General features: G+C 41.0%; 6 protein-coding genes across 21 annotated transcripts; 3 read left to right on the top strand and 3 right to left on the bottom strand.

Annotated features, from left to right (window-relative positions):
- Nucleotides 1–56,226: 56,226 nt before the first annotated feature.
- GEMIN8 (gem nuclear organelle associated protein 8) lies at nucleotides 56,227–84,927 on the top strand. 2 transcript variants are annotated; one of them, XR_014226303.1, is made up of 7 exons: nucleotides 56,227–56,326; nucleotides 57,125–57,174; nucleotides 60,680–60,719; nucleotides 63,520–63,985; nucleotides 82,901–83,147; nucleotides 84,247–84,373; nucleotides 84,718–84,927. XR_014226303.1 is itself a non-coding variant. In XM_082278760.1 (6 exons), exons 3-6 carry the CDS (start codon nucleotides 60,717–60,719, stop codon nucleotides 84,293–84,295), a joined length of 765 nt encoding a protein of 254 aa, XP_082134886.1. In that variant the 5' UTR covers nucleotides 56,227–56,326; nucleotides 57,125–57,174; nucleotides 60,680–60,716; the 3' UTR covers nucleotides 84,296–84,927. The 2 variants fall into 2 exon arrangements, 1 of the variants encoding a protein (XP_082134886.1); XM_082278760.1 differs by having other exon boundaries at nucleotides 84,247–84,927.
- A 15,298-nt stretch (nucleotides 84,928–100,225) lies between these two features.
- GPM6B (glycoprotein M6B) lies at nucleotides 100,226–214,826 on the top strand. Of its 2 annotated transcripts, none has more exons than XM_082278730.1 (7): nucleotides 100,226–100,356; nucleotides 200,763–200,949; nucleotides 204,388–204,544; nucleotides 207,685–207,856; nucleotides 209,739–209,812; nucleotides 210,119–210,184; nucleotides 212,522–214,826. In XM_082278730.1, exons 1-7 carry the CDS (start codon nucleotides 100,353–100,355, stop codon nucleotides 212,669–212,671), a joined length of 810 nt encoding a protein of 269 aa, XP_082134856.1. In that variant the 5' UTR covers nucleotides 100,226–100,352; the 3' UTR covers nucleotides 212,672–214,826. The 2 variants fall into 2 exon arrangements, with proteins under 2 accessions (XP_082134856.1, XP_082134855.1); XM_082278729.1 differs by lacking the exon at nucleotides 212,522–214,826 and adding an exon at nucleotides 210,883–212,491.
- A 661-nt stretch (nucleotides 214,827–215,487) lies between these two features.
- Nucleotides 215,488–245,444, bottom strand: OFD1 (OFD1 centriole and centriolar satellite protein). 3 transcript variants are annotated; one of them, XM_082278353.1, is made up of 23 exons: nucleotides 245,325–245,444; nucleotides 245,089–245,190; nucleotides 243,103–243,303; nucleotides 242,264–242,332; nucleotides 242,151–242,178; nucleotides 241,250–241,357; nucleotides 240,394–240,530; nucleotides 238,119–238,292; nucleotides 236,111–236,217; nucleotides 235,095–235,214; nucleotides 232,491–232,564; nucleotides 231,737–231,828; nucleotides 231,409–231,598; nucleotides 230,630–230,760; nucleotides 230,145–230,256; nucleotides 228,068–228,679; nucleotides 225,748–225,880; nucleotides 222,852–222,952; nucleotides 219,307–219,426; nucleotides 218,116–218,270; nucleotides 217,341–217,511; nucleotides 216,626–216,696; nucleotides 215,488–215,651 (listed from the first exon to the last, which is right to left on the bottom strand). In XM_082278353.1, the coding sequence occupies exons 2-23, from the start codon at nucleotides 245,182–245,184 to the stop codon at nucleotides 215,606–215,608; spliced, it is 3,048 nt and encodes a 1,015-aa protein (XP_082134479.1). In that variant the 5' UTR covers nucleotides 245,185–245,190; nucleotides 245,325–245,444; the 3' UTR covers nucleotides 215,488–215,605. The 3 variants fall into 3 exon arrangements, with proteins under 3 accessions (XP_082134479.1, XP_082134480.1, XP_082134481.1); XM_082278354.1 differs by having other exon boundaries at nucleotides 218,116–218,267; nucleotides 245,089–245,384; XM_082278355.1 differs by lacking the exon at nucleotides 217,341–217,511 and having other exon boundaries at nucleotides 245,089–245,384.
- A 25-nt stretch (nucleotides 245,445–245,469) lies between these two features.
- On the top strand, nucleotides 245,470–261,553 carry TRAPPC2 (trafficking protein particle complex subunit 2). 6 transcript variants are annotated; one of them, XR_014226285.1, is made up of 7 exons: nucleotides 245,470–245,518; nucleotides 246,384–246,493; nucleotides 248,120–248,268; nucleotides 249,032–249,113; nucleotides 249,971–250,086; nucleotides 259,147–259,281; nucleotides 260,259–261,553. XR_014226285.1 is itself a non-coding variant. In XM_082278351.1 (6 exons), exons 2-5 carry the CDS (start codon nucleotides 246,401–246,403, stop codon nucleotides 250,067–250,069), a joined length of 423 nt encoding a protein of 140 aa, XP_082134477.1. In that variant the 5' UTR covers nucleotides 245,470–245,518; nucleotides 246,384–246,400; the 3' UTR covers nucleotides 250,070–250,086; nucleotides 259,147–259,983. The 6 variants fall into 6 exon arrangements, 5 of the variants coding, with proteins under 5 accessions (XP_082134477.1, XP_082134478.1, XP_082134474.1 ...); XM_082278351.1 differs by lacking the exon at nucleotides 260,259–261,553 and having other exon boundaries at nucleotides 259,147–259,983; XM_082278352.1 differs by lacking the exons at nucleotides 259,147–259,281; nucleotides 260,259–261,553 and adding an exon at nucleotides 250,220–251,239.
- Nucleotides 253,498–263,568, bottom strand: RAB9A (RAB9A, member RAS oncogene family). 5 transcript variants are annotated; one of them, XM_082278343.1, is made up of 5 exons: nucleotides 263,302–263,564; nucleotides 259,992–260,079; nucleotides 259,124–259,270; nucleotides 258,421–258,453; nucleotides 253,498–255,971 (listed from the first exon to the last, which is right to left on the bottom strand). In XM_082278343.1, exon 5 carries the CDS (start codon nucleotides 255,935–255,937, stop codon nucleotides 255,332–255,334), a length of 606 nt encoding a protein of 201 aa, XP_082134469.1. In that variant the 5' UTR covers nucleotides 255,938–255,971; nucleotides 258,421–258,453; nucleotides 259,124–259,270; nucleotides 259,992–260,079; nucleotides 263,302–263,564; the 3' UTR covers nucleotides 253,498–255,331. The 5 variants fall into 5 exon arrangements, 4 of the variants coding, with proteins under 4 accessions (XP_082134469.1, XP_082134470.1, XP_082134471.1 ...); XM_082278344.1 differs by lacking the exon at nucleotides 259,124–259,270; XM_082278342.1 differs by lacking the exons at nucleotides 258,421–258,453; nucleotides 259,124–259,270 and having other exon boundaries at nucleotides 253,499–255,971; nucleotides 263,302–263,563.
- A 4,221-nt stretch (nucleotides 263,569–267,789) lies between these two features.
- Nucleotides 267,790–283,744, bottom strand: TCEANC (transcription elongation factor A N-terminal and central domain containing). 3 transcript variants are annotated; one of them, XM_082277667.1, is made up of 3 exons: nucleotides 283,627–283,724; nucleotides 274,520–274,631; nucleotides 267,790–271,575 (listed from the first exon to the last, which is right to left on the bottom strand). In XM_082277667.1, exon 3 carries the CDS (start codon nucleotides 271,565–271,567, stop codon nucleotides 270,485–270,487), a length of 1,083 nt encoding a protein of 360 aa, XP_082133793.1. In that variant the 5' UTR covers nucleotides 271,568–271,575; nucleotides 274,520–274,631; nucleotides 283,627–283,724; the 3' UTR covers nucleotides 267,790–270,484. The 3 variants fall into 3 exon arrangements, with proteins under 3 accessions (XP_082133793.1, XP_082133791.1, XP_082133792.1); XM_082277665.1 differs by lacking the exon at nucleotides 274,520–274,631 and having other exon boundaries at nucleotides 283,627–283,744; XM_082277666.1 differs by lacking the exon at nucleotides 274,520–274,631 and having other exon boundaries at nucleotides 283,601–283,694.
- Nucleotides 283,745–288,358: the final 4,614 nt, after the last annotated feature.

Here is a 288,358-nt window from a genome sequence, read left to right as displayed (position 1 = left end):
CCCAGAGGATACATATGTTTATGTCCATCCTTTCCTCTCTGCCAGAACACACCAGACTTGAACCTTGAAGATAACAGGGTAATTAGGAATAAATTGTGATCTTTTTATTCAAATATTCACTGGTATTGTGTCCACACAGTTTGCATTTCTCTCAAAACACTCTGTCAAATATGCTCCAAGTACTGCAACCTCCAAGGCTTCAGTGCAACATTTTGGAAAGCTGCACTGCATCTGTGCAGGTCATGCTTGCAATGATCTGCTACATCTGCCATTGGTATATCCACAGACTTGTCTGGCATTTGCTGTAATGCTGATTGTGCAGAGGTTGCCCTATACATAAAGTGAAGCTTGATTCTTTCATGGTTGTTTGACTGCAGGATTAAAACCTATGCAGCTGTGAAGTCACTACAGCTCTCCCTGCAGCAGAAGTATGTGCCCATGAGGGACTACCCTGAAATGACAGGTTTCACAGGAACTCCTGATTATGCTGAGATAACATGCTGTAAAATAAGATGGCTTTTATTATTTTGGATGTGGTATAAAATCTTTATAAATATTTTAATGTGTAAATATTCTGAACTCAATGCTTTTTGTAATTTTCAGCATCTCAAACCATATGGGTTTTTTGCTGTAAATCTCACAACAATGTGCATCTTGTTGCAGAGCATTGCTGGGTCATGTTCAGTACATATATCACTAGATAACAAGGTGATCTTCTACATCAGTTTTCCCCATTTTGCCTTTATTCAGTCCAACATCTTGCTCCATCTTGCATTATTCCTACCAAATCCTGGAACAATTTCTTTGAGTTTTAGAAGCATTTGTACACTCAGCTTCCTCATATATTTTGTGAGACTTTTCCCTAGTTTATCGGGGTAGTTTGGATTTCTAATTGTATCTTTCAGTGTGATCTCTGTGCCTGCAAGGTACACTCTTATTTTTCATTGAAGTCATTCATGAAAATACTGAACTGCATCACTCAATTGAAGTACTTTACCCTGCACAGTCCCCTGGTGTGACAGTGAATGACAATGACCGAGCTTTCTCTTGATGTGGCATGCTCTACAGTTCTGCTTTCACTTTGCAGTAGTTTCAGCTAATTCAGGTTTCCTTAGTTTCTTTATGATACTATTAAAGGAATATGATGTGGAAGTATCAGAGATCCTCCTCAAGTCATGGTAATTTTCTATTTACTGCTTATTGCCAAAGCAAAGTTAAACTGTGTGGCCTGATCTTACATTGCTGGAAGATAGACATCATGTTTCTTCATCTGCTGGAGCTTACTCAGCCTCCAGGAGTCCTCAGGAAAAGTTACTACAGATTTCTGGTTGCCTCAGCCAAATTTCCTGCTGCTGTGGTTCTATTATTGTAAGATAATGCGATATTGAGTGCTCTTAGTGAAACAAAAGATGTTCCGCATTTCCTGGCTTTGAACAAGCTGCCCGCAGTCAGACACGAGCAATCAGCAGAGCCACAGACTGCCCACCCTCTCACCCAGAGAGGTCTCTTCTGGAACTCCCCACATTAACAAATCACACAGCTCACTACCTTCCCACTGAGAGCTGCCTTACAACTCCCATCAGCCTAAAGCAAGCAACAGAAACCAACGAAAACTTTAGGTCTGGCAACGCTATAGTTCAGATCCCAGTAACAGCCAACTTTTGCAGCACCCTTCTCAAGTTCTTTACAAGAACAAAACTTAGACATTTTGAAACTTCCTGCTGAACAGCTATCTTGTGGAGAAACAAACCAGAATTTTAAAAATCTATTTTTTTTTCTCTGAGACAGATACAGGAAGCTATTCCTGTGGAGATACAGGCAGACTAGGAATCTTCCACCATAGACTGTGGAGCCTGGAAGCCCAAAGACCTTTACAAATTTCCAAAGATTCTGAAGTCAGAAACTCTGAGCCTAGGGCTTCCAGGGTACTACGAGGACAGTTTTTCAGCTGGCTATCTGTAAATAATTAAACATATGCTTAAAATCCAAATCATTAATGCCTTTTCAGCTGCTGGATGACTTAAATTACCCTTTACATACCTCCAGTGACAAAAGATTATTAAGAAATTACTGAACGTTTCTCATGTGACTTTCACAGCAGTTCTTTCCACTAGTTAAGAACAGGGTGGGGATTTTTTTCCAGAGAGCACTGGTCAAAATTTACATTTAAAAAACCCAATTTAACTAGAATAAAACCAATGGACAAAGGAATATGTCAATTACAACAACTTCGTTTAAAAACAACCCATAAATTAAATTTCAATAATTTCAATTTTCCATTACTGTCTGAGTTGAGCATATTGTTTCAAATATGATTAAAATAATACTTACTTTGTGTGATTCACTTTGCTTAGCTATATAAAATATGCAAACTACCATTCTATTAAGTTACAGTTAGACAACATATTTTACATTATAATACCATGATGTTATCTGATTAAAACAATTAAGTGGCTCTGAATAATTTTTCTCTTTCTGTGGGAAGCTGGTAAATTATATTTTTTGTTTGATTGTCAAGTAAGACAATTTTGAAAGTGTCAAAGCTAAATTCATAATCTTACCGGCTCTGAGGAGAAGGGAGGAATGTGCACAGTAAGTATAAATTATGCTATTTCCATCTAAATGAAATGCTTATTTATCCAGCACAGGTAGCTAAAACCATGACTTAAATATCTACATTTTGTTTACATTCTTTCAACAGCTAGTATAGCTGGAGAGCAGCTGCTTACACGTTTACACATTTCCTACCTATATTTGTTTCTATTATTTCCTATATATAAAAGGTTTGCACATCCTTTGTTATAAATATCTCTTTCCATGCTTTGTTCTGCATTTCATGCCAGTAAATGATATTTGCAGACATAGAGAAGCTTCCAGGTAAAAGCAACTGCCCTGGTTTTAGACTGAGGGCTAAATTCTGGGCTTCTCTCTTCTACCCAAAAAAACCAGGGGCATAGGTCTGTGAAGAGAGAAAAGAACATTGTTCTGTTCATTTTAGAAAATCCTCAGGATCTAAATTTCCATGGCCTTTACAGAATACTGGGATAAGCCAGGATAAACTCAATGTCATTATTACGTGAGGCAGAATTAGTCTGAAAACTATAAAATAATCAAATTGGCTTTAGCAATACTTCAATTTTTAAAAATAATAGCAGTAACTACAATTGAGCAAAATATATCATGGTCATACATAATTATAAGCACTGCTATCCAATACTGATATTTATTCCTTGCTTGTGGAAGATTAGAGACTTCTTTCAAAAACTATTGTGCAGGAAATTCTACTTGTACAGAGAAAAAGCCTTTCCCTTACAAAATAACCTTAAGAGAAAAAGAAGGAAGGAATATATATTTGAGTATCATCTTGAGATGAAGCTGAACTAGCACCTGCATATGTATCCATACATAAAAGGAGAAGCACTCCCAGTTCTCAATATTTACATATAGCCTGGCTGCTCAAAAGATAAATAAATATAACCTCTAAGTGCCATGGGGAGTCAATTGCTCAGATGTGTTAAAAATAGCCTCCTGACTTCCCTCCTGTCAGAGCAGATTGTTTATAAGGATGTGAGACACAAGCATGCAATGAAACACAATCTAGATAAACCATTATATATATATATATATATATATATAACCATAGGCAATTATTTGAACAGCCTGAATGAATAAGGAGATTCCTAAAAGGACTGTTTCGAAGAGATCAGTGCATAAATGGACACCTAACTGTTACAGCAGCCTTTAAGGAAGGTTAGAGAGATCTTAATCTTGGTGGAAAATCAGGTACCAGTGGCATCCCTGAATGTAAAGAAGACCTGTCTAAGAGAAATTATATTTTACTTATTCTTTCCTTACCTCTTCTTCATGGAAAAAGGTGTACAGTGTGATAGGGTATCTCTAAATGACAGGAGTAAAGAACAAAAAGCTGATGATAAAATTAACATAAGTGAATTCTGGCTCTCCTCCATATATCCCACCTAACTCACCAATAGTAATTAACAATGAAAATTAGATACACACTCAGTTTCCCTGAGGTGATAGGTGCTGTTTGCTGACTGTAAAGTTAGAGGCATTAGAGGATTCTGTCTTACTGAGTGTCAGTGAACTTGAGTCTAGAATTCTCTATATAGAAATTTTCATAAAGATTACTATTCAGCTGAGGTCTCAACAATGAAACCAACAGCTGAATACTTTAAAGTCTGATTTCAAACCAAAAGACATTGCAGCACTGCCAGCATATTTATTCAGCTTTAATAACAGCTGCTGGTTTATGATTCTGCTGATAAAGTAGAGGAAATACACAGTACCCTTCTCCTCCTGATAAGAATAGAGAGATATCAATATGTGATTTTGTAAACAGATAATCTTTAAAAAGAGTTTTTTACCTGGAGCTGGCAAACAATATTTGATAACAAAAGTGCCAAGAAGGAATATACAGGAAGCCTTTTAAAAAGGAAATGAAAACTCAGAGGAATTTAGATACTTAAGTAACATCAGTCCTCGTTATACTGGTGATGGGCATGAGCTAAAATAGACAGTCACATACCTAATTAGTTATTTTCACATTCCTTTAACTAAATATTTGTTTTGGACAAATATGCGGAGTATTTGTGCTGGAATCTGCATCCTAATCCAGGAGTCCCTGTGTTCTGGCTAATATACACTAGTAGCCAAGAAGGGCTCATGCCTGAGAAAGCCTGCTTAGCTCTGACAGCTCACCTGGTACAGTGTGCTGTCTCTACCCACAATCTTCATCCTGCCAGTATTCCTTCACAGCTAGGTGCTGCAAACATTTGCTAAGAAATCATGAATAAGCCCTTTGCAGAGAATATGCAACAAATCAAAAGCTTTGGGGATGTGTCTATTCTACCCCATAGATGGTGTGTGCATGCACACTGAGCCTGTGCTTTCAGGACGTGGGGATTTAAGCTCCAACAGCTCACACATTACACTTGGAAGCTGTCTGATGTCTACTGCAAGTTTTAGCTTTGCTGTCCTTACAGAGCACAGTCACCTAGCATGTGTGCTCGAGATGTGTCTGGAGCTTAGCAGATATATGCCAGTCTGGTCAAATATACAAATTCTTCCAAATTCCTGCCTGAAAGATATGAGGATAGGCCTTCAGTGTTCACAGCGTGTCAACACTGAGGCTTGCCATGAGTTTTCTGTGGGTGTTTAAGAGATAAACAAACAAAAATATCTTTGGGTCATCCAGGTAACCCTTGAGAGCCAAGGGGATGACCAGCTCATCCAGGTTGGACAGGATCATACTCAAGAGGGACACAGGGACAGGGTAAAATAAAACAGACCTCAGAATTTGTCAGTCCATATCTGGATCCACACTGAAATCTGACTTCCCAGTCTCACCCCTCTAAATTACAGTAGCCCTTCTCAAAAACAGAGATGGCTACAGCACAGACACAGCCAGGAGCAGTATAGACACTTGCAGAACCTGAGAAACCTGTGTCCTCTGGCCAGCTTTAGGTTAAACAACTTCCCCAGCTCCTCTAGAGAAGAACATCACTGTACTGGGCCAGTCAGGTAATGCATACCATGAGCTGCTGGCAAGACATGAGTTCTTCTGTCCAAAAGGCACGAAAGTTTTCTAGTTTTCCAGTCTCAACACTCAAGGCAGAAAAAAGCATCTGGTGGCAAGAGGCCATTCAGCTGCTCCCTGAGCAGAGACAAGATGCCCTCTCACAGGGGGGTGGCAGGCAGAAAGCAAGAGGAAGCCACCTATGCCACAGGCCATGCAGTAATCTGCTATTAGCATTTAGACACCTATCAAGTGCTTTACAAATGTATTTTATTCCTACTTAACCTCTCTTCAGCTCCATTTCCCCATGCTTCTTCAAGTCAGTGGCTGAGCTGGAAAATATATTTCTTGCTGGCTTCAGACTTTACCAGGAATGCAGGTGCTACTTTAGTAGTTCCCTGTAGATACTCTTCATGCCTAGCAACAATAAACTGATTTTTTTTTTGAAAGCAGATTAATTATAGGGAACTCCAAGTAATAGAAAAGGCAAGTGCAAAATGCCCAGCTTCAAAATTTAAGGCAAAAGTATATTCCATGTTCATCTGTATTTTCTTTTCTCTGCCATCAGTACCAGGTTATTATCTACTGCCCCTTCAGCTAGAGAATTAAGAATTCAACTTGATTTTATTCCACCATCCTGAGGAACACATTTCTGCCAGCACTGTTCAGCTAAACCCGGTTTAAAACGTATAAAATCAGTGGGGCTCCTTCATACTCCACCCAGACAGAATTTGGTTCAGCTTTTTCCTTCCCTCTAGTGACTCTGATGTCCTTTTCAGCAAGCAGCACTATACATGAGAAGCACTTGTCTGAAAGGCTCCAACATAACATGAGCATTTAGGCTGAGTCCTCTAGGGAAGAGCTCCACAGTGGTTGTGACAATTTCCATAAAATTTTTTGAGTGTTACATTTTGAGTGAACTTTGCCTCAAAATATCATTTTTGTAGGAACCATGGATGGTAAATGCAAAGCAGACAGCACTCTGATTCAGGCTGGACAGAGTTCAGACAGAGGATGAAGGAAATTAACTCTGTGTGCTGAGAGGAAAATTATCAACATCTTCTAGGTGGCATAACAGGACTGCACTAGCAGGCACCAGAGCTGCACAAAGAGATTTACCTTAGGCAAAATGAAGCTGCTTGTCTAGCTCAAGAGAAATTCAAACACTGAGCAACAGGGTAACCAGTAGGAAGGAATTTGTACTTGCTGAAATGCTGTTGAAGTTACTATTTTAAAAGTTTCCTCTAGAATGCAACCTCTCTGTAAGACAACTAAAGATTGCTGAGGTGATATCATCTCATATAACTCCAGACATTAACACTAGTTTAACTTGGGGGCCTTCATCATCTGTTACAGGTATTTCCTTCAGGATTAGGAGAATTGCTCACTTTTCTCCTCTGACCACAGAGAGTTGGACAACAAGAACTGATACAGAAGACTGTTGTCAGCTGAACTCCCCTTCAGCTGTCAAGGGACACTTTTTAACCTGGAATTACCTTTTCAAACAAAATAAACACTGCTTTTCCCTCTGCAATTAAGAGGAATCAGACTTCAGCCAACTGCACTAAGCCATTCTCTTTCTCCTTTTTGCCACGGATGAAGTAAGATGCAGCCATTTTCCAAGTCAGGAGTAGAAAAAAGCTGTGAAACAATGTAAAGCAGGAAAGAGAAAAGGAGAAAGCACTCGAAACAGTGCAGAGAGGGATTTGTCCCAGTGTTGATGCTGAAGGTACCACATCGGTTCAGGTCCAGAAGACTCTCATATAAATCTATGGCTGAAGGAGATGATAGCCAAAGTAGACCTATCCCAGGAAAAGGTGAAACATGGAAATTGTCAAAAAATGTATTAATTGTATCAACTTTTGGGATCCACAACACACATTTGAGCTAAATATTTTGGTGCTTTTAATGATCAATGGAGGAAATAGACAAAAGATTATTTTACAATACAGGCAACGAAAGACCAGGAGGACTACGAAAAAGACAAATTGTTTAAGGAGGAGGTGTAGAAAAAGTGGCAAAGAATCCAAGATGAATAAGAGGAGAGACTTGCCTGAAGCTGACATCCAGTAGGCTAAGTCTCCCAAAATGGAAAGAGCTTCACTTGAGCTCCATGAAACTTCACTGTATGTAAAGAGCTGAATTTAGACTTATTAAATACCAATAAAACACTAAATTGACTTTTCAAAACAAATTAAAAATAAGAAAACAAAACAAAATCCTTCTGGGAAAAGTATTTGTATTCTTATATTGTGGTTCTAATACCTGCATGTCTTTTGCAAACTGCCTTTTTAAAAAAAAAGTCAACAAGAATGTTTTTATTGACTGCAAAAGGGTTTAGATTTATTTAGAATGTAAAGGCATTTATTCCAACCTGTGTGTCTATGGCTAAAATCCAGTCGCCTGTAATACAGTCCCTGCCCGGCTCCGTGGGGTCCCGCGTGCCCCCACAGCCGCACGGGTGGGTTCAGTGCTGCAGTCGGCAGCAAAGAGTGGAGAAGGGCATTTGGGTGCATTCTGCCAGGAGCATTTATTGCTGCTACACTGTCAAAGGCTGCAGAGGCAAATCCAAACACGAGCCCAAAACTCAGTTTTATCTGGGGGTGAGGAAAAGGCCGGACTAGGGAAACGGGGACCAATGGGGAAGCTCTGGGGGAGTGACAAGGGGTAGAGGCTGACAGGCAACCGGGGAATCCAAACTGGGATAGATTAACATAACAGAACAAGCATCCTGGGAGAAGCCTTTCTGGTCACCCTAACCTTGACCGGTGAGTGTCTGGCACCAAGGAATGTCTTACCAAGAGCTCTTTCTGTCCCTTGTGCCACAGGCCAACCGGCCACCACAGGCCTGGTTTTAAATTGAGCAGAATGCCTGCATTTTCCATCAGGTTCAGTGAGGGTAATAGAAAAGACAGAATAAAGATTAAATGAAAAATTGCCCTATGGGTTTGTCTCCCATGACATTTAAGGCAGTCAGTGTTATTTTCTCCTTGTCTGCTGAATTTTGGCAGCTGTACCAAAGGTGTCTGCACTAACTGGGACAATCTCAAACTAAGGTGCCTTAGAAATGACTCCTGTAACTACTGCCCAGGCCTGTGTCCAGCAGCAGGGACTACAGGAGAGTGAGACTTACACAAACAGCATCCCATGGTTACTCTACACTCTGCCTGTGCCAGGGAGCAGGCAGCTCAAAGGGAGATACCCAACCTACTGCAGGATTTGGGTAGGGTCAGGGTGATGTAGGCAGGAGTCTGTCTGAACTTACACAGAAACCTGGCTTTAATGGTGATCTATGTCAGGCTCCTCAAGAAGCCTTATTGAATGCCTGTTTATAAACCAGAGAATGAATGAACAGACCAGAAAAGCTGAGATGATTTCCACCTGTTCAGCCCCTCTGTGATCTTTCTGTACCACAGAAAGAAACCAGTGAAAAAGGACAGGGAAGCAAAGTGGGGGTGAGCACTAGCACAGAGTGAAGCATTGAGAAACTAAGAAAAATTTCAGCCCAATCCTTACCTTGAAAACAGTGAAAGAAGGGCTGAAGTGGATCTGTCTCTGTCTCTGTAACACAATCTTGTTACTATGTTCTGGATTCCTGGTTTTGACACCCCCCTTCACCTTGCATTAGCTTTGGTTAACAACCCCAAGCCACAGCTCTCCTGATCCCAAGTTTAACAACCCTCTGGGGTTAAATGGGGTTGGCACAGCTTGGTGAGACTGAGCTGGGCTGCTTGTTCAGTTTATGTCAGCTCTCTATCCTAAGGGTATTCTTCATCAGAGCATCTCATTTTCCATAAACTGTTCTTTTAAATGCTTTAGTGATCACTCAAAGTTGGTCATACAACCAATCGTGCACAGCAGCTACACCAAAAGTCCAGGGAACAGAGCATTCATTCTCTGACTTCTTTATAAAATACATATGGTATAAATAGACATGGGCTATATCACAGCCAGGGTGGGCTTTCTACTTTCTAATCAAGGATGGACTCTCTACAGGTAAAAATAGCAGCAAGAGGGATTTATCCAATGGTCCTTGGACATTTGCAGTGTACACTTTTAATCTGACCCAGTTATGCCTGTTTCCTCCATTGATCATCAAAGGCATTTAAACACTTAGCTCAAGTTCACATTTTAGATACCAAAGGTTAATAGTCTCAAAAAGTCACTGCCCAAAATTTTACAGCTGATCAGGCTGCATAAACAGCACTACAGGATAATTGCTGCTAATGGACCCAGCCCTGCTTCTGTATTTTCAGACCTCCTTTTCTCCTTCTGGAAACCCAGAGGAATCTGTCCCTCATCAGCTCTGCCCCCATACCAGCGATTCACAGCAAATTACTGAAACTAGCCTTTACCCCTTTAACAGCTACTCATTGCAAACCAAGCTCCAGTTGCACTGTTTGGCTGCTGAGACACTGGATTAAAAGTGAAATTGTGGGGATAAATTAGTTGTGACATTTGACTGGGAAGATTAGATTCAGAATACAGAATTTGTGGACCATGAAAGTGATACCCTGATGAGGTAAGAAAGGACTTCTGTGTTGCTTATGGCTGTTTTCTCTTCTTGCAGCAGAAAGTCAAATTTCTTTATCTTCCTACTGCTTTTTTTTTAACGATTATAAATACTTTCTAGCAGAAACAATTTTTTCTCCCTGAACTTCATCAGGAAACTGGAAGTACATGCTGTTTCTTCTTATCTCATTTGCTGATTTTTCTGGAGCATTTTGAGCCTGTGTGGATTTGGATGAGTGGGTATATAGGGACTGGAGGAAAATTTTCAGGACACATATGTTTTTTCAGTTCCTTTGACTGGCACTTGCTGGAAATCTGGGTTCTTCACTGTGTACATACACCGAGCAAAAAGAGCTGGGACATACAAGAGGAAATTTTCATGCAATTAAAACACACCGATTACCAAGACAATTGAAAACTAAAATTCCCCAAGGTATGGTATTGGGAAGGCTGTCAGAGTGAATACTCAGTGAATACTGAGGAGCACTGCAAAGATGCTCTCCAAGGAGGAATCAGATAAAACAGTTGAGCATGAAAAGTATTAACAAAGGCGTCCCTGATCACAACAGCCATTGCACAGGAGATGGATCAAATCCATATTATAACTGAAGTAAAACCTGCAGAGGGAGCTCAGAATTTCCTTGGCATCGGGGAATTTTCCCCAGGGAGGAATTTTGCATAAACAGCCTTTGTAAAGGAGGTGGAGATGCTACCCAAGACAGCATGAACAAATTCACCTGAAAGATGCTGTATAAATATTTGAAATGCAAGAAAAGCTTAACATAAGAACTGTCTCAGAAATAAAGAAATATGCCAGGCTCCCCTGGCCAGGCAGCAGGCAAAGTCACAGATCTGTGGTGAAATAACAACATGGGTCCATGCAGGAGAAATGCTGATCAATGACCTGTGAGAGATGAAAAGCCATCCAGAATCTGTCCTTGCTAAATCACAGACCCCATACTGAGGTGATGAACACCTCAGAAGGAGAGCCTTTCTGATGGAGACCATTTTGTTGAAAATAGAGAACCCACACAGAAAAGAGTTTTAGGAAACCAATCATATTGGAAAAGCCCTATTCCCTGGGGGAGTCCTTGCAGAACAGAGGCCAAATTTAACCCAAAGATGATCCCTCTGTTGCTCCTGCATCAGGAATAAGGAGTTTGAGTTCACATTTAGGTGCCTGAGGAGGCTTCCTGAGCACTTTGCAGTTGGAGGGATGGGGACTGAGGAGGTAAGAGAAGGATAAGGAGCGAGATGGGCACTGACAAGTGGCCTCCAAGAAAGGAGGCAGATGGTTCAAAGGTGTGTTTTAGCTCATCCTGGATGACTGTTGGAATGAGGCATCCAAGAGAAAGTAGCCAGCTCCCAGCAACATGGAGGCATGTTGGAAAGAGCATACAGGTGGTGATTGGTGCCACATCCAGTTGGCGGCCAGTCACTAGTGGTGTCCCCAGGGATTAGTGTTGGGCCCAGACCTGTTTAATATCTTTATTGATGATCTGGATGAGGGGATTTAGTGCACCATCAGTAAATTTGCAGATGACACCAAGCTGGGAGCGAGTGTCAATCTGCTGGAGGATAGGAGGGCTCTGCAGAGAGACCTGGACAGGCTGGATTGATGGGCTGAATCCAACAATATTAACAAGTCCAAGTGCCGGGTCCTACACTTTGGTCACAAGAACCCCATGCAGCACTACAGGCTGGGGACAGAGCAGGTGGACAGCAAAAGAGACCTGGGGGTGCTGGTCAACAGCAGCTGAACATGAGCCAGCAGTGTGCCCAGGTGGCCAAGAAGGCCAATAGCCTCCTGGCCTGTATCAGGAATAGTGTGGCCACCAGGATCAGGGCAGTGATTCTTTCCTGTACTCAGCACCGGTGAGGCTGTACCTTGAGTCCTGTGTCCAGTTCTGGGACCCTCAGTTTTGGAAGGATGCTGAGATGCTCAAACACATCCAGAGAAGGGCAACAAGGCTGATAAGGGGTCTAGAACACAATCCCTGTGAAGAGTGGCTGAGAAACCTGGAGTTGTTTAGCCTGGAGAACAGGAGGCTCAGGGGAGACCTTATCACTGTCTACAAATGCCTGAAAGGAGGGTGTAGCCAGGCAGGGGTTGGTCTCTTCTCCCAGGTAACCAGTGACAGGATGAGAGCACACAGGCTTAAGCAGCACCAGGGGAAGTTTAGGCTGGACATTGGGAAAAAATTCTTCATATAAAGAGTCATTGGGCATTGGAATAGGCTGCCCAGAGAGGTGGTGGAGTCACCATCCCTGGAGGTGTTTAAAAAGAGACTGGACATAGCACTCAGTGCCATGGTTATTTGATAAGGTGGAGTTAGGCCATAGGTTGGACTTCATGATCTCCAGGGTCTTTTCCAACCTAGTTAATTCTGTGATTCTGTGATTCAGTTCACCCAGTGGTTGTTTCGGGAAAAGAGGGGTGAGCAGGGAAGTGCAGACAGTTTTACAGAGGTGGGAGAACACTGCCTTGGTAATGCAAGGAGTTTTAAATGCCACTTTTTTTTTTTCAACTTTTTTTTCATATCCTGCTCCTGGGAATTTCCAAAAATTGCTTCTCTGGAAACTGTGTGTCTCTCATGAAGTCCATTTTAATTTTCACAGGACACATTTAAGTACTCTCTGTCCCATGCCAGAGCAAAGGGTTAATACTCCAATATATTCCAGTACTACAAGAACTCCTGCCCTTGTGAAGTCTAGCAGCTGTTCCTCTTGCAATGAATTAATTTAATTAAGGACAATTAATTAATCAACAAGTAATTGGACTTGCAATCTGCCTCTTGATAAGCATTTTATATTGAGATTCAAGTCATCAGAACTATCTCCTGCATAGTTTTTAAAACCTGACACAACATCCCCTGACTGGAGTGTTCTAGAGAAGCGAAGTGACCCCCAGGAGAGGCGTCAAGGCTCTGCCGGGCAGTCATGAGCTTGCAATGGGTGCTGACCCAGGCAGAGCGGCCTGATCACAGCTGCTGCCTCTTCACAATTAGGGAAAAAGGGGGAAGAGTGATTCTGATCTTACTGGGGCTCCAAAAGATGGAAACATGGGTTTCTCTGGCAGACGGTGAGATACAGGAATTTGTTCTGAGACTTTCAGAGCACTGCAAAGAAAATGGTACATCAGGCTGAGGAGTCCCCTGGACTAGCATTTTTTAGAAACAAGAAATCAAAGGCAGATCCTGGATTGGCAGGAGCCAGAAAGTCTCAGCCAGTGGTGTCTGCCACAAGTGTGGCCAAGTAATGGAAGAAAATCTTTCTGTAAGCACCAGTGAACGAGGCACAGACACACATTAAATCATGGCAAGCATTGTGTCGATGACATTAAAGGTCAAAGGGAAGCAGGAGACAGTTACAGGAAATGAAACCTGATTTACCAATGTGTTTCATTGCAGCTTCCTTTCATTTCAAAATATTCCCATGTACAGTTCAAATCTGTGTACATATATGTATATGCATACATATATGTATGTATATATAATTTCTCCCCAAGGTGAAAACCTATATCAGAAAGGTATAATCATGCATTTTGAATGTAAGTGTAGTTTTGTTATGCAAAGGGACAGTTCTCTGTTCTGCTCACAAGAAAAGAACATCCCTAGGCTTCAAAACCAATGGCAGGTGAGTTTTGATAAAATACTGCAGCACTCTATCTTCTGCTATCATAGAAGACTTTCACTTATGTTCTCAAACAGTGCTGATGGTGTACCCCTTATCTTCAGAGGTAATAAGCCACATCTTGTATCTGATATAAAGAAAACCATATGTTGTTTCCAGCAGGTCATTCTGCTTTAGAGTAAAGGTACACTTATTATTAAAAACAAAAAACAAACAAAAAGGAAACAAAAATCCCAAACACAAATGAAACAAAATAAAAGAAAAAAAATGACACAAAACAAAATCCACAGCCAAAGAAAGCTATTAAATTCAATGACTGTGCATTTTCTATCAAAAACTCCACAAATCCTGCAGAACAACTCCCCCTCCTCAGCAGCTCTGTGTATTCTGTGTGTGAAGGATTCAGAGGCACCATATAAGTTGGCTACTTGTCAGTCTGTCACCTACAACAGCCTGAATGAAGCAGCGTTTTGTTTCAAGTTTCCAAGAATTTAAACCTACATGTAGTCCTGAAGGCATGGATGCGAAGGGTATACATCGAAACAAGCTGGGGGGTTCCTTTTTTATTTTGGCCTTGCTAGTAGATGTAAGGATTTCTTTGTCATCCTTTTAAATGCTTTACTGGAAAGAAGTCAGAATTGTACCTCCTGTAAACCAAAGGGGGCAGCTCCCCCTTCAAGGTCTTGCAAAAAGGCAAGACTTACAGCTCAAAAAATATTTTTTACCTATATCTAAACAAAATACATTTACAAACCAAACACAGAATGCTTACCATTGGCATTTACATCCAAAGCCCAGTATTGCAAACAACTCTAAAGGCTCTCAAGAATTTTACTTTTCACATAGTCCAGAGAAAGGATGTTGGGATTTGGGGTTTTTTCCTGATTTTCCCCTGCAGTTACTTAAAGTTTATGAAAAATTTATGCTATCAAAAAAGAAAAAAATTAACAAGTTAAGTAAGTATGTTGCCAATGTGACTGCTGTCTTAAGTGCAGCTCTAAAAGCATTGCTCATAACAAAAACCTATTCTGAAAGCATTTACCCACTCCAAGTGAATCACAGAAAGTTTCTGCTGTTCAGCAATTAGAAAAATAAGTCTATAAGCAGAACATGAACCTCAAGGCCTGAGGCAGCATATTAAAACAGAAACTCTTATACACATACAGGCAGTAATAAAAATTAGGTAGGCTTGTTTCCAGGTCTGTAGAAGCAGCCACCTTTCTGTCAGGAGGTTGTATTTTAAGATGCAGAGAAATCGATCTGCTTAAAACTGCAGTTTTTATAGTTTGTAATGGGATACTGAGGCCCAAGTCCTATTTGTATCTCAAGAAAAAATATCCCATTCTTGCAATTAAGATGAGCCAAATACTGTTCCAGCAGTGGTATATTTATGGCATGCATCAAGAAAAACACTTTTCTTTGTAAAATAAAACTATCAATTTTGCCTGCTAATAGCAAATGAATGACTAAAACCCCATGTACTTCAAGGTGCTCCTCTGAGTCCTGTGGGGCTGTACTGAGTGCATACTAGTCTGCTATCATGAGGAATAAACCCTCTATGCTTTTTAATGTGATATTAAAAAGGGATTTCAAGAAAGAATGGGGAAAAAGGTCAGAAACAGTGACAAATGACACTCTCCTGGCAGAAATTTATCTCAGTCATCTCTAGAGATTTTCCATGTGCTCCAAAGCAATAGACAAAGTAATACTTCTTTCCTCTTCCTGGTATTAATGTGAATTTAAATCTTTCAAGTTTTTCCCTTCCATTTGCTTCTTTTTAAACTTGACATATCTAGGTGTGGGTGAAAAAAACATCTGCTCTATTTACCAGAGCAAAAATCCCCTGGACTCCTGACTTAGCAAAAATGAATATAGAAAAAAGTTCCAAAATATGGCATTTACTGTACATATTACTGTTTAAAGGACTTGGATTTCAAAACATATGTTTTGGTCCTCTACTGAAAGAAATTTATACTTATTGTATGCCAAAAATACACTGAACTAATATTATATTATGTCAGTTTAAAGGAGATCTATCCAATATATTGGAGAAAAATACGCATTTTTTAGATGATAAAGTTTTCTGCTTTTCTTATTGCTGTATTTTTAAAGTATGTTTTATAGAACTTTTTATCCTTTACATTATAATTGCCTTTCATTTTCCATTTTACAGAATTTTCTTTCATTGTGATGGAGCAGATGATAATGTGAGCGATAGACCATCTCCTCATAGATCATGTCTGAAGTATACAGACATTTGAAGAATGTACTTTGCTCTTTCTCAAGAAGTCTGTACTTGTTATCTTGACACAACATTCACTTTTACTACAGTAAGAGTTAACGGAGTGCTACTGCATAGACAGAAGATGGTTCATTTGATCTACATCAAGGAAATGGGTATTTCTCATGCTAAAGCACCAAACTATTTCTTTACCTTGCTAGAAACTTGTGTGGTTTCTAGCAAGGTGTGTCAAACTAATATCAACAGTTATTTTAACTAAGTCTAATTCTTGTTAGGAGCACATTCCTATGGAATTTCTTTTTGTCTTTGTTATAATTTTTAAACCTCAAAGGCCATGAAGAATTTACAGAATAATGCCACTGTCCTGCCTTTTTTTAATTAAAAAAAAAATAGGGGAAATGTGACTGGATTATATCAGTGTACAAAAAGAGGTAATCAAAGTGCAATTAGAAATACTATAGATTTCTTCCAAAATATATATTTTTACCAAAAGCAAGCTTTTAAACATTATAAGGCAGGTTTATTTCTTCAGCATATCCTAACTGCATTTTTAAAGGCACATCATTTTAAAGAGGGGTTTACCATTGCTGTTACACAGCATTCATTACACCTAAGGTAACAATAAACAAATGGAGTTGGGGGTTATCATTGCTTACTGTTGTCAACATTTTGCAAACAGGTCTCTGTTTTGTTTAAAGTGTCTTGTAATATTTGTTAGTAATCATCAACTTTATCTACTGTAACCATTGAACATTCCTCTTTCTGGTCACATTAGTTTAAAAAGTCATGTTGACATTTAAATACTTACATGGCCTTTTACAAGGACAATTCCTGCATCAAATCTTGTAACATGCACACAAAGTGCTTGTCACAAGTTTACTACTATGATAATGCTGTTGTTATCATTACTGTCACTGTCAGTGTTGCTAAAACTAATGTCAGTATCAATATGAATTTATTCTTCATATTGGCACCATTTCAAATCAACCATTCATGGCCAGGATCCTCTTTCAGATGATGAAAAAGCAAAGCTCTCATTACAGCTCCCAGCAGGTTTTTTCATTTAACATTCTAACTAAGGACCTGTGTTTCAACAGCCACAAGTCATCTGGAGACTGTAACACCTTATCAACCTGTCTGACCTCTTCCTCACTTGTCATTTCTGCGCCACAAAAAGATGTGGACCATTTTTCTGAGTGTCTGGGAGCAACAGGTGGCAGAGATACCTAGACAGTCTGTAAACATAAAATAATTACCATCTGATTGCCTCACCTGCCTGAAACTAATGCTGGCATCCATTTTCCTGTGCTTCACTCAGTCCCTACAGACATATATTGATATACACACTTATGGACATTTGTATATATACTTATACATACACATGTGTGTTTATGTACTTGAGAGAGCACATGTTCCTCTACCTGTTCCTTAGCTTCAGAATGCCCTCAGTAGGCACATCCCACCCATGAAAAAGTTTTCTGCATCTAGAACTCATGTAGCAGCAAGCTAAGGGCAGAGGGAAACAAGACACATCTGAATCCAAATGTAATTAGGAAAATTTCAGAATTCCTATACATCACATTTACCAAGGAGCAGAGGTGTGATTAGGTTTAATCAAGAGCTTGTTTTGTTAGGCCTATCTTTTTTTAAATTTTCTAATTAACTGCAATGGGGGTGCATGTTTTGATAAGGGTCTGAGTGATTTATATGCCATTTCCATACACATCCTTTGTATTTTAATTTAATTCAGTTTGAGAAGAGGCACCTGGACATCTCCAGTCTCTCTGTGCCCTCTGGCAGCCCCATTCCCAGGGTAAGCACGCAGCAGACATTAAGCACAGAAGAGATCTGAAGCATTCCTGAACAGCCAGGAAAGATATGAGAGAAAGGCTGTTCAACAAAAACATGCTGGGCATATAAAACTTCACTAGATAATAGGATTATTGTGTAGAAACACCCCACTTCTATCTCTCAGGCCCACAGTAGCTACAAAAAAAAAAAAAAATGGCAATAGCCAGTACAATGTTGGAGCTGCAGCCAGAGTGGAAGAATAACGAATAAGCATGGTGTTAAACTTAAATCAGGCTCCCAGCTGGAGTTTTGCTGTAGTCTGCCAAGCACAACAGGGAAGAAGGCAACAAGGACACCAGTCTGGAGATCAGAGAGGAGGTGTCTGTAAAGAACAAAGGATATCCAAATAGTATTGTTGGCTGCAGACACTGCACTGATAAGTCAGGCAGCATTTGAAAAGAGGAAACTCACAGGAGGAGAAGAGAAAGAAAATGAAGGTGGCAGAGGGATAGAAGAGAACAAAATGGTACAAATGAAAGATAATGAGAAAAAGGCAGAGTTGTAGTGTCCTTCAGCATTTAATGATGAGAAATCAGTGACACTAATTATAACTATTGATCAATGGGCAAAAGGAAGTACAGAAAAGAGAATTCTGCTGGGAGGGTTCAAATGTCCCAAAACAGGGGATTAAGGTAACCGAGACCTACTTTAGTTTTGCAGACCCTTGGGACAAATGCCACTAATGAAATGCTACACTCTCTGTGGCATGACCCACATCTGTGTCCAACCAAGTGGTCACGGCCCACTTTATGAAGCAGGTCAGAGAGTTGGTGGGAAAAGCAGAAAGATGCAGGGAACTTCTTCCCTCATGGTGTTTCTTGGAGGAAATTATAAGGAGATGTTGCCTCTTGCACCACCTCATTTTGACCCAGACTGACATGCTTAGGGGAAAACAAGACATGTTCTGAATTAAAATATCCTTACAGGGATAGTAATCAGTGAGGATGATACTAAGGACTGAGACACTAAGCCCCACAAAGCATAGTGAGAATTAAATCCAGAGCTTCTATAGAAGAGTTGGCATAGAAAAAGAAGTCTGTAGTCATAGATTTCTCCCAGAATAGTTTTCTTGAACTACTAGGATGTTTAGATCCACTTCCACTGGGAAAATCTTCACGTTTTTCCACAAGCCTGTAACAATTACAGTGTCATTCTCTGCTCTCCTAAGTTTCTAACACTTAGACATATTTAATTCATTAGCAAAATTAATTTCAACTGCTTCAAAGTAATGAGCAAAGATACACTGTCTTTCTTTATTTAGCTCATTACTGGATAAATCACTGCTGCAGGCACCAGCTGGTAGGGGATGCAGAGAACATGTGCATGCCTTGTCCTTTCATCCTACCCAGTTCAGTCCAGTAGGACAGACTTCATGCTCTATACCCACTCAAGAACACTTTTTCCCACATGGATAGGATTATACCAAAGGAAAGGAACCATCTTGGAAAAGCTAGATTTCTTTGGAGGGTGGTAAGCAAAGTTAAATCTTTGTGCAGAGAGCCGACAACAGAAATGTCCTGAGAAGGATTTTCCCTGGTTAAGTTCCCAAGAAAGCCTTTCAAAGACAGCAGCCTTGGGAGCAGTCAGTCACATGCATCCTAAGTGATTCTGTGGACATCACAGGTCAGCATGTCTTCAGCTTTATTTAGGTGGAGCTGGCACCATCATAAATCAGGGCCCAAATCACTGAGATGCTGGCTCTCTGAGAGCTTTTCTCAAGCCTTTCCCTATAATAAAGCACTTCAAAGAGTGACTTGCTCAGATGCAGAATGACATAGGTTTCCAGAAGTTCAATCAAACTGAAATTCTCTGTGGTCTCGACCTATGACAAAAGCTCCCCGGTGACGTACTGAGTAAGTATATTTTCCTAAGCACTCCGAAGCTTCCCTGTTTTTCCTGGTGTCTCTTTCAGTGGAGTCTTCAGATCTGAGGTGTCAAGTAACTCACAGCTGTCTGTCCCTTACTTATACAGACATAAGAACTTCCCTGTTTGCTCTTCAAAAGCACCATGCAAACCAAGAACACTGAGGAGAGGTTCATTTCTCTTTTTCACTTCCCAAAAATATCAGTGAGGTATTTCCTTTATAGCCTGTGATCATAGAAAAGGAGAAGCATTCAAATTGAAATTGAAAGCATGCAATCTGCCTGTTTTTCAATTCTCATCTTTCTGGAAATATAGATACATATAGTTCCATAACTGCTACATTGCGAAACGTTGTGTTAAACAAAAATATTACCTGCTATAATATTTAAAAAAAAACCAAAACAAAACAATCTGCTCTGTCAGCTGGGTCCACTTCATATGAAATAACCTCATTATCTTTTTAGTTGTTGACTTCAGGATCAGCTATCACAGATGCTCCATTTTCATGTTCTATGAAGTCCTCTTCATGCATATTAGTCTTGGGGGAAGGATGTTCAAAACAGAAATGCAGTAGAAAAGTAAAAAAAGCTAGACACTTTCAGCATAATTTGATGGAAATGAAACCATTGTGAAGGTTCAGCAGTTCAGTAAATTCTGACTGAAAAGCATCTTTGCTTTCTAGTCACATTAAATCTGATGCTCTTTATGTCATCCAGGTCTGCAAAAATCACACAAATTACACCCTGCTATGTTGTATCAAGACCTGGAACTACTCTATGCCACCACCAAGTAGACAAAACAGATCAAGTCACCACAGAAGACAAGCTCAAAAACTAAAATATAATTAAACTAATGTCTGCCAATCCGCAAACATCTTGGCCCGGCTTTTAGAACCTCTGTTTCCAAGAGGATACTGACAACCAACCAAATCTTGTCTTCTGAGATTAAGTATTCTGCTTTGAATTGTTTTGGTGTGGCTGCAACATTAATAAATCACCATGCTTTGTGACATGTCAGATAAACCATCGAGCCAAACTCAGGCTGTTTGTTTTATCACTGCTCTGCCTCTCATTGTAACCTTGTGGACGTCTGGAAGACAAAGACCTACACATGAGGGACTTTGCTAAGAGAAACAAAAACACCATTGCTGCTTGGAGAATGATGGTCTTCCCTGTTTGAAACATTCAGATGGAAAATGCTCTGTCACTTTCCCTGTGCAGACAAGATCTTCTGCAAGGGTGTTGGGAAAAATGGAATAATTTTATCTGCTTGCACCCCAGAACTCTGGTCAGCACATCTGTCCTGGGGTGATGTTACGAAGCTGCTTTATTCCTTAACCTTCTGCTCAGTGCCCAAGGACGCTGTGCCCTTAAGATGGACCCGGGGGGGCGGGGCTGGAGCCGCGGGACCGAGTGCGGGGCGGTTGAACGGTGCAGCCCAACAGCTCGGGGCTTCGGGGTCTCGGCGGGGCTCAGGAGGGAGGGTGCCAGGAGTGCTGTGCTGCTTTTGGGGTTTCTTTTGTGTTCTGGCTAGTGGGAGAAATGTTCTGTTGTTTTTTTCTTGTCCTTTTTCCCTTCCCTTGCCTCACTGCCTCCCTTCCCTCCTCACCGGTCTGGGGAGCCTGCGGCAGCGGCCCCAGCAGGCTTGTGGGGGATCCCAAGCTGGTCTGAGCCCGCGTGTCTGTTCCCTCTCTGGGCATTTGTTGTATTTTGTGGGTTTTTTTTCTGTTCTACCATGTTTTGTTTGGTGTTAATAAACAGTTTGGTTTTTTCCACTTTCACTTGCTGTGACCCACTTGTCTTATTGGTGGAGGAAAATGGGAGGTCCTTTTCCCTTCAGAGGAGACAATCATTCCCAAGTGTTTCCTCCTGAAGTTTTGTCTCCAAAACTGAGACAACATTCTGAAAGATGTCAGTCTCCCGATTCAAAGGGAGTTAAAAGGCTCAATTGTGAGTCTTGCAATGTCTGACAATAGAGCCAGCTTGTTACATCAGGATACAGCTTTTAATCAGAACAAAATCAAGTTCTTGGGGTTATTGAGTACCTCAAAGAATATTGCCTGTGTTCCTGAACAGTTACAGATGATAAAAATATCTAGAAGCACAGCTAAAATATCATTTTACCTATGAGGCAGTTTCATAGGCTCGAGTAATTTATTCAGGATTTTTAATCTTGGGAGATGTCCATCTTATAGCTATGCTAATAAAAATCACAACATATATTTGAAAAATATTATAATCATATCTGTTTCTTTTAGTTATGCCCAAGAAGTTGCAAGTTAAACTAAAGATATCATTCTAAATTTGTGTCTTGGCGTGACCTTATGATGTGTATCCCATATCACTGACCTATGCCCAGAAATTAATTCTTGTGCCTTTCTATGCCTCTAAACTGAGCCTGAGAGGGGGAAGGAAAAACTGAGCAAAACTTTTTCAAAGCAGTTTCCAGCTTGTTCAGGGTCACACAGAGATAGCAACTTTTTTTTTCCCAGCTGTGGGGGAGGGAGGAAGCACCCGGCTTGCTGCTCCCAGGTCAGTTTCTGGCCAGTTGCTCAGTTTCTTTTTCTCCGGAGAGAGACTCAGAGTTGAACTTTTTTTCCTTCTCTGGAATTTCAGATTTTCTCCCTTTTCTACTGGACTGCTTCAATATCAGAACACATCGGGAGGACTTTCCATAGAGCACAGAGGGCCTGGCCCTGGGCCAAGCCCCAGCTCCGAGGAGACCAAAGGGAGGACTCAAACACTTTCCCAGGTTTTTTCTCCACAGTGAGAGCTTTTGTTATTTAGCATATTTTCCTTTTCCTGTGTGTTTGTTAAATAAATAGTTTTTATCTCTTTCACTTTCCTTTGAGGAAAATTTATTTTTTCCCGAACCTGGTGGGGGGAGAGGTGGTGACCTGCCTTCTCTCAGAGGATATATTTCTAAATTTGGCCAAACCGGCACAATTTGCCACTAATCCTGTGGAATATGGGATTACATTTGTTAAAGTGGTTGAGGCTTATGCTCCCCAGAAGGCCCTGTGGGAAAGGCCCAGCTGTGGGCTGCACGGTTGGAAGTCGGGTGAGGGATGAGAGGCAATTGGGAGTGAGGAGAGAGTTGGGTGAGTGACAGCTGGCAGTGAGACTGTGATTGGCTGGAGGAACGCATGCGCAGCAATGAGCGGGAAGCTGATTGGGTGATAGGACGCGTGGCCAGCAGCACTGCAGCTGCGCCAGCCAATGGGTGCCCTTCTGCTGTTAAGTTCTGTTAGGCTTCAGTTGACATTAAGGGTCTAAAGAGGGGGCGATTTTTGGCAATGAACTGATCTTCTTTGGACATACAAGGGGGTCTGTTGTCTTTGTTCCCCAGTGCTGCATAATCCCATATAAACATATAGGCATTTCTTTCCCTCTAGTCACTAGAAACCATATAGCAAATTTTTTTACGTTTATTCCAAATCTATTTCTAGACTCACCCATTAAACTATTGTAATCTCTAATCTTTAGAGTATTTTTGTCTTGGCTCTTATACTTCTCCAAAAGAGTTAGGTTTGCTAGTTTTTAGAGGGTATTATCTTTCCTTTCACCATTTCTGTGTTGCAGCTGTGGTGGATTTATTGCCCAGTGTAGTTCAAAGGGACTTCGGCCCCATCACCAACACACCACACATCTGGTCTGCAAGTGCCTGAGACAGACAGCAACAGCCAAGTGGCCCAGGCAGGGCAGATGATATCATTCTTAAGGGAGCAACATCAAATCCACATAAAACAAGGAAGCATCATCAACTGATTTGACTGACTGTAATGTTGGCTTTGGCATTCTGCCTTGTCTGGCATCTTTTTTCCTGACAAACAGCTGAACTCTACTTTTGTCTCCCTGAATACATGACTAGATCTCTCCAATTCAAACTTTATTACCAGTGTGACATGTAACACTAACTTTCAGACATGTAATTCACTCCGCAAAACAGCAAATTATCAAAAGTCATGAGTACAGGAAATGTCTTTCATTGTCTTACCTTAGTGTTTAGTTAGATCATATTTCCCACTGGCTTACAGGTTGTACTAAGAGTGTTAACTGAGAGACAAAGGAATTCGCAATTTTGAAGAACTTTCCTCTAGTCAAACAATTAGAAGGGGCTTTAATCACACTATATACAGTGTCTACCACACTGTACTGTGAATCACTAGTCCATCAAAAGCCAGATTCGCTTAAAGATTTCAGCTCCTAGCTGGCCATTGCAAATGTTGATTAGGAAGCTGGGAGCTTGCACATCTTATCAAAGGTACAGGATGAATAAAAAAAAGTTGCGCTGCAAATGAAAACGGAGTGTGCCAGGATTCCATCCTCATAGAGATATAGAGTCCCAGTTTGGAGGGTTTATAATAAAAAAATAGAGATATTTGAAATGTTTGCAAATATGCTTCTGTCTATACATACTTGTTCTGGAACTGTATTTGTGAATGTTTTAATCCCCTTGTCATAAGATTTTATAAGCACACAGTCTCAGGGAAAACAAAGGTTTCTTTCTGCATAAAGTTGTGCAAACCCAACTTACCATGATGACCAATGGTATTTTGTCAGTTCCCTGTGCTGCACTGGTAACTTTTTTATCTAGTGCCTCTCCTTTTGCATTTGGCTCATAAGCTCTTTTTGGCAAAGACCATTTTTATGCCTATCCTTAAAACACCAAGCACAATAGCATCTTGGTCCATGACTTAGTTCCTGGTGCAAATAATAATCTGGCTTTTAGATCTTAGATGAAGGACATTTTCAATCTTTGTAAAGAATGAAATAATTATTGTTATTTCTTTAAGCACAGAAGCATAACCAAAAAGGAAAAAAAAAAAACCAAAATACAAAAATACAAAGGCTGGCAATGCTTTTTGCAGAAACCTAGAAATAGTAAAGGAGAAATAGCTGCCTCATGTTACTATTAATTATGTATCTGACTAGTAGGAGGCATTTTGTCATAACAGAAATCAAAGTGAACTCAGGACAAATGACCAAACTGTGATGCTTTGTTAGTCTGGAGTCATGAAAGCTGTTAAAAGCAAGTGGAAAAGGTCTTATTATCTAAAGTTAGTAACAAAGCTGAACAAAGAATTTCAAAAGAATCAAAACAACATTAACGTGGGCAGATTTTTTACAGAGAAGGATGATATTTTTTAGCCATCTGTCAAATCAAACTCAAATACTTCCAAACCCATGCTTCAGGAAATGGAAATACCATCAGATGCTTTATATTAACTTGATGTAAGGCTAACTGGGTTAGTTCATTGTCTCCAAGAGTCACTGACTCTGTTATCTTGCAAATTTAAAAGAAAAAGTAAAATTCTCAAGTGAAGGTAAAGCAGTGAGAAAAGCAGTACATTTTCTGTTTTCCGATAATACCATCATGTTCTTTGATTTTACTTTGGACAATAAAGTGACTCTAAGTCTCCAAAGCACCCTGGTAAGTTATTTCTGTCGATCTACAAAACTTAATCACAAAGTTTTCTTAGCACGTATTCTGTGTTCCTCTGAATCTTGGAACTATTTACATTATTCTAAGATCAAATAAATTTCTCAATGCCTGAGCATCAAACTGCAGCCTAACTCTTGCTGATAGGAAAAGAAACTAACAAAAAAACCTTCCAAACAAAAACCCCCACACCTACACATTAAAAAGTGGCAGATCTTGCTAGAGTTGATGATCACTCCCTTTGCCCTGATGCATCAAATCCAGACAAAGGCACATTGGCAGCCACTGGCATGGAAATGAGTTGTTGAAGGTAAGACACATCCAGCTGGTCCTCTGAGGGGAGTTACAGGTTGGAGAAGAGGGCCTTTTCCTGCAGGAGAAACCTGTGGCTCCCTAGCCCCTCCTCTAGGACCTCTGTCTGGCCCCATCCTTTCCCAGCCCAGGAGGCCAAGAGGCACAGTAGGGTGAGCTGTGGGGGATGCCTGTAAGGGGACTGGAGAAGCAGTGATGCCTTAGGTTTTAACCTTTATATTTTTCAAATTCTGTACTGCTTGGTGTGTGACTCTGAAATTTCTTGTAGCCTGTTAACTTCTGCTCTCTCATGCTAGGTAGACATAACAAAGCCTCTCCAGCCCTGCTTTCCAAGGACACCAAGACTGTCCTAGGCCAAAAGTATGAACCAAAGAGCCACTAAGGGGGGGGTAAGCTGTGGGGAAAACTGAAGCTTTAATTGGAGAATTAACCCTGCTATGCAAATGAACCAAGCCTATAAAAGAGTGAAGATCTCATGACCTGGGGTCCATCTTGGGGTCCATTTAAAGAATAGCTTCAGGCTCCCCAGGGTGTACCTTTGAGGGCCTTTCAAATAAATACCTCTTTTAATCCTTTACTCCTGTCTAGTCTCTGTTTCTAGGAGGCCTCTCAAGGCATCAGCAGCAGGTCACCACAGGAGACAGAGGACATACTCTGCTGCCTGACAGATCTCAGGGGGAAGTGGAAGCTCTGTATCCCAGGGTAAAATAGGAGGAGGAAGAAAGAAACTTCAGGCTCCTGCCTTCATCTCTGCTCTCCAAAAGTACTGTTCTTTTTCTAAGCTTCCCAAAAGCTCCGCTGGTCTCTCCAGCCTAACTCATCCATACACCTGTTTCATATACTCAGCGTTATCTAAACCCAATATACTTCCTTGTTTCCCCTCCCCTTACCCACCTGGAAGCCTCTTCACAAACACGGAGCTTTCTTCCATAGAGAGCTGAATGTCTTTAGCCAACTCTGGCTGTGACTACAGCTCAGATGAAGGCTGTACAATCATTTGGTCATTTCCCCATCATGTGGTGGAGAGCACCTCTGCTAAAAGAGGTTTCAGAACATCCCTCTGTTCACACTTAAATCTACCCTAATCCTTTGGCTAGTCATTTTAATGAAACCTGGGGGAGAGGCAGGAGAGGAATGGCTACTGTCCCACTGATTCTATAAAATACATTGCATTTAATCTCTTCCATAGCCCCAAGGCTGTTAGGTCAGGACTCGATCCTTTCACTGCTCATGTCCCCTGTAATATCCATGCTCTCACTGGCTGTGTCTGAGCTGAACACAAGGCAGCTCAGCTAGCAGTCAGAAGGTGCCTGGAGCAGGTACCCACACCCAGGAGCTCAGGAGAAAGTACCACATGGCCAGCTCAGTTCTGATCTACACACAGGGGGAGAGTGGAGGTCAGAGACTTCACCATTAAAACAATGCTTGAAATAACATTTTTTAGACCTCGATCACCACAGGCAGACAGTTGCCTATCTGTGGCAACAACATGCTCACTGGGATGGATTAACTTTGGTGGGATTGAATTGGATTAGACTGGACTGGGAGCAACAGACATAGTGCCACACTGTGAAGCACCAGCAAATTCTAATTATCTGCTTTTCTGCTTTTAATCTATTGGTCTAAATTTCCTTGTCCTTTAATCACTTCCAATAAATTTCAGTTATACTTTTCTTTAGTCTTCATTATGTTCTTCTTGTAGGATAAATGGATGTCATGGGTATATATCTGCTACCCAACAGTGCTATGCTCTGATTTATTAATGAAGACAAAATTATGCAAAAACAGCCATTTTAGATATGATATAAAAAGTTTCTCATTGTTTAAAGATTGATTTTTTTCTTTTAACGATTTTCACTGAGCCCAAATGAAGTGAATTAGTTGCAGGAAATCTATAAAGGGTCCACAAAACTTGGAACAAATCCTTTGTTAAATTATAAAACAATTTACTTGCTTTTCTTTTGTGAGAATAAGTGAGTATATTATACAGATTTCTAAAGGCTTTAAATCAGCTAAACCCCTGACAGTCCCTGATCAAACATGATTCTTGAGGTTTCCTGCACAAGACCAAGAATTGGACTCAATGATCCCAGTGTGTCCCTTCCAACTCAGCATATTCTCTGATTTAGAATTTACTCTGTGATTTGACTTCATCATTTTCTGTTGAGCATGACTCCTTCTCAATCCTCTGCTCTGCCTTCTGTGTCTCTTTCCTTTCTTTCTCTTCCCCTTTGTCATGAGAGGCATAAAATTTTTTCCACAGAATGACTCAATATTTGAAGCCAAAATTTGCTTTTGTTTTTGTTTTGTTTTCCCTCCAAGCACTTCATTCTAAACTGGCTGTTTGTTCAAATACAAAGCATCATGCAATCATAGATCTTAAACTTCTCCTTGTCTTGTTATGTATTTTTCACTCTCCAGTGCACTGTCAAGGAGATTCACATGTTTACTTTTCTCTTGTGAGCTGTATGGAACCTCATTCTCAAGCTCAACATTGCTGCCAGCAGTCTAGCTCTTTGCCTCCTGTGGCACCCCACTGCTGCCATGGCTGAGAGCAGAAGCACTACAAGATGAAATCCAAATCCACAGGGCTGAGAGTAGTTTCTGGAGGTTTCAAACATCATTCTCATAATGAAAGTAAGATATACGATGTCATATAAAAATAAGTAAAGATCTAAAGCTAAAATTAGATATTTGATTCAATCCTTGAAAAGCAATATTTCTTCCTGGTAAAAATCAGAAGGCTGTTGAAAACTTTTTCTGTTAGCTGCTGATGAACTCAAGGAGCAAGAGGGTAGGTTTAGAAGACTTTTCCTTCTCAAATGAACCCAAGGAAACTTGAGGAAGTGGCCTCTTTCACCCCAGAACTGTTTTTCAGACTCAAGTTTCTCCTGGGGGAATGTAGCAAACTAAAGCTGAGCTCATTCATGTTTGTCATTTGATGATTTCATCAGGGTTTTTGAAATGAAGCTTTTCCTCTGGGTCAGGGCAGAAGAAGAAGCTTAGATGGGAATATCAAGAGAATGCTCTGCTGTGGTTTGACAAGATGCAGTCTCTTCCACTGCTGAAAGTTTTCTAAATGTATGCCTAAAATAAGGATGAAATTCCTATCAAAATGTTCACAGCCCTAAATGCACACTTTAGTGGCTCCAGCTGGGAGTGAGGACACAAGCAGAACTGTTTGCTCTTAGTTTGTCGTTCCTGTATTGGAATACAGAAAGACATTAAGTTTGTCCAAGGAACAGTGAGTGTTAAGTCTTCAGTTTACACAGATAATTTTAGATTTGAAACAGTAACCAAGGAAGAAAAGCTTGAATATTTGGGTTGATTCAACAGAGAATAAATTAAATGTATTTTTTTATAACAAACACCCGTGTTGCAGGGAAATATTTAATCCTTTGGAAAAAGAAATTAACAGAGAAATAAAATGCAGAAGGAAATAAAAAAAAACTTAGATCTGTGACTATTTATAAGCACATTAAGGTGCATAAGGAATATTGAGCCCATAAGATACTTTTTATCTTTAAGGGAAAGTAATGTGTTGTGTGCATGCATATGTATATATATAATGGGTGTATAAATACATAATGTGTATGAAATGGGATTTTCAGAAAGCTATTATTTATGGATTTTTACTCACATGGAAGAAAATGCCTAAATTCTTTTTGCAGCTTTAGTGCTTACTTTTCCATCCTAAAAGAGGTTCCCTAAAACATTAAGAGCAAAAGCCAATGCCTCCATGTGACTCTTACAAACAGCATAGCAATATGAGCAGATGGGAAAAAAAAATATTCAAACAAAGAAAATAGGACAGATACTTCAGGAACAAACAGAAATTAGAAAAAAACACCCCCAATTGTTTTCATGAGATGGATTTATTTTTCAGGACTGGAATTTTAAGCTCATGCTCCTCTAATGGCACAAAGAATATTTGTACACAAAAAGCCATGCCTAGATTTCTGAATTAAGCTTGCCTGAAACTGCTCTCTGACACTGAGGCCAAATGGCATGGAACAGCCTGTATCCATGCTATTAAACTCTCTTACTCTGTAAAATAGGGTGGCTGCAGCTACACCACACTTGGGAGCAGTCCCTGGCCTAAGCTAGCTTCTTGGACTGTGCCTGAGAATCATTTGGGAGATCCCTACTTGGCCAAAAGCAAGCCAAAGGGCATTTCAATAATTTAACAATATAAATAATCAAGTCCAGTGATGTGCCCTGGCACTGCTTAATTTATTAGAGCAGACACAGCTGACACGGCCAGCTGCTGATCCCATAATAGCACAGAGAAAGCACAGATGGTCTTGGACTGCTGTGCTCTTGAAGCAGGGGTGCAGGAGTGTGCCAGAGCATATGCAGGGCTTCACCAGGGGCCAGAGGAAACCTGCTGGATGCAGAGCCAGCCAGTGCTCATGCTGGTAGCAAAGCTGCTGCTTTCCAGCACTGCTGTCCCCCTCCCCTGTGGACCGTGCAGGAAAACAAACCACCTTTGCTTGGTCCAAAGTTGATGGAGGGCTGGAAGATGCTGCTGTAACCTGTTGGGGCACTGGAGGAGGGACCAGGAATGGGTGGTCCTCTACATGCAGCAGCCAGGGCCTGTGCCCAGGGGTCGGACGCAAACCTGTCCATGCATGGAGACCGAGCGCCTCCATGCCCTGCTGTGCTGCTGGGGCTTGCTCCAGCATAAACAAAAGCTTGGGTATCTGGCTTTTGATTTATACAAAGGTATCAATCCTTTTCTGCTGAGAAGGACAGTTCAGCTCAAGCCTGGGACATGTTGCCAGGGTGCATTGTGCAGCCAGCAGGAGGGAACAGCTGCCCCCAGGCAGGCAGTGGGTCCAAGGGAGCTTGGACGCCATGGGACCACTTTTCCAGGTGGCAGAGGCTTGTCAAGGAGCAGGGAGGGAGCTGCTGGGACCTTTGTGTACTGCAGCAAAAAAACAGAAGCAGGCTTACAGGAGGGACTGCATTGTTTACTGCAATGTACATTTCTTAGTGCAGTTCTCAAAATAAGTGGCTTGTTTTCCTCCTGAGTAGCAGTATAAGCATCTGAGTTGTGCATTTTTCAAAAATTATCTACTTTTTAATAGAATAGTTTTGTTAGTGGACTACTCTGATCATTAATTTTTAATTAATGTCTGGAAAGACAGCAATTACTTTTTGTAGGTCACTGGATAAAAACCAACTTTTTCTTCGAGAGTCTTCTTTTAAGAATTGTAATGAACTAAACCACAAACATTTAAATTACATAAAAAATTTAAAAAAAAAATGCAATTCAGCCTTGCATAGACAAGTTCCCAATGTGAGATTCAAAATGCAACTCTTTTGTGTCTGTCCCTCTGTTTTTGTCTGGAAGGAGATAGGCATGCCTGAGGAATTCAACAGCCATCCCTCATTTGCCTCACGACACTCTCACTGTTAAGCCTCCACAGATGAGGCACATGCCATGGGCCTCAACTCTTTGTCAACCATCCAGTTAAGATTGGCATTCCAAGCTCCTGGTCACCACTGAGAGCTGACCCTCATCATTTGTCACTGACCCCAGCCTCACATCCGTCACACCCTGGACAGTTTGACTCAAACCTCCTGCTAGGCAAATCTGCACTCCAGCAGTCTCCACTGCCAACCATCATCTGGGACAGGCAGCATGGATGCCATGCTAGGTAAGTACATGACTTCAGCAGCTTGTCTCAGCGATAGTCTTTATCTTGCTCCAGTGAATGGTGTGAGAAACCTTTGTGTGGACTTTTTCCTCATCCTCATTCATTTGCGTTCACAAGTTACAGCTGTTTAGGTTACAGCTTACACTTCAGAGTTGCCATACCTCCACAGGAGGATTAAAAGGTTTGAGTGTGGAGGAACTGATGCAAACTTGCCACCATGGCATGTGGGATGGGGCCTGAGGATTCATCTGGATCCAGGATATAAGAAGTGTTTCTGAAATCAATAATACAGCCATGACCTTAGATAATCTGTCTGCAAAATGTGGGCCTGGTCTCAGGCTGCTGACATCTGTGGACAAATTGGCTTGTCTTGGCTGAAATAACTAGCAAATGGAACAATCCAGTGATACTTAGAGAATGAGCAACTATTACTCCAAGTATATTGGATCTAGGCTGCATTCAGGCCTGTGGAAGTTATAAAGGCATTGTGGATGTAGGTGTCTGTGTCCTGAGAACTTTGTGTGAAGCCTCCACAGCAAAAACCTGTGGGCTGATTTCACCTCCCTGATGTCCCAACCACTGGAACAGACCAACATCAAGGTAAGTCAATTGGAAAGACGCAAAAGTCCAGACATCCAAGTGCTCAAGCCATTCTCTGGAGTTTCACGATGGTTTCCTGGGACAGATCCTGGGGGTTTGTTAGCTGGGACACCTGCATTCACTTGAGGCAAAAGCACTGCTCTCGCCTAAGCAGTTAGTTTTCAGTTTGGGAGTGTGTTGCTGAGAGTGTATCTGGAAGTTTCTGCCATTACATGGGACCACACTATTTTTTTAACCAAGGTCATTGATCATCCCAACAGAAACATATTACTGCAATTCCTGAAAATCTCATGCAATTAAAAATCCTGCTGACATGACCTCTAGCATTAAGGATGAGAGGGTGAAATTTTTATATTAAATAACAATGACAATTTATTGTGAAAATTTGAATCTGAATGTGTCAGGGTCTCCCCCCCTGCCATGTAGCCCTGGCAGAGGGGCCCTGAGGGCACAGACACGGGGTTTCCCTGCCCCTGCTCAGCCTCATTCCCATGGGTTGGTTTGTGTTCCCTGCGCGGGCAGAAGGACCCTCGGGTCCTGGGATTGCCTCAGTTCCTCGGCAGATCCCGGCCATGCGGCTGGAGAAATAAACATCTCTGAAACATCTATCAAGAATCCATCCATAGATATTTCTTTTCCACGGGCCTCCTGGTTTGATATATGCGTGTTACAGTAATCCCCGCTGTAACGTGAATGTACAATGCCACTGAAAAATCAAAAGTAGTGAATTTTTGATAGAGTTAATATTACAATAGTTACAGTAAGAAAAGAGGAGGCAATTATTTAGATTGGTCCAATCCCTCTCTGTCACACCAGAGTAGTTTTCCTTAAGATGGGCTGTATTCCTAGGAATCTGAATAAACACAGGCCCATAAACATGGTATTACATTTGCTGAAAAAGGAACGGAAGAAGCAGTCTAATCTGATCATATTACCACACAGAGTAAGTGTCTCATAAACTGTGAAACAGGAAAAGGTAAACTCCATGAATTTCCTCTCTGCTAACCCAGTTTGCTTTTAGCAACTGTAGAAAATAAAATTATTAAAGAATACAAATTTTTTTTTAGATTGGTAACATAAACAGTCTCTTGCTCCAAACAAATCTGAAAAGCATAGCCACTGTTTTTTCCTCTCTACAGATAGAAATAATTCTGCTCCTTCTCTATTCAGAATTAAAGATCCCAGTAGCCGTATTAACTGGACTACTGAAAGTCTGAGGCAGACCATATAAAGATCTGAGAGACATCCCAAAAGCCCAGACCAAACAGTTTAAAAGGGAAGCATTCTTCTTCACTCCTTGACTACCATTTTCTTGTTGCCGAGGGAAGAGGCAAACCTAACTCCCAATGTGATATCTTTGTACATTAAGTAGTTAGAATAAAAGCTAAATTCAAAACTAAATCACTTGAGTAGAAATTCAGGACCTAATTTACAGTAATATTAGGCCCCTGGCTCCTATTCTCTTCAGTTCATAAATGCAGATTGGCTAGAGGGACGGCAAAACACAAAGCAATAACATAAACTATTAAAGCAAAGGACACCATGTTCCTTTGATTCTCACACACACCCACGCACACACGCCTGCACATACATAAAAGCTCCTCAGGAGTAAGAATTCTGAAATGTGAGAAGTCCAGTGTACAGCAAGGCTATAAAATAGATTTATTACTTTTTTTATGTACATGTCCTGTGTCATTAAGCAGCTTTTTCTGAAAAGAGGTAATTGCCTTTTCAATAGAAGGCATTTCAAGCCTTTTGCTATACATTGAGTGACACACTGGACAAGTAATTTTGTGTTCCCACAACAGCAAATTAGAAAGGCAGCAGAACAGTAGAGTAACCACAGGACAACCCTTTTAATTATTGCATAGAAAGCACAAAAAACAATACAATGTCCAGCTATTGATTTCACAGTGGAATCTATTTCACCTCAAATTTTCTTGCAACAGTTCATGCCTACATTCCTTTTGAAAGGATTGCAAAGGTCTAGAAAGTTAAGCAAGAAAGTTATTAAGGTTTCCTTTTACAGTGAATCATTAAAAAAATTAGATGGTTTTTCCATTTGGAAATAATTTCTTGATTATGTCAGAGGCCTGATTTGCCCTTTAAAGTTTTTCTGCCTTAACCAGCTCTTCATTCAGGCATCCAAATTCAGTTGTGAGTCCCATTCACCAAACCCTCAGCTCAAGGTGGTAAAGTTATTCCTGGATAGCACTTGCCTTCTCATAGCACAGCTATACAGTTACAGTAACATATCAGACTGATGACTTGCCCATGTAAATGGGGAATTTGCACCAGAAGAAAAACGGCTTCCACCAGTACCATTATTCTTTCCATTTTTTATTCTTTTTAATAAAAACATAGCGGTCCAGAAACCACAGTGAAAATGTCCTCTCACCTTCCTCTTTAAAGTGTCGGGTGTTTTTGGAGAACTCTCCTGCCAACCCACCTTTGCAAGCATGTGTCTATGTCACCTGCAAAGAGAGAGGGCAGATAATCCCAGCTACATCATTTGGACAAGAATAAAGACATGGTTGTCCATGGAAAGCAAAACAAAGCTTTTGGGACTGGAAAGGCTTGGACAGTTTTGAATAGGAGAGAAAGGACTGCAGTTTTTGTACTTACAGGCAGAGGTAAAAACGGTAAGAAAGCCTGAAACTGTCACCTCCATACCAGATGCTACTCTGCAGAACTGGATTCAATGCTGAGCTCAGATTGCAACACTCCCCACATGCTATAGTAGATGCCTTGCAGCACTGAGAGAAAGAGCTGAGGGCCAGCTAACACCTGTTTTATTCAAAAGCATGGGACCCTTCTTAGTGATTCTCCAATGTTCAGCTAAAATTGATTCAGCCTGCTGAGGAAGGGAAAAGAAGTTAAAGTAGCTTTATTATTGTGTGCTCCAGTTTAATTTCCCTCCTTGTCCATTCCTCTTTCCCGGAAGTGTCAAGCATACAATGGATGGAAATAGGATAGATCCTTTTGAAGAAGACCATTTATTTTCACAATGTGCATTGACAGTCATAAGCATATAAAACAGAAAACAAAAGGTTAACATTGAAAGCACGCATATAAACCATTTCCAAGTGCATGATTTTACAGGATAGGCAGAGAAGTTTTGACAGAATAAATCAAAGCACTGAAAATGGAAAAAGGAATATGCTGAAACCCATACTTCTGTACTTAGATAAAATACATACAAAATTTAAAGCAAGTTTTGCAAGCAATTCACTAACTGCTTTTTCAGATTCCATGACTTTTCATAAATAAAATGACAAATATGTAAAGTAAACATCCAGATTCAGCATGTCAGTTTTCCCATCTCCAAATACAAGTCCAAAACAAATTATTTCCCTTCTGTGATTGGACTTGGAATTAGAAATAAGTAGAACTGGTTCACGTTTGGTTCAAGGGATTGACTTTCAATTGGCTTGCTGAGTTAGAGAGCAGCAATAAGCTTCCTGTTTGTAGAATATAATCTTAAACTTGGCACTTGCTGTCCCTGCAGTCCTTTGGCATAATGGCATCTATTCAGACTGCCTACTTTATTTGCCTAACACGAGTGCTGAACATCTCAAAACTGGATGCCTGCTCACAGCAGGCATCATTAATAAGATAACTCAGAGTACCCAGATTAGGGCTACTTAGCCAGCGGAAAGAGCCAGGCCTGAAAGAGGGCTCCTGAAGAATGATTCGAAGCACTAAGAGGATACCAACTTCCCCCTGGGGCCACGAAGGCCCTTAGCAATGAAGGAATAATCCTGAAAGTTTCCTTGGGACTGCTACTGTGTAGCTGAATAGACAACTGTCTGAAGGAGACGAGAACGCGCACTCCCAGGAGGTGTTTCTCTGGAAGTTTTGCATTGTTTGCTGTCTCCATGCGCTCAGACAGAGGAGCCCTCTCCTGTGGATGCTACATCACCGATGTGTCTCCTTCCTGTGTGCCCCGGCGGAGGGGAGCCCGGCTCGGGGTGAGCCAGACCTGATGCCTTGGGGCCCCAAACACGGGAGTCACTGGGGAGCTGAGCCCATTGCTCTCTTTTCCCAGGGATGTGCTATTTGTTACCCCGTTAGAGGTCGTCTAGCAAAGCCCGTTTTCACACCATCCCACATACCACAGCAGCACAGTGGATACATTTCCCTGAGCAATTAGTTAGGCAAGTGAAATAGACAACATCACAGCCCCTGCTGCAAACCCTGATGCACTGCTGGCAGCACAATGAAACTTTGTTTTGATACATCCTATAACATATATGTATCTACAGATATATATACATACCATAAAATACGAATATATGTGCTACACATTCATACAATATATATGTAGATTAAAAATTATGTCATATGTTACAAACGATTGCATTCATTATAAATACTAATATATTCTATACAAGTAATATATATAAACTGAGTTCTCACTCATTCTGAAAAATTGTAATTCAAAGTTGCTTTCAGACTTTTTGGACCACATTCTTTAAAGCACCTGACACTTCAAGAAAACCTTGATCCCACCCCCCAGAATGGGATCAATAAATTTAATGATGGGCTTTGATAAAATACAGTGTTACAGTGAAAATCTCATCAAGAGCTGGAATGATGTAAAGCAGTCAGTTAAACTGAACTTCTACTTCCTCTGTTTCCATTTTTAAGCATGAATAAATGTAACACAAATGTAGAACAACCATAACTCTTGCGGCATCTGCAATCCCATCTTTCTACTATTTGATTTAATTTGTTTCCTTTTGTGACTTTCATTTGGTTTTCCCAGTATTGCTAATCTTATTCAGTGCAATGTATTGGCATCGTACCTTAAAAATTTGTAAAATGTACAAATAAATTTCATTCATAGTTACAAGTCACGCTAAAGCTAAGCTGCTCTGCCAAATAATAGCCTGTAAATATCAAAGTGAATTGTACTCTGTTAGTATAGGCAAATATAGAAAAATTTAACTGGAATCAGTGGATACTCCAAGCTTATATCATCACTCACAAGTACAGAATATGGATTAACAGCTAATGTTATTAAGCTTTAGCAGTATTCTGCCCATTTAATGAAGTCACAAACATTTTTCAGGTTGCTGTCAGCATGACAGAAAGAGAAGACCATGGAACTTACAGCCCTTTTCTTCAAGGGTAAAGTATGCAAAATGCAACCTTATATTCTCTGTCCTGTGTCAGTCCTCTTATATTCACTCACTGCATCTTTTCTAGAACTTGTCTTCATATTTCTATCTTCCCATGAAATATCACTTTCTTCCCCTGCAAAGTTGGGGTTTTATCAGAAAAAAAAAATCAGAACATCTGTGTCAGTATCAAAGTTTTTTTGTAGGATTTTATGGTTTTCAGCCACAGGTTATGTTCTCTCATAGAAAGCTACTTGCTTGGCTCCAGCCTCATCAGCAAATACAAAAATTCCCAAATGCTCAAATGTCATAAATGTCTGCTTGTCAAGTACAGACATCCCACAGGTCTGGCCATAATCATTTGTGGACTCAATGTCTTCTAGGCACCATAAATAAAATTCACTGTATCAAGGACAAGAACCAGAAGTCAGGAAGAAAAACCAAGATGATACAAAATTTAGCTGTGCACCTGCTTAGTGGCACAGTGGTTCCTTTGCCCTCAAAAAGTAGCAAGTCTACTGCAGAGAGAAGGCTATAACTTCTAAAATCATGCCATTCAAATTAGAGAGGTGGTAAATAGAGAAAATTACATTTGAACATTAAGTCATAAATGTAAGATGATTGGCAATTGCTATTTATTCCTCCATCATTTATAAGGCATCACTGGTGTTCAAAGCTGTATGCAGCAGCTGAGCTGAGGTAAGGTGAACATCTGGACATTACAGAGTCAGTCGAAATGCACAGCTCATACTCCAAGATAAAAAAATATTGTGATTCTATTCTGCCTGTAGGCTCACTGATTTGCCTCTTCAGCCATTCGCAGCTGAGGCGTGAATCACCCTATTGCTGGGGATCACACCCTCTTTGATGCATAATTTGTGCCGACATGTACACCTCAGTGTCAGTGTCCTGTGTCTATGATCTCTGCTTGCTCACAAGTAACCACCAAGTCTTTCAATTATTCCACCTCACAGCTGTCTTTCCTCATCCAAGCTTTTAATGGGTTCATCACAGAAAAACATTGCCCAGACTAATATTAATCTTCAGTGCCGCAGAGGTCTGAAATTTGATTGTTGTGGAAATTCCTCTGGCTTTGCGGCATTTAAATTCTCAGCCACAATCCCATGTTAATGTAGAAGTTCTTGTGTCTTGAATAGGTTTGTGCTTTCCCAGAACAATGTTAGATTAGAGCTTAACACTTCGGTGTCACTCAGCTTCTTGTCACATGCGCCTTTTTTTTGCCAAATTAAGTCCAGCTTTATCTAGTACATACTAATGAGTCCCAGCTTCTCCTGTTTACATGTCAGGAGCTTCCTAAGGCTACTGTTACAGGTTGGAAAGTCTACTGTGTATTCTGTTCAAAAGAAAGAATAAAAAAACAGAGCAGAAAATTAAATCCTTAAGTAAAAAGACAAAACTAAGAAAATTCCCCCAGCCCTCCAAATAATCTCTTGCTTATTCAGGCCTCGTATGTTGCCAGCAGACTACACACTGATAAAACCAATTTTGGACTATTTAGATGTGAGCAGAAACTCTGTGAGTTTAGAAAGTCAGCATGAAAATCACTGGCATAATGACAAGCTCCAGCAATAAGAAAATTCAATTAAATCATTACACAGAAACATAAGCACTGATGGAGTTTTCACGGCTTTAATGAGGCCAGTATGGAGTTCATGACCCTCTATGAAAGTGTGTTTAACGATGATGGGCTGGGCCACTGCATGCCATTATTTATTTAAAGTCCTAAAAGGGAGCTTGTCTTTCACTCTGGATGAGTCTAATCAGCATTAAAAAATGTTAGCCTAAATAAAAGATATATCTCTGCCTTTTCCAGCCTCCCCTTTACTAGCACCAGCAAAGAGAGGAAAAACATGAGTTTTGCAGCATTCTCATATACTGAGAAGCAGGCAACTGTTGGTGAATGAAGAGCAGAGTTCAGCTCTATCCATGGGTCATGGCAATACTTTATGGGATGTGGGAAAAGGATTATTTTCTTACTTCAACAATTGCTAAAGAAGTTGTCAAAGAAGAAAGAGAACAGGTGAACTGGGGTTAGGGTGTACAAGAAAAAGAACCATGTCTACGGGAAAAGAAACAGAGCAGGAAGTTCCTGAGTTTAGAAGTAAAGCATGACCAAATAAATCCAGCATATAACTGATGAAGCATTTAATGGTAGAAAGCAGAAAATCAGAAAGGCCATGCCTATTCTTGTAAATCAAACAGCACCAAGGCACATTTCAGGTTTAACACTGCTAGGCTCCATTCTTTGCCCCATTAAATCGTTAGTGATCTCTGCTATAGTTCAGGAGCATTTCATCTAACACTATCTAAAAGTTTCCAGTTATGGTTCAAAAGTCAGCAGGGATAATCATTTGGCACACAACAGCTTGAATTAGAGAGGACAGTGGATGCAGTGCCCCACATCATGTAGCAACACCACCAGGCAGCACTCGCAGGCAGTTCCCATTAACTGATGTAGATATAGCTGGAAGCTCCATCTCTGTTGCTCCAGTTGTAAGAGTTGTACCTGGCCTCATTTCTGCTCCTGAAGAAAGACAGCAAGAGGTGATGAATTTCTGTCCCAAGACACTGTTTGAGAGTGCAAGATACTGGCATTTATTGCAGTGCTGAGTTCCGGGTGTATGGTCAGCGTTTTTACAAGAAATTAAATCAAAACCAGAAAAAATGTCAGCTGAATGTGTCACGAGACTATTTGCGTGGTCATCTTTATTTAATTTGCTTTATTTCAGATCAGCTCTTGAGAACACTAAGTACTTTGGACTCCATATGGAGTCCTCAAGTCAAAATTTTATTAAGATAAAATTGAACTCCCTCTTTAGGGAGTACACAAAATGAAATCCAACACCAAGAAAGAAAGAGAATTACTTACTTCTGTACCCATGGGAGAAGTGAAATGCTATTAAAAAATGCAGTGTGGATAAACACAGCTCCTCACATTCTCTCTCAAATTGCATTTTAGAAATATTTTATTAAGGTTACTACCACTCTTACAGTTGTTGTGCAGAGCTGGGGAGAAAACTCTCCTTGGCTTTCAAGAAGTTGTGCTCTGCAGCCTTCAGAGGATCTCTTTTGATTTTTGAACTCTCAGTGTCTCCACCTACTGCTCTTCCACATGCAGACAGGACCCATGATTGAGTGTTTATTGAACATATGTTATCCTGCTACATAAATACTGTTCTATTGACATTTCCTATGCTAAATAAGCCTTTCTTTGGCTGTTTAAAATTCACCATGCAATAGTCAATGTTTGTAGAAAGGTGCTAAATAAAGAGAAGGAAAAAAGAAGGGAGAAAAATGCTTCAGGCAAAGTTTCCAATCACCTTCTTCTTACTGTAATTATCACCAGAAAGCATAGCAAAAAATGGTTCAGAGCACAATGGTTTATCTAATGTGATAAAGTAATAAAGGTCTGATTCTCTGATATTCATCAGTATTAATAAGAAGAAAGGTCCTCAGTATTCTACACTCTTCTCCACCCTGTGTAATTGACACCACAAAAGAGTGGGGACTGATGCCCTTGGGGACATTAACCTTATTTCCTACCAGACTGATCCAGCCAGTTTGCAATGTTCCTACTTCCAAGGAAGCACTCAGTTGTGCTGTTTTCATCAACATCTCTGTTCTCAAATGCCTCCATGCTCCAGGGCACAGTTTGCAGTCAAGGCAGTTTGCTCAGGAGGATGCTGCATATTGTGCTGACCATGGTCTCTACTCCCTCTTTAAAGAGGAGAGAGAAACATCTGTGGAATAAGCCTGATTTTCTGAGGAGCTAGAAGTTATAGTAGTTATTACTAAGAGAAGCAAGGCAAGAACAGAGGAAAAAAGTAGGATAGGTCCAGGAGGGGACATAGGAGAAAAACAAGCTCTGAGTTGCTGTGCTTTTTATAGATGTGGAGGGATTGCCATTTAAATGTTGATGTTTGCCAAAGTAAATCAAATATTTATTAAGAAAATCGCGTGCTTGGGTGGAAAATTGGAGCTCTTCAGAACCAATTATGTGTTTACCTGGACCAAATGGAGATTTTTTTTTTTTAATAATCACACACTGTAAACAAAAGTAAAACCCAGACCTTGACAGAGCATACTCAGAGCAATTCCTCTGCACTGCAACATTTGGAAATAACCCAAGTTTCTAACATTTGATATCTAACACAGGTCAGCTTTCCATTTGCACTTCTAAATAAGCTACAACCACTGCTATAGGTAATGCCAATAAAACAGGTTGTGTTGCACAATATTCTGATGGGGATGATTTCTGCTTTGTTTCACTGCTCTCCAGTTTTCTTGCAGTGTTTGCTGCAGTGCCTGATTATACCTGATTGAAACACAAAAAAACCTACCAGCATGTTCTTGCCAGGAACTGTAATCATTTAATCAAATTGCTATGGGTTTTTTAATCCATGAAAAGGAATCATGCCATTTGAGTCCGAAATGCCTTTACTAGAAAAAAAAACATTAAAAAAAAAACACCCACAAACTCTTCTGTGACAGAAATTCCCCATGTTTGTTTGCTTTGAAACAGTTGGACTTTACCAATTCTGCCCCAGTAATATCTCAGTTGCAGAGAAACTCTTTAGAAACCAGAAGGCAGAACACAGAGAAAATCAAATTATAATTGCATCAATGTCTTCTTCTTTTTACCCTGACTGGAAGCTGTTCCCACAGATATTTTGTGAAACTTTTCCCCCCAGCTAGTTAGGTGCAGAATCATCTTGGGTTTTTTGTCTGTTTGTGAGAGTCCTTGAATTTGACGTAGGAACATGCACTGATGCACTTTTCAGAAAAGGCTTAGTTTGAGGGTATTTAAACATTAGCTATATATCACACAGTTTTCAAGCACTTGAGCAGCAGGTTAAATATAATAAGGCTTTGAAAAATAAAGATTTTTTTTTTTTTTGCAGCTCTCCTTCTTTGATGTCAGTATTTCTTGTAGTTTCCTGTGCAGCTTATTTGTGATGTTTTGGAACATGATCATGAAAGCTCTGTTGTTCATGGTCAAGGAAACAGCTGTGAACAGATGGAATATTTTATGACCATTCTTGTTGCAGGGTCAGACAATAATTTGTTTGAATCACTATCAAAGCTGAAAATTTTCTCTTGTCAATGTGAGTTGAAAGATACTTTCTCTTTGACTTATAGTAGCCTACATAAGGGCTGGACAGTTTAGACAAGTACAAAAAGATAGCAGTGAGGTTCCCAGTTTGAAGAAATTAAACTTCTGAAATTCAGTTGTCAAAATGTGTATCAAAAAAAGATTTGATGAAAGCTAGCATGCTATTATTTTTGCAGCTATAGCAACAACTTTAAAGAGGTGACCACTGCACTTCCAAAGTTACACAGTATTTATACCAGGGTCCCCTTCCTCTTTCCTTGTGTTAGCTTGCCTACCTTCCTGCTTCCACCTCCTTTATAAATATAGTTACCTTTATTCAGGCTTATGCTTCCACCCCTCCAAACTGCTGGTCTCTCCCTGCTCTCTCAAATGTAGCAACTATTATTTCATTTTTTCCAAACAAATCCTTACAGTTCAACCTGTGCCAACCCTGTCCATCCCAACTCTCTGCATCCCTGTCAGAACTGCAGCTTCCTGGAGGAGTTCCTGGCACTTTGTCTCACCCAGGTCTTAACATCTTCTCACTTTTTAGTGAACTCCCTCTACAACTACCCAGATCACTCAAAAAACCACTCTTTTCCAGATATCGCTGGAGCTTATCCCTTCCTGCTTCCATTCCTGGTGTGCCCTATCAGCTGCACCAGCATCCCCCAGCAGAAATGTGCCCTTGCCACCACCACCCTACACTTGTGCTGCCCCTCACGGCCCCACTCACACCCTGAACATTTTAAATAGAACTGGAATTCACAATGATTTTTAAAAGTTTTATCATTTAGTGTACTTTATATTATTATCTTCCAAGCTCTGTCATCAAAATTCCTGAAGTAGCAGAGGGAGAAAATATTAAGAGAAAAAATTCTGGCTGTGCATCAGCACAACCCAACTAGATTTGTGCTCCTTCTATTTTTCTTGTTTAATGAAGGTTGATGAAATGTGGCCTGGTTGTATACATGTGAAAACTGTATCTCATTAGTTGATAACTCTTATAAATGTGTCAGAGTGTTACTTGTATTAATGTGCTAAGGAAAGACTTCTATAATCATTACAAGATAATGAAGACATTGTGATCTCAGTTAAATCTATTCTAGGAAGATATAATGAGCCAAAATTCATCTAAACTAAAAAATTTGAAGGCTATGTGTCTTGAGAGTTTGAAAAATGTAATGTCTTATGAGCAATGCCCAGACAATGTAACACAATGAATTTTGAATAGTATTTAGATGCCAAGAAAAGGCAGAGCATTCTATTTCAAAATGAAAAATACCAAGTTACAGATTTCTGTAAATTCTAGAGCAATGAGAACAGTAACGAGATAAATGAGAGGAAAGGAGTGAAAGGGGAAGAAGTTAATCTCTTAAAGCTTTATGATACAATGATTTGCCTGTAGGTTTTCTGGTTTAACCAGCAGTTTTATTGGAAAAGTTTAAGGAATTCTGGGAAGATGTCACAAAAACTGGTACAGCATTTTTTCACCTAGAAAGGCATGCTGCAATAAAGACTCTAGGAACATGCCTACCAGGGAGTCAGAGCAGCACCCTAGAATTCTGCTTTTGAAACTCAACTTTGGGGCCTCCATATTGTGACCACAGGAAATGCTCTAGCAGAAGCACTGCCTCACTTGGAACAACCTCACACAACAAGACGTGAGTTTCTCTTGGCCACTTTCACATCCCACTATTTCCAGAAACAATGGTCAGGGGCCCTTTGAGAGCAGTAAAAGGTCCTATGGAAGTAGTAGGACTGCCCACCTCCAGGCTGGATTGATGGCCTGGAGGTAGCAGCCCTGTGCATTATCACTGCTCATCATAGTGAGTGTGATCATCATAGTGATCATCACTACCCCATCTTCACTGCAGCTGCCCCCAACCTCTTGTAATGGCACTAAAGGATGTCAAAGTGGCAGTCTTTCTTCTAGTCAACAAAGTGGTCAGAGGTACCCTTAGGCTACACAGCCCCTGAAACTCCTGGATACAAAGATAATGAAAGTATGTAGTGCAGGCTGCATCCTGTTAACCACCCACAGGGCTGGAACTAGACTGATGCATCAAAAATGATTTATTTCCAAGCAAGCAGCTGCATGTGTAGGACAAACTGTCCTGAGGATCGTCTTATACTCAAATAACTCAGACCTTGGCACACAGCACCACCAGTTGCCATCTCCTACTGCTGCCCTACAAATATGCTGTCACACTGCTGCCTTTTCCTCCTCTCGTGGTCACACTTGCAAGCAAACAGGCTGCTCCTCTTGCTTTCTCCTGACATATCCGCAGGGCTGGCTCACCCATACAACTTCTGAAGCAGGGAGAGTAAATGACATCAGCTCAGAGTAACTGCAGCTGGAAAGGTGTTACCTTACCTGAGGAGAAATGCAGTACAGCAAAGATGCTACGGAAACCGTCATAATTTTAGGCAGTGACAGCATGGCCTCCATATTGTTCAAAGTAAGAACAGGGCCTAGCTGTTCTGAGAAAGGATAAAACCTAGAAATATGGTTTCATTCATTCATGAAAATATCTTCTGAAAGCCTAACACCATTAAATCAATAGTAATAAAATAAGCCTTGGTAATTCTGTACAAGCTAAGCCAGACAGAAAGATTCTGAGAGGATTTTCACTGTTTGTACTCTCATAAATTGTTACTTCCTAGGAATAGTATTCTAAATACAGCAAAAAAAATCTTGACTAAGGAGTTTTATAATGTCCCCATAAACCTGTAAAATAACAATGCAAGTGCAGAAGCTTTTTTCCTTTTTTTTAAAGTATATCACAGAATGCTGACGTGTAGACTGGAATTATGTTCTCAGGAATAAATCTCTGGAACTACCTCTGGATCTATCTACTTATGTCATATTGCATCCATTACAGCAGCATTTGAACACCTTCCAACTACTTACAGTACAAATAAAAATCTCTGTCTCCTTTTCTACAATAGGGCAGTGCTCATATTTGTGGTTGGTTTGTTTAGCTGGTGTCTATATAATGTGTATGGCAGCTTGATGCTGTCTCTGGGTGCAACATACAATAAATGTAATACAAAATAACTGAAGTGAAGCAATAGCTGGTTTGTCTGGTAAGACTTTGTGTTCATTCAAGCCTGGGAAATTGAATGGGCAAGTATTGCATTTGCTTTTCAAAGCAAGTATTATTTATCACACCAGCATGTCTCTCATTTTGTAGAGGCAGATTATCATCTCTACTGCTGAAGATTTCTTGTCACACTGGTTCAATCCCATGTGTGTCTCCTTTCTTCTAAGATAAACCCTCCATGAAATAGTGGTAGCAAGATTTTGATTTTCACAGTCATTTAATAAAAAGTACTTCATTATTCATTCTATAGGAGTCTCTCTGGAAATAGCAAGCTCTCTTTTAACAGGGAGATGCTTCAGCAGTAAATCATAGGATACCAAACAGGGAAGATAAAATTTGTAAAGAACTTTTTAATTAAGAGAATGGATGAACAATTCATAATTAATTATTTGAGAATTAATGCCACCTCAATTTATCATCAAACATTTGCAAAGGCAATACATGCACTTGTATGCCTTTTACAGTCTTTATAGTCTTTAGGGTCACTACTGAATGCTGGCCCAATCCAATGCAGTATGACAGATGTAGTCAGGTCATTAGTTCTTTGTTGACTACTCTGCAGAAATTGTATGAAGGATGATGTCAGTAATCATTTAAATGCTCAGTTCTTTGTGGATAAAAGGACCAGGAAATTAAAACTTTGTGTCTATTTTTTATTTCAGTGCAACTGGCTGTAAATTGTTATGCAATGATCTGTGGAATCTCTGTAGGTACAACTTGAAAGTAGTTTGATATTATGAATTCCCTGTGTTGAATTCATGAAGACTGCAATTTCATTTCACATACAGAGTTTTCCTTCTCTCACCATTGGTTGTATTATCTCCTCATTTTTATTTTGTACTGTAATTCTCATGGATGGTGATTCAGGGCTAATAGCTGAGCAGGGATGCCATCTTTCTGCCAGCACATGTCATATAGCCTGTTATGGAGACATTGGGCAGCTATTCACTGCTAACTTTGTCACTCATAAAACCACACATGCAGCATCTTAGGAGCTTTACCAAGGTCCTTTCTCTACCAGGGTCCCTATGTGCACCATCACAGACATCACTTCTGGCCATGTGGTGGGACTGTGCATGTGCATCAGGTATCCTAAGCAACTTCTCACTCACATCTCAGACCACAGCAAGAAGACCCTGAGCATGTCAGCTGCAATAAATACATTTCATACACAGTCTCATGATGGAAAAGCCCACTGAATCTTCAGAAGGGAGAATGTTAGGGAAGAGGCTATGAGCTCCCAGAGCAATTCATCCAGTCCAGTTCAAGCTCTCTCCATCTCCAGGCTAACACCACAAAAGAAGGAGTCAGTATGAAAACTACAGAATATCTGAACTCTTCCAGTCACTACAATTTTTTCATCCTCTGTTCATATGAACATTTCATGGGCCAGAGTGTTCATTAACACACTGTTCAGCTGCTTCCCTAAACCTCAATTTAAAGAGAGAAGTAAGCAAGCAGGGAATTACTGAGTGGGGATCTGGATAATCTAAGAAGGCCAATAAAAGTTTTGATTGACACAGAACATTTTGGTCTAAGTATAGAAACAGAAATGAGTCCAGGAGAGGAGGCAGAAAGACAGTTACATGCCAGAACAGAGAACCTGAATGAAAGGAGATATCATTGCTGCAGAAAGAGGATTCTGGGCACTCCAAGCCCCAGGCCAGTTCCAAAGGAGAAAAATGGAGTATGTGCCAAGGTTTCATAGATGAAGTTTATCAGAGACCAAGGAAACAATACCAGAATTACTCAAGGGGCAGAAGGCTTAAAAGGACACAGGATCAACAGGAGCCATCCCAGCAGTGTGACATATATCCAGCTTCTTTAAAAGTTCACATTTTTCCATTCTTCAAGGATCTTCAGAATGTCTCAGTCAAATACAACCCAGATAATGAGACCCAGAAACAGCAATTAATGAATTCTCAAATGAAAATGCACTTGCTTCCAGTGTTATAAAACCAGTTTCTGCACAAAGACATTTAATTTAGATATGCCAAAATAGTTTCCAACACTATTCTAAACCAGTATTTGCCATACCTGACATTCTCCAGCAACTTTTATTCAGAGAGAACAAAACTTTGACTTTTATTCAATGAGAAGAGAAAGATTAAGTAAAGCCTTCAGGATTTGTGGGAATTTGTGCCTCCCAAACCAACAGTGCAATGTTACATGTATGCCACTCCTTTGGGCTTGCATGGAGCTAGGATCTCCTGGAAAAGCTCTTTTTTCTGATTTGGGAATTTTTGGTGGAAGAAATCTGAGGCATAGATCCATTCATCTGGAGTTTCTGTACTGCTGTATGTGCGAAGGTTCCTGAAGTTTGGTTGTCTAGGCATAACCCAACCCCAGAGCACTGGCTCAGCCAGCTCCAGAACTAGACAGGGCTGCTGGAGATTTGCTGTAGAACAAATCTTGTATGTCCAAGCTGCCTTGGTGTTTCTATACACAAATAAATCAGCAGTATCCCCATAAACAGTACATCCAACCTAAGAAGACCTCAATAGCAGAGGTCTTCCTGCACATTTACCACGCAATGCATAAACAAGTACTTCTGACATTTTCAAGACTCAGATTTCACATCTCCTGCCCAGAAGCAGAAATCAGCTTCTCATAGATCACCAATAGTCAGATCCCATGGCTAAGAGCTGAGAATAAACTGAAGGCAAGGTAGATGTGACTCACCTCCCTCAGCCCTCACATAAGTTTTTTTGAGAAAAGTTGTTTCCCTTCCTATGCCCTCCTTCCTAGGGAGGCCTTCACTGTGGTGGGTACTCAGGTACTTCTGCACAAGGACAAACTACACTGAGAGAGAAATAGCCAATGTTTCCGTGCAAATGCCAACCCAGGAGAGCATTGTCACTGAAATAACATAGTGGAGGTAGTTATACAGAGGAGCTGGGTCCAATTCATGACTAGAAAAATGAAGTAAAACAAACTAATGATGCTCAAAATACTTTTTTTTTTTTTCATTAGTCATTCCTACTGCAACATGCTGACTGGATTTTTTTCTCTATGTTGGCAAAAATATTTTTGTCTGGAGCACTGCAGTATCCCTGGATAAGCCCGTAGAATGGCTTGCCAAAAAATGTCTGTGAACACATACAAAAGCTGGAATGAAAAACAAAATGTTGATGCTGGCCTATAAACAGGAGTCAGGCTTTCAAGGTCAGTGAGAGGTAAGTGGTTTGTTTGTTCTCATGGGGGTAAGTATTAAGCCTCTGAGGCTTAGAAGGGAATTAAGCCCAGATGTTCAATTTTCTAAGGAAGTGATATACTCAGCAAGCTATTTGACAACCAGAGGAGGCACATTCATTTCACTGCCACCTAAAAGAAAGAGAGATGTGTTCTTTTTGGGAAAACAGCTGCAGATAAAGATCTCTCCGTGCAGCAGATTCTTCACTTTGTTCTCACCTACCTTTAAATACACTGCAGAAGTACCTAATCTAGTATCTGTGTTTGGACTAAGGTCAATGAAGGCAGCCAGAGAGCTTAGCTCAGAAGCTTGATGGGGTCTCTATCTCCTGGAGATGCAGGACTTCAAAGACTCTAAAGGAAGTACAGGCATTACAGCTGGAAGGTTGATAGCGGTTTGATAGAATAAATACAGGTAGCAGTACAAGAGTTTTTCAGGTAACTCCCTGGGACACCCAACTGCCTTCCTGGTTTGAACAGAAAACCACAGAAATGGCTTTCATCTTTGGATACCACCTTGTGAATTAAGGACCTAAAAGTCATGCATGTCTTCTACTACATCTGTCTTTTTTTTCCCACTCTTCCCTCTTAGTCAGCTCCTTAGTCAGCTTCAAGTTTCACAGGTCTAATGTTGATGCCTAAAGAAATACCCTGGAAAATCTCAAGATCCCTGACACTAACAAGCCACATGTAGCTCCTTGGCTACAGGATACTTACAAGCAGTTCAGAAGTCACTCCTACGTCGAAGCTGTGCCTCCTAGCTGGGCTGCACTGGGTTATCTAAATCCTTGGCTGCTAGAAGAAGCTGTGGAGACTGACTTTGCTGGGTTGCAATTCACCTTTGCACCTAACTAAAGAGCCATTGCCATCTCCTGTCCTTGTGTCTAGAACATTCTGTAGCTTTTGGAGCAGTGTAACAGGTGTCTTGTCATTCTCAGTCTGAGAGCAATGCATTTGCACGGTCAGGCAGCCTCCCCTTATTTGGAGAAGGTGAACACCCAATCTATACTCTGCACTCCTTCCCAGTGCACATCTAGTGACAGTTCAAAGTATCTGTGACTAAAGACATTGATAGCAGAGGATACAGATAACACCTTGTAAAAGACCTCCTGTAGCAGGGAAATTGGTCAGCATGCTGTGATCTGCCCCAGGATCTAGGTGCAGCTATGTGTAGAATTATTATCACCCACTGTAATGAGCACAGCCATTTTTTCCACAAGTGTGGAAATTCAAAGGGTCACAGAAACATCATCAGTGAGGCAATCTGCAATAACAACTCATGGTGAGAGCAAGCTATGGTCACAAACAAGCAGCCATCATTAATAGCCGTGAACACAACAGGTAGGTACAAGAAATAACAGAAGAAAGGAAGAAGAGAGGAAAGATGGAGGGCAATGCTAATAAATCAAGCAGCTACAAGACCTGACAAAGTACGTAACTGAGTGATTTTAATTGGATTCAAGATGTTATTCAGTTCTTCTGGGACTAACCTCTGGTCAATGAAAGGCTGATTTTTAAGGTTATGCAGAAGTTAACACATGGACAATAATGGAGAAAACTGACCCCAAGTCACAGGACTTGTAGAACCACTTTCCACTCGTAGATGCCTATTCATTTTGGTGGAATCTGCTTACACATACCTCTCAGGCAGTTCATGATATTTCAAAAACCAATGAGGACATTCAGTGCACAAATAAAACCAGTAAAACCCTATAAATTCTTTTAAGAAGCCAGCTGTATCCCTAACCTGCCATGTTTATCAAAGCAGAGAGGAAAGCAAACAAACAAAAAAATCAAAAGAAAAAAAACCCCTGACCAATACTGTATTAAAGTGCAGAATGTTATTTATTCATTACTGATCATAAGTAATTTGAAAATTCTTATAACAATAACATACTGAGTGGATTAAATATTAGTCTGGGGAATAAACTTAGATATCGTGAGTTTTGTGGACTAGATTCTAGGAATTAGGGGAGGTGGTATTTTAGTATGTGTGCATTCCATATGCATTTGGGAACCTTTTGAGTTAGTAATGTTACAAACACTGAAGAAGGGGAATAATGAAGATAGGTACAGTGCAGTTTGATTCAGCTCCCTTTCTCGGGGCTATATTCAGGCAGGAGAAGCTGACACCAGACACTTTGTATGCTGTAGCACTTAAGCCAGGAGAATTGCTGGAGGGGTGGAAGCTATTCAGCCTACAGAACAACAGGATTTATCAGGAGATCCAGTCCCATCCCTCACTGCTGTGGTCACAGCCATTTGGCTACACAACTCTTACCTGATCCAACCAAGGCAGAGTCTGTCCCTGGGCAAAGGAATCAAAACCTGGCCACATCTTCTGATGTCTTTACAGTCTTCAATCTTACCATTGCCTCTTCACACGTTAGCTGCTGACTGCCTGAGTGTAAAGAACTTCTAGCATTAGTAGTCTTTTCTCAATTAAAAATATTAATGACAAATGTGAAACAATTACTTTTTTTTCATATAAAAGAAACAGTACTATGCCATCTGTATTTCCTAATAAAAATGCTCTTGTATAATAATGCCAAAAATAACAATGGCACGTGAAATAAATCCAATTACTAAATACCAAAATAGTAAAATTCAAAGATGAAAATGGAAGACTATAACATTTTATTGTGTGTGCATACTGAATACAATTACCACATAAAATTCTGATCTAAGTCATGGTAAGCTGCTATGCCACACGTTCCAGTGTTAAGTGTCCAGGAATGGACATTTAAGAGTTAGCTGAATATTCCATTTTCTTTTGCTTTTCAGACTCTGGAAATCTGCACGGTTCGAGATTCTTTTGTTAGCTTTCAAGAAAAAGTTAGACTGTGCCATTTGAAAGGTGAGAGGAGACAGCATATTTTAGCAAGCCAGAGGTATGCGAGTCAGGGCTATTTGGCAGATCTTTTACTCCTTCGGAGCAACCAGGTCAGACTCCCCTGTGCCGCTGTTTCAGAGAGAAGGCTCTGCTTTACCATTTACAATGCTGCCATCTACTGACGTCTGTTTTTATCTTTTTTATCTCATGATCCGTGGTATTACTTTCCTTTAGCAACTTCTTGCACTTGTATTGTTTTTCTTTTTGTACTTGTATTGTTTTTCTCGATAGTATTTATCTGGCTAAACGTACACACCTGCAATAACAGCACCATGTGAGAATTGCCTCAGGCTTGTTTGAAAATCAGTGGAAGAAAAAAGTACTTCTGGGGTGTGATTCATGTCTACCCAAAGTAGACAACCAACAGACGAACAGCACCCAAAATGCATTACTGTGCTTTGCCCGTGGCTATTAAGGTATCTGAAGAGTGACTAGCTCAGGTGCAGAGATCAGCACAGAAAGACAGCAAAAGTAATATTACCCCTGTCCACTGGGGAAAGTTTTTAGAGGTGCTGCTGATATTTAATTCATTAACATGTATCCATGTACAGTGAGGCCACAGGAGCTACAGAAGAGAGATATTAGTTACATCTAACTTTGGATAAAAGTATTGGCTTTTGGTCTAGAAGTCCAGATCCACTTTGTATTTTCTTTTGCAGTAAAATTGTCTTTAAGATATTTTACCTCTCCCCAACTCTGCCTCCGGTAGCCTGTCCCTCAGAAAGCTAGATGTAAGTAAGAGAAGTCTCAGATGTAGTTTCCCACAGGCAAACACAGCCGCACACTTCCCCCTCTGCCTACTTCCCCCCAAAAGGGGTATCTTTTCCTGTAAATTTTATTAATTTTTGATTCACATTATACAGGACCTAGTCCTAAGAAGGATTTGTTTTAGTCCAAACAAGGAATTTACATAATGATTGAAAATCTGCTACAAATAATGTAAAATATTGTTTTGTCTTAGTAATGAACAAGTAGAGTCAGTAATTGCAACACCTTGGACAATCTGCAGTTCTAAAGGTGACTTAATTTGAATTATGTTTAACTCAGTAGAGCAACACTTCAGTAACACAATGTTTGCAAAATAATGGTCTACATAAAAATTTGCACAAGTTGTGCAGAACCACACACTTGGGTGTGACAGATGTAGGATTCTTGAACAGCAGAACAAGAAAAATAGGTTACTGCCTACTTTCCAACTTCCAGTCATTGCCACCATGTGCTGGAAACTACCTCCCCTTCAGATCTGATGCCCAGAATGTTTTTTCAGCTTATGTAAGTGTGTTGCAGATTTAAAATTTCTACTCCTTTTTTTTACAAACCTCCAGTCATTAAACTCATAGCTTCTTAAAGAATAAGTAAATGAAATTAATTGGCTCATTAATGAATCTGAGTAGCTGACAAATGTTCTCTAAGACTTGACAACTGCAAATGCTATTTCTTATGAAGAAATCTGAGTAGTCTAATAGGTAGTCTAGTCCAACATTTAGTTTTCTTGCCAGGAAACACTTCCCAGCAAATAGTGCCCTTATTTTCAGCCTATTGGAGCAACACTGAAAGCTGCAAGGAACACAGTCATGGAAGAAAGTAGTTCAAGAGGGACATGCTGCATTATGGACACCATGGACAAAACTGATCAATAAAACCAAAGCTCCCCTGTGATGCTTCTGGCCCTCAGCCCATGAGAAAAGATCTCACCTTGGAATCAATAGGAGCTATGCTTTCATCACCAAAGCATTATCTTTGAGAAAGGAATTGTAGGGGTATTCACTTCATTCTAGAATCAGTTTATATTTTTTATGTTTCATGGGTGTGGAAGAAATGTATTTACCAATCAAAAATTAATTAGAGAATTCAGTCTCACTTAGAGAAGGCGAGAGCTTCTCTATTGTTGGGTTATGGGAGGGATCACATAAGGAGGTTTCCTTGCCAGGGTGCTCCTTCTGCTCTGATAAGGTAGATTTTAAGCTCATTAAATATCTACACAGTCTTCCAAGGAAAACACAGCTCAGACAGCAGCAGATATTTTGTGAAGTGAAAGATTCAGAAGTGATCCAGGGAAAGTGACCAGGTGAAACACAAAGGAAGAAATTGGTTTTCAGCAGACAAGAAGTACTGATTTCACAGTTTAAAAAGTGCATATAATCAAAGGCTTATTTAATGTTGTTGGAACCCTGGGTTCAGAAAATTTAGGTTTCTGGGAAATAGTAATATACATGTAACAAGATGGAGGATTTGGGGTGTAGGTTAGTTCTTCTTTCTTCTTCCTTCTTCTTCACAAGCCTGGATGATCTCGTATTGGTTCAAAAAACCCACAGTGCAGAACATGAATGATTAGTTATTGGATTATAAGTAAAAATAAATTAGTTGGCATTCCATAATTGGGTAGTTTGGGCTTTAAAAGACCTTGGAAGGCGGAACTCGGGGGCCACTTCCACCTTGTTAACTTAGAGGCACATTCCATGCCGCTGTACCATAGATAAGAAATAATAAACATCTGAGTCAGAAGAAAAGCTCAGCATCTCCTGCATTTTAATCTGAACACTGAGTAAAAGAACTCACAGAGCAGAGGCAAAGAAGAAAGGAACAGAAATGGAAAATTTAATATAATGTGATATTTGTGTAGATCCCGTAAGATAACTTTTTCTGTGCTTCCAGACAATAACAGTGCAAGTGCAAATATGTGTAAGTAAGGCAGATAGAAGGAAATAAGCAAGAAGCGGTGAACCAGGAGAATGTACATTTTGTAAGTTAGACTACCCAAAAGAGTAGTATTTTAAAGTGAAATATTACAAAACTAAGAGCAGCCTGATTGCGTTTTCAAAATCTACATAGCAGCATCAGTAAGACATTACTTGAAGTCTTTGCCTGAGACTGATAACTTTAACAAAACCAACACATATGCCATACCTTTGCGCAGGTTGCCCTGATGCCTTTGTCCCATACAAAGTGCAGCAGTTGAGCAAGAAAGCATGCCTTCATTTTAATATATATGTAACATAATCACATATCAACATAATTTGCTCCATCTGAAGGTCTGCATGGTCCATCACCAGTTTTTCTGAGAGTGGCCCATGTCAGTGTCCTCAGGAATGAATAGAGAAAGCATAGAGCAGCTCTTTCTTAGTGCACCGGGACTTCCTAAGCCAGAGCTGTGTCTTGATGACTAGTAGACAGTCCATTTATGATTTGCCTGATTCCTTTTTTAACCTACTGACTATCCAAGATAACCTTGATGTGCTGTTGTCCACAGCCTTCAGCCATCAGTTTGCCATGTGTAAAAGCAGATACCAATGTGTGAGCATAAAGCAACATAAATCTGCCTCTAGGAATACACAGATCAGAGCAAGAAAAGCTGGAAGAGTCTCTGAGTGCATTGGGTGCCCATCAGACAAAGGAGGCTAGTGATTGTCTAATACACTTCTTTCTTAGAGACAGAGACGCTCTCTATGAGTTTTTTGGCCATACACAGGGAAATCACAAAACACTCGTGATGCAGGGGCTGAACAGGACCACAGTCTAAATCCACTGCAGTATCTAGACTTCTCAGCTCTGCACAGATGCCTGACTCCCATAGGAAACCACAGAGTGACACAGTAGTTGGAAGAAAAGAATACATAGACAATGGAGAAGCCATTAGCATTTTAGAAGGGGTGACTTAGTGCTCTTAACAATTTGAAAATATATTTACATCTTACCATTTTTACCACTTTTAAAGAAGATCTTGTGAACTATTAAATCTGATGCCCATACCAGGCAAATTAGTAGAAATTATTTTTAAAAATAGCTTCAATAGGTATATGGGAAATACATGTAGAAATCTGCTATATGAATGACACTCAATATGAAATTATGCTTCACAATGGGGTTTTTTAATTAAAGCAGGTAACAAAGGGAAGTTGACTCGATATGAGCTGCTAAAATTTTCAGCAAGCAAGCAGCTAGAGCAGTAAGCACACCAGAAGAGCCGAAAACCAGGAATAATGGGTGGATTTTTTGTACCAAAAGTATTAATTAAAAGCACAGAAAGTATTGAAGACAAATAGACTTAGCAGAGAGAAGACCCAGGGGAGTCCTTCTTGCCAGGATCAGTAGCAGGAGCCATACTTGAGTGTTACAGTCCGTCCACGAGTTGTCTGGAGAAAGGCACAGATGATGAGATGGCACATTCTGTTGAGGGTACTGGGCTATTCAGTATGGTACAGCTGAGGGGTTTATTGACCATGAAGAAACACACAACAACATTATGGCACCAGGTAATAGCCGGCAAATTTAATATAGAGAGTGTAAAATGCTACACAGGGGAAAAAACAATTCCTGCTCTGCCAGCTGTGACAGGTCCCCAAGGGACTGCTCACACACAGTCCCGTGAAAATACTAGCTCAGTACAGAACCTGAACAGAAAGTTAAGAATTATGGAAAAAATAATAACCAGAGGGTAAAGTATGGCAGTGCCACACCACCACTGCAGCGCATGGGTGTTTTGAGTAACACTTCAGCTTGGTGAGCATTGTGTGTGCTCTGGGACTGGAGATGGCACCTGGGGGTCAGGTGGGACAGCAGGAACTCAGAACTTCCCGGAGTAGGGAAATGAAGCTGGTGAAGGCTCTGGAGCACAAGTCCTGTGAGCAGTGGCTGAGAGAGCTGGGGGTGTTCAGCTTGGAGAAAAGGAGGCTCAGTGGAGACCTTACTGCTCTCTACAAATCCCTGAAAGGAGACTGTAGGGAGGTCTCTTCTTGGTCTCTTTTCCCGGGTAACAAGTGACAAGACGAGAAGAGATAATGTTAAGCTGTCCCAGGGGAGATTTGGGTTGGACATCAGGAAGAAGTTTTTCACACAAAGGGTGATTAGACATTGGAATAGACTGCCCAGGGAGGTGGTTAAAATAAGACTGGACGTGGCACTCAGTGCCACGATTTAGTTGACAAGGTGATGTTCGATCATAGGTTGGACTCGATGATCTCGCAGGTCTTTCCCAGCCTAATTGATCCTGTGACTCTGTGAGCTCGTAGCGCCGGCTCCGTGAGGGGCCTGCGGCTCCATGGGGCGGCTGCGGGGAGCGGGGCCCGGCGGCACCTCCCCATAGCACCACGCGATGGCGCCGCGGGCCCGGGGAGCGCCGGGCGGAAGCGCCCAGGGAAGCCGCGCCGAGGGAAACCGCGCCGGCCTTGCCGGAAGGGAGCGAAGGAGCGCAGGAGGCGAATGTGCGCGGCTGCCCTCGGCCGCCGGAGCCCCGCGCTGCCCGGGTGGGTGGGGGGACGGCGGTGTCCCCGCGCAGGCTGCGGCCCGAGTCCCCCGCCCGGAGAGGGGGCCGGGCTGAGGGCGGTGGCAGCCGGGGCGAAACGGCGGCGGGAGCGGGAAAGCGAAGGGCTCGGGTGGGAAATGTGGGAGCCCGGGCGGCTGGCGGGGCCAAGGGCGGTGGTTGTGGCGCCGGGCGGTGGCGGTGGCGCCGGTACGGGCGCGGGGTTTTGCCGTTTCTCTGCAGTTTATCGGCCCCGGGATGAGGCGGCGGGGAGGGAGCTCGGGCGAGAGCGGCTCTCTGTGCGCTGGGGCCGGGGGCAGCCTGGGGCACAAGGCCTGTGCTCCTGCCAGCCTTTGGATGCAATTGTGTGCCCTGTTTGCAGAGGCGAGAGCTGCTCATCGCTTCTGCGAGCCCTTTAAGCCACTTGCCGGGGTCCAGACACGACATCTGTGCCACCAGGAAATTACTTATGCCTTCAAAAGCTGTACAGGAGAAATTTTATCCTCTTCCTTGTTTATGACTAAACTGACCAGCTATATATGAAACATAAGCTAACTGGCTACTGATAGTTGTACAGCTTTTAGCATTTCATTTTTTCCCCTCTCATTTTTGGCCTAAATAGCTGTTGGGTCTATGGCCTGGAGCTCAGGGAGAAAAAAAAAATAAACAAACCTCTTTTGGGGAGGCCCAATGGATTACACTGCCTCGGTTTCTGATCAGGCCAAAAGAGCTGTAGTACATACGTTAAAAGTTTGAGAACATTATTTGGCATGATGTTAATTTGTTTCCCTTCCATTCACAGGAGTTGCTACTGTTGTTTTAAGGACATTGATGTGGACATCAGAGTGATAGGTGGGTCTTCCTAGAACTCCTGTTGGGATGAGAAGCAGCCGTAACTGTATCCTAAGTGCTGGACAAGTATTTACAGCCATTCACAAACCAGAATGCAGTGTATAGTGTTGGGAATTTTTACCCCTTCTTTTGAAGAGAAATAACTTTTGCTGCCAACTGTCCCAGCAATCACAGGCTTGTGTTTCTGCGTGACTATAACTAGGGCACTTCGGTATTAAAGTAAACGTCATAGCAATGCACAGTGTTAATCTGAAGCACAGAATATTAGACCACTTTTCAGACATTTCCCTCTTCTGGTGATAATTCTGCACCAAGAGTAAGCATCTGAAGTATAAAACGAACCTGTGTTTATGGGAGAATGCACACTATTGATGTTGTTATGTTCACATTTTTTTAGCTAGTATGTACTAGGGTGAGTTCAAAATATACAGCAGAAAATTATGTTTAATCCCTAAACTGTGAAATTTGCTGCCAGGGGATTTATTGGAAACACCTATTACTCATGGGGGTTTTGGCTTTAAATGCCAAAACCAGTTTGGAGATGAAAAAAAAAAATGTGTCTGAACTACCACTTGCTGAAATCAGGACAAATGTACCTGGAAAAGTAATTCCTGTATAAATATGTTAGTGTCACATTTTATTGAGTATCTCTCAATAGCCATTGCCAGAAACTGGATACTGAGTTAGGGCAGCTCTGGCCTGACTGAAGACACTTCTCACTTCAGGGACAAAAGCAGCAGTGGGCAGAGGGGCTGGTCAGCTGGCTGTTGTTAGGGGCACTTCAAACATAGTTGGCTTTTTTATGAAAGCTTTGTTTTCATGTGTTTTGTTGAAACCTGCTGAATTTATTGAAATTCCACCTTCCTTTAATAACATATGATGTTTTTTACCATAATATCATGCAACAGGTTAGTTAATCTTGTGTCAGTGGATGTCGTAAATAGTGGAACCCTCACTGATCCTGTACTGGGCTTGGGGCTCTCCCTGTTACCTCCATGTGGCCACACTGTATCCAACACACCACTAGTCCGTCCCAGAGTGGGATTTACCAAGTTGTAAACCCCAGTGTGTTGAGGTGTGTCTCACTGTATGACAGACATTGTCTCAATTTCTGTTGACTCCAAGGGAATTTAAACACTGTCATCAGATTTATTTATTTTCATTAATGCTCAGCTGCCTCAAGGAGTAAGGGGACAGATGTTTTGATAAAAGGGAGTACGTCCCTGATTCATTTTCAGTGGAGAAATATTTTAAAACTGGGAAAAGGAAGTAGAAAAATATTTCCATCATTAATGATCAGTATAAGCAAACAAATCTCTTTCCCATTTTAAATTGTACATCTGCTGGTGAGTTTCATATGTTCAGTTGGTTCATATTTTATTATTTTAAGTATAAATTGTAGAAGTAGAACTATTACATTTATTTTCTGCTGCTTGTCATGTTTCATATTTTATGTAGTTTGTTTTGGAAGAGTAATTCAACTGAAAATAAAACAAACTCATTTTTTAATTTAGTGTCCTCGCTTGCAGCATTTTTATTCTCTGCTTTATATTTGTAGTATAATGTTTCATAAATAATTTATAAAAATAATTAAAGTTTCTGTGTTTGGCAAAACAGGTTTTTCATATTTGGTAAACTAATATAGTTGGATGGTTTTGCCAGGGATTTTCCACTCCTTCCCTTTCAGAAAGCATATGTACATGTTGTGTGTTAATAATAAAATATCAGACTTTACCAATTACTGTTTTAAAAAATTATTTACATCAAGCTCAGTCCTGATTTCTGTCTATTCTGAAGCTCTTTCAATGAATTTTTTGCTGTGTAGGAATTAGAGTGAACATGAATATTAGACACACCTACTTTTCTGAAGTAGAAAATTAATAAATCAGCTACCATGGGCTTAGGTTTTTAAGTATGAGAAAATAACATTATGGCAACCTTGACAGTATTTAGATGTATATGGGAAAGAGACAAAAAGTATATGTGTACATCATGAGAGAGGAGATAAAAGTTTTGAAGCAGGCTATGGTTGGAAATGAGATGTTTGAGAGGGATGGCACAGCAATCTTTATGTGTGTGGGGGGTTTGAGTGTTGAAAGTCACTGCAATGTTTTGCAGTGATCTCAGTGCTGGGTTTCCTTCTTCCTCCGAGCAGGCAGGAGAGAATCCAGTGACTCACATGCTTTGGTTGCCTAATGCCTGAATCTGCAGCCTTTGCTGGCATGAATTGTCCCATCAACTGGAGTGGGACTGCTCCTGTATGCAGGGCTTCTTGCAGACAGATTGGTGTTACCAAGGGTTTGAGCTTCTGGGGTTTGGAAAGGACAGTCATTTGCTTTTGTGTTTACTGCATGATTTGCATTTTCTCTGACCATTCCATTCTGCTTTCATGCCATGTGGCTTACCTTAAGAGACAGAAAGTTGTCTTTAATCAGTATTGTTAAATGTGAGGTAGAACACAACCAGTGTATGTACTGTATTCATAGGCATTTTGAAAAACCCTGGTGTTATCCTGGTATAAATCTATAACAGTTTTAAGTGCTGTCTTGGCTATATTCCAGTGTTTCTGGGAATAGCATTTGACCATATCGTAAGAGTAGCAATAGGTATTTTAGTGTACTCCATTTCTGTTACTTTTCACTGGCACTCACCTAAAATAAAGTTCAAGTTGAGGGTGAGAATGTCAGGAGAAATATGTGAATGAAGCAGCTAACCTATTAGTGTAATAAAATAATTGTCAGATAAGAGGAGATTAAGAATATTTCTCAGTGATACATACTGGTAAACCACATTAAAATGTTGGTGATTAAAAATCCTGCATGGTGGCTGTAGAGCTCTTGTTCTCCCTTTCTACCCCCACAACTATTTTTCCCTTTTTTATTTTTTTCCTGTCCAGCTGTCCCTCTTCCTTAAACCTGTTCCTCACATTTAAAAAATCTGGTTGCAACTTGAACTGACCTGTGTTTTCTTCATGAGAGGCAGGAACAGATGCTGGAGGGGAAAAAAAAAAAGAGAAAGAAGGGGCTGTATGTGGTCAAAACCACCGGTTAAACAGAAACCTTACTGCATGAGTGGAATCAGGATGGGTTTAATAATTTGCTTTTTTTATACAAGTCCCTGTGCAGACACAGCTAAAAAGTAAGAACAATTTGTTTCCTTTAAGTTTATGATTTTTGTTTGGCATTAACTTGGAAAATAAAGGTTGTGGGAGCATAAAGAAGGAGAAGAGCAATGGGAGGAGTGTTCAGTTCCAGCATTTTAGACTGCATTTTGTAGAAGGCTCCCTTTTAGCTTTCTTCCTGTAGGGGGAATTCTAAAGAATTGGATTTTTACTGCTGCCAATCAAAATCTATAAATAAGAGACTTCAACTCGCCACAACAGAGAAGGGATATTTAACAGCTGTAGGTCATAGTACTCAAATGTAACAAAAAATACATTCAGTGCCTGTGACCACCTTAATATGTATATTTTTATGAATTAAAAAGCTACTATTTTCTTTTCTAGTTCACCTTGATCATCACCAGAACAAACTCCACAAGAGATGGTAAGAGATCTTTACAGGTTTCTATGTGATAACTTAGTCCCATTTTATATATAAAATGCATATAAACACTTTTATTGAACTGTGAGTGCAGACATGTAAAAATTAGAAGTAGCTAAATTGCTTTGAAAATAGAATTCAGATTACAACAATGCGTGATTTGTCTACTCCTGGGAAGACTCCAGAGAAATAGCAGGAGAATAACAGAGGACTCTGATCATTTGCCTTAGATTTATAGCTTTTGTTTCCTTGAGGAAATCTCTTATTTCCATTTATTCCACAGCTGAAAAAGCACAGACACAGAATTAAGTGAGACTAAAAGTGTTCCTTTCCCTTTTCCACCCCAATGTAAAACATGTCTGTAATTACTTTTTTAACAGATGTATTTTTAAAATTCAAATGTAAGAGTGGTTTTCAAGGGTCGTTTTCAACATAAAAAACCTCACAAAAAGTAGTTGGACAAGCACCAGCATCATAGTTCTGTCTGCATGAACTGGCTTTTTGTCTTCCTTTCCCCTAAATTAACAACTGGAGCTAGTCAGCCAGACAAATCAACCAACTCGATTCCAGAGCTTTCAGTAATGTCATCAAGTTCCTTTTTAGAAACATTTTAGAAGAACTAGAGATAATTTTTGAGCTTTGAAAGAATATATTGTCTTCTTTGCAGATATATAGAATGTAGGAGATACCTGCTTGTGTCAAGCTTCATGGTCTTTCAAAACTCAATTTTAAAGTATTTTAATTTTTAAGGAAGAAAATAGGCAAAATGTTTTTAAAGTAACCTGTTAATGTATCAGATTTGATAACAGGACGTTCTCATCTGTCTGCTGAAGGATGAGGAGTCAGTGTGACATTCTTAAGCAAAGGGAAGCAGTAAATAAAACATTGTTCATCCTGGCTGTTAGGTAGTTGGATGATTATGGATGAAGAAATTCCATATGGAAGGCAGATGCTTTCCTTCTACCCACTCATCTTGGAAATAAATGCTCCAAAATGCATGGTGGTGTAGCAGTGCAGTGTTAGACCAAGAAGAGAATATCAGTAAAGTTTCATCTCCATGAATTCTTTCTTTTCAGGATGAGTTGTCTGCACTTTTAAATCACAATAACTGAGCTACACAGCCCTTCACAAATAGATTGCAGGTTTTGATCAGGAATACCTTAAGGAATGCAAGTTTGTTTTGGAGGGTTTTCTTTATGTACTCTATTAGCTGAAGGTATTTTGATTCTGAGAGCACTTAGCAATGACCTTAAAAAGATACAGCATTGCTCTCTTATGCAATGATGGGCTCCATTTTCCAGAAAGAAGTGTAGCATGAGAGTTGCAATTATTAGTCTAAACTCACTAGCATTTGCATTATTGTCTGAGAACCAGAAAGTGGAAACAAATATAAGTAAAATAAATTAGCCTCTCTGGATAGTGTTAAATGGAAAGTATTTTTTGGTTTGAGTTTTCTTTTTTGCCTTGGGATTTCTTTTCCCCAGAGAATCATTCTTTTAAGGGGACCAAATTGCCAGTGCAGATCAAGAAAACAGTCTTAAGGATTTTTGTCCTGTGACTAAAAAAAACTACAAACAAACAAAAAAACCCAACCTTAATAAAGGACTGTAAATGTTACATTCATGTCTGAAAACCTCAGCTAGTTTTGCCATAGTTTTGAGTGTTTGCCAAAAAATGGCTTAATTAAAATTTTCCAATTTAAAGTAGAGGCATTCTGTTGTAGTCCAGATAAAAGATTTTCTATGGAAATTAAGACATGAGGGAAAGCAAGAAAATATTTGCTATTTAGTTTACTTGTTCTAGGCTCTAGTCTACTTTATGGCTTTTTTTTAAGATCCTCTATTACCATGCTTTTTGAGAGTAGGATGAGGGGGGAGATGAAATGGCTTCTATGAAGGGAGCTTAAGGCTAGAGGGACTGTTGGGCTTTGTAATTCCTGGTGAAATCCAAACAGCATGAAACTTTTTTAAGGAAAACTAAGATTAGCTGGAAGACAGGAGAAGGTGTGTTACAGTATGTTTCCTTCTGTAGAGCTATTTTTCTCTGTACTTTATCAGTGGCACTTTATTGCCTCTTTTCATGTTCTGGTTGGTGATGGATACAAAAGAGAGATTTACTGGCAGCTTGCATTTGGCTAAATACAGTCTTGGTTTTGATTGAGGCCACAGTGGATATATGAACTTGTCTGAATTGCCGTTTGACCTTTCCTGAGAAATTTTGGCAGGCAGATGGAGGAAATACGTTACTGGAGGAAATATGTTACTGGATAAAAATGAATGCATTTGTTTAATAGAGAGGAATTTTAATCTCTTGTGTTTTCTGTCTGTGAATTTGGAAATCAGGTATAGCTTGCAATAGCTACACCTTGGAGTGATTCAGTTCTCACAACTCATGTGAGTGTCTAAGGAATTGTGGACTATATCCACACAGCGTATTTCCTATAAAGAACTGATTCCCACTGTAGTAGCATGAACACTTGGAAAATACCTTCTGAACTCTACAACTTCTCTATTTCTAGTTCTTCACTGGTAGTTGTGTTGATGCAAAAACAGTCTCTTGTAGGAGTAATGAGGTGTGGTGCACATGCATAGTGCTCACACATGTTGTTTTTCAAATCTCCATGTTCTGTCATAGGTAAAGGATGACTAAGGATTAAAAGGCAGCGTTGTGCTTGCATTTAGTTGCTCCCCTCTTTGTTTCTCTCTCTCTTTGTACCTCCCTTTTTGGGGGGGGAGCATTGGAGCTGTGGTGTGTGGTTGATTTTTTTGTGTTCTTTCCCCCTCCCCATGTGTTTTGGCCACAGGAAGACACCGAGCCATGGTACACTCAGAAAGTGTACGCGAGGTACTGGAGACACTATGACTTAGCCATGCGCTGGATGCGTAGGCACCAGAAAGCCTACAGGAAAGCCATGGAGTCCTTTTATCACCTACCGTGGCATCCATGGCATCCTGCTGCAGCCTCCTCAAGCAGCCACTACTCAGATTGGGGTGGGAATGATCTCCCATATACCCAAAACTACTCTTCCAGCTGTAGACCACGTGTCAGAGCTCCATATTGTTCAGGAGCTCAGCAGTACACAGGTGCCTACCAGGAGAGGGAGGATGCTGACAAGGATTCTGAAATGGAAGAGGATGCTGAAAGGGACTCTGAAATGGAGGAAGACTCTGAGTCTGAAGGGGAGATAGAATATGACTTGAGCAATATGGAGATCACAGAGGAGCTTCGCCAGTTCTTTGCAGAGACAGAGAGGCACCGAGAAGAGCTGCGTAAGTCTATGCTTGTTCTGTGTTTTGTGGTATTTGGTGGCCATAACATTGAGTGCTGGATGGCTTCAGCATTTACAGGTTTTGTAAGAATTCACAGAAACAGGCACTGCAAGTGAGCCAGCCAACCAGAATGAAATAGGCAGAACTGATGGGAGCACTTAAGTACCACTAACAGAAGTAAGTTTCAGAAAATGTTTTGAACGTTTTCAGTGAGAGAGAGAAAATTATGACTGCAAAGAGAATAACATTTCTGTCCAGAAGACAATATTAATCTTCAGTGCTGAGGAAAAAAGCTCCAGAATTGGTACAGTTAAATCTAGTTAATATGCTGTATGTCTGAGGGGGGAACCCACAGGAAATGCTTCACTGCATCCCTGAACCCTAGAGTAAGCCTCAATGTGTTTTATAGCATGGAGCAGCCATTTTGTTTGCTATTCTTTGGCTAACCAGGCAGTAAAGTTTCATGACCCTTTCTTTTCTTCTCCTCTGCATCCTCTTCATTCTGTACTATACCACAAGTTTCTCTTTGTTTTGCATCTTGATCTGGACCCAGGTCCTTTGGTAGGGAATGCAAGCCAAAGCCTTAAGATTTTTCTCAGATCTTGTTCCTCTGAATTATTAGTGATATTTGTTTCTGTGAAATTCTTATAAGAAGTAAAGGATTATTCTGTACTTTATTGACACTTTACTTATACTGATGTTGCAGATAAATTTGTTATCTGTTTTAAGAAAGCAGCATGATAAAAAGAACTTTCCTCGCATGACTCCAGTAGGAAATACCTAGAATGAATGTTTAAAAGAGCTTTCTCTGCTTCTCTGAAAGAGACAATGTTCTAAAAACGTGTAATAAAGGCAGTGATTGGAAGGGAAAGAAAAACTGGTTTAAGTTCTTTGATCAGCAGGTATCAGAGGGTGAGCTGTAACAACGCAACTTCACACTTCTCATCAGTGTGATGCACAGTTGATGTAGTTAGCAGAGGGAAGTGAGTTAAGGAGCTCTGTGGTAGTGCCTATCAGGAAAATCACCAATGCCAGAGGTTTATGTCCGAAAAGGAGACAGAGGAGTCCTTCAACTTTATTGGAATAAAGGGAGAGAGTCCACCAGAGCACACGCCCATGGGTTTTCTCTCTCAAGGTTTCGGAGGGCACAGCCTCCCTATTACCCTAACTCCCGGCTGCATGTTGCCCTCTTCCTTTCCCCGTTGGCTGTGGTACTAGGAAGGTGCAGCCTTCCCGAACCGGCTACCCCATATCCCCCTGTTGAACCTACTGTTTTACCCCAAAGCTCAGACGCTGAGGCTTGTGTGAAGCCTTGTCTACTTCAGGAGCCGAGCTGTCTGGTCCTGGTAATGAACCTGCTGCCCAAAGTCAGTAGAGGCATTAAGACCCATATCAAAGACGTTAACACCCGTCAAATTGTTTGTAAAGACATTAGCACACATATTTCCTCTCATGCCTGACACGAATCTTTTTCTCATCACTCATTTGCAGAATCAGCTTGGTGTTCTCTTGAAATGTTCTTTGATGAGGTACATGATGCTTTAAGACACTGGGCTACTTCTGGGAATGAAGAACATTTTTTTTTATTTATTTTAACTATTATGATTAGTGGTGTTTAAAGGTTTGTGACTGATACAAGGTGGCATCCTGGAAACTGGGAAATCAGGGCTTAGAGATGTTCTCTGTTGCAAATATCCTGTATGACCTTGGTAAAGTTATTTAGTCTCTTCCTGACCCCTCACTGGCTGCTCTTTCTAAAAATATGATTTGATTCTTTATGATGAGCAGGTGAATTGGGAAAGAGGTTTGTGACTCAGAATACAGATTTTACTTTTGTTCCTTCCATCACAGTGGTACTTGGAGCCTTTTGGAATGATTTGGTCTCTGCTGTGTGCTATGTAGTAACCTAGTTCTGGATGAATGTAACTCCATGCACTTCAGTGGCACTATTGCAGATCTTCATGCAAATTCAAGCAGGTTCTGGTCTTTCACTACTGCATGCCTCAGTTTTTTTTAGTAGCTTCTCTGATAAAGTGAGGATATTACTAAGTAAGCATCTATAATTCCTCAAAGCATGAAAAAGTCAACAAGTACTTGAGTTAAATGAGATTTAAAAGTGAGATAGAAATCTAGGGTGAATGGTGCTTTCTAAATGCTAATTTTGTGAGTAATTAAAAATACAGTATGATCTTTTTCGGCAATAATTTTTTCTTGCATGGTGAGTGAAAAGGAGAATAGAATAATTCTTTTATTCTGTTGAAGTTTCTCAAAACAAGAAACATAAGCAGCAGGAGGAGGGGAAAATCATTATTTCCCTGATGATGTGGAAACAAGCTGGTATGGAGATTGTGTTGAAGGCACTACTACTCTACTTTAAGAGGTAGTTTTATTAATTTCCCTGATTGCTGTTTATGAATAAAATTAAATTTAGAGGTTCATTAAGCAATCCATTATGATGCTATATCACGTTATATCTTTCATACTGTGTTTAAGAACAGTTGTCATTCTGTATTGATGCTTGAGAAGATTGAGATAATGCATCTGCCGAAGAAACCCACAGTTACTTGAGTCTTTTCTCTTTACTGCCTTTTCCTTTTAATCCCAAACTGCATGTCCTGAGCATGCCTACCTTAGAAGCAGATTTACAGAGAAACTTGGGTAGCATAAACCTCAGTAATTCCTGCAATTTAGTCCTCCATGTATGAAAGAGACATTTGTAAGGGTGAGGCAAAAGTTTTACATAGCCTTTAAAAAGAATGAGATTGTTTGGATGTGCTACAGTGGAATACCAATAGAGACCTTGATGATCAGTTAAAGCAAAAGCCAGTCGTTAGGGAACATTAAGGGGAAGATTGTGTCTCATGTTTTCTTCCTCTGGCATCAGTAAGGGGCTCCAGGTGGAATTCACATCCTCTGACCACTGCATCCTGATACTCACTTGGGAGAAGACACATAGCTTGCTCTTCTTTTTAAAGCAGAGTTTGCAAGAGTTTGATTCACATTTATGGGCAGCTTAATGAAGTGTGAGTCACAAGGGAACAGAGCAGCAATGGGGCAAATAGGAAGGGGAATTTGGCACATAAGGAAGGGGATACTAATCTTTGTGCAGTATGACCTCCATTAGTTTGGTGTTTTTCTAGCCGTCCAAAATTAGGAAATACTATGCAACATTAATGCAGCTATTTTGGACATGTGTAGTGAGTCTTGATTTTTCAAATGAGATATAGCTGGTTCCCACTCCTCACCCACAGATATCTCGTCAGCATGTAGAAGGATAATCAAATGGATTAAAAGGAATCCTAGCTGGTGTCAGACTCTTCATTTATAATGGCTAAGCTAGAACTTGCTGGAGGTAAATGATCACAGACATCAGGGGATAAGATCTTGGAACCTTTAACTGTGAAAGACTTAAATAGTCCTGAGGTGTAGGTGGGAATGAGATGGACTCAATCTTGGAGATCTTTTCCAACATTAATGATTCTGGAATTCTGTGGTTCTGTGAAAGGCGTTTGAGCCTAGATAGTGACATACAAGCCTTAATGCTAATTGCAAATAAAAAACCTTCAAGGATGAGAAAGAGTTGAGTCAGACTAGCCAAAGAAGAAAACTTCAGATTTATTTCATTTATTGGTAGCTGCCACCAACTTGAAGAAGAAGCAGATTCCTAACTTCTGTAGGATTTTTTGTTTTGTTTTCACGGTGGGCATTTGCAGTGATTGGCTGACTTGCAAAGTAAGGGCTTTGAAACTGGCAACCTTGCTGCATGATTTAACACTTCTGCAGTGATATAGTTCACAACCAACCTCTTCTAAAAAAATCTTTGTTTTGTCTCTGAAGTCACATCAATTTCTTACTAGTTTTTATATTGTATCATGTGTTGTAGTCAATTACATGTTCCTGGAATGCCCAGAAGTAATTATGACCAAAGTTTTGCTGAGGCTTTATGAACTCAGACATACTAATGCACTACAAACTTATCTCATATTTTAGATAGATGGTGCATTTGGTTAAAATGCCTTACAGACAGTTTTAATTCCTCTTCATTTGTTTCTTCATATGCAATCATAATTATATAGTGATTCTCTTTTTCGGATGGTTTTCTTGTCAGGCTGGTCTGTTGTTCTGGTTCTTCATGTAGCTGGTGATCCAAATACACTCTGCATCTTGGGAATGTTTATGGTTGCATTTAAGTTTTCCCTCTGGTGGTTGAAAAGCATGAAGTTGTTTTCCTGAGTTATCATACTGGTCAGACCTAGGTATGGGAGCAGATTCTCCAGGCATCCTAGATGTAAAGGACAGAATGCAGTAAGTTGCTTTTTTTACATTTGCAAGAATTAAAAGGGCAAAAACCAAGAAAGGAAGATTCACAAACCTAACAGTTCTGTAAATTGTTTAATTGCACATTTTTATTACACTTTTAAATTTAGCCTTTGAAACAGGTAGTTTGCCCTTATATAGTTTTTCTTTGTTTCCTTTTGAATATAAGAGAAAGTCACTACTGTAATTGAGTGAATACAGCATTGCAAGTACATTGAGAACCATTCTGTAGTAGTTAACAGGACACAGACAGAATCCTTTCTTTAAAAAACGAGAAAAGCAAGTACCATCATGTCAGTTCATTACTGAAGGATAATAGTCTGTCATTTGTTAATGCTGTGACTAGTTTTTTCCATTAAAGCCTCTGTTTGTATTGCCCACGCATACCCTCCAGCTTTTCCCAAAAATAATCTCTTGACTTAAAATTTTTTATGCTAGATGGAAAATATTTTTTTAGAAATGAAAGGAAATGGTGAATGAAGATGTTTGTTTCAAAACTGCAGTCTGTAGGCTTTTTCCCTCAGGTTTCTTTTTCTCTGAAAGATGATAATTGCCTCTGCCTCTTCTGTGAAGAGGAAGTAATGGAATTTTCCATGTTTTGTAACTTGTTTGAATCGTACCAGATCCAAGAAGCTTTTGGTTTTGTTTAAAGCCTGCGTGCCTCGTGGCAAATAGACTTTGATTTGGGGGTTTTGCTACCATATTTTCCTTCTTTCCTTCACTTTTGGTAAATGCTTTTTCCTGTTTTTAGTCTGCCTTTTTCTTCATAAGACTAGCTCAAATTCTTGAGCTAAAGACTCCTGGTCCCCACCATTTCTTTTTCTTTCTTCTTCCTTACCCTAAGCTGTCCAAGCAGTGTGGATGGTGAACTTTTACATATCTACTCAACTTCCCTGGCTTTAACAGCCTTTGTTGACAAACTTTTTGACAAACCAAAAAGCCTTGTTTGGCATGAACTTTAGCCACAGTCTTCAGAAGCTGAGTTGCTGAAGCTTCTGAGAAATGCCTGTGGAATAAGAGCGCTCTCTGCAATATGTGTGGGTGCTTGAGAGATGCTTTTGAAACATGTTCTTTTGTGAACTGAAGAAGCAATGTGAAAGTTACTCCTTTTGTACCACATCTCTGATCCTGATGATTGAACCTTTTGTTGTGTAGCAGCAGAATCTTCTCAAGTACACACACTGTGTCCAGCTTAGAGGTAGTGTTATTTGGTATGGGAAGCAACTTGAACAACTGAGAAAATGCCTCCTTACTAGAGAAACAACGAAGAGTGCCACAATTTTCACTGCTTTCATATTGAAAACTAATCTCTACTTGCAAAATTAGAGAGTCTGGAGAGCAACAGTTGGGCACAGTTTTACACGTTTCATGACAGACAAGGTTATCTTTATACAAAGTTTATGAATTTGGAAACACAGCCATATGTAAGATATCTGATAGTCAAGAAAATGTCCTTGGATCCTACGCTAGAGGCAGAATTCGAGCTTAGGAGAATGTGTAGCTTTGCTGTGTGAACCTATGTGTTGCTGCTGCAGGAGGTAATGAAAGAGAGACATTAGAAAGCTGGAGGTGCTGCCAAGGAAACTGCGCTTTTGGTGTCACTGGACCAGAGGCAGTCAGAAATGGATCCTCTGCTGTGTGTTCTGGAGAGTTGGGGGGAGTTAATACATATATCTCTACATATTATATGTAAAGTCTTTCTTATTTGTACATGCCTCAGAATAAGCCTGTTTGACAGTGTTGGCAACCCCTGAAAGTACACCAGAACAAGGCCAGGCTTTTTGTTTTCTGCTAAGGGATGCCACAGATTTCAGCTCCTAGGTGGCATCTGTGGATTCTGTGGATCAGGCTACCCGTGTACGCAGCCTGGAGACTTGAGTGGAGCTGGGACCTGGAATGCCAGTTCCCTACCTGCCAGTGGCTGTACTGGTCTTAGTTCTTCCTAAGCATGCTGTGGAGTACTGGTATTTGAGTTACAGCAGGTTTATAGCTGGGAGTGTGGGAAAAGAAGCACATGTGACTCAGTGTGACTGTAGTGTAGATGATGCTTTAAGAGGAATGCCAAGATGTTGAACACCTCTACTTCCTCTTACATTTGATGGAAATGAAGAATGCTGTCTTAATATGAAAATACATATTAAACTTCAGAAACCTATGTTTGAAGTTGTCACCCTTTGTCTGCCTTGTGTTCCTCTTATTGTAGTGAGACAGTACATACACTAGGGGGCTTGTTGAAAGTTTCAGTTTATTTGTCTTTATAAGGGACTTTGAGTACCTCAGCAGGAAGTAAGCAAAAGCCTCCAGTGGTAGAATAATGAACAATATATCTGAGATAATTGTTCTTTACAGACCTTTTGCTTAACAGTTAACTTAGTTGTCATCCCTGTTGCAAAATGCATCTTGTTGACAACATCTTTGCTGAACAAATACAGAATTTGAGCTAATCTTTCTCCCAGAAAGCTATTATCCCGAAGTTATTCATGAGTCAGTAAGAGAAGTCTGGTAATCTTGTATTGTTGTTGCCCTGGTAAATCAGTGCTATGGTAAAATTCCTTCTGACTGGACTTGTCATGAGGATACAGGAATAAAAACAGGAGAGACAAGTCATTGCTCCTCACCATCTGAGATGCATTTGATAACTGTTTTTTGGTAGTTGCTGATTACAAAAGGATCCCATGGAAACAGGTCAGTAGCTTGCTCTGATGGATCAGCCATTGGAACTTTCTCTTTACGAAGAAAATACATGTGGTAATTCAGTTTTAGATCACACAGAGTGTCAGTGCCTGTTTTGTGTCCGTGAGGTTTCCAAGGATTGAAGGTATTGCTGTGACATATTTGGGCTCTGCAAAGTTTTAGCAAAGAACCAACAGGTGGGCTCCAGGGCTGAGGCCACATTTGGAACAAGGAATCCTTCCCCAGTCTTATTGTAAGAGTGAAAATTCCTTTCAGCATGCTGTTATGGAAGATTGCTTCATGTGGAAACAGTTTGGTGTGGGAAGATGCAGACACTACTTACACTCAGAACTGGTGCTGGTAATTTTTTGAAGGCAGGTTTGCCTGCTTGCTTATTCCATTAGCATCTACAGCTGCTCTGAGTGGCTCTTCTAGTCTCCTTTTCGTTCTTTGTCCCTGCAGGGAAGCCCGTGAAAGCAGCTGCAGCTGCTGTGGAAAAGAGCAGGTGAGACCATGCTGACAGACACAGCTCTAGGGAAAAGTGGCATAAAAGCATCTCTGTGCTAATCACTCAGCTTGGGCAGTCTGTCTTCACAGTTTATGCACTTTCCCCTAAAATTCCTCAACTACCAGTTCCGTCTGGGTGCCACATGCAGCATTTCTGGATCTCTAAATGATCTTTATTAGGAGAGAGCTGTATCTTAGATCTCTGCTGATAAATCTGAATTCACCTGCCTTTAGTGTGATACTTTCAACCTTGTAAGTGGACAGTGACATTGTGGGCTATGGAGTAAGTGTTTCCTTACACAACCTATTTTGATATCTACTGGGGGAGCTTTTGTTGTAGAAAGAATGTTTCGTTTCAAGGCATTCAGCACTGGAGTAATAGTGAAAACCAAATGCCAGAGACCAAGGTAAAAATTGATGTAATGATGGTGTCTGCTTTCTACACTCATGATCTACAAAATCTGCTCAGAAGTTGCAACAGAGCATGGCAGCAAAATCCCTTGAGTGTTACACCTTTTAGGTCTCTCTGTTATAAAGCAAATCCCCTGTACAGACAGATTTGCTTGGAGACACATAATTTACCCCTGTGAGTTTTAATGGAGTGTTGTTAATGCCAAGATTTCAGAGGCACCATTTGCTTTTCAGCACCTCTCACTGTGCCTCAGTTTTATCAGAAGCATCCAGATGGAATTCACATCCTTTGTCATTAGGGAAATGTGGGTGCTGGCATGGCAGAAACTGACAGTTCGGAGACTTCCATCTGCCTGGGTCTTTTCAAAACTCATTTCCTTGGATGCTAATAATCAAGTGAGAGACAGAGGTGGTTAGGCCACCCATCTCAGACTTGGGTGGCCTGTACCGACTTTGTCACAGCCTTGGGAGTGCCACTTGGGACTATATCCACAAAAGTTTATGGCATAGGTGGAATTCAGAAACAAATATCCCAAGTAATAGTCTTTGTCTTTCACATATGCCTTCCAGGAAGAAAAAAGCTAGTCATTTATACCCAAAGGATAATACATCTTAAACCCTAAGGATACAGGGGAACATTGTCCCTCTTGTCTTTCCCAGTGACTGGGTTGAGCACCTGTGCCACCTTGTGATGTCATTTGCTGTGAAGCTTACTCTGAGGAATCTAGAACACCTCCTGCTCTAGGAATTTGTGTCCATTTTCTGTTTATTTTGACCTTTAATACAGGGGTGATAGCATTTCCCTGTCGCTCAGAAAAATAGAGAATGTTGGTATGGCAACATACTGAGAAACACTTGTGAAGTACCCAGTACAGATCAATCCAGCTGTTCATCAGTGTTACAATTGTTACAATTCTTGCTGGCCTCCAAAGTACCCAAAGCTGTTTATGTAGCTGTCGGAATTTCCCCTGATATTTCCAAGGACAAGTGTCTGAAGTTGTCAGAACACTGCTCTGGTACACTGAAATCATAGAGGTAATGTAAAAAAAATGAAGGCTAAACCTTAAATGGGTATTTTTACTGAAATAAATAACAGGGGTGTTACACCTTTGAGTGTTATTGTTCAAATTTAGCTGGCTAAGAATCTCCTGGGTTTAATTTCATTTGTAGTTGCTGAAGTGATTGTTGCTCTAAAAGTCAGCTCTGTATTCACAGAAATTGTAGTAACTTTGCCAAGTAATGTAGGTCTCCAAAGAGCATGCTGGGCCTCAACTTTTCTGTGGTTGTTCAAATGCTAAAACCAATGCTGCTGTTCTCACTTTGTACAAGCCCTGCAGAATACCTTGATTTCTAGAAGGTCTGCAATTTCTGATGTGGTTGTGGTAAGCGTTGGAAGACTCACTTTAAAATGCATCAGTTGTTATTTCCTTGGGATTTTTGGCCACTGGTAAATGTAGAAGAGTCCAGACTGTGAAGATTGCATCATCTGCAACATGCTGATGGAGGAGGTGTTGAGGTGGTAGATCGCAGAGCAGCTGGCTGGCTTTGGAGGAGTGCAGGAAGAAGCATCTGCATTTTCTTGATCTCTCCATTTCTACTAGGTGATGCTGGTGATGTGTAGGGGTTTGTATTCCCTGCTTTTGCATCCTTCCCTTGGCGTTAGGTACTGACGCCCTGCTCTGTCATGAGCAGGCTGTCAGACTAGATGGGCTTCATGTAAAGGCACTGAAATACTTCATTCATGTATGAATTATCCTGTTGAAGTAACAGAGAGGAGATAGGGAGCTCCCAAGTACTAAGAAGTACAACTTAACTTTCTGCCAGGTGGGATGCCAACTGTCTCTTTTAAAAGAGAGTGCTCAGACTCATGCTCCAACACCATACCCTGGAACTACTTCTGAAGTCAAACATTCCCGTTATGTGGAAGGTACAATAAATGCACATCTGCAGGTTTCTTCTGGCATATTTCCCCAATGTTTTTTGTTGTGTTTTTAATACTGGGCGTAGCAATTACCCTTATGTGTTTAAGTATACTTAATTTAATTTACTAGAATGCTGAAATGAGCAATGAGAAATTCAGAAGGTCATAGGTAAACTTACGTTTCCAAAGCTACCCCTTAGCCTTTCCTTTCACAAATTGTGATGTGTTTCACTGATTCCTTTAGTATGACCCTTTTTCCAGATGTCTCTTTCCAAATTCTTGGTCAGGCAGCACACATAGCAGCATGGAGGAAAAGTGTATTTACTTGCTGAAATTAATTTTCTCTGGATTAGACCTTGTTATTTGATTCTGCATGTCTGTTGTAATACTGAATTTTGGACCTGGCAGTTAACTGAAAGGTCACTACATAGCCTAAGTATACTTCCTTCCAGAAAATCAGCAACATGGTTGCAGGTTGCTCTCCAAAAATGTTTTTCAAGTGTTTTTGATAAAGTAGCTTTCTCATATCAAACAATAAACCAAACTTGAATTCAGCACTGTAGTGTATCTGGAATCAAAGAAATTTCAGTGTGAAGTTCAAATTTGTGAGTTTGATCTAGAAGACTGACACAGGCTACTTTCTTTCTTTTTTTCCTGAAAGCACCAAACTCAGTATTATTTAGCTGTCTAGCGGCTCAGTGCATCGTGAAGCATTTTCTTCCAAGTGCATGTGTTTAATTTCTATTCAGGGTACACATGAAAAATTATTGTGAAACTCATGTTTCTTCAGTGTTCTGGTTTGCTTTTAAAGTAACACTTTTAAATTTTAACATTTCCTTGTTCAGTTTCCTCAGACTGTGCCATAAATGTATGTGAAGACATAGTTATATATAGATTTAAGTAATCCTTCTGTTTACTCTAGCAGTGTTGTCTTTGTCTGGTGTCAGCATTGTTGCCATCAGTAACAGATTGGAGTTGTTTTGGGGGATGGGAGTGCAGAGTCAGCTGGTCTGTATTTAATCTTATTGAAGTAGACTTGATCCTTACTAGAGGCAGCTGCCAGTGCCTGATCCTGTACTAATTTCTAAGCAGTGGTCAGTCAGCAACTTCCTATCAGTTTAATTCTGTCAGATGGCACCAGCATACAGACACCTTGGTGCCTCTGCTGTGATACAGACCCCTGATTGCACAGGGCTCACCTCTGTGTTTTCTAGTCTTCATCAACAAATCCCTGATTATGAATTACATTTAGAGCAATCAAATTTCTAGAGCAGGCTTTCATTTGAAGTTCCAACTGACTAGCTGATTGTTTCATGTTCTTGGGATTTAATTGTTTCAGTGCATTTTCTGGTTGGGCTAAAAATATTCCTTTTTAAGGGTTTCACTGTGCAAGGTAATAGAAGAAAAATAAAAGAAAGGTGATTTGATGTTTAGCTGGGCAGTAACCAGTGTAGCCTAGTGCTAATGTAAATATGGACATGAAGGCTTATATTATTTCTGTGTAGGATCCTTGGCAGTTTGTTTTGGAGACCACACAACAATCCTTCTTGGGTTTTAATCCTATTTCTAAAACAGAAATCGGCTTCTTTATTCTCCAGTTAGCTGTATAACTTTCTGCCAGTTACTTAACGCAAATAACAAAATAATGTGAGATAATTAATTCTTTAAATTATTAGATTCATTTTACAGATTAATTACAGTGAGACATGTGGTTAATTAATTTGGAAGTGACGCATACCACTAAGTAGCAAAGCTGAAAGTGGAACACCTTCGTTCTAATCTTGCTTTCTTGTTTCTATTAATTTTTATTTCAAAGGTAGTTTTTCTCCACTTGCTGTGTTGGTAAGTAGTTTTGCCCTGTTTCTACAGAGCCGTCCTCTTCAAAATGTGTAGAAAAATTGAAAGAGTGAAAGAGTAGGTATTGGAGTACTTCAGATTTGCAAAATCTGTTTGCTGTCTGTTTAGACAGCCTGTTGCAACTGAGTCTGTCTGAGGGAGTCCACTCTCTTACCTGAGATTATTTCCTGCTGTTACCAATAGGTTTCAGTTGAGCTGTGCTTCAGTAAACACATCTTGGTGCCAAAGCCAGGCCAGGCAATTCTTCCTATGCATTCACTCCTGCTCTGGTGTTTCCAGGGCACTGAACTGTACTAGAACTAAATACAATGTTTTGGGGTTTTGTTTGTTTGTTTGTTTGGGGGGACTGGTTGTTTTTTTTTTGGTAGGATTATTTGTGTTGCCCCTTAGACAATTGTAACATCATCCGTGAGGGGCCTGGGAGCTGGAGCACGCAGCTAAGGGAGGAGAGCAGAAATTGCATAAGCTGCTTTTGTAGCTGAGGAAGGAAAAATGTCCATGGAACCATGGTTTCAGACTGCCACAAGCTTGCCAAGGAATCACATCTGCTCTTACTTCAAAGCCTGTAAGAGAAAGTTTTCTTTTTTTCTTGAGAATATTGCGTTGCTTGTAGATATATGTGGTGAAATAGTCCATTTCTTTTAACTCATTCACTCCTCAACTAGCAGATGGAAACTTTGTCAGTGTAGATATTTGGAGCTTTCATATCCTCAGCATTTTTGGTAGTTCTCCTTCATGGTCATCATGACTGGTGACTGAAAGCTTAACATTGCAGGCAATTACTCCCACCAAAAGTAATTTTTATTCCAAGTTAGTGTTTTCCAGTCAGCTACAGCATTTGATTTTTCTGTATAGATGAGACTGCTGGCATAGTAAGATAAGGCCTAGCTGTCTTTGGAGATCACACTTCTGTTAAAGATGGGAAAGTTACATGGTGTCATGGGGAATCCTTTTGTACATCTTTTGCAAGCACAAAGTTTTAAATTTAAGAATAAGCTTAAAAAGAAGTCTGTTTTCCCCGAACCAGCTTACGTCTAGAACAAGGCTGTTCATTCTGCTATAAAATCATCATTCTCTTTCAGCATGTTTCCACAATTTCTGTAAGTTACTTAGTGTTCCATAGGAACCCTCCAGCAAGCAAGACCACGCTGTTTTTAGCAACCAAGAATATTTTATCTTTATAGATGTGGGGGTAAGTCACATTGTTTGTATCTTGTAGACTCCCACTGATGGAAACTCTTGTTCTGCAAAGCTTTGCACTTGATAAAGAGTAGTACTTGAGATTCCAGCCCTCTGGAAATCCAGAGCTCTGCAGAGCTCTGCAGAAATTAAACTCCTTGAATATCCTGTTTACAAATCCTGATTTAAATCCCTGTTTTGGTGGAATTCCTTGAGGCAAAGATCTTGATCTTCCCCATGTTATACCCATTTCATGAAAGTATGGGCACAATAAGATGGTCTGATTCTATCACCTCAAAAAAACCTCTTATGTAGGTTTATGACAAAGGTATTTGGCTTTTCTAGGAAGATGAAGAAGCTGGCATTTTGCATGGAGGAGCCTATGTGGGCAGAACACTTAGCACAGCAGATAGGCTCGTGGGAAGTGGCATTCAAAAAGAGAACTAGGAGTTTTTAATCAGTATAAATGAGTAGTGGTTTTAACTGTTAGTGTGGGCTGCTCAAGATCAGCTCAGGTAGCATTTAAGATGAAAAAGCTTGCAAAGTGCACACACAGCAGTAACAGAAAATAATTCATCACTTAAAATAAACAGACAAATATGTGAACAGGGTATAGTTCAGTCTGAAATCATGGAAAATTAAAAACACATCAAGACTGGAGAAAGTGCAGTATTTCCTTGAAAAATAGTGTGTTAATTAACTAAGCAAGCAACTGAAAGTCAGTAGTGGCATTTAACACTTGGGAGGAGCAAGCCCTTGGTCTCTTACCTTACCTACCATTGTGTGGGGCAGCACATGGCGGGCTGCTGAGTGTGGGCACCTACAGACCTGTGGGGAAGAATGTCTGAATAAGAAATGTTGTCAGATGCCATATGATCACTGGCTCCAGTGAGCTGGGGGTTGAATGTATAAATACTGAGAGCTAAAAATGGTACAAGAAATCACACAATGCTGGGTATGAATCTTTCATTAAAAATCTGATATAGATAATTACTAATTACCCTCTCTACTTCTATCTCCTTTTAATGTTGCAAAGTCTCTCCATGGAGACTTCCATGGAGGGAATTTCTTTGGGTTTTGGTTTTGAAGTTGTTTTATTTTCTTTGTTTTGTTGGAGTTTTTCTTTTAATAAGAGAAGGATAAATTCCGGACAGGAATTTTATTTTTTTATTACTACTTAAGCTTCTCAAAGGATATCACAAAGAAAGAAAGAAATGTAAAGTGGATCAAACTTACAGAAAGTGTGTGGCACTTTCCTTTTTATAAAATAAGAGAAACAAGGGATCTGAGTTTCTAAGGACCTACGGGGAAAATAGCTTATGTCTTGAAGGGCTTAGGTCATAGTCTTGCTGAAAATATGTAAGAGATCATTTGTGTGCCTATGAAGGCTGAAATGCAGTGAATGGCTAATACTAGTTACTGTTTCTCCTGCTTTTGGCAGTCCCTGAGGACGGAGGTAGCTGTCTGTATTTGTTCACTTTTCAGCTAGTACACGCCAGATTAAAAGTCACCCATAAAAAGAGGGAAAAGTGGTGAAGGGAGAAACAGGAATCGAAAACTTTCTTTCATAAGGCCTAGAATTACTGATGATGGTACAGGACATAGTATGAGTTAGGTAGATGTGCTGGTTTTGGCTGGGGTAGAGTTTATTTCCTTCACAGTGACTGGTATGGGACAGTGTTTCAAATCTGCACTCAACACAGGGTTGATGATACAGAACTGTTTTTGTTGTTGCTGAGCAGGGCCTACACAGAGCCAAGGCCTTTTCTGCTTTTCCTACTGCCACGATGGTGAGGAAGTTGGGGAGGCATGGGGGACTGGGGGGAGACACAGCCAGGACAGGTGACCCCAACTGACCTAAGGGATATTCCAGACCATCTGACATCATGCTCAGTATGTAATGTTGGGGGAAGAAGAAGGAAGGAGGGGACATTTGGAGTGATAGAGTTTGTCTTCCCAAGTCACTGTTATGTGTGATGGGGCCCTCCTCTCCTGGAGATGGCTGAACACCTGCCTGCCTCGTAAAAAAAAAAACACAAAAGAAAACCAGAGGGGAGCCTCAGCTCTCTGCCTGCAAGAACAAAAGGCAAAGAGTGAGACCCATGAGGCAAAAGAGAGCTCTGCCTGAGCAACCCCGAGTTTAAAAAGACCGGCACCTGCTGGCCCCACGGTTCCATTTCCAGATCCAGGGTCTTAAAGAGACACTTCCTGGGCACAGGAAGATATGGAATACAATACCATTTTAGGTTACCCAGGACACTGGGGGCAAACTGTGACAGGTCTGGATTTTTTTCTTCATGGTTGAAGAATTCTATTTACTGTGTTTGGAAAAAGATGTCCCAACTGGTTTTGGCCAGGTAGCGATGACTTCCCAGCAGAGCTGGACTTAGTAGGAATAAGTTAATTTTGAAAAGCACTTCAAGAAAGAGCATCTTTGAAAAGAAATGGAACTGACCAACAGGGAAAACGTCAGCAATGCTGTTCCTTTGTGCAGGAACCAACCACCACTGCAGCTGCCTGCCTGTCTTGTGAACATTTACAAAATACTGTTCCTTGACTGGGGGAAGCTTGCCAGTAGTTGAAGCTGAATGCTGTAAAAGAAAGCCTGTTTATTTTAGTCTGTGTGAAGTGGAAGGAGGAACTACTTAGAATTGTGTAAAAATTACTTGTTTTACTTTTATAACTTAGCAGCCCAGTGGCTTGTGAATTTGGAATGTGAAACTGATCTGAGAATGAGCTGGGGACTTCATTGCTGAAGGCTGAGAATTAGTGTTTTGATAAACCATACTATCTGCTTAATTGATGAGTATGTGTTGCTTGCTTCAGAGAAATTCTGGTTGTCTCCATAGGCTCAGGGTTATGGACAGTTTATAATTTTGTTTGTATTTTTATTGTCAGATTCTTGTTGTCGACTTTTTGATTAAGAGGTAGTTGCACATTTAGCTCAAGTTGTACTGCTTTGTATTGTTTTTAAAGTAAACTCTGAGGTAATGGATAGAATCCAGACTGCTGGAAATTACAGCAGTTCTACTTCCCAGCCCTTGCCCCATCAAAGCAAGTTTAGTGTGCATCTCAACAGGACAATACTTTCTCTGTTATCAATTCCTTATGTTTGTGTTTGGCTGGAAATACTGTTTTTGGAAAAGCAGTAGTTCACATGCCCATTTAGTTTCATGACTTCTTTCCATGGTAGTCTGTAAAAGGAAATAGTGCTGCCAGCTGTGAGGGTGGTGAAACACTGGAACAAGTTGCCCAGAGAAACTCTGGATGCCGCATCCCTGGCAGTGTTCAAGGCCAGGCTGGATGGGGCTCTAAGCAACTTGGTCTGGTGGACACTGTCCCTTCCTGTGGCAGAGGGATTGGAATAAGATGATTTTTAAGGTCCCTTCTAGCTCAAGCCATTCTATGATTTTATCTATGGCTGTGGAGTTTATCACAGTAGTATCTCTGCACAAATAAGTGATCTGAAACTACAACATATTCCACAGAGCTGCAGTGGTATTACCAGCAACAGCTGTCATGTTCTATGCCCAAATTCAGCCTTTGGTGCAAAAAACTGTGGGTGCCTATAGTGGATTTCTGTTCCGAGCCTCTGCCCTGGATTCTAGACCTGATTTATGTGTCTAAAACTCTGTAATACAATCACTCTGGGATTTTTTTAACCAGTAGCTATGGAATAGCAGAAGTCAGGTTAGAAAGTTAAGGGCAGTACCTCTGATTAGTGTAAAGTAAAACACTCCAGACATTCATCAGGTAATTCTGACAATGGAATTTAAATGGGTATTATTATTTTAATTGTTACAATTAGGATCTACAGATTTATGAACTACTCTGTGCTGAGAAATGGAGATTGATGCACACTAAACTGTAATCCACTCATCCATCATAAAGCTTCTGCTAGAGGTCCATTTAATTTCCAAACAGAAGAATTCATTATCTATCTCCAGAGAAATTATTTTTTCTTAAGGATCAGTATATACAATGAGCTACCAGAGAGCATTCTACAGCAAACAAGCAAGGAAGCAGCTGTCTCTACCATGCAGCTGTGGAGCAAAAGAATAAAACATTTCCATGGGCAACACAGAATTACAAGGAATTGTCTTTGTGGCCCAAGAGAGTTAACAAATACGGATTCAATTCATTGCATTGCCGGAGTTTTGCTGTGTAATCTCTACAGTGGGAGACATTGGTTTGCCAGCATGGGCTTGTTTGTTTTTTTCTGTCTAAAACTGTTCAGTGTAATTTGCATCAAGTTTGTGCTTAATAGCATGTTACGTAGCTGTGAGCAGTGTGGTGTCCCAGGAAGTTGGTTTCAGTGGGATTCAAGGTGTAGCCTGGGTGCTATACCTTGTCCTCCAAGTGCTGAGCCCTCTGTAGGCAATGTTAGTTTCTTTAATTCGGACCTTCTGGATAAAATGGCCCAACACCAAATAAATCTGACTCTTCCAAAAACACATATGGACTCTAATGTATATTTCCTTGTGAATTCTGGCAGTGCAGCCTAATTCAGGGGTGTGCCCTTAAAGCAGAATCACAGAAACAGCTTTCTGGAATAAATGGCTAATAACTCCTCAAACCCTTCGACGACCAACACAAAACTGTGAATGGTGTTTCAAATGACAGGACAAAAGCTTTCTGTGTCTGTCAGACAAACAGATCCCAAAATTGAAGTTTCTGATCATATGTTTAAAATACCTGTTTTCTGGGAATGACGTACAGGGGATAATTCCTTTAGGAAGGCTGACAGTTGGCTGCTCGGTACAGTACTTTCCAGTATAAAAATAAACTGCAGATGTTTGACACAGAAATGTCAGGATACTTAACTTTGGGTTAGGGTTTGCAGATGTCATGTGTGTTGTGGAAGCTAAATCTCTGCCTTAGAGTGAAAGAGGGAAGAGGTACATGGCACCGAACACTGAGAAGCATGTCCTGTGTGTGACTAATGCATCCTGACCTGTGGACATGCTGTCCTTTTTGATGTTTAAAAAAACCCGACTGCTGTCGTAGTAGTGAACTGTGCCTGGTACACCGTTTCGAGGATGGTCATTTGTTGTTGAGTTCAGCTGCTGGGTGATTTTCTACCTCTTATAGAAATGTCCCCATAAGAGGGGAGTTTTGTATAGCACTTTGACTTCACACAGCATTGTTTGTTTCATCAGAGCAGTACCCAGGAAGTGGAGGTAAATTTGGATGTGCACAATCAAGTTCTTGCTTCCAATCAGGCTTGCCACAGAGAATTTTTATTGACAGATTGGTCCAAATGTTTCACCTCTTGAATTGTTTTAAATCCTCTTTAAAAGACCTGATGCATGCATTTATGTTGGTTCTGTTTTGTTTGTCTTCAAAGCAATAGAGTAAGGCTGCCAGCTTTGAACTTTGCAAGTCTTGAGAAATGGCCGAGTTTGGACAGTTTATCTAGACACAGTGCTTATAGCTGTGTTTCATTGAATGCACTTAATGGCAGACAGGACAGACCCATTTGTTCATTTTCGCAGAGTAGTAACTGATTGCATTTTGTCTTGGCTATCGTTCAGCTAAAGTTGCATTGTCCTGTGCATTGTTTCCTTTCTCAGCTGCTAAGTCATGATTTTGGAAACAATTCTCCTTTTTGTTCAGATTTTTTTGGTATGGGGAAGGGGTTGGGATTTTTTGGTTGGGTTGTTTCTGTTTTCTTGGGAGGGGGAGGGCAGTTGTGTTTTGGGTTTTTGTTGTTTTGTTGTTTTAGTTTTTTCAGGGCATGTGGATGTTGGGGAGAAACAAAGCAATGTTGATTTTTGCTTACTAGTACTAATACAGAGGTTTGCTACAGTTTTAGGATTCAATTCCAAGACCTTCTTAATTTCTCCCCATTTATTCCAGCCTGGCTTTATAATGATATTTAGTAGGAATTTCTCTTTATGCAAAATGAGTGCAGCTGCATCCTAGAACATGTGGATTTTGGCCTTTTAGACACAGCAAAAATATGAAAATATAATATTTTTAGAAGTTAAAATAAAACCTGATTGGTTGATAGCCCAGTAATTTACATCTCTTATGGTTTCTTTGTCTAGGGAGGCAGCAGCAGCTGGAAGCTGAGGACCCATACGTGGAGGCTGATCAAGACCTGCACAGGAGGGTGGAGCGTTCTGTGGAGCCGCCTACAGAAAGACCTGGGGAGAGGCGCATGGCAGAAATGAAGAGACTGTATGGTGCTGAAGCTGCCAAAATCCAGGCAATGGAGGCTGCCCTGCAGCTGATCTTTGATAGGAACTGTGACAAAAAGCAGCCCAAATACTGGCCCATTATTCCCCTTAAGCTGTGAGTACCTGGACTTGTTCTGACGTGGCACAGAACTATAGGGTCAGGTGCCTCAGCTTGGGCTGCTGAAAGAACAAACTGCAGATTTTGGTTTGGGGCTTTGGGAGAGAGTCTGGCAAGGCAGCATGTATTTCTTTGGCCTTTTTTTCTTTTACAGTGTCTGTCAGCAATGCTCACAGTCCATTCAAGCCACATACAGTTGTCAAGTGGTAACAAACAAGACAGGAATATAAAACCTGTCTAAAAATCACTCATTTGATACCCACTTGCCTTGACCATGCTTGCAATAAACATAGCAATGTCCATACCCACTGAACTGGGAAAATTTAAAGCAATGCAGAGAAGAAAAAGACTTCAGGAATTGTCTGGTCTTCCTGTTTAGGAATTTGAGTGATCCCGTTTTTTAGTCTTATTTAATGTGGTAGTATTAGGATCTTGTTTCACACAGCATAGCCTCAAAGTGTTATGTCTGCTAATCTTGGATTTTTTTGAGAACCAGGAGCCTACTGGCCAAGATGCAACTTATCAAATTACCATAGCCCAGACATTTGAATTCTTTTTCAAAGGTTTATAATAAAGCAGGAAGTTTTTCTTCCAGACTGATCCTTGTCTGGCAGGAGTTTGACTCTAAAGCAACATTATACAGAAAAATGTTTTAATGAAGGGGTGGGAGGATCAGGCAGAAGCCTGATGTGGTCCTGTCTGTTAGAGATCTGTTTAGCAGTAGAGAAACTTAAGAGGACACAGCACTATTGGGACCAGTGCCCACAGTCATTTTTGCCATTCTAATAAAAAGCAGCAATGGGCTTGAAAGCTTGAAGCTTTAAAGAAGGCTTATTAGAGTGATAGTTCATATCTGAACAAGGTATATGGAGCTGTGGAAGCCACGTAGCCCTGTGGGCTATGTCCATTTTAGGTGCAGCTTTCCAACGGCCAAGTGCATTGGACATGCACAAAATTTAAACATAAGCAAGTAGATGTGTACTCATCCATCTGGACAGAGGTGTGCCTCTGTGTGTGCTCATCCATCTGCACTGGCTATTTGGTTCTGCTTCTGTCACTCTTTACTTTTGACCAGTTGTGCTTGCCCCACTAATAGCTCTGCAGGTGGAGTGAAGCGTACTGGTGGTTTGTGTAAGAGAGGCTGAACTGGCTGCTTAAAACCAGTGGCTCCTTAGAAAATGGTACCCTGAACACTTGAAAGGATTCTCCATTAAGCTCTGCTGGTAAGTATCATTGTGTGCTGAAGCGCTGTGGTTTGTGTTGCAGCATTTCCATGCCAGGGCGAAGGAACCTTCTGCTGGTTTAATAGTGACGTGTTCATCTGCCTTCCTGGCAACAGAGGAAGGTCACAACTAAAATTTTAGCTTCAGTTCATGCCGACTGAGTTTCCAGAGTTTCTCTGTAGCATGTGTAGTTTGTAATACACCCAGCAGCTGCTGTGGCCTCTGCAACAGCCAGCTGCAACAAAGCAAGTCTGTGGGGCAGTTTGGAATATCTTTGCTTTCAGTAGTAGTTACTGTTTTTTCAAAGCAGCATTTCCATGTCACTTTCATCTCTTTCACTTTAGATGTGATGAGATGAAGTTAAATTCAACACTGAAATTAAAAAGCCTCCAGTTTCCAAGACATATTTCTGGTGTGATTAATCTGAAAAACTTCAGTGAGACAGGAGAGAGAAAAGGATTATTAACAGTCCTGCATTTGTCTTCACTCGTTTGTCAAAAATTCTGTGTTTTGTTTGGGTTTCCTTTCATTGACCAAATAAATTTTCATCTTGATACCTTGTAATTTACTTTATTTTTCACATAAACAAATTTCCATACTTAGAACGCTTCAGTTCTTAGATGGTAAAGCTTTCTTTTAGCTGCTGCATTGAACTTAGATTCAACTTAGAGCAGGAGTGGTTTTAACATACGGAGAAGCATGAGGAGTGTTGATAGGACTTTCACAGCAATGTCAGGCAATACCATACATAGTGCAAAATGAATGGGAGGGTTGCTGCATCCACTGGAGGAAAACACTGTTGCAGATTAACATGCATAAATCTCTCTGTTCCTATTTCAAATGTTTCCAGTGTGGTGATGGTGTTTTCCCTGTGCAGTTCAGTTCAGAAAAAAAAGGAAGAATGGGTTGTTCTTACTTTTCAGCACAAGTTCCAATTCTTCCTGTGGTTTATTCTGCATCCAGCTGGTTCTGCTAGCAGAAGCAGAAATTCTGGTCTCCAAAAGTATTTGTAGAGACCTCATATAAGATAAACATTGAATTCCTTTCCTACTTCACATAAAATATAAAATAAATTTATAAAAAGAAATATATAAAGGAAATTTCCTTGCCTTCGGTTCTTTAAAGTATTTCTAAGAGGGTTTTAATATGCTGTGAGGTTAGAAAGAGAGAGAACTGGATGAATTGTTCCCTAGGAACTATGTACTAAGGCCTGAAAGGGAGGAACACCCTACTGCAGACTTAAGAGTTGCTGCCGAATAATCTCCTTTCAGGGGATGGGCCATTGCTGGTCATTGTCCAGATATCACATTTTGCCGGTAATTCAGTGAAACTTGGAAATTCTTGGTTGCAGTGCGTTTACTCCATCTCCTGTGTCATTTTACATTTCTAATAAATATCTCTCATAGAAACATGTGATCATGGAGGGAATGCAGCAGCAACTCAAAAATGTCACTTCAGTCATCTGTAACATTCACCCTTCTTGCACACACATATTATGCTGCAGTCCTCAGTCATGGGAACGTGTACACTTGATACAGTGTTCCTTGACTGGAATGCAGCTGTGGTGCTGCAGACTTGATTCTTCCTTGTCCAGAAGGTTGCACCTTTGCTTTCAGTTATGGCGGCTGTTGGTATAGTCCTGCCCAAAGGGAATTCTTCACTTGCTGGTGGTGCTGTTTCTCATGAGCTTTTCCCAGCTCCAGTAGCAGGAATTACCCTGAAGTCACAAGTTGTCATCCAATCAGTCTTGATTTCAGAAACTGGTTTCCTCATTTGTTATGTGCAAATCAGCCTTATTTTCAGGAGAAGAGTTTGTGATTGGTTGAAGATGCTTTGAAGATAGGAGAAAAATGTAATAGGTCTTTTCTACTGAAAGTATTCTTAAAAGAAATGAGAAAAAAAATCCTTTCAGAAGGAGTGCGATATAAATGTATCATAGAAATGAAGCAATTATCTGTTTCCTACCAAAAGAAAAAATGCTTACTTGTATATGGTGTATATGGTGATGTTGTCAAGTGCTCTTGTTCTTTTAGAATTATTTCCCATAAAGCAGCTGACAGCTCAGTGTGCCTGTGAGTGCAGGTGACCTGAGAAGAGATTAAACCATTTTAATGAGCATCATTTTCTCAATCAGTGTTATGGGTAAGTATTCATCCTTTTTGACAGGGGTCTCATTAATGGCTGGCTGCAAACATCTCACACTTGGAAAAAGCTATAATAAAATGCAACCTAAATTTCTGTAACAGCCTTTATGAAGCATAAACATTACATAACACATACAGATTTGGTCACTTGTGTCTTTCTCTTTGTAAAAGCTTCTCATTCATTACATGAAATACGCCATAAATATTGGTATCTTCATCTCTTGTTGCACTAATAGCAGTTTAGCTCTTGGAGTAGAAATTGAGAAAAGCAAGACACAGAATCAGCTGCTTGAATTTTAAGTGTGATTTTTGGCATGCTGGGCTGAACATTTTGGCTGGAAGAATTAGAGAGGGGCCAAGATTATTGCCCAAAATGTGAAATACAGTCTGTCAAAAGGAAACATCCCAACTCTGTTTTCATTGTAGTGTCTTAAAAGTGTAAACTCCTGGAAAATGTATTATTTGATAAATAATACATTCGTGCTGTGACAAAAATATTTTTTCACGTTTGTGTGCTACTCAGCTGTCTGCCTTATCTAACCTGTTGTCTCCTCTGTTCCTGCATGGATAGTCCAAAGGATATAAATTCTTATGGGCTCTTTTCTAGGTAGAATAGCAGCCTGTGAAGGGGTCTCAGCTGCTTCTGAAGGGTGGTTATAGCCAGAGTGTGTTCAAGGCTTCACCTCTCTTCCTATAGTCTCACATAGCTGGAATTGCTATGCTGGCACACAGTGACACATAGAGAGGAACTCAGGGTGGGTAGGTGACAGACCATGACGCTGCTATTTGGGTGTTGTCTTGGAGACCTGGCTATCATAGCAGAGGAATTGCTTGGACTCAGTCCATTCTTTGGAGTTGGTTGTACAGGCATCAGTCTCAGCTATCAATTTCAACAGACCAGGAATGGTGCAGTCTTGCTTGGCCAAAAGTGGAGAAAGACTTGCTTCTTGTGAGCTTGCAGGGAGTAATTCTCCTGAGAATTACTGAATCTCTGACTTGAGATTCTCTGTGCATGGATTTTATTACACAGTCATAGAAGAAATTTTTTCCCCTTTAATCATGAATCCTTCTAAGAAGGCGAGCAAGCGAAGTGCAAACATACATAGTTTTTGAAAAGAAAATACTTTTCAGCCTAATGATGCCAATACCACTGCTGGTTCCCTAAACTACATTGAGATCTTTTGTCTGCAAAGCCTTTTGAAGAGCCAAATTACACGTAGCTGCTATCCCCATGACTGTTGTTTACAGCCATCCCAAAGACATACCTTTGTGGGGAGGAAGGGATGAGAAAACTGGAAGGGATTGGTAGGGATTTTTTCTAAATGGAGTTAAAAGTGGTCCTCTTTAACTTTTAGACTTTGTTTTAAGTAAAAGCAACAGTTTCTTGACTCAGTAAGAAGTGAGGCAAAAATCTATGAGGGCCTCTTAAAAAAGAAGTTACACTTCTGTCTTTATATGTCTGTAATCTGGGAAGGGGTAACAAAGTACTGTTTTATTCATGTCCCCTAGACAGCTAGCATTGGGTGTTGGCATAGGAAGATAACCAGATTTCTGATCTGTTTGTAGGGGTGTTTAGAATCTTTCCACATGCTTCTACTGAAGATGAAGATTGAAATACCAGTCCTGAGGTTCAGCTTTCAGCTATCTCATGCATTTTTCTTTTCTAGTTACAGAAACCCCTCCTGTTTGGTCACTTTTTACTGTCATTAAGGTCAAAAGCAGTCAAGTTGGAACACATCTACTGCTAAGCTGTTTAATGTAACCCAGCTTGTTATTTGGCCCAAAATTCAGTAAACCCTTTTGATCTAGGCTTGTACAAGCAGCCAGCACGAAAAAATCTGTGCATTGTATTTCCAATTTTGATACTCACAGAGCTATCTTACTCCCATCCTTTGCATTCGACAGGAAAAGATCTCAGTCATCACGTCTGGTTTCTGCTACCTCCAGCAACCACATCATCTCATACATTTCAGAAACTAAATAGGAAATTCCATTTCCTGTCACCTCCACGTCTGCTTGTTAAGACTGCAGGGCCTGCTTCTCACTTGCAAAGTGTAATAAAATACCAGGAACGTCACAAATTTAAGTTGTCCTTAGTCAGAGAGTTGCAAAAAATGTAAATGCAGTCACAAATTATGTATCTTGAGCTTTTTTACAATTAGTAAGATCCTGTAATATCTTCCCCGTGGACAGAAGGCAGGGACTTACTGTTGTAACAGAAATAAATGCTTGAAGTTTGTTTTTATTTAAGCAATAACTCATCAAAGGCCACATTTTTGGTCTGTAGTATATTCCATGAAATGGCTGAATAATAGCTGAATGCTCCCCTTCTGCTGTCCTTTCATGAAAAGTGGTGAGGTTGAGCTAAAACTTCAGTCAGTTATGCTGCAATGCACTTGAAACACACAAGTTTTGTGAGTTTCTCCAAAGAGATTAATCCTTACATGACTGCAGAATATAAATCTGAAATGGACTGTAAACCAAGAGCAATCAAATGAATAATAGACTGCATAATGGGAAGGTGGTAGTAGTATTCACTACTTTTTATCCATTTTCTCTATATGTGTTGATGAATTTAGGATTTCCAATGGTGCCAGACCACACTGCATTAGAGACAAGGAAGTATTTGTTGAGCAAAACATGACATTTTCATTGATACTGCTCTGCAACAGAGTTGTGCCAGCAGTGCCACAGCTGGTTTGTGGTCCTGTTTTGGTGTCACTGCCCTGGGTGTTGGGGGCACACAGGAAGTCCTGCCTTGGCACCTCCTCAGAGAAGCCCTGTAGATGGTTGTGCTCATGGCAGCTGCTTTTGTCATTATGTCCTGGCCCTGTGGTTCTTGTCACCTTTTTCTGCTGTCTGCTGGACTCGGACATGCCAACTGTACTGTCCTGCTCTGAAAGGATGCTGAGTGTGGGATATGTGTGATGACGTGATGGTCCCATGGCAACAGGCTGTGATATCATCAGTGCCAGATGGTGAATTCTTTCAGGGACACATCAGAAAGAACAGCTGTGTTGTGCTATAGAAAGTCCTTACTCCAGAACTGCTCTTCTCTATAACCACAGAAAATAGAGAAAATGACATACAAAATTAAGCGCTCAGTTTTCCCTCCTTTGCTTTTTCTGTTGAGCAGATCCCTCTTCAGGTCACCAACAGCTCCAGTGTGTGACAGCATAAACATGTATCTCCAGAGTGCAAAAGTGCTTTATGGAGAACTTTTAGCAAGATTAGTTATTTGCCCTTCCCAAGTATGTTTTACTGTGCAGACCTGCTTTAGAAAGATGTCCTGTACTTTCTGTGTCAACACTAGTTAAATCTTGTTTGAAAGCAGAAAAAGATCCTAACTGTCTCTTCTCTTTAATAGCTCTTTTAGTCTAGCAGTGTTTCTTGCTTTTTCAAGTCTAACAAAATGAAATCTGTTTCTCTGGCATGGTTATAGCTAAAGCTTTTTTTGTGGTAAATGCGTTGATAATAACTAGCACCACTAGTGATTTGTGTTATTTTGTGGAAGCTGTCATTCCAGGCACAGCCTGCAGTGTGATAGTCCCCACTGGCATGACAGAATTGTTCACTTCAGACCAAGAAGATAGCACATCTTACTGGAATAAAACATACCAACTACTTATGTTGTTGAAATTTTTAAAATATTTTACTAACAACCAGTATTTAAACAATTTTGTTTTGCTAGTTTAACTTCCTTCATGTCAGGCTTGTGAAGTCTGAATTTATATAAAACCATTAAAATGCTGAAAAAAAATCAGCAGATTCTCAAGTACAATACAGAATTTTTTTATTCTAGTAGGGTGCCCAAAATTATTACAATAATTGTAAAGAAAACGTGTCCAAAAATTGTGTTGTGTTTATTTTCCAACATTGTTTTAATTTCCTGGCTTACAGGATTAAAAATTGAGGTGTTTTTTATAATACTTCTTAGCTGAGCAACCTTTAAAATGTTGAGTGGCTTAGCAGCTGCACTTTCAAGGCCTGAAATACCATCTGAATGTATATGAAATGTAGGAAAAAATGCCTACACAGCCTCTCCCACCACTGCCATCCCCACAAAGCTACCTGGAATTAAATGAATATGCACTGTGATGCATTTTTCTGGCCACATCCATAACACTTTATATCTCCAAGAATCCAGCTGAGCAGTTTCCTGGGCTTCTCATTACCTATGTTCTTTTCAGCCCACCTCTCTTCTTGCTCCCCCGTGTTCTTTTTTACAAAAACTCCTTCCTAACTGTGTCCCTCCACCCCAGCACATGCTGTTCTGCAGCCTGATGATGCTCTCTCAGCTCCTACACTCCTGTCTGCCTCCCACGGGGAGGGCAGAACCCGTTGCCTGGACGCTCCGTTCCCAGCGGAGCACATGAGAAGGACTAATGGAGATGACCAGATTTTTCTGGTCAGTGCCTCTGGCACCATAAACGCTGAACACAGAAAGTGCCGAGACCCTTCCCACAGCATTGCCCCTGACCTGTCAGTGGGTGAGGGAAGATTATTCTCTCCTCTTTTCCTACCTAAGAGAAAATTTCTTCATTGCTGTGCAAGTGGTGGGAATTGTGTCTCTGCCAGTTTGTTTCTACCCACTGCAGCCAATCACCCAAAACCTTTCTAAAGCTGCAGTGCAATGAACCACCACGATCCTGTTGAACACCAAGGGAAGCTTTTGTAAGACTTTCCCCTAGTGGGAGAAACAATTGCTGGATAGGTTGCTGGCCTTCACAATCCATCTGTTAAATTTATAGTGCGTCTCAACAGTACATCTCTGTCAACTGCACCTCCAATGGCAAGGAGTAACTGTACTTTGGGAGCTCAGCCGTTTGGAAAACCAACCAGGCAACCGTGATCTATTCCCACCCAGCAGATAAGGACGTTGCTAAGGCAGTTTCTTGATGTAAGAATGATTTTATCTCTTTTTTCTCTTTTCAGCTCTCTTGGCCAGCTGGCATCCCATTTTTTACTTTTCCAGCGGGCATTGGTTCAGTTTGGCGTGATCCTTCAGAGTGGGAGCAGTAGCCTATTTAGAGCTTAAAACACATAAAGACTGACTGGCTGGAACCCCAGAGAACGACCTAGCAAGAGGCTGATGAGGGCACTTAGCCAGACCATCTCCGAAACACTGTTGCTAAAAGAACCTGATACGCATGTTAAGTAAACATCAAATATGCAAAACCCAGCACATGTAACATGCAGGTAGTAGCATAAGGTAATGGGCCCTATCTCCAAATAAATAATAGTACCCTCATTACCACAGGCAATTTCAATATTTTCTGTTCACTTTCAATGTCCTCTGAATGGGTCATATCTATAACACAATAAAACTCCCACAGGCTCCAGCAGGAGCTGAATTTAGAGTTAAACCCCGGCTAAAATGAGGGAAAGAAATTTCTCTTGCACACAAACAGGCAAAAGCTCTAGAATAAATGTGATCCAGGAAGTTATTACATAAAGGCATTGATAATTTCATTTGCATATAAAATAATAACAACAAGAACGGAAGCTAAATTATCCCATATATACAGAAACCCTGGGTGTTCAGGATTGGCTATTCATTATTCTCTTGTCATATAAAGCAATTCAGTCTGCAGCTGCATTTCTCTTACAAATCCAATTCAATCAAGAGAACCGAAACATCATTAGCAAACCCACTGATTTATCCACCAGTAAAGTGCTGATACAGGCTTCTGTTCCTGCTGCTAATAAATTTTCTGCATAGAAGTGTTGGCTCTCTCTAGGGATCTCCCATTATTCTAATGAATACAGATTTCTAACTTAACCACTGGAATTTTTAAGCCTGAAGGTCTGTAATAGTAGGGTTCAGAACCTGTGGGAGTCATAGGAAAGAAAGGACATGAACCCGTGTACCCAGTTGCCTCAGAGATGTGTCTAGATGTAACTGCAGATGGAGCAGCACCTGGTGCCTTAGAAAATTGCTGTAGTAGGAGCTTTTTCTTCCCCTTTCTGAAATACAATCACTGTCTCCTGTTTTGCTCATTACTTCCTCTCCCTATTTCTCTCAGTGGGCTTGCTTGCAGAGCTTTGCCTCCCTCTCTGTAGCTTTCCCTGGCTCCCACTTGGTTTGTTGCACTAATTGCCAGCCTGCCAGGCTCATTTACCTCTGCCTCAACCTCTCTTCTACAGAACTGCAGGAAATGCACTGAAAACCGCTGGTAGGTGTTGTCTCCAGTTCCTCCTGCACATCATCTACCAGCAGGGCTCTGGGCAGTCACCTCCGTGCTCATCACAGCATCACCTCGTTGATACCTCGTATGCATGAGCCCTTACACACTATTTCAAGGCCTGGGCATGCACTTCTGCTTCCTTTTCAAGGTGGACTTCAAACAGTGAAAGCCCAAGGGGTATTGGAAGTGATGTTGTCTTTTGGGAATAATTTTACAAGCTGCAGTTTCTGTAACTTCTTTAATGGGTCATTTTGTCTGCCAGGTTCTTGTGATGTTTGGTTTGCCTGTGGCCCTTTCATCTTTTAAACACAAAGAAGCTATATCCTTGGAATATTGGATGGCAGAATTAATGTTCTAAGCTATCTGCCAGCTATGCAACACTCATGTTTGGCCTGAACTTTATTTTTTTTAAAAAAAAAGAAGTACAAAAAGTAAGAAAAAAGATCCGCCTATGACAGCAGAACGTGTTTAATATAGTTTTAATAATTTTTTTTTTACATTCCTCACTTGGAATTATATTATTTTTCTATTTGCTGAACATGATATTCAGGAGAACAAGAATCAGATAACAAGAGTCTTAAAAGAGTGTTCTTTACTTAAAAAAATCCAGGCACTCCTATCCATCTTATGTATGCTATAAATAAAGGATAAAATTATTACCAATGTAAGATACTTGACACTTTCATTTACTTTTTTATCTCTCCTAGTTGAAGAATGGATAGATATGGGTGAAGAATGGATACGTGTGGGTGACTAGTGTGTTCTGCTTTTATGTTTTAGTTATGTATTTGTGCATTTGCAAAAAATTAGCTGTCTGTACTGAAAACAGGAGGAAAATGCTCTTGTTTAGAATAGATGTTTGGATTTTTTTAGGAAAAAATCACCAGGTTTATTAGTCTAGAGAATGAGAAGTTACACTAATCTTCCAAACTCAACATTTAATATCAAAACATCATCTAATTTTTATTTTTCAAGTTCCTCAGATGCATTTATCCTGGTTGGGCTTTTTGGGAGAGCTCTCACTCATCTGACCATAACAGCTTGTGCTTTTTACTCCTGAGTGTCCCATTTCTGGCAGGTCTAATGTGTTTGGCTTTCTGTGAAGTCAGAAGGAGGTGAAGCATTTCCATGATGTCAGCAGATCTGAAGCCACACCTTCCTTCCAAAACCACATCTCACAGAGCTGAGGGAGGATGTTGTGTCTTAAAGCCACTTCTGTTACCTCCCAGTGAAAAACCTGTAGGGCTGTGCCAGCTCCTGTTGCTCCCCCACAGCCCAGGACCCCCGTCCTCTGCAGCCTGTTGGCACTGTGGGCACACCAAGGATGTTACATTATTGCTGGATTATGGAGCCATTCCCATCTTTTCTCCAATACATCACATTTTTGCCACAAACCACTACTCTGGGTATAGCCACTTTGCCAGAACTGGACAGTGCAAAGCAGGAAGAGCAGTACAGAAACAATAAAACATACTGTGTGTGGGGAGGGCAAATCCCAACACAAAACCCAAACCAGCATTTTGGAACGTATATTAGTAGAAAACTAAAGCTGAGTGGCTCTTTAGGAGAGAATTTAACTCTGTTTTGTGATACAGTTTAAGGCACCATTCATGTTTACAGAGCAGCATTAAAACCTTCTGTAATCAGTTATGAGCTTGTACCTATTGACAGAAGTGAAAAAAATGAGAAGTAAATTGAAATCAGCTGGCTGTTTCTCAGTCTCCACTGCCCAACTTGATCAGGAAAAGTGTTAAAATGACTCCTGCAATTTTCCTTCCCAACTTTTTGGGTTTGATTTTTCAATTTGCAGAAAAGGCACCTGAGAATGTTCTTAAATGCTCTCTGTGCCTGCCATCAAAGGAGTTTTCTACTTTGGAAAAAGAGAGAGAGCCTTGTCTCAAAATGTACTTTTGCCAGGAATTCTGTCCTGATTAGGCTGCCTTGGAGCGCTTTCTTGGGAGGGTGCCATACTGAAGTTGTTGGATGGCAGCCATGTGTTCAACACTCTTAAAATAAAGTCTTTTCCCTTAATTTGCAGTGCAACAGAAAACTGAGGTTAAACCTATTGATGCCACTGGAGGGTGGGGCTAACATACATATGTATGCAATTATTTTCAGAATATTGCAATGAGTACATATATGCTCACATAGAAGTTGCTCTGGAGTTGAATATTAATGTTCCTTGGGTATGCATTTTGCCCCTCTCTGGTTTCTTCATTTGCAAATTATTCCGCATTCAAATCTCCCCAGTGGTACTAATGAAAATGTTGGATAATCCATACATTTGAGTCAGCTCCTCCTAAAGACCCTAGGCTGGCCTCTCCAGCCCACATGATCACACCCCACAATAGGAACTTAGCAAAGCACTTCAGTAAGTGTTTATATCCAAGCCTTCTAGACTGAACTCATCATCTCTGATCAATCTCAAGTGAATTTTTCAGCCCAAATGTTTTAGAATGAGGTATGTGGAAGAATGCCTTCATAGGATTATTGTATCATGATTCACATAGCAGGAGGTAAGACTTTGCTCTCTCACTTGAACAAAGGGTTGCCAGCATTTCTACATTTCACAGATCCAACCAGGAGGATGTAATGAGATGGGCTGCACATCAAAGGAAAGGTTGTATCCACTTGTGGTTTTTTCTGTATAACACTCATCTGTTTTCAGATTGTTAGTGTACTCTCTCACTTGCAAGCTTTTTGCTCTATATAATGCTTTACTGAAACCACTCATGCTCTCTCAGACCTCATATTATCTCCAATGTGGTTCCCTACCAGACGTGGGTTATCTCTGTGGCATGCAGACAGAGAAAGGCACAGAAGCAAGTCTGTGTATCCAGAATAAAAGCAGCTTATACTGTGATCTTCCCTCTGCTGCCCCCCATACCTGGATTTCTCAGGGGCACTGACAGAATATCCATGCACCTAAGTGAAAAATTCTGTGCTTAGGTTAAGGTCCCTCACGTAGGCCTAATTAAAAGCAGAGGTCCTAATCAATATATTAATCCTTCATTTTCAGTGAAAAAAAAAATTTTGTGCCTCTAAAATCACAAAGCAACATTGTTAATTCCACAAGTGAGTTCTACAAGGGTTATATGAAACAGAAATGAGTCTATCTTTTAACACTGAAGATGTATTTAGTACTCCATAATTAGCACCAAAATGGTAATCACTAATTTTCAGATAAAATTAACTGTGCTGCACTGGGAAAAAATATGCATTCTGTTGAATATATAATTATATATTTTTCAAAGCAATCACAGCTTATATTTACATATTGAGAAACAGTTGTTGGAAATGTGACCTATTTGGTAATAAGTAACAGTTTTCATTTTGAAGACCATTTATTTCTTATACTATCATACCTGAATGTTAAATTCCAGGAGGAGTATCTACATGTTGGCTAAACTGTATCAAATTACTTCTCAGTTTTTATCTTTCTCTTTCTCTCTTTTCCCCCAAACTACACAGTGCCAATGATCTGAACCATTTTGTTCAGCGTTTTGCTGGACGAGCTTTGCAAACAGCTCTCTGCAGTGAGCACTAAAAAATAGTTTTGGTAGCAGCAGTTGGAGTCTAAAGTGGATCAGCTTCACATAACAGGTACAAAAGATATAGGAGAGCATGAGTCATTCCCCTTGATCTACATCGAGATGCTGAGAGGTGACCACACAGGTCACCTCTTCTTTACACGCAGATATAAAGGGCACAAAGTGTATAAAGAGATCCAGTTGTCACCTTACTTGTCTTTAACATCCATGGCCTCTGTGAACAGAAGATCACATGGGAGAGAAAAACCACGGTATGCCTCAACTGTACGTGGAATCACAGAAGCTCAATACAGAGAGGATGGCTGAACCCCCCTTGAGAAAGGCCACAGGGAACACTCAGTGAAACTAAAACCGGTTTTTATCGCTTCTGGTTTCCTTGAAGCTAAAATACACTCATGTTAGCATTCAAAAGGAGGCTGTTTTACGAGTCCCTGATTTTATAAGGTTTTGGAAGTTTGCAGGTTCTTTGCAAAAGCAGAGTAGCACCCCATACACTCACTCTAATCCTCTGGAAAGTGGCCATGACTGCTACCCACTGACACTGCCTGTGTAGTAGCCAGAAGTAATATCATGATTAACTGTTAGCATCACTGTTAGCAGAGGGAGCCATGGGAAGGGGCCTCACATACAGCTGATGTGGGAGCTGAGAACCCACTGAAACACACAACCCATTAGGACATCTTTTTATGAAATTTAATGCACCTGAATGTTTAGTCAAAGCTAAAACATTAAGTGGAAACACACTGCCTTTGTTTCTGTTTTTAATAGGGAAGGTTTCCTACCTAGGGCAATCTGTCTAGTTAGATAGCCTGAGGAAAGAGTAGGAGTGGAAAACAGAGACAAACAAACAGGTAGTGGCAGCTATCACACCATTCTGTCCACAAAAAAAGGGATTTGCTTTAGAGCTAAGATGTTTGCAGTGGAGAAGTAGGGAAACAGATGGAGCCTGGTAAATTAAAACAAGAAGAAAATAAATTAAATGCAATGAGTCTTCCCTTAATCTAGAAATCAGTTTCACCACTAATTGCTGGAAATTGTCATATACAGTAAAACATGATGTTTCAGACTGATGCCATGCCCTCGGTTACTACTAGTGAGACTCCCACATTCCATCTTGCCTCTTCTCGACTAATCTTAAGGCTGAAGTTAAATTTTCTTCTGAACATCAAATGGCCTCCTTAAAACATCTCCAGAGAGGAGCATACTGCTCCAGAATAGGTTAAGAGGTAATCCAAGCATATTGCTACAGGGAGTGAAGGTGTGTCTTGAAACGCCTGGTATCATGACGTTAGTATTGGGGTAACTCTGCATACAGAAAAATGTTTGCAGGTTGTTACCTAAACTATGGAAAAGATTTTGAGTACTCAACACAGACAATGACATTAATCAATGCAGAATACTAACCTTCTCCTTCTCTTTTGTAGATCAAATCTGCAATGGCAGCATTGGTCAAATGGTCATTTTATAATCCCTTGATGATGAGATTGTTTGGATCAGTCTGGCTTCCAGCATAATTTACAGCAGGACTTTAGCCCTTCCTTACAGCTACCAGCTATGGCACCCAAGGAGCCATTCAAATACAGAGACTCGCTGAAATGCTGCACACTTCAGCTTTTCTCTTTTACATTGTGTGCTAGATACAAGAACATGGACTAGAATCCAATCATAAGTCTTTCCCAAACAGGGAAATACCTGTTTCTCCAGACATCTTGGTTCTGAAATGAAATCTATTACTTTCTATTCCTCGCAGAAATTTCAAATATTCCTGTCTCCTTGACCTCAATTGAATATTACAATGTAGTTTCCCTTAAGGAACCAAAATTTCTGACATCAGCCCTGTCAACTTCTCTCTTCACTTATCAGAGGCTTGGTATCTCTGTGAGTGGAAATCTGCACTGACTGGTTTGCTGAGCCATAACCAATATTTATGCACACACTATTTTCTATCTTTGCGTTTTCTCTCCCTTTGGAGAGAAAAATGACCAACACTTCTGAGGATGGCAGAAATTGAGTCCCTCCTCTCACTGCAACTGTGTTGATATGGACAACTTCTTCTACATTCCCTTAGGAATATCTGCCTCATACTTCGGTGTAAGTGTGTAAACCCAATCTGGACAGCACTGACCAACTTCCCTTGAGGAGCTTGTCCTATGGATTTCAGTAATGCAAAGTTACTCATAAGTGCAAGTACAGTCAGAATTAAGGGACATTTTTCAGCTGATTCTAGTATAAATCAAGCTCTATGCTGTAGGAACTCCAAAGAATATAAATTTCAACCAATTTTTATTTTAAAAAAGGAAATTTACTTATACTTTCACCAGCACATAGTGCTGCACACAGTGGGATGCTTTTACCATTTGCCTCTTGTTCCTGCCGTATTTCAGTGCTATTTAGTGCCACTCTAGTTAAGGGTCATGTGCTATTTCCATAATTAATCTAATTTTTCAAAGGTGCATAGCTCATCTACTTTAATTCCCAGTGAGATCTGGAAGCAGCGTGCTAGTGATCAGCTTAGCTATGATTTTTTTTTTCTATCTTTATAAAATGGCTTACTCCATCAATCCACTTATTGCCTGTTAGAGGAGAGGCATTTACTCCCTGATTCCATGGTGCTTGCATGGTGTTGAGCCCACAGACCTTACCAGAAAAGCATATATGTTCATTAATCAATGCAAAAGCCTCAGATCATTCTGGCCCAGGAGACTGTGATTTTTATGTTACCATTAACAAAGAAACCACACATTAACATTGCAACTTTATCATGAGTGCACACAGTATTTTGGGAGCAGGGGCCTGAATTTCCGAAGTACAAACTAATCTCCCTGAAAATTAGTGTTCACGCTTCTGTCACTCTTTTACCTTTGAATTTTATTAATATGTTCTTAAGCAATTGATCTCAATTTGAGGTGAATAATATAGTTATGTAATTGAATAGATGAATATGTTAATGATCACAGGAAGAAGTGAAATATGTCCTTACACTTCACATAAATAACAGAAAATTAGTGTACTATTATTGTGACAAAGGAAATGCACGCCAAGCAACGAGTTAATGTAAATCAGCACAATCTGACTGATATTAGTCACTGTAGATGCACTTACTCTGTCTAAAGCACTGGCCTTTGCAACTGAAGCAATCAAATTGCTCTGATGGTGAAAGTCCAGTTTAGGAAAGCAACTAAACTCAAAAAGCTGACTTTGCCACTCTCTTCCATGCCTGTCTTCTGTGCCTGTGAAGGATCACTCCTGTGTGACACTGTCGTTTTTACCTCCAACATGTCTAGGTATGGGGAAGGGGCTACTGGTTATCTCCTAAGGGAGAAGCCACCCATATGTCCCCAAACTACCCAGTCTGTTACTTCCAGGGTCCCGTTTACCGAGTTTTCCTAAAGCCATGACACATTCCTCACAGTGCTTAAAGAATGACGAAGTCCCTGCGAGCATCGTCATGCACGGCGGTGTGACTGGAACGTCGCTCAAGTGGCAGCTCCCGCAGTGCTGTGTGACGCTGGAAAGCGGCATGAGACGCTTCAGAAGGGGCTGTGAAGATAAGGATCACACAGCTGAGCACGGGTATAGACAGTCGTGAAATGATGTTGTGTTTGAGCACGCAGTGCCCTTGCCATTGTCAGAGAAACATCAAGGGGCAGGTGCCTCTGAAGGTAAAGGGTGCCCGCAGCTCAGGTTCCCAAGGTTTCCCAGGCGAGAGGGTCAGGGGTCCCGCCTGGCAGCGGCTGCTCGTCCCCGGCAGCTGCTGAGGCCGAGCGAGGTCACAGCGCAGGAGGACGGGGAGCGGCGGGCGCGACCAGCGCCGATTCCCGGCGGCGGCGGGGCCGGGCAGCGGCAGCGGCCGCGGGGGGGCGCTGTCCCGCCTGCCCCGCGCGGCCGGGCCGGGCCGGGCCCCTGTGGCGGCGCAGGCGGGGCCGCCCCGCCCCTCCCGCCCCTCGCTCCCGCCGCAGGCGAGCCCAGCCCGCCAGAGCGAGAGCCGCGGCCGCTGTCCTCCGCCAGCCCGCTCACCCGGCACAGCCCAGCCCGGCACGGCACAGCGAGCCCCTGCCCTGCGCCTCCCGCACCGCCCGGACCACGCGAGGCAGCCATGGGTAAGCGAGCGCGGCTGCGGCAGAGCCCGCGCCCCGGGGCCGCAGGGGAGCCGCGGCTGCGGGGAGGGCGGGAGCGGGGGCAGGTGCGGGGCAGCCCCGGCGGGCGGCAGCGGCAGCCGCCTGTTGAGCGCCCCGGTAGCGCGGGGAGGGGGAGCGGCCGCCCCTCCGCCCGCCTCGCTCCGCGCCGCTGCCACAGGAACTCCGCGCCGGGAGCGGGGACGGGCGCAGGGACACCCTGTCTGGCGGGACAACGAGACCTTGCTCGCCAGCAAGGCGAGCTCCCGTCCTCTGAAAATAAATCATTGATGATGAGAATAATAATAATAATGCAGAATGCGGGATCTGTAGTTTCGGAGGCGGTTGTACGCAGCCGGCCCGGAGCTTCTCCATCCCGCGTCCGTTCCGCAGAAGCCGAGGAAGAGGCGCGCTCGGGGGGAGGCAGGAGCGGCCCCGGGTCTCCCCGCGGGTCTCGGTGCCGCCGCCCGGCGCTGCGGACTGCCTTGGTCTCGCCTGGCTTCCCCTCGGGATAAGGCGGAGCGGGGGAGCCGCGCAGCCCCTCTTCGCCAGACCCGCGTCCCCAGAGGTGCGGGTCAGTTTTTGCCGGGGTGTGAAGTTTGGTCGGGAGAGGGGGGATAGCCTCGGGACACAAGGAGGAGAGTGGACGTGCCTCTGGAGACGGGCAGCGCTGAGTACTCCCCTGTGCTAGGCGTGATGCGTTTAGGTGTGAGCATTAGGGAATCCTGCGGGCCGTTGGGATAACGTGGTGCGCTGTTCCCTCTGCTGCGGTGGAGGGAGTTGGGTGTGGGTGGAAAGTGGCGACTTCTGTTCTCAAACTTATGGGGAGGGTAGCGCTTGCGTGAGTGTGTTAACAGGAGCAGAAATGGGGCCCTAGGGAGGGAAAGATTCCTAGAGTACATGTGTCCGTCGGCAGTCAGCACTCACCTTCAGCTTTCCCATCCTTTCCGCATGGGACTTTTAGTAGTTGCTTCCTGCGAGCTCTCCTTTCAACCAACAATACGTGCAAATTAATTAAGTAGTAGTGAAAGTTAGGAGGTTTGGAAAAAGAAAAGAAAAAGATAGAAAAGTACATCTGTATCTTTGGTTTAGTTTGCTACTGGCATATTATTGCTTAGAGGTTGCAGCTGCTAAAGCGGAGCTATCAGTGCATGCCCGAGTGTTAATATGCACATACTGATGCTGGCACTGTCTCTGGTTTTAATTAAGAAGAAAAAAAAAATTAATTACTCAGCCAAAGCTAAAGGAAGCTGACAGAATTCCTATGGTTGCTACTTTGTTAAATTAATTCGCATCACCTAATTCCTTAATTTCTAAATGCTTATTAACTGGTTTGTTCCCTAGCTTAGTGAAGATCAGACTCCTCTTGTATTAATGTCTTTTTAACTAAGGTTTTTACAAGTTTTCTACACCCCTTTCAGTACACGTTGAAGTACTGATTCCTCTAGCCTCAGCAGCTCTGATGGTTGAAACAAACCAACCAGCTGTTGTAGCAGCATCAAAAAGCTTATGTTTTGTGTCCATATTCTGATACTCATTTTTTAGACTACTCTTTTCCTATGTGAACTTTTGATATTAAATGAAACTGCAAAGTGGGCAGCTTCTCCTCTTGTCCATATCTTACTATCCTTCTCTTGACTTACACTTTTACTGGCATGGGTTGATGTCCAGTAAATCTTGGAATGGGGAGGGAAGAGGCATAGAAACAAAGGAATGTTTTTACTGTCTTATTAAGAGAAAAGTATTGATTTCCAAGGTAACACATGTAAAATTTTTCTTTAATGTCTTTGCTGCTAACTGTATGAAATTGGTTTTCCTTCAGTGAATTAAGTTGCTAGCTGTTTGAAATCAAAAAGTTGTTTTAAATCTATGTGAATGATTCATCTTAAGGAGAAGCCCATCTTTATTTCAGTCCTAAAATCTTAGAAAAACACTGACGTTAGTCTTGCACATTGTAAAGTGAAGTATATAATTTATGTCCATATAGAATGTGTTGTCCTGAATGTAGCAGTTGGGAAAAGGGGAGTGAAGACAAGAAAACTTTTCTTGAACATTTTGCTCATAATGATGATAATAACAACACAAAATTCCAAGGTCTTCTGAGTTCTTTGCTTGGAAGCATTGTTGGATGACCAAGCTGTGCCTGAGTTAATGGCAGTTTGGTCAGTCAGGAGAGGGGACTTGGAGCAGAAATTTCATATGGAGTACTTCAAAAAGAAGTCACAAAAAGAAGCCTTTGTCAGCTGGGGATCCAGTCCTCCATGAATACAACGTTTTGTTTCTGTCATTGCATAACTGTTGCCTTGGCATTAGGTAGACTGAGGCTGATGTGATTGTCTCACCAGGCCTTGTGTGGAGCCCCAATGCTGTTACTGAGCTTCCTCATCTGATGGCAAGGATGTGTTGGACTGCTTCTCATTAAGGCCATTTGAGTTGTCCTTGCTCACACAAAACTTTTGTGTAGGACTGGCTTAGCCAGGCTGGTTTTTGTTTTCCTTTTTTGGAGGCTGAGAGCCCTCCGCAGCCATTGTTGTTCTTTGGGCTTTTGGCTCCCTCAGCACTTCCGAAGCTTGGGCACTCTGCTTTCAACACCAGTAAGGGTTTGCAGCGGCTGAAGGGAGGGTCCTCACTAATGACCACTGCATTGCTTTGTGCATCTCCTGTGAGAAGTCCCACCCATGGGCATCTTACATCGTGGCACACACTCTCCAAAACATAGTGTTTCACTTAGAAGGTGGGGAGGGGGGCTGTTGTTTTACAAAATTAACAAAAAAATGCAAGAAGATTTGGTTCCTAAAAGTTTGAAAGGCATGATACAACATCATGTCTTAGGAACTGCATGTTCTCATAATTTTATGCTTTTTCTTCTTTGTACTCTCCAAACTGTTGCTTTTTACTTAAAAAAAAGAAGTGGTTGGAGCAGTGTGGGTACATATATTATATTAGGGGTGGTTGTTTTTTTAAAAAAGAGATACTGAGGAGAACACTGTCTGCAAACAGAGGGTGAAATGATGCCTGTCTTTATGTGGGTTCTCATCCCATTTCTCTGAAGCCCCAGTGCAGGAATTCCCAGAAGCCATCTCCTGTCCTTCACACCTTCTCCAGCACCTCCAGCTCCATCAGCAGTACTTGCTTCTTTGTCCCTGTAGCTCCTCCTTCCATCCCAGAGCAGACCATCCCTTTCTTGTAGGCATTATTTTCAGGAGTTCCACCTTAGGGGCTGTTGCCACCCAGTGAAATGGTCCTTGCTTTTACATGAAATGTGTCTGAAGTAGGTTCAAATATTTCCTAAACCAGGCTTTCTCCTTATAAACAGCTGGGGGCAAATTCTGAAAGAGAATCAGTCTTCTTCTATTCAGCTATACACTTCATTCAGGCAAGAGCTGAAATCTTTTGTGTCTAACATTAATAGTAAAATCTGATTAGCTTTGGTCATTAAAGGTGGCTGGATTTCAATTGCCCAGTGGTGTAGTCCATATTTTCTTAAATTGTACACCTCTCAAACATATTTAACCTTATTCTTATTGAAAGAAAAGAAACTAATATTCAATTTATCTTCTCATAAAACCTGTGAAATACAAAATTTTATACTGCTGCCTTTCCTCTATCTCCACAGCATCTGTTTGTGTTGTTAAAAGGTGCTTAATTTTGCCTTCTTACTGTAATCCTTCTTGTCTGAGAAGGAGGTGGAGAAGAAAATGTGCATTTCAGATATTCCTAGTATATTAAGCAATTTGTGCTTTCACCATATTTACAGGTTCTCCCTCTTACACTCTTTTTAAATGTGTGGTTCTCTGATAGAGGGTATCTTCTGTCCTGTGTGTGAATTCTATGTCTGATAGATCTTGAATTGTTACCTTTCAGAAAAATGTACTGGATGATGGAGTACATCCCTGGGAGCTCTGAACTGTGTTAGTGCCTGATTACCTGTCTTTTTCAGACTGTTTATGGAATTTTTAAAACCAGTTGAAGTCTCCAGGTGTCTTCTAATCATAAAATAGTTTGGTTTGACCTTTAAAGATCAATTAATCCAACCCCTCTGCTGTGTGCAGGGACATCTTTTCACTTGCTCAAAGCCCTGCCTACCCTGACCTTGAACACTTCCAGGGAAGGGGCATCCAGGGATTGGGCATCCACAACTTCTCTGAGCAATATTTAGTAATATCTGAAGTCCTTATTCTAAAATATAAGTCCGGCGTCCATTTCAGGATAAGGTGAAAAAAATTTGAAACTAAAGCCAGTGAAGCCCACTTCCTGGTGTCTTTCTTTTCCTCATGCAGCGGTATTGCGTTGTCTGAGTGGTGCACGTTTTCATTAGCGAGTATTTTCTTTTCCCTGAGATACACAGCTGTTGAAGCCAGATGCAAAATAACTGTTTGTGTTGTATTTCCACTGATAGTTTTTGGATAGAAATGTGGTGTTGTCTTTTTAGAAGCAGGAGAACACTGAACCCAGTGAAATTTCACTGAGGTAAAGCACTTGCTGAGGGAACTGCTGTGGGTTGTTGTGTTGTCTCACTCATCAGGACGGATGCTCTTCCCACTGAAACTGATGGATTCTCTTCCGTTTGACGTCCCCCATGTGCACCCCAGCCGTGTGTGCCCTCTGCCTTTCCTCAGACATGCACACACCTGGTCCCCATGAGTGCCTACCCTGCACCTGCCCAGGCAGCACAGCACCTTGCTCCTCTGTGCAGCTCCTTGCCCCATTCCCGCTGAGGTGCCGAGAGCTTGCACAGAGCCATGGGAGCTGTCTTATCGAGCCCTCCTGTAGAAAATTCAATTTCTTCATGGCCCCACAGTGGTAATGTTGTGGAAGATGGATGTATATGCTTATTAGTCTACGTCTGACATAGGTGCTTCTTACCCTGGAGTGTGGGGTTGAGGCCTGCTCCCGATGCAGCACGTGGCATCTTGCTGGGGTTCCAGTCTGATGAGGTGTGTGGTGAGACATATGGGAGGCCCATTCTCCAGAGCTCACTTCAGCATGCTTGTGGCTGGATTGGTATGAGAGAAATCAAGATTCTTTCTATTCTTCTGGCTGGTTCTTTAAAACCCATTCGAGTGCCTCTGGATTTGCGTTGGTGTGAGTAAATGTAAGGAAAGATAGCTTAGTTTCCTTGTGGGACATCAAAGATGGTTGTATTAAAGTGACGAGTCCCAGCTGAGCCTGCAAGCCTCTGTACAGGTGCAGAATCCTGTGCTGGGAGGATTACTGAGTCAATATCCACAATGGTTAAAAGGCAAAACAGAGCCCATCACATCCATCTCATAAGGTGGCTTCTTCCAGGTCATGTGCAATGTAGTCTGTGGCCCAAAGGAAGCAAACTTGGCTTGACAGTACCCAGAGAGGAATCCACATCTCCTGATCCTCTCCCAGCATTTATTCTGCAGGCAGGTGTGAACCTGAGACAGCTTTGGTGAGGTAGCATCTTATGTACCACTTAATTCTTAGCTTTCTGTTGCTGCTCTGTCTTGGTGCTTTGGCAGTGTTCCTCTCCATAATTATTTGTCTCTTGGGTTTTAGGCTCAAAAGGTTTCATGGGGAGTTGTGGCTTGGGAAACATTTACAGGCAACACAAAGAACTATGAGAATTCAACATCTTTTGTTCTCCCTGTTTTTGGAGCTGTTTGACTAACAGCAATTTCAAAATGTGAATGGAGCTTATGTTTCATTAACAGAAAGATGTGCCAGCCACAGAGCTATCGAGACGTACAAACCTCAGTGCCTTTCTCTGCATCAGTTTTGGGAGTGTTTGTTTTATGCTTTGATAGTTGTGTGCATGTGACACTTGGAAATTTTAGCCTCAAGTTCCATAGCAAATGAATTTCAGAGCTGTGTTTGTACTTTAATGTTTTGGATTTTTTTTTTTTTTCTCAGGGAGAGATGTTGTAAAGGACTGTGTTTCAAAGATAGCTGGGACCTGGGTGGTGAACAAAACTGGACTTCTTGAACTGATTTGAAGTATCCAATGTAAGATACAGCCTTCATAATTTTATTTGGGGTTTTTTTAATGTTTATTAAGTGCATAGAGCAATCACTGCAAATTGCAGCCTAAAGCTCTTGTCTTTGTATACACTCCTTCAATGCCAATGGAAATACAAGAATTGCCCTGGTGGCAGGAGTAAGGAAGCAGCTGGCTTGCCTTCCAGGTGCTGGTTTGTGGATAAACAGACAGAAAGGACACCTTGTGTTAACAATGCAGCTGGTCAGGAGATCCAAACCCAGAGTACATTATGGGAGTTCAGCCAGAGGAGGATTATATTTTGAGTAATGCACTGGTTTTCTCAATACTGGAAACATATACTTGGGCTTATTGGTTGTTTTGCTGAGCTGGAGCAGAGGAGCCTGCCACTGATGGCTAACTGAGGAGGAATCTGACTCTCTCATGCTGCCAGCAAGGCACAGCTAACTGGGGCTCTCTGATGCCTGGTTTTACTTTTTAGTCTATGTTTTTGCCAGCTTGCATATTCATTGAGTCTTCTCAGTTCTAATACTGAGTGTGTATCAGTGAAGCTGCAATGCCGGTGAGCATTGTTTGCCCGCATTCACCTGCTTGACACCCTTTGAGACCCCATTTGGGAGTGTGGCTGCTGTTGGGTCTTAGCTAGCTCTTCAAGATACAGAGATTTTGTGCTTTTTTTGTTTATTCTGTGGGTTTATATGTGTTTTTTGATTGGACACAAATGTTTCATGGCATAAGACAGTGCTTTCATCAACTTAAGACTCCTTTTCAAAGCTTCTTAAGTTCTAGGTTCTATGAATTTCTGTAAGGATTTTCTGGAATGAACTCCTTAGCACACACCATGCCAACAAACACTGTGCAAGTCTGAGCTAGTGCAGAGCACTGGCTGGATCTTCAATACTTTTTTTGTAAATTCTTTACTTAAGCAATTTTAATTTTCTTGTTCACTGTGTTTTCTGTATGTTATATTGTAGGTTTCTTTTTGGTTTTTTGTTGGTTTTTTTTTTTAAGGAATAACTTTTCGAATATTTTAAGTGATTGCTACTTGTATCTAAACTTATCCTTTTGTTACCAAAACTGTGTTGACATAAATGTCACACGCTTTCCCAAACAAAAGCATAAAATGAGTTTTTGTATTTGTTAAGCACACAGCTGAAAATAAGTTTGCCACATGGAACTTCCCTTGTGGGAAATTAAATGCTTTTCTTGAGCTGTTTAGGCATGCATTAAAAAAAAAAAAAAAAAAAGTCATGAGGAAATAGAGATGACTAGTGGGAGTATTTGGAGTTCTCTTGGTGCAAGCACAGGGATCTGCTCCAGCACATCTGTCAAGAACCCACGACTTGCAAGGTGTAAAAACAAGAACACTTCATGTAACATCTGCTTAGGCTCTGTGATGGGCACAGGTACAAAAGCCTTGGAATCTCTGAGATATTTGTCATGTCATGTCAAGGGAATGTAACAGAATCCAGTACATTGTTGCTGCCTGCTCTCCAGCCAGTGGAGTTATTAGGTACTAAAGCTGGTAACAGTTGCATTGAGCCAAAGTTTTGCATAAGCGAATGTGAGGAATGCAATGCAGAGGGGCCTTTGCTACGTGTGACTGATGTAGCCCGTGTTAGTAATTATTTCCCTCATGCAATGTATACCTTCACTTCATAGACATTTCCCCCATACTGTGCTGAAATTGAAATGGTGGTTTCTCATGCTTGGTAATTGTCTGATGAAAATCCCCCCATTCAGATTATGTCTGGAGACTTAAATAATGACTGGATGGAATGAAAAATAGCCAGTTAATTAATTTTTGCTGGGTTTAGCCTGCAATGTTTTGTTTCTCCCTTTAAATTATTTTTAAACAGTTTGAAAATACCTGTTTTTCTCCTCAAACTTTAGCTAAGAGAAGCATATAATAGATACTTAATCTTTAACCTTCTCCTGAAATTCTTTGAGGTTTTTCATTTTATCTGCAACTGATATGCTTGCAACACCATGCTTGAGAAATTGTTGTAATCTACCACATACTAAACTCCTCTTATTCCTCAGTGGAAACCTCAGGAAAGCAAAAAAAGAACAAGGAAGGAGTAAAAAAACTCTTGAAAATGCTGATTTAAAGTAGCTGTGGCAGACTGAAGGTAGGTATTTGAGGAGTGGGTGGAACTGAAACAAAACACGAATGAGGTAGCAGCACGAGTCAAGACTCAGTTGATTTCAGCCTTAAACACTCTGCAGATTTCATTATTTTATTTTCCTGTAAAAGTTAATTTCTGGATTTTTTTGATGTTTCCTATGGCTGTCATCATAAAATCTGCTGAATGTTTTCCCATTATCATCAGCTCTCCAGCTTGTCCAGAATGGCTTCGGCTCTTTCCATTATCCTCACACAGAGGAAGTGCTGGATATCATGGTCAAACCTTGTCCTTCCCTCTCTCTAGGCTGATTTCCACTGGGTTTTGTGGGCAGGGGTTGTGTGTGGGTAGATAGTTCCCTGCCCCCCTTATTCTTGTTGGCATTTGATCCTCCACTGAAGACTTTCTCCATGAAGTGGTGTCCAGAAGCACTTGCTGGTTTTGCATGCCTGTGATTCACACACAGTAGATGAGCACAGCTTGACTGACTTGTACTTCCAAGTAAGTGATGTACCTCTCTTAGAGACAGAAAACCGGGGAGACTTTAAAAGAAACAGCTTTAAAATAAACAGAAAGTCAGGAGACATTTTCTTAAAGCAAAATTAAGTCCTTTACTGGAGGGAGCTTGGAGTCTTAGATTTCTATTTCCAAAGTAACAAAAAGGCATGGCACATGTGGAATATTAAGTGTCGTTGCCAAGGCTAATGGGAATGTCCCAGCTGCTGTTAAAACCTGACATATAACTGTGTTAATTACTGCACATCGAGTCTTCTGTTCTTATAAGAACATACAAAGAAAAAGGTTGAGGAAAATACCAGTGTAGTTGCAGTAAGCACTAGCTACTTCTCCCCCTTACAAAAATGTGTTTAGTTCATACAAGTGTTTTGTTTCATGTTTGATTAGTTGAACTTAGATAGCATTGGCATTTTTTGGCTGTAGAGATACCTGCCAAATTGTTCAGTGTGATGGCTGTAGGATGGCTACCTACTTTCTGAAGATTACCTACCCTCTTAAAAAGAATTATGTTCAAAGTGGATAGAGAATTAGAAATGCTCCTCATTTGCCACAGAGTTGTTAGGGTTTAACTGAGGGATGAGAATGGAAACAATACCAGAGTTTCTGTTGATAAAAACCCAAAGAAACACTACCAATTACTTGGAAGTGTAGCATCTTTGTTCATTAGCCATTCCTCTGGCCTGCTAACTGGGCTCCCTGTGCAGGACTTCTGGAAAGAGACCGATGAGAATGTCCTGGTTTTGGCCAGGACAGAGTTATTTTCTTTGCAGTAGCCATGAGGGGGTAGAGCCTGGAGCCGTGTGGTTGCATGTGGGTTGTTATTCTGTACCACCCATGTCGCTGCCAGGGTGGAAGTAAGGCACTCCTGCTTCCGGGAGGAACACGGGTGTGAGAAATGAGACAACTCTTAAAAAGATTAATTTATTGAAAACAGAAAAATTGAAAAATTACAGAAATCAGAAAAATATAAAAATTTGGGATCCTATGGCTCAGTAGATGGTACGCCCCAGGAGCGCAGGGATATGAGATCTTCTGGCTCAGACAGCACTAGACCTCAGGTAGAGAAAAAGAACTTGCAGTGCTGGGTTGACTTAAAAAAATTACTAAAAGCCCCTTAAAAGGGGTAAGGCTTTGAATGCCCAGCACCGATGTCTCCCACAGCTAGTCTGGAGAGAGCAAGAGGGGAAGAGAGAAGAGGGCCCGCCTCGTCGCTTCGTCCTTTTTATAGCTTTTGCTCCGCCCCCCAGTTCGCCCCCAGTCCGCCCCTTCGGTCCAAGGCGATTGGTGCTTTCCCTTTGATGGATCATCTCTGTCCACCAATGGCTCATCGTTGTCAAGGGGGGTGGTATCAGTTAGAGATAAGGGAATACAATGCCTTCATTAAAATTCAGGTATTCAGGTTGCCATGGAACTTGCCTGCAGAGTAATGGCTCTGTAGCTAAAAATAGCTGCTGGCTATTAAGACTGGGTGGGGGGTTTGGCCTTGGAATCAAAATGCAAGTGAAACACCTACAAAAAGTATTAAAATACATCCAACACACCTCAAAACACTTGTAAAAGTATACAGTAAACACAGGAAAGGTAACTCTTATGGTGTACCAGTGGTTTGTAGCTTGAAAAGGGGCAAGTTTGTGATTTTTAACTGGGAAAATTTTAACTGGGAAGGGTGCAACTCTATTAATAAACTTTAAACAAATGGAAACACTGATAATGGAACTGGATTTTTGTACCTGGGCTGATGGGTTAATTGTAACATTCAATTTAAAAATAATTAACTCAAAATTAATTACTTAAAGCACTTAATATGCAAAGACCAAGCACAAATAGGGATTTCATGTATGACAACGGGCATGGCTTGCGGGAGGAAAGCGTGGCATGTGGAGGGTGTCTGCCATTGTTTTTCACTGTCCCTGGCTAGGTGAGCATTTTTGCCTGTAAATCGCCCTCTCTTGATACGCTTTTTAAATTAGTTGTTACTTGTATTGTTCATTTTCTTACCTCGTTGCTGTTTCCAGTAACTTGTTCTTATCTCAACCCATCATCTCTGCCTTTTGTCTCCCACCAGAGTGGGGGAGGAGGGGAGCGGCTTATGGTCTTTTTTTTTTTAGTGGGAGTACTAAATTGGGGCGTGCCCTTCCCAAACCAGGACAGTGGACTTCATAAGACGACAAAGAAGGGGAAAAGCAGTTCTCCAGCCAAAATGTGAGTTCCCAAAGCATTCCTTCATCTTTCCCATCATATAAGGCAGGTTTATCAATTCAGAAAATGCCATCATGCTTAAGTTCTCGTCTACGGTAATTCTTTTTAAAATACTTGATCCTTTACCCTTGTTTTTTTAGGGAAGAGAATGGTAAGATTAGTAGGAGGGAAGCATGCCTTTTTCCTTCCATATGTGTTTGCGAGCGTGACTGCTGTGCCCACTTCCCACATGGTCAGTAGTCTGTCTTCTTCTGCATGTGTGAAACATCCCTTATGTTGGCTCCTGTACCTTGTAAATAAAGTGTTTTCTATTGCCTTACTCAGAAAATATGTCAAGCTTTTAGTTACATATGCTTCATTGCTCCGACACTTGTGCTTTGCATTTGCATGTGGTTCTGAGATCTCTATGGAGAGAGATTTATTCTCCCTACCCAAGTTTAAACACAGGAGAAAAATCATAGAATCTTAGGATGGTTTGGATTGGAAGGTACCTTAATGATTATCCAGTTTCAACTCCCCTGCCATGGGCAGGGACACCTTCCACTAGACCAGAGCTCCATCCAACCTGGCATTGAACACTTCCAGGGGTGGGGCACCCACAGCTTCCTTGGGAAAGCTGGTTGCAGTGTCTCACCACTCACACAGTAAAGAATTTCATCCTAGTATCTAATCTAAATCTGCCATCTTTTCACTTCAAAGCATTACCCCTTGTCCTATAACTACACTCCTTGATAAAGGGTCCCTCCCCATCTTTTCTGTAGGCTCCCTTGAGGTACCGGAAGGTGCTACAAGGTCTCCCCAGACCTTCTCTTCTCCAAGCTGAATAACCTCAGCTCTCTCAGCCTGTCTTCACAGGAGAGGTGCTCCAGCCCTCTGATCATCTTTGTAACCTCCTCTGGACCTGCTCCAAAAGGTCGATATCCATCCTGTGTTGAGGACCCTGGACCCCAGAGCTGGATGCAGTGCTCCAGGTGGGGTATCACAGTGGCAGAGTAGAGGGGCAGAATCACCTCCTTCAGCCTGCTGGCCATGCTGCTTTTGATTCAGCCCAGAGTACAGCTGACTTTCTGGGCTGCATGTGGACACTGCTGGTTCATACTCAGTTTTTCATCCACCAACACCTCAAGTCCTTCTCGGCAGAGCTGCTCTCAACCCACTCATTGCCTGACCTGTATGCATAGTTGGGATTGCCCCAACTCAGGTGCAGGACATTACACTTGGCCTTGTTAAGCTTGCCTTCATTTGCCGTTTTAATGCTATTTTCTCATGTCAGGCTAAATCACTGACATCACAGCAGTATCCCAAAATTTAATTTATCCTGAGCTGCTGCATGTGGTCCCAGAGACATTCCGTAAACTCAGAGACGTTTTATACACTCAGGTGACTTCCATAGTCATGAGTGGACTTGTAGCAGTGACCTTTGCTCTTCTGTGGCAGACATGGATAGAACTGTAACACTTAAAGCCTTCAGGCTTGGCCGCTGTTGTGTGCCCTGCTTTGTCCTGAAGCAGACAGCTGGGAAGAGCACCCAGGTGACAGCCTGCATCTCAGGCCTTCCACAGCATTTGGGATGTACCGCGCCAGTGCTTCCTGCTAGGAAATACTGGCAATTAATTTAAAATCCTTCCCCTAGGTCATCATGACTTTTGAGGAGCTTTTGCACTTACTGTGTCAGAAACTGCCTTTCTTCCTAAAGTGTGACCTGCCAAGGCAGCTGTGTTTCTCTTAAGCAGAAGTTAATGATACAAAGCATGAAGCTTGAGAGGAGGAGATCAGGATTCCAGCACTTCTTAGCTGCGTACTCACCATCAGTGTCCCATCTGTGGGAGACTAGCATGAGCATGATCAGGGGCTTTTGTGGCTGCAGGACGAAGTGTAGGCCATGGCTTGGACATCTGTGATCCTTTCTGCAAGGGCTTTTGAGGAAGGTACTCATATGGCCTTTCTGGGCTTAGTGTGAAGGAAGACAAGCTTTCTTTTTTGCCCTGGTGTCTGTTTTTGTTGTTTGTTCTTTTATTTGTTTGTTTGTTTTATTAATGAAGTACAGAGGAAAATACTCTTTTCAGATGTAACAGTAACATTGCATAGAAGGGTCCTCCTTGTGTTTGGGGTGGCTGCTGACACACACTTTGGTTACATTAAGCCCTGTGGAGTAGGTGGCTTTGAATCAGAAGGTAACAACAATGCCCCTGTATGTGCTGTGGCAGTGTGGAAATCTGGTAGTGTTCTGCCTGGGCTGTGTAGCTTCCCTCCTCTCAGGCTTTGTGTAGTAACATAAACTTACCTCTGTTCACATAATCTTAAATTGGCCATTAGCTCAGTCACACACTGGCATGCACACTTTTTCATTTCCAGTTTTGCTCGGGAACGCTGTCTCTTCAGTCTCTTTTCATGAAGCTGTATGTGGGCTTACCTGCATTTGCATGGTAGGAGTTTGCTCAAGGAAATACCTTCCCAAATGTTAGCCCCAGCAGCTGTGTCCCCGTGCAGACACGTGGAAGAGGCAGGGCAGCAGCTGCCAGCAAGCGTCACCAGCGTCTTTTGTTTCCCTCATAGCTATGGTGACCCTGGATGTGAGACCAGGAATGTATGCACTGGAGATGATTTAAGGAAATGTGCGGCACTGCATACTAATTGATTCGGGTCACGGTGCTCACAGGATAAGTGCAGCAGCTTCCTGCCTCCCAAGTGGTTCCTGTGGTTCCGATGTGAACCTCTTTGGCTTAAGCCAAGAAAAAAACTGCCTAGTAATTAAAATTAACCTGACCTGCTTTAGAGGAGCCTGGTTTGAATTAGGGCATGATTATTAACTCTAGCAGTATTTGGCTTTGCTGAGTGTTTCCCTTTGCTTCCATGTTGTTCATTTCCTGCCATTCCATCAGCTCAGTAACTGGGGTAGTATCTGTTTATATGAGACCCCTCATCTCTGTGGAGGAGACCAAGGCTAGGCTAACACAAAGCACAAGCCTTGGTGGGACTCTGTCAGGGTGCAGGGCTTGGTGGCTGACAGGGTCTCATGCTGTTCCATGTCCAGAAAGCCAGGACTATGGAAGCAGAAAATGGGGAGTGAAAAGAAAACTTTATTGTGTGCATAACTGACCTGAATGCTATTCTTCTCATGGGTGTCTAAAATAGTTAACATAATTGAGCTGCTGCGAGTTTACTGCATTAAATCCAAGTCCTCTGAGCTTTAAGGGCATTGCCTTTTATATCTCTGTGTGGGAAATTCAAGAAAAGCAAGAGTGCAACAGAGTTTTGATCTCAAACCGTGGAAGCTTCATTAGTTTGAAGGCTCAAAGTCCCTTGTTCGTGGTTTTTGTTCCCATGAGCTAGATGATGTGCCTATTTTTTTCTTTTTATGTAGATGACACCATTTTAATGTATATTCAAGCCCTCTTTATGGGCTGGGTGATAAGTGGACACGAGTTTTCATAAAGTACAGTAAAGACTTTTGGAAAAAGAGCATTTTGCATCGAGTTGTCTTTCCAACAGGTCACAACTACAGAGTGCCAGTTTCAAAGTCTCTCATATGACAGCTGTGCTACGTGTTTTCCAAGACATTTTTCAGACATTTTTTTAAAGTATTTTCCCAACTTCTTCTCTGGTATAGTGCCTGGATGCCCTGATGCTCCTGCCTTGTTCTGCTGTGCCATACAGTGGTGTGGTAAGGTCCTCCATGACTGTGATCTCTAGTGATGGAGTGAATATTCTTATTTTTTCACCATTTGTTTGTTTTTACAGGGTTTAAAAAGTTGATGTTGGCAGAAAAACAAAAACCAGTAGGATTGTGTTTTTGATCCAGACAAGGAGGATACTTGTATTACAAAGCTCTTTCTCTCAAAAAACTGAAACATTTTTTGGGGAAAAAAATGTTTGAAATGCACATTGTGTTATGCTGCCTTTTTTTCTCCCCTCTGAAAGAGTTGTGTCTGCAGTGAAATGAAATTAATCCTTAATTTGAAGGCTTGTGTTGGACATCCCCTCAGCTTGGGAACAATTGGAAAAGAAAGCAAACGTATGAGTTGTACAGAGAGGCTGTGTTTTTGGCTCTGAATTTCCCTGATTCTTCCTTTGAAGCTCTAATTTATCTTTGGAGAAAATGAGAATTTAGAGGTCGCTAAACATAATTTTCCACGTTCCTATAAAATGATTAAACATTGATAATATCTAAACATAGCAGTCCCTTCTCCCTTTTTGAAGAATCACATTTTTGCAAGATACCATTAACCCCCACTGGCTGTAAGGTGTCTCATGTTCTTTAGGGAGCATCTCTTTGTTTTCTCTGCAAGAGGTGGATCAGTGTCCTTCAGAGAGCTGCAGATGCCTGGTTCTTTAACACTGCAAAATCTTTGCTCTTGGTTCCTGCTCCTATCCAGCCATTGTCTGTTGTAGTCCTTGAATGCTGAAAAAAAAAGAATCACAAGACCTGCTATTATTTTGGAGGCATTTGTTTTCTGAGCATTTAGTGGCTGGTACTTACTTCAAATCTGCCTTCTTCCATGGTGATGAATGGAAATCTACTATTTTTTTTTCTATTTCATAATAAAAGATGAAGGCTTTCATACATGCTGTAGATCTGGGACTTGAGCTGGGTACCAGATCTTGATAAACTTGGTGATGGTGTTGCAAGAAGCAGTTCAAGTGTAGCTAGCATGTTTCTTCTTCCACAACTCTAGTACCTTTGCTGTTGCTTTGGCAAGAAAAGGCTAAATGTGTTCCACTTTACCTGCCCCTGCTTTTCATGCTCTTCTCTTTTGTACAGGGATTACTGTTGCAGATCTGTAGGAAAGCACAAAGGCTATAGGCAAACCCTGAGCCTACAGAGCCTATGAAAGACTTACGTTTTAAGGAAGCATATCTGAGAGGAAATTGTGGAAACAAAACCAGAATCCCTTCTTTTGGTAGGTGGTACCTATTTGCTGTCTGGAGGAGAAGTACTGAGCATACCACAGGGATAGTACATTTTTAAATTCTCAAAATGCTCTGGGCTTCTTCCCCCGTTTCTTCCACGTAAAGAAAAAAGATCCTGCTATTTATCTATATTTGAGTCATGTCATATGTCTGTCTGATACTTCAATGCATTCCCTGTTTGATCACTGAAGAGGGTCCATCAGTTGTTACATATTTGCTACAAATGTGTAGTTTAAAACCAATAAATTTGAGGGTGTGGGAATGGGGATTTTCATAGTATGTCATTAAAGAAGTGTTGCAAAACTGATGTAAAGGTCATACTCTTTTGCTCTGCAAGCTCTGCATTTTTCAGGCAACCTTTGGCATAACAGAGGAGTTAGGAAGCAGTGGTTAGTGGGTCAGACAGGCCCAGGGGGCTAAATTGGAGTTTGCTCAGCCAAATGTTAGTGCTTTTTAATCAACGCTGAATTTTGCGTGCAACATTCTCTTCCTTCCCCAAAGCCATAACAAAAAAAAAAGGGTGTTCAATTGGGTCATGCACAACCATCTGTTCTTTACTAAACCAGTTAGGGAGGTACCCCAGTGAGGGAAGAGAAGCTGCCTATAGCCACTGCTAGAGCATCTTTTCACCACTGTGGCTTTGGCGGTCTGGGACAAGCAGCTGTCGATGAAAATCTGTGTGTGGTCCTCAAACCCCAGTTTAGAAGGAAAAGGAGAATTTCCTTTCAGGTTTTGTGCTGCATTTTTACAACAATTGCAAAATTCCAATAAAACTGTGTTATGAAAATTGGAAGAGTCATTAATTTACAGTGCTGTGAAATAATTGCATAGGTTTCTTTTCGTCCTGTTCATCTTCCTTAGGTGTTAGGCTGCTTCACACTAAGGAATTGTTTTGTCAAATCTCTCTGCTGCCACCTGTTCAGTCTCCAGTAAATGTAATTAATGTGATGGTAGGAATGACAGAGGCTTTGGCCTCTCTTATCTAGATGGTTTATATATTCTCCACCACAGACTATGTGTTAATTGGGCTATCCTGATAAGTTTCAATTTGCTTTGGTACAGGCCTTTTTTCACAAAAGGCTTCATGGAGGCAAATTTAACTTTTTAAAAATCCACTGCAATAAAAAAGCCTCAGTGAACAGTGCAGGCATCTTTGATTTGAAGTTTCTAAGTTCAGCTGAACTTCTTCCAATTAATGTGAGTTTATTAAATTTATCAAAGCAGGCTGAGTCTGTGCTGTATTTTAAGCTAAGAATCACGATTTACTGGATACTTATTGGTGGCTGCTGCAAAGGAATGTAAGAGCAAAAGACGGTAATTTTCTTTTTTAAAGTTCTGAAGTAATTCACTCTTCCATGAGAAGAAATATGAGGATCTACTCTGAAGGGACTCACAAGGATGATTGAAGTCCAGCTCCTGGCCCTGCACAAGACAGCCCCAAGAGTCTCACCATGCGTGTGAGAGTGTTGTCCAATCACTTCTTGAACTCTCTCAGGCTTGGTGCTGTGACCACTTCCCTGGGGAGTCTGTTCCAGTGCCCATCCACCTTTTGGGTGAAAAACCTTTCTCTAATATCCTGTCTAAACTTTCCCTGACACAACTTCATGCTGTTCCCTTGGGTCCTATCACCAGTCACCAGAGAGGAGAGATCAGAGCCTGCCCCGGTGCTTTCCTTCATGAGGAAGCTGTAGAGTGCTGTTGCTTTACTGTTGCAAAGAACAGGAGAGTTAACTTGCTTTTGCCTTGTTTCGCGTGAAGAGCTTAAAAATAAAAGCAGTACTTATTTTTGGGGGGTGGTTTTCTACAGAATATTATGGAAGTGGATGACTCCTCTGAAACTTCCAAAGCTAAATAGTTTTAAAGGTAATGAAGATTGCTTTGAAGTGGATAACTCCTCTCTGGAAAGCCTTGGACGAGTTGTCTTCTCATCATACTCAGTGTTGGCCTCTCCCATTATATGGCAAGCTGCAGAGAGGTGGTGAGTGCAAGTGGAAGTATAAAATGCATATCGAAAAAAAAAAAAAACAAAAACCCAAATGCACATTTATGTAAATGACTGATTCTCAGAGAACTGTGTTTCAGGGTACAATCTGTTAGTGTCACATCCTTCTTAGTATGAAGATTTGTCCCAGTTCAGAAATGCGCTGATAGATGTATCTCCTTAGTTGCACCACCAAGGAACTTGTGAGCCTGAGAGGCAATACTTTGGTGTACTTGGCAGCAGAACGTACAAGGAGTCTGCTCCCTCAGGGTCTCTATATGCATGCTTGTGTTAAAAAACATGTTGGAAAACACCCGTACACAGCAGGCAGAATTTAGCTGATTTGAGACTTTGCAGTAGTGATTTATTACTATTGCAAATGCCTGCTTGCTTTAATGGACAGGAGAATTCATATTTTGTGTTAGACTTAGAAGCAAAAAAAAAAAAATGGTTTGGAGTGGTGTATAAAGCATGACTTGGAATAATTTTTATTTGGCTGAAACGTTGTGTTAAAGACCAAATGAAAGACTTCTCTAGCTTCATTTTTCAGGTAAGTAATTACAGACATGCATTGGTATGTGATAATCCAGGAAACAACTTCTTCTGATTATAATGAAAGCTACAAAACATGATTTATGCTATAAGCACAATCTTGGAAATGTGATTGAAGATCACCACCATGGAAATGAAGTACAATGCAATTTGGATACAAATGTTTAAGCTTAGTAGAGAAATGATTTGTGAAAGCATGGTTACTGGCCCCTTACAGATGTTGCAGGCTAGTAATGGGGCAATGTGCATACAAACTGACTTGGAACTCTTTTCTTTTTTTTCCCCCCAGAACCACACAACAGTTTATTTTTGCAACTCTGTTGTTACCACTGTTTTCTATCTAGCAAACAATTGTAATAAGAAACAACTTGATCTGTGGTGGAGATTGTACTATAATTTCAAATTTTACACTGTTTCATAGTTACAAAATACAGTAATTAAAACCAGGGTTTCTAACAGTCATGTATGTGTTTGGGAAGTGCTGTATTGATTTCCAGAACTGCAGGCTTTTCTGAGTTGCATTTTTCAGTCTTTTGTAAAAATGCAGAGACACCCCCAAATACGAGTTCATTTTTCAGTAATGAAGTGCTAGCAATTACTTTTACTGCAGCCTTCCTGGGTAATAATTCTTCTATAGATAGCTCCCCTTATATGTACATCTAATGGTATCAATTAATGCTGTAATACACTCACTATTTCAAAACTGTGAATATATTGTGAATAAACTTTCATCTCTGAAATACAGAAACTCCTTTAGATCTAAGCATACCTAAACCTACATGTAGCAGCTAGGTGGCAGAAACTGTGCCTTTTTAAAACAAAGTGGTACTATAAATCTAGCAGTGTTGCTTTGTAGTGACTGTTCAGTTTCTCTAAAAGAAAAAAAATCGTGTTCCGGTTTGGCCAAATTTAGAAATATATATATATTCTGAGAGAAGGCACAACCACTCCTCCCCCCACCAGGTTCGGGGAAAAAAAAAAATTTCCTCGAAGGAAAGTGAAGAAAATAAAACTATTTATTTAACAAACACACGGGAAAGGAAAATAATGTTAAATGGTAAAATCTTTTGCTGTAGAGGAAAAACCTGGGAAAGTGTTCGAGTCCTCCCTTTGGTCTCCTCGGAGCTGGGGCTTGGCCAGGGCCAGGCCCTCTGTGCCCGGTGGAAAGTCCTCCCGATGTGCTCTGATGTTACAGCAATCAAGCAGTCCAGTAGAAAAGGGAGAAAATCCGAAATTCCAGAGAAGGAAAAGTTCGACTCTCAGTCTCTCTCCGGAGAACAAGAAGAAGCGGAAAAAAACTGGCCAAAAAACTGACTGGAAAAGCTGCAAGCCGGGTGCTTCCTCGCTCCCCCCACACTGCCCCAGCTGGGAAAAAAAACCTGCTATCTTTATGTGACCTTGAACAAGTTTCAAACTGCTTTGAGAAAGTTTTGCTCAGTTATTTTCTTCCCCCTCTCAGGCTCAGTTCAGAGGCATAGAAAGGCCAATAATTAATTTCTGGGCATAGGCAGTGATATGGGATACACATCATAAGGTCACCCCAAGACATTCCACCCCTTATCCCATATTGTTGGCTCAATGCCCAAACGAAGATATTCTAATTCTACACACACATTAATACATATGTAAATATATATATATACAGCTATATACGAACAGTGACAGTGACAATCAGCAAACAGGGGTACACAGGCATTCCACATTATAGGTGGTTTTCACACAACAATCAGATCTCCCTGTGGTACACAATGTGTTGTGCCATCTTTCTGCATTACCCACCATGTGCAACCAGGTCCCTGAGCAAAGACAACCCCACGGACGGGTTTGTCTGTACTCGAGGCAGAATTTATCCACACAGGTTTTCCTAACAGACCTCTGACATGCACTGCTGGGACCTTATCTCCATCGGTTGTATGCAGGGATTCAGATTGGGCTGGACCGGCTCTATTGGTGGAACCTCGGGTGTTAACTAACCAGGTGGCCTTTGCTAGATTCTGTTCCCAATTTTTGAAAGTTCCCCCACCCAGTGCCTTCAAAGTGGTTTTCAACAACCCATTACATCGTTCCACTTTGCCTGCAGCTGGTGCATGGTAAGGGATGTGGTACACCCACTCAATGCCATGTTCTCTAGCCCAGGTGTTAATAAGGCTATTCTTAAAATGAGTCCCATTGTCAGACTCGATTCTCTCAGGGGTGCCATGCCTCCAAAGGACTTGCTTTTCCAGGCCCAGGATGGTGTTCCGGGCAGTAGCATGAGGCACAGGGTAGGTCTCCAGCCATCCTGTGGTGGCTTCTACCATTGTGAGCACATAGCGCTTGCCTTGGCGGGTTTGAGGCAGTGTGATGTAATCAATCTGCCAGGCCTCCCCATACTTGTATTTGGACCATCGCCCACCGTACCACAGAGGCTTCACCCGCTTGGCCTGCTTGATCGCAGCACATGTCTCACAATCATGGATAACCTGGGAGATACTGTCCATGGTTATATCCACCCCTCGGTCTCGTGCCCACTTATAGGTGGCATCTCTGCCCTGATGGCCTGAGGCATCATGGGCCCATCGAGCTAGGAACAACTCTCCCTTGTGTTTCCAGTCCAAGTCTACCTGTGACACTTCTATCTTTGCAGCTTGATCTACCTGCTTGTTGTTTTGGTGTTCTTCATTAGCCCTACTCTTGGGGACATGGGCATCTACATGGCGGACTTTCACAACCAGCTTTCTTACTCGGGCAGCGATGTTTTTCCACTCTGCAGCAGCCCAGATTGGTTTTCCCCTACGCTGCCAATTAGCTTTTTCCCACTTTTCTAACCATCCCCACAGAGCATTGGCTACCATCCATGAATCAGTGTAGAGGTAGAGCTTTGGCCACTTCTCCCTTTCAGCAATGTCCAGGGCTAGTTGAACAGCTTTGAGTTCAGCGAGTTGGCTTGATCCACCTTCTCCTTCAGTAGCTTCTGCAACCCGTCGTGTGGGACTCCATACGGCTGCTTTCCACTTTCGTTTCATCCCTACGATGCGACAAGAACCGTCGGTGAAAAGAGCGTAGCGTGTGTCTTCTGATGGCAGTTGGTTGTACGGTGGAGCTTCTTCAGCACGTGTCACTTGTTCTTCATCAGCGAGACCAAAGTTTTCACCTTCAGGCCAGTTGGTAATTATTTCCAAAATCCCAGGGCGATTCAGTTTTCCGATTCGGGCGCGCTGTGTGATGAGAGCAATCCATTTGCTCCATGTGGCATTGGTGGCGTGGTGGGTAGAGGGAACCTCTGCTTTGAACATCCATCCCAGCACTGGTAGTCGGGGTGCCAGGAGGAGTTGTGCCTCTGTGCCGATTACCTCTGAGGCAGCTTGGACTCCTTCATAGGCTGCCAAGATTTCCTTCTCTGTTGGGGTGTAGTTGGCTTCAGACCCTCTGTAGCTTCGGCTCCAGAATCCCAGTGGTCGACCTCGAGTCTCACCAGGCACCTTCTGCCAAAGGCTCCAGGACAGGCCATGGCTCCCGGCTGCAGAGTAGAGCACGTTCTTCACCTCTGGTCCTGTCCTGACTGGGCCAAGGGCTACGGCGTGAGCGATTTCCTGCTTGATTTGGGCAAAAGCTTGTTGCTGTTCGGGGCCCCAATGGAAATCGTTCTTCTTGCGGGTAACCAGGTAAAGAGGACTCACAATCTGGCTGTACTCAGGAATATGCATCCTCCAAAAGCCTATGGCACCTAGGAAAGCTTGTGTTTCCTTCTTGTTGGTTGGTGGAGACATCGCTGTGATCTTATTGATGACCTCAGTGGGAATCTGACGCCGTCCATCTTGCCACTTTACTCCCAGGAACTGGATCTCTTGAGCAGGTCCCTTGACTTTGCTCCTCTTGATGGCGAAACCAGCTTCCAGGAGAATCCGGATAACTTCCTCTCCTTTCTCAAACACTTCTGCTGCAGTGTTCCCCCACACAATTATGTCATCAATGTACTGCAAATGTTCTGGGGCCTCACCCTTTTCTAGTGCAGTCTGGATTAGTCCATGGCAGATGGTGGGGCTATGCTTCCACCCCTGGGGCAGTCGGTTCCAGGTGTACTGCACACCCCTCCAGGTGAAAGCAAACTGAGGCCTGCACTCTGCTGCCAAAGGTATGGAGAAAAATGCATTAGCAATGTCAATAGTGGCGTACCACTTCGCTGCTTTGGACTCCAACTCGTACTGGAGCTCCAACATGTCCGGCACAGCAGCGCTCAATGGTGGAGTCACTTCATTCAAGGCACGATAGTCCACAGTCAATCTCCATTCTCCTTCAGATTTGCGCACAGGCCAAATGGGACTATTGAAGGGTGAGTGGGTCTTGCTGACCACCCCTTGGCTCTCTAGCTCACGGATCATCTTGTGGATAGGAATCACAGCATCTCGAGTTGTTCGGTACTGTCGGCGATGCACTGTCGAGGTGGCAATTGGTACTCTTTGTTCTTCCACCTTCAGAAGGCCGACTGCAGATGGGTTCTCTGATAGCCCAGGCAAAGTGTTCAATTGCTTAATGCCCTCTGTCTCCACAGTAGCTATTCCAAAAGCCCACTTGAGTCCCTTTGGGTCTCTAAAATACCCGTTCCGGAGGAAGTCTATGCCCAAAATGCAGGGGGCCTCTGGGCCAGTCACAATGAGATGTCTCTTCCACTCATTTCCAGTCAGGCTCACCTCAGCTTCCACCAAGGTCAAATTTTGTGATCCACCTGTTACACCAGAAATAGAAACAGATTCTACCCCCACAAGCTGCGATGGAATTATTGTACACTGCGCACCAGTGTCAACCAAGGCATCATATTTTTGTGGTTCTGATGTACCAGGCCAACGAATCCACACAGTCCAAAAAACACGGTTTTCCCTGACCTCTACCTGGCTAGAGGCAGGGCCCCTCTATGCCTGGTTATCCTTCTTTCCCTGGGCCTGTATCTTAGAGGTTCCTTCATGGGAATTGGACATGCCATCGTCTTTTCCATCATTTCCGGCAGTTTGGCTACATGCAACTGGAGCTACTTCCTTTTTGGTAGATCCTCCTTTCTGAGACTTGCGCTCCTTCAATTCACTCACTCGTGCTGCCAGAGCAGAAGTGGGTTGTCCACCCCACTTCCTCATGTTTTCCCCACTGTCACACAGGAAATTCCACAGCTCACTTCGTGGGATGTACCTTCTCTCTGGGGAACGTCCACGGAGAAGGCACTCTTTAATCTCCTGGTGGTTCCTTTCCATCTTATCTTCCATTTTCTGCATACGTGTTTCCACAGCTGCGATTCTTGCATGTGTTGGGCCATGCACAGAGTCTGCATATGCTCGGAGCTTCACTGCCATATCCTGCACGGTCTCATTTGCACCATAGTCCGGTTTCATTATTGCTAAAGCAGAAGCGTATTCTGGTGGCCCAAGATGTATGAGTTTTCGCCACATGTATGGAATAACTCTGGCCCGGTCTGGACTTCTCAATCCTGGGTCATTTGTGAAGATAACCTCTACCACCCCTAGTTCTCTCAGGCGCTGGATCCCTTGTTCTATGGTCTTCCATGGGGTTTGCTGCATGTAGAGATCATCTCCGCACATGTATCTTTCAGACACGCCTGTCAAAACCCGCCTCCAAAGACTGGTAGAGTCAGCCCCCCTTTTCATCACTTGGTCGATCACTGGATCATGTGACAGGGATCCCAAATGCCTCACTTCAGCACCATCCAGCATCACATCATCACCTGCCGCATCCCAAATACGGACCATCCAACTTATTATGGATTCATCAGACCGTCGGGTGTAATCCTTTCTTAGGCTGTGAAGGTCCTTTATGGACATGGACTCAGTAATGGTTTCTGTGCCTGAGTCCGTTGGTGGTTTTGAGGTTCCTTCCCCTGCATCTTTTGAGGTCCCTTCCCCTGCATCATCATCATCTTTCACTGGGCGATCAGTTTTGGTTGTGTGCTTTTTCCTTGTGACAGGAGCCACTGTCAGTGGCTTAGACTCTCCATCTGGTTTGGGCTTGCTGTCTGGTTTATCTGCAGCCTGAGTGACTGGGGTATCTGCAGGCTTTGCTGATTGATCTTCCTGCCTCTCTACCATTACCTGCTGCAATGTGCGATAGGCATATGCCAAAGCCCAACATATTGCAAGGAGCTTGTTCTCATTGGAATTTTCATTGTATTTCTCTTTCAGATATTTTGCCACCTCAGCTGGTTTCTGAACTTGTTCAGGGGGAAACTTGCAAACCATTGGGTCAGAGAATTTTTTCAAGATTTGGCCTATATCCTCCCATTCCCCACACCACTCAGGATGTTCCACCTCTGGGTCAGGTGTCTCATCAGTCACCCTGGAAATCTGAGCTCTTATTCTAGACAAGCTGCGAGACATACAGAGCACATAGAGGAAGCTTACCAGATTAAATACCAGGAGGGTGGTCTCTTTAACATCCAGGGTAAACTGAACATTCTCAAAAGATGACCTATCAAATTTAAAGGGAAGGGAAACCCCATCTCCTCCTCCTCTAACAATCTGGGTGCAATTACTAATAAATTCCCAAAACAGGCTACTGAAGCTAGGACTGGGGTTAGGACGGAGAAACCACTTATCATACACACCTCGAACAGCTGCCTGTACCTCTGTCAACTTCTTATAAATCATTATCACTGAGCACAAGAAGATAGAAATCCTGATTCGTCTCCCTGCTCTGTAAAATTTACATATCAGGGACAAAATTGGAGCAAGTTGTGGATAGGCAAACAACCCTAGGGACCAAAAAAAAATCAATACCTCAATGAAGCCTAAGGACCAAAAAGACATGAGTACATCAAGACAGAGAGACATTATGAACTCAACCAACATGGTGATTACTTTACTCCAACACAGAATAAGTAAATTCAAACCAAAATGTAATTAGCACAGGTTTTTTTTCACTTTCCTTCAAGCCACACAGTTGGGCGCCACTAAATTTGTTCCGGTTTGGCCAAATTTAGAAATATATATATATTCTGAGAGAAGGCACAACCACTCCTCCCCCCACCAGGTTCGGGGAAAAAAAAAAATTTCCTCGAAGGAAAGTGAAGAAAATAAAACTATTTATTTAACAAACACACGGGAAAGGAAAATAATGTTAAATGGTAAAATCTTTTGCTGTAGAGGAAAAACCTGGGAAAGTGTTCGAGTCCTCCCTTTGGTCTCCTCGGAGCTGGGGCTTGGCCAGGGCCAGGCCCTCTGTGCCCGGTGGAAAGTCCTCCCGATGTGCTCTGATGTTACAGCAATCAAGCAGTCCAGTAGAAAAGGGAGAAAATCCGAAATTCCAGAGAAGGAAAAGTTCGACTCTCAGTCTCTCTCCGGAGAACAAGAAGAAGCGGAAAAAAACTGGCCAAAAAACTGACTGGAAAAGCTGCAAGCCGGGTGCTTCCTCGCTCCCCCCACACTGCCCCAGCTGGGAAAAAAAACCTGCTATCTTTATGTGACCTTGAACAAGTTTCAAACTGCTTTGAGAAAGTTTTGCTCAGTTATTTTCTTCCCCCTCTCAGGCTCAGTTCAGAGGCATAGAAAGGCCAATAATTAATTTCTGGGCATAGGCAGTGATATGGGATACACATCATAAGGTCACCCCAAGACACCTTTGTATTGCCAGAAATGTATCCTTTGAGGAGACAACAATAAGCAACTTCCTTCAGTTTTATTGATGGTATCTGTTCTCTAAGTGTCTGAATGGTCAGAAATAGATTCTTCTGTTGCATACCTACCATCTACGTGGTCATAAAAGAAAAATAGCTCAGAGCTGTCACCTTGTGCTGTTAGAACTGTGGCTTTTGCAATGTCTGCTGAGTCATTTACCTGTCATACCTTGTACAACTACAAACATACAAAAATTAAACATGTGAGAGAAGACTTGGTATGTGAGTGTGCCTGTGTAGAACAGAAGCCTAGGGTGTTAACTGTTTAATAGCAGGGACTGTTTCATGGGTTTCTTTGTCAGTGGTGGCCCAGTCTGCTGGGTTTTTCCTCTGTGTAAAACGTTGGCCCAGCAATGTGTGAAGGGGTTGTCTAATCTGTGAGCTACCTGTGATGTGGCAACAGCAAATAATATTTTAGAGTGCACCATCTTATCAAAGTTACACAAGGTAGTTTGTTTTAGGAGTCCAGTAGACTTACTGAAGAACGACTAAGTTATTTTGTGAGACAGATTGGGAAATAAGCGCCTTGTTACAAAATGGGGTGTTTAAGAAAATGCTTGAGGATGCAGAACTTATGACCTCTCTAAATGAACACTTCATGTGTAACAGCTCTCTTAACTCTTGGCTTTCCAAAAAGCTTGATTCCTTAACAGCCAGGTTGGTTAGAATTTGGAACACAGGAGCTGCAAGGTGGTTCATTTGTTGTGATGTTTAACCTTCATTAAAGGTGACATTAAATAGGAGCGTGTAACTTCACTAGACTCAGAAGACAACATGCGAGTTTTCCTCATAGCTGAAATTGTCAAGAGCAGGGTGTCCTAAAGGGCAGTGAGAGGGTTCAGTGTATTTTATGTGCATTGAACATTGAGGAACACAAGTCTTATGCAGCAGTTGAATAATTTGTAGGGTTACTGTAAAGCCCTTTCAGTCACTCTTGCTTTTTAATGTCAGTTTTGCACATTAACATTATTGAGAAAGCATTATGGTTTTGACTGCAGAAAGTGCTGTCTGATTAAAATGTTATTGAGAATCTTCCTAAGAGCTTTTTTTATAAGAACAAGCATATTGACTTAGCAAAATGCTAAGCTGTTCATTAAGGCAGTATGCTGTAGCTGCCAGCCTCATGTGATTTACATGAATTCGAAGGCATAGCTGTACCTGTTTCTTGAGTTTATGGCTTTGAGCAAGCGAATTGCATTTTTTTGGCCCATTTCTCTTTCATGTGTTTACATGTTCAAGGTGCTTTATGGGTAATTATTGTCTTCAAAATGAAGAAGATTCTCTGTGGAAAACACGTGACTTGGAGTTGCAGATTTGATTCATACTTACTCTTAGCATTATCAGCTAGTGTGTGTATTTGCACTTTCCAAAAGCATGATGTCTGAAAAGGCTCATAAATCCCATCCCTTTGGTTTCTTCTGCTGCAACCATAAAGGAGAATATTGGAAGGCAAAATGAGCTGTAGCTGAGGAACAAGCATTGCCTTGCCCTTAAGAAACCAAGGGCAGATTTCTCCTGCAGTTTAGTTTTCTTCCAGCATTCTCACAGCGCTTTTCTCCCTGTCTTTCTATATATGCTTGTCTAAATATGAAAGACTTAGAGTTTTTTATCATTTTAGAGGAGACAGAAGAAAACTGAAACAAAATGACAAAACAACCCCCAAAAACTAAGCAAAAAAAAAAAAAAAAAAAAAACCTCTGGTGAAGTCCACTGCCAGTTCAGAATTTTGATTTGAAGCTCTCTAGGGTTCTGCCATCTCTGGAGCTTCAGAAATGTGAAGCTGCCAACCAGCCCGTTACTGCTTTCTGTGTTTACATGGGAAGACTGAGTTCCATGGTCATCCAGACAACAGAGGGACCTCAGCCTCTGCTTTGTGACTCAGAGAAGCTGGCTGACAGGGTTTAGGGTTTTGAAAAGACTAGCTGCATTTCCTGGAGTTCATATGCTTGGCTACTTTTGAATGGAGAAGCTCTTCTCCTCTTTCCTGGTCTTGAGACATGCAGTCCCTTCCTCTTTGTTTACCCATCTTTAAAGATGAGTTTTTCCTTGTGCTCTGCAAGTCAAGTTAGTGTACTCTGTCAGTGGTCTTTCAAACGAAGGGAGAGACCCCTCAGCTGGAGCAGGGAAGAGGTACATCTGCTGTGAGGCCCTAGTCCCTGCTCCACTGATGGCTGAGTGACCTGGGTTAAAGAGGAGAGGGAGCGGGTGGTGAGCAGGGGGATTACAGTAGAGATGGGAAAGGCTGCACATGGAAAAGTGGAAAGTCATGGGAAAAGAAGCACTTCTTGCACATGAGGTTAATAAAGAAAAAAAAAAATTGTCTAAACGGGAAGTGAGTTAAAATTTGTGCTCGGGATCCTGTCAGTTAAATCTTGATTTATCTTTTCATACAACTTCTGTCTGTAGTTCAATATATTATTACTGCCATAGATGTCAGTATATGCATTTTATTTTGGATACGTAATGCAATGTGGCATAAATCATCTGGAATTTAAACTCATGTTGTGCCCATTTCACAATTTAGTACTTCTTTCCACTGTTAAATTGAGTTATGGTTTGACATCTGTTGGGACAAATTGGGCTACATGGCAAACTGTGAGAGGGAAAGTGTGTGTGTGACTATTACTCATTACAATTTTAAGTGTAGCTAATTTCTCTTTGTCTTTCTCCCTCCCTCATTTCATAAAATAATCTCAGTCTTGGCTTTAGAGCCACTGATTTATATGTTATGAGCGCTTTCTCACCTGAACACCCTCTCTTCTATCCTTATGTAATGATTCCTCATGAAATTAATACGGAATTCAGAGTCTGGCTCAGAAGAGTTTGGGAAGCTGTGTCAGTGCTTTACATTTCTCAAGGACACAAGCCATCATGGTATTTTCAGGCCAGACTCTGATATCTCTTCTTCATCAACAGTTTTCACTGCAAAAAGGTCCAAATACAAAGGTTGAATGTAGCAGATCTAATAAAAGCAGCAGAATTTTACTCTTTTTGGCTTTTACCATCTCTGCTGTGAACTTGAATAATGTTTTTTCATCATGTTTGTGAGGTAATCCCTTTTTTTTTCTGCTTGATTTATTTCTAACAACTCTGAAGGCCAATGAATATGGTATTTTCTGGAATGAAGTGTGTGTTTGGAGGCTGGGGGGAGTGTCAAGCTGTTTTTTGTCCTTTTGTTTTGAACTCCTCTTCCACAGAAGACACGGTGTCCTACAGACAGATAGAACAATGCTATATTCCACTTTAGCATCGAATCACAAGCAGGGTCTTTGGAATTAGATTTGGCGAATTGCCTGGATATGTCCAGTTTTTAACAAGCACTGCTTTGTGCATTAGCACCCTACGCTTCCTCCCTCCCTCCCTCCCCCCAACGCTGCCACTGAAGAGAGGAGGAGAAACAAAAAAAACCCAAAACAGAATAAAAGCATCTGTTAGAGTGAGAATGGGGAAGAAAGAAGGGATGAAAAGGGCAGAAAAGATATGTGCCAGAACAGCTGTCAAATTTGTCAAAAGAGCTGGAGAGCTGGACATACTTTTTAAGTTAGTCACACTCCTGAGTATCTGATTACCTATGTATAATTCTTAATTTTTTTTTAACAGTAGGAATAATGTAGATGCAACACAGCTTTTTTTGTACAGAACGCAGCTCAGTTTTCATCAGAATGTTTGAATGCTCATTTACCAGGACATTGTACCCAGGCATGAGCATGTGAAAATTTGACACTTACATGTTCTTTCAGCGAAGGGCACTGAAACTGATGAAGGCTCTAGAGAGTGAGGCATATGAGGAGTGATTGAGGGAGCTGGAGGTGTTTAGCCTGGAGAACAGGAGGCTCAGGGGAGGCCTTGCTGCTCTCTACAACCACCTGAAAGGATCTTGTAGCCAGGTGGGGGTTGGCCTCTTCTGCCAGGGTAACCAGCAACAGGACGAGAGGTCATAGCCTCAGCCTGTGCCAGCGGACGTTCAAGTTGGACATCAGAAGGAATTTCTGCATGGAAAGATTTGTTAGGCATTGGAATGGACTGCCCAGGGAGTGGTGGAGTCACCGTCCCTGGAGATCTTTAAAGAAAGACTGGACGTGGCACTCAGTGCCATGGTCTGGTTGACAGGGTGGTGTTCATAGGTTGAACTCTGTGATCTCAGAGGTCTTTTTCAACCTAATTGATCCTGTGATTCTGAGATTCTTTTTCTGAGTATGCAATTGAACATATGCTGTGGCAAGGAATATAGATTATTATTGAGCATAGTAGCTAAGTCAGGGTTTGACAGACTTTAAGGTACATGTTAAAATGGTATTTTATTAAATATTACTGTTTGTGCTACTTTTCTTTTTCTTAATTTCCTGAATGATAAATAAATGGAATTGTCAAGCTCAAAGAATTATTCTTCTTGAAAGACATCTATGAAAGTATTTATCTGATGACCTGAAAGACAGTTACCCATGAAGAAAAGTATTATCCTACTGTTGGTAAGCTTATTGACAAAATGGTAGGTGAAGAGCCCCTTCTGACCCCCTGGTACCCTGTTTTACTTTGGTCAAACAGTGTGATTGGCTGCAAATCATCATTAAAATACTATTTTTACTCAGCTGAAAAATGTTTGGTACATTCAATGCAATGTGTTATTTCAGCCTCCCTACAGAGAATATTTCAGATTTAAATGAGGATGTATTCCTAAAATCAACTGCATTGCAGTAGCTGCACCCAGTACTGCCCTCCAAAGAGGAAGGAATCATGAACAAGTGTGCAAATAAACCAACCTTTTAATGAGAGAGGGGGATAACGAGGCGGTGGCCCTCTGTGCTCCCCAGCTGGGATAAACTGATGGGAGCTGGAGTCACCAGACAAAGCTGAAAACTGAGAGCTGTGAAGCTGAACCAAATTCTTGTAATTCTTTTGAAGTGCAGGCAAAATTATTTCACAGTGAAAATTGTACCAGAGGAATATATAAGCTCAAATATTTTCAATGTAGAGAGCAAAGGGAAATCCATAGTCAAGTAAATGGCCATAACAGATGGCGGGTGTTTTCTGCATTTGCATTTTATTTTTGACCCAGGAATGAGGCTCTGGAGCAAATCTGGTTTATCCTTATGCACTGTGCTTTGGCTCAAATCTCAGAGCAGTCCTGCAGTCCATGACCTGGTTTCCTTTTGGATGAAAATGGACTGCAATTTGCCCTCCAGGAGGGCACTTGGGGCGTTTCCACCATTGAGGGTTGCTCAGTTCATGGGATCAGGTTAGAGTTGGTTTGAAGTCACCTCCTCTCTTCTGAAAGTGCGTGGGTACTGGAACCTCAGCAGTGACTGTTCCCCATGCAAGTCTGCTGCTGTTGCTTTCCAAGTTTATTTTTCAGTTGAAGCTCCAGTGACCACTTAAAACATGTTGACTAAGCTATAGATAGCTTTTATGGTAACTTTGCGTGTGGTTTTGTCATGCATACAATATGCAGGTCTATTTTAAGAAGATGCATAATCTAAGTTTTCTAATTTATTAAAAGATGGAGGATAAATAATAAATCAGTTTAAAATCATACTTGGTTTGAATGAAAATCATACTTGGTTTGAATGAAGAGCCCATCATTTTAATGCACTCCAACACCTTCAATATTTATCAGTTAACTAAGGCAACTGTATACCAAATCTGCCAGCATGTGTGTAGCTAGTAAGCAGAAATAGCAGAAATAGGTACATCTGATCACTCTTGACCATGTGTATGCTGGATTTTAAACCTGCACGTGATCTCCCACATGCTACCAGCAATCCACACTTGTTTTGGCACGAGTCTGTGCATGAAGGTGCACATCTGAGGAAAGCTGGAGAGGTGGGGAGCCCTTCTGAGGAGGTGGGGGGTCTGGGGAGCTCATACTTGTCCCTCCCTCTCTCTGCAGTGAGGGTGGGCTGTGGGCACCAGGGCAGATGTGGCCTCACCTGGCTGCCTTCAGCAGCATCCTGAGGAATCCTGCAGGGCTAGTGAGGTTAGAGAACTTGTACTTGGGCTGCTTGGCAGTGTACTGCTTCTGGCAGGGGGTGCGCAGGGCCAGCTCTGGGAAGCGCTGCCTGGCCCCATGGGTGAAGGTGGTGGCTATGGTTGGGATTTTTTTCCAAATCTGAGTTACTCTCTATAGGCAACTGGCTAGCAAATAAATAAAATTAGCAGGATAATGAGAGTTTAAAAACAAAAAGTCATTTCAGTAGTCTCTAATTCTGGGTGCTTAGCTAGGGACTGCTGCTAATCTGTCTTTCTTTGAAACCTAACCAAAAGCATAAGCTGTTCGGGTATATGCTGCACACAATAATCACATAGGTGATAAATCTGTGTAAACCTCAGCATAGGTTTTCTAAGTTCCAGAGGCAGTTTTGCTTATGAGGAAAGCTAAAGAAAGTATTTTATTTAGTTTTTAATTTGCTTTTGTGGTACATCCCTCTCCACCCACCATAGTTCCCCAGCTGTGCTTGAATAGCTGATCAGGGTTCAGAGTACTGTCTGTGCCAAGGAAATGGTGCACATGAAGTATAAAAATATTCAGAAGGTAAATGTTACGTCACAAGGGAGTCAAGTTATTGTGACCCATTTCACTCTGGCCTTTTAGCTCTTTGATACTTTTTTTGATTTGAATTAGTTTCTGTAGCTCTCCCTTTAAATTGTGTTTTGGTTTGGCAGAGCAGACATCATGAACAAGTAAAACAATCAAGTGATGCTACAATGGTGGTGTTGAATAGGCTGTAGCACAACTTCTGAGCTTCTAGAGAGCTTATTCAGGTAGAGGGGCCACCAAGTTGACCACAGGGATGGAGCAGCTCTGCTGTGAAGAAAGGCTGAGAGAATTGGGTTTGTTCAGCCTGGTAACAAAAAGGCTTTGGGGTGACCTAATTGTGGCCTTCCAAGACCTGAAAGGAGCCTACAACAAAGATGGAGAGAGCCAATTTACAAGGCATGTAGTGACAGTACAGGAGGGAATGGCTTCAAACTGAGAGTTGGTTTAGGTTAGATATTAGGAAAAAATCTTTACTGTGACAGTGGTGAGGCACTGGAATGGGTTGCCCAGAGCAAGCTGCGAATGCCTCATCCCTGGAAGTGTTTAAGGCCGGACAGGAGCTCTGAGCAACCCGGTCTAGTGGATGGTGTCCCTGTTCACAGCAGTGGGGTTGGAACTAATTTATCTTTAGGGTCCCTTCCAACCCAAACCATTCTATGATTCTGTGATATTTTTAGTCAAAATGGAGACATACCATGGCTTGTTGCAGCCCAGCAGCTGAAACCCCCATCTCTTGCTGGGCCTGGTGGGAGCTGTGGCTCTTCTGCAGGAGGTCCAGGTCTGCACGAGGTGGGGCTGTGCACACCAGTAGATGCAGCCAGAGGTGGCTGTGTCCTCAGTAGTGTGGCTCATTAGGGTTGGTTCTGTAGAGTGAAACCACTGTTCATAAGGTCCCAGTGTCCTTGCTGAACATTTTACTGACAGGTGGAGGGTCATGTCAAATTAGCTCTGGCCGGGGTGCTTTGTGTGCTCCTGGAGCATGTCTGGGTTTACTTGCTCTAAAAAAGAAAGTCAGTTTGTGTGCTCTGAGGTTACACCACAGTGTGGGACAAGAGGATTGGCAAGGGGGGATGACTGGGAGATGTGTCAGAAGTGCACTTGTCTCTTCATCTAAATAGTAATTGTTAGGGTTTTTTTGCTCCCCAGCTGTTGGGTCTCTGTGTGTTGTTGTAAGAGGTCAGTGCTGATTTTGCCTGTTGAATTTAGCATTAGTGTTCCCTGGCTATTGAAAGGATCCCTGCAGTGTCCCTAGCTTTTTTTTTGTTTTTGGCTGAAGCATATCACTTAGTTATAATTCACATGATATTGTCTGTCACTACTAAACTGCAGTGTTGCCCTTGTCAAAACTTGGCTCCAGCTGTTCACCAGAGTGGTGTGAATGGTGTTTGAGTGTGCACATCTGGTCATTTTGGAACAGGTTTAGTACATTCTTTTCTGTGCTAGAGTTTAATTTGCAGCTGGAAAACAGACAGGCACAGCACTAAATTACTCAGTTTCAGATAAATGCTTTCTTTGTGACTGCTTTGTGAAAATGATTTATGGCAATACACTGTATCCTGATATGTTTCTTCCCCTTCTTCTGCCACTTGCCTAAAGTCTGACATCCTACAACTTGTGTGTTAGCTTTTGCATCTGCTTACCAAGTATATAATTGTTACGTAAGCTGAAGATACAGATTGTGTAATTAAAGCAATAAACTGAAGTAGAAATTTAATTTGCATACCTTTTGGCAGTTGTAGAAATTGAGAAAAATGAAAAATTGAGCTTTTGCCCATGACTACCAGCAACTTCTCTGTCCTGCACTTGAGGAACATTTTTGTAATCTGTTTCAATACTCTTAAAATAAATCTAGGAAAAGGGACTTTAACTGTCTGGGAGAGCCAGAAATTGATTCAGGACAGGCAAAATTAGACTTTTTTTTTCCTCATAGAATTTCACGTGGATGTGTTTTGATTAGTAAGGCCATTTTTCAGAGGGGGGCGTGTGCAAAGATAATTACTGATCTGCCATAGATCTCAGTGATGCTCAGATTCAGCAGAGTTCCATTTTCAAGACTTAAAATAATAAACTGAAAGTATTTCTTTCTGCTTGCAGGCTTAGATCTTGGTATTTCTTTCTAAGTAATAAGTGAAGGAGAAGAAATGGAGGGTGCCTTTTGGCCGCAATTGTACCTTTATCTCTGCTCACCTTTTGACCTTGTCACTGGTAGTGTCTTTTCCTCCTGCATCTTCTCTGAGTGAAGATGTTAAAGCTGTACCTGTTTTACCTTTTGCAGTTTCTAAGAGGATCAGTCTACTGTGTTTTTCATTAATAATGATCAATTTTATTACTAATGATCAATTTGGTTATAAATCATTGCAAGAGAGAAGTATCATTTACTCATTAAATTTGAGCAAAGAACTTGAACACTTACAGGTACCTGTGCTATGAAGCTGTAAATGTTCTGGGTATTTTAAGGTACAGTGTCTTTTACGGTGAGTTGTTGGACTTTGTTTCCTTCTTCAGTTCTCAGCTGACTGGTTGAGAATGCCTTTTTGTCCCACCTCCCCGCAGCAACTTATATCTGCATTGTTGCTAGGACCAGCTGGTGCAAGCTGTTACCACTTTGCTGCTTTAGCAGTTCTTGGGAGAGTATGCTCAAAAAAGTAATGTTTCCATGACCAGTCAAAACAGGTGCTTAGTGTTAGACAGCGAGACCTTGGGAAGTGTGGGTGATGATAACTTGCTGTTTGTCACCTGACCTGAATTATTGTACATTATTGCTCCTTTTTGCTTGGGATGCAGAGGAGAACTTGCTGCAATTATCTGTAGTCTTATCTTAAAACCCTTTCCATTTTATTCTGCTTTTTTATTGAAAAGTACCTCATGCAGTTCCAGCAAAGAGGAAGCCACCTAACTGTTTATTGATTGTACCATTGGGAAGATTGATAGTTGAAGTGGAAACCCATGAAGTGGAAACAGAGGTATTTGCTTTGTACCCTCATGAGCCAAACTGATCAGGCAGTAGATGGTGGAAGCTGCATATTTGAATTCCTCTCTGGACATGTATTACAGTGCTCTGTAATCTCTTGACAACCTTTCTACCCATGTGAAAGTTACTTCTGTTGTACAGGTATTTTCCCTCTGCCTCAAAACAGCATGAGTGCATTGACTATGATATCTTTGGCATTATACACTCTTGCATGTTCTCTTTGCCAGCTTAATTTAGCTAAGTTAACACGCTGATAACTTAAAATCATTAAAATGCACTTGCTAAGTAAGTCACTCAAAAGTATTTTACTTGTAAACCATAAATGACTGCTACATGATTTTCATTTGGTGTAGGTCAGTTTGAAGCCTCATGCTTTTTGCAGACTCCTGATAGTGAGGTGGTTCATGTGAAGAGAAGCACCAATGTGGAAGGTCATGTGTTGTTTATTGGGAGGGAGGGAGAATGCTGCTTCTCAGATGGCTTTATGGAGCTGAGTCGTGGATTGGACAGTTAAATTGTATTTATTTGCAAGAGATTACTACTCCTGTAAAATCAGTCAGAACACAGTCTTTGGGTTTTCCCTCTTCTAAGCCTGTGAAATGCTTAGTGCGCATATGTGCGCTGGCACATACATACACGCATATAAATATGAAAAATCTCTTCTACACAATCAGACTGTTTATCTAGTATTGTAATCCTGCTGTCTTATCATGAAATGTATATGTTAGATTTGCTGGAATATTTTATGTGAATTCCTGTTGAACTTGCTAGGTGTCTGTTACAACTCATAATAAAAAGAAGTAAACTCTTCATGTCCAGTAAGTTTGTTTTTTATCCCTATGCTGTCTTGAAGGCTCTTGGTTGTTTTTACAGTGTTTTTCTCTGTTATGGTAGAAGACTTTTGACAAGTGTGGTGGCTCTTAGCAAGAGGTCAATGAGACTGAAGTCATTGACAAACCTCACTGTTGCAGGAAAAGAAGAGCACGCCTTTTGGGGTACTTTGTTATGATCACTGCTTATTCAAAGAAAGATTTATTGGTGTTTCTCTGTTCTGTCAGTGTGAAAACCACTAAAATGTTCGAAGCAGATTAACAATGACTTTTGCTCCTTGATCTGTCACTTCTTTGTAACTGCTTTATTGAGAGATCAGAGAGGGAAATCCAGTGAAATATTTAGGGGACCAGAGTATATGAGGAGCCAGAGGGAAGAAAGAAGGCGGGGGGGGGGGGGGCCAGTCTAATCCCCAGACGTTAATGGACATGTGTGAGAAAGTGGAGGTAAATACTTCTTATATGTGCACACTACAAGGACAGGGGACAGTTGTCTCTTGTTGCAATAAAATAAATTTTTTTATGGGACATAAGGAGAAAAAACTGTAGTGAGAGTGGTGAAGTGCTGGAAGTCATTCAGGTTGTGGAATCTTTGATCTTGGATATTTTCAAAACTTAAGTGGTCAAGACAACCTAGTATGACTCCGGCTTAATTTGCACAGTTCATAACACACCCTTGTGGGGTGTGTATGGTCCTGTTTCTTCCCCCATTTCTCCTGCATCCCCTTCAGGGAAATACGGGCACATAACCATGGGAGAGAAATCCCTGGCATGAAAAAGACTTTGTAGATTTGTTATCAGTTACTTGCAAAGGTCCTGTCAGACAACTGGTCTGTCAAACTACTGCCAAACTTCACAAGTTAGGGAAAGTTAAGTTAAGGAAACTTAATTCTGCGATTTGTCACCACCCTCTAGGTGAAGAAGACACAATTCACATTTTAAATAGATGCTAAATATCAATAGGAATATGTTCCTATAACTCTTAATAGCTCTATGTGACCTTGTAGTCATACATAACTTGTCATACGTAACTTTTTGCAATGGCCTGCTGTGAGGTGAAGACTCTATAATGAAGTCAAGTTTCAGCTCTCATTTAATACACATTTGGTGTCTCCTCCCCCTGATCATACAGACTTAGAGCCTGTTACCATTTTTTGTTGATGGCCAAGACCTTAGAATACTTCATTAATGGAAGATTTAGCCTGAGTGCTTGTTGTTTAACCATTATGTAACATGTCAGGCCATTTGGTGAGAATTCATTCACGTGATCGCTGCATAATGCTGAAACTAGGCAACCGTAGATGGGCAATGGGAATGGCATCAGTCAACACCAAGATAATTTTCCATTTTCACCTTGAAATAGCAAACATTTGTTTTAAAGTGTCTTCTGACAAACAGAAGAGTGCTATTGAGTGTTTTGAACCATCGAGACTGGATTTTAACTTCTTGTCAGGGTGCGTTTAAAATATATCTTTGGGTTTTAGGCAGTGTTGTTGAAATGTGCCACTGTTATGTGGTTAAGGTTATTGTATTATAGGTTCATAACTGGACTTTTCCTGAATGGAAAAATTGCTTTAAAGAAACTGATGACCAAACAGAGCAAATAGGTATGTCGAATAGTTACATTTGTGGAGTGCAGCCAATACCAATGCGTGGAAAGAATTGCATAAGTCTTAGGAGATACTGGAAAGATCTGGTCACTAATGAACTATAAAAGATTTTCAGAAATTCCTGGTCTTATTTTTATATTTTCTATTGCTTTCTGTGACAACTTTAAGGACAGAGATGCCAAAAATCTGTGGATAAAAGCTGTTATGCATTATCCAGAGCATTATGGTACCATTTCTTTAACTCCATAGTTAAACAAAGAAAAGTAACTTCTATAAAATTTCATTTTAAAGGATTAGCATATATGAGCATAAAACAGGGAAAAAGGAGCTTAGTTGTACTATTCTTGAGTCAATAAAAACCCCAGCATGATCGACCTTATTTTACTGACCTGACGAGAAAGAATTGTTATGCTTTCAAAATACTGTTCTTTACAGCTGAACAACAAAATACCGAAGGAATTACCCTTTTCTGTTATGCACCATCCAGTAAAAGGTATCTGGGTAGCTGAAATTGGTGGAGAAAGCCTTTATTCCCTCTGACTCTTTGGATCAAAAAGGAAATTACAATGTCCGTGTTCCCAAAACCCTGTTAAATGCCTTTGAATGGGTCTTTGCTTAGTTTTGAAAGGTGAGAGGTGTTGTGAAGATGGTAGTTCAAGTCATGAGATGGAGCAGGGGTGAATTGTTGAGTCTAAGAGCTTCTCTTCCTCTCTTCAGACCTTTGAAATGTCTTAGATTGCCATTCACCTCCGGTGAATCCATTTCCTTTATGTGCTAATCTTCTGTCAGCTCTTTAATAGATACATGGCTGTTGGTGAAAGCACTTGTAAAACACAAAAAGGTGAATTAAATCTGGTAGTCATGTCACCATGAGAAAACACACTGATATCTATCATCCCCTTGGTTCTCCCCCAGCTCCTTGCAGTCTCTGTGCAATTCCAGCACACATTTGTGTTGCTCCTTCTGGAAAACCTCCAGGGACTGATGGGGTGGGCACCTCTAGGTGACCTGTTCTGGTCCTTATGCCTGGGGTGGGCATTTGTCTTTGTTTTGTCCATTATTCCTCTTCCCTCAATCACCACCTCCTCACAGTTCCCTAATAACCAGTCTCAATTTCTTTTTATCATCATTTTAAGCCAACTGCACTGTCTGTCCTGGATGAATAGGGAGGATGTTATGCTCTGATCCTCTTTGCAGAAACCTTTCAGACACTCAAAATCTTTTGTCACACTTCCTTCTTTTCTTTATAGACTATCAATCTAGTGACAGAGGGAAGTCTATCAGAGTCTAAAAAATGAAGATATCTGTGAACTCTGAGAGGTGTGTTCAGTAACCAATGTATAGCATAAGCAGTTGGAAAAAAGCATGTGTACACTTTCTTCCTGATCACTCTTACCTTGATTTACATGGCCTTAATCTGTGATGGTCAATTAGTGACCCATAATGCTTAATAACACATAACTAGACAGAGAAGAATTATTTAGAAACAGCTGGGAGCAGTAGCTTGTTACAGTTTGATTATTCCTGCCTATCCAGTCCAAGCACTGCCTGTAGGTGAATTGGAAAGGTGGGCTTGCTTTGCAGTAGCTGGGGTTTGTGACTGTGCACCCAGCCCTGAGCACCGCTTCATGCCTGGATTAGTCTCCATGACATCTGCAGTGAAATGCAGAGTAGGGGATTTTAATCTGGCCTCGCTTGAAGCTGCTGTTGTCATTTTTATGGAGTGCCGGGGCAAAGAGAGGTATTTCTGCTGCTTGGGCTTGAAAGGACCTGCTCGTTCTGGTAAGCATCCCCATCCAAGATCCAGAAGCAGTGCTGGACAGCCCGGCTTGAGGATTTGTGGCTTTATGGTTTCTTTAAAAAGTACATTAATGAGGTGAACAGGGCAGACTGCCTACAGAAGTTCTAGATGTTGTTGCCTGAAAGTCTTCCTGCTCAGGAAATAAAAAAAATTGCTTTTTAATGAAAGCTTCTTTTGGATTAAGCAAAAGCTTAATCCAGTTCAGAGTGAAGTTTATGTTGGTGTGTATAAGCTCTGAAATAAGTCTTGGCTTGAGCTGCATTTGTTAGTCCAGTGACAAATTATAATTCTTAAATTGTAAGAATCTTGTTTGGGGGCACAGATGTAGCCTCTTGCATGTTTTCTATGTACTTTCATCAGCCAGTAGTTGTTCTAAGGAGGCAGTGAGTATAAGGATGGGGCCTTTGTATACATAGGAGTTTGAGGTGATGACTTATCTGGGGAGAAAACAGGAAAAACAGCTGGCCTCTGTTAGTTTCTCCTATCAGAAATGAGATTTGACATCAGTAGATGAGGCTTTATTGTGAACTGCAAGAGGATGTAGGGATGACAGCTTAACCCCAGCCTCTTAGTGCAGATTCACTGGGATTTCTCTTTGCTGAATGCCACAGCACTTTATGTGATGGCCAGGAAATACTGTAATTTACTGTTTTTTCACTTGTGCTCTTCTGAGTATAATAATGAACTTCAGGCTGAAGAGAGGAGCTAGAACTGAATAATGCATGAAGAGATTCTGAAGGCTGCCAGTGATGAAGCTTGCTTTGATGTCTTGTTCAAGCACCGGTCGAGACATAATTGAAGCCCAAATTTTGTCTCCAGTCCCTTTTTCCCCTTGGTGTGGATGAACCCACACACCTGCGTATGTGACTGAAAACCTGCTCAGTTGGGTTTGTGGTGGCCCCTACTGGTGTTCCTCTGCAAGGGAAAAAAGTCACGAGCCCAGCTGTTCTAGTTTGCTCCTTTGAAAACCTAATAGTCCAGAAAATCTCTCCTTGATAAGTGAAGTTAGGGAGAGGGAAGATGAGAAAAGCTCTTCTAGTGCATCTGCTGTTGTGTCCCTTTGAATCAAGCCCTACCATCAAGAGTGCAGCTCTCAAAGCTGAGTGTTCCTCTGCTGACTAGTACGGGTTTGTTGCCTCCAAGAGCAGATGTGGCCTGGGAGAAACTTGTCTTGAGCCTCAAAGCAGCTCCTGCCAGCCTTGGTGCTGGGCTGCAGCTGCAGGCCAGCTGGGGTCTGGCAGCTGGGGGAGTTGGGGTGCTCTGTCCTGTGTGCTCCTTGGTGAGCCTTACCTGCTTTGGATCAGGAGTATCTGCTCTCTGGCCTAACTTGTTCCTGCCATTCCAGAGTAATTTGATCCCACCGGTGATTAAAGCTACTTAGAAGCCTTCCAGCTGTTATGGATGAAATAAAATTGATAAAATCAAGTGAGGCTTTGAGCATGTATCACTGGAAGGGTGCTTTGCATTGATGTGAGTACAGGGCCCTTCCCTGCTCCTGTTAGGCCACAGAAAGCAAGTCAGTGGGTTTGCACGCCAGGGGAAGCATGGTGGGAGAACTTGGAGCTGGGGCAAGAAACATCCCTGAGAGGAGTTGGTGTCTAGGTTGTGTCTCCATCCTTCTCAGCTGAAGAGCAAGGCATTGCTGTGAGCAGTGCTTCAGGTTTGAATGACTCTTCACATGCTTGTGAACATCAAGCTATCTGTTTGTAACCTTTTGCCAGTAAATTGTCAGTGGGGGAGTGGGGATCTCTGGACGGTTTGTTCATCAGGTGTATTTAGTTTTTTTCTAGGAACTAAAAAAGTTTCCAAGCTCTGGGATGTTCTAGTCCCTTCTGGCAGTTGTAGTCCGAGGAAGGTGTGGGTTCCTATAGTTGTTTTTTTTTTTTCCCCCTGGATGCCCAAAAGTTGACTCTCGAGCTGTTAGAGCAGGGGGTCAGAGCTTCTCAAATCTGTCTGTGAGCTGAGCTGCTATGCTTATCTAGCTCATGAGAATGGCAGTCTGGAGCAGAAAGTCTTGCTGTTGGGAAGTCATGGCCCAAAAGCACATGGTTTGGTGTTGAATGTTGAGCTTTGAGTTCATCAGTTTTGCCTCTTGATCAATAGTTAAAGATTACGTATTTAGGCTTCTTATCAGAAAAAAAAAATGGCTAGAAAATTTGGGTTTGTATTTGTTTTAAGCAACTTACAGCTCATGTTTAACAGTTGAAAAGCTGAAGAAGCCCTGTTAGAAGCACCGAATATCATGAGACTTCACTTAAAATCATGAGATGGCAGTATTGCTTCTAGCAGCTGATCTCTTTGGCAGTGCTTCATTTTCTAGGTCTCTGTGCAAATGCTTTTTGCTTGCTAAAAGCCTTGTATTGACAAATTACAGCCAGGGCTAATGCATGATTATTTCCACTATCTAACCTGTTTATCACTTTTGTGCTGCTTCTGGATTTGTCAGTTGAATTTCTCACAGGCACAAATTAGTGCACTTGTTTTCCTGGCAACACATAGATTTTGAATATGGTTAAATGTATTTAAATTAATCTGACATCTGGGGATGTGGGTAGTGAGAACACGTTTCCATGTTACCAGCTAACTTTAGCCTTGTAGCTGAGGAGGCTCTCTCTGTAACCATGTGGGGTGGCAGGAGGGAGCTCTGCCATACTACCGTGCTCTGGCAGTGCTGGCTGTCAAGAGTGCCTGAAGGGACTGGCCTCTTGACTGATGTGCTTCAATTTAATCCAACCCATTTCAGCCACAAGGGCATTGTTGGCCTAAGAGCAACCAGGGAGCTTTCCCTGACAAGTTCAAGTGATCCTTAAGCTCCTTCTGGCTGCTTCTGTCCTGAGCTTTTAGCCTGAGTCTATTCAGGCATGCTTTGAAGGAGGGCATCGCCAGTGGGTGTGAGGGTACCCTTGATCTGGAGCGGCTACGTCAGGTTAACGAAGGCAGTGCTCTATCAGCTTATGTTTAAGTGTTTGAGATTTAAATGTGTAAGACCCTGCCTCCTTGGGCTTGCCAGGTACATCAAAACTCAGCTAACATTTGCCACCAGAAGAGGTTTCTGTGAAGTCAATGTCACATGCTGCTTGCTTACCGTGGTCTGCTGGCACAGCAATAACACTGCAGTTCTTCCATATTGAGCTTAGGAAAGGTCTCAGCTTACTTATGCAGCCCTTTAAACAGGATCCAGTCCTTAGCAAGATCTTTCTCTGTGGATCAAAGAGTACTGTCTTCTTTAGGCACTTGGGTTTTTTTTTTCCCAGGTCTTTCTTCTCACCCCAAAGCTTTCCTGCAGTTTGTATCCTCAAAGGGTGACGTTTTGTTCCTTTCAGCTGGAATAATGGTTGCTCTTGCTGCACTTGAATAACGTTGATGTCCTTTGAGCAGGGGGAGGCAGAAGCATTTCCTGGCTAGACAGCAAACCAATCTGGCACAGGGATAAGCTTTTAAACAGCTTGCATGCTGTGTGGGCAGCCTTCTCCATGGAACACAAGGGTGGGAACTTCAATATATGGAATCTTTGCATGGAAATCAACAGCCTTACTTTACACGAATATGTCTGAGAAAAGAACTGGTTATGGCTGAGCACGGTGGTTGCAGCTTCTTCAGAGCTACGGCAAATTCAGGCGCCCCAGCTTGGCTGCGTGATACCCTGGTGGCGGCATCTTGGTCCCTTGCAGTGCTGTGAGACTGTGGAAGAAAAGAAACATGGCCTAACAGTGTGAACTCAGGAGGAACATGTGCAAAAATGGAGGGTTGAAAAAGAGCAATGAAATGTAAAAATATTCCTTCCTGGAAAGGGCCTTCCTGCCATTTAGAAAGGAAAAGAGATGCGCCTGCGTTCTTCTGCCAAGATCCCCAGTGCACATTGGCTTAGCTGCAGTAATTTTTAATAGAATTCAACCTCAAGTGCTTCCAAATGAGCAAACAGGAGTTGAACTAACTTAAAAAAGGATTCTCCTCCCTTTGAAAGACAGAGATAGCAAAATTCATTATAGATATGAATGAGTTGCAGATACCTGACTGTGTCTTGTTTTGGGGCTTTTTTTTGTGTCACTGAAACTTGTGTGCTGCTGTTCAAGCTCTGTAAGATCTGTCATGGTGAGGGTTAATTCTGAAAGGCTGTAATTTACAGGTAGGAAAGGATTCAGGATTTCAAGGAAAATTTCAGCAATAAGTTCCAAGTACACACTAATAGCTTTAATATAGCAATTCCAAACCCTCAGGGAGTATAAGAGGAAAGAATTGCAAAAAATGGCCAGACTCACTTTCTAACATCTGCTTTTGTCACTGAGTCAGAATACCAGGTTATTGATCTGACACAGCTGGGCATCATTTACTTATGTTTTTAAGCAACATGAAATTCCTCTTCCCATGTTCCCACAGACATCATGCTATAGATATTTTTTCTGTGTATACATATGGAGATGTTTATTTCCTAGGGGATGGATAGTGCTTATTTTCCCATGCTGTTATTTCAAGACTAGTTGATGGCTACAAAAGATAATTCCCCAAAGAGGAAGAAAACAGGTCTAGCTTCTTTCAAAGCTTGTCTCAGGCCCAATGCTCATTAGTTGAGGGGAGGTTTTGTCTTGTGTACCTTGGGGTTGAGAAACCTGAAGGGGACAGCAGAATGTTTTGTTGCTTCACATAAAAGAAAATAATTTTGTCCACGCAGTTGTTCCAAGTAATTTTTTCAGTTAGGTGTTTGCATCAGGCTGTGTGGATACAATCTGTACTGGAGACTGGATATAATCCCCGTGAAAACTTTCTGAGTTGACTTAGGCAGAGTACCTTCAATGACGAGTTTGTTAAAACTGTCACCTTGTTCTCAGAAATGTCAAGCAAGGAATTTCATCTTTATTTTCTTAAGTGGATTAGCCCTGGCATAGCCGCAATGCTACTCAGTTTTCAAGGTGCCTTCAAGGTTGCAGTGTCATAATGGCTTTAGCAATATTGCTCTCAAAATGTGCCTGTTAGCAATGTTCAGCATTAATGATAAACAAAATGAAGTGAATTCACATAGAAAAACTTTACAGGGAGTTTAATCTTCTATCACAGGGTGGTTTAGCTGATACATAACTTTTTGTTCTTTAAGTGTTGTGGAATTTGGGGTTTTTTAGCAAATGTCCTGTTTCAGAAACTGTTGCAGCTGGTTGAGTCCGTATGTCTGGTTCAGTTAGTTTTGGAACCGAAATTCTAGTTCAAGGTTTTAAAGAGCCAAGACCCAACAATATTAAAGTGGGATCCTCTAATAACTTAGGGCATTTATGAGAAAACAGTGGGAGGGAAGGTGTGAAATTCTAGGGACAAATGATCCTTGGGTTCACCTCATGGGTTTGTGTCCCATTGAACTTAAGTGCCAGTCCCCTCAAAGCTGAGGGTAGATAACACTTGTTTCACTGAATAAAAGGAGCTTTGAATGGATGTTGGTTTTGACGTGCAGCGTCCGCAAGCAGAGAAGTACAATGTCTGTCAGACTGTTTCAGGTAACAGTTGACAATGTTGCAGAGTGTAGATTTAACAAAGGTTACACCTGACTTTGAAAATTGTTAAATTTGCTGCTGTTCTCACGCAGATTTTGGCTGTTGCAAGGGTGCTTTGGAATTACAGCGTTATGACTCAGAGGTGCCATCCTATCTCCTCCAGTGCTGTTTATCCATCTGCGCTGATAGTTTTCTGTTGACTTTGTGCAGGGATGAAAGGGAAAGAGACAAGTTAGATCTGATGATTGTCTCTATCATTCTCATACTTCAAAGGCTATTGCTTGTTCTTGTCACCTTCTGCACTATTTATGTTGTATGTAAATCATCTGATCTGCATTGTGCTCCTAATAATTCTCAAGCTGTTTGCCTGAGTTGCTCATCACTGTCCTTGCTGCTATGGAAACAAATTGTTCCCTGTTTCATAGGAAGAATTTTTTTTATTTTCTGTGACAGATTTGGTTATGATGCATCAGAAATTGAAAGTCCAGGCATCATTCTCTATAACCAGGTGCTTTTGGAAGAGTTTTTGGAGGATGGGTGATGCTGCCTAACATTTGTTGTTTGTTCTGTTTGGAAAATCAAGTGAAAGAGGCGGGGGATGGGTATTCAATCATATTTGCTGCATTCTGTTAAGAGAAGCACTGCCCAAAAGTCTTGCAGCAACACGTCATTTTATAAAATGAATGACTGCCATTGTCTTTCTCTTGTCCTTTGCATCTTCATGACAGTATGACTAGTGTGTTTTCATTGACTTTTTCTATGCCAGCATTGAGCAGCCACTACTTATTTCACAGAATCATGGAATATTCTGAGTTGGAAGAGACCCACAAGGATCATCGAGTCCAACTCTTAAGAGAATAGCCCAACAGGGATTAAATACACAACTTTGGCATTATTAGCATCATTTTCTCACCAAGGAGCTCTTTTCATTGTTGTGAACAAGAAGTGAGGAATGGAAAAACAATCCCTTTCCTAACTGTGGTGTCCTGTGCATGCACTAGTGGGATTTATGGTGGTACAACGCCAACTTTTGCCTGCTCTTAGCTAACTTGGTGCTGGATTATTACTAAGTATGTTCCTAAAAGCACAAAAGTTTGTTAAATTGTTTCTCCTTTTTTATGTATGTGAACAATGCATGTTTTTTATGCATGTGAACCATTTTTATGCATAGTGAAGGGTCTGGAGGGGAAGCTGTATGAGGGATGGCTAAGGTCGCTTGGTCTGATCAGCCTGGAGAAGAGAAGATTAAGGGGAGTCTACAGCTTCCTCACGAGGAGAAGCAGAGGGGCAGGCACCAATCTGTTCTCTCTAGCGACCAGTTGACAGGACCCAAGGGAATGAATGAAGCTGTTTCAGGGGAGGTTTAGGTTGGATATTACAAAAATGGTTTTAATTCAGAGAGTGGTTGAGCACTGGAATGGGCTCCCCCAGGAAGTGGTCACAGCCCCAAGCCTTACAGGGCACAAGAATCGCTTGGACAGTGCTCTCAGGCATCACAATCTCATGGTGTGATTCTTGGGGCTGTCTTGTGCAGGGCTAAGACCTGGACTGGGATGATCCATATGGGTCCCTTATAACTTAATATTCTGTAAAAGAAGATATTCTGACATGAGCTGGATTCTTACTCGGACAATTCAGTTGAGTTTCATTGTGCATTTTGTTTTGCACACACCTGGTTCTTCATAATGGTGCCATGTGTATGTAGAAAGAGCTCCATGTCTAGAAAGGTGATATGTAGCTAAATATCCATTTCCCTATCAGGCCATGATCTCGAACATCTGAAGTCTCAGATTTTGATAAAATGTGCCCTGGTTTCACTACTGCTTTGTCCTTTTAATCAAGGGATATTCCCTCCCATCTGTTTGGTTTTGGCTTTTTTTTTTTTTTTTTTTGGTTCAGCTTCTGCAACTTGTCTGTATAGCAGAGGATGCAGTCTAGGATGACAGCAGTCTGCTTTCTTCGCCTCATGCAGCAGGAGCCTTCTCCCTAATTGAGCACTGTAGGTGCTAATGCAGTAAAACCTTTGCTGATCGTGACAGCTGACAGCATATGGCTGCTTCTCAGCACAACAAGAATGCCCTCACTCAGCAGAGCTGCAGGGTGGGCAGATCAGTTGCATTTTTGCATTTCACCAGGTGGAGCAAACTTGCATCAAAATGGCTGTGGATTCCTGTTCTTGGTACCTTCAGTAGATTTTCATTCCGCTGTTACTGAGTATCTGTGCTCGTCCTGCTGTTATTGATTATCTGTGCTCTGCATTCTACCTGTCAGCAAAACTGCAGCAGTGTTTGATTTCAGATTTGGTGGGACCCACTGCTAACAAACTGAGGAAAAGGGAGAGGGAACAGAGGAAATTAGGATCATTTTGACTTACTGGGCTCACAAATCAGGTCCTTGAGTGACAACTGAAATAAGCAGAGGAGAATGAGCTGCAACACTCCCACTCTGTCTCCCCCTTGCAATAGTTTGGACCTTGAGGGTACATTGTTTTAAGCATATCTAATTTAATTGCTCCGTTTTTCATCCTTAAATTTGGCAAGAAATGCTTCAGAAAGAAGCTGCCTTTTTTTTTTTTTTTTTTTTTTTTGACATTGGGGGTTTTAATGTAAAAAAAGATTTCTAATGAAAACAGAAAAATTGCAAGCAAATCATTAAATTGCATACTAACTAATGATCTGTGCCTGTCTCATACCTAGCAGTCCTGAAGGTAAACCTTGATATTGGACATGGAAACAAAGATGAATTCTTTGTGGTCTTTGTGATTTACAGCCAATGAAATTGACAATGGATCAAGAGAGGAGAAAGCTATCAGACATACCCTTTCGTCTAAGCAAGGGAGAGTGTCCAGTGCCCTGCCAGGAAGATTTGGCTGTGTGGCATGTGCTGCCATCCTGTTTTGAGGCAGATCAGGTGCAGGGCTCAACAGACGCTCCAGAGCGCGAAGGGCTGGGGGCGAGTGGGTGAAACACCGACTGACTTGTGTTGGCAGATGGGAATTGAGGGATTCATTAGTCATGCTGTAGTCTCTTGTTTTGCAGTTTGTCGTGATGAAATGAGTAAAAAGAGTTGCCTTCGATAGCTGCAGAGGGATTTTAAATACAGCGGGTTCAAGGCCACTGTGCTTGAACAATGTTTTCTTCTACAGCATTTAATCATTGAGACAGTTGTCTTGCAGATCAGAGAGACATACATGATGGGATTAGCATTACCTGCTCCTGTTGATTGCAGAAAGTGCTGGATCTTATTTGGGAATAAGCAGAGAATGGTCCAAAGAGACTATCCTAAATGCCTTTTCTGTAGGTAAGAAGACCTCTTTCAGCTGCTGCATAATCGTACAGTACTGCGGTTCTCATCTGACTGAATTAGGGTCTGTTCCAGTCAATTGGAAGATAAACAATGTATTTTTTTCTAAAGCATCTTACTTAACAGTACCTATTTAAAACCCAGATGTGTATTCTACATCTGTCTTGGCTTGCTCTCTCCCCAGGAGGCTGTAATGTGCTTACTTAGGAGAAGCTTTGCCTTGCTGTTCTTCAGTGATTCACTTTTTTCTGTGGAAATTGGGTCTAGACCTGTGCTGTCTGTCAAAGAAGTATAGGATATGAGGCATGTTGTCCTGGTCACATTATTTTAATTTTAGATCACAGGAGGGAGGAGGAAGACAAGCAAGTCTTTCCAGCCACCTACATCTTCAGGGTTGAAGTCACAAGTGTCTAAAAGGGTGCTAGTAGAAATGATTAGCTATGAAATCATCCATGTAGGTTAATAGACGGGTAAATATACAGTGAAGTGAAAAATGCTATAGAATTAATAGTTGAAGAGACATGAGTATTTGTAACCTCACTAATGTCTGTGGCAAAATGAAGTACTCTGGAATAAATTAGAATAATGATGAGAGGAGTAAGCTTATGAAAAGTTTGAAGTATATTCTATCAGAATTGGGCACCGTTTCTCCATCAGTTGTATCTCAGAGGTACACTTCTGCCTTAGAAAACATGGTCAAGCCTTGTGAAACAATCCTTCCAAGAGGAACCCAAATTAATGGGCCATTTTGCAGTGCTTGCTTGATACAGAAAAATGCAAAATTGCTCCACAAAGTGAGATCAGTTCAAAGGGACCAAGTGCTGGCAGCCCCTGGGCGAGAGACTTCCAAGCTCGCTTTCGCCCCTTCTCCTACTGGAGTCTAAGTAGATAGAAAGGTTTAAAATAAGTCTTCCTCAGTGTAGTAAATGCAGTTTCACTGAAGTCTTTCCCCAAGTCTTCCTCTTAAGATACTAAATGTTGTGCTTTCCCCATGCTCTCTTCTGTTCTTGTTGCTCTGCAAGCATTGGAAATTTTTCATGTTAGCTGTCAGCAATTACTCTTTGGGTTGTACTGCTTGTCACAAATACCCTTCTCTTACAGGAAGGGACAAACTGCCCTGTTTTGGACAGTTCAGGTAAGTATGATATTTGGAGAGGATCCCAGCCTTGGTGGTTGTTCTTGAATTAAGGGAACTGATAATTTTTTTTCCATTTCCTTGTTAGCTGTGAGTATCCAGTACGAGAAGCTGATGGCTGAGCTTTCCAGGAATGGTGCCTTTGAGGTGCTTACATACAAACCAAGAGGCCACATTTGTTTATCTCTTAAGGGGCTGCTTCTGCACAAGTATGACCAGGGTCCTTGCAATGCTGAGGAGAATTAACCTGTCAAAAACTGAAGCCCCCACCTTTGAATAGCTTCTGGATGTATGTGCAGTGCGGGAGCAGCTTTTTTACACGTGTGGGGGGGGAAGAATTGAAGCATTCGGTATTTCCAAAATGTTCCAACCATACTGTCAGTGTTGCTTAGCAGCAGAGGGTTTAAAATAGCGGTATTACTCAACAGTGTGAGCCACATTTGCACATGGTAATGTTCTGTGTCCTGTATTGACTTGCTGCATTATAAAAGTGCTAAGTTAATGTAAGGAAAGTGAAGATAGCTCACCTCCTCCTCTCCTAACTTGAGGAACAAATGGCTGAACAGTGATGTGTCTTCCTTATGGTTTCAACAAGCAGAGGTCCAGCACAGGGATGCCAAGGTGTTTTGGTCCCCCAGGTGTGTGCATGCAGACCTCACTCGTATGCAAAGGCCTCTCACACCCCTGCTTGCCTCTGAGCAGGTATAGCTCTTGAGCCAGCACCCTGTGCTGGTGCCAGCTCGGGCTGTGCAGCATCAGCTGGCTTGGGGGGCCTGGCAAGGAACAGCAGAGACAAGAGCAAGTGTGAGTAACTCTCAGTGATCTCCCAGCACCCTAGCTTCTCAGTCCCTCCACTCAGTTCCCACCACTCATCTGCTTCCTGGGTGGTTTGGTCTTCTCAAGTGATGCTGAGAGTACCTAGGTGGAGGTATCACCTACCTGCTGTCTGTGGGAGTCCCAGCATTTGCTGGAGTAAGTCACAGGACTTGCCGGAGTGCAGCTGTCAATTCCAGAAGAGTGGAATATTATAGTGACAAAGGCAATAGATCATGGTGGCCTAAGTGAAGAGTTTGACTCAGGTATCAAGGAGTTCACGAATCTTCTCCTCTACAGGATTAAACTAAGGGTGAATGGTGGTTAAGTTGTATGGTAGATACTGAAAAATATTATCGATTAATATAATAATTTTATGTAATATTATAGATTACTATAATAATATGTGAAGATAAACAGCTCAGTGTATTCCATGTTTTGCCTGCTTTGAAGAGCTTCAACTATTGCTGTAGAGCCATAGAAATACTCCCTTAGCATTGCTAATGATTTTCTTAACAAATATGGCTACATATTATTGTGTCAAAATAGGGCCGTATTTTAAAACCCAGAAGTGAATTAAAATAGCAACTGGATCTTTCTTTAGTGTTTCGTATGCTGTACCATGGAAATAAAATGTTTACCAGATGCAGATATTTAAATGCTGACCTTAAAATAAGGCAAATTTGTTTCTTAAGCGGATCTCTATGTTTTTTTCAGTATTTAAAACCATGGCCTATTTCTTCAGTGAATGCTCATAAACAACCCATCTTAAATTGCACAGTTAGCTGTAAATTTAAATGATGTTCTATTTTATTTATGCTTTGCCTGAAGTGGACCATTTTATGACAGGCATTCCCTCACACACATTATATGAACAGTGGAGGAGTATGGCCATTAAGTGTTAATCTAAGATTGGGAGTTGTGCATGTAAAATACTTCATTCAACCATTTGCAGTTTACAGGGCAGTGTTTCAAAAAGAAATGTGGTAGCGCTTGTGACAAATAGCACAGTGTAAGTTATGATGATTCATGTTAATTTAAAGTGCTGGCTTAAAGTTTTTGAGGAGGAGGGCTGAGCTCAGTCAACTACTTTGGGTTGGGGATAGCAATGGATTTAATACTTCCATGATTTACCTGCCATTGCTTTATCACTGTAGAGACTAAAGATACAAGAGACAAGGCCACTGAAAAAATTGTCACTATTGCTTGGAAAGATGATGATTTTCAGTTAAAAGAAAGCAAAACAGACATCCCATCTTAGTCAGAAAAAGGACACCTGATGTGTCAAGGGCTGAAGCATTTTTTTTCCCTGGAATGATTATGAAAGACATAAAGGTCATACAAGAGATCTCAAATTTCCCTGCACACATGCTTCGTACTTCAGAAAGCAGTGAGTCTCTCAAGATGTCAGTTGCTAAGAAAAGTATGCTTGTGTTTCCAATTAGGCAAGTGGGGCTTCTGAAACCATCTCTGCAACCTCCTGTAGCTTTCTTTCAAAGTTCCTGCCAGTGGAGGTGCATTCACAGGAGCCCAGCTTGCAAATTCTTCAGATGCACAGGAGATGGTGCAAGTAATTTCTGCACTGCTGGCTTTTCACATTGGGGCCATATGTTACCCAGATGATGTCATTTGCAGACTGAGGATGTCGCTGTCCTGTGCTGCCTGGTTTGCCTGTGAGCTGGAAAAGCCTTTTAGAGAGTGCGATTCAAGGGTAGTGCTTAAGGATGCACTACAAAGAGGAAAGAGCTTTTTCAACTGGGATCCCTGTCAGTGAATTGCTCTGAATAGATTCTTGGCTGGAGGAGAGGAAAACTGGGGGATTGGAAAGTGCTCAGTCCAGCTCAGTGGTGCATAGATATTATTTACCACTTCTGGTTAGCCCCTGAACAAATAATTTCTCCATACAGTGTACATGTATATACATGTGTGCTATAACCAGCCTTGAAATGTTTATCCTGTATTTCAGAAGTAACTTGTTCTTTTGATTTCTAGTAACAGTGCTCATCTGTGACTTGTTTTCTGGATGGTTTCCAATGAACAAAAAATGTATTTAGTTGGAGGAAAGCAGCTGAATGAAAATTAGCTGTCCACATACATAACTGGCTGCCCTTACTGACACATAGAGATGAGCAGGATTTATTTTGTTTATTGTGGATCAAAATCTTGCTAGAGCTTGAAGTTTTTCACAGGTTTGCAAAATTAGCTTTTAGTAGCCTTACAGGACTCATCTGGGCTTCAGCAGGGCTTGGGTTTGGCCCTTTGACAGTGTTGTTTCTATGTATGTGCTCGGTACAAGTGTTGTCTCAAGACTTGCGTGTTGCCTTAGATTACCAGTTTGTTTCCTCAGAGACCTGGTGACTCCATACAGGAGGAAGGATGGGATTCCAGTTCTTTCTACCACCTTCCTTAACTAGGTCGGTTTCCTTGTTCCTTTTTTGTGTCTGTGCGTGCTTAGGATCATGAATTTAAACCTCAAGCCAGTTGCTATGTAAAGGAGGAAAAAAGCTCCACGTTCAAACTGCTGCTGGCACAAGCCCAGGTTTGCAGTGAGTGTCTCGCATTAGGCTCTGAGGCCAGGCCAAGCAGAGAGATACATTTCCGGGTTCTCTTTGGCTTTAGAAACTAGTTTTACATCTGGAGACAATGCTTCCATGAAATACTTATTCCCTTTGGGCAGAGGCAGATGTGGACCCTGCACATGGGCCATGTCCCAGCACCCGGATGTTTGTTACGCTCTGCTCAGCTGCTCGTCTGAGCTCCCGGTGCCCATGGGGGTTGCAGTGGCAGAGCTGGGGGAGCAGCACCCTCCTGCTTAGACATGGGGTGATGGGGGCTTCAGGACAGCCAGGTGGGCCTCTTCTTAGTGGGAGCCAGGTAGGGACCTTTGTCTGCGTCTTCTACCCCTAGGCATACCCAGGTCGGTTTTTCTGGTCAACTAGACAAGTGTTGTAGTGAATGCAGAGGTATTTCCATTTGTGATTAAGTGTTGCATAAACTACATTGCTGAAGTGTACGCACGTGCCTGACTGAAGTGTCCATGTTCTGTTCTTGCGCTTTTGCACCTTGCCAATTCAGGATCTAAATCATGAAAAACAGAGCTCAGCTGCATGGTTATGACTTTACTTCCCTGAAGTTTGTTGCTTTCCCATGTTTCCCAGTTGCACTCTCTTTGCCAGCCATGCAGGTAGTCATCAGCTGTGGGGAGCTCTTACACGTCAACTCCTGTTTTGGGATGAGTTAGCCTTTTGCTGTTCCTGACTTTCCTTCTTGTTTTGAAGACAGTTTTTCTACCTAAATTTTTCCCCACAGCCAAATGAACAATGTGGTTGCATGTTTTTGTTTAAACCTAGGTCTTCTGCTTCCAAACACGGATTGGCTTTACTCTGTTTTTCTACCCTGGAACAGCAGTTGCAAGTAGCTGAAAGGGAATTGAGCTCTAAGTGTTTCTTTCATTAGTGTGTGCTGTTGACATATAATTAAGGGGCAGGCCAGAACGTGGCAAGTAGTGACTTTATTTGTGTTCTGTGTCTGGCTGCCTGGTAGATGCTTATGTTTAAAGCATCCGTCTTGGTCTTCGTGGTTGAGGGAGAGCTTGGGATGTCGCTCTGGTGCAGCTTCTTCTCCAGGGTGAGCGTGCTCCTGACAGCACCTGTGTGCAAACTGGTATGGTTTGGTAGGAAAAGCTCAACCTGAGGCAGAGCTGGGATCAGCACTTAATTGCTCACTGAGGTGTGCTGTTCAGCATACCTCAGGCCCTGTTTCTTAACACAGGCCCTGTTTCTTAAGCCTGTGTTTTTCTTTTGGTGGGTAGAAGTCAATCAGACTAGAAATCAATTCAGGAGCTGGTACTTGCAGAACTCAAGCCAGGGCAAAGTCCTCTTAATATTGGGTGGATACCCTTGAGGTCTGTCTGCATATTTCCTGGTGGCCTTCCCTCTGCAGTTTAGATGTCTCGGAGCTGCCAACACTTAGTGGTGTGTACAGGCTGCAGGATGGGAGGGTGCAATGCGGTCCCTAGATATCTCCTTGTTGCTTCCTGCCTCCTCCAGCCTATCTCTGTTGCTGTGGCAACTCAGAGCACCTACAGGCATGGAGCTGTTCTTGCCTATCCTTGTCTTCATGCTTCATAATCCTCATATTTCTGTGCCTCTCAGTTTATCACATGTTTTAGGATTTGGGGTTTCTTTTGACCAAGGCTAGAAACTGCTGAATTTTTAGGAGGGTGTTTGTCTAAAGGTGTCACAGATTACTTTTGGTCATGCTGTATGTTGTGTTGCGATTGTATTTGATTAAAATTCCTCAGGCTTTTTTTCTGAGTAAAGCAAAGCACGTGATCATGCAGTGTCCCAGTCACACGGTAACAAAGGACTCCACTGCAACATTTCATTAGAAGTCTGTGTATATCACAGTTGCTTCCATTTCCAGTAAGAAACCCACGAACAACCCAAGGGAAAGTCAGATGTGCTGTCCAGCTATCTGCAGCTGTCTGGAAAGTGTTTTTGCAATCCCCATCCTCTGTTTTGTTAAATATTTTCTTGTGCTCTTTTCAATTATAAGACTTTTTATGAACTATTAAAAAAAATTAAGAATGGTACAGAATCTATTTTGCTGTCACTTCCTTTAATGTAATAATCTCCCACTAATTAAGCTCTTTATCATGAGCAATTACTGTCATCTTATACAAACAATTGCCAAAAGGTTATCTTCCTCTAATAAGAGCACAGGAAATTGTGCTACAGATTACAGGCACTATGGAGGTTTGCCAATAAATCTTCTACATAAAATATTTGTAGTCATTGTAATTGCACACTGTAGTTTTTGCTAGTGCAGAATCACATGCTTCCCTTGAGTTCATCGTGCCTAAGTCTTAGGGCTTTTATTGTGCTTGTGTGTTTAACATGTGCTTGCTTTTGCAGCCAGAAAGTAGATTTAAGTTTCAGAGGAAAGAAAATGGCAAATATTTTGCTTACCTCTGTTACTGTGCTACAAAGAGTAGTAACACAGATGCAGATACAGGCCAGTGGAGGGGAGACTCTCATGCCTGAAGAGCTGTGACAATCCCTGTTGCTAGCTATGCCTGTAGAGAAAGTGCAGGCAAGAATGAGGGGCATCAAATCAGACTCATCAAAGTAGATTTGGTTTCATGGGGACTGCAGTGAAATTGTGGTGTTTCACCCTTCATTTTAGATGAAATGAATTTGTACAGCTTGTTCTTGCATCTTTTTCCTTCTGACTGGGCTTGTGGTTAATAATGACACAAGCTAGAGAGAATCTAATTTGAGCAAGTCCTCCTGTGCTACCACTGCACCTCTGACAATAAAGTGTGTGTGCTGAAGAAAAATGTATGGAAACTGTACAGGTCACTGTGAATACTTCATCCACCACTACCAGCCATCACCACTCCCACTTGACTCATTCTTTGGTTAATTAGATTGTTCTAGCCAGGAGGCCTGCAAAATTAAACACTGAGTATTAGAATACAAACAAAGGGGGTTTTTTTTGTTTGTCTTATGGTCTTTTGACTAATGGAATGCCTTCTTGATAGTTAAGATAAACTGAGGTCTGTGGAATAAGATCATTAATTTGATGTTGACCCCAAAAGGTGTGGTTCAGAGACGTCTTTCAACTACTATCCCAACTTTGCCAATTGTGCATCCATCTGTAGGAAAGGCCATTCATAACATTTAACCGTGTGATGTGCAGTGGTGGGGTGCACCTCTCACAGCAGGTCTCTTCTGCAGCTCATCTGTCCAACCCTCTGATCCTGTTTTCCATCACCCTAGCTCTTCCTCAGCTTTTCTTCATAAGTTATCTTTTGCTGGTGCAAATAGGACATCTTTGGGCTCTTACATGAATTAGGATCTTAGTAGGCAAACTGCATTCAGGAGTGTTGTCCATCTCTTGATCCAACTTATGTTCTTTAGTACATCAGGAGCTTTCTTCTCATTTATTTAAAACATCTTTTCACTTACTTAAAGCATAGCATTTGAAATTGCCTTAAGTAATCCAGTTCTAGTGCTTATCAAAACACAAAATTAAAATAAAAGCTAAATTTCAGGTTTACAGTATATTGCTTTATCATAAAAACAACATATTCCAGCCTCAGTTGCAGACTTTTGAGTCTGGTTCTTCAATGCCTCAGCAGGCCCCCGAATCTGCTATGCAACATGCAAAATGAAGCTACCAGTTACTCTGAAGCCAAAACTGGCCATTATAAAACCTCTGTAAGCTGACTGCTAGTCTCAGAGTTCATTATGAGGGAGGTCATTCTTCCTTACAGCAATGAATGTAGCTTTTGAGTACATTTTAAAAGTTTCATTTAATCACAATGTGGATGAATTGTTTCAGTCGTGATCGCCTGATGGGAAACTAACTTTCTTCTTCCTGGGAGAAAAAATACTGTGTTGATTCTTGCAGCAGCTTTTAGAACTACAGGATATGATTTTCTTGATTTTTTTTTTTTTTTTTTTTGAAAGACTTGGAGATTTTGGCACTAACAAAGGAAGATTTTCCTTTCTTTTCTTTTTAATACAGAATAGTCAGTTTTCTTTTGAAATTGGTGAATATGGAATATGCAGAATAAGATCTTCAACAGGCCCTTTCTGTACATCTTCTCAAAGTGTTTTTTTTTCCCCAAAATGTTTTCAGCTCCTCCATAAAAAATGTGTGATTGCAAAATGCTTTAAAGAGTATATCAGTTTCAGATTTGGCTGAAATAGTTTAAACAGGGGAAAGAAAACAAGTTTGTTGTTGGTTTTTTTGTTTGGTTTTTTTCATTGTGGATAATCTTTCATGCCCTAATTAGAAGGGTTTGGAGAAGATGCCAGGCTCATCTTGAAGATACATAATATTAGGATGAAAAAACATGTCCTCAAGCCAGAACACAAGAATTGCCAGTGAGATCCAAGGAAATACTTTCTTTTCCCTGTGAGGGTGGTTAAGCATTTGAAGACATTGTCCAGGGAGGCTGAGAACATCCTTAGAGATACTCAATGCAGAACTGCACAAAGCCATGAGCAATCTGCTGTAGCTGACCCTGCTTTGGCCTGGGCATTGAACTGGAAACTACCAGAAATCCCTCCCAACCTAAATTATTCTGTGATATTAATCTTCATTGGTATGTGCAATATCTATGGTATTGCATGACTTTGCTGTTCTCTTACACAGTTGTATTTTCTTCATGATTGCTGACAACTGCAGAGAAATGGAGAGGGGATGATCCTGGTAGAAGTGACAAGTCTCCAGCTGTTGGAACCCTGGGTTCTGAGAGTTTCAGCCTTTCAGTGCTGAGAGACAGTGATCCTCAGAAACACACTGTATTCGATCCAAAACCCTGGGGAAAGTTTCCTAAATTGTGTGATAACACTGAGGTTGTTGCTGTGTAATTAAAAATTATGTCACTGGGTGAAATATTTAGAAATGTAGAAAATTAAGTTTAGAACATATAGGTAATAATAGGTTACAATATGGAGGATTTTGGGTGTGGATTTATGTCTTCTTTCTTCTCCTTCTTGACAAATCTGAATGTTCTGTCATTGGGTCAAAAGTTCCTCACTGCAGAACATAAAAAGTTAGTAATTGGATTGTAAGTAAAAACATATCTCATAATTGGTTAGTTTAGACTTTAAAAAGCTTGGAAAATAAAAACTCATGGCCTTTTTCCACCCTTCCAACAAAGAGGCACACTCTGTGCAGCTGTGTTACTGATAAGATATAATAAACCACTAAGTCCGAACAAGAATCCTCGATCTCCTGTGTCTCAGTTCAAACTCTGAGTAAAAGAACAGGAGATGTAAAGACAAAGAAGAAAAAGCGATATCCAGCAGCAGATAGTTGGTGTGCAGCTTGAGTCAGGAGTCCAGAGCAGCAGGCTGCTGCTCGTTCAGGATATTATCCTGCAGCCATGGATCGATGGGGAGGGTGTGTACCATACTCCTTGGCCACTCTGAGGACTGTCATGCTGTAACTATCTCTGAACAGGTATGCCCAGCCTCGATTTTCATGATGTGCATAAAAATGTGTTGGTGAACAGAAATGGTAAGTTTAAACTACTGTATAGCTTTACTTTCCCTCATATAGACCCTTTGCCATGGCCAATGTAGAAGAATCCTGTCTCATACCACTAGTCCCTGTACGCTGGGAAAAACAAATAGCAGCGCTTTCTAACACGTGTCTTCTCCCAGCAAAACTCCAGGACTTTTTCCAAGTAAGCATGTGCTCCAAAACATGTTTAAATGTTGTATTTTCACGTGACTTAAACTAAACACTTAAAGTATCAAGGATATTCAGTTTTAATCCTCTGTAATCTCTTTGATTACTCTGTGGTTGTTGGAAAGGCTATTGATTGCCTGTTGCTGGAGAGATTCAAGATGATCAAAAAGGCATTGTATTATGTATTACTTCCCAACCCAATAGATCAGAAAGGGAAAATTCCTTGGCATTAACTACATTTAAATATTTCAGCAGAAAATCATTATGGTTTCCAGAAAATGTTGTACTCTCTATTCTACATTTCCTTTCTTGCTATTCGGAAGTACTTCATTAATTCAGGTTATCTTAGTTTTTAACACAAAGATGTGTCAGTGCTATCCCGTTGCAGGTCCATAGAAATTCTGAGCCATAAACATCAAAGAAATTCTGTATCAGTGAGGTGTGTGGTCTAGGCTGGAAGGAGATAGGTAAGACAATTTAATTTCTGGTTGTATTCTTCATATTGGTGTCGTTAATGCTTATTTTCTAAGGTGTCTGGTGGTGAGGAGTACAGACCTCAGGAAGCACTAGACAGTGTTCATGAAAGACAAAGTGTTTTATTTTCAGATAGATCTGAAGAATTTTTTTTTTCTGAAAACTCAGTCAAACAGTGTTGAGATATATCTTCTACACTGTACAAAGTTGCAGAAGCCATTTGAAACTGTCACACTGCAGAGCTGAGATGAAAGTCTTTGTGGCTGTTAGCTGTGATTCAAAAAGAAATCCTTGGATTTTTTTTGTCTCTCCCACCACCCTTAGAAGTGCTAATTACTTTAATATTAGCTGTCCCTACCCCTACCCAAGCGTAGTCCAACCAGTCTAATTAAGGGTGACTGTTACATTCTTATTAACCAATAAGGAAAAAGAATACATAAGAAAATTTTGGTCACACCATTTAAACAGTAAAGAAATGCTATAGTGAATTAATTATACACGACATAAAATGTCTTAATAAAAATCCAGTGGGCTCCAAGAAGTTGTTGAAGTGGAAGAATCTGTGCATGGATAGAAGAGAAAGATAATCTGTTTTTTAATTAATTTAACCAGCTGTAGGTGATGAAGATAGAGTATTGATATAGTTGCAAAAGAGACTGCATCTAGAAACCCAATGTAGGTCACAATCCAAGAAAGGAATGAATTGCAGTTTGAGGCCTGTATAGTTTGTGATGGATGCTGCAACATGAGCTCTTGTAGGGCACTCGAGGAAGGGACGCAGCTGATTCCCAGTTACAGGAGTGATGAAGATTCAGCACTGTGTGAAAGGGTTTGATTTACACGAGTTGCAAGGAGAACAGTAACTGTAGAAAAGCTGTGAGGGAGTGAGGTTTTGCTATGGTCCAAGAGCAGGCCAGTCACTGTGTGGGGGAATATTTCTACCAGTGGACAGAGTTTGGATTCATAAGGCAGTGGCATAACAAGTTCCAGAGTCTGGAAGCTGGAACACAAAATGCATGCTACTAATAAGCAATACTCTTTATTAGGCTGATGATTCATCTGTGAAAGATCTAAGCCATAGATTTAATAGGTTCCTCATCTGGCCAAGGCTTTCAAGATACCAGATTAGCTGTCTTTCTCCAGAAGAAATGTCACAGCCTTGTAGGAAAAGTAGAAGACAGTGAGATGATGGAGGACTCACTGGATGAAGTCTTGTGGGCTATAATAATCTGGAAGCTTTGTGATCTGGAATAAGTCCATCAGGAACTGGAGTGAGGCCATCAGGTTTTTTTCAGATAGGGTGCTGAACAGCTGCCAGATAACATAAAGAATGTGTCCTGCGTTGCCAGAATTTCTAAGTGATTTTGGCAGTGGAAGGAAATGTGGGCTTGCTTCATAGTCTTTTCACCACAGGAAGGGATGATGCACATTATCTGTTCTAGCACAGCATTTGTTTGGGAACCAGAGGAAACAAAAGAAAATACAGGACAAAAATCCAGATCAGTGCCCTGTGGAGATGGTAAGACCAGATCTTGGGGGCTTTTATGTGCAGTTAAGTTTCACTCTTCAGATAACTTTTAGAAACAGCTCACTAAATCATATAGTACTTTCTGCTGACAGTTCTGACTTGTTTGAAACTGTTATACAGCACTGTTTGAGAGTAGCTTCTGCTGGACTCACCAAGGATAGAGATGGGCAATTTGTCTGCTTTTACATTCCTTTTGTCCAGCCAGCCTTTCCTCTCTTTGCTTAGACTGTGCCAGTTTGGGGCAGGCTAGTGCCCTTTCACAAGTGTCAGGTGTGAATGTTATGCTTTACACCCAAATGGATGCTGATCTTCTGCTGATTTAAGTGTCCACTTTTCTCAAACCCAGCCTCCTGGGGGCTTTATTCCCTTCATGGCAGGTTCACGTGGTTTGAGCTGCAAAATGTAGACCATGGAAATACTGAGAGGGAAACTGAAATCTCTGATACTCCAAATATTTTCATTTTCTTCATGACTCTGCAGTACCATTTAAGCATGTGTCCTGTGGGGTTAGGAAGTAGTACCAGACTCAGTCTAGCTGGGTGGGTCTTTATGTGGTACATATTACGTCCAGTTAAATTCCAGTAAGAAAGTCACCTTGGTCTTTTCCCCCTACCTGTCTTGTGACACCCTGGCCTGTTATAGCACTTCATTACCAGGTGTTGGGCTGGTTTAGTGGTTTGTCTCCTGCCTAGTAGGACAGGCTGAGGTCTCCAGATGCCAAATCTTTCTCTAGAGCCTTCCATGTGAGTATCAGCTATGTTCAGTGATTCTTCATTACCAGCTTCTTGTCATCACTCTTCTCAACTTCCTTATGAGAAAGGGGTAGAGATGGCAAAGACATCAAACAAACCTGGAATTCCTCAGTTTGTAGAAATAGTTATGCAGTCTTTGGACATAAAAGAGGTAACAGTAAGGAACCCTAGATTGTACAAAGACCACTGAGTGCTGTCTTGCTCCTGGTTGTTGAGGTGCCTCATCTGGAGAGAGGCATGAGGAAGATACCGGTGCTTGTCAACAGTGATAATTGTCAGCCATTCCCAACTTCACAAGCTGATAGTGAAGAATTACATTAAATTAATGACTGCTAAGTAAATTCTAATCAATTGGAAATCAGGAATTGAGGAAGGATGAATATACTACATAAGCACAGCATTATTTGTATAGCATAGATGTTTAAAATATAACTTTTCTGCTAGTGCTGAGAATCTGCTGGAAGTCAGTCTTAAAACATAATCCATTGTAATGAAACACAGAAGAGAAGTTATGATTAATTTTCTATCATAATAATCATAGTTATATATAATTTGTGACTGTTCAGCTCTGTGAGAGACTTGTATCTCTAGGAAAAAAAATCCAAGAAAGCCACCAAGGTTCACATGCAAGTGGGGATCAATGCACTTTCAAGTACGTTTATTTGCTCAGCCAAAAATAAACATGTGCAAACGTTATAGGGTTCAAGGGGAAACCAGTGAACCAGCTAACTTCCAAAAGCAAGATCTTACTGCCTATCTGTTTCCACAGAAAAGCACCTCTATCTATTACCATATTTTGAAGGGCCACTATTATTGGGTACTTTGTTCTGTAACTGGTATATAATCAAGAACTACTAAGAGAAATTAAAAAATTCTTTTATAGTACTTCAGGTGTAGTTGAGTACCATTAAAGACAAATCATTCAACTGGATGCTATCCCTCAAATGCTTTTTCTTTTGTTGTTGTTAAATCCTCACTTCTTTCTGTGAGGTACCTGCTTTGCTTTGCTGAAGACTCCTCACATTTCACACAGAAGGTCCTCTCCCCCATTAGCTTCAGGCCGTGCCTGTAGGTCAGGTCTCTCTCCTCATAAACCAGCAGTTTGCACTTCATATGTTATTGGGAAGTTCTTACAAACTTCTTGAATTTGCTATGCTTTTCTGCAAACAGTGCTGCAGTGCAAACTCCTGCACGGTGCTGTGTGTGATGAAAGAAGAGAGCACAGCTCAAAGTTCTCCTTCTTTAGGCCATCATGTACTCTGGTTACTTCTGAGTAGCATCCCTGTCTGGATCTGTGTATGTGCCTGGTGTTGTTTTGTGCTGCTGTGTGAGAGAATGAAGCAATGTGGCAAAATCTGAACAAAAATTTACCACCTTTTACCAAAAACGTATTTTTCATACCAACTTTCCTGAGTCTTCAGCCCTAATTAATCCTCTTTCTTGATTATTCCCTTAAAAGTGAGTGAAGTGCACCAATTCACAAAGTCTACTTAAGTACATAGAGCCATGAGGCGTATCTGCATATAGGATCATTGCTTCCACGCACTTTCCCATGAGTTTTGTGACTAGCTCTCTGAGCCTGGCAGCAGGACTGAATTACTGGCATTGTAATGCCTTGCTGAGCTGTGATGGTGCTTTTGGAGAATATCTTTGGTATCACATGCTAGAGGGAGAGAGGGGGCCCATCTTCTACTTGTAGTGGGAAATAGGGAGGGTGAGAAGAAACCCTCTGGCAAGTTCAGATGTGTTTACACTGCTTAACCTGCATTTGTAATAAACAGATATTTACCTAGTCACAGGCAAAATTGTTGCTTCTCCTTATCAGATGAGTCAATTCACAAAGAGACAAAGTTCCATGGCATTCCTGCCAGAGGACAGATTTTTGTATCAGATACATTGAACAGGCTGAAATTATATCTAATTAATGACTGTGTAAGCTGGCCTTGTGCTAGAAGGCCATATGTTCATTTGTGTAGACATGATGAAGACAGGCAAACAGCATCTGCAGAGATTACAGATCTGCCCCAGAGCTGCTTACTCACTGCAAAGCACTTGATGAGGAAGGCAGTGCTGATGCCAACCACCTGAAGTAGCACTGATGCTCACTGATTGTACATGCACAGATATAATATTATGTAAATGTTCATGGCACATTGCTGCCTGCAGTCTTTTGTCACTATGGGATGAGGTCCTCAGCATGTTAATTGGTTGGCTTTACCTCATCTGTAAAAGGGCTGGGTTGTGGCATGAATGTTCAGATACTCAGGGCAACCTGTGTGTGGGCACTAGCATGGCAGATAGTGTACAGATGTTTGTTTTCAAAGAGACAAGGGGAGCAGGCACGAGAGTGGGAATGGCTCACCTATGTGGAGTTACAGCTGAGAAATTTTCTCCAGCCTATGGGAGCAAAGTGTCTTTCATCATCAGGTCCACTAGTCCTGAAGATGTGTGCCATAGCTATAGCTAGCAGGAATGTGTGTGTGCATGTACCTCTGTTAAGTATATTTCTAGCCAATGAGGGAAGGGAAAGTGTGTTCTAAAGGTGGACAAATAGTACTTCAGTGTAAAATCCCTCCTGGAAATCTCTCTCAGCCTTTGAGAAGGTACTGAGAGTGATTTTTAGTTGTTTTTCTTTTCTGGTTAAGGACTTTGATATCAACAATATTTCAAGGAGTGAATAGGAGACTTTGGGAAGGGCCAGAGGAGAGACAATAGTTTTGCTGTGATCCGTTTTTCTAAGATGAATGGTGACCATTTACCTTTCACCAGAGTTGTGTTGTCTCAGTGGGGAGATGATGACTTGGATTGCATAGGCAGAGTCTGGAAAAATTCTATTGAGCTAGAAGAGAGAGGCATTTCTTTGTCCTTGAGGTGTTTGTCCTCTGGGATAAAGGATAAGTCAAACAGGCTAATTTTGAAAAACTAAGAAGTCATATCATTTTTCCCTGGTATTTTTGCCATTTCTGACATCTCTGTCTTTCTGATACCATTTTTCTTCTGACTCTTACTCTGCCAGAGACCAGCATTCTGGGTGGATGGCCTTTCAGTGTGCTTCTGCCTGCAAAGAAGAAACATTAGCCAGGAGTCAGAGAAGGGATATTGTTCAGCTTTGTGGCCGCATATATCCTCACTGTCTCCAAACAGGAGCCCTTAAATCCCCCAAAAATGAGGATTTGCATTAGAAGATGGGAAGGTTTATAGTTACTTGGCAGTGATCTTGAACCTCTTTTCAATCTGTCTGTACACCATCAGTGGGCAAGTGGGCTTTTCTGATCAATTGCAGAAGAAATTTGAGAGATTTTAGTTGTCTCAGTATTTCTGTGGGTTTAGTTCTTAATTATCCTTTTGTGCCATTCTGCTGAAGCGTGTTTGTTAATCACTCCAGAGTACTTTAGCTTCTTTCAATATATTGAATTCCACTTGGATGCTTTTAAAAGTGTTTGCGCAGCATATGCCTTTCTTAGGAGTATGGGAAATATCCACAGTCTGAAACAAAAGTGCAGTGTTCCAAACTCAACATCCATGTTGTTATCCCGTAAATTAGTACGCACTGTGCTGTTACGTAAGTTTGCCTTGTGTCAGAATAATAAAAGATGAGTGTTCTAAAAGGCTGATAAGCCTGCCATGAAGAATTACCTTGTTCAAATTCTTCTGCCTTAAAATAACACCTGTTGCTTTACTGACATGCTGGTAGTATAGTGTGTCTTGAGAACTAGCTTAAAAAAAGAAAAAAAGAAAAAGGCAATTTTTCAGGCCGTTCAGGTCTGAGCTTTGGCAGCCTTGAATTTAGTATTGTCTCAGAGCCACTCTTAAACAAAAGGACTTCAAGAAAGCACAGCTGTTCTGTATTTTTGGATATTAAAAATGGACAAAGTCACTTTTCAGTAATACTGCCATAGCCTCGAGGACTGAATGCAAAAAACAAGTGCTCCTTCTGTTGGCAGGTGGGAAGTTCAATCCCTTAAAATGCAAAATAAAAAATAATAAAATAGATGGTTGTGCAGATTCGGAGGGTAGCCTGCAATGAGGGTGAAGGGACAAGTACCCCACAGCTGCCAGAGAAAATCAGTGCTGGCAGTGTGTGCGCATAAAGTGACAGCGCGCTTCCAGCAGCCCTTAAACAAGTGGCGGGGGGGAGAGGGGAAGTTCACCCCTGCTACCACAGTTCTGCACAATGATCGCCTTTCTCGGTGCCGGGGTCACAGCTGCTGTCTGGAGATTACGTACAGAAGCACTCTTCTTCTTGGGAGAATGAGGTTTCCTGGAGGATTAAGCACAGGCTGAAAGCAGGAGGAGTTATTCAGGAGGGAGACAAAGACTGTGAGCCCAGGGCTGTGACAGGCGACAGGGGCGGAAGACTGTGAGCAAGAACAGCACTGCTGGGGGTTGCTGCTTGGATGGGAGAGTCTCCAGCTGGGGATCCTGAAGTGGTCCAGTTGTGGGGTGAAACCCACTGAGCGTTTGGTATGACCTTGCCTTCTGGCAGGACTCGGAGTGCTGCTTTCCCACTCACGTGGGAAGTGGATGGAGTCTGAAGGGTTCTGCCACCTCCTGCATCTGAACTAAAGCCATTTCTTTGCTCTTAATCTCAAGCCCCGTTTAGTATTCAGAAATAATGATCAATGCAGTAATCTGAACCCCCATGTAAAGGTACATATACACTCCCCATCTGCTCAGAAAGTGATGCTTTTTGCATTTTTTTCCTGCCACTGGCATGTTTCACCATGCCTTCTGAGCCTGCTGCTTTAGTGCTTCCTTCTTCCCTCTTCCTTTTTAGCTTTTTTTTCTTTTTTGTCTCCTTTTTTCTCTCTTATCCTGCTATTTCACCTCTTGGGTACATACATTCCCAGGCAAGTATCCAGAATATCCTTCACCCACCTATCATGTGCCAGCACCTCTGTTTTGTGTAGGAAGGTCTTCTATATTTGAAGCCAGGGCCATCTGTCTCAATGTTGAAAAAAACCCCCAGGTTTCTTGCAGTTTTCTGCAAGGGCAATGGCCACAGTTCTTCTGCATAACTTTAAAAGGAAAAATGCAACCTATTCTATAGTAATAATATTTGAAACTTCTATCTTATTTATCAGCTCTAAAGTTAAGTCTTATTTCACCTACTGGATCAAATTTCCCACAGATCCCATATGCCGGCAACTTCTTTTTAGTGGCCTCAGAATCCACTAGTGCTTTTTATAGTGCTGCACATAATGTAGGAAAGGAGAGGTGGAGGCAGAGGAGGCTGACAATGCATGCATTCAAACGATGTGAAAGTGCAAGTGGGAAAAATATGACTGTGTTGGTAGAACTTGTCAGAGGGGGTTTCAGGCAGATCATGTATTAGCAGATTATAGCTATTTCTAAAGCAAAAGAATGAAACTTCTTAAAAGGAGCAGAATTCCAGAAGGATGCTAATGAGTAAGTATTGGGTACCAGTGTTTAAATGTAATGTCATAGTTGCTAGTTACTGTCCCTGCTGTATAGGTATTTCTTAAGTGCAGTGTGAGTCTTAACCAAATTACATTTAAAACTCTATTTCCATTTGCTCTGTAAAATCCTCTCTAAAAAGGAGCATTGTCAAATAAATTGGTAAGAATTAAAATACTGCTGTTGCAGCTGAAAATTGTTCATGCTTTTTATGTCGCATTTAGGCACAAACATAAATAAACAGGAAATCATACAAAAACTATTGAGAGGAGAAACTCAGTGTGAGGTAGAAATGTAACCTGTGCTACTCAATTCTGGCCCTGGTTGATATGTTGTTAAGAGCAAAATGCTGAAGAGTGCTCCCTTGCAAGGAGGAACTGAAGCAACTGTAATTTTTCGATTTTTTTTTTTTTTTTTTTTTTTTTTTTTTGAGTCACAAGTCTTGTGAAGAGTACTGATGACTGCCCACATCTGGTGAATTGGATTAGAATCTAATTAGCATGCAGAGTTTAGAAAACTTTTATAAAGTTTCAAAAATAATGTGAAAGAAAGAAATAACTTAACTAAAAATTCAGAGAATTACTGACATGTTCCTCTGAGGATAACTTGAAAGTAGCTTTCCTACTCTTTAAAGATGTGGCTCATATGAATGGTAACCTATTTTATTTGTTAACATTTTCTGTTCAGATAATTTGTTAAGTTTAAAGATATCTGTGGTATCTAATTGACCCCTGTAGCTAAGAGTCCATCTGGAAACGCAGGCACATACTGTGAAAGATCAATAAAGTGATTTTAGAGTTTGTGGAAGTAATTTTTGTGGCCTAGTTTATGCATCAAAAAGGGTAATACACCTGTCCTACATTTGTAAAGTACCTCAGCAAGCACAAAAGGATAGTCTATTCAGTTTATATACTTAGTTTTTCAGCACTGTGTTGTGTGCATGTTTCCAAGCAAAAACATGCTTTCCCCTTTAATCTCATTCACTTACATATACATCAACTATTCCGTATAACAAAGTGGTTAAATTCAGGCTGAAATGTGGTCCAAAGGAGAAATGGAGGCAGAAACTCCTTCTGTAACTCTTACTGTAGAGGAGTAGAAATTCTTTCCCTGTGTCTCTAAACTTAGGGCTTACATGAGCACTGAGAAGCATTATTTTTGAAAAGAAAACGGTGATTCGTGAGATAGAAATTACAAATATTTGAAGATGTAAATGGCTGATTTTTAGTCTTCCTTCTCCATTGCAGTTCTGAGTATCTGCTGAGCTTTAGGTGTGCAATCTCTTTTTTTCTGTGGGACTGCACAGGGCTTATTTACAGAGCATATCCATAACAGTGCTTAAACTTGCAGGGGTGGAAAGTAGAGCCCACTCTGTATTGGTAGTATGTATTTTGTGTCCTGAAGGAAAAATCTTAAACAATATTTATGAGAACGGATCAGCAGAACACTGTCAGATGATTCAAACTGTGGAAAAATTACATTTCACTTCTGTAGGGCATCCCACATACTTAGTTGCTACATCTTGGCTTAGTTGGGATATATTTATATATATATATATATACACACACACACAAATATATAAATTTTTTTCTCTTTGATCTATTTAGAAGAGAGATGAAATTCTGTCGACTTCTGTGGTGATGTTACATTGCAGATAGAGCATAGGTAGAAAGAAAGGAGGAGTGTGTCTTTTGGGGAGAAAAGTGTTTGTAAGTATCCAGGCCTGTGTGTGTTTCTGGGCTTCTTACCTTCAGTGGTACAATTCTGTGAGGAAGCCTCTCTGTAGCAGAACACAGGTTATTTCTCCCCAGTTTGGGATCAGCTTGTGCAGCATGTCTGGGACCATGAAGGATCCCTGTGGGAAACTTCAGGACTGTAGAATCATGGACTCTGTCCAGGCAGTGCACTCCAACTAGGATGCATAGGATGACTTGGGGGAAGCATTTACTTTTCCTCTCACCCTGCTCTATGCCTACTTGCATCACTCTCCTGATCTTGGTCATGATGTAGCTGGTGGCCCAGACCTTCAGTATTTGGCATTCTCTGCTTTCCAACCTTGATCTGAAAGGAATTTTCTGTTTTATGAATCCTGATCCTCTCTCCAAGGGAAACCTTGAAAGCCATGGCACTTTTTTCTTTAACATCTGCGTGTCTGAATGAGTTCTGGGACTCTTGCATTTGGAGCAGAAAATTTAGACTAGCAAATTTCTACCATTCCCTGAGAAGACTGAAAATCAGCTCTGCCTTGATCCCTGCAGCAAGAATCCCCAAGTCAGGGCAGTGTTTAGAAAGTAGCAAAAATAGTAATGATCCTCAAAATCAGTTTTGTTAGACTGAGTTAAAAGGACAGGAAAGGAAATGTGTGGAGCTTGTCCTGTTTCATAGCACATCAATCTCTTGTGTGAGTGCCAATAGTTTTGGGGTTTGTTTTTTTTTTTCCATGAGATTAATATAGAAGGCCAGAAACTATTTCTGCCTACAGGAGCAGACATAGTATATCCTGAGCATTCTCTGTGTCTTCCTCTTCTCACTGAATGCTGAAGCGTGAAGCATATTCTGAGATGTTTCTATGCTGTGCACTTGCACAGCAGAAAACAGCAGTAGGTGGGATATTGGAAAAGTTAATAGCACTTACTCAATGTGGAGCTGAGAAGGTAGTTTTGTTTCAGTAAGATAGTGACTCATGATGCCAAAATAAATGTGATGAGGATGGTTTATTTTAGCTTAGATATCATACCTACCTGTTGCGGTCTGAGATAAAGCAAGTGAACCCTCAGTAAGCAGACCGTCAGAGTTCAATACCCTGTAGTGATCCAAGTTGTAAAAGCCTGCCTCATCACATGAGAACACAGAGCGCTCTTTCTGGGGCTCTCTGAAAGGAAGAGTGGTGTCTTTGTTGGCAGGGTGCTGCCCTGTGCCAGAACACCACAGCGGATGGCGGCATGTGCTCTGTATTCATCCTTGGTCTGAATCCAGTGAATCTGAAGAATAAATGAAATTTGAGAATATTTCCTCGATTGGTAAGTGCTGTGATCATGTCCCTTTGAGTGTCAGCAACGTGAAAGGCACTGGTTTACCCTGGTCTGAGTTTTTTCACTTCCTTTCTTCTTCACACCCCAAGATGCTGAAGAGAAATTGTGCAGGTGAGACATAGTATTTCTAAATAAGTGGAGGGCTTTTTTTCTCAGCTTTCTCTTTCATTGATTTAAATTCAAAGTTATGACACTGTTTTACCTGAAGTTTCTTTTGATAGACATTCATCCCTAAGTAGCATAAAATCTCATTGCTGAGTTTACTGGACCTTTCTAGTGGTCAGATCTCTTACCACCTGTTGTGGGTTGACCCTGGCTAGACGTTAAGTGCCCTCCTCAGCTGCGTAATGCAGAGAAAATGTAGCAAAAGTCTCATGGGTTGAGATAAGGAGAATTCTATGTGAATGGAGCTGAGATCTATTTTATTTAGTTTTCTGTTGTGGCATTTTATTCCAAAGGAGTCATCTCAGAAGGAGCGCTTACAAAGTGAAGTTCTCGTTCCAGTGTGAGTGAGAAAAACAGTCTCCATTTTGGTCTTTAATTCCTGTTTTCTCCTGCCTAGACTGCTTTGTTACTCTCACCCATCTGTTAATGACCTAATGAAGGCCTCTGAAGGGCCTCTTTAGTCCCTTCTCTTTTGCTTTGACATTAGACCTTCCTGTGCTAACATGTGGCAGCCTTGTCTACTACTTTGGTACCAAGTTGTGAAATGCCTCAGAGCATGGGAAAACACATGTCCAGCCCAGCCTTTAAAGGCAATGTTGATGTAGTGGTAGAGAAATACTGCCAAATAATGTGTAGTCCTCTCCAGCCGGATTCCTTTGTACCCCTGAACAAACACACTAAAAGTGAACCTGTGGCTACTGGAAACTATGAAAAAGCTTTCCTGGGAGTCAAGTTGGCAGAGCTGGTGCATCAGAGAAGAGTGTGAGTCACTAGGGGTCAGACCCTCAGTCTGTAGATGCTCAGTGTTGCAGAGGACCTTGTGGTGAGAAGGGAGGTTCCCTGCCAGAGGGAGGAGGATGTCTACAGTCAGACCTCAGTCGCTGCTGCACAGTTGCCATATGGACACTGTACTGTGCCAGGGCCAGGAGCTCTGTCATTGTGGTGGAAGTCAGTGAGTGAAATGCCTCTCCTGCCAGGTTGTGCAGATCTGCAGGGGCTGGCACTCTGCGGGAGGGAGCGCAGTGCTGCGTGGGCCGCTTGGCATGTGGCAGGGTGGAAGTGGATGGCTGAGAGCAAAGTGCTCGTGCACTGTTGAGTATCTTGAGCATTGCTGCAAAAGAAATCAAGGAGTAGTAATGGATCCTCATCCTCAGGAAAATTTTCTGAAACAGAACAGAAGAGTCTGAACAAAGCAGATATTTCTCCTACAAGACTCCTTCTGCAGGCTGCAACCCAGGCTTTTTTCTGAAGAGCTTTTATATCCACCTCACTTGCAAGCTGCCTGCCTGGGATCTCATTGGCATTCTGCTTTTCTGCTGTAATCTCATGTTGTTAAGGAGTGTGATTTTTGTTCTTAGCTGTGCTGCATATAGAAGATTACATAAATACTGTGGAAATTTTGGGAGAGGGAAGAAGAAGAAAAAGAAGAAGAAGAACCAAACCCAAACCACCAAATCCTTCCTCTAAGAAGCATTTTGACTTTGTAATCTTATGCCTTCCTCTCAGAGAAAATTCTGTTTAATGTAGGAGGAAGGCAGACATGCCTCTTTACCAAGAAAGCCATAAACTGGCTCCCTAATGGTCCAACTGTGTTAATGAGCAATTATAGACAAACACACTGAGCTGAGGTAGATTTTTTCTCCTGGCAGCTATTGCCCAAAGATGTTTTGATGCACGAGTGCTTTTTCCTCCTCTTCTGTCTGTGTTGAACTAATTTCCATCTCCTTCCTCTTGCCCTCTTTTTCTGGGCAAATAGAAATTCACTTTCTAGGTTGAAGCCACTTCATAAAGGTTGTACTTCTGAGGTTCAGCTCTCCTGTTAAACCAAAGGATAATTCCAGGATGGGGGAAAGGCTTTTTTTTTTTTTTTTTTTGCTTCTCCTTACAGCACAGTGGTTCAGTTTCTCATTTTCAAAACTGGTATTTTCAACAGTGTGCCCGGGGTACAGGGGTAAAACTGAGCTGAATACAGGACCCTTTCTACTGGGTTACTGTGAATGTGTTCGAGTTCGGAAATCCTCGATGACAGGGTCCGTGCAAGTGTTGACGGCAGCCACACAAGCTCTCTGGGGGGTGGACCCTGAGCTGCACTTCAGTGGAAGCAGTGCACAGACACTGTGTTGCTCTTTGCAGTATCGAAAGATTGTTTTTTTCTTCTAAAGTCTGAAACCGATCAAATAATAAGATTTTATCAGTCGTGCTTCCTTCTTTACAGAAAGAGTGAAAATTTGTTAAATATGCTTGCAACTCGGGAGAGAGAGGGGGAATAAAACTTCAAACAGCGATGCTAAAAACAGCCTGGGCTGCTTTTGTTTGGACTTGCAAAACGCAGCAGCTTAATGCCTCCATTGTATGCAGGGGGAAATATGCTAATTCAAAGCACATTTCCCATCAGAAGCCCTTTCAGGCCTGTCATCGCTGAGATATGAAGGATGATAAAAGCGGGAGCAGGGGGAGGCCCGTGCTCTGGGAGCGCGGCTCCGGGCATTGTGCGCGGGGAGCGGCGCTGAATGGGGCTGACGAGCCCGGTCACCCGTGAAGGCCCGGGCCGGGCGGGTTCCCAGGGGCGCCGGCTGCCCTGGCCCCTGGGACCCCCCCATCCCCGCCAGCCGGGGTCCTGCGGCGCTCCCTGGCAGCCACCGCGACGGGGCGGAGGGGCTGCTGCTGCCAGGGTGTGCGAGCTCCGGCCACCATCACCCGTCCCGCAGCCCTGGAACCCGGGGGTTCTCTCTGCGCAACACGGGCAGCTACTTTCTGTTCCCTAGAAGTGCAGTTTAAGCTGAAATAACAGATTTTCCGTGACAAGGCCTCCATCGCTTCTTTTCCAAGCTGCTGATGCGTGCAGGGCAGTGGTGCTCACTGGCGGCGCCGCGCTGAGCTCCCTCTGTGAAGAGTCGCCTTCAGCTTGGGAAATGGGGGATGCTGCAGCTAGCGTGACTTTTTTCTTCTCAGTTATGCAACAGAAGGGAGTCTGTGAAATACTACTTAGTCTGTTGCCATATCTATATGATTGTATTTGAGGTTCAAATAAATACATTCATCAGTGTTTAGTATATATTAAAAATCTCTAAACACTAGAACACTAGTTGTTAAATACTGACTGATTTTTTTTCCTTCTCTCTTAAAGTTGTGAAAAGGTCTTTAAATGATGGGGTTTGTCTCAGGACCCTGTTGGTCCAGAACTAGGGAGATACTCAGGAATACATTTTCTGTTTTCCTTTAAACATGTGTAAGTGTTGTTTTATTGTAGAGAATTTGGGATTGAGTGAACTTGATGATCTGATAACGTTGCTATGATATTTGCTTGGAAACAGTTTGAAATGGCAGTGAAAATTTAGTTATAGATGTTTGTTTGGCTCTATAAATCTGCAGTGTACTAATGGCAAATTAAACTAAGAAAATGGGCTTTTGATTGCTTTTGCAATCTGGTCATGTTCGGTCTGCAGTAGAAGTATCTGCTACACTCAAACACACAATTAGTTTCTGAGGACCATGGCTGGAATTAAGCATTTATAAGTACTTTTAAAGCTGTGGCTGGTCTTCAGTTTCTTCCCTGTACTAATAAACTTGTGAACAGGCAAGTTGGGCTGGGTGATTTTGGCTGGGCATGGCTTGGTCTTTTTCTGCAGCCTGTGGGCAAGTCTCTGAGCTGCAATGAGAGGAGCTCTGTCCCATGTTGAGCAACATGCCTCTGGTCACCTTCAGGACAGTGAGCATACACTTGATGTAGTAAAGTTTTTTTCCACTCAGAGTTCTTCTTACAGACCAAAGAGAGAACCTTAGCCAGAGCCTTGGGTGTTGTTTCTGCCTTGTGCTTTTCTCATTGTTTTAATTGTAGGGTTTGTTTTAATATATCCATCCCTTCTCCCTTTCTTAACTCCTTTCTTTTCCTCTCCAAATGGTGCAGAAAGGTGGAACAGATAACTGTACTTCAGGAATCAGTAGTAGTGATATATATATGGAAGAGGTGTCTGTAGTACTACTGAAATAAAAAATGCCTGGGGCATTTTCAATAACGAATGTCAGGGTCTCCAGAGGAAACACATGAGAATGCTTAGTGTTTACACTTGGGAAGCTCTGAGTGCAAGAGAAATGGTTACAAATGTGCTGAAAACCAGAGCAGAAATAAAATGGGATGGGAATGATACGAGGGACAGATGAAGAAAAGTAGATGTTAAATGAATTTCACTCTGAGTCATAACAGAGTGCAGAAATTATGCCTTTCAGCTGTTTAAAACAAGTGAATGTCATGTTTGGAAAGAAACAGAAATGGGGATATAACTAGGGATAGCTCAAAAGAGAGTCTGGGTGGTTTTCAGGCAGCAGGACTGGAGGCCATTTCAGAGACAGGGACCCTGCTCCTTCTGGAGAAGCTGCTCCTTCTGCCCTGACTGCAGCGGCACCCTGGCCATTGTGCAAGCCCTCCTTTGTGCCAAGCCTCAAAACCTGCCGGGCCACAGAATGGCTCTTCTCGTGAAACATTGAAAGGCTCCAAGCTTGAGACACTTAGAAAATTAGGCGAGATAAAGTGTTGGAAATGTATACTCTAGGGAATAATCCTGCCCTGGCAAGGGATTTTACTTGACAGCCTATCTGGGAATCCAGGCTGAAAGCTGCTACTTTGTCCTTAACTCACCCTATAGCACTTTTGTCAAAGAGCTCACTTTGTATGCAGGATCACCCACTGCTGAGATTCGGCAAAAATCGAGGCGTGACATGATCCAGACGGAGCTCCAACCACACTCGTTGTTAGCAGGTTAAGTCATTCCCTGTTTATAAAGGTAGAGGGGTGGGGTTTTTTTCTTAATTGTGCTGAACTCGTTGAGTGCACACTTAGCTTTTTATGGGCGCAAGTGAAAGACCTGTGAAACACTTGAGTGGCCGTTGTTTGTTGTTCACCGGCGGCGCTCTCAAAGGCTTTGCAAAGAGCAAAAGAACCACTGCTTTAGACATGACTGGGATCCCAATCGCTGCAGCTGGAAAGAGGGGACTGGAAAAGCTAGACCGGAGAAGTTGCTTGGCACATATTTAGTTGATGAGTTAATTGGACACTCTCAACATGGGACTTGTTAATGTCCTGCTGCTTTCCTAATGAGGATATCTGCTGTTGCAAAGAATACAATGATTAATTGGGGACCCTTTCGTTAGTGTCTTAACTGAGGATTTCATGACTAGTCTCTTATGTGTGAACAGAAACTATATTTGCAATTCAACAGGCTGTCCAGCACTGCATGACAGAACTAGTCCAGGATCTTTCCCAAAGTATAGTTTAATTACACTGGAATGGGAATTTTCTGTCTCGGGGAAACAGCTACAGTCATTGTGACTTACAAGGTGCTGAAGCTTCAAACAATGAATTTCAGTACCTCATACCAGTCATTATTTTGAAGCTTTCTTGTACGTCAACATTTTGACTGTTGGGTTAGGTGGGCTTTTCAAAATGTTGACACACAACTGCCCAACAATCTATGAGTGGGTCTAGGAGCAATGTATGGCAGAGCCTCGGGCTGGTGGGGCCAGTTTTTTCAGCCCAGGATACTGAGGCGAACAGGTAATGGTGCTCACAAGGCGTGGTTTAGCTCAATTGCAAACTCCAGTCTGATCTTGGGTAACTTGGTTCCTGGCCTTGAAACCTTGAGCTGGAGGAGTCTGTAGCAGTCTGTAGCACTGGGATGGTTCTGCATTCGCTATCAAACTGAATACCTATTGCATGACTCTGTAAAGTAGTATGCATTCCTCACAGTGGTTCCAACGGTGCTCACATGGTTTACAGTTCAGTAAAAACATTTATATAATCGTATGCATTTTCTTCATGTACATGTGAATATGCACACGGACGTGTTTTCTGCTTGTGTACATACACATATCTACATCTGTGGTTTGCACGTGGAATCCTGTGTGACATTCTAGGAGGATTCTTCATCCTTGTCCCTCCCCATGTGTAGCCCCAGTACACAGCACAGTGTGAGGTACCCTTCTATAATGAGCACCCCTGGTTTCTTTTTGGGGAGCTGTAGGGTTTTGCACTTCTTTTTATTTTCCTGTTTTTTTCCATGCTTTGTGAAAAGACTGGACTGAAGCCAAGGCTGAAGAACAAAACGAGCACTGAATAGATGAGATTGTAGGTGGGATGCTGAAGTCTATGCAAAGAGTAGGAGGGCAATTTTGAAAATCAGAACTGGATGTAAAGTTAAGAGAGGATTGTCTGATTAAATCTGACTTTGTGGAGCAAAAAGATAAGTTTGTGTCAAGGCTGAACTCAGTGACATTTATTTATAGATAGAGAAAAAAAATCAACAGGTAGCCCCTCAAGCTCTTGTGTTTTGAGATAAGGCAGCTGTATTAACAGGAGTATATTATAATGATACCTTTGCTGCCTTCTAAATTGCTGGCAGAAATAGCTCTTCTGCAAGTACAAGAGGCACTTCTACTTGAGTGCTGGCAAGTGCGACATAAATATCTAGGATGCTATTTCAGTATGTCCAAGTATTCAGAAGCTCTAGTTAGTTTTCTGAGATGGCTGTAGGCTTTGACAACAGTACTGGAGAAGCAGGTTCACAGCAAAAGTATGTTGGATTGTCTTCAAGGTGCAGAATTAAGGCAACAAAGACAAAAGATTTGAGCATATTATTTTCCTGCACTACAAGGCAGAGGCATGATAGCTGAGAATCTCCTCTCAGTTGTGACGGACAGAGGGAGCAAGAAAAGGTGGTTATGTGTGCCAAAATCAAAAACGTAGCCCTTAAAATTCTGGAGGAGCATTTGAAGTACTGTTGAAGACTTCATGTACTAGTCATGTGTGAGGATCTTGCCACTGATTAAGAGAAAAATGAATGGATATTGGGTAACTCAAAGCCTTGTTTTGCTGCCTCATTGTAATGTTAAAGCATTTGAAACTGGACATGCAGTACGCTTGTAGAAAACTATGCCATAAAATTGTGGACCTGGAGTAGAAGGTGAAGACAGCCATTGGAGCTGGAGCTCTGAACACTTGCCTAATGAAAGCTTTTTCTGGGGGAGATGATAGGAGGTCTTGGCTTTCATTTTCTGTATTTCTGTGCTCTTTCTACTGTAGTCTGAATGGCCTCTAGTTTGTCAGCGTATCTTTCTGGCTTGCCAAAACCATGGTGCTGCTTCAGGCAGCCTCACAGGAGAGGGATGCAAGAGGAGACGTTGCTTCCAGCTTAGTTTCAAATGTATCCTATTTTGTTGTCATTTGTATTGCCTTTCCTCAGAAGTCTTTGGCATGGTTGAGTTCCTGTATTTTGTCTGTCAAGAGTTATGAATTATTTTCCCCAGATTTTTTTTAATACAAGTTTCTTACACCCAGGAAAATGTTACTAAGGCCCTTAGATTAGATAAATAAAGTCCAGCGCTTTTTAAAATTACTTATTTCCTTCTGTGCTGTTGACTGCCTTTCATAAGCAGAAATGGAGCTCCCACCTGCTTAAGAACACATCAACTTTTTCTTTCATTTTGACTTTCATTATAGTTCTCCAGGCTTTTTTTCTTTGGTAGACTTCACATCTCTGCAATCTGAGCTGTCTTTGAGATGAGAATTTGATGAGACCTAGCTACTGGAAAAGCCATGTAGAACCATCTATTCACTTTCTAAGGCTTTTTCTTTCTTTCTTTCTTTGTATTCCAACTGTATGTTAGCTATTGGTGTATGTTCTGGATCTGGGCTGTTTATTACCTTTGATTCTCAGCAGTGGCTGTAACTGCAGTGGTCCAGCTGGAAACAGGCAGGCTGGACAGAGACCTGTATGTAACCCAACAGCTGAGTGACATCTCCTTTGCCTGCTGCTTGCCACCAGGCATTTAGCTTGGCAGCAGTCACTGACATCTTCACAAGGCTTTGTTAAGGGAGTCACAGCACTGGCATCTTCACGCTGTTAAGGTTTGCTTACCCTCCTGGACTTAGCTCCATTGGTTAACTCAGTGATTTTCTTTGGCTACAGCGGTAACCACTATCCATGCTTAAGCCTTTGTTTTTGCTCTTTCTTACAGAAATCTGAGATTGAGACCCCTAAGTGCAGTGCAGACTCATGTCTGTGTTTTATGCTGTGGTATAAGTGCAGGGATTTCCCACTGTTATTTGTTAATTAATTTGGATGTCATTTTCCTACTAACCTAGTATGTCTGAAAGAATGGACCCCAATTTTTTTTTTTTTCAAGTACTTGCCTGATATATGACTGCTGCACAACTGAAAACTTGTTGTCATGCTTTGATTTTATCCACATGGAAAGTTTGCCTGCTTTTGCATAAGTATTTGGATTGGGTTTTATAAGCAAGTCTTTGGTAACTGGTTTAAAGCTGAACACAAGCAATTACATTGCACCAAGTGGCTTCACATGTATTTGTTCTTTCTCTTACATATTTAAAAAAAAAGGTATTCTGCAAGTTGTCTTTAAAATTTGCTGTTTGGACTATATGTCAGTCTTGTTTGAGGGACAATCTCTGTATTTTAACTTCTGAGTCTTGGATCACATAGACAATCTGAAACTGCTCTTCAGCTATGTGAGAACACTCTTTATTACAGCTCTGTGAAGCCTTTGTAGAAATGGCAAGTGTGTATTCATCTCCTGAAAGCTTGTGAAGAATTTGCTGTAGCTTATGGTAGAGCTTCTCAGCCTTCAGGAATGTAAACTAGATTCAGTGACATTAAAGATAGATGTTCAAAAGGAACTGGCGCATGAACAGAATAGGGTTTTTAATATATTTTTTAACTTCTGCAGTTGTGCTATTTTAATTGACTGAGCAAAATGATTAAATGTGTGGTTTGGGTTTTGGGTTTTTTTTAAACCTAGATAAAATAGATTTAAGCCTTTTTTAAAAAACTACTTTGCAGTGAATGTGACTTGGTCTGTAGTGCCTTCACATACTTTCCTCTGCTGCTATTCATCCTGAGGTTTGGCAGTAGGCTCAGAGCTGTGCTTTAGCAGCAGAAACCCTTGCTGCTCAGCCCCTCTCCTCATTTCCACTTTTATCTTGTTCTGCAAATAAATTGCTGGGCTGAACTCCTCAAATGTAACTAGCTGCCTGCCCTGGTTGCTGGTTATCTAAATCAGTCTGGTCTGTACAAGCAGGTTTTTGCTGAATATTAGTCTTTAAAGATATTTTTTCTTTTTTTTTTTTTAATTTTTGCTTTTGTGGTTTAATCTTTTGCTGTGTTGTCATAGGCATAAACTTGATGTCTCCCAGTCTCATCACATATTACAACAAAGATTTAAGGATGTGTCTGTTTAAGGGAGGGAACATTGAATGAGACAACTTGCTGGCTGAGATTAATGCTTGAAGCACAAGATCAGCACCCATGTTAGCACTGGAGGAAATAATACAGTTTGTCTTATCTGCTGTATTTACCAGTTTTGGTGCAGAACTTTGAAAATCAAGAAATTACTTAGGATAAGTGCTTAAAACCTATCATACATAAATAGTAAGAAGGGAGGGGAGAGAACTTTACACTCATGTATCACTTGGAGCTTTCAGAGGATGATTTAGTAGGCAGAATTAATGCTTCTGAATAGTTGGCCTTGATGGTTTTTGAAGTCTTCAGTTCAAGTTCTTGTTAAGTTGATTCTGGTATTGTGCACTGATTTTTCTTTGCCTGTTTGGGAGAGGGGTTATCCTGGGAGTAGAGTCGAGGAAATAATCTCCCAGCCTGTTAGGTTTGGGTTTCTGAAACATCAGCTCTGAAGTCCTGAGCCTGCCTAACAAATTCTGCTCACCAGTAGGAAGGTGTGCAGCTGTTTGAAGGAGTAGGTCTCACCAGTAAAGAGGGGAGATCTACAATCATGGGTTTCCTCCAGGGACAGTCTGTAAGCAGAGGTATGTTGTTTCTGTTTAAATAAAGGAAATTCCAAATTATGTATGTATTTTCTGTGTATTTATACTGATAAGTGCATTGATATTACACCACTTGAATTCGGTTATGAACAGGCCTTTTGTAACTTAGGGTAGTCAGAAGGGAGGTTGCAACCTTTTTAAGTTTTAGACCTTCCAGTCTAAAAGCAAAGATGATTAAGAAAGAGAGATCTAGACTGTGGCAGAAGTACCAACTGCACAATGAGGCATTCCAAGAAGAGAATTTTATGTCAGAAGCAATCAACTGCTTTGACCAATGACTAAAATTTGTGTGACTTTCAGCAAGGAGGGTGTATTTGGTATGGATTTTCCGTCTTACTGACGTTTAATGGGGAAAAAAACCACTCTTTGTAGAACCTTTTCTTTGTATAATCATTTCACCAACAACTTTTAGTAATGATTAAAAGAATATAACGAACACATCACCCACGCTTTCACCTTTCAGCTGATTCTTTCAGGGAGTGTGTTTGCAGTGCATGGTCTTGCTGGGGAGGGATTTCAATCTGTGTATGGATTGCTGTCTGAGCACTGGAGAGGAAGACTGGACAATATGCCTTGCCACCTGGGCTGAGGTCTCTGCTGTGGCTACTGATTTGATTACCTTCAGGAACCCAACCCCTTGCCCCATGTTGGCTCCTGAGGATACTTCATGCCATCTACAAATTAGCTTCCTCCTGCTTATAGGGCTGTCTGCTGCAGTGGGAGCTTCAACTGCAGGCTCTTCCTGGACTCCAAGGAAACATTTTAGGCAAATGCTTGACATCAAGTTTTGATGCTGTGATACGAAACCTTAGGGTATGTCCAAGACCTCCTGGCAGCTGTGCTGAAGCCTGAAGTCTGAGCAGTAATGCCCCAAGCAAAATAACCAGCTGTGTTAGCTGTGGTGAGAGAAGAGGGTTTGTGCACTAATTTCTTAAAGAAGGGAACTTTCTCTAATGGTTGGGTCTGAGGGCTTTTGTGCTTTTCACTAGGCATCTAGAAATAAAAATGCACAGCAAAATTATGGGTGTAGTAACTTCAACCAGAAGAGACTAAATTGCAGCTACAAATCATTGGTCTGCTTCCCTCTTCCCACTCTCCTGTTTGAATCTGTTCTAGGGAACATGCAGGGTGTAGGTTTTAACATCCCCAGCATTTGCTGAATCTGCTGGGCATCCTTGTGGGCTGCAGAACTGGCTGCAGTGGCTGGACCACAAAGGCCATGACTCCCTGCTTGTTCCACAGTCCTACACACACAAAGGGGTGCCTTTGGGCACTTGTGCCCTGTGCGGTGTGTTGCACTGTGAGGCATTGAGACAAGCAAAGTGACAGGCAAGGTTAATTAGCCTCAGTACAGCCTTAAATGTGTCAGTTGTCCCGGATTTTGGGAGGGGAACAATACCCCTATGTGGTGTTGCCCTGCTCTGTGGCTCCCCAGCACAGGAGTGGGCTGGGGACACCTAAAGTCACCTCAGGCAGTGCAACATTGGCATGTCTTGGGTTTGTTGCTCCCAAGTACAGCTTATTTGATCACACTGCAGTCTGTCTGGATTTAGGGGAGTGATCAAACATGCTGAACAGCAACTCTGTGCTCCCTCCCAAGCATGGCTTTAGGGCTCTAGTGGCAGACCTCCTTTTAAAGCCCAAGTTGTGTTTTCTTAAACATTTTATCCTTTAAAGTGTTGCACGTGCATTTTAGGTCGCTTGAGCTTGCTTCCTGTCTCCTTGCTTGGATTTTTTTATTTTTTTTTTCCATTGTGCTTGCGAGTCAAAGAATTTAAATTTCCATGTACATACATATATGCCCACTGTTGCTTGTATGCTTCTCTCACAGCCTTTTGCCGTGGGTGAGCGGAACTCTCGGCAAAGAAAGCAAACAGAGAGAACAGACCCATCACCCCCCACCCCTTGAAAGAGCAGAGGGCATGTGGAATAAATCAAAATGCAAAGCATAATAACAAGGTCCCATGGGAAAGGGAGCCTTGTGATTGTGTGCCGGCGTGCACTCCCCTTAGAGACGGCGGCCGGGGGGCTCCTTTCTTTCTCACTTGTATCTCCCCTCCCGATGCCACCAATCCATTCACTGCCCGCAGAATCGATTAACATTTGTTGGGAGACGGGGAAAGAGGGGAAGAGCGGAGGGCAGGAGGAAGGGGGCGCGAGCGGGTGATGCTGGTCCCCACGGTGTGGCAAGCCGAGCCTCAGGATGGCTATTTTATAGCTGGGGACCGTGGTGACGTATAGCTGAGCGAGCTGGCACAGCTTCTCGTGGACCAGTCAGCGGAGCGAAATTGAAGCTGACAAGACTTTTCTGGCATTTTGGAAAAGACTGTAATCTACTGTAGGGGAGAACAGAGCCGCTCAATCACCGCCGCTGTAAATAGGAGACGGAAGGGAGTGAGAAAGGAGGCGAAGAGAAAAAGTGCTTGCTGGGGGGGGAGGGGGGGCGGCATTTTTGGTGGATGGTATGAAGCCAGCCATGGAAACTGCAGCGGAGGAAAATGCAGAACAAAGCCAAGAGAAAAAAGGTACCCAGGGGTCTAACAATAGCCTGTTTAAATCTTTTCATTCAGGGGGCTTAAAGAGGTTTAGGCCAGTTTTGTCACTTTTTCAAATAGCTCTTAAACAATCATTACTGCATCTTCGGGCTTTCAGCCGTCCTTTCCTGCATGGCTTGACAACAAATTAATAGAGCATCAACCTTTCTGTCTGTGTCTGTACTTGCTCTGAATCTGTCCTAACCCTACCCGAAATGATGCTTGCTAAAGAAGTCTTGTTATTGCTGCATCTTTGACAGATTTTGGTTAATTTGGTTTACAGAGGTAGCGTGTGTCTGTGTGGTTGTTGTTTTCAGAGCCGTAATCTGGTGTTTTCATCGGGACTAGCCATGTAGCAAGGCTTTGCAATGCAGTGTGGGAGACCTAGGTTATAGCAACATATAATGCATTATAATGTCACACAACCGTCGTGTAGTGAGCTTGATGCCAAATACTACTCTTATTTTTAAAATTCCTTTTCTATGGTGTCATCTGGCAAATTGCACTTTAGTAGAGGTCTGCCTGCACTATGATAAGGGGGAACAATGCAGTGAGTTTTGCAACATTAGATTTCAGGATGTGTTAATCACTGAGAATTGCTGCTTAATGGAGAGAACAATTCCGTGGTCATGGTTCTGTGGTAGGGAGATGGCAATGCAGAAAGAGAGGTGCTTCAGCCATCCCAGCTTCACAGGTGATTCTGGTTGGTCTGGAGTGCTGAACTTCAGAGCGTAAATTCAACTAGCAAGGGATGTTTTGTTTCTGTGTCGTATAATTTATGTCAAATAGCCGTTCCTCTTCAGTGTAGTAGACTACAGTAACGAATTTTTTTAAATTTCCTCTCTTTTTACTTGAGTCATATTTTTTAACCTGTTGTGTATCGTTTATAAGCAATCTGAGTATCTCATCTGGTATCTCATAGGCTTAAGCAGATGATAAACAACTAATGCATTTCCCCAAGCAGAATTCTTTCATCGATTGTTAAGCAGTTCAGATATAAACATGATAAATCCTGGTACTGTCCAGTAACAGATTTTGTTTTCCTACTTTGAATCTGACTTCTGCTACACACTTCATATAAAATGAGCTTCAGTTTCAAGTAAATGAAATTTGTCAAGTGATTAGACACAATACTACATAATCCCTTAGGGATTTCACAAAAGGAGGTCCACTGATGAGAGATTAAACTCTGAAAGCCATTAGTGTATGTGGACAATAACCCACCTCACTGCAGATTTTGAGTAATTAATGTACAAAATGTCCTGGATAGATTGACTATAAAACCACCTTGAACTGATCATTCTTCAAAAATTACAGCAATTCTTTCTCCTGATTGACAAGCTCCTTTTAAACCGATGGAATTCATGTTACAATAAACACTAAAGAAAGTTATTTGTATGCATTAGCAGCTGTGCAAAACAAAATGTGTTGCTGAGTGTGTTTATGATGAGTTTATGGCTTCCCTTTTGTTTTGGCAAGGATGAAAGCACAACATGTAGAACAGTAAATCTGCTTCCAACTCAAGGTGGTTGATCTGTTGCTTTCATCGAATGCAAGCAAGGGAGCCTCCTATCCCAATGTTACCACCATTTCCTAGGTTTTCTATGATAATTTTATGCTTTGAATCTGTTACACAGGTGTATGTATGTAACACTTGTAGGCTTTGTTCTTGCCGGTCCTCTGATTCCTGAAAGTAACACATGGTCTCTCACATTATGCTCTGTATACTCACTTAAATTCTCAATATGCTTCACAGCAAATAAAATGCAGAAAGCTGAAACAGTCCTAATTTCTATAGTAAAACAAATAGACCAGATTCCCTTGCAAAGTTACTGCTGTGAAGTGGTCATGGAGGAGTCGTATTTGGTTTTGAGGGGCAGATTTTCCAAAGTGCTAAATCTGTCGAGTCCAGTTGGGTTTTCAGATGGGCTCAGCAGGCATCAGGTACCTCTCAAATGTCAGAATGTTTCAAAAGGGCTCTTTCACGAGCAGCTCCCAGGGAGGAAAATGGGCTTGTTCTCTGTGTAAAGAAACCTGCAGGGAAATGCTGCTGCTTCATTTTGGGGTATAAAACAGAAGATGACTCCTCCGTTTACTCTGGACCAGAACTCTTGTTATGCCTCACATGCTTGCCAGCCTTGCAACATTTACTTCTCCCTCTAGGATCCCACCTGGACTTGGTAATGGCCATCCTTTATGAGATGCCCTAGATCCAGTGATTTCAAGGCAACTGCCACAGCTTGAAGCAGTTGAAGTGCTATCACAGGGTCTTTTAACTCTTTCTTCTAGAAATTAATTGCAAAGCCTAAGGAGATAAACCATCATCTGAAGGGGCTTGGGAGTTGCTGCAATTGCTAAGTCTGAGCAAGGGAAGATGATGAGCATTCTGCTTTGGGTATTCAAGTTCACACCCAGTATGCTTTTCACTGCCAGGTTCTGGGGAAAGTATCTGCATTTAATGAATAGCAAATCATACTTTTAAGCTAAGAGGTTTTTTCCCTTTGCCAGAATTTTAAACTGCATGTTTCTGGGGTGTGTTTTCAATGCAAGGACCTTCTTGATGTACTGCAGTTTTGTGGAATTAACACTTGGAGGAAGCTGGGCTAGAACTACATGCTGTCTGTGTACCGGGCTGCTGGTACTTGGGAGAACACTGGAGAACAATGCTTCCAGAGCACTTGGCATGAGCAGTGAGGTCTATTTTCAGTTTGAGCACCTGAAGCAGTCGTATGTGAGCGGTGGTGTCACACAGGTATTGGTTTGTGTTTCCCATCTCTGTGGCAGATGTGGACAGCCAGCTATTTTGGACTGCAGTGTAGCTGAGACAATTTGCACAAGCTAATATGCTTTATGAATAATTACTGGTTGATAAATTAAAATAATTGAAAATTATTTAGATTCTTAAAGTTTGCTAAACTGTATAGAATTCCCCTTCTATCTTTTAACTATTTTCATGATTCAGGCAGTGATACTACGCAGCTGATGGATTCTGTGTTTATCTGACATTTGTTTCTCTGCGCCCAGATGAGTGGCTGCTGGCCCAGTTTTTTTAATTGGAATTGGAACAACCCCCATGTTGATGGAGATAAGAAATAAGTCAGCTTTATGCTGTGTATCAGCAGCCCTTATCAGCGGAGAACACCATGAAAGCTGAAGCAAAATGTTTAACAGATACTTTGCAGGGCTGCAGGACAGATTGGATGCATTTTAAAGATGAAGGTTTAAAAATTATTACAAATGACAGGGTTTATCTTGCAGGCATTAAATTAAATCAAAATGTGAGGACTGGGCAGGCAGATTTACTGAGGTGGAATAAATAAGAAAAGCGAAATGCCGTTTTGCATCAGCAGTGAAGGATATAGATCCTGATACACATTAACAGAGACAAGAAGTTTCCCTTTTCGCTTAACTGTGAGAAATACTACCAAGTTGCAAAATTAATAAAAAAGAAAAAGAAGAAAAAAGAAGAAAATAAACCCCAACTGTGGATGACCATGGTGAATTCACCAATTACACATGGGATAGAAGAAAATCATGATACCAGAGTGTAGTTTCTCTATATGAATACATATGATGTTCAAATTGCCTATGCTATGCTGAGGAATAATGGAGACCAATTTGAGCAGTTGTACTAAAGGTCCCTTTTAATTGGCTCTTCCCTGCTTATGTGCTCTTGATAAAAGAAGATCTCGTGCTCAGTAATAGCTGTGAGCTTTATTATTCTCATGGTATATGAAGCCATGTTCCAGCTTTTAAGCTCTAAATAGATAAGCATATACTAGTCAAAATATAAAGAAAATACTTTTCTTTTCTTACACTATTACACCCAGTTGTACAGTTGTTGCACTTTACAGCTTTATTTAAACACGTGAGAAAGGAATGGATTGTCGTGCAGTCTATTTCACTTTTAGGAAAGTTATTTTTACACAGTGAGCTTATGACATTTTGATACATCACAGATGTATTTTTCATTACAACAAATTGAAAAAAAAAGGGTTTTTTTAAAATATGTATTATGATCATCAACCAAAATTTCTAAGGTACCCACTTAATGGCAGACTCACACAGTGGTATCAGAGCTGTCAAGCCATTCAAAGATTTTTAGTATGCTGCATATTTTTCCCCATTTCAAGCAGTTGATTAGTGTTTCAGATCCACTGACAACAATAACTGCTCTAAGTCCCTGAAGAATACAACTGTAGGAAGAGAGGTCCAGCCCAGGGAGAATCTGGGACATGCGATATTCTGGGGATAATAATTTGGCAGGCTTAGTGATTTAGGTTTTAATGAATAGGATTTGGTTTCTAAATAGGAGGGGGTTGAAAAATACTTGGAGAATGTACTCCTACTGATCTGAACAACCTCGTGAAAGCAAAAAACCTAGACATATGTGCCATGGGATATGGTAACGGGGGGTGGGGGAAACCCAGATGGCACTGTATGTGCACAGTGGATTTTGCAGCAGGAGCAAAGAGGCTAAAGAGGGAAGCAAAGAGGGGGGAAGGTCTCCTTCAGTTACTCTGACCCTCCCCCATTTTCTGGCCAGCCTTCCTCCTTGTCCAGTATTCATCACCAGACCATCAATGACGAAACAAGATCCTCTCTTTGCTCCCATGGACTGCTTCATCAGCTGAGACAGATAAATGTCAAAACTGTGTGTTTCCTCTAAAACCTTATTATAAAGGCAGTGAGCATGAGGATGTTGAGCCCTGTGAATTTTTATTACAGGCGTGCAAGATGATTCATCACAATGAATATTGAACACCATGGTCGCCATCCGTGTGCCTGCGTGGTGTGGCGTGAAAACATTGTCAGTTCTGTAGCTGGTGTGTCTGTGCAGGATTGAGGACAACCTGGTTCCAACAGGAGGCCTCGAGCCATGGGAGCTTGGCTGTGGGTGAAGGGTATTGTAACCTAGACCAGGGAATGCAATTAATGCAGTTAGTTCCTCAAAAAGCAAAAGGTAAAGAAGCCCTTTAAGCCTGTTTCCTTCCCAACTATTCGGGGTACAGAGTTAAATTCCAGTGGGTACAGACTGTGTGCAGTAGTTGTTATGCCACTGAAGCCCAGGGAGCTTTTGACTGGGCGTTGATTTTACATCAGTGGGCCTGGGTGGGTCCCAGCAAAGTCACCCAGAGATTCTCTTCATCTTCAGAGGTCATGCTGGGCATGCATTAAGGGCTACCAAATAGCCATTGCTAAGTGTCTCTGCAGAGCAGTGGGAAAACTGAGATTCCTTATGGAGTTTGAACTGCCTCCTAATGAAAGGAGCCCTGTTACTGCAAAACCAGAAACTGCTAATTAAAGAAACCAACTCCATAGAATATTTTCATTTACAGAAATGATGCTACAAAGTCTACATGCTGTCTCTGTGTTTCAGGGTTTGATATTTGTACCACAGCAGACAGGTGACTTCACCAGTGTTCCCCCAGGCTAAGGGAGAAAAGGAGCTGCCTGCTCTGCTGCTCTGAACAAGTGCTTTTTGTGGCCACTGCAGGAGAAGTCTCAAACTGTGGGTTCAAGCTAGTAAGATAAAATCTTGATGTTAAAGGTTTGGTTTAGATGCTGCTGCAGTGCAAATGAAGAATTCTTTTCTTTTTGGAAGTCTTTGCAGCTGGTTATTTTTATTTTTGTTTCTTTTTTAAAGTCTGAATCTTTTACCTGTGTCCAGTAAGTAGCTTCAAAAAGGCAGGGCGCAGACATTGGGGAGGCAGAGGAGAGGAGGTATGCAGTGCTAGCGAAGAATTTTCGTTTCCATTTTATATCCAATTCAATTATTATGGCATTCCTTGTAATCTCACAAGCAGGATTGTTCCTCTCTGAGCAGATGATATCATCCTGAGAGTGTGCAGTCATTTTGGACCAGTATTTTCAACACATTTTGCATTTTGTTATGCTCATAAGATGTGGAACTTGTCTTTCCTAAGACAAGTAAGAGGAAGAGTAAGCCATACAACATGGAATAATGTCTTCTGTGGAAGGTTTACTGACATCTGCTTGCTGGTTTGTGTGTGAGATTCAGAGAGGGGAAAATTACTAAGCCACAAAGTATCCTTTAGAGAGCTATTGATACTAAATTTATGTACAAAACCTAAAAGACTCTTTTAGTATTGGAGTTCATTTGCTGATAAAGAAGATTAACAAATTCTTGGTTTAAATCTCTAGATCCAACATTTGGATTCAAGGCCAAGATTTTTTTTGTCTTCTTGACATATGCAAATACGACTGTGCCAAGCTCCTCACTGCACAAACAGCAAAACCGCATGAGAGAGGGACCAGGTCCAGGATCTTCTGAGCCCCTCACAGGCTAGAAATTTATGGCATTTCTACTTCTCCTACCCCCTGAAATTTGTCTCTAATCTGGTCTACAGTAGATAGGGTTTTCATCCCCACAACCTTCACTTTCTCCATGTGCCCAAACACTGCTGAATTGGATTTGCTTCAGCCAGAAATGATGGTTGCTTTCTCATTTAGCCACTGCAGAGGGGGACCCTGGTGCATTTGGAATAAAAGCTGTCTCACCCTGACAGCTTTGACAAGGCTATAGGGGTACCAATGGGGGACATGTAGGCTCAAAAGTGGTTTGATGCTGTTTCCCCAGTGGTCTCTTTCAGGGGCACAGAAACACTGTGCCAATGAGTGTGCAAAGAGTGTGTGAGTGGGTGAGGTGAGTTACTGCATGTGGGGTCTTGTTGCTGGGCTTCCTCTGAAAAGACAAGGAGAAGCAGGACTGCTCTTCTTGGTCATGAACCTGGGACAAATAGTTTTTAACACACTTGGTCCAGATTTTTGGATGTGAGCAGAGCCTATGTGAAATAAAGCCCACAAACTTTTATTTTTTTAATATAAGAAAGTATCAGAGCAAACCTTTGTGTTTGCCCTACCTAGACATAAAGCAATAACCTTTTTCTTTGACAGCATTAGAGTATTTTTTAAAAACAGGTAATGTGATTTTCTATGACTTTACATTCCTTTACTTCTGGAGCAGAGCTTTTTGTCATGGACAAAGAGAGGGAGACATTAGAGTGGGTGGGGGTAAGGAATAGAAAGCCCTTCCCTATGTGTTTTAACTCAAATCCTAGGTGGACTTGCAGCTATTCAACCTTTCTTAACACTTGTGTGAGCATTTTCCTGTTGATCATCCCTCCTAATCTCTCCCTTAGTCTGTAAGGTTATGTTGTTTCAGTTATGAAACTACAGTGTGTTTTTTTGGGCTCTTGTTTTTAAAGTTAAATGACTGAAAGTACTGAACTAAAACTTGCTGGTGACACTGACTTTTTACCACCTAAAATTGGCAGTGATCACCAGACCAGAAATGGAAATTGGCAGGTACCACTGGATGTACAGGAGTTCAAGGCCACACCGGTACCATCATGTGCCAGCATTGAGAGGCAATATTAGTCCTTTGGGGATTCAAGGTAAATAAAGGGCTGGGTGAAAGGGAAATAAAGAGTTCAGAAATGGTAGTAGCATAAACTTAATGCTTTGTAGTAGTCCTAACAATTTAAGATAAACATTCCTCTGTTTTTCTTGTTTTGTTTGTTAAGGCTGTAAGGAGTCTACTTCTTTTGTATGAATACTTGACATAAATTTGAATTTCATTGTTAATGCTTGAAAGACGAAAATGGGTAGTGAGGGACAGCTTCCTTTTAACTGTGCTCCCAATTGCTTCAAAACTGTTTACGGATGAGATGAAATAGTATGGGGGTTTATGTGGATGAATCTATCAGACTCATCAGCCACAAATGCAGAAACGACACTAAAGCAGTGACAGCACATCTGACTTACTGGTATCCTACAATGTGCTTCCTGGAGATCATTCTGTGGTTTGGTTTGCATTTTTCCCTTGTTGGAAGCATAAGTGTGTATGTCAGGGTCTAAAGGAGGATTTCAGGTGAGGCTGTAAAAATGGTTTGGTGATCCTACATGCCTGTCCTTTTGATGTCCAGCTTGAGACCTCAAGAAGATCCTATATAGTTTTCCTGAAGCTTTATTTTAAGGGTCTGTGGGGGAATTGAGTTTTGAAGCATCTCAGAAAGGCACCTGAAATCAAGCCTATGATTGATCACATTGGAAAATTCCAGTCTGACTGATGGATGGCACAGCAAGGGATATATATGCTCAGAGCCAGCCTTTGCAGCTAGCTCTATCCAGAATCCTCTTCTCTTTATGGAGCTGATTGACTGAAGCCTGCTTGACAGCTTGTTTGCTGAAGATGCCTGCCTCCGCATCAGACTTTAATAGCAATGCAGGGAGATATTCACCAAAGCTTGCTGCCTCATCCTTCCCCTTTCCATTATATTTTCATACTCTTATGCTTTAGGATTCAAATATTTATGTATTTCAAATGGCCTTTTTTCCTCCCAAATACTTAGGTCACAAATTATGATCTCTGTCTTCAGTATCAATAGTAATTTTTACCATATTTTATGATAAGTTGCCTGGGTGACAGGTTTGGGGCTGCCAGAAGACATTTCCAATCTTCACGTTTAGTGCCCATGGGATATTTTACACACAAAAGAAATGCTTCGGGAAGGAGTGGTAGATTATGAATGCTGCCTGCCTGGGCTGTGAAGGACATGGAAGGAGCAGGCTAGGCCCTGGTTATCAGGGTCTTGGGCCCCTTCAGCTGTCCCCAGTGATGAGACATGTCCATATGTGCTGGCACAAATGAGCCAGGACACGGAGATGCACAGCCTTCTGTTACAGCAGCTGGGAGTCTGGCACCTAAATTGGTGCTAGAAACCCTTGTTTAGGCAACTGAACCCTTTTCAGTCTGCCTTGGGAGTCTTTCTGAGCTAACATGTAGGTAAATGTGCCTGTCATGGAGGAGTTGAGGATGAAAGAGTTCTTGTTGATGGGGTAAAAAAAACCCCACCGCCAGAGCCCAGAAATGCCAGTTCAAGGGAAGATGTTTTAAATGGCTGCACTTGAAGAAATTAAAAGTTTTTTAGGCAGCAATTAAATCTCTCTGAACAGGTCTTGAGTAAAACCAATCTGCCAGTGATGGATTAGCCACTGTGAAAATGCTGGTCTTTGCTCCTGTCACTTGGATTGGAGGGAAAATGTCACTTCAGTCCCAACACAATTCCCTGCTGTAAGATGCCTCCCCTCAGCACTGGCCTACAGCTCCCCACTGCCGGGTGGGACTGGCTGCTGTGCTGAAATACCCTCTGCTGCTTTGACAAGACACGTGATTTCTTGGGTGCCTTTGTCTCCTCCGTCAGTGTCCAAATGGACCTCACTATGAGGGCACCTCTGTGGCAGTCCTCGTGGCATCCACCTCTTCTCCCAGCGTCTCCATGTACAACATGATCTCACTTCCCTAATTTAAGCTTGAATTCAGCACTTGAGCAACAAGGGAAGAGTCAGTGTGGGAGATTCACTGCAGTGCTGGAGCCAAGACATCCCCGAACACCTGCAAGCTTAATGAGCCTTTCAAAATGCTTAAACAATTTTTTCCCCAGAAAGCAAAGTACCATCTTTTCTCTAGAAAGAGAAACTTTGCAATAGTTGTTTGACATGAGCTTAGCTGTAGGCACTATTCCAGGTTGGGTGGGTGTTGTTTGCTTTATGGGAATTTTTTTTTTTTTTTTCCCCCTGAAACTTGCTTCCCCAGATGCTGGGAGGTGTTTCAGCTGCTCTCTGAGCACATTAAGGGCATGTGAATGTGGAGTATCTCATTGAAACAGCCTTACTGCTCCTTTGCTGAAACAAGCTCAAGTTTTGGGAATGATGTGGTGAGGATTCAGCTGGGGAAATACCTGCATGAAAGCTGTTGCAGGGCAAAGGACTTCTGCAGTTACAGCTCAGGTTTCTTATTACTCCTCTTGTTCCATAGTTGCGTAAATGTCTGGGAAGATCTTTGCCTCTTCAGTTATCTCTTAAATTGAGAATTTGCCTTCTGAATCTGAGATCTGCCATGCTGGAATATGCACACCCCCACACCCAGACATACACACTGGTTTTGGCCCTCAGTTCTAGGGAGAGAGAGGTTGTGTTTCTCGTTTGCTTCTTTATAGTTTAGGGAGGAGTCAACTGGGGAAGCGGTTGATAGCGGTGGCTGAAATCCAGTGTGGCAAAAGTCGTGCTCTTCTGCTGAGTGCTGAAAGCTGGTGGAGGGTGAGGTGAGTTACAGCTGGCAGAAAGGTGGAGCTAAGAGTTTCAACTCCAGTCTTCCAGGTAAGATGTTCACCTTTGATTAAAGTAAAAGTCAGGTTTAAAAATCATGTCAGCCAAGTTACAGGTGGGTCTGAAGGATGGTTGGATCAAGGAAACCCAAATGTCCTTACAGATTTTCACAGAGCTGTGGAAGTTGCTCATGGAACTGAAATGCTTAGGTGCCTTTGTATTTCTACACTGTGCTTGTCTAGACCTCCAGGCATTTGGATATCTTTGGCAGTCTGCCCATTGCTTCATCTCTTTTACCTCTCTACCTTGAGTTTGTCCAAACTTATTGCCTCGGCTGGCACCTATTGAAGCAGCAGTTCCTGCATGTTGACCCTCCAGAGCGTTTTTCCAAGGAAACAAAAATAAGGGAAGCGAGGGGAGGGAGGCCAGGGCAAGGGCAGAAAGGAAGGAGGGACGTCAGGCCTGTTGAGAAGTGAGTTGTTGATGTGTCAGCTGAGTTACAGCCCCAGTTTGGAGCAGCAGCTGCCCTTGCTGGTACAATGTGTTTGAACTTGGAGCTCTGTGTGCCAATGAGCGCTTCCACGTGCTCAGGCTGCACTGAATCCCGAGGGTTATTTTGGATAGTAAATACTAGAACAAGTCTCCAGGAGAAATAACACCAAAGCTTATATCAATAGTGCCTGATCTGCCCCTTATGTGAGAAGTCTCTCTTTTTAAATCACCAGCTTATTTTTTTCCTGCAGAAGTAGCTTAAGGCTAAGAAATATCCCTCCTCAACAATTCCCACTGAAACCTGTTTGAAGTAAGGCCTTTTCCAAAATATAAGTTAGATGTTTTTCTTCTGCTGTGGATTCCACTGTTTCATGGGCCAAAAGTAAAACAGAGAAGACATAAATTAAAATAAAATTCTGCCTGGCCTTTGTCCAAATGCAGTAAAGAGCTATTCTCTCATCCCACCATCTCATGGGGCAGCAGCGTTCTTCCTGTGCAGGTCCAACCCCTTTCTCTCATACAGCAAACACCTGGGATGGGCACTTGCAATAACTATGGATGTAGTGATTCCTATTCTATTGTAGTAGATTTCACTGTTTGAAAAAGATGACTTCAGAACACCTGTGAGCTTAATGAGCCTTGCAGATGTTGGAATGATATAGATGGGGGAGTGTGTGTCTTTCACTAAATTTGAAGAAGGTAAACTGGATAAGGCATGTAAAAAACCCATTCAGATCATCTGTCTTTGCATGAAACATGTTTGGTTCCTGCAATGGGAGTGCAATTTTTTTTCCTATAAGAACTGCTGATTTGGGAAGAAGAGATTTGGAGAGGAAAAAAAAAAAGAGGGTTATGATTACTGCTATCTGTTCTTAGAGTCCTCTCTGCATCATTTAACATCATCCAGAAGAAACAAATCTTGCCTTGGTAAAACAGCCTTTTCTCCAATTCGAACATCATTTTTTCTTTAGTGAGAGAAAAAAAAATAGCTTTTGCTGTGGATGAACATTGATAACCTCTGAAAGGTTGTTCGGTTTGTTTGGACTTTTTTGTTTGTTTGTGGGGTTTTTGTTAATCATGGTAGAAAAAAAAAGTGCTTGATTTGAAACCTGTGCTTACTGTATTTTTGGTGACAAATTCAGGAGTCACTTATTATCATTACTCATAAAATACCACAGAGATACTTGGTGCTCTGTGGATTTGAAAAAGGATCTGATAATGGTTCCTCCAGGCTGTGAGATGCTTGTTCTTAGTATGCACCAATTCTCCTGCTTTCTCTGTGTTGGTTTCCAGCACAGGAGGTGTGAGCAAGGACTTTTAATTCTCTTCTACACATGAATATGGAAGCATCTAATGGATAACAGAGAATAAATACCTTCTCAGAAGAGGGGAACTAGCTGTATGACAGTGCTGAAACCAAACATCTTGTATCTGTATCAAGAATAACTGGAGACGTTACAATTAATGCTGATGACCTTCAGAAAGGAGCTAGTTGTTCTTCAGGTAGCTCTTAAATAGTAGAGATTGGGATGAGATTTACTGGATGGATCAGACCACCCCAGATCTCACTTGGAAGTAGCATCTTGTGCTGGCCACTTTGAAGGATAACAGAGATGTCTTGCTGCATTTCAGGTCTGATCCTTTGTGGCAGCCCTGATGGCTGTGTTCTCCAAAGGTCATGTCCCCTCCATCACAGGGACTCTGCTGGCCAGGAAGGAGTTATTGATTAACAATCCTGGAAGAGGGGAATGCAAATACAGTGGGGAGATTATCAATCTGGCTAGACTAAAGTGCACTTACATGAAGTTTTCTGGCTCTCATGAGTTAAATTCTGTATAAGTTGATTTCACAACTTCTTATTTGTGTTGGACAAAAAGGCAAAATTAGTAAATACTGAGCTTGAAAGGAAGTTTTCTGTGGAAGAGCTTCAAGCGGTTTGTGGGAGGAGAAGAAAGGATTTTCTGCATTTGAGCTTATCACTTATTTAGTCTGTTTAATGTTAATCCAGAAGTGTGGTGAGTGAACATTTATTCTAAGTAGTAACAGCAATTTTAGCCTTGTGTCGTGTTCTGTAAATCAGCAAAATTTAAGATGGGCAGCAATGGGTAAGGATAGAGCTTGGACAAAGACTTCCATGTGATTTAATGCAGAGCCTTTTTATTTTAGTATCCTTACCAAAGTGTAGAGAGAAATTTGTCACAGGTTTTAAACTTACTCTTGTAAGGTTAAATGTTTTATCTTACTGTGTTCCCACTGACCCTTGGCTGCAGGTGTGGGTGACAGATGTGAGGAGTTACTGCCAGATATTGGCTTAGTCTCATGCAGAGAAGAAAGAAGTAAATTCCAGTTTTGCTTCTGAGGTATTAGTCTATTCCCACATCCCTCACTGCTTCTCCCATGGCTGCCAATCATGCAGCATGTAGGAAAATGTACATCCTAGCATGCATAAGCCATTCAGAATGGAAATTTTAAAAAATACGGTGGGTGGCAGACAGTAAAATTGGCATTTGCTTTCATTGACATATAGTTCATTTTCTGACAAAGAGCCATGGTGATTTAGGACTCCAAGGGTATTATTCATGCTTGGCATTGGGTAATCTTCAGCACTGGGGAAGCAGGAGGTGAGTGTCAAGTAGTGAGTTGTCCTCTTACATTTATTTGTGAATTGGGAGTAGTGCTACCAACACTAGGCTCCTGTGGATGTGTAGTAATGAGCCCGATTTATATGTGATGACTACATTTAAGATATTCTCTAGTGCTTTCATTTGAGGTGTTACCTAGTGCTTTTTTTCCCTTGGATTTCTTGCAACCTTCTTTTTGTTAAAAGAGTTCCTCCCCACTTGCTCCCTGAGTTGTGCTGAAGCCAACAGAGATTGTGGTTCTGTGGTGGAACATGATGTGCAATTTCTGCCATGTATTAACTGGGCTGGTGGCTCACAGGCCAGGATTTCCTAAAATGCGTTACACAATTACAGGAAGTGAGTGGTGAGGAGAAAATGATGCCCATTGCTTTATCTTTCATGTGAGGGAAAGAAAACAAACTTCTAAAGAAAAGAAAGTGGGAACTAACTTATGGCAGACAGTCACAGGATCCTGGAGGTTTAGTTCCCTGAAAGGGAAAGCTTTTCAAAGCTCCTTTCAGGTTTTCTTGGTTCCTTGGTTTTTTGTTCCATAGTGACCTTGGCTATGGGCCCGTGGTTAGTACCTGAGGTGCACTGAGGTACTCGTTCAACCTAGGAGGTGTTTGGAACATTAGACAACAGGCTGGTTTTCTGTCCAGGAGGTGTGGATATTCCTTCTTTACATCATGTTTTCCATGCTTTGCTTTGAGGCATGGCTTTGTGAACATCTGCCTGTCCCAGCTTTTTAAGTCTGAGCTTGAATGATGTATGATCTTCCTAGAGCAAGCCCTGGGAATAATCAAGGAAGCTACCTGATCCTATTGCATTGTCTTTTGTCATTTCCAAAGCACAGATTTGACCTTAGTAGGATAAGGTAGTTCAAGAACTGCCTCTTCTTCTTTTTTTATTTTAAGACCACTTTCCATTATTTCTCTATTACCTTGCTGTTCCAAGTTTAAATCTTAAAGCTGTACTTAAAGTACCAATGGAGGTTTAGCCACACAGTCACCATTTGGCATGGGAAATTGAATGGCTAAGCCCTGCATATATGCAGTAGGCTATACACTGCCAGGCAGATTGTATAATTGTTCTTCATACATTGAGCAACTCATTGCCAATTTATGTACATATGTAGGTTCATCCTTTACCAATTTCCTGTGACTGATAGCTTCCAGGAGTTTAAAAGAATAGCCGGTTCCTGTTTCTTTCTCTTCTCTTTATTTTTGTCCTTTAGCAAGAATATTTGTGTGTGTGTGTGTTTAATAGCATTCATTCCCTAGAGAATAATCTCAGTCTTTGTTTTAGCTGGCCTCCTTCTGAGAGTGTGTTAAATCTGTAGCCAAGATCACAGGCAGCTCTGGGCAAATCATTGGGCTGTTATTAACCTGCCTCCATGGCAACTACTGCTCGCCAGCCTGAGGACAAAAAATGTTTTTATTCTGCTGAGTTGCACAAAAGGTTCTAGTGATGCCTTGCACAAAATGGCCATTGAAAGGGGAGATGCAGTGATGTGTGTTTGTGCTGTACAGTTTCATATTTAAATCATTTTACACTGTTTCATTGGAAGTGGGTATACAGCTGAACAGTTCAGTGTTTTGGCCATATGGAAAGTAAAAACTAACAGAAAATTGGAGCTGAACTTATTTTAATACTACTTATTTTTGTCAGCTTGAGTTCACAGGCCTTCAGCTTGCAGTTGTCATCAGAGCATTAGCAAGTTATTTTGTGAACATGAGCTAGGCAAACATCATCCTGGGGTTTCAGTTGTGCTGTGTGAAGATAGTTGCTGACTTGGAGTTACAGAGAGAGAACATAAAGGCTTCCTGGAAAGCTTTCTAATTGTTTTCAGAAAACCTCTGCTTTGCTTCAGTGCTTCTTTGGGAAGCTTGGTACCGCATATCTTAGTTCTTGATGAGCTTCAAACTGTAGCTGGTTTTCAAAGCTGCTCTTAGCAGTACTGTTTTAGTCTTCTGTTAAAATCATAAAATCAGTTGTATTGCTCAGGCTAGGCATGGCTTTAATCTGCTCATAGTGTTCACAGTGGGATCTGGGGGGGAAGTCTGGCAGCCCCAGCACTGCGATGAGGTTGTGTCCCGCAGTTAGTTACCCTCTGGCAGGAGGCTGTGCAGCTCTGCTGTCAAGTTTGGTGCAGAATGACTACGTATGGATGGATGCTGTCTCTTGGAAACATGCTGGTTTGAGATGCTTCATGTGCTTGCAAGATGGCTGTGTGCTATTTCCAGGTGTACCAAAGTCTCTCTGATTCCTGCTTTAGTCTTGGGGTCAAGGTGAGTAGTTCCTGCAGTTCCACATTTGGGCAGTTTTCTGTGCCCAAAATAATGTGGTTGCTTTAGACATCTCTGAGGTTGTCCCTTGGCTTTGTTCTGCACTGAGAAAATGAAAGCCACCCAAATTGTGTGATGCCTTTTTACTTGGACTGCAGAGGAAGACAAAGAGTATGGCCACAAAGAACATCTGTGCAGCTGCTAGTTGCTGAGAGGTGAGAGGGGGTCTGCCACTGTTGCCTTGTGTTCAAGGGTCTGTGGATTAGTGGCAGAAAATTGTCATATGTTTGAGTAAGGGATCCAACAAACTCCTCAGGGCAAATGTTCTGCCAGTGGCCTGGAAAGCTGGCTTGGTGGTATGGGGTATTAAGCATCGCTCCTGGGTCTACACCAGTTTTTAGTTTTGTCAGGCTGCTACCATTTTCTGAAACCAACAGCTTTTCTTTTGGATCTTGTCAGTCTCTTGGTTTTGCTTCCAGCTGTTTTTATTTCCTGTCTTTGATAGGATCTTTCTGCTAAGCAGTCTGTGGGATCAGCATGATTTAGGTGATCAGCCTCTACACACTGAGCAATGATCAGGCATTGGGTCTCCTGCTTTAGGAGTGTGGCCCGAAGGGTGGTTTGTTTTGAGCTGGACTGTGACCACATGTGTGTTGTCTGCTGGGTCAGAGCATGGTTAGTGTTGGATAATCTTTCATGGCTAATCCTGCACCAGGTGCATTTCTTGGATTAACTCTGGGAGGTTTGGGCCTGACCTGGGAGCAGATGCTGCAGAGGTGAGCCAGCCTCACATGTATGGCAGCTCTTGCATGTGAGTTGCTCTCAGGCAGATTCCCCAAAGCAGAGGATTGCTCTGCAAGGTCTGGTGTCTGAAGTCAGCTCTGGACCTCTGTGATAAAATGAAACTTGGAGATGATTTCCTCTGATAGCGTGCATTTGGATTTTGTTTGGCCTGTTACTGCCGAGCTGCAGTTTGTTCATTTGGCAGTATTTTTGTCATGAAGATAGCTCCTACTGAGTGGACTCCAGCTGTGTGTAGACTATAAAAGCTTCCCAGGCTTGTTTCTATACAATTAAATCTTGCCTGAAGTTAGTGAAGGGTGTTTTGTAAGTAATTTTGATGGTGATAGCTGCTTAAGCCTGACTAGGGCACTTGCTAGTGACTCTCTAAAAGAAGAGTTTCTCACTTATGGAATGGGAAATCTTTCAGTTATTGGATGCATATTATTCCCCAGTGCCTCACAGAAGTGCCTGCTCTGCAACTCATTCATTAGTGGGAAAGGGAGGGGGATAAAAATAAACTTGCCTCATGTGGTGGCTGGAGACTTGCTGATCTTCGTGAGGAATTTTTTGGGTGGGAAGATGCAATGTGATGTGATGTCCTCATTTGCCAGCTATCTCCGTGCCTTCAAATGCTTTGTCCGTGTAGCGCCTTGCCGTAGCAGCAGTGGCTGTCCTGCGACGTGCGATGCTGGCCACTCCATTAAGCGTTGTCTTAATGGCTTGTGTTTTGTGCAGTTGTATGAAATGCACATTAATGGAGACAGCTTAATGCCATCACCCTGAAGTAATGAATTGGTATGGATTGCCATTACCATTATAGCGCAGTTAAAAGCTGTGTTTGTTTCCGATTTACATTTCCCAGCTTTGTAAGCAGATGGGTTTTCAGGCCACGCAGTTGGAAGGAACCTGGCAATTCAGCTGCAACCTCCTTATTACAGTGTTCATACAAATAGCAGCTCTGGGGGGGTGTTTTGTTAACTCAGACCAGTTAAACAATGCATTTCAGTTGATTATGCTACTGCAAACTGTATTCAGGGATCACTGTAAATCCTGTGTATCCTATAAAAAGCTGGAAATGTATTGTCTGTGTAATACAGCTTCATACAGCTGCCCTCGACAAAAATTGTTACTCTTTGGAACCCATTCAATTTTTCTATTGTTAAAGTGTCTGTATCCCTGTAACCTCATATGGATTTATATAAAAAGATAACTTGAGAGTACTGGGAGAGTGCAGGGTAGTTAGGTTTTGCAGACCTAAATTTATTCATCTTCCAATGAAAGTGCAAAATATCTCCTACTTTTCCAAAAGCCTTTATTATCTTGAGTATTTGGCACTCTGGCTCCCAGAGTGTTGCCATCATAGCTGGTGCTCCTGCCATTAGTAATGCTGAAACACGGTGAGTCCTGGATGAGCAGCTGAATTGCGATGGATCACTTTAGACAGTGATTTTTTTTCTTTTTCCATTTCATAGGCTGTCTCATCGATCCCCTCTTGATCCTGTAAAGACAGAAGCACTCAGCCCACTTTCTGGGCTTTGAGTCCATACCAACAGATCTGTAGGTCACTGCTTTAGAGGGTGATGCTGTCTTGTACCACCTATAGATTTTTTGCTTAGCATGTCAATGCCTGGGCCTTTTATTCCCTGTGGCTTTTACCAAGTGGAGGACGAATGTTCTTTTCCTCATAATTTGCTTTTCGCTCATGACGTTTCTTTTGCTTTCTTTCTTCTGCTTAGGTTGCTTTGAATGTTGCATTAAGTGCCTAGGAGGAGTGCCATATGCTTCGCTCGTGGCAACCATTCTCTGCTTCTCGGGGGTAGCGTTGTTTTGTGGCTGTGGCCACGTGGCACTCACGGGAACTGTGTCTATCCTCGAGCAGCACTTCTCCACGACTGCCAGTGACCATGCTTTGCTGAGTGAAGTGTAAGTATGCCTCCCATTCCCGTTATTCATCATAACACCCTCATGCTAAATAACTAGAGATGGATTCAGACCTCAGTCTCCGCCCCTGAGTATTAGGTTGCTTGTTTTTGTAACAGCACTCAGTCATTTATTGGTGCTCGCATACAAAGAACCAAAGTGTGTATCCTGGTACACCTGTTCATATTGGGACCAGTATTATTTAATATCTTCATCAGTATCATAGACAGTGGAATTGAGTGCATCCTTAGCTGCTTTGCAGATGACACCCAAGCTGAGTGGTGCAGTTTGCTTACCTGAGAGAAAGGATACCAGCCAGAGAGACCTTGAAAGCCTTGAGGAGTGGGACTGTGTGAACCTCATGATGTTCACCAGGGGCAAGTGCAAGGTGCTGCACATGGGTCAGGGCAATGCCCAGTATCAATACATGCTGATGTATTGATATACAGATGAAGGGATTGAGAGCATCCCTGCCAAGAAGGACTTGGGGTGCTGTTGGATGAAAAGCTGAACATGAGTTGGAAATACGCACTTGCAGCCCAGGAAGCCAATTATATCCTGTGCTGCATCAAAAGCAGCATGACCAGCAGGGTAAGGGTGGGAATTCTACCCCTTTGCTCTGGTGAGACCCCACCTGCAGTGCTGCATCCAGCTCTGGGGGTCCTCAACACAGGAAAGACACAGACCTGTTGGAGCGAGTCCAGAGGAGGCCACCAAGATGATCCGAGGGCTAGAACACCTCTCCCATGAACACAGGCTGAGAGAGCTGGGGTTTTTCAGCCTGGAGAAGAGAAGGCTCTGGGGAGACTTTACAGCAGCTTTCCAACACCTAAACGGACCTACAAGAGAGCTGAAGAGGGACTTTTACCAGGGCCTGCTGTAACAGAACAAGGGGTAACAATTTTATTCTGAGAGTAGTTTTAGTTTTTGTTGATGACATAAAGTTGGAAGGGATGTCAGGAGTAACAGGGAAGCATGGTTCTGTCTATCCCTCTTCAGAAGAAGCTGGACTAGTATATGAGAAAAAAGAGAAAAAACTGGAAAGATCTGCAAATGTAGCCTTTGGACATAACCACTGGTGAAATACTTGGGTCTTTTATGTTCCTGAGGCTCCTCTGTGAGGCCAGAGGAAGGCCTGGAGTGCTGCCTTGGGTCCCATGTCCGGCAGCCAGTCTGGCTGTGCGTGCTGTGATGAGGGGCCCCTGTGACAAACACGGTGGGCATGGCACATGCAGGGGTGCACGGGCAGCAAGCAAGACACAGCTTTTAGGGTGATATTTGAAGGCTTTGATATCAGGGCCATATGCAGCACACTTAATTCTTACTTTCTTTTTGATTGCTCTTGTCACTGACTCCTTTTATACGCTTGCAGGCATAGACCTGCCAGTTTGTTGCATGCCCTCTGAGCACTGGTGCCAGTCCCACAGCACCATTTCAGAGCTTCTGCTCTCCACAGGACCCTCTGTCTCCAGACTTGCTCTGGGCCTGCTCCCCGCTGGGGTCCTGCCTCCCAGCACTGGACACGCTCAGTCCCTGGTTGTGGCCAGGCAGTGTGTCCCCAGCTCCAGGGCATGAGCCACCAGGGCCCTGCAGTTAGACACAACATTTGTAAGAAAATGTAAGCAGCTGTTCTTCAGCAACTGAGTAACAAAACACCCTGTGCTTGCATCAGTCTCCATTTGAGCAAAATAGAAGAAATTGCAAAAGCAGCAGTAACAGGCAGCAAGTTTTACGGTTTGGAGAGTTGTTGACAATGGTTCTTGTCATGTCAGCACCAGCAGCTGGGGAAATGCATAATTCCTACCAGAGCAGCTCAGGGCTCGGCTCTGGGCGAAGGGGGTAGCAAGGGAGAAGTGTTAGAAAGGGGCAAATAATTTCAGGCTACAGAGACATTAAGAAAAAAAAAAAAAAAAAAGAAAAATACATTAGTAAGACACCCTATGGAATAGACTTTTTAACCCCTTTTCCTATTACTGATTTCTGGTAGCATGCATTGAGTCTCTCCTGGACTATCAAAGATGGTGAAATGATTTCTTCTATACTCTCTGAAATCCTGAGTTAATTTTTTTGTGCTTTACAGCACAGGTGAAACAGACGTATCCTGTTATTTTTTATCAGGTTGGAAAACAAAGATAACACCTCCCACATAAAATTTTAAATGAGCAATATTCTATTTTAATACAAGGGTAACATTTAACTATATAAATGGTAGTCATTAATTTTCTTTAAGCTAAAACATTCAGATGCTCTTTGGAGATCTATGTTAGCAGCTATGTTGTGGAGAGTGACAAGAATTGGGAAAAAAAAATCTGAGGAAAACATTTATCCTCAGAAAACTGGTAGTGTGGATGTATAAAATTAACCTCTTGGTTTTGTGAATAGCTTCATCCAAAACAACCATTCCAACAATCAAATTCCTTTTAAGAAGTTCTGGAGTAATCATGCTAATAACGAAATATGACTTTTGGAGACCAGAAGTGTTGTATGGAAGATCTGGCATTCTGGTCCTCCAAAACAATTAGCTTCAGATACAGAATCTGATTGATAGTATTTAGAAATCATTCTTTCCATCTACCTCTTCTAGCTAAAGGAAAAATACTGTTAGAATGTCATTGCAGATGGTAGATGTTTAAGGAATCAAAAACTTTCTCAAATACCATCTGAGGGAAGTGCTTATACCATGTGCCCTGAGATGATCTTCCTCTAAGTGGTTCCAGAATACCTAAAGTGGAAGTGTTTCCTAAATAACTCTTTCATTTTTTAAGAGAATTTTTAACATTTTGAGGCACTCAACACCGCTGTGACTTAAAGCACTGAAACTACCAGCTCACTTGGAACTACCCTTCCAGGCTGTAGAGCAGTCTCAGGAGAAGTCACTGCGTGTTTGCTGAGTTTTGTATCAGACAAGTACTGCTGAATTTAGAAATTTTTGCAAACTTAAGTTAATTGGATTTCACAGGTGGAAGTGATGAATTTCAGGGACTGCTTCCTTTCCCTAAGCCGAAGGAATGGCCACAGAGCCTGGTAGCTCAGTCAGGGGTTTGGCTCCATGCTTTGCCATTTCAAGGCCCTGCTTTGTCCCTGTCAGACATTCCCAAGTGAGGCGTCAGGATCAGTAAGAGGAAAAAGAAAACCTTCATAGTGGAGGCATGAAATATGAAATTGCAGCTTTAACCTGGTGACAAACACCAGTCAATGTAAGGACTGCAGCAGCAGCCAGGGATGCTCGGGTGGGTGCAGGACTAAGGCACATCAGGATTGCTTACCTGGGAAGGGGCACAGTCGTACCAGTGTTTCCCTGCAGTCCGCTTGCTTAAAATGCTAAGGAGCCTTGAACTTTGTTTCTAGGAGTTATCTCTCATTTATTATAATTTGAGAGGACTGACTTTGTTTTTATAGGACTGAAATCTAATTGTATCTTTTCTTTCTTTTCCGTTTTAGAATACAGCTAATGCAGTATGTAATTTATGGCATTGCATCATTTTTCTTCTTATATGGAATAATCCTTTTGGCAGAAGGTTTTTATACAACAAGTGCTGTGAAGGAGCTGCATGGAGAGTTCAAAACAACAGCCTGTGGCCGCTGCATCAGTGGAATGGTGAGTGGGATCAGAAATGGGAACAGCAGTCTTTGCTGGCTAAAACCTTGGGCTTGGTTTGACTCCTGGGTTTTGAACACCAGAATATTGCTGCCTTCTTTGTTTAACTCCTTGTGGGTGGTCAGGGTCAATCCATGTCTCGGTTCTTCTTTGAACTTCAAGGGTGCTTGGTCAAATCAAACTGCTGCAGATGGGCTGGGTGGGGGCTGCCATAGCCTCCCCTGACATAAAGCTGAACCCACTGGTCTAAACTAAACTGGGGAGACTGCTAATTTTAAAACACTTAAATGTGAGCCAAAATGAAATTTGCACTTTTAAACGTGGAACACTTGAGTGATGCTTAAAGGCAGACTGTAAAATGGCTGTGGTTTGCAGAGCTATTTAAATATCAAACTGTAATGGCTCTGACTTCCATAGTCAATTGTGCTTGAGTGTCTGGATCCTTCAACAAACAGTAATGAATGAATGAAACTTCACAACATCTTTGCACTTGAATCAAGTATTGATTTGCAGATGGCAAAAGGCAGACAGATAGAACAGCGAGGCTTTTTCACAAAGCCAAAACACTTGGAACTCTAAAGTTACCAGCCATATTCTCTTCCATATACTTCTGTATTTGAACAAAATTGTAAGCAAAGTTTAACTAAACATAAAACTTCAGCTTCTCACCCACATTGTCCCCAAGGGCACACTGTGCAAGAACAGCCATAACTGCGTTTCTGAGAGAAGATTTCAAAGCTATTACTGAAAATCTGAATTCAAAGCTCGTAGTTATGGAGGAAGCTAAGCAGTATGACAGATCGCCCACGGGAAAGTGTGGGTGAAAAGAGAAGAGGCTTTTGATGTGATTGTTGCATTTTAATATACAGTCTAGATCCTGTACTTAAAAAATATGTACTTTCAGCTGGTTAAATACAAAAGAAATGCATGTTTATTTTCATGAGAGTTAGCTATTTTCCACTGTGCTGTTGGGTATTTACTGAATTTTTCGAGAGCTAATAAAAATAAGGCATCTGATAATTTTCCAGTTAAGCAGCTATTTGCTCAGGTTTTTTCTAGCAAGCATGGTCTTCACCAAGGAGCAAAATTAGATCTGAAGCAGTATTTTCAAAAGATCCAAAATAAAGTAGAAACACACACATCCATGCATCTCATCAGTGCAGACAATTGCTTGTGCATTTGAGTAGTTGCAGGCACATGATTGTCGCTGCTTATACAAACACCAGTGTGACACATGGAAATACAGCAGAACAGCATGTTTTCATGTTTATCCATATTTGTCCACACAATGAAGGAGAGAATTTACCATCTGAGTAGTGGCTTAGAGCTCTGGTAAGATGCATCAATGTTTGGTGGTGACAGGAAAAGTGCCTCTATGCTGCTGTGTAAAACCTTAGGGCAAGAATAAGGTTTGTGAGGAGATAAAATACTTAACAGACTAGTGACTGCAGCTGGGTACAGGCAACAGGCTTTTGGACATCCAGGGATCTTCTGCCACTTAGATCAAGAGCTTCTGTACTACTACTTCTTCCATTACATTGCTGAGCAAAGTCCTGAAAGACAGTCCCATCTTGCATAAGGTTGTTACAGAAGAAAGACGTCCATCTTCCCTAAATTATTTTTGTTGGCTCTGGTAATGCAAAATAGCCATTTCCCACAGTTACCACATTAAATGTGAGAGGGAGTCTATTTTTTCCTGGCTATTTTAGGAGTTAAAGGCTTTGTGCACTTCCTCTCATGCACACTTCCACATACACATATGCAAACTCATGGTTTATTTGTAGTGTATTTACAGAAATCCTTTAACCTGGTCCACTTTGTCCTTCCCAAAATCCAAAGAGAGGATTTTCAATTCTCACACAAAACATACAGGTCTGGTATAGGCGCTAATATGAAATAGGGTATTCAGTTGTCTATAAATTAAAGTCTAGCTGGGGTTTTATGGGCCATAGCTTCGCAAGAGTTTCCATCTCCCCACACACCACCCTCGTTGGCTGAAACCTGATCAGTTGTTCAGCTTTTGCTCTAACACTTGCCTGGTTATTCTGGAAAAAACCTGGGGGGATGCAAACTTCCACCAGTGCAGCATTAGTTCAGTCCCTTGGTTCTGGGTCAGGCTGAGAATCCTCCCCCCTGAGAGCCTTTCCCATCCTTGCTTTTGTCCTCTGGCACTATAAGTAAGACAGTAGGACACCAGTGCTTTACTGGAAGTAAAGGCTTTCCATTCCACCTACAGCTAAGAGAGAACAGCCGCAGCTAACAGTGAGAAGAGAGCACAGAAGATGTAACAGCATTCCCCCACCTTCCAAGTAGGATCCAAATCCTAGACTCACCAGGAGGAGGGAGCTAGGAACTGATGCCAGAACTACTGTTTCACCATAACACTTAGAAGAGGAGGGGAAAAGGGACAGGGCTCAGTGGGAGGAGGGAGCTGGAGATTTCCAGAGCAATCAGTGCCACATCTTGTATCTTACCAAACAAAATGCACGTAATGTAGTTTTTTTTAAAAGAGCAAACCCAAACCAGCAAATTTCAGTGGACAAATCCATGATTCTCTAATGTGAATTAATTAATTTCCTGCTTGGCAATGTGCATTAGACCAACTGAATCCTTCTGATCTGATGTTAACCGTCATGGTATGTTTGCAAAAAGAGGTATTTTCAAATGTTACATTCCAAATTGATTTCAATAAATCAGGGAGTATGGGAGACCTCTGTGAGCATTGATTCACTGTGTGGTTTTGATTTGTAAGTTGTACAGAAATGCTGGTATATTATAGTTAATTTAAAAAAAACCCTTAAATTGATTTTTGTTGGAATTTATTGGTTTTAGCCCACAACCAGCATCCCTGCTTAGCTGAGAATCTTGAGAAATCAATGGGCTGCTCTTTCGTGAGGGCAATCTGTTTACTCAAGCAGGCTGCTGAAAAAGGAAATGCCTGAATTACTTTCTCAGTAGCACTTAAACTACCATAGTATTTGTAAGCAATGAGGATACTGATTTTGTGTGCTTGGAAACCAAATGTTTTCTTATTTGAATTCTGAAAGTATGCTTAAAGATTATTTTGAAGAATTTTAAAGGAAAATTTAAGTAGTCTTTTCAAAGAATAAACACAAAGTGTTTGTGTTTTCTCTGCCCAGTTTGTTTTCCTCACCTATGTGCTTGGAGTGGCCTGGCTTGGGGTCTTCGGCTTCTCTGCTGTGCCTGTCTTTATGTTCTATAACATATGGTCAACTTGTGAAGTCATCAAATCTTTTCAGACAAATGTGACTGTGCCAGGGGACCAGATCTGCGTGGACATCAGGCAATACGGTACTCGTTTTAATCCCCATTAAAAACTTCATCCTTTCTCTTCAGTCTTTTCTCAGTAGTTTTGTCTCAGCCTTATCAGATGAATCAAATGCAAAAGTATCTTCTATCTCTGAATGTGCTATTACTTTTCTAATTAATTCACATTACCCTGATCTTTTTCCAGATGCAATCAATTTCACTGAAGTGACAAGTCACTTATCTGAAATGATTTTGTAGTGGTTTCCAATACTGATATATTAGGTTTGAAAATAGATCAGCCTCCAAATAAACTTATTGGAAACAGTGCTGAGAAATAAATAACCACATTGTGTGTTTTGAACCCATATGATGCATATATTATGTTCTTTCAGAAAGCTGTTTTACATTTAAAGATGAAGTAAATGTCTGAATGTTGCTCTGAGAATTACTTTCAGTTAAAAAACCAAAAACCTGCAATTAAAAGTCTGCCCATAACTAATAATGAATTAATGCTACTTTCCAATGACATGCAGAAACCTAAGGAAGCTGGGACAATAACTTAAAATAGGGTCAGGCTTTTCATTTCTTAAGGTGAGTTTTTCTTGAAGTTAATCTTTTTAGCTTCCCTTGTGCAGAAGATCTTTTGTCACCGTTACTTTTGGCTTCATTCTAGCTAGCATTTTCTAGGAATGTTTCTTTCTTTGGACTAAGTCATTCAAAGCTGAGAATATGGATTCAAAGTTGAAAAAGTAAGAAAGCTTGGCTTTGCTCTCCTGTCCGGGTAAGTCCAGTAGAAGAAAAGATATACTAATTTTAAAAGCAAGAAGTCTTCAATCAGTTAAACATTTACATTCTATTTTAGCAGCTCACAGCAAGAGGCTGGGAAGACATTTTCTTCAGCAGCAAAGCCTAGGAGTGAAGGGAGATGTGCTCCTCCACCTTCCTGTTTCTTCTGGTTGTTTTGCAGCTGTATTTGTGCTGTATTGTTCCCCTGATCAGTAAAACCATTTGGGTTTCAGTGCATGATGGGAGAGAGCAGCTCCCTAACAGGCAACTTGTGTCACTGAGCTTTCCTCACGTTTTTGGATGGAAGTGGTAGCTGAAAGGCTGGAATTGTATATAACAGTTGCAGAGAAGCAGCTGACTTGGAAGTCAATCCTATAAAATCTTTTTGAAAGCTGTGCCATCCTGAGATAATTTCAATGACCTGCTGCTTTTAGAGTTGCTAATTCCAACCAGCTGGGTGGAAATGCAAAGTTGTATGGGGAAACAAACTGGATTTCTCTTAATTCAAATGGGTTTTGCTTAAGCTTTACATCTGTTATAGGCCTAAAAGTTTATGTTATTTTTCATCTGCTAGATTCTGTTGACTTTTCAGACTTTCAATCATGTAGGAAAAGTAATTGGGAGTATATGAGATGCAGCAGACTGAACTTTCTTGTAGCAGTGTTCACTTGATGCTTTTTACCTATTGGAACTAAACCAGAAAAAAAATGCTGTAATTCTTCCCTCTAGCTCTATATTCACACCCTTTTACAGTAGTTTCTTGTTCAAGTAGAACCTCATCTAGTAAGTGTTATCCTGAAAGGTGCCAAGTGCCTCTGAGATGCAGATTCTCTCTTCTGTGCTGAGTGGGGGAGTAGGCAGAGTGTGCAACTGGACCCAAAGTGCAAAAACCCAACCGTTTGGCTGCCAGATGGGAAAACCACATCTGAGAACATGCCTTGGCAGCAGCCCTCAGTGTGAGGAGAAAGCATAACTTGAGGGAGTTGTTTTAATTCCTGCTGCCAACTCAAAGCTGTACTGGTCAATGCACGGATGCCCAGAATGGGAACACAACTGGCAAGTGGGTGGAAAAGATGAGAGGAATAGAAAGTGTGTGTTGATTGCTGAAATTAGTGGTTTCTTTTCTGTGGTATTTCAGGTATTATCCCTTGGAATGCTGTACCTGGCAAAGCCTGTGGCCCAATTTTAGAGAACATCTGCAACACAAATGAGGTACAGAAACTTAACCTGTGTGCAGCTTTTGACTACAGGTCACTTGGGCACCATGTAGTAAATACTTGATGAAAGTTTTTGGAGAGAACTCATGCAAGGAGTGTAGAGAGACTGCTTTAAATATAACACTGAAGCAATTGTTACATCATCAAAAAAAATTATTTTCAGTACATTTTTATTTTCTAGAGCTTTGCTACCATGCTACAAAGACTGTTTTATTATCCTTATTCTCTAGAACACTTGAAATGCATTTTGTACTATTCCTAATGAATTACTTCAATGTTTTTAACATGTTTTTTTCTCTAGTTCTACATGTCTTATCACCTGTTCATTGTGGCTTGTGCTGGAGCTGGTGCCACTGTCATAGCATTGGTGGGTAGTATTTTTTGTTGGTTTATAGTTTAAAATGTTAATTTTAGGCTTAAGATGCTTTTAGATTAAATTTTGTGTCTATTAAAAGTAGTGATACTAGACATGAAGGAGGGTGAGCTGTAATCACCACTATTTGCTGCTATGGTTTGGTCATCACAAGTCAGCAGGTCCCCAACTTTTGCTTTAAGAAGTCATCTTAACCCGCCTACCACATACTTAGGAAAAAATTATTTGCATGTCCTTTCAAAATCCTACTTCTGTCCACTGTTTCTGCTTTTATTTCCACTATTTATTTTCATTTTTGTAGTTTGTTTGATCAGCTGCTTGTAACCTCTTGGTTTCCTTTGCCTGGACCCAGGCAGATTGACTGGTCCAACCCTGCAGTGCCCGTTCCAGGTAGCGGCTGGGAAAAGGGACATTAACAAGATGACTTGTTCCTATGTCTAACATTTCCTTTAGTGGCCAGCTGCTAACCTTGTGCCAGCCAAGCCCAATACTCACAACTGGTTGACAAAATAGCCTTAGGGTTTGTGCTGGGTTATCCTCCCCAGAGAAATGGCAGGTTATTTATCTTGCATCTTCACCCTGAAGGAGCTCAGAGTAACATCTGTTGTAAAAGTATCGAGAGTTGCCCAAGTGGGCTTGAGCCGTCACCTTGTTGTTATCTTACTCTCCTGTATTTTGTTCTCTTCCACCAGCTGATCTACATGATGGCTACTACATATAACTATGCTGTTTTGAAGTTTAAGAGTCGGGAAGATTGCTGCACTAAATTCTAAATTGTATAAGCCCAGTAAAAAGCTGCATTGTGTAGCTTGAAATACCACTGACACCCTAGACTAAAAGTCTAGCTTTCTGAATTTTGTTACAGTAATTGTAAATAGCTTCAGTAAGCATCGTTTAGCTTATCAGATTAATGAAATGACTTCTTGTATATGAACTATGATGTGGATGAGATCTGGCTATCTTTTCATGTTGAGAGGATTCAGTTACTGTAGGGGCATTTATAAAGCATCCTTCTGAAAAGGGGATGTTTTCATTTCAAGTCTCCACTTGATTTCTAACAGTCATCTCAAACAAATACTGGAACAGTTCAGGGTCAGATGTACTAATTTATTCTCCACCATGAACACCAAATACAAATACCCTCCAAGCATACAAAATACATATGGTGTGAAAGCAAGGGAATAATGAAGTAGTGCCAGTCTATTTTGGCAGAGATCAGAAGCCCAGGTATTATGAATTAATTTGCTTCTATTTCCAAGTGATTCCATGCATGATCAAATCAATTATTTTCTCTTACTCTTAAGTAAGTGCCGAATGATACTCTTTCTCTCAAAAAATAAATCCTTGTCTTAGCTCTGCGTAAAACAATCACATTCTTTCTTTTGGACCCTGAACTAGTAAGAAACAGCATATGAGTAACTTCTGTTCTTGTATGGCTGCACTTTAGTAACTGATTTCTCAGTAGCCAGATCTCAAAAATGTAAGTATGACTGCACAGGAAGCAAAACCATGCATAGATCACAGGGACCTTTTTACAGTGTTGGGGAGAAAAAAGAAGGAGAAGTGAATCAAAGTTTTCAGATGTACATGTTTTTGCATGAAGTATGGGCAAAAGAAGTTGGCAAGAGACGAATGCACAAACTAGAACAACAAACACATAATTTAAAAAAAAGGAGCCGTTTGCTATATACAATATAAAACTCTTCACCTGAGGTTGGACAATGGAAGTTTAAAATGTAGCTATAAAAATACAAGATTAAGACTTCTTAACCCAGAGATTGCATGCTTTTGCTTAGTTTTGGACTCATGTTTTGATGTTTAATTTTTTGATGTGTTAATGTAGCCTTGTTCGCATAAATAAAACGGTTCACAGTTTCAGGTTTTTTTCCAGGGGGAGGGTGGAATTCTCATCTGCTTGTTGGGGGAAAAGACCTGCCGGGCTCTGGGCTTGGATATGCATAAACACCACGACCTTAGAAAGCACTTCTTCTGAGCACCTCGTAGTTTACAGATTCTGTATACTGCCACGTACAAAACTGTTTTCCTGCTTCCCCCCATTCTGCATTCTAATTGACCCGTACAACTCTGTAGCTCATTTTAATATCGTTGTACTAACTTTCTCTAAACTGTGAATAACTGAGTTATTAGCATGCCAAATTCTAGAGATCTTTGAAAAATAGCCTCTGTGCTTGTTTTAATAACAGAATGCTTATTAACGTAGAATAACTATTTTTTTGGTCGTTATTTTAAAGAGCGTCTATTAATCTGACTAGCAGCTTGCTTTGCCTCTTGACATGCTCACTCGCCATCATGCTCACCCTTCTCTTCCAGATCCACTTCCTCATGATACTGTCTTCTAACTGGGCCTACTTAAAGGATGCAAGCAAAATGCAGGCCTACCAAGATATCAAAGCAAAAGAAGAGCAGGAGCTTCAGGATATCCAGTCTCGGTCAAAAGAGCAACTCAATTCTTACACATAAATGTTTGCCACAGTAATTCAGCAGAAGAATTCTGTAGCTCTGACAAATCAGCAAATAGCTGCTCTGCAGTACAGATGTGTGTCTACCAAACAAAATTAGAAGTGTAAAAGCTTCACATTCCAGCTCCTGGAAAACTTTTTTAGGGAAATCTTCCCATGGGTAATCTTCCATCCTTTCTAACAGAGAATGGATGGTTTATTCCAGGCATTTTAAAAGGCAACACTTTACAAAAAGTGACCAAATTATTCCTCTTTGAGACTTGTGGTATTGAATATTTGACTTGTTCTACAGCATGCCGCCCTGCACAAACGGTGGCAGGTGCCAAGCAGGCAGTAGATCTGTGCAGACCTCAGGCACAGGCACGGCCTGTGACTGAGCACCTCCCAAAGGAACCCGTGCCCAGCTGGCATTTCTGAGAGGAGCTCGTGTTTGTGTGGTGGCACAGCTGCAGCACCTCCCAGGTTGCAGGGGGGCTGTTTGGGAACGCCCCTGCCTGGGCCACGGGAGCAGCTCCACTCCTGTGCCCCACGCATCCATGATGAGGCCGTCATGTCCCTGTGCTCACCTGAGTGTCGAGCAAATGTCCCAGTTTCTAATCTTTTTATTAACTATTTAATGGAATGTAGATCCCTGGATCTGGATAATGATCCCCTTCCTTGAAAATAAATGTCAGCTTTGCCTTAATATTTATTTTCTATAAATGTCTTAGCATTTATATAGTGGCAGGAGACCATTATCCTACATTTTAAGCAAGTGAAAGTGTTACCTTATTAAAATGACACTGATCTGACTATTCCAAATGAGCGGACGAGAAAGTTTGCAGAGTTTTACACTAACAATAAAATTTGCAGCCATAAAATACAGGATGTCCACCTTTCTCTATCTTGGTGCTTAGCAAATTTATAGTCAGTGCTTATATGTTTTCCTTTTTACATATTAATTAGCACACTAAGAAAACATGGTGTTCAGAAAAAAAACCCAACAAACAAACTGGTGCCATTTTAAAGTCATTTCCCATAGAAGTCTGCCTTCTAATTAATGTTTTTTTTCAGAAGCATTCAGTGATATCTTGAGTATTAGTGATGGTATATTTGGTGTTTGTTCTATATGATATATATATATATATATATATAAATGTTGGGGGGGAAAAGTAAAAATACATCATTCATTTGAAAAAATTAAATATTCAAGTCATACCCCTGCTAAGCTGATGTGTGGTTTGGTAGTTTTGACTGTTTGCTGAATATACATCAAAGGAAGCACAAATTCCTTCAAATCAGTATTAAGAGAAAAGGCATTTTTTTGGGGGGTATCAACTTCAAATATAATTTCTTTTGTTAAATATTGAAGTCTAATTTGACAGTTTCAAAAAAGGGGCAAAGTTGATTGATGTAGAGCAAATATGACAAAATAGCCTAGTGTATGTTCTTACCTGTTGCATGAAGGAGACATTTCTACAGCAATGCAGGTGATGTTCTAGCCCAGTGTTTGCATAAGGGTAATAATGGAGGCAGTGTCTTAAAGCCTAATTCTTTTCTAATTCAGTGTAGCTATTACTGGGAGTTTTTGAAGTTTTGTTTAAGTAGTCTAATATTTTTATGTAAAGAGCATTAAATTTTGCTATGTATAAATTTTTGTAACCTAACAGTGAATCAATATTTTCTATCAGTGCCAAGGGCTTCCTGTAGTTACATCCAAGTGTTAAAATAAATATTTGTAGATAATAGACAACACTTGTGTATGCTTATTTGAACCCAGACCTACAGCTATTCCATGGCAGTGCATCTCTAGGCTTTACATCTCTATCTGAAGTGAAACAGCTTCTGTTCCAGAGCTCCCTGCTCTCCTGCATGGGGCAGGGCTGCCCTGCAGGTGCAGCTGCAGCAGCAGCTGTGTGCAGCATGCAGTAGTGGTAGTTGTTCCAGGCCAGCATAATGCAACAAGCACTACCCCTTCCCAACATCCAACAGGAGCAGTCTCTCAGAAATTCTGTAAAGGCCAGAGTGACTGCAACAGCAAATTAAGCAGCATGTAAAATTAGAGTAGCCTCCACTTCACATTTTAGCTTCATTTCAAAAAGCAAAGTTTGTATCTGTCACGGTTTTGGTACATTGTGTTTCAACATCCAGTGAATTCAAGACAGAACTTTGATTTTTGCCCCTAAATTCTGTCAAACTTGGCTTCATGTTCTTGTAGGTTAGGTCAAGATGAGCAGCCTCAAATGCAGTGCAAGTTGTAACATATGCTGCCACCCAAAATTACTTCATTGATAAAAACTACTGTATTTTATACTGTAAATAAAGTTTAATGATCTTGCCTATAATCTACCCACAAAATACAAAGCTTAAATAAAGATGAGTTAAATAGCATTTTTATTTTAATCTTTCCGTTCTGGACTGGTTAATACCAACGAGGTGATCCATGAGAGGGGCTGCTTCTGAAAGTGGCTGTCCCTGCCATAGCAGCAGAAGGGGCACCTTAGCTTGGGTCTGTCACACTCCACACTCTGTGTGAGCCAAGTGCCTCCACAGGACACCTTTAAAAGCAGGTGATGATGATGGAATTTTTTGTTTCTTCCACCCATACTTTGAACCATTTGGAGCAGAAGGGGTTGGGGGGCAGGGGTTGGCAAAGTTGACAAAGTTTAGAGGAATTCAGTGTCAACACAAATCTACCCAAACATACTGATCAGTTTTTGTTCCCTGCTTTGTTATTTCTCCCACCGCACCCAAGGGCTTCCTCCTGGATTAGTAACACATCAGGACTCACTGCTTGAAGTCAATGACTGAAATGATGAAACAGATCCAAATCGACTTTATTAATTTATAATTACACAGCCTGCAATGGTGCCTAACATTTATTACACACAGAAACCTACTGTAAAAACATCTTTCTCATAATAAGAATAACAATTAAAAAATCAGTAGCTATTGTTCACCAGAAGCTTTCATCCACATCTCCATGAGAAATGTCTGCAACACTATTGATTATAGGAGAGAGGAAAAAAAGGTGTTATGAGTCTAATGTAGTTTATCTTAAATCTTAATACTCATTTTAAAGCAATAGTTAAGAGACTGCCTTTGCTTCAATTCTCTTGCTGTTTCAGTGAACTGCTGGCAATAAAACCAGCCCTAAAGGAGGAGGATCTGGGCCTTCATTAACTGAAAGCCATCACCTGTATCTCAAAAAGCAGAGCTATCTTCTGTAGTGCTCAAACACAACTGCTGCCAATTCAGGAGCAGCAGGGTAGGGCTTGTTATGTTCAACAGCACATATAATAGTGAATCATTCCTATGGTTATGGTGAACCTTTATGGGTTTTTTTTTCTATCTGCTCCACATTTTTTGCTTATTTTGAATTCTCCATCTTCAAAGAAACTGAAAGATTTGATGGAAGATTGTTTGGTTTATCGTTTGCAAGCAACTAAAACCTACATATCCTTATTTATCAATGTGTAGGGAGAACCAGAGGAAATGCCTGGGCTGTTGTAACTCAGTGCAGGCAGCCAAAATCTCTGAATAAAGTGTGTTAAAAGGCCACGATGCTACTGAAAAGTCAAAGCTAGGAACAGACCATGGGCGAGGTGCGGCACAGACAAACCTTCACCCAGGGGGTCATCACATAAGAACAATCCCTCAAACTCCAGCTCTCTGTCAAGGAATTTGGATGCTGCTCAGTTGCAGGTAAAGAGTTGTGACTGCCACAGCTACTGAAACAGATCATGGAGTGCAGCTCTCAGCTGTGAGTTCCAAACAGTGCTTAACCTGCATGTACAGGAACTGGAAAGATCCTCAATTTTTCCAACATGCTTGCTTTGATTACTAATTTATGTTGCTTTTTAAGGAGGCAGATGTCTCTTAATGTAATTCATATTAAATCTATGTATTAATTTAGAATTTATTGTTATTATTTGTTAATATGGTGTTCTAGAAGTGATTAATACAGGAGCCTTACCTGTCATCCTTTTCAGTTGATAGAAGTCCTTCTGAAAGTGACACTTCTCTTATGTCTTCTTTTTTTGAATCCTGGCAACCAAGAGGAAAATACACTTTCTCTAACCAGTTCTAAAGTCAAAGTTTAAGTGACTCTAATAGTATCTGTATTTTTAAGGCACATAACTGAAAATAAAAATCTTCTGAATGACCAACCCTATTTCTACAAATGCTACATTGGACCTAGAATAGTAACACTTTGGAAATTTAGACTGGGATCATGTCTGAAGAAAAGCATCCTGCTTTCCCTCACTGAAGTAATACCCACCCATACCTCTTCTTTAAAAGTCCAATTTTCCATTTTGCCAGAATAAATTCTATCAGTTGTGTTAGAGGAACACAAACTGACCTGTGTAGGTTCAAACTGTATTTAAATGCAGTTTAAGCTAAAAATTGAGGACATTTAAATACTGTCCTGGTACCTTAAAAAACAAACAAACTTCCTACCCAGAGAACACCAGCAACCCTTATAGAAGAAAGTTTTCAGTGTTTCTTCTTTTGGGTCATCACACTTTTCCAAACATTACACAAATCCAGACACTCTGCAGGTTGTTACATAAAGTTTCTACATTAAGAAAAACTTAAAAATGTGAATATTATTTTCATTCCTAAGCATGCCTAGCGAGACACAAATTTGGTCAATAATATTTTTGGAACTGTGTTTTGAGAGTAATCACCTTGTTTGCCAGTTCCTGCTCTCTGCTCTGCTGAATTATTCTCATGTATTTTTCTAATGGATTTGAAGGAGGATCCTTTACATTATTTTCAGCACCAGTGTTACTATGCTCAGATTTTACTTCCCCTTTATCTTCTATTTCTTCATCTGTTTTCATTGAGTCTTGGATATACTTTAAGATACAAAAATAAAAATTAAATACTGATTAGGAAAATACATTTATACCTTAGTACCTGCAATAAATGCAGAATTTCATGTTAACCTCAGTAAAACATACCAGTCTACACAGCATTAAACAGGACCTAAAAATCCAGAACACTACGTAAACATGCAGTGTTTAAGCTCAAAGGGATTTAAGCAAACTCAAGGTCCCCTTATACCCTCTGCTTTCCAGAGTACCCTGGACACCCTGACAGAGGCTAATGAACAGATGGACATTAACATGTACTGGTGGTGTCCCACTTGCAGTGGCCACACCACGGAGACAGCAAATGTTCAGCTTGTTCCAACAGCATGGTGACAGTGGCCATAAAACTGTAACTTCCAGTTTCATGAAGCACGGAAGGAAAAGCATCTGTTTCCAGTGAAAAAGTTACTTGGCATAAGGAGACATTCTAGTGACACTCTGGTTTATCACACAAGTACATAAAATAACTCAGTCTCTACTACTTTCACTTCAAGGAATTAAATCTATTTTTAACTAAGTAACACATGTAACAATCCTAAACTGCAAGGCACTACAGAGCTGCATTACTGTCAGAAATTAATTAACTTACCACCTCTTCATTAAGCTTTTCCACTTCTTTTTGCTCACTTTCCAAAGTGTCCTGTTGCTCTTTCTCACTCCTTTCTTCTCTTCTTTTCCTTTCTTCTTCTAAGTTTTTGTCAACTTCTCTGTTCTGTTCTTCAATCTGCCTTTGATCCAGCACTGCTGTGAAAAATTATTTCAACATCTATCATTTGATTTATGTACTTCAGTAATCACTACAAGAGCATACAAATAAGTACCAGGTTCCTGTATAACGTTAGCAGTAAATGGAGAACAACTCGATATATTGTTTACACACACACACCCCAAACTTATTCTTGGGTATTGGGTAATGTGTTTTCCCACCTCTAAACTGATAAATGACTCACCAATAGTTAAGGAGTAGAGCCAAAGTAGAGGCCAGAGATTTGATAGATCACTGCACTTCTCATTCCTTTCATGAGCATTCTCATTAAACCTTAATTATCCCAAATTCCATGTTACTAGATTCTTTCCCCCTCTGCAATGGGTTTGGATACAATTCTTTATATTTAAGAAGCAAAGTATTTAAAATCCCTTTGAAAATTACTGCAGGACATACTGTTGATGTGACCAGTATATTTAAAAAGCTGACTACAAAGAACAGCATCAAATAGCAATGAGATGGGCAAACTAAGTACTGGGAATCATGAGAAGCTACAAAGCTCCTCTCTAAATAAAAAGAACCGTAATGTTTCCATCTAGAACAATTAGAAAAGCAGCATATGCTGATTGAAATCATTCTCATCTACCCAAAGAATTAAAACTGCATTGTGATAATACAGTTCACCAACAGTCAAAAATAAATTGAAAAAAAATCCAGACAAGCAGTACATAAAATACTTCAAACCAAAATATTTAATGTCTCATTCCTATCAAGAACAGAAATTATATTTAATAATTACCCTAAAGAAAAAAAAATCATTTCACCAGATGCTGGACAAGGGGGTTGGGAGGGGTGGCAAGAATGTTGAAATTAAAACCAAATTTAACTAAAACCAGGGTGAAAAAAAGTAATCCTCATACAGAACAGCAAAAGAAAACACTCTTTCCTCTTTAGTACAGAATTTGCACTTTTTGGAAAATTTTTCAACCACACCAGCATACATACCTACAGACTTTTATACACATTTGACATTTTAAAAGGGTACTTTCTTTTGAGTCTGAGCTGAGAACTCACTTAAGTCCTGCAATGAAGTGGCTGTTGCTGGTACAGGGGCTGTGACATGGTTTCCATCAACGATGTCCCCAGATGGATGCAAGACATCACTTTCACACTCCTCTGGTATGTTCCCCTGAGCTGGAGAAGAAATTTGAACAATGGCTTCACTATTTTGTAATTGCAAAAGTGGAGCACAGCAATGGATTCAGTGTGGGAATGGCTAAATTAGAACACAAAAATATCAGCACTAATTGAGCATTTTCCCTTCAGCTTGATCATCTCCCTGAGAATTAAGAATTATCATAGGCTGTACTTGCTTCCTTCATTACAGAATTGTTAGTTTTGAAATTAGCTATTGGAACACATCTGTTTATAAAGCCAAAACTGAAGAAATATACAACAGAAACCCAAGATGTTTTCATTTCCTTACATAATCGAGATACAAGTCACAGAAAAATTGTATGTCCAAGTTCAGCTCATCCTTTTTATGAATATAAAAACAATCTTTAACTATTTGATGACACACTCTTTAATGGGATCGTTGCCTTCTTCAATGAACAGGATGGATGCTGCTAACTCAGATATTCTACATTATACTATCTTCTCCCTGTGAAAGGTGGCTCTGAAGTCACAAAACCACAATTACTGTCCTTCCTCTTTGATCACTGCTGTGATACTCAACTGCTTCTTAATTATTTACTTGCAAAGTATGCAGACTGCTATTATCTCATTTGATGGGAGATAGAAAAAAAAAAAAAAAAGAGATAACCAAGATGTGGCCATTACCTCTAGATAGCCAGCCTGAAATACACAGGACTATTCTCCCAAGCATTTAGTGTAACAGAGCACAGATACCCTATATATCTCTTTAGGTTTTGGGTGAAGCTTTAGAAAACATCAACTTTTCATCCTTCAAATACCATCAAGCATTTTTCTTTTTCACATTATTATAAAATTGAAATATTTTGCATGAAAAAACCATGTCAACCAAACGGATCAGCCTCTATCTGAATGGTTTGAATTTCTTTAAATTAGAACTCTTTTAAAGGAACTATAGATGAAAGGAACAATAGAAAGCATGATGGAAAATTTCTGTCAAGCTGTCAGTCTAACTAAGTTAGGAGAATGTTTTCAGTTTCTTACAAAAGCAAGAGTAATTCCTACCAGCTTCACCTAGGAATATAACTCCTATATATGGGGGTTTTTGTAAGACCAAAATAATGGGCCATCACACTCAAAATAAAATCTATTCTGTTTTGTTGCTCTCTCTTTAAATTATAAAGCTATCAACAAAAACATTATTTCCATATGAGGCACCAATAAGTATCAGGGTATGTAATATTTAAATAATCAAAAAATTCCTTTCATAAATTTGTCCTGGTTAAATATTACTTCTAACTTCAAAATGAATGCTAACAACATAAGCAAACAAAGAAACCCAAACCAAAACCATTACAGTATAAAATGAATTAACTACTCTGCAAAGGAGAAAAAAGGTAACTCTGTATACTTTCACTCCCTTTTTAAGGGTGGACAGCAAGAGATGCATTATTCCCTTAAGATGAGCTCATCACCTAAAAGCAGCTGCTGCCAAGAGAACCTGCTGACCTTTTCTTTCTAGAACTCACTCACAGTAGGATTAAAAGACTTCCATATTTTCTGGTATCTCCTTTAATTCATTGGTTTTTCCTACTGTTATCCACTTTGTTCTTCATTGTATCTTTCTCTGTATTTACTTCTTAGATTTTACTTTCTTATCCGCCGCTCCCAGCCACTTCTCCTGAGCTACCTCCTCCCCTTTTTAGCCATTCTGATTTCCTCCTATATACTGAGATTTTCTTTTGATGCAGTCTGACCCCACTAAAGTACTCTTGATTGAGAAATGATCAGCACATGTAAACTCCTACAATTATTGTCCACCACACATCACCAAATGATTCAGTAATACCTTACTTGGGCACAGCATCTACTCAGCCCTAATTTCCAAGAAAATGCCAGTCTGTTGTCATATGTAATAAAATAAAAGTGAAATATGTAACATATTCCCAAAAGCCTCTCATACAAAATTAAGCAAATAAATATAAGGCTAATTAAAATGTGAGATGAATAGAAACCATTACTGGCTACAGGCTTGGTTCACATTCAAATAATACATTTAAAGCTTATAAAAAGGAAGCTAAATGAGATAAATAAACCCAACTGAGTAATGCGCAAAGCTTCACAGAGAAATGCACGGATGAGGCATTATCTTCTGCTAGTTATCACTAAACACTATCAGCACATCTGCTGTTTAAACAAACATCTTTTTTTGGTTAGTTCCTTTCAAAATACTGAAAGCCATATTCTCACAGGGTCAGGAGAATGAGCCAGGGCTCCACTCCACCTTCCATATGACCTAACCACAACCAAAAGCATAAGCCAGTCTGGGACCCAGGAGACCACTCACACCAGTCAGAATCACTGGTTTCAAAGAAAATACCCCTAACTCTCCCATACAGCAATCACAATCTCTTCACCAACTATGAGTTTAGTTACACCACACAATGCCACATGTCCACCAGCCTCAGGACTTTACAGACCTAACGAAATCTGGAAATAGGAAAGATTAACTTGCTGTTCACAGCTTTCTCATTGACAACTTCATTACTTTAAACCCACAGTTTCATGAGAGATCAGGCTGCTCAGGTTCAACATTAGGATGTCACTCAAATGCTGAAAAACTAAGTAAGGCCAGTAACTGTGCTTCTGTATCTCACTCCATATACAAATGGCTATAAAGTACACTAAGTTTTATTATCCTCCTCTTTCTACAGTACCTTAGTTATATCAAAGATTTTTGAAAACTGACCCTGTAGCATTTAGAGAGAAGGAAACATTTTATAGCATGCAATCACAGAGAGCAGAAATGCAAATAAATAAAATGCTGACCTCAGAGAAAAAAAAGTTAGGATACAATTCAGGTTTCAGTAACTTAACCATATGCTCCAAAACCATTCAGAGATGCTGATTAATGACAGCATACTTGCAGGAGTTCTTCACACATTTACACACACCCTATAGCAACTTCTAATTCATAATACTATTTATGCCTCACTTACTGAAGGAAAAATTAGGAGTGCATACAACAGCCACAGAAACTTATCTTTAGAATTAGAACCTGGTTCTAATTTATGCAGCAAATATAATAAACCTCAATTTAGTTCACATACTAGTACATTTTTCTGTTTAAATAAAAATTCTACACCATTTAAAAACATTCCAAAACAACGGTCAGACCTACAGCGTTGATCAGAACAAGGTTATGCAAGATTTCTGAACAAAATTATGTCACAGATTTCAGAACCAACTCAATTTAATGTCTGCTTATTACTACATACAATTATCTAAAGATGCAAGAATGATGAAAATCAATCCCTCATCATCTGAGATATTTGGTTTTCTTAATTCCAAAATCAGTCAGAATTTTTTCTCTCCAAGTACAGTCTTAAAACTATGAAGACAGTTGTCCTGTAACTGTTAAGCCCTAAGGTTAAACAAACTGTCTGAAATGCACTAAAACTTACCTTCAAGAGTATAAATGTGTTCTTCAAGATCCTCATACCTTAGTTTCTCTGGTTTGTGGACATCGCTGAAATCTTGTTTATCTGTCTGTTGACTCTGAAGTCTGAAAAAATAAGGAAGAATATAAATAATTTAATAAATATAAATGCTAAACTTTTAAGCAAATAGCAATCTGAAATTCACTCGCTAAGCAACAGACTAAACCAACACTAAAATCCATTAAACTTTCTGACTCAAATACAGGATATTTAAATCCAGTTCTCTAACTTTTAGTAAAAGTCCACTCCATTTCCCTGCAGCCTTTCCCCAAGGCCTTTATGTGACGTAAAATCATTACATTAAAACAAAATACAAGGGAGTAAGAAAAAACAACAAAAAAGGAGAAATACAATGAATTGTGACAGTCAACTGAAAATTAAGAAATTTGCCTTTTTAAGCTCTGTGTTACAGTTTAATTCCCATTTTGATGTCATCTTAACAGATGTGTTTGAAATGTATTAGGATTAGATGTCTGGCAAAACAGAGATGCAGGGGTGAAAATCTGGGTTCTATCAAAAATGGGGCTAGTGCCCTCATTCTAAATCCCCGTTTATCTCATCAGAAAGATAATGTGAAAGAATAATGTCTCCCACGTGACCCAGCTACTAAACTCTGACCAGAACTAGAACAGCAAAAGGAGTGCAGGTCACTAATGAAATTCAGCATCAGCACTTCATAAAGGAGCTTACTTCACACCAGCTGGTGCTCTTCATCACAGCCTCAGTATGTTTGTGCTTACAATTTCTAAGGAATACAGGTCTTTCATGGAGCAAAAGTGGAGAACAAACAATACAAAACATACCCCCAACAAAAAGATTTGTTCATAAACAAAAAGTGAATCTGGGCACAGATAAATAAATTTGCATTGTCAGAAGGATAGTTCAGTGATGTCAGCGGGGAAAAATACCCTGTCAATTAAATAGCACAGAGTAAATGAAATTTCAAGGTTTTGGAAGTCTATTTCATGTTTTGAGTCCTTCCTTCACAGAAATGATTAAGTGCTAAATAATTCTTAAAGGTGCAAGGTTCAAGGACACACATGCCACTTTCTTCAATACTGTGTCCTGCAACACTGCTAAAAAGACAGAGAACCCACTGCCTCAGTAACAACCCTCAGCTGGTTTCTTCAGGCCAAAACAACAAACAAACAAACAGTTAGGTAATAATCTGCCTTACCACTCTAGTCTTCCTGTCTGTGTTTACTGGCTTCCTTCATACCACTCTTATCTTGGAACATAAATAAACAAGGAGCTCCTGTAGTCATAGAAGCAATTGTTCTTCCCCACTGACTGAGGTCTGACTTCTAACAGCTTGCCACAGATGTTACAGCATCATATTCACTTTTCTTTTCTTTTCTTTTCAAAGAAGTTCCCATTACCACTTAAAATCTACAGGTCATAAACTAATCCCACAATACACATCAGTGATGTGGCATTTGCCTAATAATATGAGTAAATAACTGGAAAAGCCCACACATGCATTTCTCAAATATTTCATGCAACAGAAAACAGTCAAAGGCACGTGAAATTAGAAAATATGCAACAAAAGAATGTTTTCCTTTTAATAAAGTCTTGGGAAAGCAGCAAGTTCTAGACAATTATTGGGACCTTATACCCTTGCTTTGTCATAAGAAACCCAAGAAATCAACAACAAACCATAGCTGCCTTCCCAAACCTAGGTCTGGCCTCTGCTCATATTGTTCACTCTTCAAACAGGATGGAGTCCATAAAATCCTTCAAAGAAGTGAAGTCCCTCACAGGATTAGAGCATTTTCCCCTGTCACCTTAACATGCAGGTTAACATTCAACCTTCACTTTTTAAGGTCTGTCAGAGAAGTACAGGAAATCTGACACACCACAGAAAACGTGAATGAGTAGGGAAAAAGGAGACACAGCCTCAAGGGAATACTTAAAGGAAACTGACCTCACAGTCCCTGAAAATCCCAACAGCTCATTTTGAAGACAAAAACCATAAAGGCTCTCCCAAAATTCTAACCAGATAAGAGACCCTCTCTGCATTAAATGTATGTTGAGGCCTTGATAACAACAAAATAAAAAAGCCCTACACATGCCTGCTAGAGGTGCCCCAGCACAAGCTTTCTTCAGCCATCAAATCAGGAATGATGGCTAGCAGGTTAAGGACAATTCAGTTGTCTCATCTTAAAAAAAATACTAAAAGTTAAATATTAGAGCTGCTTCTGAAGACACATATTCTTAGTTTTGGAGAGTGGAGGGAACACTGGCCATTAAGAACAGAAGAACTTCAGGCATGGAAATAGGAGATACAGAGATGAAAGAAAAGTCATTTTAATGCAGCCTAACTTTGTCAAGTTATTAATTTACCTTAAGAAGATCTTAAAAAAAGCAACAAAAGAAAAGAGAAAAGTTGTGTTACCCATCCCATTCCTACATGCAAAGGAGACTGGAAAATCCTATTTTGAAAACAGGCACATGAACAAGCTCTTCAGAGAGGGAAAAAAAAGTAATAAATTTAGCAATACAGTTTGTTAATGAATGAAGTGAGAATGTACAACTGCCTTGATTTAAATTCTCAAACAGGCAGCAGAAATTCAAATGCTTCAATTAGCAGAAGCTCATCAGTCAGGTCACAGATGTGAAAAACAGAGACACAGTTAAAGAGACATAGCTTTGCTCAGAGCAAACCAAAGTGTTTGGGCTTTTTACAAGTTCCACTTGAGGCATGATATTCAAAATGGAAATCCTTATTCACCTTTAGAAAAGTTCTCACGTATAAAATTAATGGCTGGCTTGATTTGTAAAAGCAGCTACCACTGTGAACAATTAGATACATGTTTCTTTAAAAAGCAGGTTAAAAATCTTGCTTTGTAAACAATGTTACCTGATTTTCTGGCCATGACTGGATGGTGAGGAAGGAACAGACTCAGAAGATGAAAGCAAATATGGCTTTGAAATAGGAGAAAGAACCTGGTCAACACTCTGCTGTGAAGAGGTAAGGGATGAGCTCTTGGCATCTGCAGAATAAAAATCCCACAATTTGTGTTAGTTATTTGTCCTACCATTCCTCAGACAAGGCTGGCTGTACAACACATGCATTATTGGTCCAAATGTGCATGGACTTAGGAAGTAAAACAGTCAAATGCATGAGCTAATTTAAAGGAAAAAACTGCATAATCCTTCCACTGGCAGATTACGCAGTAAAAGAGCTGTTGGATCTGCCAACTGCAAGTGTTTTAGAGGAGGACATACTTCCTTTCATTCTCCAGAGACAGGTGCTGACAGCTGAGCACTTACCCTCAAAGGAAAAACCAATCTCAGACTCACATTCATGGTACCTTCTACCTTTGAAATTTACCCTGAGTTGTTCAGACTGGTATTTTCAACAGCACCGAAAAGCTCCACAGAAGCTTCCAGAATGACATAAGAGTTTTCTAGCAAAACCACACCTGCTGCTTCAGCCATCTCTAGCAGAAAAGAATAATATACATACACCAGTATAAAAGCACTCCTCAGAAGACTCATGAGAGAGAAGTGACATCTCAGTGGGGAAGCAGTCTAACTGGGAGCTGACAAATCACACTAACAGCATGTTAGCACTGAAGCTAACCTGAAGATCCTATCACCCAGCTGCAGCCTGGTTTCCTACACTCCATACCACCCCATTTCTGTAATTCTTAAGTCAGGTAATGCATTCCTTTGTTATTCAACTCTTACCCCCCTCCAGAACCAGTTTCATGCATTAAGCACAGAACAGATCGAATGGAAAAAAGAGATATGCCCTCCTGTAACTAGCTTCTGAAAAGTACAAAGATAGGAAGGATTTTTCAGGTTATGCACACAACTGTAGTTTTAACATGCCCTAATTTTCAACAAAACCCTAGTATTATGAAAGATTTTGTCTGTGTGCAGTGCTAAACCAATAGTCTGTGGGTACTTTATACAGAAGCTGACAGAGAGAACTTACAACATAAAAGACTGCTTTGGTAGTTCAAGTCTCAAATATGTTACCAGTAACAGAGTATGATACTGTACATGCAGAAGCACAGGGACAGCCACAATCAATCAGTATTTGTGACCTGTTTCTAACAGTGCCCATTACCAAACAAAACTAAACTAAAATTAAAAAAGGAGAATACTTGTATCTTACTTCTGGCAACACCCACCCCGACCTTTCCTCAATCAATACGTTTTGGATCTGCCTGACAGAGAATAATAAATTACACAACTTACTCATGGTATGAAAAAACATTTCATTTTATTTTATTTCGTTTCCTTCCAATGTCACAGGATTCTGGGGTCTGTGAAGCAGTAATCAAATGATCCCTTTTCGCCCTTTTCATATCACTCATTGTTTTCCAGATTTCCCACAGCGCATCTCAGCCACCTCTCTTCCAAACTAAGCTGCCCTTGTATTTAACCTTCCTTCATGGAGAAGCTGATCTTTTTTTTGGTTACTGCCTCTTTTTTTCATCCTACTAAATCCACTTTGAGCCAAGAAGCAGATGTACTGCAGATTTGAAACAACAGATTTTTTTAAAAAAATTTTAATTTCATTTCTATTTTGCTTGCCTTTCTGAGAACTGTCCTTAAGAAAAAAAAAAGACTAAGGAATTATTAGAAACTGTGATACTAACAGCAAATTAAAATTTTCCAGTCATGACCGAACACTAAAACCTTCCTCCTTACAGTTGTTCAGGAGTATTTGATAAAGATGTCACAGCAAAAAGGACAAACAAAAGGAAATCTGGACATTTCAGACTGGAAAGCTCCATTTAAGAGAAGCCAAAGACAGCTTCTGCCGCACACTTTAACTACAACAGTTAAAGAAAAGGTTAGAAATATAGGAGGTTTAAGCAATTACAGTTAATGTTGCAAAGCAGTTATACTTAACAGCAAGTTTTGAATTAAACTCTCTATATCACAAGGTTACACCTGCAGTGATTTATATGGCATTGTCTTCTCTTGAAAGCTCCCTAGAGCATGTTTAACTTCTCTCAACATATTTCTCCAGTACTTGTTTCCAGGAGGAAGAAATACTCCAAGCAATTGGTATACTCTGTCTCCTGCAAAACCACATCTCCTGATTTCTGCTGCATCTTAGCAAATAACGAGTAAAAGACAAAAAGTGCTAAATCTTTCTCTTCCCAAGATGAACAGTAAGTAAAACCCAATACTGCACCCCATTAACAATTTTGACTTACCATCTGGAATTCTCCTGTTACTGATGTCTCTCTTCGATTTGGAAATGGGAGTAGAAGAAAGGCGCCTTGAAGAAGATGCTCCTCTGTGTGGTGGGGTTAAGGGAGTTTTAAAGTTATCGACCTGCCCAGCTCTTTTGATGTGTTCTTCACCTCTTGGGCTGCTCAGAGGGGAATGTGGGGAGCTGGGATTATCCTCTAGCAGTTCATGCTGGATAGTCAAAGGGTGTCTATTAAGAGGACACTGCAGAATTAAAGGAGGCTGCATCTTCCTTGGTGTTCTGCTTGCAGCTGCATTCTGCATGACTCTGTGTTGGTAGCTCCTGTAGGCTTCTTCCAAGTACTCAGCCTCCTTTTCCAGTTCCTTCACCCTTGCCTGGGCCTGAGCGATGCACTCAAGGTCAGAGTCCAGGGAAGCACTGCGTGGCTGCAGCTGCTGTCGATAGCCAGGCGCTGGCACAGTGCTGACCCTCCCCACATCAGTCAGACCCGGATTCCTCAGGAATGTGCCATCCATGTAAATGTCATGGGGCACGATCCTGTCACCAAGGAAGTCCAGGACGGAGCGGTCGACGAGCGAAGGTTTTGGGTTCCGATACACCTCATTTTCCAGAGCTAAATGGTAGCAAGAGAAAGTCAGTGACACTAAAGAGAGATACAAGAGACCCACAACAAAACAGAAACAGTAAAATGTGGCATTTGAATTCCAATTTGATCAAAATTATTCTACCATGGAATTGGCTTACATTTCGAGAATTTAATGATTTAATTGAAATTGATCTAAATGTATTTTTAATGCAGCTCCAAAGCTGCAAATTACCACTGCTATTTTTTAAATATATAATTCTTCCACATAAAACTACCATTAAGTATGTACTCTACAATTTTAAATTATGTTTAAGCAAATAAATAAACAAACATGAAAACATTACCACTTTGGACACATTATATCTAATCACGCTGTTAAAAGCCTAAGGAATACAGGGCATGCCACAAGTCTTAACAGTTTCACTTTATTTAGATCAAAAAATAATTTTGGAGAAAAACAACACAGCACATAGAAAATGTTTTTGTTGGTTTATTTGTTCATTAAAAGTACTCTAAAATTGCCAGTTAAACTGAATGTTTTGGGGTTGTCTGTTTCCTTGCACTTTCATGCTTCAACAAGCCCAAAAGACCAACCTATGGGGCTGTATCTCTCTCGGCAAATTTACAACCTTGTTTTTATTCTACATAAATGGTTCTTCAATGACTTCATTGACTCTGATGTAAAATAAAAGCTCCTACAGTACTTTCAGTCATTTAATTAAAATATATATTTGCTATTTTGATATAACAAATTTCCAATTCCAAATGGTACCGATACATAAATGAATAAGTACCTATCACTAGTGAATAATATAAAGTATTGCATATACTGAACTATGATGCAACACATGTTGTATGTCACGTATAATCATTGCAGAATTGAATTCCATATTTTTACGTTAAATATACATACCAACCCTTTTATTTATAATACTTGATATTAGCAATTTGACAGACAAGTATCTTTAAAAGTACATTTCTTCAGCAGACTGAACTGCTTTATGTAAGTGCCCGTTTCTAACACCCATACGAGGTAAGTTAAGCATAAGTTAGGCAAAAATTACTAAACTTGACTAAATCTGTTTAAGAGTTAGACTTAAATTTCTGAGGTACAAAAATACAATTTCAGATTGATTATTTTTATTATGAACATTCAAGAATCAAAATGCTTTAAAACACAAGTTGCCTGCTGGAGAATGTCATTTATGTTATCATCAAACATTAATGTCTTCATACCAAAGGAAAAACAGACAGTAAAAATATGCAAGTGCTCAGGGAGGAGTATTTTCCTTTCCTCCTATCTGTTTGTTTTCTGAAAGGAAATTGTAATGAGTCTGCTTTTTAAACTGGGCTTTAAATAGATTTTGATTTTAAACTTAACATCTACTCCCTGGTGATGTATTAGTTCTAGCTGCAACTGCAGCTTTTTTAAGCTTCTGGAACTTCTTACACTTGTCCTTCATAAAGGACTGCTCTGGTGTAAGATACAAACCTGTCTGTGTTTGTTTCACTTGCAGTTTCAGTTCTTCAACCTGCACATTTAACTTCCTGACAGTAGCTTCAGAGTCTAACAATTGGGCCTTTAACTGGGCACAACGCTCAACCTATAGGAAATCAGAGAAAAACAAAAACCAGCATCATTCAAACAAAAAGTATAATCTCAACTGGCCGAATACTTGGTTTCTAAATATTTTTCAGGTCCATTGAGACCATATACACATAGTATCCTACTGAAAGTCAGCACTGATAATTTGTTGACTCAGTGAGATTTACTTTGGTTATGTTGGGTTGGTTTAATTTTTGGTAGTTTTTTGGTGTGGTGATGTTTTGTTTTCTTTAGAAAACATAAAAATAAGCACAGTACAAACAATCCTTGTAACTGCATATCAAGCAGCCTGCACAAGCAGATGGATAACTGCAAAAGAGATGATGGGAAGAAGAAAAGTTTCAAATCATTTAATAATAATAATAATTTACCTCACTTTGTAGCTGCTTTTCCAACGTCTGCTTATGACTTTCAAATTCATCCAGCACCAGCTTCTTAGAATGCTCCACTCTCCTCAGCTCCACTTGGCAGGCCAGGTACTCTGCTGAGGGCTGGGACAGCTCTACCCCAAAAGGGAAACACTAGACACTCAGACAAAGAATAATGAGTGTACACCTTTCTACACAATACCCCGTGAATATGTAAAGCTGAATTGATTTTAGGAACATAACAAGGCTTTGTCTGAATAAAGTACTTGGTGATATTTTTCTTCTTCCTTTTACAAAGGGCGAAAATCTTCACTGGTATAGTCCTTTAAGAACTAGACCCTGACTGTCCTACGCTAGAAGAAAAATACATATGCTTACCTTACATAACTGTGCATACATCTGTACTCTCCTGTAATCTCAAATGCACATTAAAAATACTTTGTAATTATTACTATTGTCAGGCAAGCATTTAAATAGTAACGCCATGTTCTCTTACCATTATTAACCATACTAACGCTACGGTTAGAAATATTGCACTGCTTTTTTCAGAGGGTGAAAGGGATATCCTTCCATATTAGAGCTACCACTTAATTCAGGATTTCTCCCATATAGACACATAAAAGAAAATAAACTTATGCCAAGGACTGTTTAATTATACCAAACACTAGCTTGGGCTTCATGCAAATTACTAGCAAATATAATACAAAGAAAGCGTTATAATGAAAATTTACTTCTAAACAAATACTTGTAGAGAAACAAGAAAATAAGTCATTCGAACTGACTGTCTCGAAGATGCTGGTTCTCACTGCGAGTCTCATCCAACTGTTGCTTAAGTAGTTTATTCTGCACTTGGAGCTCCAATTTCTCCTCCTTTAGCAAAGGATAGTCTGATACCTCTTTCAGTTTTTCTGTCAACAACTGATTCTGTTTATTTACCAGCAGAACCTGGGCCTTCACTGACTCCAAATCCAGCTGCAGATAAAGAACAGTTTAGAAGCTTATGAACCACTGTACTACTTAACAATTATTTTTATTTCACATTTTCTTTTTTATTTGTAAAATACCTCAACTGCACCAGTTAGAATTCTTTAAATTCATATTTACAATTACCTCAAGCTCTTTGGTGCGTGATACAGCTTGCTTGAGTTCCTCCTTTTTTGAATTAACAGCAATGGCTTCTTCATGCAAAAGCATAGCTTTCTCTGCAGGGAGGATTACAAATGCTGAATTAAAATTAGTAGAGTATTACAGTAAAAAACTGTATCAGCAGAAAACAGTTTTAAGCTGCTAAGCTCAAAATTGAATTGAATTTAAGACATAAAAATGACTGAATGTCATAGACACGCCTTCAAAATTAAGTAAATCATGCTGTATGTATAAATGTATACATATGCATATACACATTTAGAATTAAGTAAATCAAATTCATATGCCTGTGATATATCATTTCTTACATGTCCCTAACTTAAAAGTCTGTTATCTGTTCTGGCTCCCTTCCGCAAGCTCCAATTAAACATCTTGTGCACAATAAATGTCGAAACTGGCAACTGTTCCAGGGTACAGTATCAGAGTCCAGTTAAAGCTTGAATGAGCTAGTAGGACTTCCGAAGGAAATGGGACACTGAAAAACCAGGAATGCTTTGCAGCCTCTGTGCAAAGCAGCAGTGTATGGTTCCCACTGCATTCTGGACAGCAATGAGTGGCTGAACTGTCACTGCTGCTGAACTGCCACCCGTTGTGATGGCTTTTCTGTCCCTTGTACCATGGAACACCAGGACCGTTCAGTAACAACAGTGGTTTGGCATATGACAGTAAAAGTTCTAGAGATAAACAGGTACTTTATCAACCTCAGACACATGGTTACCTTTATTTTTTTTCTCGTCTTCAGTAACTTTATTGGTTCTGGCTATGTATTCTTCTTTTAATTCAAGCTCATATCTAGAAGCAAAAAGAATTATGTATTTCCAAATGACGTGTGTGCACACACGCACAGGCATTTGTGCTAATTCCATTCTTTCCCAAACTAGACCCAGACTATCCTACACTAGAAGAAAAATACATATCCTTACCTTACGTAACTGTGCATATATCTGTACTCTCCTGTAATCTCAAATGCACATTAAAAATACTTTGTAATTATTACTATTATCAGGCAAGCACTTAAATAGTAACGCCATGTTCTCTTACCATTATTAACCATACTAATGCTATGGTTAGAAATATTGCACAATATTCACGCAGTTATTTATTGACAAAATTAACTACTGCAGAGCCACCAAAATGGTTGGAAAGGGCCCTGCCAATCATCTCATTCAACCACCCCCTCAAAAAGCCAGACTACCGCCACCTGTACAGCAGGGCAGCTGGGGCTCTTCCTGGCCAAGTCCTGAAAACCTCAAAGGACATATATTCCCCCACCTCCCTGGATGATCTGTGCCAATGCTGCACTACTCTTCCAGTTGATTTTTTCCTTATGTCCAAGTTAAATCTCCCAAGCCACAGCTTCTAGCCCCTGTCATATGAACTGAAAGGTCACATTTGAGAATCCAGTAACTATCCTGACAGATTTTACTAGTTCCCAGTTTCTTCATGACTTTTTTTAAACTGAGGAGCCCAAACCTGGGCATGGTATTCCTAGCACAGCCCTCCCCAGTACCTTTAAAGGGACGCTAAGTTCCCTCAGCCTGCTGGCCATGCTGCTTCCAGTCTTACCCATCATGCTGTTTGCCTTATTTGCCAGAGCATGCTGCTGGCTCATAATCAACCTGGCATTCACTGTAACTCATCCACCTCCTCTTCAGAAATGCAGCTCCTCAGCCAATTCCTCTTCCCCATTTATACAACTTCATAGGACTATACTCTGTCCCATGCACAGAGCTTTGGAGTTTTCCTCGTTAAAATTCCTAAGATTTGCACTGGCATGATTCCCTTGTCAAAGTCTGCCTGAACTGAAATTCTGCCATTTTTTGTGGAAATGATTCCTCTTAATTAAGCCTCATGTTCAAAGCTGAGGATGCCCTGTGCCCACATCCAGATGAAGCTGTTGGACAATAATAATAATAAGGGCCCCAGAACTGGCCCCAGGGGTTCTCTGCACACCACCAGTCACCAGCCAGACACTGAGCACTGCCCAGGTTCACCACTATTCAAGCCCCGTAGTCATCCAACTGTGCCGTTCCATTGTAGTGGAATTTACAGGAGCTAAGAAAGCATTTTACATGACTGGGACATAATTCATGGTTTCAGATATAGCCAAATCCACCCTCCTGCATTTCTGCAAATGGTGCAGACCATTCAGATCCTTCTCCCAAATACAGCATTTAATGTTTACTGCAAAAAAAAAAAAAAAAAACTGATTTGCTAGCAATCCTCACTACTTCCATACAATAAATAGTAGTTCTTTAATACTTTTCATTGATCATTTGGGAAAAAAGGACATGGATCTTGTCGTTCTGAACACCTGCAGCATGCCTTAAAATATTTTGTATGCTGATAAAATAAGCCAAGCAGCAGTTTATCCTTAAAATGCTTTGCTTCCTCTCATGTACTGAAAGGACTTTACAATCACTATTTGTAACTAGCTCTTATAGACTAGATAAAATAAGATACCAAGGTGAGTCAATTAGTTGCACTTCACTGTTCTCTAACAAAACCATCAAATTCTGAGGGATTATTTTTATCAAAACCTACTATCAACATCTTTGCTCTTTAATTTAAAGACCTACAAACACAGATTATACTGCTCACTGGCTTGCAATAAAAAATGATGATACATCAGTCATTTGGTTTAACTGCCTGAGACAGGTTCATGACACGGCAAGAGCACTTGTCTGCACTGAACTATCAAGGAACCCTTCGAGTGACCAACGTACTACAAGTACAATAGCAAAGTTAGGATATACCCACTGCAACACCCCAAAAGAAGTCACATGTTAACACCAGGTTCGGGCACAAGGTAGCCAATAAAAGAGGGAGATCTATATCAGAGAATTCCTCTTCAAAAATTGGAAAGGGTGAAGGTAAGAGGCAGTCTGTCTGTACACTAGTGTGTCTCTCACCCCTTTTCCAAGACACTTGTAGCATCTCTTTAACGCTGATTTCCCCTTCATGCCTCTTCTGCATTCATAAAACGGTCAGGCCTTTTAACTGTGGTCAAAGGAAGTAACTAATACTGCTTCAGATCCTCTTGTCTAAGCTAATGTCCCATCTCTTTTCCAGATATCGACACAGAATTTAAACCACAGCAATAATATAACCTATAATCAAAAGAGAATTATTTTCTATAGCAAGCTCACTAGCAAATAGCTAAGCAGTAATGTAAAAAATTCAGTCTGACTAAAACAAAAACATAAATGCATATTTTCAAAGTTCTTGCTTTGCTATGCTTTTAAAGAGATCTTATAGAGTTTATTAATCTGTTTTCGTAGGAAATACCATGTGTCCTATTAGACACAAAAGAAAAATTTACTTTAAGAGTTCTGTCTTCAGCTTTTGGTCGTATGTCTCCTCTATGTTCTTCACAGCAACCTCCCGACGCCGAAGTGCATCTTCTATAGCTTTATTTTTCTCCTCCTGAACTTTCTGGGTGCTGAAATATCCAGAAATATACAGACAATGACGAGTTATAAAATCAAATCTTTAGTCTGGGGTTTTGTTTCTTTTTTACAATAACATTTAGAGACATCAAAGGGTGATGTGCTTGCTTGGAATACTGTAGCAATTTGAAATCATCATCAGACTCTGTCACTGTAGTTCATTAAGAACACGGAGATGTGACAAAAACTAAATTGCCCTACTTAAAATTCAGTACCAATCAATTATGCAGCTATCCCGGGTTAACCCTGGCTCAGTTTCCCACACCAGAAACACTTCAGAGGACAGAGTGCTGAGCATACTATTCTATCAGCACCCTCTGCTGGGTTGATAAAAAAACCCAGGTTTTTTTTAGCGGGATACTCATTTTGCTATGGAAAACAGATGACAAAGTAACAACATTAAGTAGTAATGAAAGTTTGGCCAAAAATGGCTTAGTTACTTTTTTTATTTAACGAAAGGAAACTGATCTTACTAAGGATCTTATCAAGTAACAAAAAATCCCCAAAAAACCAAAAAAAACAACCCCAAAACATAGGGCTAATGAGGCAAAATATCCATGTATGTATCTCATGAGTGTTAGGGATACATACGGTTTTGTTTGGGGGTTGGGTTTTTATAATTTAACCACTTGAAAGTAAACATCTGGTTCCTTGCCTCCAAAGCAATGCTGAACTGTTTTGGTTGGGCGAGGTGGAATAGAAAAAAAACCAGAAACATCTTTTTGTATGGGGTATCCCTGCTAATAGAGACAGTATACAATACTGCTCAAAACATAAAACATAACTTCTGGGATATATAACCTATTTCAACATCACAAAAGCAGAAACACCTTGAGGCATGCTTTGCAGAAGCATCATTTAGCATTGCACACATCCTTCAGCAACTTACATTTCAAATGCTTCCATCCTTTGCTTCAGTTCAGCCTCCCTGGTCCTTATGGCTTCAATATCTTTCAATAGACTTTGTCTCTGAGTGTACACTTCCTTTGCTTCTATCTGAATCACAAAATATTGTCCTTAGTTTTACTTCACACTTTATACAGTATTTACTGTTTAACACATTCGAACTTATGAGGATCTTCTTCAGGGACTGACTGAACTTATTTCCATAAATACCATTTATTAGAGTCATTATATGAAATAACATCTAGAATCGACTTTAAGTATCTTTTTTTAATTCCCTTTCTACTTTCACTCAGAGTAAAAATGTTCTAGATGCAGTCACTTCTGCCAACCCATAAACACTCTTCCTTTTAGATATAGCACTGATTAAAACTCATGTAAAAGGAAAAACTGTTTTAGAAAATTACAGAATAAACATGTTCAAACACTTGACTTTTTTTTAATAAACAGGTTTTGTATGCTCTTCACAAAAATGTAATTGAAGAAACAAATACCAAAACCCACTGATAAAACATGAATTAAAACTGAAACTGAGTAAACCAACAGCTTTTCAGTTTTTGCAGTTTAATTTATAGAACTCATAAAAAACTGTAAAAGGGATTCTCCAAGTGATGAACATATTAACACCAAAACCCACGTAACTTCCTATTAATAAAAATGGCTTTTTTTGCCCTTAAGCACAAAAGACATTATTTCTCTCAAAAAAAAAATCTAAGAAGAAAATTATGACTTTCCCATATGGACCTTTATATCAACTTTGAAAGCTATGTGCATTTGACAGTGCTGACAGATTCAGCTGCTGTTCCTGGTACAAAAAATAGAGCAGTTTCTCAAGCCACATTTCCTCGACATAAAGTCATCGTAGTGAAGGGTTAAATGACTTGACATCTTTAATGTAAATATACCTGAACTCTACTAAAAGAATCCCCAGGTGAATGAAACAAAGTTCTCAGTGAGTGCAGAAGCTGATAAGAGAAATCAAATATTCATACACAATACTTGACAGCTGTGTTGATCTAGTCATTGGTAGGGGTTTTTTTAATTACTGAATTAATTTCATGCCCACAGAATAAGACTGAGAGCATAACATAGATGTATTCTTGTCAGCTTCAAAGGACATAACCATGAAATAAATTCATGGCATGGTGATAAAATGTTTAATATTATAATAATTTATACAGAGAACTGCACAACTGCTTTGTTAACCAATACCACGTGTTCTCAGGGAAAAAAACAAGACAAAGAAAGCCATAAAACCACCACATCAAAGCAAAAATATGGTAACATTTGTGGATGACTATTATTTGGATAGAAAGGTCTACTGCAGATAGCAGGGAGGTGGCAAGGCAAACAGGCAAGAGAAGAGAAACTATTCTTTCAAAAACTGACAAGTAACAGTTTGAGATCGGGATAAGCATTTGAGAACTACATACAAATTATTGTGTGCTGTAGTAACAGTTACTACCCTGGCAAAACACCAGGAGTTAACAGCCCAAAGGAATAACTCATCAACACAAGTGTTCAAAGAAATGAATGCTACCTTACAGTAAAGACAGTGGTTATTCATAATATTCAATATATAAACAGAAACAGCTTATCTGTACCATACAAGCTATTTATTCCATTTAGAGTCTTCTCAGCTGCTAAAAGAACTTGAGTGCAACTAAAAGCTATGTTCAACTTTCTGTGAAAAAATAAAATCAGTGATCTGAATTCAGCAAAATTATTAAAACAGATTTAAAATCATTTCCTACATTTAGATCCCAGCTTGCAGAACTATTCCTTTTCCAGCAATCTCTACTTAGATGTTTAACCATACTCATTCTTGCAGTTGCCAAATGCATTCCCCTAATTTATAAGAACAAAAGTGAATTCTAAGTTTTCCCTAATAAGCCAAGCAAGACCTGAAGGTAAATCTCCCTAAGATAAAAGAAAGTCTAACCAACTCACTGAATCATTTGCAATAGGTTAGGAAAAAATATTTGGAACTTTACCTCTTGTTGCTTTTGAAGTCTCTCAATAGCATTCTTTTCACGAGAAATCAAGGCTTCAGACTTTGCTTGATGCGTCTTCTCTAACTCATGGCGCAGCTCAGAGATTTCTTTCTGCGTCTGCGCTTTCTCCTCCATTTTAATCTTTGCTATTTCAACTTCTTTAAAATGTTCAAGCTTTTACATAAAGGAGGAAGAGAGGGTTAAATAGGGCCATCTTCAAATCAACAAAGACAATTCGTCCTAAGACAATCCAAAATTTCACCTCAAAATTCTTGTTAGGAAATGATAAATGGATAAAAATTAATTACTGTGATAACAGTATCTTAGCAGCACATACTATCTGCATATCTCACATCGTTTTCATGTATTTACCTGGTATCCCAAAGCAGATCTTACACGAAACTATCAGCTTTAGACAAGAGCAGAACAGAAGCCTATGAAGAAAAATGCACTGCAGGAGTGATACTCTGCTTGGAATTAAGGAATGGCCACTGTTTAACTCCTTCTCTGACACTGTCTTTATTCTTGTCCCTTTCCCAAAGAACCACTTTTGACTAGTGATACCAGAAACAGCAGAAACAGACCCACACCCGGAGTTGCTCAGAAACCAAGAAATTCACCAGGATATAAAAAAAAAGTGCCAGAAATGGAAAAAAATGCAGAACATGTAACTTCATCTAAAGAAGGTTACAGAAAGAAAAGTCCTGATTCACTGACTTCTAAGCACAACTGAAAAAAAGTTAATGCACACAAACAGGAAAGCACAATCTTGGAACTACACAGAAGAATCGCTGGGAACATGACTCCACACAGTGTGTGAAGGACAATACCTGTGAGAGCAAATGGGATTATAAAGAATTACAATAAAAATTTGGAAGAAAATGGAAAGCAAGCATACAAGACAAAAAATGTGAGGAAAAACTGAGCAAAAGAATAAAAAGAGTATGACAGAAAAACTGTGAGACTGGAGAAAAGATTAAAGAATGGAAAAAGCAGAGTAGGAATGTCTGATCAAGGAATTCAGGTCTGTGGTCATAAATTTTGTGAAAAACTAAAGAAACAGTGAGACAGTACAGCATTACTTGTATATATACAAATTTGATTAGAAATGTCGTACAGTAATTCACATCATGTTGCTAAGTAATTCATGTAAAGCTAACTGAATTTAGAAGAGATTTACATCTGGTTAAGATTCCCATCTCCTTTGTTACAGCTGCTTTGCTTAAACTGATACAAACTTCACAACACACAAATTAACATGCTTTACATACCAAAAAAGACAGAGCCAGTTGGGGAATAAAGACTAAATGAAGAATGAAGGCAAAAGAGAGTTTTAACACTCCATCCTTCTACCCGTCTGGCTGAAAAAATGACGACTACACTGAGTTCTTCAAACAGTTTATATCAGCTGAGTGCCTTTTAAAGTGTGTGGAAGAATTCTGATTATTAGATTATCATTTTTATATCCCAATAAACTACTGATCTTGACAGAAATTAGTGAAAAAATATATTGAAATGTGAAACACAATTGATTTATTTTTTTCTATCCAAAAAAACTGATGATCTTGACAGAAACTTATGGAAAAGAAAAAAATATGTATTTAAATGAAATGCAGTATATTCCCTCCGCTCCATTTTTCAGACATAAGGATTATCAGAGGATTATGTGACAAAATTCTAATCTTATCTCTAAAATGAAGGAAAATTCTCTAGAAGAGCTGTCTTCAATTATAGGAAGAAAAAAATCAAAAATTATTCATAATACTGTCTGTTATGACTTTAGTGTTTCTGTGCAATGCTTTGAAATAGAATGCAAATTCTCATCAGTATTAAAAATTAACTGTCTGTCAAGCCACACAACAGTAACTCATACCTTGCAGATGCTATGCATCATATTGAAATTCAAGCATCAAAAGCTTAACTGGGAAGGAAAATTAAAATTGTGGTATAAACATTTCTCCGTAAAACAAAATAATCAAAGAGCAGACAAAATTTACCAAATTAAGACAATCAGAGTAAGTAAATGTTGTGCTACAAATTAACATCAGAATAAAAAGCTTAACATTCTGTGCACATTTAACAAGAAAGGGGGATGGCAAACATACATGTTATATCATCAAATTAACAAGAGATATTGGATTAACTTAGCCTTTTGTGCTTATTGTAACTAAGGATTAGATCTTTTCTTTCAATTTACCTTAAGTATTAAAAGTTTGCAACATGTAAAGTCAAAATTAATAAACGTCTCCCTCAGATTCATAAACCAGAGTTATACCTTTTGACGCATTTCTTCTTGAAGCTGGTTCTCTATTTCTTTTCTATATTCATTAAGTTTTACTTCTAAAGATTCAAATTTCTGATGCTGAGGATAAGAGTCTGCAAACTGCTCATCAATCAGCTGAAGCTTCTCAGCTATAAAAAACAACACATCCACCATAATTTAAAAACACTCACTGCAGTTACCTTACCAAAGGCTGCAGGAACCTCTCTCTCTGCAGGACATTCTTCAGCTTATCCAAGCAGCACTATCCTAGAAAGACTTGTGTGGCACAAAAGCAGAGGCAGCACAGAAATGCCATTTATCTGCTTTATATATATATATATATATAAACATAAACACCACATATACCTAGGAGAAGGCACTTGGCTGTTTAGGCACTATTTGTGGTATTACATACTCATTCACCCTCTTTTACCATGGGCGGACAAGAATTTCCTTTTGTACGCAACTTTTAGCTTTTTTGTATTAATATATTAATAACAGCATGCATATTATAAATTCAAGAACTCCCAATCTATGCCTAACTTGCTCACAGAAAGAGACCATGCATTTACAATTCTGTTCTCCAGAACATATTTCAACAAATAAAGTTACAGTCCATTTGTCAAAGGTCTTAGCTAAATGCCTAAGAAAACACACAAATGATTTAAAAAAAAATTCCTATCCTGATTTTGCCTTATTTTAAGAAAATTTTAAAATTCCATGTACTAGTGACAGACATGACCTTTCCTCATTATAACTTTAGGCTGCATTTGAGTAAGTAATGAAATAACATCATTCATACAAAATGTATATACAGCTATACCATACACCAGTATGAAAATACGTGGGGAGACTTGCCTGCACTTACCAAGAGATTCTCTGAAAGGAGGCACTGAGGTGGTCTGAGTTTCTGTGTTATGAGTTTCCCTATTTAGATGATGCTCTGTAAGTCCGATTAAAATTTGCATAAGGAAACCTAGCAAGATCCAACAGATAAATTAGTTCTGATTTCATACCAAAATGGAATTTGAGCCTGTAATTAACAAAGCAATTTTCAGTGTACAAGAAAACCTATCTGATTTACAGAAAGAACAAGTATTTCAGTAAAAATCAATTCTTGTGAACAATTATGGTTTTATTATAAGCATAATCCAGTCCATCTCAGTCAGCAAAAGCTGTACTTTTGCAACTTTTCCTCCCATCCATGTCTCTTGACTCCCAGGATCAGTTGAGAGTGAAGATTGTTAGTACTTAACTAGGAGGCCTATAGGCAAGAGGGGTTTTTGAAGATCAAGCTCCTTTAGGTAATACAGTATAGCTAGGTTTCGTCTTGTAGATGTAAGAATTATTTCTTACACAATACAATGGAAAGTCAATTAAATCTGTAACTTTTGAAGCATATTCTGCAAGCTAATACAATGTTATAAAGGCAACCCAAAACCTGAGTTTTCCAAAGTTAGCATGAAAAGCTTCCAAAGAGCATTATATTTAATACCTGATTACAGATTTTTCTCATATTTCTAATGTACAAGTAATTTATTTTGTAAGTGAATGTTAACAGTTAATCCACACCACAAATACAAGATGGATAATCCTGAAATACAACATTCATCATCCTGGTGTACTGCAAGTTTCAAAATCCGACTAAATCCAGATTACTCCATACCCACACACACTCAAGAAATCTGATTTTTTATTGCTCACATCTTAACAAAAATGAAGCTAACACAGTTATCCTTGTCTGCATCACACATGTAAACATTTTGTACCTTTATTTTCCTTCCGAGTTCCTGAAGTCTGTAAGAAAGAAAAGAAGTTTTAGCCAGTCTATTTTCATCACCACTGTAATTTAAGCTTATTTTCAAAATCAAAATAACTTTACCAGTGATTTGTAAAGACTGGATTTTGGATTGATCCTCATCAATTGAAGAAGATCTTGCACAGTCCACAGCTTTGGGGAAAAGAAAGATCATTTGGAAAAGGTTAACTAATATAAAATAATTTCAAGTATGCAAACAGCACTGTTTCACAGTTGTAAATGTTTTTTCCATTTGCAAAAGATCTATTTATTGCCTGTAAAATCATTTCCAGAAGCCTGCTGTTCTGCATTTACTTATCTTCACTACTTCAGACATAGGGCAGCCAGCATGTAGCTTCATCATCAGCTGAAGCCGTGAAAAGTGTTTTGTTCCCTCCCGACCCCAACATGTCCTTGCTACTTTCCTTGTCTCTTTTCTTGATTTATTATACTAATCAGATGAGCTCACTAATCCAAATGATGACTAACTACTCACCAGGTCAAAAAATTCATTTTCAGTTAGAAACAACTTCACCCTATCACACACTTAGAGAGAAGCAAAGGGAAGGGAGGGGAAGGACTGCCCTTTTCAGCCACACTTTGTAGTTACAACAGCTTGAACTGACCAGGAACCACATTTTCAGGGAACAGAATGGCCAAATGACCTTTCATCAGGTTCAGTTCTCAAGAGCTCTGCCACACAGATTGTGGCTGCACCTTTCCAGAACAGCATCATTAGCTTATTGCCAGTTTAAAGTATTCATGAAAATGACCCTGAATGATGGAATGTTTTGTGGAGGTGCTCAGAGGCTGTACTTATCTTTGTGTTCCATATCACAAAAAAGGATTTTTTCAATTGTTAGAATATGACAAGCCCCAGAGAGCAAAGAGACATCGGGGAATAGGCAAAATACTGAACTTACCTTCTTCTTCTCTAATCCACTTTCTGGAAAGAAAACAGAAAGTGAATACTCGTAGCCACATCTCTCTAGATGATCTGCCACCAAACTGTTGGAAGCAGTGGTCAAAAGTGAACTGTCTTCACTTGGAACCATCCGTGGCTGAAGTTCTCCACTCAAAATTGGGTGCATTAGTTCATGGATTAGCTGGTTTCGGAGCTGTGTCTGATACAGAAAAAACCATTGTATTACCAGTTTACATGTGATTCCATGAGAGTTTTAATTTTTCAAAATCCACAGGGAGCCTCAGTTTACTACAGAACGCGGTAGGGCAGACTAATTTTGGCAAAAGCTAGACACCATGCCTTTCTTCAAAACCCTCTAGTGGTGGATACAGTGAACCCTGACTTCCCCTCAAATGTATCAAAAACAGGACTGAAAAGAAGTTCCCAGGCAAGAGCTCACATAAACACCACTCTAGGACCCCCAGCTTAATTTTCAGATCATTGCTTTCCTGTTATCCTTCCCTGTGGCTCAAATAAAGCCTTCCTGATGTGGCATCCATTTCAGGTGTTCTTGGAACCCTCACTGGTCCTCTTTTGAGTCTCATATCAAGAAGCTGCTCATGCCATCACAAAAGTAGATGTCAAAATAAACAAAAAATTCAATGTCTTTACTATCATTTATTTTATAGGGAAGCAAAAGAGTACTAACCAAAAAGACCTACAGTCACTAATAATAATTAAATAGCATTTTAAAATTATTTATTTGCATTCTATAAGTTACAACAGAGAAAAAAGTAACCTAAAATCAGAAGATCTCCCCTCCATAAAAGGAAGAAATAATTGTTTTCATTATACAGTTATATAAATTGTTTATACAAACCACTTACAGGAAAAGATCATGACACAAATAGTGTTCTAAGCTTTCAACAACAGGTATGCAACAGTGACACAACTGAATAAAGAGGCAGTGTTTTACCAAAATGCAACAAAATACTTACTGAAACTTAACAAAGCTGGATCATCAGACTAGCCTGATATTTTAGCATGGTTTTCAAGAAAAATTAGGCTGACAACAGAACTACAGAGTAATCTGAATTGGAAAGGATCACTGAATTCAACTCTTGAACACAACTGAAAAAAACTGTTTTCCTTATTAATTTCTGAACTTGTCCAGTTTCAACCAACTTCAACAGAGATGATGTTGTCTCAAAAACAACCAAGAACAGAAACCTCTTATACATCTTGTGGCAAAGTGCAGGTGGTAAGCACAGGGCTAAGTCCCCATCCCTAGTACAGAAAAGGAATGCAGAAATAACTTTCCAGACAACTAAAACAAAGCAGGAAAATGGACTTAAACCAGAAGTCACCTGACAGAATATTCGTTAAGTTAAACAAGAAATGGTTCGAGCATTACAAGCTTGGTATGGAAATGAGTAACACAGAAACAAATCGTCCTGAACAATAAATTCTTGGCTATAGGATTATCGATGATATTTTTGAAATATTGATCTTGAGTTTTTTCCCCAATACATTCTCCTGAACGAGCAGACAGGGACAAAACAGATGAAGTAGTTTTAAAACAGAATCGTAGTATTTTAGAAGTATTCTTCATATAGCATGTTTACTTATGGTAGGAAATAAACACAGCCAGTGACCTAAGAGATCCCTTCCTATTTTATATTCTAATTTATTGTTCTCTCCCCTGCTTTTTTTTTTTTTTTCAAACATGGATATTTTCAAAGACCTAATACAGGCTTTTAACCTTCCTGAAAAAGACTCCGAGGCCAAGGCATAATGAAAAGCCATTCCGTTTAGGAAGAACCTTGTATATGGGGGGGAGAAAAACCCCAAACACAACACACCCCCCCCACACCCCCCGAATACTAACTAGGCTGAGGCGAAAAAAATACTTTGGGGGGAAGAGTACTCGGCATGGCTGTCAAGGCTCTCAATGTTAAAGCAGTACAGCGGACCACAGGTAGCACCTGCTGAAAATAAAGCACACCTTAAGTGTGTCCAGTACGCCTCGGCTCTTAAAAGTCTGATACAGCCTTTTCCGGAGCTCCTCTTGGGACAATGTCTCCCTTTCAACCGAAGCCATCCTGCCCTACAACACCGAAACAAAAAGGGGTATTATTAACCCGCAGCTCGACCCACAGCTGGCGAGACACCGAGCGTTCTCGCCGCCCCGCCTCCCCTCAGCCCGCTCGGGCTTTCCCGGGGCAGCCTCCCGCTACCCACGGGGAGAGCGCCGGGGCCGGGAGCAGGGCCGGGGAGCGAGGCCGGGCTCGGGGCCGGGCTCGGCAGGGCAGGGCAAGGCAAGGCCGCTCCGGGTGCGGCTGCGGCGGCCGCTGAGGCGTCACGGCGGCGCCGGATGGGGCGGGCGCGGTGCTTCCGGGGGCCGCGGGCAGGCGGCGGACGGGGCGCGGTGCAGGGTAGGCGGCGGCCCCGCGCGGGACCCTACGGGCTGGGCTCCTTCTCCTTCCCTGCCTCCCCCTCCCCCTTGTGCCGAGGGCCCGCCCGGGGACGGCGGCCCCGCGGAGTCCGGCCCTTCCCCCGGGGACGCCGGCGGGCGGCGGGATGGTTCGGCCTTTCCGGTTATCTGTGGAGTGTCCGGGAATGGAGCCGTGGGATTGTCCCTCGGCCGCCGTGTGCGAGGGAGGAGGCGCCCGCCGCCTGCCGCCCTCCCCTTTGTGCTCCTGTGAGCAGGGCCCGGGGAGAGACAGGCGAGGAGGTTCCATGGAGGCGGGTGCGATACGGCCTGGGATCGCTGCGTCCGGGTGACTGGCGGCTCCCACGGGGTAAATCATCGGTGAGCAGGGCAGGAATTGGTTTAGGTACCTAGGTTCACTTCCAGGTCCACTTCCCAAGGATATTCTCCGGCTCCCCCAGAATCACAGAATCGGTCAGCTTGGGAGGGACCACAGGCATCTAGATGGCCCAGCCTGCCCAAGCAGGGTCATCCTGGAACACAGGACACAGGATTGTGTCCACACGGTTCTGGAATAACTCCAGCTTCTCTGGGCAGTCTGTTCCAGTGCTCGGTCACACGCACAGCAGAGGTCTTCCTCGTATCCAGGTGGAACTTCCTGGACATCAGTTTCTGCCCGTTGCCTCTTACCCTGGTGGCTGGCACCACCAAGAGCTCGGCTCCATCCTCTTGATGTGCATACCTTAATGCTCATCTTTCTTTAGCCTCTGGTAAATATGAATGGGAGCACGTTGACTGATTTTTAGGAGCTCTTCTACATGGATTAAGAGTTTGTATATAGACTCATGAGCATGTCTTTTTCTTATAAGGAGCACTGTTTTGAAGAATGTCTGGAAGTTTCTACTTCGTGATAGTTGGTCATCATGATAATCCCATATTTGAAATGGAATTTCTGCCTCCGGGAAAAGTAGAGTCGAAGGTGTGTTTTTTCCCCCTGTGAGACTCCTGTGATTCTTTTGTAATTTTACAGTGTATTAGAAGCATGACCAGCATGTTGTTAAAAGTACTATCTACCGTTTTCAAGGTTTTTTAAACAGAATTTTTTTCATAGGGAGTAGAACTCTGGATTTCCGAAGTCTCTTAAAAAGTCTTTGCCAGATTCTACTAGTTCTTCACAAAACACAGCTTCCTTAAACATTCCCTGCTGTATGTTATAGAATATGTATCTCAGTTTTGCTTTGGTAATTTCTCTTAGTGTGTAGAGGTTTTATTTATAATAGCTGTTCATTGTTTAATGCCACTTACTTTTAAGACATTCATATACAATAATAAGGTAAAGTAAGGAACATAAAATTGAAAGCTCTATTCATTCCTTTATTTTTTATGCTATAAAATACCTAATTTTTTAATCATCTTCATTAGTCATACTCGCTTTTAAGTAGGAAAGTTTAAAATGTGAGAAATGTAAGACTACTCAATAAATAGTGTTAAGAGTGGAAAAAGAATAAATCTATCCGTAAGTGGTATTACATCAGAGAAAAAGCAGACTTCAAAATAAAAGTATGTGGATCTGTGAGTGTATCCAAAAATGGAAGTATATGCTGTCACTGACTGGAACTGCATGGCATCATCAGTATTTTGAACTAATGTCCCATAAAAGATCATAAATAAGGCTACTCAGACTAGACTTTTTGTGAGGATGTGTAAAAGCTGGTTTGAGGGAGAAATTGGGAGGTGAGAGTAGCAGTAACAGCATCCTGTTGTTATGGAAAATAGTGCAAGACTATTCATTTTCCAGTCTAATAAAAGCTTCCAGTGTGGTTTTGTCCTGTATCTCTTCTTGGCAGATGTCCTCTGGTGCTCTAGATTGTCTACAAAGTATATGGGCCAAACACTGTGATCACTCTCATGTTTATTATAGGACGAGATGTAATTTACATCTGCAGGCATGTATTTAATAATAGTTGCATGATGTTTTTCTGCACTAGGTTTTAGAAAAAAGAAGACCCCAAACCAAATAAAACAATCCTGTTTCTAGGTAAACAACATGAGAAAACCAGAATCTTTAGGTGATTTTATCAGCATACCTGTCGTCTGTATCTCTGCTTTCTCCATCTGTCCCCCACCTTTTACAAAATGTAACCTATGGGTCAATTTCTGCCAAATTTGGCAGAAATGTTATAGTCCAAAAAATGCTACATTGTTGTGAATATCACAAAAACAGATGTCTGCAAAGAAGAGAGAAAGACATATGAGAGCCTCTGCTGTGGAATAAGTTAGCGGTGGGAGTTTGCCCATCAGTAAACAAAAGAATTCATGCTTGAGTTCATTCCTGAGATATAAATACAGGCTTTGCTGATTCTGTTGCTCTCAAGACTGGTTTTGTCGTGATCTTTTTATTATGACCTCTTTTCTCCCTTGAAACCAAATACCATGACAACATATACTAGTTTCATTTACAGGATGGCACATGTGACAGAAAAGCAGGCTATATGTAACATTATGTAACTTGAACACTGGTTCCATAGCAACTTGAACAAATTATTGTTTATATTTCATTTCTTTCACTGAATTACTAATCTGCTGTCTTCTGGAAATGCATTAGGATGATCATCGCCATCTCAACCAGTTCATTGCCCATGCTGCTCTTGACCTGGTAGATGAGAACATGTGGCTTTCTAACAACATGTATTTGAAGACTGTGGACAAGTTTAATGAATGGTTTGTTTCTGCTTTCGTCACAGCTGGACATATCCTTCCCTATTATCTCTTCTCGTATTTTTGTAAGAAAAGCCTTTTGCTAGAAAGAGGTAAGTTAGATAGAATGAGTTTGGCACAGATTTCTCTGGCTATTCACTATTATTGTCAGTCATGAGCTTCACGAAGAACTATGCTGGAAGGCACTGCAGCTGTTTAAAACTGGGAACAATTGGAAAGGTGGAGTTTTACCTTTGTAGGAGTTAAAATAGCATAATGAAATGAGGAGCTCACATGGAGTAAAGAGGTATGAGAGGCTCTGAGCAAGCTTTTATGATTCTCTGTTCCCACCCCTTCGACCGTGCTAGAGAAGTGGCAGTGAACATGCCTGGTGTCAGTGACTCCAACAGTGAACATGCAGTGCCAGGGCTTGATACTGTGTGCAGGTAGTCCTAGAACTGTTTGTTGTGAACCATTTGTTACACACAGCAAGTAACATTGAATGTCATTTGAACTTCAGGGGTATATGGCAGAGGTGCAGAGAGCATCATCCACATTCAGAATGACATCATTTTAAAAAGAGGAACCTTGGGTAGAGAGGTGATTATTTTCAGATAGGGGGATGTTAAAATAGAAAGGTAATGCTTTCCAAATTTCATTGCTTCAATTACTTCTTTAAATGCTTCCTCCTGTGAGTAACTGCTATTTCATGTGCAGCTAAACATTTTAGCTATATGCCAAATTAGGTGTAAATGCTTATCTCAGGATATGTTACGTGTCTTTTTTTAAAAGCTCTATTCTCCTTAATTACTGTACATATGAGATTTTTAATGCTTCATGATGTAAGGCAAGAAGATGGAATTAAGAACTTCTTTACTGATGTATATGAGTTGTATATAAAGGTAAGAACTCATTTTTTATGGTCTTGCTGCAGTACTTTTAAGCGTGTTCTGCTGTACATGCTCAGGCATGGCTGTATTAGCATATTTTCTCTTGGGACCCTGTATAAGCACCCATGCAGGCCACATCAGCCAGAGCTGGTAACATGTGACACAAAGGCTGTATTTTCCATTAAACAAAATAGATTTTTCAAAATTGTTATAAACTGTGATTTTAGAATTCTTCACTTTAGTCCAGTGATTTTTTCTAGAATAGATCAGAATGGTTTGGGTAGGAAGGGACCTTAAAGACCATCTAGTTCCAACTCCCCTGCCGTGGGCAGAGACACCTTCCACTAGACCAGATTGCTCAAAGCCCCATCCAGCCTGGCCTTGAAAAACTCCAGGGGTGAGGCATCAACAGCTTCTCTGGGCAACAGAGAAGTTGTGGGGCAACTTCTTGTGATGCATTTTGTGATAGTTTTATGTCATTAATGATGATAATGAAAGGACTGTTCTACAGAGCCTGGTAGCTTTGCTCTCAGAACACATAGCCCTTGTTCTCAAATCCTGGTGGTACTTCCACTAGATGGGGTCATGGCAAACAGTCATGGGAAGCATCACCATCTCAGCCTCCTGTGGGCACTCAGACGATCCTAATTTCCACTGGTGTGATGGATTTGTTCTGAGGAGCTGGTGCTAGGGGATGGCTCTGCACATGTATGGGGAGAATGCAAGGGCCTGGAAAGCAGGGACTGTTTAGGAGTTCTGTGCTCTTAGTGGCACTAAATAGGCTGAAAGCTAGTAGTCGATGTTACCTGAAGTGGTATTTTCCAGGGCTGGGCATTGTGCTTACTGATGTGTTTTTCTTCTTTCCCCAGTTTGCAATGAACCCATTTTATGAACTCAATACTCCTATTCGATCCACTGCCTTTGAAAGGAAAGTCCAGTTCCTTGGGAAGAAACACCTTTTAAGCTGAATAAATTAATTTCCTGAGTGAGTGCTTTTCCCCTACTTTCCTGATTGTTTGAACTGTACTTCTTCTGGTTAGTCCCCTGCATGTTTGATATTCATCTTCTGAAGACTGACTAATTGGATGCTGAAGCAGCTTTCTCTTTTGCTGATATAGATCAGAACAGCCAAGCTTCTCTGGTTAAAATGTGTATCTCAAGAAGTTTCCTTTCATGTGGTATGAAAACAAAGTTTTAAACTGTCAGAAGCTGCAGAAGTACAAAAGAAGAAACTGAGACATTATGTGTTAATGCATATGCAAAGTGTAAGCCTCTGATACAGGGTGAGAGGAAATCAGACCTAAATGGAAAAGATGTTGCCAGACAGCTGGTTTAATATGAGCAAAAGGGACTTCTTGACTGTTTGGCCTAAGTGCTTAATTTTATTATAAACTTTCCTACTTGTATTCTTTCACTAGAGTACTCACTCTGCAGACTAACCAGACTAACATTACACTTTGTGGTAGTAAATCAGGCCTCTATTTATTAACATGTAATTGTATGTATATAAAGTGCTCAATAAAAAATTGATAGATCAGAAAAGCTCTGTCTCCAGTATTTCAAGAAATTCTGAGAAAAACCCTTTAAGTTTAAAAGCCTGTAATTTCAAATTTTCTGTATGTTTAGTGCAATACATATTTAGCTGCTGTGTTGCATCAATGAATGAAGTAGACCAGAACAACCAGATCTGCCCTGACATTAATTGTAATTCACACACGAAAAGCCCCAAACTAAATTTACATCTTTAAACCCATGGTTTTTTCCCGTTATTTCTGCAACTGCTGAAATTTTCTTCTTGTAAATGAATTTAGGATATTTGAACCATGCAACTCTATTTGTTGAGGTTTCAGAAAGGCATTTTTTGGCCTGTCTGGCTCCTATTCCATTGTAATATGTTTTTTTTTTACCTAATACTTTGTTTGGCTTTACAGTCTTTTAAGCATTCTGTTCCTTTTTGCAGGAAATCTGTATAAGCTATCTTCTTGTACTTTTTTTTAAAAGTCTGAAAAGTAATTTCCAAAGGAAGTGGTATGCTGTGCTAAGAAGTACATTTTGCATAGTCTGTATAATTAAGGGGACCACGTGTGTATGTGCTATAAGTGTACAGTCAGCCATTATTTCTGCACTTACTGCTAAACTGTCGCTGTAAAATATTCCATGAGAAAAAAGAACATGATATAGAGGTTGCAATATTTACCTTAAATAAAACATGGAATGATGTATGGATGCCTGTTGAGTATACTTGAAGTGATTTAGAAGAAAACTAGATAACCACAATAACTCTTAATCTGGTGGTGTGGCCAGTGAAGATGGGAATACTTGTCTTTGCAATGTTACTGCATACAAACTGCATTGTACAGCACTTTGATAATGTCATGTGATTTCATGTAAATCACCTTTTTTTCTTCTGTGTACAGAACGGAAACACACTTGAGGTAAAGTGTTCTTGATTATAGGATAAGGAGCCACTGAGCTGCAGTTATTTTCTGCCTCCTCCCCTGTAGCATGATGGTTGGAAAAATACTAACAGTTACAACTCACTGAGGAAATACTTAAATTAAATAATCATATACATAGCAGGAAGAAAAGGCTTGGCAAATATGAAGGATTAATGCTAACAGTTTCCATCACTTTTAGAAGCTGCATTTTTTATAATTGTATTTGTTGCTGCAGTAGAACATTAAGTAAAATAAAAGCATTTTCTCTCTTGCCTGATTTCTGAAGGCAGTTAGCCAAATGTTGCCTGTTCTTATGCCCCCCTTACCTCTTTCCCTCTTTCTTCTGAATATAGGAATTGTAGATGGGAAATGCAGTCTCAGGTCCACCTAGGCTTTATGAAAACAGACTGTTACTGGCCACAGGAATGGAAGAATTATGTCCTAGCTCATCATCTTTGTCATTAGAGAGTCTGTGGGTCAGGAGTATTGTCTTGTGATAGAACTATGAAGGGCCTTGGGGAGATAGCTCCAAGTTCTCTGTACATGGACAAACACTTGTTTATGCTTTAGTTTGTGATTCTACTCAGTCAGCTGGAAGACCACTAGCTGAAGTGATGGGTGAAATTTATCTTGTGATCAACTAAACTCACAAATTCACTCCAGGTCTAAAAGCTGCAGTTCTAGCATGCTTCACTGAACAGTTTCTCTGTGAAGAGACACCTCTTTTGCAAGGATTATGTTCCCACCCTCTCAGGGGCTTAGGAGTAAGACTTCAAAGCAAAGTCTATTGCAGTACGAGAAAACAGAGATAATCTGCATTACGCAATAAAGACAATAAAAATTTTATGAGTTAAAGGGACTAGAATTACCCTAAGTCGTTCAAAAATCAAGCATAAGGAGATGAGAACATTAGCACAAGCTAACATGAATCGACCTTAATAAATTTGGGCTGGAAATGCAACTCAGACTCCATGTTCTACAAGGTTCTATTACTGTTTAGGTAAGCTGTCAGGTGACTTGAAGTAAGATCCATTTGAGGTACGGAGCAGCTGTTGAAGCAGCTTATGTAAGCACTGATACAGTTTGCTGTGACATGAGCTGTCATAGTTTCTTCTGCCCCTTCCCATTGTGCTCTTTGTTCTAACAAGCATAGCTTTCAGCAGTCTAACCAATCTGCCGCAACAGTAGTTTCTTCTCCTCATTTCAAAGGACACCTGGACTTTGCATAAATGTTACACAGTATGCTCTGTCAATCTGCAGAGCTCCAAATACTGCTAACACGACCCCCTAATATTTGAGGTCTGTTAGCTCTTGAAACAAATCAGTGAACTGAAACATAAGCCACAAGTGCCTACCTTACATCCATATGGAATGATGCAAAGCTTTTACAAAGTACAGAAATTAATGTTTGTTATTAAGCATTATGATTTTATACCTGTCACCTACACCTGCATGTCAGAAGCTTTTTGATTCTGTAGGCACTCAGTAGTTGCTCTCTGAGAGCACTTCCTGACCTAAACATAAATCCTATACTGTCTTATTTACTACATGTCTATGCCCCTTTCTTTACTAGCTACTTTTGTGATTAGTGTACGGTTGTGGTGTATCAGCTCCCAGGGCATGAGTAATGCACTTCTATGGAATTATGTTTTAACTTTATTAAACCTACTTCTCAGATGGAGGCTTGGTAATCATGATGTTACATGGAAAGGGGACAGATGGGAAAACACAGATGGATACCTGGGCACAAGAAAGACCACAGTGGTTATCATCCTTCGTTTTTCCCTTTTAGCAATCTTATTTGAATGGTCTATAGTACTCTAGTCACAGTATCTTCAGCTCCTGTTTTGTTTCAACCTTAATCTCTGCTAAAATGAATGTTAAAGGAAGCTTTAAGTACTAAGGTAGTAGTTTTACAACAATTTCATGTCACTAGCTTGGTAGCCCCTAACACAAGCCATCTCAATTTCTGAAGCTTTTTGCTCTCTCATTAGCTAAGATTTTCTTCACAGATCTTTTCATTCATTGACTAGAAATTAAACATAACAGAAGTAGTTCAACCTATATTTAACTGCTCAAGGACTGAAGTTTAAAACACAGTTCAGTTGGTGTAGATGCAGGACTGCAAGAATGAATCAAACTTAGGAATGCACAAAAGGTAAAAAGATGGCACTTTTAAGCAGGAGTAGCAGATCTGCCAGGTAAAGTTGTCCAGGACAGGTTCAAGCAAGAATACAATACATTCAGAAAAGCGTACTAAGAGCAACAAGAAGGGTTTGTTTTTGCAAGCTTTACTTCCAAATAATTACACCTGGTACAGATTGATTAGATAAAATACTTGCTGGTAATGTACTCTCAAGAAAGGCTTTTCTATTGAACAAAAAAGTTGCTGTACAGAAAGCAGTTGTTTAATGAATAACATGGCCTGTCCTGCAGCCTCAGACTTCCTTTCTCAGACCACATGTCCTTTCTCAGACCACATGTGCCTGTTAGCACATGGATTACAGATGGATGCAATAGTGCACTAGCAATTTTGCAATTGCAAGGACAGTGGTTACTCTGAGAGCCAATACTGAACAATTTCTCTCATACAAGTATTCTACCACTTAAACTGCACCTGAAACCTCAAATACACCTGTAGTTTTGTCTGCATGAGTGCAAAAAAGACTGTCCATTAAATACAGTTTGTTCCTGTTCATCATTATGAAATGAATTCAGTAATATAAAAGACATTATCTTAAATGTACAAGTCCATATCCTAAAATAGCAATTTAAATAAGGATCAAATTCAGCTCAAACACTATCTATAGTTATATACCTGTATTAGGGCTGAAAGCTGTCAAAATCTACTGTAAGTCAAGAGCTTCCTGAGTTCTCTACGTATTGCCAATCCTTAATATCACAGTGCAGATATTACTGGTAAACACATTCACAGCTCGGGTTAACAGGAACAAGAAGTTTGGAACTTCTAAGGCTGTAGACTAGGAGTTTTCCTACAAAACTGTTGTAATGTGGATCCTTTCAAGTGCTATTAAAGCTGACTGAATAAAGCATTTCTTTTTCAAAAAGCGGTTATACTTCAGTTACTCAGATTTTTCACCTTATTGATCAGAAACATGCTAGAATGGACTTAAGGCAAAGACATACATTAATTTTAAAAATTATCAGTATTTTGCATTAAACCGCTGGAAAAATTAGTGCAGCATTAGAATAGTAGATGGGAAAAAATGGACATTAAATATGTAGGAAATTTATTTCCTACTTATAAACCTACACAAATTACAGCAACATTAGGCAATTAGAAGACCTGGAGGTAAATATTAACTTATAATAACCACATTAGAGATGAAGTACCACTCACAGCAAAAGGAATGTAGTGAGACTGAAGTTTAATATCTAGCATTGTTAAGAAACTGACATCTAATGAAACAAAAGTGGAATGCCGATTTCATAAAAATATACACATATAAAAGTATCTTTGTGCCTGAATTCCAGAACAGCTTCTCCAAAGTAGTGCTTCTAGAACTTTCAAGTTTTAATTATATTCAAAGTATTTATCATTTGAATAAACTTGGCAAATTACATTCTTATTTTTTTACTTGACATCTTCCTAAACAGAAAGCATCACTAATTCAATAACGGGTCACCCATGAATGGACATTTTTCTTTTTCTCCCCATGAAAGCAGCAGAATATTAAGATTTTAGTATTAGAGTGAAACCCATTTGTTATTTTATCTACTACACCTTCCCCATTTTTTTATAGAGCGTAATTTGGCAAAAAGAAATTTAAGTCAACAACAAGATGAACTGGGTTTTGGTTTCCGATGAAGGTTTACTGTATCTGTTTGAATAAAGTGATCTGATCTATCTTCAGAGGCTAGAACTCTTCTAACAGCTTCTTCAAAGGCTGCTGCAACATTAGTAGCATCTTTTGCACTGGTTTCAAAATAGGGATGGTTGCCATTATTCCTGCACCAGTCTTGGGCTTCTTCTGTAGATACTTGCCTTTCATCAATATCAACTTTGTTACCCAGTATCACAAATGGAAAACTTTCAGGCTCCTTGACATCTGCATAATAAATGAATTCTTTCTTCCAGTTGCTTAAGTTTTGGAAGCTTTGAGAGTCATCCACACTGAAAGTTAGCAGGCAACAGTCAGAACCTCTATAGAAAGGAGTCCGCAAGCTCCTAAACCGTTCCTGACCTGCTGTGTCCCATATCTGCATTGTAACAAAATGTCCATCAACTTCCAACTCTTTATTTAAGAATTCCACACCTATTGTATGAAACAGCTGTGCATCAAACTTGTTGGTGACATATCTGTTCATGAGGGAACTCTTCCCAACTCCACCATCTCCTAGCAGTATTACTTTAAGGAGCGATGATTTTGTTGCCATTGCTACGGGAAAAGATCTTCCTGGTTTCCTAGACCTGTGAAGATTAAGGAAATCATTAAAAAGGAAAATAGTTGTGAGCAGCAAATTTTGCACACATAAATATCTAGAATGTATTTTCAAGTCCACCAACATCAAGTTTCATGCACAAAACCAGGACTCCACTAAACAGGTGAACTGTAGATACACTCCAGTAAGAATACCCGCTCAAAAATACCACATTTAAGAGGTGTCTCTTCACAGACTGCAGTCTGCATCTAAGCAGTATGCTGTATAAATTACTGGTCTGTCACTTAAAACCCTTTAAAACCCCCAAACCCTTCAAACCACCCCCACTTTGTGCTTGAAGGGGTATCACATTACATTCAGAAAGCAAATTATTCATTTACGTTCACTGAGAAAAGGTTTATGGAAAAAAGTGGAGAGAATTTTATAGAGCATGTGCCTTGAACTAGTCACTTCAGTGCTGTATTTTATTACCAAAGTTATTTTTTAAACCAATGCACTAGCAACACAGTTATCTATAGAACAAATGCAAATGCTGTAATTTTATTTAGACAAGCATTCAACAGTTTATAGTTTCCTCCTTTCAGAACAGCATTGATGAATGGAATACTATTAACTACCACAAAAGCAAATCAGCAGTTGCTACTTCAATGATACTCAAAATGCCAGATACCTAGGCCAAGCCTACAGTGACAGTTCAGTTAGGAGGTGTCAACTTCCCATACTAAAACTGTCAAAAAGTCTGGAAGTGCTAGTGAATAGTCTGGCTGCCAGCATGGGGATGGCAAATTAGTGACACCAAAGAAGGCTTTTTAACTGTCAGACTTAAAAAGAAATTTTAAAAAAACCCAACCCTTTAGCACTAAAGTGGTTTGTTCATTAGTGCTTTGTACCCAACCTTTGCCCTCACAACTGTAGTGTCATCTAATACTGTAAAATGGTGTTTTAATTGCTTGGGGGTAAAGTTTAATTTTAACAAACGTAGTTTGTTACAAACAAAAAACGGTTTGTTTAACAAACTGAAGTTTCTGTATGAGGAGAACTGTTCCTAAACCTGCCTGATAGTAAAAGAGTTCAAAGGCTTCACCCCAACAGGCTTCTCTGAAAATAGCATCTATTTAAAATGGAAATGGGTCATAAGTTGCCCAGTCCGTCTCTTTCTTTGAAGGAAGGAATGCGGTCTTGCTAGTTGTAATTAGCATTACTGGCATATACATCACCCACAGTGTGCCGGTAGAATTAGTACCTGATACAAGCTGGTGTGAGAGTCATATGACTCTGTGCTGCCTTACAATCAACGCCTACAGCAGGAGTGAGAAATTTCAGGAATTTTTTTTATCAGTGACTTTCCATCTTTGAATATTTATTTGCTAGACATAATCTACAGTAAGACAGGAGTAGTTTGAAGCCTCAACACAAAAAAAACTTCAAAACACAAGGAACTGACTACATCCATTAAAAACTTGTTCAGAGCAAGTAATTTGATTAATTTATACTGTGTAATTAACAACATTTATGAAGCCTTAATTCTCGACAGGTTTGTATGATGACGTTAAAGCTGCTTAGAAGCGACGAGCAGATTGTTCATTTACCCTTCAGAGAGCTACAGGGTAACAGCTATGGCTCAGGTTATGAACACATACATTTTAATGCATGTGAAAAGCCTTAGAGTCATTGGACTACTTGCGTAAGAGTTACAGGTTTATGCTTAACTCCTGAAAATAGTCCAGCATATTCATTTATGCCTCCTGTTTCTACACCATTAGATAGGAGCTGCTTCTTAATAAATAATGCTTTCGTGGGAACAGAGGGTACTGAATGTTCTCCTGTTCTTCCACTCCAGTGTAGGGAACAAGTTACAATTTATTTTTCCAGTCCTGCAGAAATCAGAAGTTCCCTAAAAGACACAGTGTGAATAAATAACTGGCTTAAGTAGTTCTGACTGGTACTATGCACTGGTTTCTTCAGCTTCTGCATTTTTATCAATGGCAGTTATCATGAAATTGTCCACAAAGCCACATTTTAAACAAAATACATGTAAGGAAAGTGTTAACAGTAGCTAGTACATCATGCATCTAGAACCTGCAAAGTTAATTTGCACAATTTCAACTATGTGGGCCACTCCAGTAAGGTCTAAGACTGATGATCATAAAATTAGTTTTACTAGGCAGACAATTACAGACCAACCACAAACCATTAAAAGTAGACCAAATTGGTCCTTTAACACAAAAGCTACAGAGTCTTCTGTGATGTTGCAGGCAAAGTTGCTTTTCAGGACATTAAGTTTCCACAGCAGAAGCTGTCATGCTAGGCTAGAATTAAGTTTTTTCCAACAAATAAAACAACAATAAAATACTTACAACACTACAAGAATTAATATTATTACTCCTATTACATAATTTATCTGTATAATGTGCTTTTGACAGTATTTTTGGAAGGGATGGTTTACATACATTATGATGTTTCTGAAGATTTTTTACCTTAATTGTTCAGTTTAAATCATCATTCATCATCTGAAAACAAAACAAAAGCTTAATTTCTAATGTGCATCTGATTGTTTTACCCAACATCGGGAATTGCAACACAGTATAGAATTACAGGTAATTATTTGTTCCAGTTATTTCTTAGTGAGCTACACAACTACTTAATGTAAAAGTATTCTCAACCTAATAGACAAAGAGTTTGCAACAAGAGTAATTTTCCCTCATGTTCTTCAATCATTTCAATATTCAAAGAGAGTCAGAGCAAATAAATAAAAAGCAGCCCCACTCTGCTTCATTTTGATAACCATTTCTGAATTGCTTCCACTAACTTAGAAGGATTACAGTGCTTAAATCACTGACTTCGGTATTCCTGTTAAAAGCGGGGAACATTTTCTACTAATGTAATTTCTAGCATGACCATATACCATAATACAAAAAAGTAAATTAATTGTTGCCTTTCAGGATGTCCCTTTTAAACACTGAAATGAATCGCAAGTCAAATATTTCCATTATCAGTCCAAAAATTTGCTGTCACAATGAAAGACAGAAGGCTAAGCAACCTCAGAAAAATCAGTTTGCATTACAAAATCCAGTTCATTGGACCTATTTACAGTTTCATTTTTACCACTCTGATACCAGCCACTGCAGCACACCATTAAAAACCCAAACAAAAAAACACACATAGCAACTGAAATCTCACCTCCGCTCCCCTTTTTTCAATAGGGCACCAAAACCTGGATCTATTGCAATACCACCACTGAACTGCCTCAGCATTTTTGAGGAAACAGGTGTAAGGGACACTTCTAATTTCCAGACAGTTGCTTCTCCACTTGTGTTTACTTTCTGACTTGGAAACAGGTGAGAAAATTTGTTTCAGTTATCACTGTCATTCAATGCTCACTGATGAGCCACCTCCTATATGAAACCAAGACTAAACCTAAAGGTTTTCTTGAGGCTATGTGCTACACTGTCCTTTAACTGAAGCTGTTAAAGGTAAGACAGACTCAAGTTTGTTCCAACTAGTCATGTTTGCTTACAACCTCATGTGCTATCAGCCAAGACTTACTGAAAAAAGGGGACGTCTTTGATTTAAGAAAACACACTCAAGTTATGGACAAGCAGAATTAGCAGTTCTACAACTAGCATAACACTGACCATGTTTCATAACTTCCTATCCTCAAATTTACACATATACAGCACATCCATTTCAGTTTTGAAGCTTATTAACAATTTTATTTGCTAAGCCACCGTATTTTGTTAAACCACTGGTATCAGATTAAAAGTTTAAAAAGGCACACCACTGCAAGTATTTTGACTGAAAAAAACACTTGCCTTTCAATAGAAATGTAAACTCCCTCCCTCATTAGTAGTGGTTTTTTTTCACACAAACAAAGCATTTGACAATAATTGCCAGGCAAGCATAGAAAACATAGTTTGTTAGTTACAGTGGCCCATCAAAGAATGACATTAATTGCTTCTCTGTGAAATGTCTGAGAAGAAGTCCCAAGAACTACCAGAGTTGCAGCAGAAAGAGCAGAATCCAAAACTACATAATTTTTAACACTTACTGTTTGTGGAGTTTTTACATTTCTCAGCCCTCAATCACTACAGTGGTTAAACTTGTTGTCTATAGCAGATCTGCAAGTTTCCAAAAATCTGAAAAGAAAGGACAGAAGCATATTTTCTCACTTTTCTCCCCTTAGCCAATCCTTGTTCTTATATTTAGGAGGTAGTGGTTTACACCCTGGTCAATTAAGTGGCACAAGAATGTTTTTTTTAGTGCATAAGAAGCCACAAGCCTTTTGACTTTGAAATACTTTTTTCTCAATTCAAAGGAAAACATCCAGATATGAAGTCAAGATGCTACAGGTTTTGTACTTTCGGATATGTTACAAGCAGTGACATTAGTCAGCCTCCAAACTGACCCTCCCCTCCACGGGGCATTGACATAAGAACTGTGGATCAGGAACACCCCTTTACTGACAGCCACTTATCAGCTGCCTGGAAGCCCTTCAATCATACAGCTCGACCTACCAAAGTCCTAATCTCCTTGCAAGTCTTCCTTCCTGTATCTGTGATTTCACCACTGTACTACGAAGATAACCTGTCAGCAGATTATTGAACATCTATCCAGAAGAAAACACAGACTAAAATTGCCTCTAGTTGTAAGCAGCCTAGATATGCTTGACCTAACACCAGAATATCACTAAAATTTACTTGTAACTTCTCATATGAGCCCAACCCAAAATGAACTGTCATTCAGCTGTTAGCACTCATTTGGATACCAAAAAAGTTGTATTTGGCAATTTATTTGTAAGGTTGTTTTTAACTCCTATGAAGCTCAGGATTCTAGTTCAAACAGTTGCTTGGCATGACTCAGGACTATGAAAGAACCAGTGGCCAAGGGAAGGAATCCTGAAGTTCACATAACCCTTGGATCATGGAATCATTCCAGTACCTACTGCCAGAATCACTTCATTTATTCTAACTTCTAGCTAGACACAAAGTCAATCAGAAAATGTCAGGAGAAATACCTACATTAGTATCTCTGCCAGTTTAATCTTGCAGAAGCCTAACCTTCACTTTCAGCCTCATTCCACAAGTTCAAGTAGAATGAGCAAACTTATTTATTCGGATTTCATCAGAATTTATGTTTCTCAGCAGTTCACAGTTAAGCATCTTCCAACTTAAATATTCTGTTACTTTTAGCCAACTTCAAAACACCCTTCGGTGCTGCTGCTCCTGGTCCAAGATTGCTAACAATGCCTGAGCTATTTGACATTCTCCTTGCAACCTACTTCTCTGTTACTGCCTCCACTCTCTCAATAACCTATCCAGCAATTATTTCTGCTCAAATGTGCTCATCTTTCTCCCTTGCATTAGTTTCCCCTTTCCTTCAGGGAATCTTAGTAATAGCAGCCTCTGTTGGTACAAGGCTACCTTGTACATTCATATTCTTCCCAGTATAACTGTGACGAAAGCCCCATCCCTAAGGCATTAAGTGGGTTACACTGTACCAGGCCAACACACTGCCTGCTCTGCAGAGATTGAAAACGAAAACAAAACACACAAGAGAATGAACACTATTAAAAAAAAAAAACCAAAAAAAAAACAACCTAACAAACCCTAAGGACTTCTTACAAGCCTTTTTGCCCGGAAGTTTTTATTCATTGTGAAACATTTATGTAAAATTCCAATCCTAAGGAGCTGGAAGATCCGTTTCCCAGGATTTACTACGAAATTGACACAAAATAGAACAAAGCTTGAAGTCTAAATATCTTATTTGACCCTCTGCAATTCTTTTTTTTCCACATATTTTCAATTTAAGGAAACTGATGGTGTTTGAGCACTCAAAAGCTAAGCACTGCTAGATCTTTTTTCTTTTTTTTAAATACACACTGTCGCTTTTTAACTTTATGTATTGAGACAGTAAAGGCATACAACCTGAATGAAGACAGAGAAAAGTAACAGTTAATTATAAATTTGATGTTGGTATGAAACACAGATATAGCTGTACCATCCTTAGGTTAGATTTCTCTGAAAATAAAAGTACTAAAAAAAAACGTTTCGTATTTATTTTGGGTATGTCTGCTCTCCCTCCAGTCTGCCATTACAGCTTGTCACCTTCTAAGCTACTAAAAAGTCATGGAAAAACACTTTTAAAAAACCAAAAAAACCTAGTCACACACAGCCACCCCTGCTCTAAAAAAAGCGAGCACTGACATCTTCAGTGTTGCACAACACTTTAAAAGTAAAGACAAATAAAACCCACATGCTTATTTAGTATAGCTGTAAATTATTGTGGACAAGAAGGAAAACAACACGTAAGATGGAAGGCTGCATGACAGCTATCTGCAAACAAGCATTTTAATTCCTGAACAAAACTTAGCCAAGAAGGTCCCTACTTGACTGTTCCACCCAAGCTAATAAAACTTAAATGCTCTCTGTGTATCTAGTTATATATAACCTTACTATAAAGGCCACTAATGGAAGCTTTTAAAACTAGTTTTCTTGCCCTCTTCTGTTATCCACTCAATTGCTTTATACAAGTTATATGTAACACGGAATTACTTACACCGAGAGCAGCCCAGTAACCACCCAGACGTAAGCGATTCCCAGTCCTGGCCCATCCCCATCCCTCCCTACCCAGCCATCACCACACCTGAGCCCGCAGAGCCACCTGCCGCCACTGGGAACTCCCCCGGCCCTGCAGAGGGGCTGAGCCGAGTCACTGCTGCAAAAATGAAGAAGTGAAACCTAAGGGCGCCCTGAGCAGGCGGCCCCTCTCCAGCACCGAACCCATCAGGTTGGAAAAGACCTCTGAGATCACCGAGACCAACCTATGGCCAAACACCACCCTGCCGACCAGCCCACGGCACTGAGTGCCACGTCCAGCCCTTCCTTAGACACCTCCAAGGGACGGTGACTCCACCACCTCCCTGGGCAGCCCGCTCCGAGCACACAGCAACGAGAAAAAGGAGATAAAAGGAGTTTTAATATTTCTTATTTTCCCAATGTGAAACGTGTTGAGGACACAAGTACTAACCCGAGTTTCACCCTGACAGACCAGCGATCTCTCTCAGTGGCGAGGAAGCGCTGCGGGGTCGGCGACCGGCCATGCACCGGCTAGAGCCGCTTCCCAAAGGAGCCACCGCCTGCCCCGGAGTCACGGGATCCCGGATCACGCCACATTCCCCGCCACCCGCACCGGCTCTGGCGAGCACCCGGGGCGCTCTCGCACCGCGGGCCCGGCCGGGGCTGCCCTCCCGCTCCCTGGAAGTTGCGCCAGGGAACACCGGGGAGCCCGCCTGGGATCTCGGACAGCGGCGGGGGACCGAGCGGAGAACACGGACACAAGGGAAAGGAAAATAACGCAACCTGACTCGGCTCCAGACCGCAGGAAGGGGACTGCCGCCGCTCCCGGGCGCGCTGAAGAGGCCGATCCCTGCCCGCGGGAAGGGGGTATGGCCGCTCCTGCCGCCGGTCCGGGTCCCGGGCTGCGCCACCGCCGCCAGGCGCTGCGGAAGGAACAAACATGGCGGACAGGCAGGGGGCGCGGCCGGCGCACCACGTGATCCCGGCACCGCCCACCGCCCAGAGGCCACGCCCCGGGATGGGAGTTGGCTCAGCCCCGAGCTGCGGGAACAGTGGGGAATAGCGGGAACAGGGGGCAACAGCGGGGAATACCGGGCAACAGCGGGAACAGGGGGCAACAGCGGGGAACAGCGGGAACAGGGGGCAACAGCGGGGAACAGCGGGAACAGCGGGAACAGGGGGCAACAGCGGGAACAGGGGGCAACAGCGGGGAACAGCGGGCAACAGCGGGAACAGGGGGCAACAGCGGGAACAGGGGGCAACAGCGGGGAACAGCGGGAACAGCGGGCAACAGCGGGAACAGCGGGGAACAGGGGGCAACAGCGGGAACAGGGGGCAACAGCGGGGAACAGGGGGCAACAGCGGGCAACAGCGGGGAACAGGGGGCAACAGCGGGGAACAGCGGGCAACAGCGGGGAACAGGGGGCAACAGCGGGCAACAGCGGGGAACAGCGGGAACAGGGGGCAACAGCGGGAACAGGGGGCAACAGCGGGGAACAGCGGGCAACAGCGGGAACAGGGGGCAACAGCGGGGAACAGCGGGCAACAGGGGGCAACAGCGGGGAACAGCGGGGAACAGCGGGAACAGGGGGCAACAGCGGCAACAGCGGCAACAGCGGCAACAGCGGGAACAGGGGGCAACAGCGGGGAACAGCGGGGAACAGCGGCAACAGGGGGCAACAGCGGGGAACAGCGGGCAACAGCGGGGAACAGCGGGAACAGGGGGCAACAGCGGCAACAGCGGCAACAGCGGCAACAGCGGCAACAGCGGGAATGGGAACCACGGGAACGGGGGAACAGCGGGAATGGGAACAACGGGAACGGCTGTGCCCCCAGCCAGGACAGGGCACAGAAAGCCCCAGTGAGAGCCATACCTTTCATCGATCACTATCGTGCGCTGTCTAAGAGCGTTCACTGGAAAAGATAACACTTTTACTTGCTCTAGAATGCCCTGCATTATTACGCCTGAAAATGCCTTTATCAAGTATTTGCCGGTCAGTTATTTATCAAAGGCAGTAGTCTCATTGTGCTCCACTCTAAGGGCCCAGGTATGCAAACTCACACTTGTAAGGCAGCTTCACTTTTTAAGTAGAAACATTTAAAACTGTGCTTGTGTCAATGCAGAAATTCATCAAAATACAAAGCACGTTATTTTTAAAAAGTAGCCAGGCACTTTTTTTTTTCTGTAGTAACTCAGAATAACACCACCTTGACTGTTTAAATAAGATCACAGGGAAAAAAGCTAAAGGAAATAGTGATAAGAGTATTTTCTGTGCTCTTACAACCTCCCCACAAGGGCAAAATATAATTAAAATGAAGAAAACAAATTAAAGATGTTCCCACATCATCAAGAGGGATAGGTGATGACAGACATAAGTATACCCATTTGCTCAAGCAGTCATCACATGCTTCTGATCATAAGGCAGATGCAATCAGACTGGAATTGCCACTTGTAGAATTGTCTTGTTTGGATCCGACATCAACATGGCCCAAGGAATGGAAAACAAGATCTCAGTATCATCAAAAGCAGATGTCTCCTACTGACAGGAACAGGATTGTTAAGAGGCAGGCCATGCTAGAGGCAAATTTGATGATACCAGACCCATTTTTATCTAACAAATCTGGACTTGGAAAATTCTTAAGCACTTTTTTCCTGGAATCTGCTTTCATCCAGTTCTAGAATAAAACACATGTAAGTGCTGCAGAGGTAGGAAAGTGGATTTTGAATTATGGTAATGCTAAGGTATATAAGTTCTGATCAGTTATGGCATTATTTTATGACTTATAAAGAAGAAAAAGCTGCATTTAAGAAGTGGAGGAAATAATTACTCTACTTTGAACTTAATACCTTTTGGGGAGAAGCTATCATGTTTTTGTTTTGAAACAACACTGGATTTTGTTTTGAAACACATTGGATACATGTGAGGAAATTTAGAATTACAGGATAGTTTGGCTTGGAAGGGACCTTTAAACATCATCTAGTCCAATCACCCTGCAATGAGCAGGGACATCTTCAACTCGATAGATTGCTCAGAGCCCTGCCACCATCAATCTGGGCAACCTGTTCCAATGTTTCATCACTCTTGTGAAAAAACGTATTCCTAGCCTGAATGTAGTCAGTCTGTCCAGTCTGGATCTATGCTCCTTTCTCATCCTACTGGAACAGGCCCTGTTAAAAAGTCTGTCCCCATCTTTCATATAAGCTCCTTTTTAGGTCCTGGAAGGCTTCAATGAGGTTTTCACAGGCTTCTCCAGGCTGAACCACCCTAGCTGTCTCATTCTTTCCCCATAGGAGAGATGCTCCAGCCCTCTGATCATCTTGGTGGCCTCCTGTGGACCTGCTCCAACAGGTCGATGTCCTTCCTGTGCTGGACACCCCAGAGCTGGATGCAGCACTGCAGGTGGCGTCTCATGACAGCCAAGTAGAGAAACAGAATCACCTCCCTCAACCTGCTGCCCATGCTGCTTTTGATTCTTTCTGGGCTGCAAGTTCACATTGCTGGCTCATATCCAGCCTCTGATCCACCAGCACCCCCAAGTCCTTCTCCTCAGAGCTGTTCTCCATCCGTTCAACTCCCAGCTTGTATTGACACCAGGTGTTGCACTGACCCAGGTGCAGCATCTTGCACTTGGCCTCATTGATCCTCATGAGGATCCACTTGGACCCACTTCTTCAGCTTGTCCAGGTACCTCGAAATTTATTCAAGTTCTATTTAGAAACAAAATTCTTGAATTTCTCAGATAAGATGTATTTTTATTTCTTTAACATGGGAACATATAAGAAAATAGAAAAGAACTATGGTGTAACCATGGCTACTATGCTTATGATTTCATAGGCATAATGGAGCATCATAGGGTTACTGTCATGGTTAATACACATGCATGAGTGCTTGAGGATCAGGAACTGAAGGCCCTTTTCTCTGTGTCCACTGTTACATACCATGTATGTAACAAACCAAACAGTGCTATAGAACAATACAAATTTAGAACAAATGCCACTGAGGGCTGGTCACATGAAGTACACTTGCCAGTTCCGAGGTCAGACAGAGGAACATGCCCAGCTAGGATGCAGTTTGAAACACGTGCACCAAAATCACTCCCGTTTAAATTCTGCAGACAGGCGGGGAGGGTCCCAGTGGTGGCTGCTGTGGGGCTGCCCCCACCCGAGGCTGCTGCCTGACCATCCCAGTGGAGGGCAGCAGGGCTGGGGCAGTGCTGCTGGGGGCAGCTGCTTCAGATTCCCACTGCCAGCAATAGCCCCATTTCAGCTCAGACACTGTACAAGCCTGGTGATCCCGTTCCTGCACCCCACCTTGTGCACCAAATCTCCATCCGACAGCACCTCCCCAGACTTGCCTGCTTCTCACTGGAGTTTTGGCAGATTATTGTCACCGGACCTGCCTTGCTCTTGTTTGGGTGCTGCTGGACAGTGACCCTTTTAACTGAAGCCACTGTCCCTATATGCCTTGACACCATCCACTCCTGGCTCGCCTCCCCCTGCACAGTAACCCACCCTTGCTGCTCCATCACACGCCTTCATCTGAAAGCTGACTTTGCACCTTAAGGATTTTGTTCACAGAGGTGTATTCATGAAGTGGTGTTGTTATGTCACATCAGAGTGAACAGCACAAAAAACATCCAATGGCAAATAATGGACAACTTTTTTGTGTGTGTGTAGGGGAAGGTCTCTATCAGCAAAGCTCTCTTATAATAAGAGTTTGTGAATAATACTTTTTACCATCTGTAGCTGGCAAGGAGACTACGTTCCATCCTGGCAAGTGAGGACATGGCCTCAGTAAAACATGACTTTGTTACCTCTTGGCTGAATTACAGCAGCACAAAATGAGGGGATATGAAGTCATCTGCCTTCATGGCTCTGTTAATACCAGAATGCAACAAGCCAACTCCCAAGCAAATCCAAGAAATTATCAAAGTACTCTTGTTTCTTTCCTTATCTTCCAGGCAGTCAGTGAATTGGGCCATTACATCCTGAAGATTCCCTGAAGGACTGTAATTCGACATATTTGCTCCTTAATCACAGCATGTTACCAGCTAACTTTCTTTCTTGGCACAAAAAAGCTGTTTTTTGTTTAAAGAGTTGCAGTTCTTTGCTTTAGTAGCAAACATACATAGCACAACAGACAGAAATGAATACACTTTACATGAAAAATAAACAGCACAAATTTACTTTTGGTTTTGAAAAGAAGAAAGAGTTATAAACAACAAATGGCAGCTGAGTACCTCCCTAAAAAGTGCACAGTAAGAGGGGTATGACAGAGATAGAAAAGGCACTCAACAGAACAGAAGTGGATCTGGCAGTGGATCTCCAGGAACCAGAAGTTTTGTTACTGGTGTTAAGGGAGCAACATTGAGTACAACTAATAGAGCACCTCAGATATAGAATAGTATCTTTGATTTTACATTGAAAATTGTGTAAAATTCATTGTTAATTTAGCTCTCATCTTCTTAAGATATGTATCACAAGTTCTGCAGCTACAGGCTGCTTGATCTTTGAGTGCAATTTATGTTTAAGGCCTTATTGCTGCTGTTAAATCACAGGATTCAAGAAGCAGTTGAATTTATAGAATCTCTGGAAAACCCTGTGGAGACAAATACAGACTTTAGCCTTGTTCAGCTTACATTTCTCCTGTGTTTGTGGGGATCACCTCTAATGTCACGGTCCTTGTAGGAGTAGCTGCCTGGACATGCTAAACATCATACCGAAATGAATTGTCTCTGCTTAAAAAAGAGGTATTTTTCTCACCTGGAATGAACTGAAAAAAAAAAAGAGACTTCAACAATATAAAAGAATCTCACTTTTCAAAGCATTTCTTTTGTTTCTGGACTCTATACTTCCTGTACTTCAGTGATCTACACCCTCCTGCTGCTCTACACACTATGTAGCTGCAAGTTAGCTGAGACAAAGCATATAAACTTAGCCAGTCAAATATTTTAAGCCTGCACAGTTACATATTAGTGATGGGCAATGCAAAAGAAAATGATGTTATATATTATGTCACAAATGTAGTCAGTGTTACAGATACAAATTTTACCCTTGAAATATATTCTGTCAAAAACACCCTCCATGCCTTTTTACATTTCCCTTTGCCAAGATAAAACTTGGATGAGCTCTACATTACTGGAATGGCTTCAAAACGAACTGCAGGCAGAAATTATTTATAAGTTGTTCACAGCTAAAATAATGTCTTCTGCTACATGGTGTTCTGACACAGCACAGTGCTGGCATAAAGCTCTCCTCAACAGGACCATGACCTTCAAAATGACTGCACACAATCCTGTGCTTACTGTGATCCACTGACACAGGAGTGTTTGCTTTCCTGTAGTTTCACTGAAAGCTAACAATAATACTGTACACAAAGGTCCTCCCACTTAAGCAAGACTACTTGTAAGCATCAATTTCAGCACACAAGTAAGGGCTGGGAAGGAAGGCCAGATAGCAACTCCTTGGTTACACAGTTGAACATTGGGGGTCTGGCCTAAAGCTTTAATGTGTATTTTACATCAGTGCAATTCCCCCAAACCACACTTTTTTACATGATAAAAATCTAAGTAATGCCGCTGAAAGTTAACTGTTAACACTTCACAGAATGGAAAGATTTTTCTTCTTTTTTTCAGTAGAACAGGTTAAGTGTCTCTTTGCAACATTAGGTTACATGTAATTTTCCCCATATACAGATAAAGGCCTGTCTTTCAGTCCTGGCTGGCTTTTAGTTCAGCTATTTTCTCATTTCATGCCCCCAACTCCTTTCTCTAAGAGGTCATGCAGCTCAGCCCAGAGGAGCTGACCAACCTCAGCTGTGTCATAGTCAGATGGGTGCACAACTGTCCTCAATTCCTCCAGCAAATACTCCGCAGGTTTCTCTGCTCTGCTGATACATTTTAACATTGAAGTGCAAAATGCCTGTTGCGCATTCGTAAAAGATACTTCTCTCACAGTGAGAAGAATTAATTTTTTTTTTTTTTAATAAATACTTCTTGTAAAAAATCAGCGAGAATCCTGTTGACTCTGGAACAAAAATATGTTTAAAAAATTCTGCTATTGGATTTCCTTCTAGTCATTGTTTGTGGGTAACCAGCACTATACAAAAACATTAATTTTCTCAGTTCAGGACAGATGTCCCAGTTCCAGAGATGATATTCACTCAGAAAGTTATTAACTCTTATTAATTTTATTAAATAAACATAAATCAAATAATATATTTACATCATTTTCTGAAACAATCCATTATCTGATCCTGCATTAATTTCTTTGCAGTAGCAGGCCATACCATCTTATATTATAAATCTGGCCCACATAGTGATAGACTGTCACAGCTCCTGTTTTCCTTCCAGGAGCTAAAATAAAACTAAAGCATAATGTAATTCTTGCTTTAATTTGCTAGCTGCTTTCTCCCCCTTTAATGCTCTTTTTGTTTCTTTTTCCCTGTTAGAAATCACCTCTCAAACCAACTTAATAATCTAACACTTGCTTGCAAATAGTGATTTAATTAAGGAGTGAATCCATGCTGAACATTCTGCAATGCACACAAGTATGTGAACTACAGTTCTGGAAACAGTTTGTTTACTGTAAATTAAACTTATGTCCTGTGAAAGAACTCCTCCTGAAGATAAAAAAAAAATGTCCAAGTATCTAGTCCCTTCAGGAAAAAACTGCAGCACTTAGAATATTTTTAATGGATTAACTAGCAAATATTCTACTCAGATACAGTGTAACCATTTTTTCCTCTTTACTATTTTATTTCTTTACCTATTTAGATTACTTAAAAACCCGTAAGATTCATTCAAGTCATCTTTAAAAATACAATAGCAGTTTTTTTAAAAATTGATTTTGAGGTTTTTAGTGGCAGCACCCACATAATATCAGTGCAGAATTTAAAATTACAGAGTTTCAACAGAGGTACGTTCTCATACACGTTACCAAACCCCTTATTAAAGAGAGATAGCATTACAAACAAATCCATCTGCTGTGATACCACTGTTCTCCACATTCATTACAAATAACGTAAGTCAACATTTGTTCGTCTGGATTTGTGTTTCGCACCCAAGCTGGAAGAAAGAGAGTTCCTCTGGCAATCATAGTTACAGTGCAATCAAATTTTTCACAGCGTCTGCACTTTATTTTATTTGTCTGTGTGCCATTAATAACCTGCGGAAGCTGATGTTCCTGAACAGATGATTTTGTGTACAGAGCCCTGAGCTGTTTCAGTTCATCGCTGGCCATTTCCATCACTGTCATCTCAGCAAAAGCCTTTGGGCTCAAAGTCCCCAAAAAAAGGTTATGTTTTAAGTGGCAACTTTTAGGGTTCTTAAGGTTAGAGATTTTACTTCTAATGCAATTTTTGTACTTTTTATCATTTTTAGCATGAAGAGCAAAAATATGTTCTTCAATATCTTTAGCTAACTCTAGCCATTTAACAGTTTCTTCTTCATCTTTGGCAGAACCAATCAAAGCTTTATAAAGAAGATCCACACATTTACACCTCAGAGCTCTCATTGGATGCTGCTGCAGACTTGCTTCGCTAACAACAGATTTAGAATCTTCACGAACAGTGTGTTGTTCCTCAAAAGAAGAATGCTGATTCATACTGCCTTCTGCATTGTTACACACCACATTTTTAACAGTTTGTGATGGGACCAAAATGTTGGAACTAGTACCATCTAATGCCTCCTGCTGACATGGTCCTTCAGACAGCAACTGCTCTCTAGGAACTACACCAAGATGCTCCATTTCCTCTTTCACATACACAGAAATGGACTTTTTAAGTTGCATTGACTGAGCAGAGTTATTCTTGTAAAGTGTTTTCCATCTTGATAATAACTGCTTTGCTTTCTTTTTCAACCCTCCTGAAGGGCAGCTCTTGAGTACTCTGTATACAGCCTTGGTAACATCTGTCCCCTGGAGATATTCTACAGTCATGTCAACATCTTCAAGTTCTTTAAGATGATCCTCAATATCTTGCAAATTGTTCTCAGACAGTAGTTTTTCAATACTGTGGGTTCTGCGTACAATATTTTCCAGGTCAGACATTTTTAAACCTGAAAACAAAAGAAAGATCATCACCTTTCCTGCAGTTATGACATTAATTCATCTTCTGTATATTCACACAAAGTCTTCTTTTCATTTTATGCTATTTTACTCTATTTTATTTGTATATATCACTGAGTTTGCCACCATTTTCTTGAAATGGTGTACAGAAGCCTGAAACACCATCCTGCTTCATACATGACCCTCAACTTTTCACTTGCTGTACAAGACATCATGCTGCACCTCTTTTGAAAGTTTCTCCCTAGAGCTATCAGAGATGCAAGTCAGAGTAGTGACTTTTACCTGAGGTCCTATTGCTGCCCTTTCCCTCACTAGCTCTGGCATCATATTACAGATGGATTATCAAGACGGGGCAGCTCAAAACCAGTGACACCAGCAAAACAGTTTCAAAACACTGACATCTACAAATTTTGAAAATTCTTGAAGGTTAAAGACAGATCCCTCTGTATTTTCTTGCAGCTGTAGCATTAGTAAAGCATGCTCCCATATACTCTGACGCATAAAGGAAAATCAAAGGGGGTCTTCAGAATGCAGAATCTCATGGTTTCAATAGTATTTCCTTTTGATTCCTTTTCATCAAGTCCTTTGATCGAAAAATGCTCAGTGCATTGTTATTGCCAATTTGCATACAAAAAAATGTTTCTACTCCTACTATTATTTTTCTGCTGAAAAGGAGAATTAAATGTAGAATGCAGAAATGAACGGCGTCTTGTAAGTATTGTGTTCCTCTTTTCTGCAGTTAGTCTTAGTTTACGCACAAAATCAGTGTTTTGTCTGAAATTGCATACATCCTGATTCTACTCCAGAAAAACTCATCTGCCTGACAGAGACAAGGCTAGCTACACATGTCCATATGGGAAAGGAATCACAAGCAGGTTTCTTGCAGCATCACTGTTTCCATGATGAAAACTCCTGAGAACAGGGGCAGAGGAGGGACAAGAGATACAGCTGTGTAATTTGCACACTCTGTTGTTTCTATGACCACCACCAGCTAACTTGTCTTTTGCAGGACAGAAACAAGTTCCAACTTTAGGTAGGACCTCAGAGTTCCACAAAATCAAAAGGCAGAGAGGGTAAGACTTTTTTCTATACAAACAGAACCAACCCACTCTGCACAGTGAACGTTCTCAGCATTCCCTTAAGCTGTATTTAAACACTCCTGTCTTACGTTTTGAAGTCCTACAAAACCTCAATAATGGCAATTACAGAAACTGATTTTATTACTCAAGAAGTTTCAAAATCAGAGAACCAGGATGCAGTTTTCACATACTTAAGTTGAACCCTATGCATCATCATACTAAAAAGCCCATGTTAAGTGCATCCACTCCTCTGTTCTGCTACAGGAACACACGGAGGCTGTGAACAAAAAGAAGTGTTTTGTAACGTAGGAGAGCCCTCAAAAGCAAGAACAGTTCCCTGTCTCCAGAATACCAAGAAGTTGACATTAGAAAATTATTATCTGCTGATTTACTGTTTTTCATGCAATCCAGGGCAGAGTTGGTGACAGTTATATGTTAACCCAGTATGATTGCTACGCCTTATAATCAGTTGTGCTTCTTCCAGATCTTGTGTCTATGTATGCGTTGTATTAAGCTCACACACTGTAAAACTTATCTAAAGGCAAGATGACTTCATGAGCTCTCAGTATTTAGCATATAGGACAATGGACACACAAAGAAATTATCAGACACAAACTACTCTGCTGATAATTTATCAGTGCATATACTTCTACCCTGTGGCAAAGGTGAGGTATTTTGATATTTCATTGAGGACTATGCTTCATAGGAAGTTTCCTCTCTAATACTGCAGGGTGAGGATCTGTATGTAAGAAATCCACATGCAAGATCCATATGCTGAGTCTGTGGGGATCACCTGCTTCATGGTAGTGGTCCTTGCTCATCATTATCTACTTGATCCTACACAGCCCCCCAGCATGGCAAGGTTCTACCTTAGGACTCTTACACTATGGCAATAAATTTAATTATCAGAAATTTTAAATTTTCTTAGTCATGCACTGACTTTTCAAGTTCATGCAACATTAAATTCAAGTTTGTAAATGTTTCAGCAGCAGCTAAATAAACAAACTGAAAACACAAATATGGACATCAAATTATAGGCAACTATTTTAAAATAATTTTGGAAATTAAACCACCTAATAGACTCCTCACACTTAAGTCAAAACAATCACTTCTAAGGAAATGCTTGTCTCAAAATGTACAACTTCTAGCAAAGAGGTACGACTGACTCCCTTCAAATGTAATATGCAAAGTTAAGTAAAAGTAACAGAAAAAGTAATTAAATATTTTAATGGAGAGGGATATTCACTGGTAGTTGGGAGAAGCATAAGAAACAGCAGAAAAAAAATCACTGAATAAAGGTATTATTATTTATATTATATAATATTATATTATATTATTATTATCAGTGACATCAGAGAGGTTTCTGCAGTGAAATATTCTAGGAATGGTCCTGGCTTTGTTGTGCATACCTAGTTGGCAAAAAGTTTTAAAATCCTTCAAGGTGAAAAGCAATACATACTTCTGAAATACTACACTAACTACTCAAGCATAAATTTCATCTTGATTTCCAAATTAAAAGGAAGTGTGATGAAAACAATGAGAAGTTGTTTGTACATTTGTTGCCCTACCAGATTTATCACCAAGGTTGACACCATTGTTTTATGCAAACAGAAATTAAACAGAGATTCCTGAATTTAAAAGGAACATATAAAGTAATCCAACAGTTCGTTTTACTACCATGGTTTCTTTCAAAGAATGAAGCAAAGCTCATTAATTAATACTGGGAAAAGTGCACTGCATTTCATATCAAGTCTGAATATCAAGCATCTTTTCTAATCAAGGCACAACATGATTGTGTCAGACAACTGTAGAAAACATGTTTTTTGCATTCTTATAAGAAGAAATTTGAAATTACCGACGCAGTTGTAATACTGCAGTTTTCTCTAGCCGAAGTTCACTGGGAACCCAAGTATAGTAAGCCTGAGTTCTTCCCTGCTCAGACTCTTGTTCTTTGAACTCTGTTGTTTCTGTTATAAATCAGACAGAATGTAAGTTGGGAGAAGCCCCAAAACCTTTGGAAAAGAATACAAGTGTGTCACAGAAATAAAGCCGCAATTCCAAATGGAAAATTATTCTACCACTTGAGGGAGCTGTGGCATAGCAAACCCATGGAATCTTTTGAAATGTGCATGAGTAACTCCAGCCTCTGTGAAGAAAAAAGATAAAACAATTACCCTGTGACCTTTAGGAGACTTCACATTTTTATGGTATGTATTTGCCTAATTTTGGCAAATAAACCCTGTGGAGTCCATCGATGTTGGGATACAGACAGAAGGGAAAGGGTTCATCCCTTATCCAGCTATTGTTTGTATATTGCTCTTTCTTTCTTTAACTTGGAATTTGACCGCTTTTCTACCTGATTTAATGCAATTTGACAAATGCTGCTGAGCAAGTACTTATAAAACTAACTGAATCGAACTCAGTCAGCACTGTTCTGCTGTGTTCCTAATTCAAAGAGACAAGAAATCCCAGAAAGACTAGGGTTTTTTCTTAAGTTATGAAATGAATCATGCATCTTTGTTAAGGTAGAGCTGTAAGAAAAAGAACGAACAAATGGTAGCGTCACAGTTTTGTGCAGTAGAAAACAAACATCCTCATCCCTCCCAGAACGGCACAAGGCATTTCAGTTTAGCAATGACAGAATCACAGAATGGTTTGGGCTGGAAAGGACCTAGTTCCAACCCCCCTGCAATGGGCAGGGGATGCCATTTACTAGACAAGGTTGCTCAGAGCCACACCCAACCTGGCCTTGGACACTCCCAAGGATCGGGCAGCCACAATTTCTCTGGGCAATCTGTTCTAGTGCCTCACCACCCTCTGCGTAAAGAATTTCTTCCTAACATCTAATCTAAATCTGCCCTCTTTCAATCTAAAACCATTGACATTTGGTCTGTCACTATCTGCCCATATAAAAAGTCACAACATAAGGTCACAATAAGGCCTCCCCAAAGCCTCCTCTTCTCCAGGCTGACCAACTCCAGCTCTCTCAGCCCATCTTCATAGGAGAGGTGCTCCAGCTCTCTGACCATCTTTGTGGTCCTGCTTTGGACTTGCTCTAACAAGTCCATGTTTTTCTGGGGCTGAGGATCCCAGAGCTGGATGCAGCACTCCTGGTGGGGTCTCATGAGGGCAAAGTAGAGCCCTCCCTCCCTCGACCTGCTGGCTACGCTGCTTTTGATGCAGCCCAGGGTGCCATGGGCCTTCTGGGCCATGAGTGCACGCTGTTGGCTCATGTCCAGCTTCTCATCCATAAGAATCCCCAAGTCTTTCTCTGCAGGGCTGCTCTCAATGACTTCTTCTCCCAGTCTGTGCTCATGTCTGGGACTGCCCTGACTCAGGTGCAGCACCTTGCACCTGGACTTGTTGAATCTCATGAGGTGCTTGTGGAAAAACAACTATGGATTTATAACACAAGATGATACAGGGGAAGATTTATTCATCCATAGAACTGCCATTAAAAGGAATAACCCTAAAAATTACCTGCAAAGTGTAGGAGATGGAGAAGTTGTACAATTTGATATAGTACAAGGGGCCCACTTCTCAAGTTTGTCCAGGGCCCCCTGGATGGCATCCTGTCCTGCTGTTGTGTTATCTGCAAATTTGCTGAGGGTGCACCAATCCCACTGCCCATGTCACTGATGAAGGGCACCAGTCCCATGAGAGTCCTGAGGAACACCACTCATCACTGGCCTCCACCTGGACATAGAGACACTGACCACAACTCCCTGGCTCCATCCATCCATCCTTATCCACTAAATAAGAATGAGTCCATCCATCAAGTTCGTATCTCTCCAATCCAGAGATAAGGATGTCATGTGGGACCATAACAAAGGCCTCACACAAGTCCAGTTGACATTGGTCAGTCTTCCCTTGTCAACACCTTGTTGTCACTCCATCCTAGAAGGCCACCAAGTTGGTCAGGCATGACTTGCCACTAGTAAAGGCATGCTGGCTACCTTGAATTACCTTCCTGTCTTTTATGTGTGTTAGCACATCTTCTAGGAGTCTCTTCCTAAGCACAGAGGTGAGGCTCACCAGTCTGTAGTTCTCTGGATCTTTCTTTCTCCCCTTTTTTAATATGGAAGTGATGTTTCCTTTTTTCCAGTCACCAGGGACTTCAACTGACCGCCATGACTTTCCAAATATGCATGACAACATCTGTTTGAGTTCCAAATGTACACTGAAGGTTACAAGGCTCATATTTACAATGAGACTCTGTAATGCTATGCTGATGAGGCACTTTCTTGCCAAATCGTTATGAGCTCTCACTTTGACTGCATGGTATAATGAGTCACTTGTGTGTACAAGAATAAATGATGACAATCAATAAAAAACTTGCAAGCCAGTTCACTTCCAAAAAAAAAAAAAAGATCAGGCTACCTCAGGTTTAAAATATAGCCATCCTGTAATAATGCCAAGTTGAGTAAGAACATTTTTAAACAGTAAAATGACTAAGAGAAAACCAACAAACAAAAAAACCCACAGCCTGAGACACTTCCTGTTAAGTGCAAATTCAGTCCCCGAGAAAAACACTGCCCTCTCCAAAAGTATTTGGGGTAAATGCTTTGTCTTTGCTTTACACCTTATCTTGTGCAAAGCCATAGCCCATTTTGTCTTAACACTGAAAAACCAAGACAAATTCAGAATGCATCCAAGCAAGTGTGTATGAATGTCTTGGAAGGCTGAACACCAGTCTTCTTCTCCCTCATCCCAACCTTCAATGTAGGTGAGCTTTTCTACAAGAAATTCTATGTAACTGGAAAAAAATCCAGACTACAGCCCAGACAAGGATCAGAAGTCAAGTACTCCTAATAGTGTGTGCTGCTTTCAGCTGGGGTAGAGTTAATTTCCTTCACAGCGGCTGGTATGGGGCTGTGTTCTGGACTTATGCAGAGGGTTGATAATATAGAACTGTTTTTGTTATTGCTAAGCAGGGCCTACACAGAGCCAAGGCCTTTTCTGCCTTTCCTACTGCCACGATGGTGAGGAAGTTGGGGGTGCATGGGAGATTGGGAGGAGACGCAGCCAGGACAGGTGACCCCAACTGACCTAAGGGATATTCCAGACCATTGATATCATGCTCAGTACATAAAGGGGGGAGAAGAAGGAAGAAGGGGAGGGGGGGGACATTTGGAGTGATTGAGTTTGTCTTCCCAAGTCACCATTACACATGGTGGGGCCCTGCTGTCCTGGAGATGGCTGAACACCTGCCAGCCTGTGAGACACAGTGAATGAATTCCTGGGTTTGGTTTGCTTATGTGTGTGGCTTTTACTTTTCCTATTAAACTGTGCTTATCTCAAACCATGAGTTTTCTGGTTTTTATCCTTCCAGTTCTCTCCCCAGACCTGCTGGTGGGGCCACGGCTCCAATGAGAGGCTCCATGAGGCTTGCCTGCTGGCTGGGGTGAAACCATGATACAGTGGAATAAATTCTCTGCAACTGTTGTGTTAAAAAATGTTAATGCTATAGCAGAGATGGTGCATAGCATAATCCTGGAAACACCAACTTACTTTGGGCAACCTAAATCCCATATAAACTATGAAAATTATCAAATGCTATTTTAAACTCAAGAGCCTAATCAGAAATCAGAGAATTCTCACAGCCAGCCTCCAACTCCAAAAACATTTCTCCATCCTATCTACAGTGGGAGAGCAGGTATCATCAATGTCACCAAGAAACCATTTACTGGAGGTTTTATTTCATCTTGGCAAAAAGCAGAGCTCTTCCTGCCTCTCTACAGGACTGCCTCCCACACTGAAAAAATACAGAACTAGGTAAAGTTCATCTTCAAAGAATAGCCACATGAATAAAGCTAAGTTAATACAATGAGAATTGAGGCAATACAACGGTGTAATTTCCAGCTGTCCATGACCACTGACACCTCACTGACCAAGAGTCACCTCTCACTCACAGATCCAGAAGCAGTGAAGTACACAGCACTATGGAGAAGTAGCTTTGTTCTGCACCTTTTACATCAGCGACTGCTTGAACTACAGGACTTTCAACTAATCTGGAGCCATACTGTCTCGACTCTGTGTTTCTCTCAGTGAAATCATTCTCCCACAGCTTTCTTCCCAAATTAGGGAGTTTGAAGAGGAGAGGTGGCAGAGGGTATCACATTCATGTGAAGATGCACCGAGTATCCTCTTTTACAAGGCCAATTTTTAATCCTTATTTGGAGTTCCTTCTCCTAGACTCCCCATTTTTAATTAAAATAGAATTCTTATATTCTTAAAAAAAAAAAGAAAAAGAAAAAAGATAAAACAATCAATAGAGTACATAATGAAATTCTCAAGCCTCAGGGATCAACCTCAATGCAGAGCTCTCAGCACATTTTTCTAATAAGATCAAACATGCAGAGATTTAATGAGATAGGAAAAGCTGTTGTCCTTACCAGACAAGCTGCTTAGCCACTGGCTTCATTTGACATCAGTATGTAAGCCAGAGCTCATGAAAATGTTCAAGATATTACAGCTACACTAGACAAATTAAACCCTGACTTGTTCCATGGCAAAAACTAAATGAGAAAATACTTTAGAAATTGAATAGCTACAGCTGTTTTGAGTTCTAGGATGCTCAGCTGATGTTAGAGAGGATACACATCCCAGCAGAGACATTACCTTGCTAATGGCTCCTTTTAATAACTTCATTTACAGTTAAACTGATTCGCACTGGAAGATATTTTAGCTTTTCCTATATCCCGTCTTCCTTAATCACATGAATTTTTCTACTAAATGAAGTTAACTACTTGAAACACAAAAAATGTTACAAGTAATTACTCCACTGACATGAAATCTCTATTTCTATTGATATTGTTGACCTTGTTAATAAAATAATTTTAAGGAGTTTAAAAAATTACGAAATTTACTTTTAACAAGTTACAGATTACAAGTGTCAAGTGGAGGTATTAGCTAATCTCTTCCACAATAGGACAGCTATACAGACTCACAATACATTATAATACATTGTGATTCAATGGGGCAATAATGAAATGTATATATAGTTCTGAGAGATTTGTCATCAACAGTTTCATTGGTAATTATGTATAAATAAAGTGGGCTTTAATTTCCTTTAAAATTTGCACCATTTCACATAAAGAAACACTTGTGTGGTTTCTCTAATCTACAACCAGGTTATTTTTCAATATTAACTAACTTTATTCTAAAATCCATTTCCTAGTTTCAGCACAAGGTCACAGAAATGTTCCATGGGGCTCTCTGGTTTTTCAAATCTTCATGACAAAGCCTTGTCAAAGCTGGCAGAGGAATCCCTTTTCTCTCAGCCACTTTCCACTACTTGTCACTATGAGGTACTAGCTGGGGCTTCAAGCAGGTCAAAAGTCAGGCTTTTGACACACAGGGCACATTTTCTAAACACGAACTCCCATTTTGGCCTCAAGTGACAAATACACAGGAAAAGAAGTGTGCTGAAAGAAATTTAAGCCGATGACTCAGACATGACTTAATGCTATCTAGCTACGGTAGAGACACAGATTATGACATGTATTTTGCACTAAGCTGAGCTTCTACAGTAAAGTTTATCATGGGATTCAGGCCTTTGGTGCGGCTGCACACAATCTTTCACAAATCATACAATAATTTTTGTACACTACACTAACAGAGTCTCCTGAAAGCTAAAGAGTACAGCTTACCATCTGCATAAAAATGCAAGCTTGTTAGAAATACATCTGGCATTTTCCCAACGTATCTCTATCACAAAGAGCAAAACTTAAGCTAAGCCAAGCAGAAAATGCTATTATCACTCCTTTAACATCACCCGCTTCAGTACTGAGCCAAAACTTCGCTGGGTGAAAAAGAGTTTTTTGCACTTTGTGGAATTAGTTTTTCATTTCCTAACATTCATGTTTTTCCAACAGTAACAGATTTTATAACAAAAAAGAATTATTGTTAAATCTGACAGACAACATGAACAATGTTTCGCTATTTTCCTACAGCAAGAGGATGCTATAAACATTGTGCCTCACTCAAGAAAAATACCTGGCGATAGAAATATGATCTAAGCAGATTTGTGTCATCATTTATTACTTAACTACTTATATTCAATATAGTTTAGTCTCCTAAACTGTTCATCTGGATGGATGCAAATGTTCATATTCGTATTTCCAATCACTTCAGACAGCAAACCAGCCAAACAATTTCAGGAAGGCTGTGACATCTCCAAGTAGAAGCTAGTTTCTTCAACATACTTTAACTGTATTGCCTTATACACGTAAGAGTGTCAGTTCATGAAATGTTTGGGTGCTCTCTCAACACCACTGGGATTGTATCACTCAGCTGCTCTGCTCTCTCTACTCAACGTCTGGGCACAAGAAGCATTCGTAACATCGCCCTCCAAACACTGGGAAATCATAATTCAAAATTCCCAGTACATTGAGATTGGCTTATACACTATAATGCTCTTAGAAGTACAAAAAATGGAAACTGTTCTGCATTTCTTTTAAAGCTGTAAGGCTCTAGTCTTCCCATCTTTCCACCGCAGACAAAATGATTAGGAGTTTATACCTTTTTGAAAAGGAAAGGTTACACTGTTGTGCACATCATGGCTCCAGCAGCCAATACTTGAAAAAAAATTCAGACTTTTACACGTTCTATTATAACTACAAAAGACTGAAAATTCTTTTCCTATAAAGATCTTACTTTCCATGTCCATTCTTGGCATTACAGCTTTCCTCTACTATTTTGTAATTTCATCTTAAATTTCTTGTTCATTTACTCAAGTGTAATTAGCACTTTTTAAACCTACTGAAAAGAAGAACATGTTGTGAGGTGCAGGTTTAACATTCGCTTTTAAGTAATAGAGTTCATCAGACTTCTCTTGTGTGTCCCTCTATCTTTCAGTCTCCATAAATACTGTTTATATCCTCTTGCAGATGTACTGATTTGAAACCTGGACAAGCTCAATCTAAAAAAAGCTTTCCTAAAGTGGATCACACTTCCTTCTTTCATTGAGCTTTGTATTGGCACAAAAGTCCAACAAAACAGACTGTCTTGAAGACAGAAGCCTAAATCAGTAAGTATAAATGTATTTAAGACATATCCATCCAAAGTACATTTGTTTACTTAATACTCTACAAAGAAAAAATGAATCATTTTGGAGAGAAATAAGCAATTCTTTCTCTTGAATACATTTCCTTTACAAAATAGCTTTGAAGATTATTCTTATTCATATAGAGCTAGCAAAAACTTCAATTCTAGCACACTACAAGCAAAGATAAATGTTTAGTTTGCAATGTCTTTTTATGGAAAATTGTGCTGACAAAGTCATATAAAAATGGAACACATAAGTAATAGAAACATGCTTTATGAACTTCTGCAAGCTTTTCATCATTTGTCAAATGAACACTGTCTTTGCATTGCTTTAACATTCATTTTTTCAGTTAAGTCTTGGGTCTATACTATTTCTATTTGTCATACCATTGCCAGGGCCATACTTAGATTAGATACCACTTTATTGTTGTTTCACAGGTTTTCCACTGAAAAATTATAAAACTTTTTTCCTTTAAAAATAAATCCTTTGTATGCAGGAGAGTATATATGCTCCTGAAAAGGCCATCCATCCTGAATGGATAAAGAGTATGACTTAAAGAAACGGTATTTGTAAAATATTATTAGTGTCTGCTAAAATTCCTTATGCTAAAAGAACACTTAAAAGCGAAAGTAAATAATTTCTTAATACTTGAGAATCTTGATCAAAGACACATGATGTACTGGTTCAAATAAAGGATGAAATACACTTGAAATTAAATGGATTTTTATATATTTATTAAAATAACACTACATTTAAAAGCATGAACTCTAACTCCTTTCTGTATTTGTGCCAACATGCGCATTATTTCAAGACATCAATGCTGTAGGGAGACTAATATAACAAATACATAAAGAATTCCCATAATAGTACCATCACAAATATCCATCCTGCAGTTTCCAAGGTCAGCCTCTTCTGTGAGTGGAATTACAGCCGCTTCCAATATAAATCAGAAGGGTAGTTACAGCAGCTGGGAGCAGCAGTCCAGCCGTGTTTATCTGGAAGAAGCTGACACTTCCTTGGCGTGGAAGCCAGCCACAGGTGACAGCTTGTCTGGCCGAGGTTTGGGGTCAGGCTCACGATACCAGCGGCTGAGCATCACCACTGGAACCTCCAGCTCAGACACGAGCCCACGAAACTTGGGAGAGATCAGCCTGCAAATCTGCCTGCAGCCGCTCCCAGGAAACGGGTAGGCCAGTGCACTCTGTAACTGTGATCCAGAATGCCACGGGCACGCTAATTCTGCGGGGTTTTCTCCAAATCCTTCATTAAACATCACAGAATCAATTAGGTCAGAAAAGTCCTCTGAGATCATCGAGTCTAACCTATGACCCAACACCACCCTGTCCAACCAGACCATCGCAAGTCCAGTCTTTCCTTAAACACCTCCCAAAACGGTGGCTCCACCACCTCCTTGGGCAGTCCATTCCAGCATCTAATCACCCTGTCTGTGAAGAAATTCTTCCTAATGTCCAACCTAAACCTCCCCTGGCACCTCATACCCGTTCCTGCTACACATCCCCGGACCCCTCTAGCTTAAGTTTGACCCACTGCTGTCCTGCTCAGAAGCGAAAATGCCACCGCGCCTCAGACCCGTGGCACAGCCCGGGCAGGAGAAGCAGGCACGGCCCTACCCGCCAACCCCCCCCGCTTCTCAGGGCGCTGTTCTCCGTTCCCCTCGGTCCCGAGGGCCAGCCGGGCCTTGCACGGCGCTGAAGGTCAAACCGGGGCTGGGGAGCAGCTGGGCGGTTCGTGCCTCCTGCGACCACCCCCCGACCTCACCGCCAGCGCCAAGGCAAGGGCAGCAGCTCCCTGGGCTCCACCAAGGCGGGGAAGCCACACTCCTGCTGCCCCCAGAGAAACACAACGCTGCTCCCGCACGTCCCGTACCCCGGCATCCGGGCCGGCGCCCTCACCTCCGCAGCGGGGCCCGACATGGCGCCTCCCGCCCGCTTCCTGCTCCGCCGCCATCTCCGCGCGGCTGCGGCCCGGGCGGCTGCGCGCTGGCCCCGGTGCTGCCGGAACGCTGGCGGACCCCGGGCTTGGGCAGCCGTGCGGTTGGCGCGGGGTGTTCCCGGAAAAAGAAACCACGTCCCGATGTACTAAAAATAGTGTGGTCAGCAGGACCAGAGAGGCGATTCTTCCCCTGTTCTCGGCACTGCTGAGGCCACACCTGTGGCCTCATTTCTGGGCGCCTCACTCCAGGGAGGACACTGAGGTGCTGGAGCCTGTCCAGAGAAAGGCAGCGGAGCTGGGGAAGGGTCTGGAGCATATGGCCTATGAGGAGCGGCCGAGGGAGCGGAGTTGTTTTGCCTGGAGAAGAGGAGGCTTAGGGGTGACCTTATCACTCTCGACAACCACCTGACAGGAGACTGTAGCAGTTGTGGGTCGGCCTGCTTCTCCCACTCAACTAGTGACAGGATGAGAGGCCATAGCCTCAAGCTGTGCTAGGAGAGGTTTAAGTTGGACATCAGGAAGAATTTCTCCACTGAAAGAGTGATTAGATACTGGAATGGGCTGCCCAAGGAAGTGGTGGAGTCACCGTCCCTGGGGGTGTTTTAGGAAAGACTGGACATGGCACTCAGTGCCATGGTCTGGTTGGCAGGTTGGTGTTGGGTCAGGGGTTGGACTTGATGATCTCAGAGGTCTTTTCCAACCTAACTCACCCTGTGATTCTGCTGTCGGATGACCATGGCAGGTGTATTCACTGTGGGCTCCTGTGCTGTTGCGGGCCTGCCGTAAGGTGAAAGCACTCTGGAGCGGGCAGCAGCCATGGAAGTAACTTGCTCTCCCCTGCAGCCTCAGGTGTGAGGGCACAGTTTCCACTGAGGCTGCCGGCTGTTTTGGGCTGGTGTGGATCTGGCACATGATGTGGCTGTGGGGCAAAAGGGACACCTTGATGCTGGTCCTGTGCAGGGCATGGCCTTACTTCAGTGTTCATCTCTGTTCAACTCCCTGAGATGAATGAAAAATAGATGATATTCATGTGAGTTTGACCTCAGTCATGATATAGTCCTTCTCAAGCAAACACAGCTTGAAAAGGCAGTGTGACATGCAAGGTAAATGAGTATCAGACCTAAGGCTAACAGAACAAAAAAAAAACCCCATTGTAAAACTTCTTGTTTTCAACGTGGTACTGTGTTACTTTTGGTATAACCAACTAGTCTTTGGGATGATAAATGGAGTATTTGTATACACAAAGAAAATAATTATAAAATTTCACAGGGTTATAGCTTTTGGATATGATGAAGTGTGCTAGACATATCAGATTATGCAGTAAACATCTAAAAGTTGATGTAGTTTAGTCAAAGCAAAGGTATTTGTCATTGTCTTTGTTGCACTGCTTTCCTCTTTCACATATATTTTACATAGGTGTTTAAAAATATTTTTTAAGAGATAATACTTCTAGGATTTTGGCTCTATAGCAAATCTACAGATGATGCTGGGGTTTATACTCAGATATAGTAAAGAGCTGGTATGATTTTTTAACACATGTTTTTGGTTTTATTTACTTATGAGGTCTGTGTTGCCCTTTGCTGTCAGTAATATGATTTTACCTACCTGAAGGTGCCAAATATGTCTTGGCAAGAATATAACGTACTGCAGACCACTTTTTCCTTATTTTGATATAATGAACATCACCATTACTAATCACACAGGGAAAAAAAGCCTTGCATTCTTGTATAGGATGTAAAAAAACCTAGATAAGCAATTTATTAAATTATTGTAGTGAACCAGTTGATCAGTGCTCATCACTGAGTGATCTCAAACCTTTCCTTGCTAATGCTGCAGTGGTTGCTTTATAGACTGATTGCTAATGCTGTTCAATTCCTAACTCACTATGTGTTTGTGCCAAACTCATGAATTCATCAGTGATTGAACATGTGATGCAGTGGTTAGCCCTGACTAGCTGAAGGCTGCAGTTGAAATCAGGCTTCCTTCTTGCCTTGTCTTTGTGTCTCACACAGCAAAAAAGTGTGGGAGACTACCTATGCCAAAGAGTTTTATGAAACAAGAGATGAAGAATGACTGTCCAGAAATGGCACAGTACCATATTAGTAGAACAGGATCAGAACCTTCGAGGTCCAAATGTGGCATGTCATCCAGTGGCCTATGTTACATATTTTGAAGTATTTCTGCAGCATACATATGTCAGGAACTCAGCAGCAGCTCTTGTTGCAAGAGTTCACAGTTTAGTTTCTGTTTGGAGCTCCATCGCAACACTCCAAGGCTTTAAATGCCAGCTTTCTTTAATCTTTCTCTACGTGTGTGATTGTGAGAACAGTACATACAGGATTCCTTATATCCTCAACAGAAAGTGCCTTGCCTCCTACAGAAGCAGAGAGCTCCCTTGGCAGGAAAGCAAAAAAGGAGCCTGGCTTGTTCCTTGTGATTAGCCCTCCTTAGAGAAGGGATCAAAACTGAGGATGCCCCTCCTGCAGACTGGTTTCTCAGTCAAAAGACTGCTTGGGCATCTCCATTAAATTGTCTTTGATTTAATGAATAAGGGATCATTATTCCAATTTCCCACTTATAGAACAGATGCAATAATGCTTTATCAATTACCTCTGAAGTAAAGCAAATCAAAACAAAAATTATACACTCATTAAATTAATACATATATGGGTATGTGTGTAATGATATATGTGTCCATCTATGTGTTTGTATGGTTTACCAGGATAATATCAGTGCTACTCTAACAGTGACAACTTCCTTGAAACTTCAGTATTGGCTGTGATGAGTAGTTGCATTTCTAGAAACATAGGCTTCTATTCAACAAAGTGAGATATTCTGCCAGCTGGGAAAGTATTAAGTATCCAGAGAACTATTTGGAAAAATGCTGGTCAATGTCCATCATAAGGTTCCTGTAGAGAATAGTATATGCTTCAAATAAGCTTCTGTAATTTATTTTTTTTTCTGAAACAATGGTTCTATTTAAAGAAAAAAAAAACCCAAAACCAAATGCATGGATATTATTTACTAATAATTTTTTAAATCTTTTTACTTTATTTTTAAAGTTATGTCCTATCTTAATGTTATAACAGGACCTATGACATTCATTTCATGGTCCACTACTGTAATTCTTTCTGGAGAGCTTTCTTCAGTTTAAGGTTTTCTTTGTGTAAAGAAAACATTATCCTGTCAATAAGTCTGAATTTATATTGATTTTAGAGTTCCCAGAAAAAAAGCCAAAATCTAGAAGTGTGATTCTATTCATAAAAAGGCTCGCTACTTTCCTACTAGCAAGTGAGGAAAAAAATAATATGAACACCATGAAGCAAAGCATTATAGTTGAATAAAATTAAATTAAATAGGGGCCAAAGAGTTTTAAACTTTATCTCCCTCCATCCTTAATGATATGTGGAAGGGAATCTTATATAAATGTCATATCCATAGACTCCGAAAATCCAAGAATTGGGCCATACTTTGGGACTCAGACAGATTTAATTTCATGAGAGTACCTTCCATCACAGCATTTGAAGTGTGTTGATTCCCACAAAGAATGACTTCTTGGGTGGCTGTTTCATTTCAAGAGTCACTTTCACATTTTTAGGCTCTGATCCAGTTCTGAGAGGGAGGTGGATGAGGCTCTGGATTTCTGTAGGCTGGCATTGAATTGATGCTGCTTATGTGTGATGAGATAAAACCTCCAGCACCGAGCAGTGGACGAGTTTGGCAGTAACGCTGCTCAGTTCTCCTGATATGGCTGCCTGTGCTGTTTATTTCCATGTCCTGAGATTCCTGTGCATTTTCTGTAACACTGGAATGTGCTGAATTTAGGATTATGAGGATGATGCACATAAAGTTAACTGGGTAGTGTTAATGAGAGATATTTCCCATGTGTTTCCTGGCTCTTTCTCCTGGCAGGAGTTCCAGTACATAGTGGGGGTATCATACCTCCTGAAAGACCTGAAATTGAATTGCCAGGAGGATTATGAAGAAATTCTGCCAGAGTCACTGGAGGGTAATGAAGCCATCTGAGTAACTTGATTAGTTAAGCACTGAAGAGTACTTCACTTGAGGGAAATTGAGATAAACAGCTGTCTCTCTCTATGTCTCCTTTTCTGCTATGCATAGGCAGTGAACCAGTCAGGTGTTGGTGAGCCAGATATTAATTTGTTGTGTCAGTTCTGGGGTTGTTTACATACACACAGTACTCTTGAAATAGTTACTAGATGTTAAAGAAAGCTCTCAAACTGTGATGACAATGATGTGACTGCATCGACTCTCCTCCTGAAGGAACCAGCAAGTAGATCAACTACAAACTATTCCTGTGTTCCATCACTACATGGCTTGGTGGACAGCAATGCCAGTACAGGAAACATGGGAAAAATATATAGGAACTGGATCTGGACAGGGGACATTTACACACTTGATGTGCTTTTTTCTGGTTTTTTCAGTGCAAGTGAGTTTCAAAAGAAAATGCAGTGATTCTCAGATCATTTTCCTTAGAGGTATTAGCTAATTTGGAGCCACTGACTATATAGACATAAAGAAGGTTATTTACTCCTATTCCATTACTTGTGGTGACCCACAATTAATTTTCATATCTCATTTGCTTGCACAGTCACTCAGTATCACAAGATTCTTTGCAGCCGCCTTTCAGTTTAACTCTCTTGAACCATAAAGGCAAACATTATTATCTAT

The sequence above is a fragment of the Coloeus monedula genome, assembly GCF_965178545.1.
Source record: "Coloeus monedula genome assembly, chromosome: 3".
Taxonomy (NCBI): Eukaryota; Metazoa; Chordata; class Aves; order Passeriformes; family Corvidae; genus Coloeus; species Coloeus monedula.
The sequence above is the reverse complement of the archived record's forward strand: the minus strand, read 5'-3'. Positions and strand labels throughout refer to the sequence as shown.

What these genes read in the sequence shown, in the direction of transcription:
- GEMIN8 (XM_082278760.1), top strand. An exon ending in GAGGCACCGAGAAGAGCTGC is followed by an intron (nt 63,986 to 82,900) that starts GTAAGTCTATGC and finishes TTCTTTGTCTAG; the next exon opens with GGAGGCAGCAGCAGCTGGAA. An exon ending in CCCATTATTCCCCTTAAGCT is followed by an intron (nt 83,148 to 84,246) that starts GTGAGTACCTGG and finishes CCCCACTAATAG; the next exon opens with CTCTGCAGGTGGAGTGAAGC.
- OFD1 (XM_082278353.1), bottom strand. Translation starts at nt 245,184, where the DNA reads ATGGCTTCGGTTGAAAGGGAGACATTGTCCCAAGAGGAGCTCCGGAAA. An exon ending in GTGGATTAGAGAAGAAGAAG is followed by an intron (nt 242,333 to 243,102) that starts GTAAGTTCAGTA and finishes TTTTCCCCAAAG; the next exon opens with CTGTGGACTGTGCAAGATCT. An exon ending in TCCTTTCAGAGAATCTCTTG is followed by an intron (nt 240,531 to 241,249) that starts GTAAGTGCAGGC and finishes TGTTTTTTATAG; the next exon opens with CTGAGAAGCTTCAGCTGATT.
- RAB9A (XM_082278343.1), bottom strand. Translation starts at nt 255,937, where the DNA reads ATGGCAACAAAATCATCGCTCCTTAAAGTAATACTGCTAGGAGATGGT.
- TRAPPC2 (XM_082278351.1), top strand. Translation starts at nt 246,401, where the DNA reads ATGTCTGGAAGTTTCTACTTCGTGATAGTTGGTCATCATGATAATCCC. An exon ending in CGGGAAAAGTAGAGTCGAAG is followed by an intron (nt 246,494 to 248,119) that starts GTGTGTTTTTTC and finishes GAAATGCATTAG; the next exon opens with GATGATCATCGCCATCTCAA. An exon ending in TTCGTCACAGCTGGACATAT is followed by an intron (nt 248,269 to 249,031) that starts CCTTCCCTATTA and finishes TACTGTACATAT; the next exon opens with GAGATTTTTAATGCTTCATG.
- GPM6B (XM_082278730.1), top strand. An exon ending in CATGCTTTGCTGAGTGAAGT is followed by an intron (nt 200,950 to 204,387) that starts GTAAGTATGCCT and finishes TTTCCGTTTTAG; the next exon opens with AATACAGCTAATGCAGTATG. An exon ending in GCCGCTGCATCAGTGGAATG is followed by an intron (nt 204,545 to 207,684) that starts GTGAGTGGGATC and finishes TTCTCTGCCCAG; the next exon opens with TTTGTTTTCCTCACCTATGT.
- TCEANC (XM_082277665.1), bottom strand. Translation starts at nt 283,681, where the DNA reads ATGGCGGCGGAGCAGGAAGCGGGCGGGAGGCGCCATGTCGGGCCCCGC. An exon ending in TGTCGGGCCCCGCTGCGGAG is followed by an intron (nt 271,576 to 283,626) that starts GTGAGGGCGCCG and finishes TTTTGTTTTCAG; the next exon opens with GTTTAAAAATGTCTGACCTG.